The sequence below is a fragment of the Bos javanicus genome, chromosome 28 (genome assembly GCF_032452875.1).
Source record: "Bos javanicus breed banteng chromosome 28, ARS-OSU_banteng_1.0, whole genome shotgun sequence".
Taxonomy (NCBI): Eukaryota; Metazoa; Chordata; class Mammalia; order Artiodactyla; family Bovidae; genus Bos; species Bos javanicus.
Window position 1 is genome coordinate 9,301,830 of NC_083895.1, and position 253,289 is coordinate 9,555,118.

The 253,289-nt window shown below is 40.0% G+C and overlaps 4 protein-coding genes, 1 long non-coding RNA gene and 3 other non-coding genes across 18 annotated transcripts; 3 read left to right on the forward strand and 5 right to left on the reverse strand.

The window, feature by feature from the left end:
• Positions 1 to 34,369: 34,369 nt before the first annotated feature.
• On the reverse strand, positions 34,370 to 34,442 carry TRNAS-GGA (transfer RNA serine (anticodon GGA)). The gene has a single exon. It is a non-coding gene; the product is annotated as a tRNA-Ser (tRNA).
• A 2,772-nt stretch (positions 34,443 to 37,214) lies between these two features.
• On the reverse strand, positions 37,215 to 51,940 carry TOMM20 (translocase of outer mitochondrial membrane 20). Its single transcript, XM_061404860.1, has 5 exons — positions 51,656 to 51,940; positions 45,657 to 45,703; positions 43,464 to 43,545; positions 39,813 to 39,955; positions 37,215 to 38,413 (listed from the first exon to the last, which is right to left on the reverse strand). The coding sequence occupies exons 1-5, from the start codon at positions 51,774 to 51,776 to the stop codon at positions 38,369 to 38,371; spliced, it is 438 nt and encodes a 145-aa protein (XP_061260844.1). The 5' UTR covers positions 51,777 to 51,940; the 3' UTR covers positions 37,215 to 38,368.
• Positions 51,095 to 51,229, reverse strand: LOC133240815 (small nucleolar RNA SNORA14). Its single transcript, XR_009734411.1, has one exon. It is a non-coding gene; the product is annotated as a small nucleolar RNA SNORA14 (small nucleolar RNA).
• A 2,919-nt stretch (positions 51,941 to 54,859) lies between the features above and the next one.
• TRNAG-CCC (transfer RNA glycine (anticodon CCC)) lies at positions 54,860 to 54,932 on the forward strand. The gene has a single exon. It is a non-coding gene; the product is annotated as a tRNA-Gly (tRNA).
• Positions 54,933 to 57,081: 2,149 nt separating this feature from the next.
• On the reverse strand, positions 57,082 to 76,606 carry RBM34 (RNA binding motif protein 34). 2 transcript variants are annotated; one of them, XM_061404881.1, is made up of 11 exons: positions 76,466 to 76,606; positions 76,183 to 76,357; positions 75,838 to 75,974; positions 70,917 to 71,148; positions 69,324 to 69,383; positions 65,631 to 65,674; positions 63,062 to 63,145; positions 62,853 to 62,916; positions 60,600 to 60,639; positions 60,257 to 60,375; positions 57,082 to 57,422 (listed from the first exon to the last, which is right to left on the reverse strand). In XM_061404881.1, the coding sequence occupies exons 1-11, from the start codon at positions 76,516 to 76,518 to the stop codon at positions 57,144 to 57,146; spliced, it is 1,287 nt and encodes a 428-aa protein (XP_061260865.1). In that variant the 5' UTR covers positions 76,519 to 76,606; the 3' UTR covers positions 57,082 to 57,143. The 2 variants fall into 2 exon arrangements, with proteins under 2 accessions (XP_061260865.1, XP_061260866.1); XM_061404882.1 differs by lacking the exon at positions 63,062 to 63,145.
• Positions 76,607 to 76,748: 142 nt separating this feature from the next.
• On the forward strand, positions 76,749 to 86,157 carry LOC133240329 (uncharacterized). Its single transcript, XR_009734196.1, has 3 exons — positions 76,749 to 76,836; positions 78,333 to 78,471; positions 86,036 to 86,157. It is a non-coding gene; the product is annotated as an uncharacterized LOC133240329 (long non-coding RNA).
• On the reverse strand, positions 81,730 to 220,511 carry ARID4B (AT-rich interaction domain 4B). Of its 9 annotated transcripts, none has more exons than XM_061404864.1 (24): positions 220,425 to 220,511; positions 219,392 to 219,446; positions 165,247 to 165,357; positions 162,658 to 162,723; positions 156,288 to 156,378; positions 154,750 to 154,829; positions 149,476 to 149,567; positions 140,178 to 140,316; positions 136,256 to 136,335; positions 134,548 to 134,624; positions 132,768 to 132,922; positions 129,466 to 129,538; positions 127,736 to 127,830; positions 126,647 to 126,744; positions 125,239 to 125,482; positions 124,758 to 124,933; positions 119,833 to 120,084; positions 104,777 to 104,861; positions 102,256 to 102,454; positions 93,306 to 94,520; positions 90,007 to 90,120; positions 87,368 to 87,583; positions 86,153 to 86,299; positions 81,730 to 83,478 (listed from the first exon to the last, which is right to left on the reverse strand). In XM_061404864.1, the coding sequence occupies exons 2-24, from the start codon at positions 219,395 to 219,397 to the stop codon at positions 83,351 to 83,353; spliced, it is 3,939 nt and encodes a 1,312-aa protein (XP_061260848.1). In that variant the 5' UTR covers positions 219,398 to 219,446; positions 220,425 to 220,511; the 3' UTR covers positions 81,730 to 83,350. The 9 variants fall into 9 exon arrangements, with proteins under 9 accessions (XP_061260848.1, XP_061260846.1, XP_061260851.1 ...); XM_061404862.1 differs by having other exon boundaries at positions 119,833 to 120,102; XM_061404867.1 differs by lacking the exon at positions 220,425 to 220,511 and adding an exon at positions 220,259 to 220,345 and having other exon boundaries at positions 119,941 to 120,084.
• A 670-nt stretch (positions 220,512 to 221,181) lies between these two features.
• Positions 221,182 to 233,005, forward strand: GGPS1 (geranylgeranyl diphosphate synthase 1). Of its 2 annotated transcripts, none has more exons than XM_061404883.1 (4): positions 221,182 to 221,272; positions 225,416 to 225,508; positions 231,405 to 231,475; positions 231,935 to 233,005. In XM_061404883.1, the coding sequence occupies exons 2-4, from the start codon at positions 225,439 to 225,441 to the stop codon at positions 232,694 to 232,696; spliced, it is 903 nt and encodes a 300-aa protein (XP_061260867.1). In that variant the 5' UTR covers positions 221,182 to 221,272; positions 225,416 to 225,438; the 3' UTR covers positions 232,697 to 233,005. The 2 variants fall into 2 exon arrangements, with proteins under 2 accessions (XP_061260867.1, XP_061260868.1); XM_061404884.1 differs by lacking the exon at positions 221,182 to 221,272 and adding an exon at positions 221,858 to 221,946.
• Positions 233,006 to 253,289: the final 20,284 nt, after the last annotated feature.

The following is a 253,289-nucleotide window of genomic DNA, read 5'->3' on the forward strand; positions in this document are numbered from 1 at the left end:
GCTCCTTATTGCAAAATCAGACTTAAATTGAAGAAAGTAGGGAAAACCACTAGACCATTCAGGTATGACCTAAATCAAATCCCTTATGATTATACAGTGGAAGTGACAAATAGATTTAAGGGACTAGATCTGATAGATAGAGTGCCTGATGAACTATGGACGGAGGTTTGTGACATTGTACAGGAGACAGGGATCAAGACCATCCCCATGGAAAAGAAATGCAAAAAAGCAAAATGGCTGTCTGGGGAGGCCTTACAAATAGCTGTGAAAAGAAGAGAAGCGAAAAGCAAAGGAGAAAAGGAAAGATATAAGCATCTGAATGTAGAGTTCTAAAGAATAGCAAGAAGAGATAAGAAAGCCTTCCTCAGCAATCAATGCAAAGAAATAGAGGAAAACAACAGAATGGGAAAGACTAGAGATCTCTTCAAGAAAATTAGAGATACCAAGGGAACATTTCATGCAAAGATGGGCTCGATAAAGGACAGAAATGGTATGGACCTAACAGAAGCAGAAGATATTAAGAAGAGGTGGCAAGAATACACAGAAGAACTGTACAAAAAGATCTTCATGACCCAGATAATCACGATGGTATGATCACTCACCTAGAGCCAGACATCCTGGAATGTGAAATCAAGAGGGCCTTAGAAAGCATTACTACGAACAAAGCTAGTGGAGGTGATGGAATTTCAGTTGAGTATTCCAAATCCTGAAAGATGATGCTGTGAAAGTGCTGCATTCAATATGCCAGCAAATTTGGAAAACTCAGCAGTGGCCACAGGACTGGAAAAGGTCAGTTTTCATTCCAATCCCAAAGAAAGGCAATGCCAAAGAATGCTCAAACTACCACACACTTGCACTCATCTCACACGCTAGTAAAGTAATGCTCAAAATTCTCCAAGCCAGGCTTCAGCAATACGTGAACTGTGAACTTCCAGATGTTCAAACTGGTTTTAGAAAAGGCAGAGGAACCAGAGATGAAATTGCCAACATCCGCTGGATCATGGAAAAAGCAAGAGAGTTCCAGAAAAACATCTATTTCTGCTTTATTGACTATGCCAAAGCCTTTGACTGTGTGGATCACAATAAACTGTGGGAAATTCTGAAAGAGATGGGAATACCAGACCACCTGACCTGCCTCTTGAGAAACCTATATGCAGGTCAGGAAGCAACAATTAGAACTGGACATGGAACAACAGACTGGTTCCAAATAGGAAAAGGAATACGTCAAGGCTGTATATTGTCACCCTGCTTATTTAACTTCTATGCAGAGTACATCATGAGAAACGCTGGGCTAGAAGAAGCACAAGCTGGAATCAAGATTGCTGGGAGAAATATCAATAACCTCACATATGCAGATGACACCACCCTTATGGCAGAAAGTGAAGAGGAACTAAAGAGCCTCTTGTTGAAAGTGAAAGAGGAGAGTGAAAAAGTTGGCTTAAAGCTCAACATTCAGAAAACGAAGATCATGGCATCTGGTCCCATCACTTCATGGGAAATAGATGGGGAAACAGTGGAAACAGTGTCAGACTTTATTTTGGGGGGCTCCAAAATGCAGATGGTGACTGCAGCCATGAAATTAAAGATGCTTACTCCTTGGAAGAAAAGTTATGACCAACCTAGATAGCATATTGAAAAGCAGAGACATTACTTTGCCAACAAAGGTCCGTCTAGTCAAAGCTATGGTTTTTCCAGTGGTCATGTATGGATGTGAGAGTTGGACTGTGAATAAAGTTGAGTGCCGAAGAATTGATGCTTTTGAACTGTGGTGTTGGAGAAGACTTTTGAGAGTCCCTTGGACTGCAAGGAGATCCAACCAGTCCATTCTGAAGGATATCAGCCCTGGGTGTTCTTTGGAAGGAATGATGCTAAAGCTCAAACTCCAGTACTTTGGCCACCTCATGCGAAGAGTTGACTCATTGGAAAAGACTCTGATGCTGGGAGGGATTGGGGGCAAGAGGAGAAAGGGACGACAGAGGATGAGATGGCTGGATGGCATCACTGACTCGATGGACATGAGTTTGAGTAAACTCCGGGAGATGGTGATAGACAGGGAGGCCTGGCATGCTGTGATTCATGGGGTCGCAAGGAGTTGGACACGACTGAGTGACTGAACTGACTGATACATAAAATTGGAGAAGGCAATGGCAACCCACTCCAGTACTGTTGCCTGGAAAATCCCATGGACAGAGGAGCCTGGTGGGCTGCAGTCCATCAGGTCGCCAAGAGTTGGACACGACTGAGTGACTTCACTTTCACTTTTCACTTTCATGCATTGGAGGAGGAAATGGCAACCCACTCCAGTGTTCTTGCCTGGAGAATCCCAGGGACGGGGAGCCTGGTGGGCTGCCATCTATGCACAGAGTCAGATACGACTGAAGCAACTTAGCAGCAGCAGCAGCAGCATATATAAAATAGATAGCCAACAAGGACTTAGTGTATAATACAGGGAACTCCACTCAATATTCTGCAATAACCTAAATAGGAAGAGAATCAGAAAAAAGAGTGGATGTATGTGTACGTATAACAGATTGACCTTGCTGTACACCTGAAACTAACACAACTCTGTAAATCAACTATACTCCAATATAAAATAAAAATTAAATCAAAAAAAAAAATAAGAGGGAGTTCCCTGGTGGTCCATGGCTAAGACTCCACACTCCCAATACCGGGTTCTGGGTTCAACCCCTGATCGAGGAACCAGATCCCACATCCCACAGCTAAGACCCAGCACAAGCAAATAAGTACATACATACATACATGAAATAAATAAATTTTAAACTTTTAAAAAATGTGTTGGATTCAAAAAGTAAGAAAAAATCTAAAAACAGAGCTGACAGGGTATATAATATGAAGAAATCATCATTTTAAGTGCTGTGCTGTTGTTCAGTCAGTAACTCATGTCCAACTCTTTGCGACCTCACAGACGGCAGCTGTGAGGCTTCCCTGTCCTTCACCATCTCCCAGAGTTTGCTCAAATTCATCCCATTGAGTTAGTGATGTCATCCAACCGCTTCGTTCTCTGTTGCTGTCTTCTTCTGCCTTCAATCTTCCCCAGCATCAGGGTCTTCCCCAACGTGTCGGCTCTTCGAATCCGGTGGCCAAAGTATTGGAGTTTCAGCTTCAGCATCAGTGAAGCTGATATTATTCTGAATATGATATATATTATATATACATTTAATATATAGATATATATCCAGTGAATATTCAGGGATGATTTCCTTCAGGATTGACTGGTTTGACCTCCTTGCTGTCCAAGGGAGTCTCAAGAGTCTTCTCCAGCACCACAGTTCGAAAGAATCAATTCTTCAGTGCTCAGTCATTTTTTTATGGTCCAACCCTCATATCCGTACATGACTACTGGAAAAACCATAGCTTTGACTATAACTTTAAGTCAGTATTTTGTAAATTAGGTCTTCTTATGCTACAGAAGACCTGTGTCTTCCTCCACAACAGATCAAAAACTCATGTAACGTCAATTTGTAAAAAGGCTTTTAAGGAGCACATGTATTTGTCAAACTCTGGGTCACAACCTAATGTGGACCCTAAAATCCGTTGAGTCGATAGGAATGAGCATTTTATATATTTTTTAATTTAAATGTGTCTCATGAAATAAGGCGAAGTACTGTTATGGAAAACCTGATTTCAGCGCAGCGTGTTGATGCCAAATGCACCTCTCACTGTGGGCTGGGGGTGGAGGATGGGGCTGGTGGCCAGAGGGATTGGCAGGCTTGAAAGCCCTGCTCACTTTTGGTCCAGCTGATGCTTGGCCTGGATGACTGAAGCTGTCCGGTAGCCATGGTTCAGTCCTCTGACATTATTCGTGGAACTTACAGCCAGACGGCAGCCTGTGGGAGATGCTATGGACATGCCATCACAGAGAATCTAGTTGATAAGTGATGTTTTGGTTTACATGGTACAAAAACAACACTTTACCTAATTTTATTCTTCAAAAGTGTGATGGAACCTCAGTTTTGTTTGGGGCTCAATACAGGGCAGACCCTTACCACTCAAGACCTGGCACTGGGAGCTGGGCCTCACCTGCTGCTGCTGCTAAGTCGCTTCAGTCGTGTCCGACTCTGTGCGACCCCATAGACGGCAGCCCACCAGGCTCCCCCGTCCCTGGGATTCTCCAGGCAAGAACACTGGAGTGAGTTGCCATTTCCTTCTCCAATGCATGAAAGTGAAAAGTGAAAGTGAAGTCGCTCAGTCGTGTCCGACCCTCAGCGACCCCATGGACTGCAGCCTACCAGGCTCCTCCGTCCATGGGATTTTCCAGGCAGAAGTACTGGAGTGGGGTGCCATTGCCTTCTCCGGGGCCTCACTTGAGAACTTATTAAAAAGACTTCCAAGCCCCATTCCAACTTAATAAATAAGAATCTGCATTTTAACAAGGGCCTGGAGATTTGTGCATACATCTAATTTTTTTTTTTTTTTTTAACTTTTGGCCTTACCAAGAGGCATGTGGGATCTTAGTTCCCTGACCAGGGATGGAACCCAACCCCTGTGTTGAAAGCACAGTCTTACCCCCCAGACTGCTAAGGAAGCCCCCCGTGCATGCAGTTAAAGTTTGAGGAGTTCTAATTTGGAAATACTGGTCCCCTTTAACTGACACTCAGCTTTGGTAGAATTTTCACTGGTCCACGTAAAAATGTCAGTGTGAAATTTGTCCTTTGTTGGCAAGAACTGGGTTTCACTCCGATTTTATCCCCTTCCTACTACGTTTTAGGCATCACAAGTGCTTTAGGAAATGAAGGCGGTTGTGATGATGGATGTAGTTCTAGTTTGTTTCATGTGTTTAGCAGACAAAAATAAAACTTGGGTAACGAGGCCTGCCTTTTTGTCATCATTTTTCCTACCCCATGAACCCAAGGTGGCGCTAGTGGTAAAGAATCTGCCTGCCAGGGCAGGAGACACAAGACATACTGGTTCGATCCCTGGGTAGGGAAGATCCCCTGGAGAGGAAATGGCACCCCACTCCAGTATTCTTGCCTGGGACACCCCAAGAACAGAGGAGCCTGGCGAGCTACATGGGGTCACAAAGAGTCAGACAAGACTGAGTGACTAAGCACAGTACAAGAACCATGAGGGGCTTCTCAGGTGGCGCTAATGGTAAAGAACCCACCTACCAACGCAGGAGATAACAAGAGATGCAGGTGATATAAGAGGTGAAGTTTTGAGTCCTGGGTCAAGAAGATCCCCTGGAGGAGGCCACGGCAATCCACTCCAGTATTCTTGCCTGGAGAATCCCGCAGACAGGGAGCCTGGCAGGCTTCAGTCCAGGGGGTTGCCAAGAGTCGAACTCCACTTGGCATCTAAAGCACCACCACCAAGAACCATCGGAAGATGACGCCTACATGGCTTGGGACCCAAACGTGTCCAGGCTTGCTTTCTCTGACATCCTCTCCTGAAGTATGGAGGGCCTCTTATGAGCAGGAACCAGGGAGAAGGTGACGAAATCACGCCCCTGGGTAATAGGAGTGACTTTCCTGAAAAAGTGGAACATTAAGATTCTAGGGTCCTTGAGAAAAACAAAAGGAGGGACTGGCCTAGTGAGAAGGAGAGAAGCCTGAAAGGCAGGCAGAGCCTGCAGAAGGCGGGAGCGGCCGCGACCCCAGGGCGGAAGCCCACCTCCCAGAAAAGACTGAGCTCCCTGCATCCGGACAAGGCAGGCAGGCCCGCCCTCCCCCCTGCCCCTCCCCCCGCCCCCTGCGCGCCCCCCCCCCGCCCCGCCCCAGTCCTGGGATTCTCGGCATTCCAGAGCCCACCAAATAACAATGGCAGTGTTTGTGGCATCTCAGATCAAGCTTGGAAACTTAAATGTCAAAATGAATGATGTGAAAGACTTGTGGGAGCAGCCAAGAGGGAAAAGCTGAGCTGAGAAAACCGAGAGCCCAGGGGCGCCAGAGGGGCCACTGGTTAACACGTCTGCAGGGCTCCAGCATCTTTTAATAAAAGGGATACTCAGAAGCAGAGAAACATCTTGAGCTGTCACGAGAGCCAGTGATATGGCAAAAACGAGATTTATGCGGTCCCGGCGGGGATAGCTGGGCGCATGTTACTGATTCACAGAAGATTTACTGTCTGGGCCTGGGGACGGGCAGGAGCTGCTGATCTGCACCAAGGATATGACAGAGCAAGGAACCCCATCGCCCCAGCTGACCCAGGCCTGGGGTCCCGACCTGAGGACACCCCAGCCTCGCTCAGAGCAGGGGGCCCCATGACTGTAGTTCCCCACATGGAAGGCCAGATTTGTCACCCGATTCCACCACCCACATCGGCCCCTCTAGAGAACAAGGGCCACTCTGGCCTCTCAGAGCCCTTCATCCCCTGGGTGGAGGTGCCCTGTGGACCACAGCGGGGAAGCCAGGGCTCCAGCCCCACTCTGCCTGCCTCCCTGGTCAGAGAATTAGATTCCTCATGCCTCAGCTAAGACCAAGAGCAGCCAAATAAATATTAACTATTAAAAAGCAGCAGAAGAAGCAACCACAGCAGAGTAGACCCTCCGGAGCAAAGCCACAGAGACCGGGGACCACCCGCTTCTGGCTCTCAGGAAGTCATGGGACCCCACCTAGGAGAAGCAATGTGGCAAACGAATCGTTCCAATGCACGTGGCCTGGGGATGAGTTTCCAAGGAAAACGGGCTGAACACTCTTTCAGAATATAAGCTGAGCTCGGTTCAGTTGCTTGCCCTGAGTAAGGTCCACGGCCCGTCTCTCCACGGCCCAGACCCACATGCGGCCAAATCCACAGACCTCTGGCTCTCCCAAAGTCAGGTTTCCCAATGAATTCACTGAAAAGTCATCTTAGCATAGAACAACATGAGGAGTGAGATGAGGATACATTTTATTCTACAGGGTCTGGTATTTAGCGCTCATGGGTGACTGGCAGGCTGGCAGCCCTCAGCTGCCTGCGAGAGACGGGTCCATCCCCTGAACAAGCCTGAGTGCAGGGGCACCACCTGGCTCCCCCCAGACCACAGGTCAGCAGATGACAGCATCTTCATGATGGGAGGCTCAGCGTCTAGCACAGTCAGTGTGAGTAGGGAATGGATGGGTAAGGCGGACACAGGCCCCTCGTTAGGCCTGAGACAATGAAAGAGGTGGGCAAGTTATCCCGCCCTGGGGCAGAGAGCAGATCTCCAAAGAGGAGCGCATAGGCTCGGGAGCCCCACCTCCCTCACCCCCCATGACCCCCTGCTGGGGGACCAGCCTATGATGCCTGAATTTATCTGGGGTTCTCCAGCAGCAGGTAGACAAGTGGGACGAGCCCAGGACCAGGTGAGCCTCGGTCTGCCGCTCACACTCACCTAGCCTCAGAGAACAAGCCCCACATTGTGTACCAGCTGCCACATCTGTAAAATGAGGACAACAGCACCCAGCAAGTGCCCAGGACTTCGGAGACAACATCACCATAGGGAAAGCCCGCCGCACAGCTTCCTGCATACAACAGGTGCTCAGTAAGTGTTCATCACTGCACTGCCTGGCGGTCCAGTGGTTAAGAATCTGCCTACTGATGCGGGAGACACAAGTTCCATTTCTGGGGAAGATCCCACCTGCCGTGGAACAACTAAGCCCGTGCGCTGCAACCACTGAACCTGTGCTCTGGACCCGGGAGCTGCAACCACGGAAGCCCCAGTGCCCTGTGCTCCACGACCAGAGACGGCCCCGCAGGGAGCAGCCTGAGAATCGCAACAAAGAGTAGCCCCTGTCACGGCAACTAGAGAAAGCCCTCTAAGCGATGAAGACCCAGGGCACCCAAAAATAAAGTTTAATTAATGAATTACTAGCGGCTCAAGGTGGTTTCTCCAGTGAAGTGATGCCGACATGTCTTGCTTGAAAGCACCCCTGGAGCCTCAGGGACACTCAGTCAGCACCTGTGAGTTCACCGCAGGAGGTGGGGGGGCTGTGTGAGGGAGATGGGGTGACCTCGGGCGGTCTGAGGAGGGGGTGGAGGCAGGGACCCTGCCAGGGAGCAGAGAACACAGGAGGCTTCCTCCGGCCCCCTCGCCATCCGTCCTGCCCAGAGCAGATGAGGAGAGGGGGCACGGGTCGCCCACCTTGGGTCCAGCCCCCACCCACCCCATGTCCTGGTTCCTCAGGGACATGCCCCCCACTTCCCGAGAGCTCCCCGCTTATTGTGGGCACTCAGGAGTGCAGGGCCCCGATCTTTACAGAACCACTGCCACATGCTGGCAGATGCAAGGAAGTCAGCCCAGCGCCTGGAGGACAGCCCCACGTGTCCGCTGTTTACAGGACGTGAAGTCCAAGCAGGGCGGAGGCCAGGCCTGTGGGGAGCAGGAGTCACACGTCAGCAGGAAGGTCACTGTCAGGGGCAAGGCAGAGCGGCCCCCTGCGGGACCAGGGCTCCAAGGCCTGCCCCTGAGGAAGGAGACTTGGAGGCAGGACTGTGTGGCCCAGCGGGAGGTTCTGATGGGCAAAGTGGGGAAGAAGCTGCCAACAGCCATGGAGACTTCCAGAAAGACTTGGGTCCCTGCTGGGAAGCAGAGCGGACCCTCCACAACGCCCAGCTCCCTTGTCTCAGGGTGGACTTCCACAACTGGCCCAAAGGGCCCACCATCAACACCGAGGGGAGCCCCACGCTCCCGCCATGCTGACCGGCACCAGGGCCACCCCTGAGGAATCCCCTCTGCAGCCCCGCCCCCAGCCTCACCGTAGGGAGCCCACATCCGATCAGAGCTGGGCTGCTCAGCATCCCTGCCCACGAACCCGACTTGCTGAGAGATGTGGGCTCTCCCTAGAGGACCAACAGACGGCGTGTGAACTTGAAGCTGTGAGCGGTCCTGCCATCCTCGCCCGAGACTGTGGAACCAGTGACAGGCTGGAACAAAGCTGGTGCAAGCATGAGAGCTGAGGGGTGGATACTGCTCAGCCATAAATAAGAATGAAATAATGCGTTTTGTATCAACATGGATGGCCCTAGAGATTATCATACCAAGTGAAGTAAGACAGAGAAAGACAAATACCATACAATATCACTAATATGTGGATGCTAAAAAAAAATAATACAAACAAACTCATTTACAAAACAGAAATAGATTCACAGCCATAGAAAACAAACTTATGGTTACCACTGGTAGGGGGATAAATTAGGAGTTTGGGATTAACAGATACACACTACTATATACAAAGCAGGTAAACAATAAGGACCTACTGTACAGCATGGGTAACAATAACCAATATCTTATAATAATCTATAATGGAAAAGAATCTGAAAAAGAATATATATATGTGTATATACATGCATAACAGAATCACTTTGTTGTATACCTGAAAGTAATACAATGCTATGCTAAGTCACTTCAGTCGTGTCTGACTCTGTGCGACCCCATAGACGGCAGCCCACCAGGCTCCCCCGTCCCTGGGATTCTCCAGGCAAGAACACTGGAGTGGGTTGCCATTTCCTTCTCCAATGCATGAAAGTGAAAAGTGAAAGGGAAGTCACTCAGTCATCTCCGACTCTTCGCGACCCCATGGACTGCAACCTACCAGGCTCCTCCGTCCATGGGATTTTCCAGGCAAGAGTACTGGAGTGGGGTGCCATTGCCTTCTCCAAAGTAATACAATATTGTAAATCAACTATACTTCAAGTTTTTAAAAAATGAGCCGAGACAGAGAACAAAAATTGATAGAAACACTTCTACTTCCACCCCCATCTCTGTGAGCTTTCTGACGTTTTCCCAAGAAACTCCTTTTTCCACGTACGTTAACCAGGTTTGATTTTTGATGTTCACAGAGAAAAACTCAGACAAGTCAAGCACGTTACCACACTGGAGTCCCATAACAAGCTCCCACAACAAGCCTGCATGGACAATACTATTTTTTGCTTCTCACACATAAGCAAATGAAGGCAAGGTCTCCAGAGCTCAGATCTGCTCCTAGACCTTCTGTCTCCAAAGCCTGCTGTCCTCCTTGTGGGACTAAGGGCCTCTCTGCCGCCACCTTGCCTCAAGCATAAAGTAAAGAGACTGCAGCTGAGATCATAGTCACGCCCGCCATAGGACGCAGCCGTGGTGAAGGAAGCCAGCGGGGGAGGAGAATGGTCCAGAAGGCCCACAGCTGCTGGAGGGAAGTGGCTGTGAGCCAGCACTCCGTCTCACAGTGGTGACCCTCGAATCTTCCTTGTCCGTCCCTTAACTCCTGTGCACGTTTCTCTCTTGGCCCTGAGCTCATGTGACTACGATCATCTGCTTCTATTCCGTTTCTCCAGCTGGGCTCTGAGCTCCGTGGAGGAGAGAGACCACTTGCTGCATGTCTTGGGTACAAGCAAGGCTTCTCTAAATGTTTGTTAAGGGAATAAAACAAGGAGTGATGTACATGAGTATCAGAGCAGAGCAGAGCAGTCGCTTAGTCGTGTCCGACTCTGCGACCCCATGAATCGCAGCACGCCAAGCCTCCCTGTCCATCACCAACTCCTGGAGTTCACTGAGACTCACGTCCATCGAGTCAGTGATGCCATCCAGCCATCTCATCCTCTGTCGTCCCCTTCTCCTCCTGCCCCAATCCCTCCCAGCATCAGAGTCTTTTCCAATGAGTCAACTCTTCGCATGAGGTGGCCAAAGTACTGGAGTTTGAGCTTTAGCATCATTCCTTCCAAAGAAATCCCAGGGCTGATCTCCTTCAGAATGGACTGGTTGGATCTCCTTGCAGTCCAAGGGACTCTCAAGAGTCTTCTCCAACACCACAGTACAAAAGCATCAATTCTTCAGCGCTCAGCCTTCTTCACAGTCCAAATCTCACATCCATACATGACCACAGGAAAAACCATAGCCTTGACTAGAGGGACCTTTGTTGGCAAAGTAATGTCTCTGCTTTTGAATATGCTATCTAGGTTGGTCATAGCTTTCCTTCCAAGGAGTAAGCGTCTTTTAATTTCATGGCTGCAGTCACCATCTGTAGTGATTTTGGAGCCCAGAAAAATAAAGTCTGACACTGTTTCCACTGTTTCCCCATCTATTTCCCATGAAGTGATGGGACCAGATGCCATGATCTTCATTTTCTGAATGTTGAGCTTTAAGCCAACTTTTTCACTCTCTTCTTTCACTTTCATCAAGAGGCTTTTGAGTTCCTCTTCACTTTCTGCCATAAGGGTGGTGTCATCTGCATATGTGAGGTTATTGATATTTCTCCCAGCAATCTTGATTCCAGCTTGTGCTTCTTCCAGTCCAGCGTTTCTCATGATGTACTCTGCATATAAGTTAAATAAGAAGGGTGACAATATACAGCCTTGACGTACTCCTTTTCCTATTTGGAACCAGTCTGTTGTTCCATGTCCAGTTCTAATTGTTGCTTCCTGACCTGCATACAAATTTCTCAAGAGGCAGATCAGGTGGTCTGGTATTCCCATCTCTTTCAGAATTTTCCACAGTTTATTGTGATCCACACAGTCAAAGGCTTTGGCATAGTCAATAAAGCAGAAATAGATGCTTTTCTGGAACTCTCTTGCTTTTTCCATGATCCAGCAGATGTTGGCAATTTGATCTCTGGTTCCTCTGCCTTTTCTAAAACCAGCTTGAACATCAGGAAGTTCACGGTTCACATATTGCTGAAGCCTGGCTTGTAGAATTTTGAGCATTAGAGGTCTATTAATATGTGTATGTGTGCTCAGCCGCGTCCAACTCTGCGAGCCCATGTACTGTAGCCCGCAAGGCTCCTCTGACCATGGGATTTTTCAGGCTAGCATACTGGTGTGGGTTGCCGTTTCCTCCTTCAGGGGATCTTTCCAAACCAGGGATTGAAACTGACTGATCTCCTGAGTCTCCTACATTGGCAGCAGATTCGTTACTTCTGAGCCACCTTTGTACTCAGGGAATTAAATCGGTGATGAAGGTGCAGTACCTAAATTTGGCACTAGATGGAACCCAAGCACACCAAGAAGATGCTTCTGAGACATCTTCAGAAAGTTTGGGTTTTGGGTTTTTTGGTTTTTTTTTTTTTGGTGGAGAGGTTTTTGTTTCTTTCTTTTTTTTTTCTTTTTTGATGTATTCCTTTCTTTTCTTTTTTTTAAGAAATCATTCATTTGTTTATTTACGGCTGCACTGGGTTTTTGCTACTGTGCACTGGCTTTCTCTAGTCGTGGCAAGCGGGGGCTGATCTCTAATTGTGTGGGGGGCTTCTCACTGCAGTCATTCCTCTTGGTGCAGAGCATGGGCTCTAGGTGCCTGGGCTTCAGCAGCTGCGGCTAACAGGCTCTAGAGCACTGGCTCAGTAGTTGTGGCACATAAGCTTAGCTGTCCTGCCAGATGTGGGATCTTTCCAGACCAGGAATCAAACCCATGTCCCCTGCACTGGCAGATGAATTCTTCACCACTAAGCCACCAGGGAACCCTAGTCCACGGATTTTAAAGAAGACTGTGGCAGGTCCCCTTAACTGAATAGCAGTAAGCTTGCACAAATGATCCAGTCTCAGTAGGACATACTGTATTAATTAATCTCCAGAGAAACAGAACCAATAGGCTATGTATAGAAATGGATTTATTATAAGAAATTGGCTCCTGCAACTATGGAGGTTGACAAGTCCAAAGTCTGCAATGTGGGCTGACAAGCTGAAGACCCAGGAGAGCCAAAGGTGCAGATGAATTTCAAAGGCCTTCAGCTGAGGACTTGCCTGGTAGTCCAGAGGCTAAGACTGCATGCTCTCAATGCAGGGGGCCCGGGTTCCAGCCCTGTTCAGGGAACTAGGTCCCACATGCTGCAACTGAGGTTACATGCCACAACTAAAAGAGCCTGCATATCACAAGTAAGACCTGAAGGAGCTACATAAATAAATATATGTACATTTAAAGCCACCAGGTGGACATTCCTTCCAGCTCAGGGAGTCAGGTCTTCTTGTTCTATCCAGGACTTCAGCTGATTGGGTGTGGCCCACCCACATTAGAGAGGGCAATCTGCTTTACTCAAAGTTCACCCATTTAAATGCTAATCTCATCCGAAAACACCTTCCAACTGACACATACCATTAATCACCACATGATACCCTTTGAGCTGTTGGTCCAGAGTGGTGTGACCTTGCATGGAGACCTGCCTCTGTCTTAATGAATGCAAGGGGCTAGAATAAAGACCTGGTTCCTCTCCTCCCCAAATCCAAAGTTTAGATTGATCAATGTGTTTTTCCTGCAGGGACCCTACCCCTCTGGAGAAAGCAATGCACAGAATATGAACAATGACAGTGGTTATAAGCTAACTTTCTGGGGGCACCATCCTAACCTATGGGGCTTGAGTATACTGTTTGAAAAATTTTAGTCAAGGTTTAAGAATTGGTTGATAATCCCTAAAAGCCTGTGAATTGATTGTAAGAAATTTAATTGGAGATGAGTAAGTGGGAAGAAGGAGGAGAAAGTTCACTCTCTCAGCTGTTCAAAGCTAAAACCCCCAGCTAGGAAAGCCCTATGAGCAAATTCACTAAATGGAGTCATGCTTACCTTCCTATTGTCAACTGGAAACATTTGCTTGTTTACAGGATGTCTCTTGTGTTCAGTGTGATTGTTACAACCTCTCTACTAAAGGAAAGTGCAGGGTGGAGACCCAGGCTCAGCAGTTTCATAAATGACCCCGTGTTAGGTGAGACACAGACTTGCTTTAGCTGCAAAATTATTTTTTTTCACCATAAAACTGCAAATGTTTCTGCCATCAGTAAAATCACTCATGATTCTCTGTATTGGTATTTTTAAACAACCCTTCTCAGGAAAAACTGGTGTTTATACATTGTCAGCACAATAAAAGATATTTTATTTAAAGTGAAAATTTCCCATTTGCAATAGACTCATTAAAAATCACTGGGGTAAAAATCCATGTTAAATCAAATGAGATAAACTCTACTTTGCAATCCAGTTTTTAAAATAAGACTTCTCACAGATACCATTAGTGAGCTAGTGGGCTTCTGTCTTGAAAGAAAGCCACTGTGGCCTGTCCCTTGGTCCACCTGGGTGAGAATGAAGGGACAGGACAGCAGAGACAAGGTTCTGGATGGTGGGGATGCCCTTCTATCACAACACACAACCTAGGCGTGGTGTTATTAGGTCTTATCTGATCCCCCAAGAAAAGACTGAAATACACTGTGGAAAACAGGAGGGAGTTTCCTCAGAAAACTAAAAATAGAATTGCCATTTGTTGTTTGTTGTTCAGCCGCTCAGTTCAGTTCAGTTGCTCAGTCATGTCCGACTCTTTGCGACCCCATGAATCGCAGCATGCCAGGCCTCCCTGTCCATCACCAACTCCCAGAGTTCACCCAAACTCATGTCCATCGAGTCGGTGATGCCATCCAGCCATCTCATCCTCTGTCGTCCCCTTCTCCTCCTGCCTCCAATCCCTCCCAGCAGCAGAGTCTTTTCCAATGAGTCAACTTTTCGCATGAGGTGGCTAAAGTACTGGAGTTTCAGCTTCAGCATCAGTCCTTCCAATGAACACCCAGGACTGATCTCCTTTAGGATGGACTGGCTGGATCTCCTTGCAGTCCAAGGGACTCTCAAGAGTCTTCTCCAACACCACAGTTCAAAAGCATCAATTCTTCGGCGCTCAGCTTTCTTCACAGTCCAACTCTCACATCCATAGATGACCACTGGAAAAACCATAGCCTTGATTAGACGGACCTTTGTTGGCAAAGTAATGTCTCTGCTTTTGAATATGGATGTGTCCAACTCTTTGTGACCCCAGGGACTGCAGCATGCCAGGCTTCCCTGTCCTTCACCATTCCCAGAGTTTGCCCAAATTTATGTCCACTGAATTGCCATATAATCCAGCAATCCCACTCCTGGGCATATATCCAGAGAAAAGATACATAATTCGAAGAGATACATGCACCCCAGTGTTCACTATAGCCAAGACATGGAAGTAACCTAAGTGTCTATCAACAGAGGACTGGATAAAGAAGGGGTACATGTAGACATGGAATACTGCTGCTGCTGCTGCTAAGTCGCCTCAGTCGTGTCCGACTCTGTGCGACCCCATAGACGGCAGCCCACCAGGCTCCCCTGTCCCTGGGATTCTCCAGGCAAGAACACTGGAGTGGGTTGCCATTTCCTTCTCCAATGCATGAGAGGGAAAAGTGAAAGTGAAGTCGCTCAGTCATGTCCGACTCTTCGTGACCCCATAGAAGGCAGCCCACCAGGCTCCCCCGTCCCTGGGATTCTCCAGGCGAGAACACTGGAGTGGGTTGCCATTTCCTTCTCCAATGCATGGAATACTACTCAGCCATAAAAATGGATGAGATAATGCCATTTGCAGCAATATGGATGCAACTAGAGATTATCATACTAAGTGAAATCAGTCAGAAAAAGACAAATACTATATGATATCACTTATATGTGGAATCTAAAATAGCACACAAATAAACTTATCTATGAAAGCAGACTCACAGACATAGAGAACAGACTTGCGGTTAGCGGGGATGGGGGAGACAGAAGGATGGACTGGGAGTCTGGGGTCGTAAAAAACAAAACAGACAATAAAGACTGAAATAAGGCTGAGACCAGTTCTGAGCAATGGTTTTCTCCTTGGAGGTGAAGGTAGCTATTGCCCTATCACACCCATTCTCTGAAGTAAGATGAGTAGATCCTTGACAGAGTATACAACTCCAAGCTAAAATACTACAATCCAGACTATAACACAAGGACTTCCCTGATGTCCAGTAGCTAAGACTCCATGCTACCAATGCAGAGGGGCTTGGGTTTGATCCCTGGTCAGGGAACTGGCTCCCGCATGCCACAACTAAAGATCCCACTTGCCGCAACAACAACTCGGCACAGCCAAATAAATAAATGTTTTTTAAAAAAGAGCAACACGCTTGACAGATTATCCAGGAATGGTTCCAAATCATTCCATTTTCATTGTCAAATTGTTCCCCTATCTGGCTTTTCCAGGAAAAAAAAAAAAAAAAACTGGCAATTAAAAAGGTGCAAAGGCTTCCCTGGTGGCTCAGTGGCAAAGAATCCACCTGCCAATGCAGGAGACACGGGTTGAAGCAATTTAGCCCCTGGAAGTGTTAGTTGCTCAGTTGTGTCCAACGCTTTGGCTCCCCATGGACTGTAGCCCACCAGGTTCCTCTGCCCATGGGATTCTTCAGGCAAGCGTCTACTACTGAGCCTAGGTTCTAGCGCCGGTGCTCCGCAACAAGAGAGGCAGCGGCGATGAGAAGCCCGCACCCCACAACTAGACAGCGGCCCCCACTCGCCGCAACAAGAGAAAAGCCTGAGCAGCGACAAAGACCCAGCACAGCCAAAAATAAATAAATCAATAGCTCGAATAAATAATAATAACAAAATAGAAAGGCCACGTCTGGGAGAGAAAAGAGGTCAAGCAGGAGTAAGACCAAAAAGTGGCCCTCCCTGCCGCACATGGTGCTGCTCTGTAAACCTGAAGCCTAGGAAGGGGAAGCAGAGCACCGGGGTCGCGCTTGTCATCCAGGCCGCCGGGCGCCCCGCCCCGCCTCCCCCAGCACATCTGCAGCTGCGGCGGCCCCGGGGGGAACAGGGCACCGGGCGCCAGCACCACGCCCACCCCGAGCAGATGGTCTTCCTCCGGCTGTCAGCACAGGAAAAAGGATGGAGTGTGAAACGCTCGGGATCTGTGAGAAACTATGTGGTCTGGGCAGAAAATCCCTGAAAATCGTTTTGATGGAAAAGACTTTGGGCAACGGGGTCCAGTGAGGAGAATTCTCCTTTCCCACCGTGTCAAGCGCTTTCTGCAAAGTCAGGAGGGAATGTTGGCGTCCGATCCAGTGTGTCCCTTTGTAAAAGTCCAGGGAGGGTAGATGACTCGAAAGAGAAACTGGACTAAACTCCGGGTCTTTTGACCCTTCGCCTCCGGTTGGCCCTCCGAGGGCGGTGGAGTTTTAGCCTTTAGTGTTAAGGTTAACTCCTCTCTCCACCAGCATACAGAAATGTTATCACAGCACTATTCAAGCCCCTGGAGGTCCTGATGGTTTCCAACTCAACCGATATGAAGAAAGGTCAATAGCCCATATGGTGGCTTCAGGCAGGGACAGGGACAAGGAAGGAAATGTCTTAGCAGCGTGAGAAAAAAGGTAAAGATTGCCCAAGAAAGACAAAATGTGAAACAGGGAATTCCCTGGTGGTTCAGAGGTTAGAACTCCGAGCTTCTCACTGCCAAGTGCCCAGGTTCAATCCCTGGTCAGGAAACTAAGATCCCACAAGCTGCACAATGTGGCCAAAAAAAAAAAAAAAGAAAGTGAAACAGTAAGACATATTGGAGGTGGAGAGAGAAAAGAGTGGAAGAAGACAGTTTAAACTGAGCATTGGACCCACAGGAAAGTTTTATCATCAGAGTTATTGATCCTAACTTGCTGTTAAATCCTGATGAGTTAACCCGTCCCTTTTTGCTTTGGCTGCCAGGAAACTCAGAACCAAAATCTGGGTTTAATCAGAGCACCTTTCTTCAACCGAAGCATCCTGCTTCCTGCATCATTGCTAATCCTTTCTGAGAGGAGGAGGCTGTGGCACAGATGATTTTCTGGTTATGATCCATCTATTCCCCTCTTCTGTTAAACAGTCACCAAATTACCTCTCAGAAACCACCTGTCCTCCAACCCATGTGCTTGGTTCCCACCTCCATCTCAGGGAACACGAACTGATCAGCTGCTCTATCCTTCTCACCCCAGCTTTGGTTTTGAGGGGAGCGTGTGAGCCAAGAAGATGCAAAGAACATTTTGCCAGGAATCATGGACCAGAAATTGTTCCCACTAGAGCTGATGTCGGAAAGATGCAAATCTAAAGCCGTCGCAGCTGTGTTGTGACCACAAGGGAGCATCTGCCTGAAAGTGGAGCCAACTCAAGAGGGAGACCTGCAGGATGAGAGAGAGAAAGACTCCCAGGCCTTCGGTACCCAGCACCCACCCCCACTTGGGAAGCCACAAACTCCCCATGCACTGCAGTGTGATCTGGACTTATTAGTCACTACAGAACAGGTCGGGAAGATCCCCTGGAGGAGAGCATGGCAACCCACTCCAGTGTTCTTGCCTAGAGAATTCCATGGACAGACGAGTCTGGCGGGCTACCATTCATGGGGGTCACAAAGAATATAAATTTAAAAAAATCACCCCAAACCCTATAACTTAGAGATGATGAGATAATGGACAATCCCCCAAATTTACTTTGAAGACAGGGAAAAGCCACCACCCCTGAGCATCTTCAAGCTTCCCTGGTGGCTCAGCAGTAAAGAATCTGCCTGCAATGAAGGAGACCCGGGTTCAATCCCTGGGTTGGGAAGATTCCCTGGAGGAGGGCATGGCAACCCACTCCAGTATTCTTGCCTGGAAAATTCCATGGACAGGAGTCTGGCAAGCTACCATCCATGGGGTCACAAAGAGTCAAGCTTCGGGTCACATGATTGAAGCTGCTTAGCTTGTGCAAGACTGAAACTGCTTAGCATGCACGAATGGAGTTATCTCATTTAAACCGCACACAGGGATGGGACTTCCCTGGCGGTGCAGTGGTTAGGATTCTGCACTTCGACAACAGGGGGCACGAATTGTATCCCTGGTGTGGGAGCTAAGACCCCATGCGCCACCTGGCCAAAAAGGAAGAGTCATACAGAAGGAGAGATTTTTGTCCAGCTCTGTTTAGCTTTAGAGGGTTGTTCGAGCAGGCTTTTGACTTGGATTTAAGAAATATTTCCACCTTCCAAATCCAAAAGCCATAAATCTGTGCTCCTAGAAACCAGACACATGGTGTCGGAGATGCTCCCGACTCTGGCTTGGCCTGGCTCCAAAGGCATTTTGCTACAACAGCTGAGCCGATTGAGGGCTGCCTGCCTCCCGGCAGCAGCTGGCCTCCTTTGGAATCGGCGTGGAGGCAGTGCTGAGCTTGCCAGGCTGCTGTGATGCATCTGTGCACGGCCCTGGGAGGTAAGCTGCGGGGCCCTTGCCAGGAGTCCAGGCCCGGGTGACTTTGAATCAGTAACCCCGTCAAAGTCCTGCTGCAACTAGTTATTGCGATAACTAGTGCTCGGCTTTCTCTAGTTGCAGGGCGCAGGCTTAGTTACCCCAGGGATGTGGGAGCTTAGTTTCCCAAGCAGGGATCAAACTTGCATCCCCTGCATTGCAAAGCGAATTCTTAACCATGGGACCACCAGGGAAGTCTGTTATTATTAAGATTTTCAAATGTACAGAGAGAATAGAGAGAACAGTGTAACAGACACTCATGTGTGCCCAGCTTCAATTTCACAATTAACATTGTACCAACTTTGCTTCATGTGTTTCTCTTCTTGCTGAAGTAAATTATAAACATACTATTTCACCTCTAAAAATTAAATTTTATATATATGGATGTATTTATATAAAATGAAATGGTTATCATAATAATCCCAATTATGTATTAAAACAGCTAATAAAAATAATTTTCAACATGATCAAATACTCAGTTCATATTCAAATTTCTCCAAATAGTACAACATTTTCTTTTAAAGCTGTTTTGTTCAAATAATCAAGAACCATACAATGTATTTGGTATTTTATCTCTTTTCTTTTCCTTTTTTTGACCATGCCACGCTCCTTGTGGGATCTGAGATTGAACTCCTCCCCGCTGCAGTGGAAGCACAGAGTCCTAATCACTAGACTACCAGGGAATTCCATCTCTTAAATATATTTCCTTTTTGTAAACATTTTAATTGGAGGCCAATTATTTTACAATGTTGTGGTGGTTTTTGCCATACATTGACATGAATCAGCCATGGGTGTACATGTGTTCCCCATCCTGAACCCCCCTCCCACCTCCCTCCCCACCCCATCCCTCAGGGTCATCCCAGTGCACCAGCCCTGAGCACCCTGCCTCATGCATCAAACCTGGACTGGTGATCTATTTCACATATGATAATTCTTAAATATATTTTCATCCAGGACATTCCCCTCTCCATCCAGTCTCTTTCTTAAAGATATTGACTATTTGAAGAAACTGGTCAAGTAAAATATCCCATCTCTGGATGTGTCCGATGGCTCCTTCAGAGTACATCATTTTATTCTTTTAATTCCTGTTCACATAAGACACCTAAGAAGGCTAATGGAAAATAATAGCTACCATTTATCCATTTAGAGCCCTGGTGGTTCAGTTGGCAAAAAATCCAGCTACAATGCAGGAAACCTGGGTTCCATCCTTGGGTCGGGATGATCCACTGGAGAAAGAAATGGCAACCCATTCCAGAATTCTTGCCTGGGAAATCCTCATGTTGTAGCCATGCGTTCCGGGAAACAAACTCACTCAGAAGGACAATGCAGATAGTGGAGCACAGTTTATTACACTGGCGGGCCCAAGGCAGAGTCTCCTCTTAGCCAAGGACCCCGACCAGCATTTGTGAAAACCTTTTATACCCCATGTGCACGTGTCTGAACCCACCACTCCAAATTCCTTGAGACTTACATAAACCAAGGAAAATACAATCCCAATAACCCCATCATTCATGAGCTATGTCCTCATGTGCTCAGTCAAACAATTAGCCAATAATCAATAAACCCAAGGTTACACTCTGATTGATACAGAAAAATTTATGGCCTGTCTGGAGGAAGGGGTGATTAGTGTATGTTTTCTCTTAGGCAATGAGTAACCTAGATATGATCCTCAAGGTTCCCCGGTCTGGAGGGGGTCTTATCCTTCTGTTGTTGTCTTCATAGGCACTAAACACAGAGTTCAGAGTCCACTGGAAAGGTGGCCGAGCATGATCAGCATAAACAGGCCTAAGATGGAGTCCGGGCCCTATGAATTCCTTCTTCACCATGGACAGAGAAGCCTGGTGGGCTACAGTCCACGGGGTCCTAAGAGTCAGACATGACTCAGTGACTAAATAACTATAACCACCACCATTTATTCATTTATTAAACACTTGTTACTTGCCAATGGCTTCATTCATTCACTTATTTGCAAATATTTATTGAGGACCAATTAAGCTTGAGGGCTTCCCAGATAGTAGTGTAAAGAAGCCACCTGCCAATGCAGAAGACACAGGAGACTCATATTCTATCCCTGGGTCGGGAAGATCCCCTGGAGAGGGCAATGGCAACTCACTCCAGTATTCTTGCCTGGGGAATCCCACGGACAGACGAGCCTGGTGGGCTACAGTCTATGGTTCACACAGAGTCGGACACGACTGACTGAGCACACACACAATTAGGTTTGAAACCTTGGGGATATAGCAATGAATCAAACTAAGGTGCAAGGGGAAGCCAGCCCTCACGGAGTTTACATTTTTGTGGAGGAGATGGGCATTAAATAGATAAATAAGAAACAAAATATATAGTATACATATGGGCTTTGGAGAAAGGACCACAGTGATCGTGGATGGGGTGAGTCGATGGGTTCTGCATACACTAGAGAGAGCCAATAGGATTTCCTGACAGATGGGATGTGAGGTGTTAGACAAAAAGAGGGCTCAGGCATGGTTCCAAAATGTTTGGCCTAAGCAACCAGATGGCTAAAGAAACTACTAACCAGAGTAGAGATGATCCCAAAGAGAACAGACCTGGAAGGGAGGGTCAAAAGTTCAATGCGGGGACTTCCTCACAGTCCAGTAGTTAAGACTCCACCTTCCAACTCAAGGAGCATGGGTTCTACGAATGGTCGGGAAACTAAGCTCAGGGTGTGGCCAAAAATTAAAAAAAAATAAAGGTCAGGGGTGTGGCTAAAAATTAAAAAGATAAAGGTCAGGGGTGAAGTCCAGGTTGGTGATGCTACTCAAAAACATTCAGAATATATAGATAGCATTTTCAGCCTTGAGACTGGATGACAACAGTGAAGTTCGTATAGCTAGAAAAGACATCCAAGAACTGAGCCCTAGAGACTGGGAAACTGCTGGCGCAGGAGAACACTTAAGAGAGTGCAGTGTCTCATGGCCAGAAGGACAAAGGGAGAATGGAATGAGCGTGTCAAATACTGTCGATGGGCAGCAGAGATAAAGACTGAGAACCAACATCAATATTCAGCATGAAGAGTCCACTGCTTTCCTTGGCAACAGCAGTCTTGGTGAATGGGCCAGGAGAAGAAGTCTGATAGTCACCAGGACAGGAGAAGCAGAGGCAGTGGGTAAGGACAGCACTTTAGAGATGTTGTTCTATGATATAAATGTGAGAAGAAAAATGGGGAGCTGGCTGCTGGGCATGAGGAGTCAGATTTGTTGTAAGATGAGAGAAATTATACCATGTCTGTGTGCCAATCAAGTTAAGGAGTGGAGAGGGGAAACTGAGGATGCAGAAGTCCTGCTAGGTAAGGTCCACGAATGAGCCAGAGAAATGGACATCAGAGCAGTGTGGACAGCTTACCTCTAGGAAGAGGGGGAAGGCAATAATATGAGCACAGACACCGTAGTTTTCTCTTTTTAAATTCTCCTTTTGAGATGACACTGTCATCCTCTTTGGATAGGAGGCAACTGAGAGACCTCCCTGGTGGTCCAGTGGCTAAGACTCCACAGTCCCAGTGCAGGGGACCCAGGTTTGATTCCTGATAAGGGAGCTAGGAGTTCGCAGCAACTGAAGATTCTGAGTGCCACAACTAAGACTGGAGCAGCCACATAAATAATTTTTTAAAAAGAAATGAAGCAATTGAGCCTCAAAGAAGGTAAGGTCCCTGGTAAGTGGCAGATCTGCGACTCAAGCCCAGGTCTCTGACTCTAAAATCTGTTTTTGCACATTGATTATACAGAATTGGGAGAAGTTTAAGAAAATCTCTGTCTCATTTTATTCATTTGGCATGTTCCCATATAAAATTGTAACTTATAGGGATCTAAACCAAGACTTGACAAAATGTCATCCTGGTACATTTTCCAGGATGAACTCTTCCCCGTCTAAATGTCCTAGCATTTTCCTTTCGCTCTTGGTTATCGCTATACATTATGGAGGGCTTCCTTGGTAGCTCAGATGGTAAAGAATCCGCCTGCAATGCAAGAGACCCTGATTCCATTCCCGGGTTGGGAAAATCCCCTGGAGGAGGGCATGGCAACCCACTCCAGTACTCTTGCCTGGAGAATTCCATGGACAGAGGAGCCTGGCGGGCTACAGTCCATGGGGTCGCAAAGAGTCGGACACGACTGAGCGACTAAGCATGGCACATACATTATGGAATCACATTTCCGTGAAAGGGGACGCCGAGGGCCCGAGCCCAGAGGCTTCGCGGTGATTTACTCCAGGCCGCCGGCTTGCGGATGGCACAACGGTCCCGGAGGACCACCGGGCCCGGGACAGGGCATGGCCGAGTGCTTTGGCCGCCGGCAGAGACGCGGCCACCAGGTGGCGCCAGAGCTCTCCTTCGCCTCCGCTTCCACCTCCACAGGACTCTCCTGGGGCTGCGCATCACTCAGCCGCACAGGCCGCACGCATCTCCTCCTACCCCGTGTTCAACGCCCCCGCCCCGGCGGGGACCCCGAGCGCGCCGCCAGTGGTCCTCTCCCTCCTGACTCGATCAGGCCGGCGTCTTCCTCTGCGACCCAGATCACTCAGCCAAGAGCAGCGCAGGGCTCGGTGGATGTAGGAAGGCAGGAAGAGGTATTTGTGAAAATACTGCTGGACACATCCTTTGCTGACGATTGCTTCTCACAGAGCCTGCTCCAGTGTCCTCCACAAAGCCAATTCAGCTGCCTTCACCTCTGTGGGGTGGAGATGGAATTTCCCCTGTGGAGCAAGCAGCTGATGGCTTTAAATCGTCTTCAGATGAGCTCACCTGTTACTTCTTTTGTTCCATGGTGACACGCCACCATGGCACGAAACAAAACCAGCTTACAGATACTTGATACAGCAGTCTGTGGTTGACAAGTCCATACTTGAAAAACTTGTCCCTGAGACAAGTTAGATGAAAGAGCTCCCTATCTGATGAATATTATCTACAAATAACCAACCCAGACCCCGCCCCCCCCCAACACACACACTCCCACACCCAGAGGGCTTCCCTCATAGCTCAGATGGTAAAGAATCCACCTGCAATGCAGGAGACCCCGGTTAGATTCCTGGGATGGAAAGATCCCCTGAGACAGGAATAGACTACCCACCCTACTATTCTTGGGCTTCCCTTGTGGCTCAGCTGGTAAAGAATCCACCTGCCATGCGGGAGACCTGGGTTCGACCCCTGGGTTGGGAAGATCCTGTGAAAAAGGGAAAGGCTACCCACTCTAGTATCCTGGCCTGGAGAATTCCAAGGAATGTAGTTTGTGGGGTCGCAGAGTCCAACAAGAGTGAGCGCAACCTTCACTTTTTCAGACCCCTTTGACAATTGGTTAAGGGAGATGCTTTTTCTTGACTTGAGAGCATATCTGCCAAGTGCTTTTCAGCATGGAATAAACTAAAAATTTTTCATCATAAACTGTTTTAAAATCAGAGTATATTATTTATGATAGGAGTCTTCCAGGCATACTGTGGATCTAGAGCTGATGTTTGCAGGGCTGGCTTAGATGTTTCCTGGAATAATTTTTTATCACTTAAGTCACTCTGAGGAAGGAGTTGATCTGAGTATCTGCTTTGGGAAATGATAGCAGAGGTAAAAGGGTAGAGTGTAATTGAGATGTCACCTTTACTATGAAAAGTATTTCATATTGATTAGTACCCCTGGGAATCTATTAATAAGTTCCCTGTTATTATTTACTAATAACAGCCTTTTCTCTCCAACCCCATACATTTTTGTGTGTGGAACCTATGTCTTTTTAATGAACTCATTTAGCTTTTACTGAGGTGTCCATCTTGTGCCAGAAACTATTCTAGGCACTGGGGATACAGCAATGAACAAAAATAGTTAAAAAAAAAAAAAAGTAGTGCTGTGTTCCTCTCCTAGGATAGGAGACCACCAAGTTTTTAACCATTCATCCTGTCAAGATACTTATTAATTTACTGTCCTCAAAGCATCATGACATAGCATGGTTCGTGGTTCACATGGCTCAGGTACAAGCCAGGAAGATAAGCTTGAATTCATTTTAACCACTAATCAGGTGATTCGGAACAACGCCCTTCACAGTTCTATGCCTCAATTAATATCCTCTGGTAATATCCTGCCTTCCTCATAGCGTTGAGACTTCAATGATAAAACATCTAGAGCTGTAAGAACATTACACAAATACAGGTTTCTGTTATGTTATGACACAGTATTTAAAGAGAGCATAAGCTAAAATAAGGGAACACTTGATTACTGGTGATTTTTTAAACTGGTGATTCTTAAAATCAGTCAAAAGACTTGTAAGATTAGGCCAGAACTCCCTCCAAAAGAAGGTATCATTTACTTTCAGCTCTAATCAATCTCTCTTAAAGGGATCAGAGTTGAGGCACGTTGTCAGCCCTGAAAAGAAACCGATGAGCATTTTTTTTTTTTTTTTTTAAACCCATGAGTTTTAGGTGTCCTCCTAGCAGGTAGGTAGACTCCCTTGGAGAGTGGCTTTAGGCAGATCTGCAGAAAAGGACTGGCTTGCCCAAACACGGAGAATGAAAACCAGCCTTGCCAGCCCCAACAGCGCTGATCTGACGAAGCTCAAGTCCACTGTGGATGGCCTCTTGCCTTTGGGGGACTCTCCAACACTGGACAATCCAGAGCCTCTCTCAGGAGCTTCGGTGAATGTGAAATGCACAGAGAAGACAAGACGAGATGGCTGCTGAAGATGTGGTGTCTAAGGCTGTGGAGGCTGCAGTGCGTCCCACAGAAAGAAGAAAGAACCAGAAGAAAGAACTGGTGGAGCTGAGTGACAGCCCCACCCCCGCGCCCACCCGCGACAGGATTTGTGCTCTCAGCTTCCTCCCCTCCCCATGCGTCCTGACAGTTAACCCCACCACCGGCAGACTTCACAGGGACTGAGTTTTCTTTTTTCATAGGAAACAGGTAGAATATTAATTCTATTTTTCTTGAGCACAGAAAAATCTCTCTGCCCTTTTGAAGAAGAGAACTCACACGTGGCAAAAGAAAGAGCCTGTAAATCCTGCATATTTCCAGTTCAAAGTCCTTTATTTAGAAAGCAGGCTGGCTGGCCATTCTATGTTTCTACCGATAAACAGGAGAAATACACGCCACCCACCCACTCCTCACAGGCCCAGATGAAAGGACTGTGGGCCAACAGTTTCTCTGCAAGGAAATTAAACACTAGGACACCTCCTCTTCCACCTCCTCTACTCGATGCAAGTTTGGTGTGAGCCTAAGATAAATACCTGTGTCTACTCTCGAAATAAAGGAAACTTTGGGTCCAAGGGCATAAGGAAGAAATCTCAAGTTTAGCAGAGACCTAAGAGGATTAACAGAAATATCTAAATTTTGCTTGGCATTCTCTTTGGTAAAATAAAGGGGGCAGTGAAAACATTTTGGCTGACTTCTTCATCCCATCCGGAAACTTCTGTCTCTAACTAAAGGAATCGCCGTTAAGGCCTAGCCCAGAAAGGAAGGCCGTCTTTGTCAGGTGTTAGAATATCTTAGTTCAAGCCAAGTTAACAGGTCCATTTGCCCTGATTTCTGTTCAATAAATATTTACTACCTGCCATTGACAAGCCAGAGTAGACACTGAGGATCCAAAGGAAAATAAGATCTGGCTCTGTATCAAGAAAACTCCTGGTCTATCAGGAGAGAAAGCAAATAAGCAAACGATTGTATCATCTTACTTTTTCCTCCATTTTACTCAAGAGAACCCAAGGCTAAGAAAATATTTCTAAGGAATGAAGTACCCAAGATCAGACAGCCAGTACATGACAAACAATGTCTATGACGGAGCCTACAGTCACTAAAAATATTCATAATTAGTATTTAAATTGAGCTTGCTGAATATCTAATGTAGTACCTAGGAAGTTAAAATTTGTAACGTTGTTTGTCATCAAATATTTAGTGAAGACATGGTCATTTTAGCCAGTAACTTTTCCTGAATATAAAGTGAATTTCAAAATGAGTCATCTATTAATGTAGGTTAGATTTCAAGTCTTCCAAGTTCTGTACGAAGTCCAACTCTGGACTCCTGTGTAAAGTTCTTCTTGCTCTAAGGATAGGTTAAAAAAAAAAAAAAAATCCTGTCCTTTCTAAGGCACTGGGCAGAGTTTGGACTGTCCACAGAACAGCAGATTCAAGTGATGACTCCACATAATTCACTCCACATTTGACAAGATTTCAACAAAAGGACAAATAGTTTGGAATGACTCTTAGTTGCCTTTTTTAATCTAAAAAATGCTACTTCAATGTCTGCCAGATTTGCTTTTCAAAATTTTTTGGCTTTTTCTTAAGCCAGGAGGCTGTCAAGAAATATGAAAAAACTAGTATGTTCCCACCTATTCTCAAACTGTGTTATTTCTAGTCCAGTGACTTAGTAAGCAGCTTTTAAAACAGACCTCTTCACTCCTCACAATCATACTTTTTTCCTTCCACTTATCCTGCATGTCTCATGTCAAAGAATCTTTAATTTCATTGTGAAAAATTCCCAGCTGACTTCTGCCCATTTAAATCTCCATTCATCCATTATTTTCTCAGCATTTAAGTATGCTTTATGCTGGGAAATCCAATGGTCAGTAAGACCTATGTTCTGGACGTCACTGGTGATCCAGTTATGTGGAATCTGCCTGCCAGTGTAGGAGACATGGGTTCGATCCCTGGTCCGGGGAGATTCCAGTGTGTGGGGGCTCCCTTGCACCACAGCTGAGCCTGTGCTCAGCAACAAGAGGAGCCACCACACTGGGAAGCCCGCACGTCGCTACTAGAGTGGCCCTGCTCAGCGCAACTAGAGACAGCACAGCGGTGAAGACCCAGTACAGCCAGAAATCGAAATAATAATAGTAATAATAAAAATAAAGAATTTTTTCAGATTAAGTGCTTTAAAAAAATAAGACATGTCCCTAGAAGTGGTCTAGTAGGAAAGAGGGACAAGTTACCAAGAAATTACAGCAACTTTGGTTGGTGCCATGGTTAGAACATTCCTGGATCCTAAAGAATCTCCAACAAAGGGCACCTACTCTGGCACCCAGGAAGGCTTTTTTCAACCCCATGGTAAAATCGGAGGCCAAGGAATGTTTTGCCTGTCCAAAGACCTTTGGTGGTGTCTGGCATAGTTTCTGGCCCATAGAATAGGACATCTGTCACATGCAGAAGCCCCGAGGCAACAGACAGGATCCTAGCTGGAGAGGAAGGCACTTCTGGGGGGATTAGTTTGGTCTAAAACTCAGCAGTGGCCACAGGACTGGAAAAGGTCAGTTTTCATTCTAATCCTAAAGAAAGGCAATGCCAAAGAATTCTCAAACTACTGCACAATTGCACTCATCTTACACACTAGTAAAGTACTGCTCAAAATTCTCCAAGCCAGGCTTCAGCAATACATGAACCGTGAACTTCGTGATGTTCAAGCTGGTTTTAGAAAAGGCAGAGGAACCACAGATCAAATTGCCAACATCCGCTGGATCATGGAAAAAGCAAGAGAGTTCCAGAAAAACATCTATTTCTGCTTTATTGACTATGCCAAAGCCTTTGACTGTGTGGATCACAATAAACTGTGGACAATTCTGAAAGAGATGGGAATACCAGACCACCTGATCTGCCTCTTGAGAAACCTATATGCAGGTCAGGAAGCAACAGTTAGAACTGGACATGGAACAACAGACTGGTTCCAAGTAGGAAAAGGAGTATGTCAAGGATGTATATTGTCACCATGCTTATTTAACTTACATGCAGAGTACATCATGAGAAACGCTGGGCTGGAAGAAGCACAAGCTGGAATCAAGATTGCTGGGAGAAATATCAATAACCTCAGATATGCAGATGACACCACCCTTATGGCAGAAAGTGAAGAGGAACTAAAAAGCCTCTTGATGAAAGTGAAAGAGGAGAGTGAAAAAGTTGGCTTAAAGCTCAACATTCAGAAAAGGAAGATCATGGCATCTGGTCCCATCACTTCATGGGAAATAGAAGGGGGAACAGTGGAAACAGTGTCAGACTATTTTTTTGGGCTCCAAGATCACTGCAGATGGTGATTGCAGCCATGAAATTAAGATGCTTACTCCTTGGAAGGAAAGTTATGACCAACCTAGATAGCATATTGAAAAGCAGAGACATTACTTTGCCAACAAAGGTCCGTCTAGTCAAGGCTATGGTTTTTCTAGTAGTCATGTATGGATGTGAGAGTTGGACTGTGAAGAAAGCTGAGCGCCGAAGAATTGATGCTTTTGAACTGTGGTGTTGGAGAAGACTCTTGAGAGTCCCTTGGACTGCAAGGAGATCCAACCAGTCCATTCTAAAGGAGGATCAGTCCTGGGTGTTCATTGGAAGGACTGATGCTAAAGCTGAAACTCCAGTACTTTGGCCACCTCATGCAAAGAGTTGACTCATTGGAAAAGACTGATGCTGGGAGGGATTGGGGGCAGGAGGAGAAGGGGACGGCAGAGGATGAGATGGCTGGATGGCATCACCGACTCAATGGACATTAGTTTGAGTGAACTCCAGGAGTTGGTGATGGGCAGGGAGGCCTGGCGTGCTGCAACTCGTGGGGTCACAAAGAGTTGGACACGACTGAGCAACTGAACTGAACTGAACTGACCAGAACTTAGGTTTCTGTTTGGGCGGGGAGGAGGACGTCTGAAGAACGATGTCATGGTGGTGGTTTAGTCACTAAATGGTGTTCGACTCTTGTGACCCCACTGACTGTAGCCCGCCAGGCCCCTCTGTCCATGGGATTTCCTAGAGGAAAAATGTTAGTGAGTTAATCAGGTCAGAGTATAAAGGGCTTGGACATTACACTAGGGACAAAATGTTTACAAACAATTCTTTAGGCAGCAGAATGGATCCAAGGGGATGAGGCTGTGCATTTATACAGATAAATGGCCCACAGGAGTGATAGTGAGGCCTGGGAGGAGTGAATGGATTAGGGACATGGTAAGAAGAGGAGAGGCAAGTATGGACACTGATGGAATGTGGTGAGCAGTAACAGCCAGGGAGAGGGCAGTTAAGCAGCAGCAGGTTCAAGGGAATGGATTTAATCATCCACATGTCACCGGAGACGCCTGTGGACATCTGCCTGATGCTGTGCACAGAGCCAGATCCCCCTGAGCTCAGGAGGGGTCATCAGGTGCCAGTGCCACTGAAGCCAGAAAGGATAAAATCACCCGGGAGGGACGGAAAAACTGGGGAGAATTTCCAGAAGGAGACTCGAAGAGAGGAGCAAGTTCCGGCAGAGGTTCACCACCTGCCCTGAGCGCCAGCTCCCATGGCCTCTGGCTCTCACCCAACTTCAGCGTAGTCCTCAGCCTCCTAAATGAGCTGCTCTCCAACCTCTGGTCCCATTTATCTGGTCCAGTCTGTGACAGAAGCTTAGAAGTCACAGCAACGTTCATTCCTGAAGCATTACCTTTATTTCAGTAACTTGGGAGATTTTTCTTAGACACTGCAAAGTTATAAAGCAGAAAGCACACCAAAAAAAGTCTCATTTTACAAAAGGTGTAAGGCACTTCCCTGGTGGTCCCGTGGTTGGGAATCTGCCTGCCAATGCAGGGGACACAGGTTTGATCCCTGATCTGGGAAGATCCCACATGCTGTGACGATTCTAGAGCCCTTGCTCCAAAACAAGGTGCGGCAATGAAGAGAGGAGTCATCAAGATGAGAAGTCACCGCACCGCAATGAAGAGTAGCCCCCGCTCACCATAACTAGAGAAAGCCTGTGTGCAGCAGCATAGCCAAAGATAAAAATAAATAAAAGTTTTTCAAAAGATGTAAGATTTCAATGATGTGTCATATTTTATTTTCTCAGACTCCGTTCTCACTAGAAATGGGCATGCATTCTATGTGCAACTTGAGTTATATAGTGACCATCTTTAAAACCATCAACAAAAATATCCCTAATGCTTTCATCCTATCAAATAGGTAAGGTAGCCAAGTACAGTGCAAATTACCCTTCTTAATTCAAGTCTGAAATCTTACAGTCAACTAACCTTCAACCAAAGTGCAAGAATACACAATGAGAAGAGTCTCTTTAATAAATGGTGTTAGGAAAACCGGATATTCACATGTAAAAGAATGAAATCACACCCTTACCTTACACCAGATGTAAAGACTAACACAAAAGGGATTAAGGACTTACATATACACCTGAAACTATAAAACTCACAGAAGTAAATTAGGGGAGAAGCTCCCTGACATCAGTCTTGGTGATTTTTTGTTTTGAATCCAAATGTACCGCCAACACAATAAAAAATAAGCAAGTGGGACTACATCAAACCAAAAAGCTTGCTTTTTTTCCCTTTGCATAGCAAAGGAAACTTAACAAAATAAAAAGGCAACTAACGGTTAACCCCCTCCAAAATATAAGGAATTCATACAATTTAAGCAAAATAATAATCCAATTTAAAAATGGGCAAACAGCTTAGACAGACACTTTTTCCAAAGACAGTCAAATGACCAACAAGTATGTGAAACACTGCTCAACATCACTAGTCATCTGGGAAAGTCATCAAAGTCCCAGTGAGTATCACACCTCTCATCAAGCTATGCTGGTGAGGGTGTGGAGAAAGGGGACCCATGCACTGCTCATGGTAATGTAAGCTGGCGCAGCCATATAGAAAAGTGTGGAGGTTCCTCAAAAACTAAAAATAGCACTAGACGATCAAGAGTACCACTGGGTACACATCCAAAGGAAATGAAACTGCTATCTCAAAAAGGTATCTGCATCCTCATGGTCACTGCCACATTATTCATAAGACTCAAGACACAGAAATAACCTGTCAGCGGATGAATGTGATACACATCCGCGTACAATGAAACAGTCACCTTTATAAGGAAATTCTGCCATTTCCAGCAGCATAGATGAACTGGGAACATTATGCTAACAGAGGAAAGCCAGACACATAAAGACAAATACTGCATGATCTCACTTAATTTCACAATGGCCACATACATCAGACGTCACACTGTACATATATTTAATTCAAAATACATATACAATTTTCATTTGTAAATCACATCTCAATTGACCAGGGGGGAAAAATCCCTGTCTTCCACTTACTGTGCAACACTGGGCATACCTTGAAAAATGGTGAGGATTCATTCGTTAATTCATTCTAGAGCTCAGAAAGGGCTTCCCAGGTGGCGCTAGTGGTAAAGAATCCACTTGCCAATGCAGGAGACCCAGGTTTGATCCCTGGGTTGGGAAGAACCACTGGAGAAGGAAATGGCAACCCACTCCATTTTTCTTGCCTGGGAAACCCCATGGACAGAGGAGCCTATGGTTGCAAAAGAGTCAGATACGACTGAGTGACTACACCACCACCAGTAATCAGGAAGTGTGACTGTCTTTACACACACGTCTGCAGCTGCCAGAGCCCAGAGCTCCAGCCTCCTCTTTGAAAAAAGGAAACAAGCACAGTGAGAAGCAGAGATGCAAGGAGCTGTCCGGGTGTGGTGATCCAGGTTCTAATCAGAAGTCTCCCTGAAGAGCTAACAAATGCTATTATTTCTTAAGCTAATTCAAGTTGGTTTTCCATACTCGCTATAGGGTCCTAATTCATACAGAGAACTGCAAAGGAAGCCTTTGCAAACTACTGCAGCCCTCCACAGGAATGGAATATGGATCAAACTGGTCTATAAGAAATTTCCCGATGGTCCAGTGAGGACTCCATGCTTTCACTGCCGAGGGCCCAGGTGTGACCCTGGTGGGGGAACTAAGATCCCACAAGCCTCATTACATGTGTCCCCCACACCCCCGAAAAAGAAAGAAAAATGGTCTATAAAAGAATCAGTCTCTGCTGACAACTACAAAGTTATCCTCTTCAAACGCTAAGTAGGGAGAGCAACTGTGTGATGTGAACACCGCGCAGAGGTCAGAGTAGTGCGTTCAGCCTCTATGGGGACCAGGGCTGTGTTAACTCGGGGTAAACTGAGACATATTCTGATTTTAAAACTTCAAAGGTGCCCGCTCGACCAAGGAAAAAACGGAAAGGCCAACACAGTATGTCTACTTTCTGATGCGATTAAAGGCAGGGTCCATGAGGTTTGAGGACTTTTGGGGAATTCCAGCGGGACCTCGCTGTTGTCCCTGAGTGTGCAGACCACCAGGCACCGTGCCGTTTCTCACATCAAGCCCTAGGTTAGCCACAGCCTCTCTGCCCTTTCCCCCACCTCTAGCTTGTCAGTATTACGTCAAAGTACTTGACTCCCTTATCAGTTATTAGTGGAAATTAAACCAGGATTTACTACCTCAAAAATTATATAACTATTTAAACACTATAATGTTCCAGACAACCTGAATCTAAAAAGGGGGGAAATCCATCTGATTCACTCAAAGATAGAAATGTGGAGTAAAAACTTAAAAATGCACAACTAAAATGCTTAGAGGATGTAATTTCTGCTTAGTTGAATTTATTTCCCTCCAGAAATTCCTAAAATACATCTACTGACCTGGCCTATCTTGAACATAGTCTGATAACTGAGGGCCTGTACGGCGGGGCGCCCATCAAGTTCCACTACAGGGGGCCGGTTTAAGCACGTATCTGCTTTTTAGAGTGCTATAGGACATCATCTGTGACCTTAACACAGCGTAAGTTCTTTCTATGACCATTTCCTATTCACATTTTCCACTTCACCACTGAGCATCACTGTCTGTGTCATACGCATGACTCCGACACCAGCAATATCACCAAAACCAGGGAACTTGCTAGAAATGCTGATGGATACGTGTTTCTGCCCAGACTTGCTGCCCGGCAATTTGTTGTTAACAAGGCTTCCACGTGACTCTGATACATCTCAAGTTGGGAAAACATTACTACTACCTAATCCTCACCTGCTGACATGAAAGCAGGGAGGGGCTCTTAACCTGGACCTGTGAATGCTCTGAAGTTGAACCCAAGTATCAACTGGGGAGAAGCTGCACAGCTATCAACTTTCACAAAGGAATGGTGACCAAGAAACTTAATTCTGCTTTGAATGACCAAACTCAGCAGAATTCACTTCTGCAAATATATGCCAAGCCAAGATATTCTCCAAGCCTTAACAGCACTTAAGAGCACTTAAACAGGTGAGGCACAAGCAATAATAAAAACTCTATTTTTTGTTACAAAAAAAATTTTTTTTTCTATGGTAGACCAGTATTCTCAAAAATCTCTTGCAGTAACATTAACAAACACTCTGGCCTACAGGCTGATTCAACAAGGTCAGAAAGGCAGATAAACTCCTGAACTTAACTGAGGAGTAAAAGGATTCAAATGTTTACTGAATGCCTACCACACACATGGAACCAGGTTTCACACACTTTGTGTGAGATGTGAACCTAAGTTCTATTTATCTGATAACAGAACAGCACTGATACTACCAGGTAAAGTGAAGTCACTCAATCGTGTCCGACTCTTTGCGACCCCATGGACTGTAGCCTACCAGGCTCCTCCCTCCATGGGATTCTCCAGGCAAGAGTACTGGAGTGGGTTGCCACTGCCTTCTCCAGGGGATCTTCCTGACCCAGGGATCGAACCTGGGTCTCTCGCATTCCAGGCAAACGCTTTAACCTCTGAGCCACCAGGGAAGCCCCTGTTTTAAATGCTCTTCAAGTACAAACCGTGGAGACAATGGTGGAGGATCCGAGGGTACCTTTTCTCACGAGTACACCAAAATCACAACTGCTGATCTGTCAATTTAAAAGGCTGGAATCTACAAAAAGATACTCTACAAAGACATAATGAGCCCCATACCAGGCTCCCCAGACCCGGGGTCCAGCATTAGGAGGAACCCCCACAGCTTTTGGCTTTGAAGGCCAGTAGGGCTTGTTCGCAGGAACCCCCAGAACTGAGGGCAAAGGAGATTTCACTCCAGGAGGGTGCACACAGGGTCCAGCACGTGACAAAAGCAGCAACCCCATACAAGATGGGTCAGATCTACCTGCTGGTCTTCAAGGGTCCCCTGGGCAGGGGGGAGCAGCTGTGGCTCTCTGGGGTCATTTAAGCTGGTGGCAGATGCAGCTGGGACCTATGTTAACTCCAGTTAGCAGCAGACATTTTTTCCATCTTTGGCTGCGAGACCTGGCCCCACCCACAGCCTGCAGGCTCCTATGCTGGGACTCACAGGCCAAACAACCCACAGGGCGGGAACAGAGCCCCACACCACCTTTAGACACGTCCCTGCCCACTAGAGGGCCAAGACCCAGCTCCACCCATGAGTGGGCGTGGACCAGCGCCTCCCACCAAGAAGCCTGAAACAAACCTCTAGACGAGCCTTGCCCACCAAGGGGCAAACACCAGAAGCAAGGCAAACAGCAATCACAGATCAGAACCTACCCAGGTCCTCAGCTCCTGGGAGACAAGAGGAAACATGCTGCTGGGACACAGAACATATACAGAAGGCTGCTTCTTCAAGACACATTAATGATGCTATTACACAGATAAAAATGCAAACAGAAATTAAAAAAGGAGATGGCCACACAGTAGGTTCCAGATGAAGGAACAAGATAAAATCCCCAAAGAACTTAGTAAAGTGGAGGTGGTCAGTGGCCAGCCTATTAGAAAGCGTTCAGAGTAATGGTTGTAATCCACGAACTCGGGAAATGGATGCACAGTGGGATTTCAAGAAGTTTTCAGCAGAGAAAATATACAGAGCAACCAAATAAAGAGCTGAAGACTCTAAGCACAAACTGTGGAACCAAACAGCAATCTTTGTCCAAGGAAGCATGCCAATGTGCACTAACATTTTCATTTCCAAAGATGTAAGTGCAACTTTAACAACATCCAAGCCATTCCAATTGACTTAAATCTTGGGTTGAGCCCCATTTAGCCAGCATCCCCACCAATGCCTGTTTCCATCACTATGTGTGTTCAGCAACTGTGTGTCTAGAAGGAAAAAAAACTTTTGGTACCAGTAGTTTTTAACACAATATAGCTATAGCTTTCAAACGTGGTATCTAATTTTTCATGGCAAACAGAAGGGGTAAAAGTGGGAAGTGACTCATTTTCTTGGGCTTCAAAATCACCATGGACAGTGACTGCAGCCATTAAATTGACACTTGGTCCATGGAAGGAAAACTATGGCAAACCCAGATGGCGTATTAAAAAGCAGAGATATCACTTTGCCAGCAAAGGCCTGTTTTTTCCAGTAGTCATGTACAGATGTGAGAACTGGACCATAAAGAAGGCTGAGCACCAAAGAACTGATACTTTTGAATTGTGGTGCTGGAGAAGACTCTTCAGAGTCCACTGGACTGCAGGGAGTTCAAACCAATCAATCCTAGAGGAAATAAGCCCTGAACATTCATTGGTAGGACCAATGCTGAATGAAGCTGAAGTTCCACTACTTTGGCCATCTGATGTGAAGAGCCGACTCACTGGAAAAGACCCTGATGCTGGGAAAGACTGAAGGCAAAAGGAGAAGGGGGAGGCAGAGGATGAGATGGTTAGATAGCATCACTGACTCCATGGACACGAGTTGCAGAAACTCCGGGAGATAGTGAAAGACAGGGGAAGTCTGACATGCTGTAGTCCATAGTGTCACAAAGAGTCGGACACAACTTAAGGGACTGAACAATTTTTAAAGCACCGAAACTGTCATTCAAGTAAGATGTACTGGGCAAAATCAGCTCTACTATAAGCACTTCACTGCCTCTTCAGTAAGCATTAAAGCAAAGCTGATTATTTTCCATTAAGCCAGGTGACACCCAGCTTGGACGGCACTGGCGTTCACAAAGGCGTATATTAAGCATCCCCTCCTAAAATAAAACCTAGGCCAACCCCTCCTCCTCTTGGCCAGCTGTCTGCCCCTTGCTCTTTCCTCGTCTGTAATCCCCGACTGTCCCAGTCCATCCCCTTTTGGCAAACGTAGGACAGAAGACTGCTTCCTAGTTGCATGGCCAATCACGAACTGGGCACCACTGCACTATTTTGGATTTGGGATCCTACTAGGAAAATGAACCGATCAACATGATTGTAGTGTTCACCTCATCCCACCTCACCCCCTAAAGAGCCTGCAGGGTTGTCACTGAAAAAAAGCACACTGTTTAAGGGCTCAGGATCACAAACCTGAAAGGTTCCTGAGGAAAAGTCACCAGGAAGTGTGAGTGGCCTAGTCTGATGTTCTTATTGTATAGATGAGAATATTGGAGTCCAGAGATGTAAGATGGACGTGCCCAAGGCTAGGTGATTATCCAGAGGCGGAAACTAAAACCATCCTCCAAACTCTTCCCACTACGTCACAACCACCACAAAACCCTATTAAGAAAAAATGTCGAGTATATAGACAAGGTCTCTCCACAGACTTTCAGACAGAATAAAGGCAATCTGTACAACGAAAAATGCCACTCAACAGACACCACTAAGTACCAAGGATCTTTATTCTTAGGTCTGATATTTAATCTGTGGCTGCAGATAATATGTCACTATTTAGAGGATAAAAGGTCCCATTATCTTCATTCAAGTCTTCAGCCACAGTTACACCTTATTCTCATACAAGATAAGGGTTGGTAGGGGATTAAGGAGGTACACTGAGGATAAAAGCAAAACGGAACAAACACTTTTACAAGCATATCGTCCCAGTCACCGTGAAGGTTACGTTTCAGGTTAATTTACAAAAGTAGTGACAGAACCATGATTTCAGTGAAAATCAACACATTATGCCTTTTAAAAAACCAGAAACACTACGTCAGGCAAGCATGCGAAATTCAGAGTATAAAAAAACAAGGGCTGGCTGCCCAAACAGGTATTTCCCTCAGAAAGAGGGATTTGAAAATGCTGCACAGAACCAAAGGAATTAGAAGCTGAATTAGCACACCCATTTCCTCAGTTTATATATGAGGCAAGTGGGCAGACATTAACTGGTAAAGCTTACTCAGCCAGATTAAGAATGTACAGACATCCAATTCCTGGTGCCATCTGCAACTACATGTATCTAAAATACAAGGAGGTAAATATCCAGAATACATCAAACCCACTGATTTAAAGAAAACATTTCAAGGGAGGGGTGAAGTTGTTGTTATAGCATAGCAGCACATTACACATATTTAAGAGATTAAATGGAAAGAAATAATCTCTTAATGCTCAGTTTTGATCAACACAAGTTTCCAGCCAACTTTCTGATGTAGAGCAAAACAAGTATATTCTTCAGTTTTCTTCTACATTTTTTGGGGGCCTATCTTTCAAAACTGAGCACCGGGTATTTTTAATGTAAGTAATGGGATGTTATATGTACATTCTAATCACACATTTTAAGAATAAACAAAATGCATATTTCAGTAATTCATAGTGTATTTATAAAATGAAAAGCTCTCTATCAAAATACACTTTTCACTGGGAAAAATAAATAAAACAGACAAATGGATCTACACAAAGTAAAAATTAACTTTGGTAGACTTCACTGTGGAGGACAGTCCATAACAAGCTTATCTGCCCTTACTCCCAAGAGCCGATCATCTTCTGAGTTAAGATTTTAAAAATATGTTTTAATTGAGATCATTATGTTGACATTTGTTTCTCATTCCACATCATCTTCAGCCAAGCTCTGAGCACTTACAATTCTCTGAAAGAGAAAACATTTATAAATTTATAAATACTTATAAATTCTTAAAAGTATAAGCATTTAATCAGGATTCTAAGTTCAACATAAAATGCTTTTTTGATCTCTGAATCAAATCTTGAAGTTTATTCATATTGAAATGTCAATATTTAACACTTCATACACCGTTTTTATTTAAGAAAATAATCTTTGTCAGCCCCACCTCAAAATTCAAGTCAATAAAATAAAGGAAGCGTAACATTATATTGTGTTATGTCAGTCAATTTTTTAACTAAAATAAAAAAGAATTTAAGATCTCTATTCACTCCCATATGAACTAAAAATAATGCTTAGTGTTTTAGTGATCATTCTATCCTCCAAACATTTCCCTATTGGCCTGTAAATGGTCCGTCATTATACAAAGAAGGAATACAGTATTCCAAAATATTAGTATTTTGAAAATATTTCCACGTAACATGGGACAAGTGAACTAAGTAAAAGAGGCCATTCTTACTGAGGAATTCAAGCTTCATCCTGAAATCATCCATATTTCAAAAGACATCATACTCAGGTCGATTTTCCAAAAGCACTATGCTATGCTGTCTTTCAAAAGGTGAGTAATGTTAGAGGATTCTGACAACAGACTGGGAACCACATTCATTAGGATCAAAAAATAAAATAAAAAGGATCAAAATCCAGCTTCTTGCTCTTTCAATTCTTTCCTTTAGATCTTTGGGACCTTTTTCTTCTCAGTCTTTTCCCAATCCAGATGAGTAAAAGCTCAGTTTAAAGAATTAACCAGTCATTTTTATTAATTTTCAATTATATCAACCATGAAGACTCATTTAATAGACATAATATTCCCAAAAGTAGATTCATTGGGGCTCCTTGACTATTTAAAATGAATGGGATGCATTTTAATCAACTTCTAAGTTATGCTTAACCTACTGTATCAATGAGGATGTATCGAACAGCTCCAAATTCAAAGCCCAACTCAGCATTAGCAGACACTGAGGCCTTCAGATAAGTGGGGTCTGACAGAGCCACAGGCCTTCAAGGGTCTGATTTCTAGGCTGTGCCACCTTGGCTCCTTTGTCCTCTGCCACTTAACTAAGGGGTCTCACAAAAGAGGCGGCAGAAAGCTAGGTTGAGAAAGCAGCTGGAAGTGATCTCAATTTGGGGATCTGAACACCAAGGCCTGAGATTTAGCACTAGAGAGACTTACTTCCAGTCATGCTCCTGGGCACGATCACTGGATTTTCTGCCCCTTTGTCTGGATGTTTTTCTATTAGTTGAGCACTGACATCTCTAGTACTGTTTTCATTATACGGAGGAGAGGCTCATGTCGTCATGTTCACTAGACTCATTTTTAAATGCCAAACTCTCAGATCCTACTCACTTATGTAACAGTTCAAATCTTTACCTGACTAATTGTTGGGAGCTTAGTCAGAAGCATCTGGAACACTGGTGGTGGAAGAGTTTGTTGCAATACTTGCAGTAACTGCTGTGGCTGTCCACACACAGCAATCGCATTTGTCAGATGGTCCACACCCTTCTCATATTCACCTGCAAGATTTACATAAAAATGCTGTGTAACTGGAAAAGCCTCTGCCTTTAAAGTCTTCACTATATCTCCAAATGATAATGACCAAAAACATCACGCAGGTAAACATCTAGAAAATATAGTACACTCATATAACTAAGAAGCCACCAACAAGAATAAGTCAGATTAGATGAAGGGACTCCAGTAACACTTTCAAAGGGGGAGAAATTAAGGTACAGAAATGTCTAAGTTTATTACTAGTTACATACTGAGTATTTCTCCAAGATTACTTAAGAGGTTGCTAACAATAAAACAACACTTTTTTATGAAAAGAGAGGACTGGAAGACTGGAGGACTGAGGTGGACAGGCCCAATTTCACTTTAAACCCCTTATACTATGGGAATATTACCACACGCAAGTAGACAACTACAGGCCTTTAATCTCTTCTGAACCTAGTCATCACTGGCAGTTATCCTCTCTGCAGATCCAACCGCGAGCAACGCCTTAAGAATCCTGTATATCCAGAAGACACTTATACAATCACACAACCTCAGTAGTGGTCAACCTGTCATCTTGAGCTTCCTTCACATGGAATGTTGCTACAACTTTCATAAAACTTTTGCTGACTGGATGGCCAGATCTCAAGTGGTACCTTGAGAAACAGCATGGAAAGCAGCATATAATCCATTTAGGACATAGCAGAGCAGGATCAAACCACGTGTTACAAGATGAAAGTCACCATCCGCTCCTCTGCTGGGCAAATGCTCTCCCTTTCCTCAATGCCTAGGCCTTCTCTCTCAGGAAATTCAAGGTGCAGCCTGAAGGAGACCTGAAAATGTTTCCCTGGTTTATCTCATGTTCTCCTACACTTGTTATACACAGTTTCACCGATTCTCTTATTCACTAAGTGTTGATCTTTCTAGGCTTGCTAAGCAATTTAATGTAGGGACTGGACCATTTGTAACTCTTTAAGTGAAAATGAACAAATTCTAATTATGTAAAAAAATTATTTCTTAGGATTCTGGATTGGTAAATATATCAAAGACTAGAAGGGTGGCACCTCCAGAGAAGGCATGAAAGTCCTCCACCCCCTCACCCTTTGCATCTCCTATAGCTGGTTACTCCTGAACAGTATTATTTATAATAAACCAGTAAACACAAAAGTTTTCCAACCCTGAGTACGAATGGGACCAAATAAGGGACTGGTAAATGAGGAGGAACTGCCTGCTACATAATATTTTTATTTAAACTACTCAAATTGAAGAAAGCTTTAATTCTACAAAGAAGCATTAAAAATGGAAAATGTAAGGCACAGGTCTTCCACATAGGACTGGACCTCCATCAGGGCCACAAGGGCTCCACTGACTTGGAAATTAAGATGCCACAATGGCCACTGAATCCTCGGGCCACTGAATTTACAGGCAACAGAGGAGCTCACAGTATTGTCTGAGAATATTAATTCTGATTATTAAATGGAAATAAATAGAGCTGCTACCAGAGTGGTATGTGTAGAGCACAGGGGGTCTTTGGCTGAGACACCTCCTAAAACTTCTGAACACATTGGAAACCGTTTATAAACAATCACAGCAATTTAGTGTAGAAATGAAACCATTTCCTCTCCACACTGCAGCCTTGATCCTACTCACTTATCCTGAGATATTGCCCAGTTATTACGGATGAAGACACCTGCATAAGGGAGGCCGTGTCAAGCAGTGAGGCTCACTGCCTGAACTGCTTATGCTTTCTCATGGCCTGCTGCTAAGTCGCTTCAGTTGTGTCCGACTCTGCGACCCCACAGACGGCAGCCCATCAGGCCCCGCCGTCCCTGGGATTCTCCAGGCAAGATACTGGAGTGGGTTGCCATTTCCTCCTCCGACGCATGAAAGTGAAAAGTGAAAGAGAAGTTGCTCAGTCATTTCCGACTCTTAGCAACCCCATGGACTGCAGCCTACCAGGCTCCTCCATCCATGGGATTTTCCAGTCAAGAGTACTGGAGTGGGGTGCCATTGCCTTCTCCGGCTTACCTTTCCCTAATTCTAACCTCAGGCTGGTTCAGTGGATTCCACCAGAATAAAGGCGGCTTGGCAGCTGAGTTACATAACTCTCGGGGTGTGCTAGGCTGAAATGTGGAATATAAGCTTCAAATAAAGAACACAAAACACTTCCCTATCCTTTCCTGACCCCCTCACTCCCCTCATGAGTTAACTGTTCTTGTCAATATAGATCTAACAGCTCAAGTCAAAGAGAAATGGCCACAGTAAGTGATCTCCAAGATAAGCATGTAATTGGGAGAGCACTATAGTATCTTAGATAAATTTTTTTACATTATGTTTATTTTGGAGGCTAGAAGGAAAATTTGATAGTCATAAACTGACATCTTTATGAGTATAAACAAATACTGACAGTATCTTTGCATAAATTGAAACATTATAATATCTATCCTTAGAAACAGATATACATGCTTCACTTTTCTTTCGATATTAAACCAATGAAATTATAGTCTCTCAAATGATCTTTATGAGGACTTAAGTGCTTTACTTTGCCCAATGATTAAAAATCCACAAATGACCTGCATCATATAGTTCAATAATGTCAAAATCTATTATAATACAACAGTGAGAATAAGAAAAACAAGTTAACACGTGATACCATTTCAACAGCAACTATTTCAAAGCTACTTTTGTGATAAAAGCTATTTTGACAATAAAAATATAAATGCATTTAAGACACTCAATTATTGAATGAATTATGGTTCTCAAATTTGAAAAATGATCATTTTAATTTCATAATAGTAATTTTTAAGACAGAATTCTTAATTCTATTGATGGAACACACAAAGCACAAAGCCCAAAGCCTAAATTCTGGGTCAGATTTAGATCTCGGTTTCTGAAAATCATACGCCATTAACTGTGTAACCTGAACAGGTAAACTAGCCTTCTCTGGGATGTATTCTATTAGTCATTCCTTCCTACAGGTACTGGGAAAGAGCTGAAGATCAGGTGAAGGAGCTGAGGAAATTACATTCCCAGATATTTCTCTCAGTTACTGTTTACATATTACAATTGACTATATTCTTCTAAACTACTTTAAAAGCAACCTCATTTGTAAAGATTACTTATTTTCCTTGCATTATTAAATGCCTCATATTATTAAAACCCTAATTCTTGAAATATTTAGAATATCCCTTTAAAATATTTTTTGCATTAGAGTATAGCCGACTAACAATGTTGTGATTGTTCCAAGTGAACAGCAAAGGGACTCAGTCACACAAACATACGTATTCATCCCCCCAAAACTCTCCTCCCATCCAGGCTGCCACATAACATGAGCAGAGTTCCATGTGCTATACAGTAGGTTCTTGTCAGTTATCCATTTTTAACATAGCAGTGTGTACATGTCCAACCCAAACTCCCTAATTATCCTCCATCCCAGAAATTTTAAGAATATCTTTTTAAAAAATAGCCACACTGTACCAAAAAAGCCCCTTATCACCTATCTAGTTTCCTAGTCTTTCAATGACTATTAATTACCTTGAGCTAGTAATTCTTCACCAAGCTGTATTTCTTCTAGAAAGAATTTCTGAACGGCTTCAGCATCTTTAAGGTCAGGTAACTGTTTGAAAATAGAATATTTAGTAATTTTATATATATTTTATTTATATATGTATTTTATATATCCCTGATTTACTCCAGGGATATACACAATACAAAAAATTATGCCATTAAAAAAACAGCTCATTATGAAAGCTGACAAAAAGAAATTTACTCTTCAACAACACTCAAGGATAGGAATTTAATATCTACTTTAAAATAAATGCAAGAAAAAAATCCTTTTTGATAAAACGGTGTTTGAACAGTTCTAAGAAAGCTGTGAATCAAACCTCAAGTAAAAAGACGGTACAGATATATCTTTACCACAAAATACGAACTTTAAAACTTACACTATTTTTTGATGGCCATTATCATAGATTTTTATATAACTATATTGAGGAATATATAACTGTATAATCATGATCTATTTGTTGGGCATTTGAGCTGCTTCTGATTTTTTTTTTTTTTTTGCTATTTCAAACAAGAAGCTTTATTTAATTAACTTTGCCTTTCTGTGTTTTTGTTTTATGGCTTGTTATATATTACCAAATCAAATGATTATAATAAAGTCACCAGCTATATGCATTATCTTTGTAAAAAATGTAAACCAAGTATTTAAAAAGTCCCTTTTTATTTAAAAACCTAGACTACTAATAGAAGTTTCTGGTTCTTGAGTATTATTATATACACTCTTATTACAGGTGTGTACAGTTATCAGACACCATGCAATGCTACGTACACAGTATAGTGTAAACACAACTATTACATGGACCAGGAAACCAAAAAATTCACAGTCTCTTTACAACAGTGGTCTGGAACCAAACCAGAAATATCCTTAGAAAGAAAAGACTACTGAAACATAATGAATATATTAGATATTTCAGAAAAGTAGTTTGGATATAACAGGGAAACAGAGTGACTGCCTCCCAGTTTCATCTTGCTATAATCATATCCGGTCAGTTAGGTGTGTTAATTACTCAAATGTAACATTAATTGATCTAATTTTTTCACTGCTTCAACTTGCTTTAAAAAGAACTACTACTGATCCAGTAGGTCCAAGTACTGTATATCCAGACGATGGAACTAATTTCAATTTAAAAAAAAAAAAAAAAGGCTATATGCTCAGTGATTAACATTTACCTATACATAAAGCAGAGACATTACTTTGCCAACAAAGGTTCGTCTAGTCAAGGCTATGGTTCTTCCCGTGGTCATGTATGGATGTGAGAGTTGGACTGTGAAGAAGGCTGAGCGCCGAAGAATTGAGGCTTTTGAACTGTGGTGTTGGAGAAGACTCTTGAGAGTCCCTTGGACTGCAAGGAGATCCAACCAGTCCATTCTGAAGGAGATGAGCACTGGGATTTGTTTGGAAGGAATGATGCTAAAGCTGAAACTCCAGTACTTTGGCCACCTCATGCGAAGAGCTGACTCATTGGAAAAGACTCTGATGCTGGGAGGGATTGGGGGCAAGAGGAGAAGGGGACGACAGAGGATGAGATGGCTGGATGGCATCACTGACTCGATGGACGTTGAGTCTCAGTGAACTCCGGGAGCTGATGATGGACAGGGAGGCCTGGTGTGCTGCGATTCATGGGGTTGCAAAGAGTCAGACACGACTGAGCGACTGATCTGATCTGAATGTTCTTTATAAAATAAATCTATGTAGTCATTAAAAATAATCACGAACATAGGATCTATGAAAAGGAAAAAAATGAATAAGACTCATGTCTACATTTACATATTACAAGGTAAAAATTCGACAGGCAGTGGGATTGTGGATCAGTGGGTGTGAATAATCTTATGTAACTTTCAAAATGAGTAACGTGGTTCTTCTAAAGGAATCAGTAATAAAGGTTTTGTTATTTTGGAGCAGCTAAGTGAAAAAGTTTAAACTTTTTGTTAAGTGTCTTCAGTGCCTATCATCTTACCACCCTCAAACACTGTTCGCACAGAAGTTGTCTGCTATGAGGCTGACAAAGGGGAAATAAGGAAGGACTGAAAAATCTGCAGGGCAACAGAGCTAATAACTGTTCTTACCAAGAAATCCTATTTTAAAACATAAAATCAGTGTCTGATACCAATTAACTTTCTCAAAATATACATTTGAAGTAGACTATAGAAAAAGATTATTACCTTGGAAAGCCCAGCTCTCTCCTTGGCAAGCTTCTGTTTCTTTCTTCCTGCAAGAAAGGGAATATTTTCATTTTATTATTAAAATGGGAATCAAAAGAAGTCTAATTGCTGTGGTACTCATTCTATTTGCAAAACATGACCAACTCAGGCTTTTTTTCTTTTGATTTGTCAGTGTCATAAAAATAGTTCAGGTCAGCTACCAGCAATGGGACATTCCTGGACAGAAGCTTTGTCCTTCCCTCTGGGGTACCAGGATCGGCAGTTTGCAAAATGGAGATAATTAAGAGACTCAGCTGTTGGAACCATCCTAAGTAGAGGAAGTCTCTCTCCCCAACCTCCAACCTACATAGGACAGGACACATGACCAAGAATCAAGCCTCTGTTGTTATGATAGATTTTTTTACTGAAATATAACTGACTCTGTCTTTACTAAATTTTGAAAACTATCTGGCATTATTAAATAAGAAAAGAATTTAAAAAATCAGCATTTGAACAAGCTTTCTTGAGAAAAAAAGCATTTGGCATTTGGCAAAAATAAGGGCAAAGAAAGGCAGCACTCAAATAATTACCGCCAGTTAAAGGGAAAAAAGCCTCGCCCTACAGTCTATAGGCTGTTTTTGTTTTTGACATGAAATAGTAATACTAAAAACTCAGGAGTAAGGGACATTGTTTAAATCATAATTAGTCAACCTTTTAAAATCAAATCAGTAGGAGGACACTAACAGTATTTTAAGCTGTTGTTTAATTGCATGGGCTTCCCTGGTAGCTCAGCAGGTAAAGAATCTACCTGCAACACAGGAGACTCTGGTTCCATTCCTGGGTCAGGAAGATCCCCTGGAGAAGGGATAGGCTACCCACTCCAGTATTCTTGGGCTTCCCTGGTGGCTCAGCTGGTAAAGAATCCGCCTGCAATGCAGGAGACCTGGGTCCAATCCATGGGTTGGGAAGAACCCCTGGAGAAGGGAAAGGCTACTGACTCCAGTATTCTGGCCTGGAGAATTCCATGGGCTGGAGAAGTCCATGGGGTAGCAAAGAGTCGGACACAACTGAGTGACTTTCACTTTAATTGTACACTCCATGAGAAAGGGTGCTGGCACAAGGAAGCTTGGGTTCCCTTTATACCCCGGATCTTCCACTGACTAGCAGTGTGACCTTGGGCAAGTTACAGTTAACTTGCTATGCCTCTCTTTCTCCTTATGTAAACCTGGCTTAAGAACAATACCTGCTTCAAAGAGTTGATACGAGGATTAAATGAGTTACTGTATTTTCAGTGCCTGGTTGGCACTATTGAGATATAAGCACTCAGGACTGAGCTCAACAGCAACCAACTCCTCAGCTAAAGAGTTGCACTATGCTAAGCAGTTAAGTTAGTTTCACTGACCAGTAAAAAGTACCAAAGACACCGTATGGCCAAGAAAGGTAAAGCTCTAATACTTATTACTGGGTCAGCAAATACATATCAACTCGCAAAAGACCAGACATGCTTTATTACTGTGAGAAACAAAAGTCATAAAACAAGCAAATGTCCTCTTAAAACCTTAAAGCAGTCTATAAATCCAATTTTCAATCCATGAGTAGAGAGGCGGTGACCTAAGTGCACACAAATGGTTAATTTACTCTGGTCAGGGAACCTTTTCTAACTTGCATTTACAAACTAGGCTTACAACCAGTATCTCTAGCCAATTCTAGCCCCCAGATTACGTGAAGTGCTACAACTCTAAGGCCTTAGCACTTTCAAAAATATATACACAGGTTAAAGCTGATCTTACTATTAATTTGAAGACTGCCTATTTTTCCCAACTACCTTTCTTAGGTGTTCATCATTAGGCAACTGCGGAGAAACAGAATATATAGCCTCAATTAAGGTTCAGCTCTCTTTTGGCAGAATGAAACCAGACTGTATTACCTAGTTATTAAAAGACCATGATACAGACGTGCTGGGAAGAGGACTAGGATTGGACATGGACACTTGATGTTAAGGATAAGCACTTGTTTTAGATTCAAGAGAGACATTATTCTACATGTTACTAATTAGCTTATTTATCCTCACAGCAACAGGAGGACAGGTACTGGTATCATCACCATGTTATCACAGAGATAATTTACCAGATCACAACTAATGGGTGGTGGAGTGGCAACCCAAACACTCAGGCAGCAGAATTTCACTCAAACATCACTCTACAGTATAAAAGGCATCTCAGAAATAAACCCGGCAAGTTAGTGGAATAAACTGAGATATACAATTTGCTTCATCAAAATTTGCAGAAAATGATAAATACATGGTTTTTTAATGGAGTGGAGAAGAACGTATGATTGTTGCTGAATGTTTGGTAGTTACCAAATTTTAAGCTTGCTTAGATGCTTTAAGTTTACAGCAATAACATTAAAATTCTCACTTTACTTTTGTAAGACAACTAACTTGTTACATCAACTTATTTATCAAATAGTATCTCTGACAAACAGGCAGATAACAGACTGAAAAATCAAGGAGCTACTACATATTCAATTAGCAGACTGACACAATATTTACTAGAAATCAGTCCAAAGTGTCTCTGCGTAAACCTAACAAGTTAAAACCGACTAAAACAAATACACATAAAATGCAAAAAGTCCCGAATCTAAAGCAATCTTTTAAATTAGATTACCTAATATATTTTAAAATGAATCATTTCATTCAGTGCTGTAAAATGAAAAACATCTGTAGTTGGTACTTTGTAGGTTAATTTTCACTTATTAGTTATTATTTAGATAAAAATTATGCTGTAGGAGTTTCTGGTAATCTCACATTAATGAAGGTAAGAAAAAAATTGGATAAATTAGTCTTGATTTAACTTCAAACCTATTTTAAACAGCCTAATTCTCTTTTCCTAATAACAAAACCAAAAAACCTTTAGAAACACTAATTTGAAAAACTCTGCCCTTTTATTACAGATGTCAGTCAATTCAGTGGCTCAGTCCAACTCTTTGAGACCCCATGAACTGCAGCACACAAGGCTTCCCTGTTCATTACCAACTCCCAGACTTGCTCAAACTCATGTCTATCCAGTTGGTGATGCCATCTATCCATCTCATCCTCTGTCCTCCCCTTCTCCTTTCTTCAATATTTCCCAGCATCAGGGTCTTTTCCCACGAGTCAGTTCTTCGCATCAGGTGGCCAAAGTATTGGAGCTTTAGCTTCAGCATCAGTCCTTCCAATGAAGGTAGGGTGTATAAGCCCCACCACGGAGCCACTGAGCAGAGAACCCACAAACTGGAGAACAATTATACCAAAGAAGCTCTTGCACTGTTGTGAAAGTTCTAGGGTCCACAATAGATTTCCCAATGTGGGGATCCTGCAAAGGAACTGAGAACCCCCAGGGAATTAGACTCTGGAAGCCAGTGGGATTTGATGACAGAACTTCCACACCACTGGGGAAACAGACTCTTGGAAGGCACAAACAAAACCCTGTGCTCACCAGGACCCAGGAGAAAGGAGCAGTAACCCCACAAGAGACTGAGCCAGACTTGCCGGAGTGTCCAGTCTTCCACGGAGGTGTGGCCTGCTGTGGGGTCAGGGTACTGAATACAACAGTCCTGGCATAAGACCTTTTGAAGGAGGTCGTCATTATCCCTATCATAGGTCAAACTACCTGGAGGGAACACAGCCTCACCTATCAACAGAAAATTGGATTAAAAATTTACTGAACAAGACCCAGATTCCCCCCAGTTAGCTCTCATCAGGAAGCGTCCACAAGCCTTTTATCCTTATCTAGAGGACAGACAGAATGGAAACCACAATTACAGAAAACTAACCAAACTGATCTTGCAACAAACTGTGGATCACAGCCTTGTCCAACTCAACGAAACTATAAGCCATAGGGCCATGGTAGTGTTTTGACAAAATGTGGTCCACTGGAGAAGGAAATGGCAAAACCACTTCAGTATTCTTGCCTTGAGAACCCCATGAACAGTATTACAGATATAAATATTCTATTAGAAATTAAGCTAAGAAAATGAAAAATTAACTAAACTGAAATCAATTACACCCCACAAATACAAAACACCCTCAAGTTCTTAAAATCAGTCAACCATACAGACTTTAAAAAGACTTCAAAATTACTCTGAGCAAGTTTTACTTGTTAAAGAAAATACAAAATAACAATTATATTCATAAACAATCTTTCAGTTCAGTTCAGTTCAATTGCTCAGTCCTGTCCGGCTCTTTGCGACCCCATGAATCACAGCACGCCATGCCTCCCTGTCCATCACCAACTCCCGGAGTTCAGAGACTCACGTCCCTCGGGTCAGTGATGCCATCCAGCCATCTCATCCTCTGTCGTCCCCTTCTCCTCCTGCCCCCAATCCCTCCCAGCATCAGAGTCTTTTCCAATGAGTCAACTCTTCGCATGAGGTGGCCAAAGTATTGGAGTTTCAGCTTTAGCATCAGTCCTTCCAATGAACACCCAGGACTTTAGCATTCATCAATTACCATGTGTCAGGTATTGTACTAAATTCTGCATTATAATGTTTTACAAAAAAAAAAAGGAAAACTAAAGCTTGAAATTTGTTGCCCAAGGTTATTCAGCTACTAATTCAAGTCTGACACTTAAGTCATTAGGCTACTACTGAAACTAGAAAGAAACTTATGGAAGACAAAAAAAAAAAAACTGAAAATAACAGATTTCTCAATTTGTTCAAAATGACAGCTTTTATTATTTCTTCAACCAAAAATTAGTTTTCTCAAGGTTTTCAACAATAGGATTGCAGCGATTCCAAAGGAAGGCTTAATCCATTCTTTACAGAGATCTACTTCCACACCACCACTGCCCAACTATTTCTTGGAAGCTACAGGAAAATGATAAAAATTCCAATAATTACATTTACAGCAGGAATTTATAGGATCTTCTCCATGTCAAGAATGGTGGTGAGCACATCGAACACTTTTATCTTCACAAAACCAACAAGAGGCAATACCTGACTTTGCAAGCTAAGAAAATTAAGACTCAGAAAACCCAAGATCATACTGCTAATCTGTGACTAACCTGAGTCAGGAAACTCAGTGTCTGAATTCAAAGCAGCATTATTTCCATTAGTCTACCTAACCATAAATAAAAAAATTACCTCTATATCCCTTTATTCCTGAGACACAGGAGAGCCAGAATCAGATATCATATTGCAGATGGTATAAGAGCGGCAGTTTCCAGTAAGGTAGTCCCAGCCACGTGTGACCCAAGTACACGCGAAACGCTAATCACTTCGTATTTTTCTGGGCTTTAGTAACTTACCTATACATTCTAGTTTCAGGAACTACTCTGACTGAGCAACCTAGGTAGATTACAAAATTATTTCTTAATGCAACAAATTTGCTCTTCCGTTGCTGCGAACGAGCATACCTCCGAAATTCAAAGATTACGAAAGGTTTTGGCGACACGATTTCCTTCTTGCAAATCTCTTTTATAAAATGTCGCAGGTATGAAATAAGGCTGAGCCACAGGAAACGTGCGGCCTTTTGGACGCCCCTGCGATTTCTATAGCATTCACTCATATCTTGGAAGCCTTTACAGTGGAGCTACCAAGAGGGTTTAAGAATGCACGCAACCTTATCGTTTGAGAATGACACTGAGCTGGATTTGCAGGTTCAGTCTAAGCACAAACTCGTAAAATACAAAAAACCCGACTTTCGAGTTCGGAAGAGGTGAAAAAAGATAAAAGGCAAAAAAGAGCCACAACCCCCTAAATTATAATACAAACGAATCTGCACTTCCACGGTACATGTTTAGGGAAAACAAAATGGGAAAAATCGTTCCTCCAAAATGGAGGGACGCGTTCGTTGGCACATGGGCCGGGAGCAACCCTGGGAGCGGCGCCATCACCTTTCTCTGGCGTGTGCGCTCAGGGCCCCAGACCCTGCAGCACCACGCGGCCGCCCAGCACGCGGCGGGTCGGCCGGCGCGAAGCAGGGGACGAGGGCGCCGCGGGGGGAGGGGGAGGGAGGCCCAGGGAACCCGAGACCCACTCACGTTCTCGCAGCCTGTTCTTGAAGTTGGGGTCACTCCGTCTTTTGCGGTCGAAGTAAATGCAGTAACCGATGAAAAGGGCCCCGCACACGCCGGCGGCGATGGCGCTGTTCCGGCCCACCATCTTCTCTCCACCGAGGAGCCGAGTCGGCTGCGGCGGGGCCCGCAAAGAAGCCGTTGACCGCGAAGCCTCGGATCCGAGTGCGCGGCTCAGTCCAGACGCCCGCCGTCCGCCGCGAGGGACGCGGAAAGACGGAACATGCGTCACTTCCGGCCCCCGTCGCCGAGGCCCCCGGGGATGTCCGCTACAGTGCCTGAGCGGAGGCACCCGCGCCGCTTCTGCGCCTGCCCAGGTCCTAACCCCCACTGTTCGCTTCGGAGTCGAGATTTTGCGCGAGGTCGCGCACGTCCTTAGGAGCCTATGAGCTTGACGTAATGAGGGCGGCACGTGGCCGTCGTGCGCACAATCCAAAGTGTGTGTAGCTGACTTTCTTGCTTGTGTCAAAGATGGAAGGTCACTGACCACAAATGCTTCATCTTTTTATGTTACACAGGCACCCTCAAACTCTTGCTTGAATTGTTTCATTTGGTTTTCAAGCTCAGTCACAGTCCGTTTTGCAGCAAGGACCATAATCTAGTGATTCGATTTCAAAAGATTGTTACGGTATAGTCTCAGGAGTGGAAGAAAATTAAATGGAGCGATTCCTGGAAAAGGATAACGGGTAAGAGACACAATGGAAAAAAATAGTAAACGCTGAGTTGTCAAGTTGTACCCACTAAAGATATGTGTGTAGTTTAAATTTGAAAAGACATAGACAGGATCCTCTGAAACCTTGGAGTGATAGGAATGTTTATTATAGACTGTTGTGTCCTGACCGTTTATGCTAAAGAGATGGTTCATGATGGGGCTGCCCAGCAATACCTGAAAGACCAGGGTTGTGATTAGAGGGTTGGGATTTTGATCTGGGTGGTATCAGCCCTATTTCTGGGGGAAAGAAGGGAAGGAGGCTGGAGAATAATTTCATGGAGTTCAACTTCATGACCTACATAATTGAAGTGAAGTTGCTCAGTCGTGTCCGACTCTTTGCGACCCCATGACCTTAGGCTACCAGGTTCCACCGTCCAAGGGATTTTCCAGGCAAGAATACTGGAGTGGGTTGCCATTTTCTTCTCCAGGAGATCTTCCCGACCCAGGGATTGAACCCGGATCTCCCGCATTGTAGGCAGACGCTTTACCGTCTGTGTCGCCATGACCTCCATAGGGAAGCCCAGTGAAGGCTCTGGACACCGAAGCATGTGCACTTCCGAGGTTGGCAGTACTCTGTCTACTTAGGAATCAATGTGCCATGTGCACAGAGGGTGAGGTGTTCTGTCTTCTGTGAGGTGTTCAGGGAGGGAACAACAGAAGCTTTGAATTTGGGACTCTCCCATACCATTCCCTTGTGCGTGCTTCTCTTTCCCTTTGGCTGGTTTTGGTTTGTTCTTTTTTGGCTGCACAGCAAGGCTTGTGAAATCTTAGTTCCCTGACCAAAGGTTGAACCCTGGACTTCAGCAGTGGAAGTGCTGAGTCCTAACCACTGGACTACCAGGGAATTCCCTGGATGCATTTTATTTATATCCTTTTGCTGTAATAAAACTGTAATCATAACATGTTCTTGAGTTCTGTGATTCCTTATGGTGAACCTGAGAGGTAGTAGGAACCTCCAAAATACCAGCTGGCTGGTCAGAAGAGTGGCCTGGAGACACATCTCCCCCCATATTTGTGACTGGTGTATTCTCATACAGCAATCTTGTCATACAGCAATACTGTCCCCATAACACGAAGTCTGGCTTGACTCTAGGGTAGATGGTGTCAAGTTATTGTAGGGTACTTATGGAAACATTTAGCTGACATTCCTAACCTAGTCCAAGAGCTTGGGAAAGCCCTTTTGCTTGAGTGATAATGAATCTGTGCATGTGTGCGTGCTAAGTCACTTCGGTCATGTCTGACTTTGTGACCATATGAACCTTCCAGGCTCCTCTGTCTATGGGATTCTCCAGGCAAAGAGAGAGTACTGGACTGAGCTGCCATGCCCTCCTCCAGGGGATCTTCTGAACCCAGGGATCGAACCTGAGTCTCTTATGCCTCTTGCATTGGCAGGCTGTTTTTTTTACCACTTGCGCCACCTGGGAACCTGAGATCCTATAAGACTGGAAATCTGATCAAAGGTACATGTCTATTGCCCGGACTGGGGTGAGATGTGAAGGTGCATATATATCACAGCAAAGCAGATGACTGGTATCAGGGGATTGCTCACAACAGAAAAAAAGCTTTTCCTTGTATCATGCACACATACAGATTCTTCCTAGCCTTAACAGTGCACCTGTATCAGTTGATAGAGGTATGTCCTGAGCCACAGGTGGAACAGAAGACTTGTAAGGCCACACAGATGACCTGAGGCCTAGAACTTGACCCGGGGCAATCTGAGACTGTGTGTCTGTTACCTTATGGCACTAAGGAAAGAACATGCTGTTCCTTCTGTTGTGCATTGCAGAACGCCATGTAAGTGGGAGGTGATTGCTATAAGATAAACCAAGCAACCTGCTGATACAAAGAACAGTTAGTGCAACTCCTGTGCCTCGGAATCTCTCAACCACGCTACGGTTATTCACTTGTAAACCATCTATAAGCATAGAATCCTCAAACAGAAACAGACTGTAAATCCCTGAGGCATGTTGCTTGTAAGTGGTATTGTTACTGGGCTGTGGACTGACAGTGGATCATCACCAGTGTTGTAAACAGAATGAAAAGTATCAGAGGGCAACATGGGTAGTAAGGACTGGTATGGTCATGTGAGACTTGTGTGTCAGATAAATATACCTATGTCTGTACTGATCACTGAAAAATTAAAGACTATCACAGATCATAGTCAAAAAAGTGGGAAACCACTGATCTAGTCCAAGCCCCTTATTTTCCCAGTCAAGATATTTAGATAAAGAGGTTGAGGTTTGTCCAAGGTCATGCATATACAGCCAGAGAACTGGGTCAAGGATCAGATGTCCCTACACCCTAGTCCAGGGCTCCTTACATGAAAACCTAAACACCAACACTCTGTGTTAAGGACACTAAAATTATATAAATTTATATACACTAAAAAGCATATACAAAAGCATATATATATATATATATATATATATATATATACACTTATGAGAAACAAGCAAACTTCCCTGATGGTCCAGTGGCTAAGACTCTGCACTCCCAATGCAGGGAGCCCAGGTTCAACCCCTGGTCAGGAAACTAGATCCCACAAGCCACAACTAAGACCTGGCACCATCAAATATATAAATATTGAAAAACAAGGTTCAAAGTGCCATAGAAGATCCTAAGCATAAAACATCCAGTCTTTGGATACATGAAAATGGAGCTCTTTCTGCTTTCTACAGAGCTATGTTTTAAAGACCTATTTAGGTTTTACTTGTGCAATGCCTGAAAGACAACATTTTCAAAATGAGTAATAACTCACTGTCCGCCAATTCCCTTACCCACCTGTAAGGAATCAGTTGCATGTATCACAGATGAGCCTGCCTCAGATCAGCCCCCCTGGCTCATGCCCACTCCTCCCTCCAGGTCACAGCTTCAGCTTGCTAAGTCTTGTGAGCAGGGACACCAGCTATTATGTCATAAGGGTAAATCTCAACGGAATGCAATGCTATTCTGTCCCCTGGTTGAACTTTACACTTTGTGACTTCAGTACCATACGTTTTCAGAAAATTGTTTCCATGACTTTTTTAAACTTTTTTGGCCTGCGTGCCACACTGTGTGGCGTGTAGTCTTGGTTCCCTGACCAGAGGTCAAAACCTGCGCCCCCAGCATTGGAAGGTGGTCTTAACCCCTGGACCTCTGGTTTTTGTTGTTTTTTTAGTCACTCTGTAGCATACCAGGCTCCTCTGTCCTCCACTATCTCCCAGAGTTTGCTCAGATTCATGTCCACTGAGTCAGTGATGCTGTCTAACCATCTCATCCTCTGCCACCCTCTTCTCCTCTTGCCTTCTATCTTTCCCAGCATCTGAGTCTTTTCCAGTGAGTCAGCTCTTCACATCAGATGGCTTCCAGTTCAGAAAGTGAAAAGTTAAAGTGTTACTCGCTCAGTCATGTCTGACTCTGCAATCCCAAGGACTGTAGCCCACCAGGCTCCTCTGCCCTGGGATTCTCCAGGCAAGAATACAGGAATGGGTAGCCATTCCCCTCTCCAGGGGATCTTCCCTACCCAGGGATCAAAACCAGATCTCCTTACTGCAGGCAGATTCTTTACCTTGCCACCGAGGAAGTCCAACAGTCCTTAAAAATAGTTTCATTCTATTGGGTGACATTAAGTATCACAAGTTTTCCTGGGAGAATATTCTTCAAATTAAGAACCCACCTGCCAATGCAGGGGACACAGGTTTGATCCCTGCTCCAGGAGGATTGCATGTGTTGTGGGGCAACTAATCCCCTGTGCCACAACTGCTGAGTCCATGCGCCCTTTAGCCTGCGCACCACAACCCACTTGCTGCAACTAGAGAAAAGACCAGGACTCGGTGCAGCCAAAAATATATAAATAAAATTTAAAAAAAAATTGAAAAGTAAAAATCTGCCTTATAGCAGATTTACCAAGGACTGCAATAACCAATCTAATCACCAATTAAGAATAAGAAATCAGACCTACATTTGATATAAAATTCCTGTTTAGTTATTAGGTTGATGAAATAAAATTAAAACCTAGAACTCCACTTATCATAAGTACAAAAGAAAGGAAGAAAAATGACTAGCTATCATATACCGGCCCTCAAAACTTTACTTCTTAGGGATTATCATTTGACCTCAGATCAATCAGTATTCCCACTTTTATTTAGATATTTTGTCTAGGTACAATAAGTATTAAGGTTGTTTCATTTTTCTTTAAATTTACTCACTTTTAAATTTAGTCTCATCCCAAGTAATTCTTTGGACTGAAGAGCCTGGTGGGCTGCAGTCCATGGGGTCACTACAAGTCGGACAAGACTGAGCGACTTCACTTTCACTTTTTGCTTTCATGCATTGGAGAAGGAAATGGCAACCCACTCCAGTCTTCTTGCCTGGAAAATCCCAGGGATGGAGGAGCCTGGTGGGCTGCCATCTATGGGGTCGCACAGAGTCAGACACAACTGAAGCTACTTAGTAACAATAGCAACAAGTAATTCTTAAAAATGACAGGTATATTTGCAACATACGGTAAAATAATACATAACCACTAAAATTCTAAATGTTCACCCTACACTTAAAATCATCTCTCATACAATCAGCAGTATTACATGATGACTGAACTGCCTATATCTTAAAATAGTTGCTTCAAAGGTAGTATTACAACATGAATAACTGAAAAAGTGTCCGTGTTTCACATATATAAAAAATTCTGAAACTCAGTACATGGATTTATCACAATTTTATTACCAGTAGTCAGTGAGGGGGAAAAAAAAAAGCTTCAGGTTGTTACTTCTGCTTTTTCTGTGTCTTAGTTCGTCTACTTTTCTTCTGTCCTTTCTTTTTCTTCTTCATGAGAACAGCTTTTTCTCCAATAAACAAACCTTTAGAATTCTGTGCACTTTTTGAAGCAAAGTTAAGTCCCTGCTTAGGTTTAGTGACATTCTTCAAACTAAGATTTGAATTTTGTTTTAACTTTTCTTTATGGACAGAACGCATGACTCTGAGTTTTCTTCCCATCAGTTCAGAATTATTTAATTTCAGAGCAAGATGAACAGCATCTGTATTCTGTAATAAAAATCAATATATTAAATTTTACAGAAACTCTTCTGCAAAGAATCTAGCAAAATTACAACTTTTATGGATTAGAATAATTTTCAAGCTTGTGATTCAGAAACCCCTGTCGGGAATTCCCTGGCAGTTTAGTGGTTAGAATTCTGTGTTTCCACTGCAGGGGGCACAGGTTCCATCCCCTGTTGGGGAACAAAGATCCCACCGGTCTCAGTGTGGCCAAAGAAAGAAAAAGTAGAAACCCCGCTCACTTCCACAGGTAGGCAAGTCCAAGCCGCAGTGTTTCAGCAGCGGTGCTTGCAGTTTTAATCATGCACCCTCATGCGTTTCTCCCCAGGAAGCACTTAGGCTGTCTTGTCAAATGACCAGGTAAGCCCACAATCAAAGAGGCTTCATTTTTTCTCAATGTAAAATGAACTTTCAACTAAGGAGATGAATCCTAGGTGGGCTTTTAAACCAATGAAGCTCCTCCTCACGAGTCTCTTCCTGCAAAGCCCCGGCTGTACTGGTTGATGTGAGAACAGAGAACTCTATTACAATCCTCGAGATGTCAGACTAGATGCCTTCAGGGTGCCATTTAAACCCAAATACAGTTACTCTTTTATTCTAACTCAGTGTTAACAACTCTAAATATTCATGACGTGTTTGTTATAGGGGTTTACAAACTTATCAGCAGTCAGAAGACAGAGAGCAGAGACAGTGAGATTGTTACACCACAGTCATGGATGGAAGCATAAGAATGTGAGTCCCTTCCTTCAAACCCATCTGGCCCTACATACGAAGAGCCTTAAAAACAGTCACATGTCTTGATCTGGTTAGTGATGACCCACTGGAGAACTTTCCTAAAGAAGTAATCCAAAAATGGAGGCAAACATTTGAAGGAAAAAACAATCACTCCAATTTCATTATTATAGGGAAAAAGAGAAAACAGTACACATGTGTGACACTTGGGAAACACTAGGGAAAAGACAGTATAAATTATGTTACATGCCTCAATGGAGCATACTTACACAACAGAGAACATAAAGGCAGGTTACAGAACCTTATGTTCACAACATTAAGTATGACCACAAAAGGGCAGAGATAAAAACCGAGAGGACATATATGAAGGGGTGATCGTAGAGGGAAGAAAAACTTGAGTGCCTTTGGGTTGTTCGTGTAATTTTAGACACAAGATGCTAGTTAATATTTAGCGAACTAAATATAAATTGTGTAACAAAAACTAAAATTTTCTTCTAGCTGAGTGAAGAGTCCATTTTCTCCTTTTCCAGTAGGTAGAGATTTGGAGATTCAGTACCTTTAATGTTGTTGTTTAGTCACTAAGTTGTGTGTGACTCTTGGAGACCCCATGAACTGTAGCCCACCCGGCTCCTCTGTCCATGGGATTTCCCAGGCAAAATACTAGAGTGGGTTGCCATTTCCTTCTCCAGGGGATTTTCCCCAACCCAGGGATCGAACCTGCATCTCCTGCACAGGCAGGCAGATTCTTTCCTGCTGAGCCACCAGGGAAGCCCAATACTTTTAAAAACCAGCATCTAAAACATTATTTAATGAAACAACTGACAAAGGATTAATTTCCAAAATATACAAGCAGCTCATGCAGTTCAATACCAGAAAAACAACCCAATCAAAAAGTAAGCAGAAGACCTAGCACACACTTCTCCAAAGACATACAGATGGCTAATAAACGCATGAAAAGATGCTCAACATCGCTCACTATTAGAGAAATGCAAATCAAACTACAATGAGCTATCACCTCAACTGGTCAGAATGGTCATCATCAAAAAATCTACAAACAATAAATGTTGGACAGGGTGTGGAGAAACGGCAACCTTTTTGCATTGTTGGTGGGAATGTAAATTGATGCAGCCGCTATGGAGAACGATACGGAGATTCCTTGAAAAACTAGGAGTAAACCTACCATTTGACCCAACAATCCCACCACTGGGCATAAACCCTGAGGAAACCATAACTGAAAAAGACGCGTGTACCCTAATGTTCACTGCAGCACTATTTACAATAGCTAGGACAGGGAAGCAACCTAGATGTCCATCGACAGATGAATGGATAAAGGAGCTGTGGTACATATACACAGTGGAATATTACTCAGCCATAGAAAGAAAGCCATCTGAGTCGGTTTTAATGAGGTGGATTAAAATAGAGTCTATTATACAGGGTAAAGTAAGTCAGAAAGAGAAAAACAGAGTATATTAATGCATATATATGGAATCTAGAAAGACAGTACTGATGAACCTATTTGCAGGGCAGCAGTGGAGATGCAGACACAGAGAACAGAGTTACGGACACAGTGGGGGAAAGACAGGGCCTGAACTGACAGAGTAACATGGAAACATATTAACATATGTAAAATAGCCAGCCAGTGGGAATTCATTATATGACGCAGGGAGCACAAACTTGGTGCTCTGTGAAAACCTAAAGGGGTGGGATGGGGTGGGAGGTGGGAGTGAAGTTCAGGAAGGAGGGGACATATACACCTATGGCTGATTCATGTTGATGAATGGCAGAAACCAACAGAATACTGTAAAGCAATTATCCTCCAATTAAGAATAAATAAGAAAGATACAAAAGTCAAAATGAATGAATAAATAAAACATTATTTCATGACATTAATATGGAGAAACAACCAGGACATCTCATGGTTAGACGCATAATAGAGCACAGTAGGAACAGTGCTCTATTATGGCAGGTTATGAATTTACTCAAGGTGCAATTTGAGGGTGACAGTGAGAGTTATGGCTGAATGATGGGACAGCAGGGACAGCCTCCCCCAACACACTTCAAGGACGGTGACGCCACATTAATCTCCATACCTCAAAGAGCACATAGCCAAAGCCTCTGCCGACTCCAGTAACTTGATCCCGCACAATCCTCACGGCCACAACGTTCCCACAGGCCAAAAAGTGCTTCTCAACTGCAGATTCTTCAACTTCTAAAAACAGGTTCAACCAAAGGGGAAGTGAGGACTTGGAATCGCCTCAGGACGTTAGAGATGTTTAATTATACATCAAGGTAAGCACAGCCTCGCAGTAATTAGTCAAGTTACACTTCACATTTTTCAAAGTTAGTCTTAAAGCAAAACACTGAGTGACCACTCAGGTGATATCCGCATTACTTCAATGACAAACAGATAGCTTTTTATTTAAACGAACTTACTGTACGGGAGATTTCCCACAAATACGGATCTCTTGTCCCTCTGAAACACAAAATAAAAAAATCACGAAAGAGAAAACAGAAGTCACAATGAAGTCCACTCTTTCCCTCACCGCACATGTCTGACGGGGCTCCATCTCCTGATTCCCCTGCCTATCAGGGCCCTGTTGGATTTGGCTTCTGCCATCTTTCCCGCAGGAGTATGAGCCCCAGAGTGAGGAACTTCTGTTCACAGCTGGCACTGACAACATGGCAGTGCTCAAGGAAGGCCTGCTCCTTTGGAGGTGGGCACACTTTTTCTATAAAGGGCCAGAAAGCAAGTATTTTAGGCTTTGTGGGCCATGCAGTCTCTGCTGTACCCCTTGCCTCTGCTGTTAAAGCAAAATAACATGAAATTAATGGGCTTACCAGGTGGATCAGTAGTAAAGAATCCACCTGCCAATGCAAGAGACTTGGGTTTGATTCCTGGGTCAGAAAGATCCCCTGGAGGAGGAAATGGCAACTCACTCATGTTCTTGCCTGAAGAATCCCATGACAGAGGAGCTGGCGGGCTACAGTCCATGGGGTTGCAAAGAGTCGGACATGGCTGAGCACGTAATGGGTATGGTTTTGGAGCAATAAAACTTTATTCACAAAAACGGGGAGCAAACATTGGGCCCTCAGGCCAGTTCACTCTTTTGTGCCACGTCCACCATCAAAGCCAGGACGGTCAGCCAGGTCTTGGTCATTTCTCATCTAGCTACCCTGACGCCGATAGTAACACATTCTGTCTCTGCAGTGAGTTCTTACCAACTCATGCTTCATTCATTTCAAGAGACCCCAAGGAAAAGCTTCTGAACAAAACCCAGATTCCTCGACATGGCAGGCCAGGGTCATCATGACTGCCCTCCACATATTTCTCCAACAGCAACTCTGACTGTGGCCTGTCCTCACACTACCCACTAATAACTGTATCAAGCTCTTGGAACCCCCACAAAGGATTAGGTTTTGGTCCCACCGTTCACAGTGTTCAAAATTTTTTTGCCCATACAACACTGATAGGACACCTGTTCTCCAGGAAACCCTCCTTTGTCCCTTCTTGCTGGCAACCTCCCACACTGAGTGGCCCAATCCTGAGCTGACGTTTATGACAATTTATCATAAAACAGTGCCATGGTCAGCCCATCTGCTCACCTTTACGTTGCGAACTTCTAGACAACTGAGACTGTGTCTCAGCACTAACATCTGACACAGAGCAGGGACTAAACACTATTAATGAGCAATGTAACTCGAGACCTTAGTCTATAAATAGGGTGCTGGCTCCAATGCTCTTTAATATTTCTTTCAGCCACACTCTCTAGGATTATTGGATCTGATGTAGGAGTGGGAACCACTTTCTTTTTTTTTTTAAATTAATTAATTTATTTTAATTGGAGGCTAACTACTTTACAATACTGTAGTGGTTTTGCCATACACTGGCATGGATCAGCCACGGGTGCACATGTGTTCCCCATCCTGAATCCCCCTCCCACTTCCCTCCCCATCCCATCCCATCCGAGTCCTCCCAGTGCACCAGCCCCGAGCACCCTGTCTCATGCATTGAACCTGGACTGGCGATCCATTTCACATATGGTAATATACATGTTTCAATGCTATTCTCTCAATCATCCTGCCCTCGCCTTCTTCCCCCGAGTCCAGAAGTCTGGGGAACCACTTTCTTGAAGCTAATGCTGACTTGGACTTCCCTGGTAGTCCAATGGTTAAGACTATGCTTCCAATGTAGGGAGCGCAGGTTCAATCCCTGGTTTGGGGAACTAAGATCCTACAGGCCGCATGGCACAACCAAAAAGAAAATAAAAGTCAAAAGCTAGAGGCTTCCCAGGTGGTTTAGTGGTAAATAATCCACCTGCCAATGCAGGAGACATGGGTTCAATCCCTGGCTTGAGAAGATCCCCTGGAGGAGAAGTGGCAACCCAGTCCAGGATTCTTGCCTGGGAAATCCCATGGACAGAGGAGCCTGGCGGACTACAGTCCCTGGGGTTACAAAGAGGTAGACATGACTGAAGTGACTGAGCACAAGCAAGGATGAGCAATGCTGACTTAAGCCCTCGCCTGCCCCAGGCGCCCAGGCGGAGACCACAGAGGGCAGAGGCGGCTTCCTCTAATTCCCTCATGCTCCCGGCTAATCCAACTCTTCTCCCAGCACAAGCTCAGAAGAAAATGTTCTTCTCTACACTACTGCAGCGAAATTCTTCAGACAGTGCAAACACTACTTACGGAGGAGGTCTCAGTTGCAAGATCCACTCTAACACGAAATCCTTCTGCAAATTGGGCCCCATTTCTGTTATAAATATGAAGGGAAAATGGCTGTTAAAAACAGGCACTGAACTACTGGGGTAATTAATCTGAAGTGAACCCAAAGAATAAAGACAGCATGGACTCATACGTAGAATAATTTTGTTCAAACATCAAAGAGACGAAATTACCTTTCCAGTGCTTTTGTAGCAGCACTCTCATCCTTAAACACAACATAAGCATTAATATTTTTCTGATCGGGATGAATTTTACGCCTACATAAAAAAAAAAAAAAGACTGTAAAATTTGCTAATCCCAAAGTCACTAAAATAAATACAGCTCGTTTTACACTCTCATTCAACACCTATGACAAGAATTTCTGGGAGGATTTTCATAAATTCTTTTCATAAACATTTAGTAATAACCCCCAAAATAACACACAACATGTACAGATAGTGGTGAAACACGCGACCTCCGCCCTCTTCCCAGTCATCACAGTGGGCAAGCAGAAGACTGCCCCAGGCGACCCCACCACATGACCAACGGTCCCCTTAACTGCACCTCTGTATCTCACACACACATAAACGGGAAAAACAACTTGCTTTTTTCTTTTTACTGTAAAATAAAAACTACACAAACCTGTAAACGTGCACAGCTAAGGAAATTATTAACAGGGTAGTACCCAAATAGCAAAGCACTCCAGTATTCTTGCCTGGAGAATCCCATGGACAGAGGAGGCTGGCAGGCTATAGTCCATGGGGGTTGCAGAGTTGGACACGACTGAAGCAACGTGGCACTTAGCACCCTTGTAGCCTGTCCGTGGCCCCAACAACTGCAGCCCCTCCGCTCCTTCAAAGGCAACCACCACTCCCACCTTTATAGGAACTACTTCCCTGCATGTCTATGTGGTTTTACCACCGAGGTGTCTACCCCGAGACATACTTGGGTCTTGTTCAGTTTTCCACTTGAAAAGTCTTTAGAATCCTGTTTAACCTGATTCCCCATTTATCTATCTTATAGTTTGACCTAAAGAATTTCCCTGGAAAAAACTGGCCAGCCAACAGCAATCATGAGGCACCTCTGATTTGAAGATGCATTCTGGCAGAGGAAGGAGAGATCAAATTGCCAACATCCACTGGATCATCAAAAAGCAGGAGAGTTCCAGAAAAACATCTATTTCTGCTTTACTGAATGTGCCAAAGCCTTTGACTGTGTGGATCACAATAAACTGTGGAAAATTCTGAAAGAGATGGGAATACCAGAACACCTGACCTGCCTCTTGAGAAACCTATATGCAGGTCAGGAAGCAACAGTTAGAACTGGACATGGAACAACAGATTGGTTCCAAATAGGAAAAGGAGTACGTCAAGACTATATATTGTCACCCTGCTTATTTAACTTCTATGCAGAGTATATCATGAGAAATGCTGGGCTGGAAGAAGCACAAGCTGGAATCAAGATTGCCGGGAGAAATATCAATAACCTCAGATATGCAGATGACACCACCTTTATGGCAGAAAGTGAAGAGGAACTAAAGAGCCTTTTGATGAAAGTGAAAGAGGAGAGTGAAAAAGTTGGCTTAAAGCTCAACATTCAGAAAACGAAGATCATGGCATCCGGTCCCATCACTTCATGGGAAATAGATGGGGAAACAGTGGAAACAGAAACAGTGTCAGACTTTATTTTTCTGGGCTCCAAAATCACTACAGATGGTGACTGCAGCCATGAAATTAAAAGATGCTTACTCCTTGGAAGGAAAGTTATGATCAACCTAGATAGCATATTCAAAAGCAGAGACGTTACTTTGCCCACAAAGGTCTATCTGGTCAAGGCTATGGTTTTTCCAGTGGTCATGTGGATGTGAGAGTTGGACTGTGAAGAAAGCTGAGCGCCAAAGAATTGATGCTTTTGAACTGTGGTGATGGAGAAGACTCTTGAGAGTCCCTTGGACTGCAAGGAGATCCAACCAGTCCATTCTGAAGGAGATCAGCCCAGGGATTTCTTTGGAAGGAATGATGCTAAGGCTGAAACTCCAGTACTTTGGCCACCTCATGTGAAGAGCTGACTCATTGGAAAAGACTCTGATGCTGGGAGGGATTGGGGGCAGGAGGAGAAGGGGACGACAGAAGATGAGATGGCTGGATGGCATCACTGACTGGATGGACGTGAGTTTGAGTGAACTCCGGGAGTTGGTGATGGACAGGGAGGCCTGGTGTGCTGTGATTCATGGGGTCGCAAAGAGTCGGACACAACTGAATGAGTGAACTAAAATGAACTGAACTTTGAGCTTAAAAATGTTAAGGTAAAGGAAATGTTAAGGTAATGTTAAGGTAAAAATGTTAAGGTAATGTTAAGGTAAAAATGTTAAGGTAAATGTTAAGGTAAAAATGTTAAGGTAAATGTTAAGGTAAAGGTGTGCCTTAGAACTGATGAAATGTGATACTTGTGATTTATAATAGAATATTTAGATGCAAAACTTTCTTATTCTCTTCACCCAGTAAGTCTGATTAAACGTCTCTGAAATTTCTCATTTCTCGTGGCACATTTTAAGTCATTCTGCAATTCTTTCTGTGACTCTACAGCTTACATTGAGGCTTGAAGACAAACTCCTGACAAATTTATGTTATTACAGACATCAGAAACGATAAACCATGATGGTTCATCCAAATATACACATTTGTGAGGTTAAGAAATTATCTCATTTTTCACCAAAATGGAAGAGAATTTACAAGTACTCCCTTTCTCTAATTATAAACTTACTTTATTGCTGCCAACTTTTTGGACAAAGTTCCCTCTGCTGGAATCTTTAAGAGAAAAAAAAAAAGTATTACAGGAAAGTCATCATTTGACATTATTTCAAAATAACTATATTTTAATTAATCGAATTATAAATACCTAACTCTGATATGGAATAAAAATGAAGGAAATACTGAACCAGAAACAACTGTCCTAGTGCCGTATGAATGGGGCCTTGTGGCTGAGGACAAACATTCCCAGCGACAGCGCCGCATTCAGATTTCACAGGCAGCGACTCTCCAACTAGGCGGGAATAACGGATGACTCGAAGGGGTTGCTGGCATATGAGGAGACGATGTTGCTGAAGACACATGTGAAGAGTGTTAAGGAAAACTGTTTTATAAAATGGGCATGGAAAAAAGGGACACTTCTAAGTTGACATTTTATTGAATATGCTGCTGCTGCTGCTGCTGCTACTAAGTCACTTCAGTGGTGTCTGACTCTGTGCGACCCCATAGACGGCAGCCCACCAGGCTCCCCCATCCATGGGATTCTCCAGGCAAGAACACTGGAGTGGCTTGCCATTTCCTTCTCCAATGCGTGAAAGTGAAAAGTGAAAGTGAAGTTGCTCAGTCGTGTCCGACTCTCCGAGAACTCATGGAGTGCAGCCTACCAGGCTCCTCCACCCATGGGATTTTCCAGGCAAGAGTACTGGAGTGGGGTCCCATTGCCTTCTCCGATTGAATATGCTATCTTCACTCATATCTCTCTGAGTTTATATATGCCAACTGGCAAAAACAAAACCCTTCAGTATCTGTCCTCGGACAAACAATGGAATCTCCCTTTTTTCAGGATCATGCTATTTTCAGTCATATACAGTACCTAAGAGTGATGGGAACGGGTAGGGAAAACTTTATGGAGAAGGTGGAAATTCAAGTCAACAATGGTGACTAACAGCAATGTGCCAAATACCGCCAGGTACTGTGAACAGGAAGGTCAAAAGATGCAAATTGCCAAGTTCACAGTCCAGGGGTATCTGTAAACACCAATCTCATTTAGGGCAGTCACTATACACCTCCTCTGGAAAACCAGTCTTTTAGTCATTTGATAGTTTACATACTAAAAGTAAGAAACTGAACTACTACTTCTTAGTCTGCCTTGCTCAAGCTAACAAATGATAAAGTTCTCAGAATACAGACAGAAACATAGTCCAAGACATGCAAAACGCCCACACGAATAATCAACATGTGAATGCCAGGCATCAAAACTCGTCCCCTAGGTGCTTTCTAGGCGCTCTCAAGGACCTGTGCCCTGCTACTAAAGATGAGAATGAATAGACATAGCATAAGACGATAAATTACAAAAAGGATTCAGAGGAAGAAAAATACCACTTGATGTTACAAAGCATCAAAAAGCCTTGAATAAGTGACATCTTAAGTGCCTTCTGTAAAATACATATTATCTTGATGAGCAAAATGAGAGTTTAAGGATTCCCAGAATATACACAGTGAAATACTACTCAGCCATAAAAAAGAAGGAAATCTTGCCATTTGCGACACCATCGATACATGCTGAGGGTATGCTAAGGGAAATAAAGACCAATACCCTATGATGTCACTTATTCATGCATCTAAAAACCAAAACAGGGAATTCCCTGGTAGTCCAGTGGTTAGCAACTCCGTGCTCTCACTGCCGAGGGCCCAGATTTGATCCCTGGTTGGGAAACTAAAATCCTACAAGCCTCACAATGTGACCAGATAAAAAAACAAAATAAAACTCAAGAGATACAGAGAACAGATTGGTGGTGACCCAGAGAGAAGGGGGTGGAGAGTGGGCAAAACGAGTGAAGGGGCTCAAGTGCACAGTGACGGATGCTGACTAGACCCATGGCGGTGACCATGCTGTAGTGTGAACAAACGCTGGACTGTTACACTGAACGCCTGAAATTAATATAATGTTACATACCAATTTTACCTAAGTTAAAAAAACAAAGAACTGAGCAAAAGGATGTGGGTGGGAAGGCCCACGTGTTGATCTGCTACAAGCGCAGCGCCCAGGCTGCAGGACAGTCACGTGTGGAAGAGCGCAGGGCCCCAGGGCCGCCCTGCACAGACCGTCAGGATGTCGGGAAGAACAAACAGCTAGAAAAATGACAAGATTTTAGGCACCTCCATACGTATTTGATGTGAACCGGTGTAGGTGCTGGTGACCCAGCGGGCAGCTGGGCTCAGTCTGGTGGCACAGAGGAGCAACATCACAATGTCCCAGCCGCCTCCTAAGGACTACAGTGAGGTGCCGGCCGCCAGAGGGCGGACGGCAGGGTCACCTGATGCACCAGTAATCCATGGATACGAAGAATCAGGGCTGGCTCCTCAAGGAGAACACCAAGCCAAGGCAGGGGTGTGTGTAATGTTCATGGGGAGGGAGGTGGAGGAGAGAGATTTCAGGTTAGGAGCTCCAGGAAGAAGTGCTTCAGGAAGATTAAGTAGACAGAGGTGTGTTGGCTACATGTGAGGCAGACAAAGCAGGAACTGTAACAGGCCTTTGCAACTATTTTGGCCAGAAGTGAAAACTTAAGTGGGACAATGCAAAAAGAAAGGAATGACTCATCTTCAGAAGAAACCACAGTTGAAAAGCAGGCAGGGATGACAAGCAACAGGCTGGATGGGCTAAAGAGTCCAAGGCTGGCAGTCTGAGCGGTACTAAAGAACAGGTAATCAGTAGATGGCATAGGATAGGGTTGTGGATCGATACAGGTAAGGTGAGCACAGAGGGGCTGGCAGGACAACCCTGTGGATGTGTCAGGCAAGGATCTGATATGAGGAAGCAGGACTCAAGAAGGGCTGACAGAAGACACATGTGATAAACGGAAGAATCTAAAACCGTGATAGTAATTATGGAGACTGTGCCAAAACCTTAAGGTCTACTTTTAGAGAAGTGGGCAGTTTTGCCTGCTGGGGACGTTTGGCAATTGGTTGTTACGACTTGGGTGGGAAGGATGCTACCGGCACCTAGTGGACAGAGGCCAGGGATGCTGCATTACAAAGGTCAGTGTCCAACAACACACAACTATCCAGCATCAAATGTCAATGGTCTCACGGCTGAGAAACCCCATTTTAGAGAGTCACGTTGAGAAAGAGCAGTTTGAAACAAGGAATAAACATTTCTTACATTCTAATACATATTAATTGTATTTTAAAAAACCTATGAATGATGCTTCTTCATGCTCCAAGGAGCATGGCTGTAACTGGTCTACAGAGCACTCAATTGGTGAAATCAGATACCATTTGCTTCCATACAGTTTTAACATTAAACTGATTAAACATACTTTATCCTTCTATGTCAGAGCATAAGCACTGCTCTCCAGAGTCAAGCAAACCCTCCATATGAACAGCTGTGATTCCAGAAATGCTACTCAATAGGTTGAACATCTCCACCTGTTCAACTGACTCACAAACAAAAGTCACAGATCCACCCTCCAAAATATACTTAGGAAGGATATCATTTTACTATGTGAACTCATTAAATTACCTAACCAAGTCCAGGGGTCAGTAATAGACAGCAGGTGTGACTCTGCTTTGGCGCTACATTTGAGCCTGTTGGTTCTAAAGGTTAAAGTCAAGGGCTCCTTCATCTCACTAAAACCAACACATGAAAACGTCTGATTTACATGCAATACATTATTAGATGATGTACTTTCAAGGAAGGAAAACATACCAGAGAACGAAATCGTACAGATTCTATCTGTCCATACTCTTTAAAAAATGACTTCAGCTTCTAAAAAAGAGAAAAAAAAAGATATATATATTTTAGTCCATTTTAAGAACATCAAGTAAGTACCACAAAACAGAATTAAGTAAAATGGTTGGATAATCTTTTCCTGCCACGTTTCAAGAATATTTCAGGAAAAGTAAGTAACTATTCAGTTAGAAGACAAAAGTTTTTAAGTAACTATTCAGTTAGAAGACAAAAGTTTTTACTGAAACTTATGTAAAAAAAAAACAACAACACACGATTCATGTTACTATCCCTGAAATACACATTTCTGCCTTTCAATCTTTCAAAATCTTTTACTACATGTAAACTAGTACTGTATGCTCCATAGATTCTGTCATCTTTTCACACTGGCTTATTTAAACCAGAAATGGGTTTTAAGGATGCTTATGTCACTATGGGAAATTTCCCAACTGTCTGGAACCGAGACCATCAGATTCAAGAAAAATCTTTGGGTGAATTATATACATTATGCTTATGACTGGCTCAGGATGTGATGAATGTGTATATTTGACAGCTCACACAATAATGTCTATAAGCAACTTTAATTCAAAAATAACTTATTAAACATGTAAAGCTCCACAAACACTCCCCTCCCTTGAGCCCTTATAATCTAACATGAAGATAAGTAACCAAACCAAAACTATCCTACTACGGAAAATGGCTTATCTTCTACAAAATAATCACCCATCAAAAGCTAGGAGACAAAAGGTCAAAGGGGAAAGGGAAAACCCAGAAAGTAAGCTTCTTGTACTGTTTTAAGAAAGTGGAACTGAAATTGTTCCTTAAAAGATAAGCAGGATTTTGACCCAAGGGATTGCCATCAGGGTGACTATCACATGAACACACAGAAAGAAAAGGGCGTGTCTTGGTTGATCGAACTCCAGGTAATGGAGGGAACTTAGGAAGGATGGATTCATTTTCATGACAAATATTTATCAAGCCTCTACTACACATCAGGCACTGTTTCAAGTGCTAGTGACAGAGACGTGAAGAAGAAAAATACACATCCCTGCACACACCGTGCTGCTGTTCTCGTGGCATGTAACAGAAGAGAAAGCTGGAGGAAAAAACCAGAGAAGACCACTGCGACAGTTCAGATAAGATTTGCAAAAGCCCGAATTAGAGCAGAGACTCTGGGAATGGAAAGGAGCAGGTGGATGCTGGAATGAATCTATCAAATGATTTATATAGTCATTTATAATGAAATTATGTATTAATGACTTATTAATTATGTACTTATTCAATAAAGTGATATCAATGGCCTTCCTGGGCGGCTCAGACGGTAAAGAACCTGCCTGCAATGTGGGAGACTTGGGTTCAATCCCTGGATTGAGAAGATTCCCTGGAGGAGGAAATGGCAACCCTCTCCAGTATTCTTGCCTGGAAAATCCCACAGACAGAGGAACCTGGTGGACTGCAGCCCATGGGTTTGCAAAGTCGGACATGACTGAGCAACTAACACACAAACACAAAAACAAAATTATGAATTAGTAATTTCTCTGCATGTTTATAATTCACAGACTATACACTCACCTTCTTATTACAGGTGACAGGCAAATTCCCAACAAACACAGTTCTCTCATTCTTTAATCTCTCTTCTTCTTGGTTGATTTGAATTTTCTTTCTTTGATTTACAACTGTCTCTTCTACATCATCAAGTAATTCTTTATTTGCAACTGTAACACCAGGTTGAGAATTTTTCCTTTTCTGCCCTTGTTTCTGGTGAATTTCTTCTTCTAAATCAGCACTTGCTAAAGCATCTTCCCTTTTTAAGCCAAAAAAAAAAAGAGGGCATGGAAGTCAGGTCTAGCATTTGGCAAAGCACAGATTAGGAATGCTTCCCACCTCCTGGCTTTCCTATAAACTTACCATTCATAATCTACATTTAAATAGCATTATCAAAATGTGACTCATATCTTTAGGAAACTCAAGAATTAGCAAAAGGTCAATTTCTGAAGAGAGTTTAAAACTGCCAACTAATTAAGCAACAAAAGTTCACTCAAACAAAAGCTGGTTCACTTGAAGTTCTTGGGGATTTAGTTTACCTGCTGCTGCTGCTGCGTTGCTTCAGTTGTGTCCGACTCTGTGCGACCCCATAGATGGCAGCCCACCAGGCTCCCCCGTCCCTGGGATTCTCCAGGCAAGAACACTGGAGTGGGTTGCCATTTCCTTCTCCAGTGCATGAAAGTGAAAAGTGAAAGTGAAGTCGCTCAGTTGTGTCCGACTCTTAGCGACCCCATGGACTGTAGCCTACCAGGCTCCTCCATCCATGGGATTTTCCAGGCAAGAGTACTGGAGTGGGGTGCCATTGCCTTCTCCGAGTTTACCTTCTACCAGTGCCTAATTTTATTCTCTGCTCTAGAATTCTAGAGTTACTGCAGCACTCCCAGGGGCTCTATTAAGGTTAACAGACCAGCAAAGTATTTAACTTTGTAAAACCAATCTGACTAACAGAAGAGACCAGATTTCCTACTGCAATATTTAAAGGACTGCTTATCAAAATTATTGGCTTGGCCAAAAAGGTCATTTGGGTCTTTCCATAAGATGTTATAGAAAAACCTGAATGAACTTTTTGGCCAACCCAATAAATTCTGCCAGTATTGTAAAGTATCAGTGCACTTGGATAAGCACACCAGTCCAGAAAGAGAACTGGACCAGGAACTTAGGAGTGAGGGGGGAGAAGGAGTAGTAGGCATCATCAAACTCATTCATTCATTCGCTCAATAAATATTTACTACTCAGTTCTAGCCTCTGAGGATACAAAGATAAGCAGACCATTAAAAGCTTTTAACAGTCTAGTCTCTGAGGAGACAGGCAAGCTTCACCATAAAATAGTAACATGTGTAATACCTGGTGTAGAAACATAAAAGAAACAAGAGACATTCTCAGAGGAGGAAAGGCAGTATACAGCATGTGGTCAGTCCTCAGTGAATGATGACCATTATCATCCCTCCACTAGACCACAATTTCCACTAAGGAGAGGGTATATGCCTAGTTTTCCCATTTACTATGGCATTTAAAGTACCTAGCAGGAGTGAGATGAAATGAGACGCAACAGTAAGGTAGGAACCAGATCAAGAAGGACCATGCCTGTTATGCAAAAGTGCTTAGATTTTATCCCACAGAAGACAAGGAGCTCGTGAAGACCCTGAAGGTGCCTGAAAAAGGTCATTTAGCAGCAGCTGCTGTTCAGTCACTCAGTCATGTCGACTCTTTGGGACCCCATGGACTGCAGCATGCCAGGAGGTCTCCCTGTCCTTTACTGTCTCCTGGAGTTTGCTTAAATTCATGTGCACTGAGTCGATGATGCCATCTGAACATCTCATTCTCTGTCGTGCCCTTCTCCTCCTGCCTTCAATCTTTCCCAGCATCAGGGTCTTTTCCAATGAATCGGTTCTTTTCATCAGGTAACCAAAGTATTGGAGCTTCAGCGTCAGTCCTTCCAATGAACACCCAGGACTGATTTTCCTTTAGGATGGACTGTTTGGATCTCCTTGCAGTCCAAGGGACTCTCAAGAGTCTTTTCCAGCACCACAGTTTGAAAGCATCAATTCTTCAGCACACAGCCTTCTCTATGGTCCAACTCTCACATCTGCACATGACTGCTGGAAACACCATAGCTTTGACTAAAGCAGAGCAAAGTGATGTCTGATTTTTAATACGTTATCTACATTTATCATAACTTTTCTTCCAAGGGGCAGTTGTCTTTTAATTTCATGGCTGCAGTCACGTCTGCAGTGATTTTGAAGCCCAAGAAAAAAAAGTCTGTCACTGGTTCCACTTTCCCCCATCTATTTGCCATGAAGTGACGGGACCAGATGCCACGATCTTGGTTTTTTGAATACTAAGGTTTAAGCGAGCTTTTTCACTCTGCTCTTTCACCCTCATCAAGAGGCTCTTTAGTTCCTCTTCACTTTCTGCCATTTGAGTGGTATCTGCATATCTGAGGTTGCATATTCTGCATATTTCTCCCAACAGTCTTGCTTCCAGCTTGTGATTCATTCAGCCTGGCATTTCACATTATGGGCAGCAGAGCAGAAGATAGTTATGAATGTGGCAAGGCTGGGTAAGGGAGACCAGTAAAGAGACAGTTACAACTGCAGGCATCTCAGAAGACAACAAACTCACCAGAGCAAGAGAGGTGGTGGAAAGGGAAATCACATTATAAGAGATAATTAAAAGACAGCATCATTAGGACTTGAGAAACGTAGGGAAAAGAAAGAGTCTAAGATGACTCCCAAGTCACAGGCTCAGGCAACTGGAAGGCTGATGGCACCACTCATGCAGAGGAACAGGTATGATGAGTATAATGAGATCAGTTTGAAGCATCCTGAATTTGATGTGTATATGAATAAGCCGATGGGCAGCAGAGCATTGCATGATAGGACACTGCCAAAGAATTGATGCTTTGGAACTGTGGTGCTGGAGAAGACTCTTGAGAATCCCTTGGATTGCAAGGATCCAGTCCATCCTAAAGGAAATCAACTCTGAATATTCATTGAAAGGGCTGATGCTGAGGCTGAAGCTCCAACATACTGGCCATCTGATGCAAAGAGCCGACTCACTGGAAAAGACCCTGGTGCTTGGAAAGAGTGAGGGCAGGAGGGGATGACAGAGGACGAGATGATGGATGGCATTAACAACTCAATGAACATGAATTTGAGCAAACTCTGGAAGATGGTGAAAGACAGGGAAGCCGGCGTGCTGTAGTCCGCGAGGCTGCAAAGAGTCTGACACGACTGAGCAACTGAACAACAAGAACAATCAACAGGCTGACAAACAGATATACAGGCTTACAGATCAAGCAACAGAGATCAGGGGATTACCCTGACGGTCCAGTGGGCTTCCCTCATGGTTCAGACAATAAAAAATCTGCTCTCAATGTGGGAGACCTGGGTTCGATCCCTGGGCTGGGAAGATCCCTTGGAGAAGGAAATGGCAACCCACTCCAGTATTCTCGCCTGGAAAATCCCATGGACAGAGGAGCCTGGAGGATTACAGTCCACGAAGTCGCGAGAAGTTGGACACGTCTGAGCAACTAACACTTTCACTTTCACCAGTGGCTAAGATTCTGCGCTCCCAAGGCAGGGGGCCCGTTTTCCATCCCTGGTCAGGGAATTTTATCCCACGTGCTGCAACTAAAAGATCCCTCGTGTCACAACTAAGACCTGGCACAGGCGAATAAATCTATGTTTTAGAAAGAGACAGTGAGATCAGAATGCTAGAGCCACACAGACTGGGAGACTGCCCAGATTGATGGGTATAAAAAAGAATTATGAGATGACCAAGAACAGAATCCTGAGCGAAATGAACATTTAAGGAACAGTCAGAAGGAAAGGTGCCTGAGACAACAGTGAGAAGGAACAGACAGAGAACTGGAAACTCAGAAGAGGTTGACACCAAAGAATGCAATAGCTTCAAGAAGAATGGCAACCACATGACATGTAAAAGAGAGGGCTACAGTTAGAGGCAGTGCTCCCTATTAAATGTGGCACCTAGGTCAGAACGGCTTCCCTGAGCACTGTTTCAGAAGTATGGTCAGATCAAATAAAAAATTAACAACCAGAGTGCCAGTGTGTGGAAGGGAAGATAGATCAAGAAAAGGAAGAGAGAGCAAGTGGAGATTTCTTTTTCTAAAAGCTCAATGATGAAAGAAAGATTTGGGGGTCACATATGCCTGTGGACAGTTGGATTTCTTTAAGATGAGAATCTTTAAGACAATCTTGAGTGGACAGATCAAAGATACAGGAAAAAAGCAGAAATGGATATAGGTATCTGATGGCATAACCTCTGAGAAGACAGAAGAGGTACGTGATATATAAACAGTACAGGTGACTGCAGTAATCTTGGACAGGGAGTAAGACACCCTTCTCTGAAAGCGGAAGAAACTAAAAACGTGATAGCTGCAATCAGGAGGAGGAGGAAAGGAAGCAATTCACAACTGTTAGCAATTCATGACTCTCAGAATAGCTAACAAGACCACCTGCCAACAGAGAACAGAGATATAAAGAGTGTGAAGAGAGTGGTCTAGAGACTGAGGAAAGTTAACTAGAAACGTATAGTGTTTAAAAAATAAACTGTTTAAAAAAAAATTGAGCTAATGGAGGAATCTGATCTCTGAATAAGTTTTAGAAAACCAAACTCATCTTTTATATACACGAAGTAATATTTATAGATGAAATCTAAGTCTTAGGTTTGCTTCCAAACAATGAGGAAGATATGAACAGGATAAAGATGAAACAAGCTTTGCCAAGTATTAATTACTGCTGATGCTGGGTACATGGGGTTCCTTACTCTTCAATTTTTGAATATGTATGGGACTTAACATAATAAAAAAATTTTAAAGAGAACTATCAAGTGAGAAAAAAAACTAAAATGAATATTACCAGTGTAAGAATCTCAATTTCGTTACCATCTGATTTCTTTCCCATCAACTTAAAAGAATTTTACCAACCTGTTTGCCAACTTCTTCTCTGCATCAGAAAGTTTCTTCTTCACTTTCATTTTTTTGGCAGGTTCTTGCAAAAGTGGCCTTTGGATTTGGGGTGAACTTTCTTCCTCCTCATCTCGTTTCCTTTTTTTGATGGCTTCCTTTTAAAAGTTTAAAGTTATGTTTGAGACCTCATCACTTACTGGTCTTTCAAAGTAGCATCTTTTCTCTCTCACTGGTATATCCAGTAATGAAAGGTTACTGAAAATTGATCATATCTGCCCCAGTTTACAAAGCATCCCCTGCAAGGTAGGTTGCTTGTTTTAAGTTGTTTTAATGGGCCACTCGTAGTAGAACGCAATGACTTACTTTAGGCACAGGCACGTACACGGGTTGAAGCTGAGGGTTCACAGAGCCGAAGAGGGAAGCCAGTCGACCGGTACTACCCCTGGAGGGTTGCTTGCCGCGGAATAAACTATTGGCGACTTGTCCCACCTCATAGTCTCCTTCCAGATTCCCACAAGCGCCGTCGTCCGGGTTCTGTCTAGACACGGACGCCAGAGACTCAACGACATGATTCCACGCACCACCCCTCGCGTCCCAAGCTCCCGAACGCATTCCCGCCCAGGCAGACAAGCCACGAGCCACTCACCCCTCCTGCGCACTCTGCTTTTTCTCACTTTTGTTCTTCCCTTCCAGGGCCATTCTTCACCTAAAAGCCTCCCAGCCCGCCGCAACAGCACGTGAACCCGCACTTCCGGGTCTCGGCCGCTCGGCTCTCGGAGCCACGCCCCTTCCGCCCCAGGAGTCTCTGTGGACGCGCTAGGGGTGGAGACAGCAGGCGAAGGGGCGGAGATAGCGGATGAGGGCGGACACAGCGAGCCTGCCGGTCGAAGCCAGACTTTCGAATCGGTTCGCACTTAACTCTCTTTGGCTGAGACCGAGTCTTCTTCCGTGAATAGTTCAGGTCTGAAGTAGGAATAAGAATCAGCCGCTGTGAGTGGGCTACGAATCCAAGCAGAGGTAAAACACGTACGAGAATCTCTGCGTTGTCGAAGACAGAGGAGGTGTGTCGGGAAATGAGGTTACAAAGATGTAGGTCACACTGTATTAACAAATGACGAATCGGTGTGAAGGATACATGGGGCTCCTTAGTGCTGCTCTTGCAACTTTTCTGAAATCTGACATAATTTCAAAGTAAAATTGAGAAGAAATTGTGGTAGACCACAGCTCTAACCTGGGCTTCCCTTGTGGCTCAGACGGTAAAGAATCTGCCTGCAACGCTGGAGACCTCGGTTCGATCCCTGGGTTGAGAAGATCCCCTGGAGGAGGGCGTGGCTACCCACTCCAGTACTCTTGCCATGGACAGAGGGAGCCTGGCGGGCTACAGTCCATGGGGTCTCAAGAGTCGGACAGGACTAAACGACTAAACAGAGCACACGCACAACTCTAACCTGCTCTGCGCTATTACACCAGAAAAAGGAGAACCTTGGCTCTCAAAGCCTGAAGAATCCCCATGGACAGAGAAACCTGGCGGGTTACATTCCTTGGGGTCGCAGTTCAGTTCAGCCGCTTGGTCGTGTCCGACTCTTTGGGGTCGCAGAGTCGGACACAACTGCGCGACCAAGCACACTGCATTGGCTCTCAAAGCTAATGCGATTTTCTCAACCTACTCAGCGTGCGTGATAAGTCGCTTCAGTCGTGTCCGACTCTGCCATCCTATGGACTGTAACCCGCCAGGCTTCTCTGTCCATGGGATTATCCAGGCCAGAATATTGCCAGGAGTTGCCATGCCCTCCTCCAAGGGATCTTCCCTACCCAGGGGTCGAACACACGTCTTTAAGTCAGCTGTATAGGCAAGTGAGTTCTTTTACCACTAGCGCCACCTGGGAGGCCCCCACCTCCAAAGCCTGCTTTTTCCCATCACCTAGTTATTTCATAACCTGTCATTCCTTATTTTTGTTATGCCTTCCTCCACTATTATCCTCCTCTTTACCCCTCATTGTCACCAGCAAAATTGTACCCATCCTTCAAGGCCCAACTCACTTGGTAAAATTCCCTGCCATTTACAATAGAGATGAAATAGTGTCTCTAGATACAAATTGGTCTCTTATTCATCCTGTATTCTGTATCCCCACTCACCATACCTAGTGAGTATGTGGTAAACGGACTTTGAAGTAATAAAAGATAAATATTAGATTATCATTAGTCATTGACTCAGTAGTTTGGGTGATGAAAGCAAGTGACCTTGAATCTTTGGGGACAGACTTGCTATTTTTGGAGAGCTGCTTAACAAGTCACTGGGAATGTATGACCTTTTTTATAGTCCACATCAGATAACATGATGGTAAACCATTATTTGCTTGGCCCTGATTTTGCTTTGAGTCCCTCAGTTTGACTTCCCATAATTGTGACCTTGTGGTATCTCACAAAGAGAAAAACTGTCCATATCTGCAACTCAAGCATCTCCATCTATTGTATACCATCCAAAGAAGATATTTTGTTCACTTTTCTTTCAGAATGTCTTCCAATCAGATTCCTTCCTCACTCTTAAGATTTCAAGAATCACTTCCTATCTGGAGCACCGTAACCTCATTGAATCTGGCCTTCCTGACACTTCCTCTCCACACTAGCCTACTGCATTCCACTTCCAGATGAGTATGTTAAATGCTAAATTAAGATTTGCATCTCCTCTATGTTACCATCACACCAATCATCGCGTTTCTTGTATGCTCATACACTGCCCTCGTTAAAGCTCTTATGCACGTTTTAACCATGTAATTTAGTGCTTAATTTTCAGTTCAGTTCAGTCGCTCAGTCATGTCCGACTCTTTGCGACCCCATGAATTGCAACACACCAGGCCTCCCTGTCCATCACCATCTCCTGGAGTTCACTCAAACTCACGTCCATCGAGTCGGTGATGCCATCCAGCCATCTCATCCTCTGTCGTCCCCTTCTCCTCCTGCCCCCAATCCCTCCCAGCATCAGAGTCTTTTCCAATGAGTCAACTCTTCGCATGAGGTGCCAAAGTACTGGAGTTTCAGCTTTAGCATCATTCCTTCCAAAGAACACCCAGGGCTGATCTCCTTTAGAATGGACTGGTTGGATCTCCTTGCAGTCCAAGGGACTCTCAAGAGTCTTCTCCAACACCACAGTTCAAAAGCATCAATTCTTCGGCACTCAGCTTTCTTCACAGTCCAACTCTCACATCCATACATGACCACTGGAAAAACCATAGCCTTGACTAGACGGACCTTTGTGGGCAAAGTAACGTCTCTGCTTTTCAATGTACAATCTAGGTTGGTCCTAACTTTTCTTCCAAGGAATAAGCATCTTTTAATTTCACGGCTGCAGTCACCATCTGCAGTGATTTTGGAGCCCCCAAAAATAAAGTCTGACACTGTTTCCACTGTTTCCCCATCTATTTCCCATGAAGTGATGGGACCAGATGCCATGATCTTCGTTTTCTGAATGTTGAGCTTTAAGCCGACTTTTTCACTCTCCTTTCACTCTCATCAAGAGGCTTTTTAGTTCCTCTTCACTTTCTGCCATAAGGGTGGTGTCATCTGCTTATCTGAGGTTATTGATATTTCTCCCAGCAATCTTGATTCTAGCTTGTGCTTCTTCCAGCCCAGTGTTTCTCATGATATACTCCACATATAAGTTAAATAAGCAGGGTGACAATATATAGCCTTGACATACTCCTTTTCTTTAATTTTATGATTTTATATATATAGAGAGAGAGAGAGAGAAAGAGAGAGAGAGAGGGAGGGAGAGAGAAAGAGACTTCCCAGGTGGCCAATGGTAAAGAATCCACCTGCCAAGCTGGAGACACACGTTCAATCCCTGCACTGGGAAGATTCCCTGGAGAAAGAAATGGCAAACTGATCCAGTATCCTTGCCTGGGAAATCCCATGGCGGGCTACAGTCCATGGGGTCTCAAAGTCGGACATGACTTAGGGACTAAGCCACAAATATATATTACTTCCACAATTAAATCATGGAACTATTCCTCTGGGAGATTTACCTCTTATACATACAAAACCCATCATATGATGTTAGATAAAATTCCCTAAATAGTAGCTTAAGTTTAGACAAAAGGTGGAGAAATGGCCTTTGGAATTTCAACAAAGAATGAAAGGCAGCCCACACTTTGGAAGGAAAATGGTTACGTATGCAAGAGACATTGGTTGGAGACAGTTAAAAAATGATCCACACTGCTATTAAGAACTGTTTTTTTAACCATTTAGAGATCACCAATGCCTTTGAATAGTTTCTTAAACTTATAAGGGCTCTTTTCATTAAAAAAAATACATTTTGTAAAAAACATTAGGGGTTTCATGAAATCTACTCCACTATCTCCAATCTCCCCAGGTTATTAAAATTTACAAGATCTCACCCTCAGGTTATTTCAGAAGGAAAAAAAGGTTTTGGAGAACACTAAAAAACATATCATCTTAATTTTATCTGAGATTGTAAACTAGTTTGGTAAAATGTAGTTTAGGTGATCAGGGAAAAAAAAGTCGAATTCCAGAAATGCCATGAAATTCTCAAACTCTCTGGAGAAGCTGGGAAGAAACAGGCAAGCAAGAGGGCAGAAAAACCCAACAGTATAAAACCTCAACTCCAAAGCTGATCATCATTGTCCTTTAGAGCACTCTTTCTGTAACACACCAAGTAGATGATATTGGGAGTTTCTTGAAAAACAGGGTTTCATGATCAGGTAAAACTAAAAACAGTAGGTTAAGGAAAAAACTTCCCTAAAGTTTAAAATATGCTAATATTATAGCTCTAAGAGGCTTCCCAGGTGGCACAATAGTAAAGAATCTACCTGCTAATGCAGGAGACCCAAGAGACTTGGGTTCCATCCTTGGGCTGGGAAGATCCCCTGGAAGACGAAATGGCAATACACTTCAGTTTTCTTGCCTGGAGAATCCCATGGACAGAGGAGCCTGGAAGGCTACAGTCCATGGGGTCTAAAAGAGGTGGATATGACTGAGTGATTAAGCACACACACACTGAAGCTCTAAGAAGGGAATGTGCTATATATAAGCCTTTCCAAAATATATTTGATAATAAATTCTCAGAGCATTTCCAAGGAAATACCAGGGACTGGTATTCCAGAATCTCATTTTTGAGAAGCACTGTTCTATAAATTTAAAAACTCATCCCTTAAATGTTAAACTTCTGTGAAAACGGTCATCACAAAAGTGAGTCAAAAAGTAAACATTTGGGCTTTTGGGGCCTTGAAAAAAGTTTTTGTTTTACAGAAAGGATTTTCTCATAGTGGAAAGGTCATTAAATGAGGCGAAAAACCCTAATTACTGATTTTAAAGGTTTGGAGCAATATAGTGGTTCTCAACCTAGATGCATATTAAAGTCACTGTCCACCACCTTAAAAAAGAAAAAAAAAGGAAATCAATATCCAGGTATCATCCCAGACCAATTAAATATGACTTTTTGAGGGTGGACCCTGGGTATTGACTATTGTTTTAACAATGCCCAGATGACTCCAAGGTGTACTAACGGGGTCAAGTACACTAAAAGCTTAACGGAGTCACAAGGTCTAATTACATTAAAAGACAAGAATAAAAAAGCTGCTAGTAATGGTTTCAAGTGTTAAAAGAAAAAGCTTTTTTGATTTTTCTTCTTTAGACAAACCTACAAGTCATAAGTATTCATGTTCAGACTCAAGCTGAACAGTGTATGCAAAGATATAAGAATGCCTAATAACTCCTTACATAAATCTGGTTAATGGACTTTCAATTCCTGTAGGCAGAATATTCCCTTTTTAAAAAAAAAAATAATCCTTTCTGATCATATATGCTGGAAACGAATGTTTTGGTCAGTCATCATACAGAAACTAAACTAAAATGAACTAAAATTACTTAACCTTTTAGAAACAAAATCAAGGATTCACAAACTATGGCATTTTATTTCAGAGCCTTTGCTTACATTTGTACAATATATTACATAATTCTTCATTGTTTGCAGATCCTAATATATACTTTATAGCTTTTATTCTATAAGCTTTTCTTCAAGGTTTTGCTGTCAACAAATCTTTACAGTCCTGTACAAATTTGAATAACTTGAAACCATTTTCAACAAAATTAGTTACTGTAAGCACACACTACAAGACTGAAAATGCTTTTCTTAGAAAAGTTGAATGTAAAGGATTCTGACACGTTAGCATCTACAACAAAACGCTTCGAAATTCTCACATGTCGTATTGCCAGAAAACAAATAAAACATGCCAGCTCCATCCAAAAAAAGTACACAGAACTACAATTAAAACAGTAAAACAGTCTGTACAGTAAAGTACTGTGTATTAACAGTGCCAGGTATTAAATAGCTTGAATGAACACATCCGCAATATACAAATGTCTTACAAAGGTGTAGAATTAAATACAAGTGCCAAACAGAACAGAGATTGGAATCATACAACATAAAGTCAACACAAGTGAAAACAATTTTGCGTTCATTTTGGATTTTATACAAGGCATTTAATTTTTATAGGCCTACCACCCCAATTAGCTATTTATACTTAAAATAACAACCATCCTTTTGAGACAGTTCATAGCAACAGCCTTGAACCATACTAATAAAGTTTACTTGTTCCTGAAGTCCTCTTGTTGTAGCTCATAATAAAATAAGCAATACAAATGAATTATCTGTATTTAAGGAAAAAGAAACATTTACAAGAAAACACAAAAATATAACTGTTATAATTCATTATGAATAAATATACACTTTGAACTGGCTAAGTACAATCTTTATACATTGTTTAAGATTTAATACAGTTTATTAGCCATTTTCTTTTTTCACACAATGTATTATATCAAAATTAAAAAAAAATACTGATTTATAGAAAAATGGCAAAGTACAGTAGTTCCATTCCAATTTGAAGGGGCATGAAAAGCCACTGCAAGACCTTTTAGCCTAATTCAAACCTGTAAACATGTTCAGTCTTTTTTAAAGAGAATCTTTAATATTTGGTTATCAGGATTGATGTCTAACATCCTGTTAACTGCAGGTTTTGAATTTATTACATGTGCTTGACTTATACAATTAAAGCCACCGTAAGGTGACTTGCTTTAAAAAACAATTAGCTTGTACAAATGAAAATAGGTTCATATTTTTTCATAAATAAATGGAAAAATATCAAATGTTCCAGCTTTAACAAAATACAAGGGAATACATATACAGTAAGTTTTCTTAACATGTTCTGGCCACCCAATGACTACGCTTACTGTATTGTCTCTACAGGCAGTGAAAAGCCTCCATTTGCCACAGTGGAAGGCCTTCAAGTTACCAGACACACAATTCCCAGACAAGTTGGAAACAATTATTGCTTGAGGAAAAGCAGTCCATTGTACTTTTTCTTCATAAAAAAAGTGCACTTAAGTGCCAAGTCAGCTTGTCAAGAAACAACTTTAAATATAAAATAGTGCTTGTCTGATTTGTTTGTGCCGCTGTGCAGTATAAAAAGGCGTGGCCTCAGAGCCGGAAGTGCGCAGTGCCTGGCCAGCCCCGCCGTCACCTGCACTCGACCGACACTCCGTTCTGAGGCGCGCCGGGCATGGGCGGTTCAGCCAGCGCCAGCATGACAGCAGCCGTTATGGAGCTGGATGAAGGCGAGGACGACGACGAGGAGGTGGCAGCACCTGAGAGGAAGGGAAGCCGAGAGCTTAATAACTGCAGAAAGAAGCAACACACTAGTCCTCTAAACTAAGATTCTGCTGTAGTCTCCAGAATCATTTAGCTTACCACGAGAGCAGTCAATTTTTAGGATACCATAACGTACACAAAGGAGAATCTAGTGCACCTCACGTAAGGAGACACTGCCAAACTACAGAAGTGACAACAAAGGAGAGACCAGGGAGCGTTCCTGCACTGTTCAAAGGAAAATAAACTGTGGGCTCTGTCCATGGAGATATGGAAATAAAATAAAGGGTAGACTTTCAGTAATAATGAAACCAATGTCAAAAAAAACCTTGGAATTCAATAGGAAAATCTTAATCTATCCCCAAATCTTTTCCCCCTTCCAATTCCTGTATTTTTCTGCTTCTGGAGTTCCTTATGAAATGAAATAGTGATGAGAATCGAGGGCTAACTGCTTTTTAAAGTTGGGAAAAATAACTACTACTACACATCACATTGTAACTACTGCCTTTTGTTCCACTTGGTTTACAAAGCAAATGACACATTATTATTTTCCTCAAAGAAATTCTCTCAGTGTTATAAATCAGCATTTCAAAACTTATGTTTTATGGAATATATGCACAAGGTTAAAAAAAAATCATTCAGAGATGGGAAATAAGGGGTAAAAATGAATCTTCCTCTGATTCAGGACCCTCCTTGTCTTCCAAATTCCCCTCCCCACTGTTACCCCCACTGTTAACAACTGCGCCACCATCTTTAAAACGCCACAAGAAGGACTGGTAAATTACTGCCCCAGGGCCAAATCTGGTCTGCCTATTTTTGTTAAGAAAATCTGACTGGAACACAACTATGCCTATTTGTTTAGATCTAGCTTATGGCAGATTTCATACATACGATGATAGGGTCCAGTAGTTCTAGAGACTACAAGGTTCACAAAGCCCAAAATATTATCTGTCTCTATAGAAAATGTTTGCAACCCCAGTTCTAGAGGAATTTTATCTGTAGAATCTAGACACATGACATGCATATTTAAAATGAGAACACTAGTAACTTCGTTTTTAAAAATGCAAGTGGAAGCATAGTACAGAGTCTAAGTAGGTTTTTACACTTAACAATCTGAGATGTTCCTTATCAGTACATACATAGATTTACCTTTTTCTTTTCAAAGCTGAATAGTTTTCCATTATATTTATGAACTGCAACTACTTTAATTCCTAGCCTTTTGCTGTTACCAACAACAAATGAATACTTCAGAGCATTATAAATAAAAATTTAAGTATTTAAATATATTATTGGAGAATACAATTTAAGGATTTCTATCTTCTACTATAAATACTACCATAACAAACTTATTTGTGGCCACATATTCTTCCTTGGGACCCATTCTTGGAATTGGAGGTAGCCAGTTGTCCAAAGACACGGTCAAACCATTTCCCAAGATAATTGGGCCTGTGGTCCATCTACTTCATTTTATTATGCTTTGCTTTACTGTGTTTCAAAGATACTGTTTTTTACAAACTGAAGGTTTTCGCCAATCTTGCATCCAGCAAGTCTAGTGGCACCACTGCTTCCAACAGTATTGCTCACTTTGTGTATGTGTCGCATTTTGATAATTCTTACCATAATTCTAAGTTTTTCATTGTTATTATATTTGTTATGGTGGTGGGAGCAGTGAGTTTTGATGTTACTATTAAAATTGCTTTGGGATATCATGAACCATGCTCATTATTATAAAAGAGTGAACTTTTTGATTACTAACATAATAACATAGGATTTAGAATAAAACAAAAACTTAAGCTGATGGAACAGCAGCAGGGTTTGAGAAAACTGACTTCAATTCTGAAAGAAGTTCTACTGTGGGTAATATGCCATCAAACAACACTGCAGAGAAATCATTCATGAAAGGAAAAGCCAATTGGTAGAGCAAACTTCAGAGTACTATGATGTAGTCTTATGTTAAAAAACTGCCACAGACACGCCAACCTTCAGCAATTAGCACCCATCAACATCGAGGCAAACCCTCCACCAGCAAAATGATCACAATGAAGGCTCAGATGCTGGCTAGCATTTTTAGCAATTAAGTATTTTCAACTGAGGTACGTTTATTATTCTTTGGAACATGATGCTATCGCACACTTAACAGACTACAGTACAATGTAAATATAACTTTCATATGCACTAGAAAACCAAAGAAATTCCTATGACACGTTATTGTGACATTTGCTCTTTTGTGACAGTATGGAAACGAACCGACAACATCTTGGAAGTAGGCCTGCACTTTGTTTCAGCAGCCCTGTCAGATTAAAACAACCCCCTTCCCTCAGATTTTAACCTCTCTCATTCCCTCTGGTCCTTCAGGTTCAATGCAAATGTTACAGCCACTCTGAATATAACACAACCCACCCAATCACTGCCTTAGCGTTGCTCCACTCTGTTCACAGTGCTTTGTACTATCTGACATATTACTAGTTGTTGGGGGGGAAGCAGATGGTAAGCTCCATGGAATTGAATATTATGGTTTGAGATAATTATTTTAGATAAAGTTTTTCGATTTTATAGATGAAGAAAATAAGCCAGAGCAGTTATTGCCTGAAGAATCACAGACACAGTTCACATGAGCCCAACTGTCGAGTCAAAACTCCTTTGTGTTTAGGTAAATTAAGTAAAAACACTTACTTTCTCTTTCTTTCTTCTTTAAACGCTTTCTCCTCCGATCTATGGAAGCTACTTCAGATTTTAATGATAGATAATGTTTTCTGATTTCTTGCAGTTTTTCTTGAAGAATTGTAATGCGTTCAGCACTTGTCATATTTTCCAGGTCCGCTGTGAATTTAAAACTTTCATTAATATGCATTTGTGAACAAAATTTTAATATATTAGAGAATATATAGTGTGGTTGCAGAATGAGGTCAAGACAGAGAAACTTTAAAAAAAGGCTTATAAATACTGTTTGCCTATTTTCTCCCCAGCCTAAAAAAATACCCAGCACTAATACATGCAAGGTAATTTTTGAATGAATGTATAGAATTAAAGATCTTATGACCTAAATAAACATGGAGGTTAAAATTTCCACATTTGTGCCCCACCTCCCCCCCCAAAATCCACATATGTGTATAGCATCACCACAGTACATCATTAAAAATACTTAGAAATAAGACTGGAAAGACACCAAAATGTTTAAATTGCATATATTTTTGAATGTTAGAACTCTGAACAAAATTTTTTATCTTTTTCTTATCTTCTTTTGATCTTTTTAATAACTATGCATAACTTTAAAATTGTTAGAAAAATTTTCAAATGCTCTGAAGCAATTTTCAATCTCCTAAGAGTATTTCCTTGCATGAGAAACTCTGAAGTAGTCTCTTTTTAAGAAGAAAAAAAAAACTTGTAATGGCTATTTTTCAGGTATACAAAGGTGCAAAGAGTAGTATAACAGAGTCACATATACTCATCCAGCTTCAATAATTAGCAATTCATTGTAAACTCTGTCTCATGTATACCCTGAACAATCCACTTCCCAGGAGCAACACTAGATTTTTTATAGTAAATTTCTGACATTATATCAGAAATATCTAGTCAAGGTTGATATGTGCCTCAAATGCCTTAACATACTGAGTAAAGTCAGTCAGACAGAGAAGGGGAAATATCACATGACATCATTTATACGTGGAATCTAAAAACTGACGACAAATGAACTTACAAAACAGAAAAAGACTGACAGAGAACAATCTTCTGGTTGCTGGGGGGAGAAGGATGGCGGGAAGGGATAGTTAGGGAATTTGGGGGACATGTACACACTGCTGTATTTAAAATGGATAACCAACAAGGGGAAAAAAATTACTGGGAAGAAGTTTCTATTGCTTCACCTCTAACTTAGCATATGTCACTTACACATCTGAAAACTCCATTTGTAAACTTTGGGTAATCGATTACTGGGTTCCTTGAGGTCAGCATCCTTATCGCCATTCTTTCCGCATTTTCCTGGAGACTGCGTCCTAGCAGGAGATTTGGTACCATGAGCCTTCATCCCAGTGGAAACTGATTTGATGGGCTGAGTCTTAGTTACACTTTCACCAGCAGAAAGTTCTTCACTATCACTACTATTTGCTGAAAAAAAAATTTTTTTAAAGCATCAGTAAACAGAAAAGTAATCATAATTTGTTACAGATTTTAGTGGACAATTTAAAAATTAACCATTTCAATTCACTACTACAGTAAACAACTTGCTTTACAGACCCTGACTAAAAACTTGAAAATCAAGTATAAACACAGCAGCACAGCAGTTAAGGAAAACAAAAACTCTTCTTACCTGAACCGCCAATAATGTGTTTTTAAAAAATACTCAAAGTAATCTTTCATTATATCTGGTAGATTACCAAATATGCAGTAATTATTCAAATAGCTTTTAACTCTACTATATTAAAATATATATAGATAGTAGAATACAGCATTTTTTTAAATGAATCATATGAAATCTTCTTAATTTCATATTTTAAATTGTGTACATGCGACACTTTCCTACTTCTCTGGCCAAATCAATGACACATAATCATTACATTCCATAAAGAGTTCTTTGAAAATAAATTCTAAATTTTAATATATACAATAATTTCTTAAGAAACTCCTACATCATAACCTGTTGACTAAAATAAATCATAGGTTTTACCCTGATAAATACATTCAGTAATTTATGAAGAATTCAGAAGTCTATGTAATAATGTTAAATCTGCCTTTGTTGATTAAAACCTCAACAAAGTGTGTGAGTGTGTGTGTGTGTGCGCACGTACTCAGTCGTGTCTGACCCTTTGTGACTTTATGGACTGTAGCCTGCCAGGCTCCTCTGTACATGGAATTTCCCAGGCAACAATACTGGTGTGGGTTGCCATTTCCTACGTCAAGGCATCTTCCTGACCCAGGAATGGAACCTCTGTCTCTGTTTATCTCCTGCATTGGTAGATGGGTTCTTTATCACTGTGGCACCTGGGAAGCCCAAAGCCTCAGAACCAGAATGGAAATCTTTAACATCTTGACATGTGAATAGGTGATGGGATTGCTATTTCCATAAATTACCTCTTTCTGGATACAAAGCATTACTGTAGATTCTATGAGAGTTAATTCATTTGACTAAATTATTCTCAGAGAACTGTTTCCTCATTCTGATTTACCAAGATATAAGTCCAATAATTAAAATGTTAGCATATATAATCAACAGTTATAGCTCAAAATTACATGAATATGTCAACTGACTTGTTGAAAATGAGCCGTCTTGGAAAATATCATTTAAAAGTCTTGAAGATAAAAACATCACAATGTAATTAAAAAATGGCCTTGAATATCCTTTCAGTTACTCCATATGTGGCATCAATCTGGCATCAAATTTATCCATTTTCTTTTATCAATTCTTCATTTAACAATAAGCTACCCTCCAAAAAATATAGTTCAGCTGTAAAAAACTGAAAAGTATTCCAGATAGCAAAGACACAGAACAACTCCTCCCCACTGTGGTGTTCAGGAGTAAAGAAACTACACCACTCTTTTGTACATGTCTTAAAAGAATCCGTTCCCAGTCCCCCCACTGCTGCTCTGGAACCCCTGGCAACTCCTAGCTCAGCCACCCAAGGCTTGGCCCCACTCTGATGCAGTGGTCTGCCTCAGCTTGGCTTTCATGGCCTCGCTGAACACAGCCGCCCGGGGCCCCGAAGGATGCCATATTCACCGCCTGGAAGTCATATGGGCTCAGCAGAACCGCGGGGAGCTGGCCGCAAAACCCTTTTCTGCACTGAAGTGCAGGCAAGCCGGCCGATAGCAAAGGTCAGGCAGTGGAGGTGGCAGGAATCTCCTGGAAGAGCAGCAGGAGGTCAGTGTGGGGCACCTGAAAAAAAATTCTTTACATATTTTCTGCTTCGTACTTTGTCTATGAGAGAGAGAAAAAACGTGCAGCTCTCAGGAGAAATACAATATATATATTCCTGTAGACTGATAAATAGGAATCATTGCTAAAGTCATTAGTTAGAACATATTTAACCCACGTATTCTTAGAGCTGCTCTTGAATACACAGTTCAGGATATTGAAGATAAAGATAGTAGGCTGCAGCTATTGGAATTACAGCTCTAAAGCTATCTTGATTGTTCTCTTCTAGGCTGATTTTGCCTGAACGGATTACAAAGCAATCAGTTTCACTGTAATAAAAAGAATATATAATTCAAGTATTTAATAATATGTAATATATATAATGCAAAAGAATTTACATATAAAACTAACAAAAATGTTGGTGTTTATATTATACTGGCTATTATTTTTTAAAAAGATTACCTGAATCAGCAATCAATACCACTGCTGAATAACAGCAAATTGCTCAATCCTAGAATCTACCTACAGTCAAAAGAGACTTCTGTGTGATTTTTGCAGGGGTAGAGACAACAATCAAAACATTAACTATCCCATATTCTAAATACCCTTTTCTTAAAGGGAGAAAAAAACATATCCACCATTATCTTCATATTTAAAAAATTAGAGATTTCACACTTACTGCCTTTTCCCTTCTTTTTGTTGTTTACCACTGTAGATTTATGGCTTCGTTTCTGCTTTTTTGATGAATTTCCTCCTCCCTGAGCTTCTTTCACTCTTTTCTGACCTGTACAGGCTTTGATGGGGAAAAAAACTATTAAGTAACACAAAATAAAATCAAGCTTGTCCCCAGGTATAAATTAATTCCACATTTTAGAAGAATAGACCAATTCTGAAACTATAGATGTTCTTTGAGATTTACAAGTTATCACAGAAATTATTAGAATTTTAAAAAGTCATTAATGAACTGAATTATAACACATAATAAAACTAGAGTTTTTTAAAAAAGCAAATAAAGCACTACCCTGGTGGCTGAGTGGTAAAGAATCTGCCTGCCAATGCAAAAGACATGGGTTCTATCCCTGGTCTGGGAAGATCCCACATGCTGCAGAGCAACTAAGCCTGTGTGCCACAGCTACTGAGCCCATGCTCTGGACCGCAGGAGTCGCAACAACTGAAGCCCTCGTGCCCTAGAGTCCGGCTGGGCAACAAGAGAAGCCAGTGAAATGAGAAGCCTGCACAGAGCAACAAAGAGTAGGCCCTGCTCACCGCTACTAGAGGAAAGCCTGCACAGCAACAAAGACCTAGCACAACCAAAAATAAATAAACAAATAAAAATGTAAAAATAAAACAAAGCATGCACATCCTTCTTGGCCGATGGTTAACATATATACCGTTTACAAATCCAGTACAGTAGTTCTAAAAAACATTTCATCTTCTTGGTAGGAAGTTTTTCCAAAATATTAAGTCTCGCTTTTCTTCAAGGATTAGCCCGTCTTACCTTCCCTGATGTCCAGGCTAGTTCAAATTACAGTTTCTCTACTTCTAATAGGATCCTCAGCATCTGCTGTGTTTCTAGCGTTCTAATTGTATGTATTGTTTTTCAGAATATATAGTAATCCTTTTTCCTGAGACTTATAAAGTCTTATCTCTATTCCACTGTAGTGTCAGATACTATTACTATAACCACAATACAATCAATACTATGATAAAATTATGCCACGTTTGTTACTGCTGCTGCTGCTAAGTCACTTCACTCGTGTCCGACTCTGTGCGACCCCAGAGACGGCAGCCCACCAGGCTCCCCTGTCCCTGGGATTCTCCAGGCAAGAACACTGGAGTGGGTTGCCATTTCCTTCTCCAATGCATGAAAGTGAAAAGTGAAAGTGAAGTCGCTCAGTCGTATCCAACTCTTAGCTACCCCATGGACTGCAGCCCACCAGGCTCTCCCGTCCCTGGGATTCTCCAGGCAAGAACACTGGAGTGGGTTGCCATTTCCTTCTCCAATGCATGAAAGTGAAAAGTGAAAGTGAAGTCGCTCAGTCGTATCCGACTCTTAGCGACCCCATGGACTGCAGCCCACCAGGCTCCTCCGTCCATGGGATTTTCCAGGCAAGAGTACTGGAGTGGGGTGCCACTGCCTTCTCCAATGTTTGTTACTAAAAGTTTCTTAATCCTGTTACAATGGTAACATATACAAGACATGGTTTTGTTGGTAAAAAAAATTGAACAAGCTATTTTAAATGTTTTCTTTGCAACTTTTTAGTTGTTTTTTTAATGGGTTACATCTAATTGATAACTTTTCCTAAGGCTATTTTAATATAACAAGGTGAACCATAAAGAAAGTGATTTAGATATTACCTATATTAAAGTACAGAATCTTAACAATAATTGCCATATTTCTCTCCAAAAGAGTTTAATTCTGAAACTTTCATCTCCAAGAAATAAAAAGCTTACTGTAGGCTAACCTGGAAGGCAATCTGAAATCTAAATTGTAAAACTTACATTTTTACTTTTAATATAAAGTCAAGTCTTCAATATCTGCAGATAAATTTGCTCCTTTTGCAGACAAAAGGAGCCATATTAAACAGGTGCTTAAGAATTTATTTTTAAAGAGATACAAATTCTAATAAGTTCTGTAATATGCTTTGATTTGATAAGACAGATATATCCTAAATGAAGTTCTCAAACTGCTTACTTTTTAAGCTAGTTAAGATTAAGATTCAAAAGGGTAATACTGACCTAGTCTATCAGAAGACAAGCTATCAAATTTCTTGTTGAAAACACATCTCAATCTTTCATAAGATATGAGGAGCACGGTGAGGATGCAACCTCTTCAGAATTATGATTAAAAGTTCATTATATTATTATTGAAAGCTTTTCTAATCATCTGCAATAAATGCTTCTTTTATCTTGAGGATATTTATGCCTGGATAATTCAATTCCATGAGACAGTACAACACACAAACATAATCACAGTAGCTATGTGTATAAATATTTAAATAAAAAAAGATCATTGAAATCTGCAACTATCTTTTTTACTTAATATTTTTTGAAAAATGTTTTATTTGTGTGATAGTTATGTCAATTATGTCTCAGGGAAACTAGAAAACGAAAAGAAAAAAGGTTTATGAGAGAAAACTTAAAAGTTAACTAATTTGGTCTAGATTGTATCTCTTTAAGTTTACCTAAAAACCTGAAATCAGTATAATAAAATGATATGTTACATAACATATATACCCGAGTGCTTTACACTGGAAAAGTGTGTTTCAAAGCCAAGTGTCAGCTTACAGTATGATTTAAAGACACCTGAATGAAGTGGTTTTTAAGAAGAATGATGTCAGAAGTATAGCTATGGCACCAATAAAAAGCCACCAAGACTTCAGGGAAGTACAACACAGACATTGGTCCTTCAATTTGGAAGCTAGGCAACCAAGCAAGCATCAAATTCCTTTACAAACTCTCACATAGTAGTCAGGCTCAAAAATCAGTTTGACATGGTTATCTGAGGAGAGCATAGCCTGGACAGTTGGTTGCTCCAAACCCCTACATAGAGAACTTTGGTTAAGGGTGGACGAGTCCATCAATAAATCAAAATGTTAGTGACAAACTGCATGGGACAACTGCAAAAACAACATTAAAGAAATACAGTTAAGCTGCTCATGCCATGTAGTCAACCAGTATATAATGAGTTTTCAAACAGGTCTGGATTTGGGCCTGGGTGCATTTTCTAATAAACAGCACATGATCTGGTCCACTGAGAAACGTCACAGGTGGCTGAAGTGAAACAAACACTCAATTCTCAAGCTGTTACATGCATCCCATCCTCCATTACCCAAATTACCTTTCACATGGCCATTTTCACCACGTTCACACAAGTACTCCACGTAAACACCTCATGTTGTAATGAGGGACATGAAACCCCTGCAACCGTAAGGGGGCGGAAATCGTAAACCATGACACTGGGGCCTATGGCCTCACCTTTCTCGGGATGCTCTGCCTCAGGCTGATTGCTGCTGCTCGAGCTCACACTGGCATCAAAGCCCGTGGGCGAGCTGTTCCCTTCTGACTGCAGGTCCTGGAGCTCCCCAGCGACACTGTCCACTTCGATCGTGCTGTCGGTCTCACTCTTGATGCTGCGGACTTCTTCATGGTTTGGGGCCAGCGGCTCTGACACTGTTACAGAAGGTGGCTGCCGACCGGCTTCCGTCACGGTGACTGAGGAAGGGGACTCGGGTGTCGTGGGAGGGGTATTGAGCACTGAATTGCTGCCACTGCTCGGAAATTCCGATTTTTTGTCACTGACCTCCGCTGGCTTCTCCTCAGTGGGTTTGCCCTCTGCACTCGCTGAGGGCGGAGCGGCCAGATCGGTGTTGGGGGAGCAGCTCTCCTCCTCGGCCACAGTCTGCAGGGACCCCTCAGTCGGCCCCTCTTCTGGGGCAGGATGGGGTGGGGAGGCTGCAGCCTCAGTGTCAGAGTCTGAGAAAAGCTCCTTCAGCGTTTTTTTAGGCCACTGACCCTGAATACTTGACCAGACATCTTTTCGATCTTTTGCTCTGCTGTTCTGAAGTCTTTCATCAGAGTTATTTAAAAGTTTTATCCTTTTTTCGGCCACTTCTGAAAATCCTGAATAGAAACCAGTTGTCCGTAGAGACTTTCTTTTCTCCTCCAAACCATTGTATTTCTTAGTCGGTGTCACCTTGGCTTTGGACTTTTCTTCTTCGTCCTCATCTGAGGAGCTATTGCTACTGTTTTCTATGCAAAGGGCTTCTTTGTTCTTGGCTTTATCCTCCTTTTTACTGGGGGAGCCACTTTTTAAACACTCCTCAGTATTGCAGTACCTTCTCTTACCACGTTTCACTGGTGGCTTTGAAGATTTATCAGCGGCGTCCTTTTTAACATCCTTTCTCTTTTTTGTGACTTCATCTTCTTCTTCATAGTCAGTATCTTCAGATAATGCTTCCATATCTTTTCTTAAGCTTTCTGGAGATTTTGACAAGGGTTTGGCTATTACCAAATCTGTGTGGACTTTGTTTTCGTCAAGCAAAGATGAACTGTTCTGTTCCTCTTTGGATGTAAGATCATTTCTGTTGTGAGTCAAATGATCAATCTTAGATTCTTCTTTGCCATGGTTATCTAAGTCTTGAACACCTGTTTCATCCTCTTGCTCACTGTCTTCAGCAGAACTTTCAGAAGCTAGAAAAGAAAGAAAAAACAGTGAGTATGATAAGAATACCAGCAATGTCTTCTCTGGGCCCCCTAATGTAAACAAGTATTAGCTCGTATGTTTATAACCACTCCAGGTTGCTAGGTTTTATCCTCATTTTACAACTGAAGAAACTGAGCTTCAGAGAGAAGATATTCACCCAATGATGGAAATGTTATATATCATGACTATAGTGGGAGTGAAACTACTGTATGCTTTTGCCAAAACTCATCATATTGTAAACATAAAACTGGTGACTTTCATTGTTTGTAAATTTTACCTCAATAAAGTAGATTATAAAAAAGAAAGAATCTTCTCCAAATTTATGAGCAGAACATAGTGGAGTCAGGATGTAGTTCCAGGATGTTCAAATTCCAAAGTGTATATTCTTATAAAAGTGTAGTCTTCACTTTCAATGTAGCAATGACAACTCAAAATTTTGTAAGCAATGTATTTCTGCCATAGAGCTTTAAAGAACAACACAATTAACTTTATACAAACATCAGTTCAGTTCAGTTCAGTCGCTCAGTTGTGTCTGACTTTTTTGCAACCCCGTGGACTGCAGCACACCAGGCCTCCCTGTCCATCACCAACTCCCAGAGTTTACTCAAACTCATGTCCATTGAGTCAATCATGCCATCCAACCATCTCATCCCTTCTCCTGCCTTCAATCTTTTCTAGCATCAGGGTCTTCTCAAGTAAGTCAGTTCTTCGCATCAGGTGGCCAAAGTATTGGAATTTCAGCTTCAGCATCAGTCCTTCCAATGAATATTCAGGACTGATTTCCTTTAGGATGGAAAGGTTAGATCTCCTTGTACTTCAAGGGACTCTCAAGAGTCTTCTCCAACACCACGGTTTAAAAGCATCAATGCTTCGGCGCTCAGCTTTCTTTATAGTCCAACTTTCACATCCATACATGACTACTGGAAAAATCACAGCTTTGACTATATGGACCTTTGTCAGCAAAGGGATGTCTGTTTTTTAATATGCTGTCTAGGTTTGTCATAGCTTTTCTATCAAAGAGCAAGGATCTTTTAACTTCATGGCTAACAGTCACTGTCTGCAATGATTCTGGAGCCCAGGAAAATAAAATCTATCGGTTTCCACTTTTTCCCCATCTATTCATCATGAAGTCATGGGATCAGATCCCATGATCTTTTTTGAATGTTGAGTTTTAAGCCAGCTTTTTCACTCTCCTCTTTCATGCTCAACAAGAAGTCTTTTAGTTTCTCTTCACTTTCTACCATTAAGAATGGTATTATCTGTATATTTGAGGTTGTTGATATTTCTCCCAGCAATCTTGATTCCAGCTTGTGATTCACCCAGCTTAGCATTTTGCATGATGTACTCTGTATAAAGGGCTTCCCAGGTGGCACGAGTGGTAAAGAACCTGCCTGCCAATGCAGGAAATTAAAGAGACATGGGTTTGATCCCTGGGTTGGGAAGATCCCCTGGAGGAGGGCATGGCAACCCAATCCAGTATTCTTGCCTGGAGAATGCCATGGACAGAGGAGCCTGGCAGACTACAGTCCATAGGGTCTCACAGAGTTGGACACGCTTGAAATGACTTAGCATACACTCTGCACAGAAGTTAAATAAACAGGGTGACAATATGCAGCCTTGTCGTACTTCTTTCCCAATTTTGAACCAGTCTGTTGTATCATGTCCGATTCTAACTGTTGCTTCTTGACCTACATACAGGTTTCTCAAGAAACAGGTAAGGTTGTCTTGTATTCTCATCTCTCTAAGAATTTTGCACAGTTTGTTATGATCCATACAGTCAAAGGCTTTAGCATAGTCAAGGAAGCAGAAGTAGATGTTTTTCTGGAATTCCCTCGCTTTCCTTATGAGCCAATAAATGCTGGTTATTTGATCTCTGGTTCCTCTGCCTTTTCTAAACCCAGCTTGTTCATCTGGAAGTTCATGTACTATTAAAGCCTAGCGTGAAGGATTTTGAACATAATCTTTATTAGCATATGAAACAAGTACAGTAGTTGGAACATTCCATGGCATTGCCCGTTTTTGAGACTGGAATAAATACTGACCTTTTCTAATCCTGTGGCCACTGGTGAGTTTTCCAAATTTGCTGACATACTGAATGTAGCACTTTAACAGCATCATCTTTTAGGATTTGATAGTTCAGCTGGAATTCCATCTCCTCCACTAGCTTTTTCCATAATAATGCTTCCTAGGGCCCACTTGACTTCACACTCCAGGATGTATGGCTCTAGGTAAGTGATTACACCATCATGGCTATCTAGGCCATTAAGACTTTTTTTGTACAGTTCTGGATATTCTTGCCACCTTTCTTAATCTCTTTTTTCTTCTATTAGGTCCTTACCATTTCTCTCCTTTATCATGCCCATTCTTGCATGAAGTGTTCCCTTGCTACTTCCAGTTTTCTTGAAGACATCTCTAGTCATTCCCATTCAATTGTATTCCTCTATTTCTTTGCAATGATCACTGGGGAAGGCTTTCTTATCTCTCCTTGTTATTCTTTGAAACTCGGCATTCAGTTGAGTGTATCTTTCCCATTCTCCCTTGCCTTTCACTTGTCTTCTTCTCTCAGCTATTTGTAAAGCCTCCTCAGACAACCACTTTGCTTCTTGCATTTCTTTTCTTGGGGATGGTTCTGGTCACTGCCTCCCGTACAACTGTTACAAATCTCCGTCCATAGTTCATCAGGCATTCCGTCTACAAGATCTAATCCCTTAAATCCATTCATCACCTCCACTGTATAATCATAAGGGATTTGATTTAAGGCATACCTGAATGGCCTAGCGGTTTTCCCTACTTTCTTCAATTTAAGCCTCAATTTTGCAGTAAGAAGCTCATGATCTGAGCCACAGTCAGCTCCGGGTGTCATTTTTGCTGATTGTATACAGCTTCTCCATCTTTGGCTGCAAAGAATATAATCAATTTGATCTCGGTATTGACCATCTGGGGACGTCCATGTAGAGTCATCTCTTATGTTGTTAGAAAAGGGTGTTTCCTATGACCAGAGTGTTTTCTTGACAAAACTCTGTTAGCCTTTGCCCTGCTTCATTTTTTACTCCAAGGCCAAACTTGTCTGTTACTCTGGGTATCTCTTGACTTCCTACTACTTTTGCATTCCAATCCCCTATGATGAAAAGGACATTTGGGGGGGGGGGTGTTAGTTCTAGAAGGTCTTGTAGGTCTTCATAAATCAGTCAACTTCAGCCACTTCAGCATTCATGATTGGGGCATACACTTGATTACTGTGATGTTGAATGGTCTGCCTTGGAAACAAATCGAGATCATTCTGTCATTTTTGAAACTGCACCCAAGTACTGCATTTCAGACTCTTCTGTTGAGTATTAGGGCTACTCCATTTCTTCTAAGGGATTCTTGCCCACAGTAGTAGATATAATAGGTCATCTAAATTAAACTTGCCCATTCTCATCCATTTTAGTTCACTGATTCCTAACATGTCAATGTCCACTCTTACCATCTCCTTCTTCACCAGATCCAATTTACTTTGATTCCTGGACCTAACATTCTGGGTTCCTATTCCATACTGTTCTGCACAGCACTGGACTTTACTTTCACACCAGACACATCCACAACTGAGTGTCATTTCCACTTTGGCATAGGTTCTTCATTCTTTCTCGAGCTACTAATTATTACTGGCTGCTCTTCCCTAGTAGCATATTGGACACTTTCTGATCTGGGTGGCTCATCTTCAGGTGTCATATCTCTTTGCCTTTTCATACTGTTCATGGGAAGAGTACTGGAGTGATTTGCCATTCTCTCTGTCAGTGGACCACATTTTTTCAGAACTCTCCACTATGACCCGTCCATCTTGGATGGCCCTACAACAGCATGGCTCATAGCTTCATTGAGTTACGCAAGCCCCTTCACCACGGTAAGGCTGTGATCAATGAAGGCGCAAGTAATACATATAAACAGTGAAAACTAATTTACTCTCATAACAAAATACCAACAGCTCCTCTTTTCTTCCTTCCCCACCTTTCAAAATCTTGTAACTATTTCCATTCATAGTTACTATCATCATCTCTTAATAATATACTATTTGTTGACATATGTAAGCAATGAGAATTCTCTTGTTAATACCTCCATCCCCTCCTGCCAAACTTTGTAAGTGGTGTTGGAAAAGCTGGACTGCTAAATGTAAATCAATGAAGTCAGAACATACCCACACACCATACACAAAAATACACTCAAAACAGTTTAGACTTAAGTTTAAGACATGACACCCTAAAACTCCTAGAAGAGGTCACAGACAAAATATTCTCTGACATAAATTGTACCAATGTTTTCTTAGGTTCATCTCCCAAAGCAGTAGAAATAAAAGTAAAAATAAACAAATGTGACCTAATCAAATTAGATAAGATTTTGCTACAAAGGAAATAACAACCTATGGACTAAGAGAAAATATTTGCAAACAATGCAACGGACAAGGATTAATTTCCAAAATATACAAATTGCTCATACAACAACAAAAAAAGAACAAACAACCCAACTGAAAAATGGGCAGAAGACCTAGACCTACCTATCTCTAAAGCAGACAGACAGATGGCCAACAGGCCCATGAAAAGATGCTCAACATCACTAAGTATCAGAGAAATGGGAATCAAAACTACAGTTAGGCACCAGTCAGAATGGCCATCATTAAAAAGTTTACTAATAACAAATGCTGGAGAAGGTGTGGAGAAAACGGAACCCTCGTACACTGCCAGTGGGAAAGTAAACTGGTGTAGCCACTAAGAAAAAGAGTATGTAGGCTCCTTAAAGAAGCTAAAAACAGAGTTTTTAGTCTTCCTGCTGTATGATCCAACAATCCCACTCCTGGGACATCTGGAGAAAACTATAATTTGAAAAGATACATGTATCCCAATGTTCACAGCAGCAGTAATATATAATAGCCAAGACATGGAAGCAACCCTAAATGGCCACTGACAGATAAATGGATAAATAAGATGTGGTACATATATACAATGAGATACTACTCAGCCATACAAAAAGAAGGAAACAATGTCATTTGAAGCAACATGGATGGATCTAGAGATTATCACACTAAATGAAGTTAAATCAGAGAAAGACAAATACCATGTATCATCACTTACATATGGAATCTAAACTATGACACAAGTAAATTATTTTGAAAAAGAAATAGACTTGAAGACATAGAAAACAAACTTATGAATAACAAACGGAAAAAAATTTTTTTTAAATTAAAAAAATAAAATCTTTCCTCACTCAAAAAAAAAAAAAAGAATAACCAAAGGGGAAAAGGAGTGGAGCGGGTGAGTTAGGGGTTTGGGCTTAGTAGATACAAACTACTATATGTAAAATAAACAACGAGGTCCTGTCTAGCACAGAGAATTATATTCAAAATCTTGTAATAAACCATAAAGGAAAAGAATATGAAAAAAGACTACATATATAACTGAACCACTTTGCTATATACCAGAAACTAACACAACATTGTTAATCAACTCTACAATAAAAAAGAATGAAATCAGAAACAAGATATTGCACCCAGCTGTTTTATAAGAACAATTATATGAAGCATGCAGAAAACAGAGTTCTTAAAAAGTAAAAACATTACAGCTGTCAATAAGCATTACAGTACTAAACAGTAAAAGGATTAAAAGATAAAACCAAGAAAATTTCTAAGAAACTAGATGACGAGACGACAAACCAATCAATAATGTGTCTCTGAGAAAAGTAACTATATTAGAATATACTGCAGACGGTTCAATATTAATATAATGGTAGGGTTCAAAAGAGAGAAAAGGAGAAGAGAAGGGTAGGCGAAAGAATACGGAAATGTAGAGGAGAAAAATCAACAAAATATTTCAAGAAAACTAGACTTTATTTTTGGGGGCTCCAAAATCACTGCAGATGGTGACTGCAGCCATGAAATTAAAAGACGCTTACTCCTTGGAAGAAAAGTATGACCAACTTAGATAGCATATTGAAAAGCAGAGACATTACTTTGCCAACAAAGGTCCGTCTGGTCAAGGCTATGGTTTTTCCAATGGTCATGTATGGATGCGAGAGTTGGACTGTGAAGAAAGCTGAGTGCCAAAGAACTGATGCTTTTGAACTGTGGTGTTGGAGAAGACTCTTGAGAGTCCCTTGGACTACAAGGAGATCCAACCAGTCCATTCTAAAGGAGATCAGCCCCGGGTGTTTTTTGGAAGGAAGGATGCTAAAGCTGAAACTCCAGTACTTTGGCCACCTCATGCGAAGAGTTGACTCACTGGAAAAGACTCTGATGCCGGGAGGGATTGGGGGCAGGAGGAGAAGGGGACGACAGAGGATGAGATGGCTGGATGGCATCACCGACTCGATGGACGTTGAGTTTAAGTGAACTCCAGGAGTTGGTGATGGACAGGGAGGCCTGGTGTGTTGCAATTCATGGGGTCGCAAAGAGTCGGACATGACTGAGAGACTGAACTGAACTGAACTGATCCAGAACAGAAAGATACAAGTTTGTAGAATGAAGCAGCTTAGCAAGTACACATTACAATAGATGAAAATACATCCACAAAAGGGATAATCTCTGTGCAGTATGAACACATTAAAAACAAAGATTCAAGATTTCAGAGAAAGGGAAGGCAAAAAACAAGCCATAAAACAAGTCATCTACAAAGAATCAGGGACAAGAGCTCTGGATTTCACAGAAAACACTGAAGGAAAAATACAGCTGAACAATGCCAATAAAATAATTAAGGAAAAACTTCCAACCCTGCTAGACCATAAATAATGTTTTCAAATATGGACAGTCTCTAAAAATTTATCTTCCCTCTTACTCACCTGTCCTTAACATCTACTAGAGAATGGAGAACGTGCTCCACCACAGTGAGTATACCAAAGAAGATATTTTTAAAAATCAGATACCCAAAAGAATTTTAGGGACTATTTTGAAGAGAGAGCTCTAAAAAGTTCCCATGAAGAGAACTATGCACCAGATACAGAAGGAAACCAGTCCAGACCCGTGTGGTGTTATTTCCAAAGGAACTCGTATGACTTCTATCATCAACAAAATGCCTCTTGGCATGAATTAGATTCTTTCTATGTATATTAGCTTGTTTCAACCATTTGGTGATAAAATTCCAGCTCTCTGCTCAACCTCTTGTGTGCCATTACCTGGATCAGGCAATGACATCATTTTACCCAGCAGAAACATTTTGTTTTGACCTACACCTGAAAACTAGGAGTATATTTGGGCAGCCTAGAATCAGAACATACACAGCACCTTATCAATAGCACTGAGCATAATTCTTTTGGTCATCCACTGAGTTTATGTCAGATATTCCTGAGAGCCCTGATGTTTCCTAGAAGGCCCTAATAACTTTGCCCCAGTGAATTTCCTTACAGAGGTCTTTGTAGACTCACAAAGAAGCTGAATATGACCTGGAAACTCTATTCAGATTAGCCTTCATTAAAGTGGAAATACTGTCTTTTTTTACAGTTAGGTTTATGCTTGCCACAGTTTTAAAAAAAGTAAGTAATATCCTCTTTAGGAGTATACACAGGTTTAATACAGTTGTAAAAAAAATAAAATCAATGGCTGATTTCAAGTAATAACAGAGTCAACAAAGTTATGGTTCAATTAAAAAAGAGAACTTGATAATGTCACTGAATTACCTTTATAGCATTTGATTTATAAAAATTAAAACAAAGACATTTAAAACAAATACTTGCATGCAACAGGATACTTGTTATGTTTACCTTGAAGTCCATTAAGGATAGAAGTGATTTCTATGGATTTAATATGAGCTGTATCAGAGTTCTTGGCATCAGTAAGATCCAATTTGGATACCATTTCAGGAGATGAATTTGTCTGAAATGGCGGTTTTGACAAGCGCCGGAGTTTACAGTTTTTAGGAGAGTATTTTTCATCTTTGTCTTTGTCTTTGTCTAATTTATTCTAAGTTAAGGAAAAAAAGGTATCCTATATTAGTCATAATTTATCATGAAGCATTCATTAGTAACAATGCTAAAACTCATTTTTAATTCAAAGCTATACACTACATTACTAAAAAACATAAAAAGAATATAAAGTCCCACAAAACAGTCAGAGATGTGTTTTCAAACTTATCTAACAAATATTATAGAATGAGAAAGTTTCTAATATTTATATTTTAATAATGGAAATAAATTAGCAATCAGATAGGCAATTAAGAAAAGCAAACCTCCATACTGCTAATAATCGGTGTTACAAATTCTATAAAAATGAAATCACAATAGGCTTAAATATTCATTTTTTTAAAAAGAAACAATTTCAATCTGGTAGTTTTAAAACCTGGAAGATTCTCAATATAAAATAAGGGTTGGGAATGATAAGATTTCAGTTATCTTCAGTTGACAACTGGAAAGAAACAAAAGACTTGCTATAAAGTCATTTATAGCAAGTGGGACATCCTTCCTGCATCAATAAATTAATGTTTCATGAAAAAATGAGAAAATTTCCCAAATTCTCTATTTATGAATAGATGGGCAGGGGCTAACATATTTTCTGGAAACTTCTATAGATTGCTGAGTGACTATTTTCACAGTTCTCTCATAGATGGTAAAGAGCTAGTATCATTCTGGATACACAGAAGTTAATTCAGTTTAGGATAGTGGTACTTTAAGTATGGACCATGGGCCCAGAGACCTTAGCACTTCCTGGCAATTTAAGTGAAAACTCCTCGAACCAGACTCAGAATCACTGGGGATGGGAACAAGCAATCTGAGTTTCACCAAGTTCTCCAGGTGACTGTGACACATGCTTAAGCGTGAGATTCACTTACTCAGAGCACCCGAGCTGAAGGTTCTGGATGCACTGAGAAGGCTTATGTGTACCAAAGCTTATCAATGATTAGTGCTGCTCTAATTTTCCTATTCTGGCCAGACTTTTCATCACTTTATACCAGAGATCATAATATACCATGCAGTCTGAAGGTAGAAATAGTCCACGCCAAGCAAAGTTCAAATATGGCTTTTAATGGCTGTCTTCTAAGATGAGCTCAAGGGATGGGTATAGGATTATTAAATAATTTCTAGGAAGCTTTTCCAAAATTCACATGCCTCTTCCCTTATGACCAACAATTTTAAATGCCTGGGAGGGGCCTAGAACTAAACTGAGATGTAAATAAATATTGAGAAAAAATTCCCCAAGTAATATTCTAATATTTCTTCTCCTACCCCTACCCTATCCTCTACCGGAGAAATACGACTCCTAAAACTTGCTCTGTGCAAGGAAACAGGCTTTTTAGTGCCATACACACAAAATTCTTCTAGTAGCTTAGGAGCAATAGCATGACTTCCACACTTTCCAATAAAGACCAAGAGTGTCCTGAGTTGTAGCTACTGAGCTGCCAAACCAAAACTTTAAAAATATGAACCCAGTTTCATCGTGAGAAAAGAGTAATCATTTTAGGGGAAAAATTTTGTACATAGGGCCATGAAGGTATCATTTAGCCAGAAAGTAAATAGCGCCTCACTTTTAAAATGAAAATTCAATTTCAGGAGGACTATTAAATACTTCAATTATATATACCATTCAAAGTAGTAAAAAGCCATTAAGAGATAAAAGATATTCTAAAACCTAGTTAATGGTCTGCTTTCTAATAAAACATTAAAAAGATTTAATCTTACAATGAACAAGACTAATTCCATTATATATAAAACTAACATTAATCTCCATACAAGTGCATTATTAATAGACTCCCCATGCTATCTATGCAGTGTGTGCCTCTTGGGGTCTTGTGAACACATTCTAAAGCACTGTCTATAGTGACAGAAAGATGATGAGGAACAAAAGAGCTACAGCTAGGCTCTTCTGTGCCTTCAGGCACCTTCTTTTCTTCCTCTGAACGGTTTACAGCTATTACAGTAACCCCAGAGTTCCCAGCTACACACTACTTCATGACTCCCAGTTGGAGACCAGAAGTGCACGAACAGTTGAAATGGCTAAGTGAAATAAATCTTGGGTGAGTGGACTTATACAATGTTGGAACTAAAAAAGCCTTAAAGATCACTTAGTACTGTTATCAAAATGCCTTTCCATAAGCTGACAATATTAATTGTACCCAAATCTAGTATTTGATAAACTGGCTATTTCAAGAGAGTATTTCCAACTCTACTAACACACACACACACACACACACACACACACACACACTGTCTCTCTCTCAATTCACTCTGGAGGAAAGGTTCCTTAATTAAGAGCTATAATATACAGCAAAATATATTTTGCTTTTATTACCTTTATTTTCTTGCGATGTTTTATCTTGGGCACATTTTTATCAGCAGGTCTTACTATTTTATCTGCTTTAATCCATTCGTCATACCTAAAATCAAAGGAAATTAACATTAATATACAAAACACATACTACAGAAGGAACTATGCCATATTAAAGAGAAACTCATAAATAGAATCATAATACTATAAAACCTTGGGAGCCACTAAGTTCAACTTTCTGGTTTAAGGAACAAAGTTACCGAGGCTCAGAGAAAGATGCAGTGGCCTGTCCCAGGACACACTTTCAGCTACTGGCTGAGCCAAGGCTCAGCTAGGTCTCTGGATTCCTGGACCAGCACTACTTCCTCTGTTACACCAAAGAGAAACCAAAGCTGTACAATAACCATTAAGAGCACTCACATATTTCCTATACGTTTTTTGGTTTACTTTGTTCTTTTCTTAAGCAGCAAGTAGTTCATTTTTCCCTAAACATATCAGGAAGCTAAAGGGAAGCATGACTGCGAAGCTTTCAGGCTTTGGAGTTGCTTCCTATGTATACAAATGGCTGAGAGTCAACAGTTGTGATGGGTTCTCCACTTGGTGCTGCCTGTCTGCGAGAGTTCACAGGGTACAAGTTACTACTGACTGTAATATATCTATTTGTTTAAGGCGGGGGGAGTTTAATTTTGTAACAAACTCAGCTAGAAAGAAGAAACATTAAAAATAAACCTCTTTTTATGTTTCAAAGTCACATACATATATTCTGGAAAATGGAAAACTGACTGACATTTTTAACTCGAGAACATGAAAAACTGAAAATGCGCTTTTAAATTAAAATCTCCTCATTATTAGAGGCATTAAGTGAAGTAAGAAAGACCCTGAGTCAGGAAGTAAATGATTTAGGTCTTACCTTACTAGTAAATTATATTCTTGCCTAAGAGTAGGCTTGTATGCATACATGCTAAGTCCCTTCAATCGTGTCCAACTCTTTTTGACACTATGGACTGTAGCCCACCAGGCTCCTCTGGAGGCAACAATACTAGAGTGGGTTGCCTTGCCCTCCTCCAGGGGATCTTCCCAACCCAGGGATCAAACCCATGTCTCTTACATCTCCTGCACTGGCAGGCAGGTTCTGTACCACTAGTGCCACCTGGGAAGCCCCAGAAAAGGTCTAGGAAGTATCTGTAAGGACTCCCAGGCAGAGCTAGACTGCTGGTGCGAACTATGGCCTGCGGCAGCGCTGACGGCTCAACCCCCACGAGGGCTAGGCTGCTGTCTGCTGGAAGCTGGGGAGGGCCACAGCGATAATTAGGATGAGGAAAGGATGGAATGAGTTCTAGAGAAGTCTTTACATAATCCCTGCTGACTAGCTATGTGGTCAGGACATTCTCAACCTCAGACTTTATTTGGTATAAAGCAAAGATTATTCTTCTACTAAAAACACTCCTCTGGTATGTATACTGGCACATTAGCACCTACCTGTATATTTACATATTTAAAATTTTCCCATTAATGCTAAAAACTGCATTATGCTTGAGAAGAAAGCAATTTAGCTCCTAACAATATTTGAGAGTGAAGGCGAAGAATAAACAGAAAATACCTCCACCCTCTGCAAAGTTAGATGTGAACTTTTAGAAGTTGCTCTTATTAGAATATAGTTATGGAAATTAATGCTATGCACTTTAAAAAAAAAACACAACACAGTTTTCTTGTGAGAAAAAATAGTTCATGATGGTTACACATATCATCAACATAAGCTAAACAAAGATATAATAGTATTTTAACCTTTCTTAATCAAAGATTCTGTTTAGTTAATTTTGTAATATGAGGTATTTTGACTACCAATAAGTGTACTATTAATTCGACTTGTATTTTTGACATGAATTATATGTCAAGTTAGGATAAAATTCAAATTAGGATAAAACAGTAGCTTTCAGTGTAAGAATATCACCAAGACACTATACCCTTGTATATTTTATATGGAGCACCAAACACATCAAACAAGCAAAAAATAGTCACTGTCTTCATAGTTACAATGTGCACTGTGAAAATGATTTCTTTATGACTTAGAGGTAAAGTACATTGCTTAAAATTTCTTAGGAACAAGGTAGGAGGAACCTATACATAAATAGAATAATGGTTACTCCATATGGCACAGGCTGATGCTTGCTGCCCTAAGCACCACTAGAGTACAGATGCTATATGGTCAACATTCTCTCCTCTACAGATGGTATCAGGGGACTGGTTATCAGACCTTGAGTAATGAATCTGGGGGTGGAAGCAATGTTGAGTCAGGAAAAAAGCTAGAGAAAGCTTCTGGAATTAGATGAAACAAACTATACATGCTTCTAAAATATTTGCATAGTAGTCATTAAACACTATGGTCTTAACTAAACTGTAACAATCATTTTTTAAGTTACTGATCATTCTGCATGATTTTAGGAGATTCTTTGAAAAATTCTTCAGATGTGTTTCCTACTAGAGTAATTACATGGGTCTGTTTATTCAAGGCTATTGGAGAAGGAAATGGCAACCCACTACAGTGTTCTTGCCTGGAGAATCCCAGGGACGGCAGAGCCTGGTGGGCTGCCGTCTCTGGGGTCACACAGAGTTGGACACGACTGAAGCGACTTAGCAGCAGTACTCAAGGCTATGGTTTTTCCAGTAGTCATGTATGGATGTGAGAGTTGGACTGTGAAGAAAGCTGAGTGCCAAAGAACTGATGCTTTTGAACTGTGGTGTTGGAGAAGACTCTTGCTTGGACTGCAAGGAGATCCAACCAGTCCATTCTAAAGGAGATCAGCCCTGGGTGTTCTTTGGAAGGACTGATGCTAAAGCTGAAACTCCAGTACTTTGGCCACCTCATGCGAAGAGTTGACTCATTGGAAAAGACTCTCATGCTGGGAGGGATTAGGGGCAGGAGGAGAAGGGGAAGACAGAGGATGAGATGGCTGGATGGCATCACCAACTCGATGGACGTGAGTCTGACTGAACTCTGGGAGTTGGTGATGCCACGGCATGCTGCGATTCATGGGGTCGCAAAGAGCTGGACACGACTGAGCGACTGAACTGAACTGATATGGTTCCATAAGTATTAGCTAATATTATATGACTCCCTTATTATTTGCCCCCTTCTATTCCATTTTCTTCATGCTTTCTGTTTGTTTAGGCATTCCTTTGTTCTAATACTATTCTTTTAGATCTTGTCTTTTCTCAGTTAGATTTTGGAGAAGGAAGTGGCAGCCCACTCCAGTACTCTTTCCTGGAGAATTCCATGGACAGAGGAGCCTGGCGGGCTACAGTCCATGGGATCGCAAAGAGTCACATGACTGTGCAACTTTCATTTTCACTTTTCAGTCAGATTTATGCTCTTTTCATAAAATGTAATAATAACAATATTGTTAGTGTTATCATAATTTATATCCTTCAGAACTAGAACATGCCTTAAAAAATCTATCAATGAATTTATTTCACAGATTAACAAACTCACACCATGGAATTGAACTGACCGTTCATACTACAGGCTTGCCAAAAAGTACTATGTGAAGAGTGTGAGAAGAATGGGAAATGGGCCTGTTAAACAATGCATGAGAAAGCGTGCCGGGTCCTATTCTCATCAAGTATACAGAAGAGTGCAGACCAGCAACTAAAAAGCCTCTTTAAGAATGCAAAGTAGGAATGAACCCGTGAGGAGGGAGACCAGGTAAAAACAGTGTGTGAGAATTTTGGTTAAGGTAGCTGCTTCAAATTACAAATGCCCTTACCCCACATAGAGGTTGAGAAAAGGGAAAAAGTCGCTGAGTCATATCCAACTCTTTGTGACCCCATGGACTGTACAGTCCATGGAATTCTCTAGGCCAGAATACTGGAGCCAATAGCCATTCTCTTCTCCAGGGGATCTTCCCAACCCAGGTCTCCTGCGTTACAGGCACATTCTTTATCATCTGAGCCACCAGGGAGCCCAAGAATACTGGAGTGGGTAGCCTATCCCTTCTCCAGGGGATCTTCCTGACCCAGGAATCAAACCCGGGTCTCCTGCATTGCAGGCAGATTCTTTACCAGCTGAGCTACCAGGGAAGCCCTGAGGTTGAGACCACCAATGTAAACATTAACAGACAAACATTTCAGAATGTAATGAGGTTCTAAATATCACCTTAGTTGCCTGACTAATCTTACAAGGGAAAAAAAATGACCAGAAAATAAACTGATGTCATAACTAATCACTGTATTTTAAATATAAAGAAATGTTCTTGCCTGTTATGTAATTACTCACTAGAGTATTATTCAAGAGTTCTATTTTCTTTACAGAATACTTTCAAAGAACACAAAGGAGAGAAAAAGAAATTGATGCAGGAGAAAAAAGCAAACTGATATACCCCAAAATTACTACTGACATTAAATTATGTAAGACAAAGAGCTAGGCCGGTTTCATTTTTATTTTACTAGCGTTTGTTAATTTAAATAAAGGAGGTAATAATCATGGATTAAGATCTCTGATTCCCTATAAAATACCAAGAATAAAGACTTGAGTAAAATAAAGAGAATTAAGATCAGAACTACAAAAAAAGCTGTCACTGAATCTGTTTATTCTATATGAATTTAAAACTTTTTATGTAGTATATTTAATATTTATTAAAAAGAGACTGCAACATAGTTACGTTAGGCATAAGTAAATAGTCCAATAAGATAGAATATGGGGAAATTAGTTCAAATTTAAATATCTTGCATAAAAAAATAAAATTATGGGGAGGTGGCAAAGAGCAGAAAATTGTAGCTTAAAAAAAAAAAGAGACCATAAAACATGTCTCAATTTTTCCTCAGGGCACCATACCAAGTAGGATATTCATTCATCCTTCAAAATAACCTCTTTATGAGGTGGATGAACCTAGAACCTATTATACAGAGTGAAGTAAGTCAGAAAGAGAAAGATAAATATCATATTCTAATGCATATATATGGAATCTAGAGAAATGGTTCTGAAGAATTTATTTACAGGGCAGCAATGGAGAAACAGACATAGAGAACAGACTTATGGACATGGGGAGAGGGGAGGAGAGGGTGAGACGTATGGACAGACTAACAGGGAAACTTACATTACCATATGTAAAACAGACAACCAATGGGAATTTGCTGTATGGCTCAGGAAACTCAAAACAGGGGCTCTGTATCAACCTAGAGGGGTGGGGTGGGGAGAGAGAGGGGTGGGGTGGGGAGAGAGACGGGAGGGAGGTTCAAAAGGGAGGGGATATATGTATACCTATGGCTGATTCATGTTGAGGTTTGACAGAAGACAATAAAATTCTATAAAGCAAATATACTTCAATCTAAAAATAAATAAATAAATAATAACCTCTTTAAAGAAAACAGGAATTTAAAAAACTATAATTTAAAAAAAATTTTAAAAACTAAGTCAAATATAAATTTTCTGGTTTTAAGATGCTTTCCTCCTCCTCTCAAACATTCCCAAATAAATGAACATGCTTTCATCCCTCAGCCATAGTGGTCATCCTGTCCCAGTGGCTCTCCAGTACTCCTGATTCTGCTTTAAATACCACAAAGGGAATCAAGATATTAGAATGCATGTTCCGATGCAGACTCTCAACTGTGAATGAAGAACACTATTAACAGCTATTCAGGGCAATAGGTATTCCAAGAAACCACTTCATTGCTAAATACCTAGATTATCAAAAAAAAAACAAAACAACAAAAACAAAAACCTAGATTAACCCCCAAGGACAGCAGGCCCATTGCTGTCAGCTGTCATGTTTTGTGATGATGCAGCTTGAAAACTAGTAAAGAAATTGAAGCTAAGCATTTGGCCTATGAACAAAATGACTTGCAACTTTAATTCAAGCATCAGAGTTTTATGAGAATGTTTGAGGAAAACCGGGTACTCTAGACTATTGATAAAAACTGCACTGCCTACATGCATGCATGCTAAGTCACTTCAGTCATGTCCGACTCACTGCAGCCCTATGGACTGCAGCCCGCCAAGTTCCTCTGTCCATGGTATCCTGCAGGCAAGAATACTGGAGTCGGTTGCCACTTCCTTCTCCAGTACTGCCTATAATTGGACTTTAAATTTAGAAATTACAAACTGAAGAGAGCAACTGGCCTGTTTATGACAAAAGGAAATACAGCTTGCAAGAGCACAAGGAAACAAAAATTACTAAATACTTTCATTAAACAACAAATATTAAAAAACCAAGAAAAACAAATACTGAAACAAACATGAACAAACACTGAGTACAAAAATGAAGACTGAACCTGTTGGCGATTAGACCGGACTTTTTCAATTCAGTTATCAATAAACTCTTTGTAATTAATGTGTGGAGCCTAGATAAGTATCTCATCTGATACTTCAAGTACTAAGGAAAATATTTTCAAAGAATATACTGACTTGGGAAAATCTGCTGGTATCATCTAACGTTCAACTAATGGAATAAACATGAAAGAACAGAGCGTGGGCAGCTCATTTAACTTCTGGCAGTTGGCTCCCTGACCTCCACAAAATGAAGCAAAGTAGAACAGATGATCCCCAAATTAAAAACTCGAACGAAACCCCAGACTAGAAGTCTGCACAAGGGCTTGTTCCCTGGACAAATATTTGTTAGGTACCTGTCCTGTGACAGGCTCTGCACTAGGCGCTGGGCAATGAATGCACCACAGCATTTTCTCAAGGAGCTTACAATTTAACAGAGAGGACAACAGTGGTCAGCCATTACATGGCAACAACACAAATCTTCTGAACCCTTCCCAAAAAAGCAGCTACATAATATTTGAAATTTTAATGTGTTGAATTAAAATACTTATACAAAGCTAAAAGGAACCATTCAGAGACCATAGCATACTTGCTCTCACCAGAGAAAAATAAAGAGTTCTAAAAAGAAAACATTTTGATTTTTGTTTGGATGTGTTGGCAAATCATCTAAGAAATCATTTAGCAACAATAAAAATGGAAAAGAGCATTCGTCAACCAGACATAAGATACCAAAACGGTTACTGTGCCCACAATAATTCAGATTTTGGCTCTGTTTAAACCCAACTAAACCACTTTCAAAGACATATTATCAGTCATGTGTTTACATATACCCACACAATAATTACATGCAGAATAATGTGCAAATAACTTCAAAAGCAAAACTGAACTGACAAAATATTTTAAAACTCATTATTTAAAATACACATACAGATTGTAAAAGATAAAAATCTAGTAACCAACCATTAATATAAGTGAAATATTAAAATCATTTGTACTTTTTCTGTAAAGGAGAGACTCATTTAGCAATTGCTGAACAATTATGTATTTTGTATCTTGCCTATCTCTACGCAAAAAAGATAACATACATCATAAAACTAACTTAGCTTTAAAAACCTCACATCTGAGATGAAAATTTAGGCCCTCTTAGCACGGAAAGGAATTTCCCCACTTAAACTGGGTAAGAAAATATGGGGGAAAATATGTAGTTATCAATTACAAACTTTATAAGCAATGTAACCAGGTTACCTACTTTATGAATTTTCTGTAATAATATTGATTTAGACATTTATTTTTAACGTGAGAAAATACCTAAAGCAAAATTTATAAAGAGACCTACTGAGTACTGTTTAATGCCTTTAGTCATGAACTTAAAACAGGGCTTCCTTGATGGTACAGTGACCAAATGATCCACCTTGCAATGCAGGGACACGGGTTTGATCCCTGCTCCGGCAAGACCCCACATGCTACAGAGCAACTAAGCCTGTACACCACGACTGAGTCTGGGCTCCGGAGCCCGAGTGACGCAACTACTGAGCCCGTGAGCCCTGGGGCCTGTGCTCTGCAACAAGAGAAGCCACCACCGTGAGAAGCCTGTGCCCCGCAACTAGAGTAGACCCCGCTGACCACAGCTAGAGAGAGCCCGTGTACAACAATGAAGAGCCTGTGCAGCCGAAAAAATTTAAAAATAAACTTAAAAAGATAAAACAAAAATAAAAGCATAGTATTGAAAAAATAAAATTCTAAGCATGCTCTTAACATTTCATATTTCTACCCCAGGTAACACTGTTCAAGTCACACCAAAAAAAGCAGGAATGGTTTCATCATAATAGAGAAAAGCAGAATGATAGAAACACTAATTATCACCTCATCATATTAAAGACATAAACAGTATAAGAGAACGGCATTACAATACTATAGACCTGTTTTCCTAGAAAATCTAACTGTGTAAAATGAAACAAAGGTCTTCAGGCAGAGGTGGAATATTATGTTAACAACACATCACAGGACATTGAACCAGGACTACAAAGACCACTGTAAATGGTTAACAACTCTGGCACTCACTGCATGTTGTGATGCAGCTGCTGACTTCTAAAGAATCCCCAAAGTTTGTTTTATGAATATTTGATAAGTTTAGGGGGTTAGTATTTTTGTGCACATTTAGACAAACATACTGATGTATCTGCCAATCTATAAAGCTATGAAATGGAACAGGTCCAAGTTTATGCTTTACAGTAAATGTACCTATCAATCTATAATAAATACTGATGGAATAGGTCCAGTTAAATAAGCACTCCGAGACAGAGAAAAGCCATTTGAGTGCAAAAATACCTGAGTTTATTCATCTTTTTCACAAAGGAAATGTTGATTTTCACTTGCGCTGAAAAGCTAACCAACTCAAAAGTCATTTTTATAAAGAGAAATTATATTTATGTTCACTTTACTCACTGCTTATAAGCTTTCATTTAAATTTCTCTACATGAAGGACTGTCTAATATAAAGCATTTTACATGGTGCAAAACAATTTTTCACATGAGCAGTAACATACAGCCCTTGACTTCCATAGTAGTTTCCCATTTTAATGCTTTGGATCATAAACGTAAGTGAACAGGCTAGGACAGAAGGGTTTATGGAGACAAGAGTTTGGAGATGGCAGTGAGGTGTGAAATGAAGAAGGGCACACGAGAAGAGGTGTGCACAAAGAGGTAAGGGGGCTTAGAGACAGATACGGGCCATGTTCCCCTTCTCTCCTTAAAACAGACTGACAGATACTTACTTGGAGACCACTGTCAAATGGCCTTCATTTACAGTTCTTTAACTTAACATGGAGTGGAAGAAGTCACAGGAGTGGAAGAAAAGTCACAGGATTGGGCACGTCCAGTCTATTTAAGTCTCTAACTCTCAACCCCATTTTATCTGCAAATTAAGAGATGGGCTCTGTGTAGACCCAAAGAGGTCATTAAAAAAGTTGAATACCACATCAAAGATGAAAATTAACTCAAGATGGACCAAAATGCTAAATATTAAAGCTAAAACTATAAAACTCTCATAAGAAAATGGGGACATTTTCGTAATACTGAATTTGGCAATGTTTTCTAGGATACAAACCAACAGCATGAGCAACACAGGAAAAAAATAGACAAATTGGACTTTATCAAAATTAAAACCTTCTGTACAGCGAATGACAATACCAAGGGTGAAAAGACAATTCTGTGGGCTCACGAGAGAAAATATATGCAAATTACATGTCTGATAAGGGATTCGTATACAGAATACATAAAGAACTCTGACAACTCTTTAAGATCAACAAAAAAACAACCAATTCAAAAATGGGCAAAAAAAATTTTTTCTTTAAATTCAACATCAAAAAAGTGACTCAAATCAGAATTCGAAAAACAGAAATACAGTGTAAATTAAAGTGTATACTGGAAGAATAAAAGAAGAGAACAATTAAAAGAAAACACATAAAGACAAGAAATAAGATAGAAAAGATATAATAACTGAGAAGTGGTTTTTTAATTTTGAGAAAGGCAGAAAAGAAAAATAAACAAGAAAAGTAACTGCAGCTGCAGCAGTTGGAACTCATGTAAAAAGTATCACAGAAAGTGATCAACTGGGTCAGTCACACAGGCAAGGCAAGTAAGAAGTTAAGAAATGAGGCTGAACAGTTGACGGTTCTGGAGGTGCAGGGTGGCATGAGCCTTACTGGGTTGGGTTTACACAAAAACAATAGAAAAAGTGGGTAACAAGTGTAAATAACTCAAATCATTTTTGCCGGATGGAAATGGAGCAAAGAAACACCACAGTAGAAAACGCAGGGGTAAGTTCAAAGAAGTGTTCTTTGAGATGAAAGAAGTAACTGCAGGTCTATATACAGATGGGAATGGTTTAGAACAGAACAAGAAACTGAAAATATACAGAAAAAAGAGGAGAATTTCTGGGCTCATAACTCGGATTTTGGCAGAAGGTATGGCAGTTAGAAGATGGGTTTTAGATAGTAGTATGCTTGTTCACCTAAAGTGAAAGATGAGAAGGCATAAAATATGGCAGCATATATAGGTAAGAAGGTCATGTAGTGGAATTCTGCAGAAATTTTCTTCTTTCAATTTTCCAATGAGGTCACCAGCTCAAAGTAGGGATGGAGAGAGATGCTGGGGTTTTGAGGAGGGAAGAAATAACATTAAAAAAGAAAGATTTCTGTAACTATGTACAGTGATGGATGTGATCATTACACTTGCTGCAGTGATAACTGAGTAATACATACAAATATCAAATTGTTATTTTTGTACACCTGAATATAATATTATATGTTAATGATACCAATAAAAATTACAGTAATAATTAAAGATTATGCCATTAAAAATAAAACAGTCTGAGAAAGTAGAAAGAGCATGGGGGAGGACATACAGTGCCCACTTGAGGTTCACAGTCATAAATTTAAAACAAGACCAGTCACTGTGGTTGTTGATCAAGTGCACAGGTGCAGCAAGGAGGAGGAGGAGTGTTAGATTTAATCGGATTCTTGCGGTTCTGTCAAGCAGGTGTTGCAAAGCACCATAAGAGCAACAGAAGAATACAGGGGTATAAAAAAAAATTATAAGAAATGATTGAAGAATGTAAGCAACATAAGGAGAGGTTGAGGGCATTAGGGGGTTGTAAATCCTGGTGGGGTACTTCCCTGACCTGGACAAATTCCTCGATACGGAATATTTCTTTGTACCTTTAGTGCAAAGCACAATATTAGCTCATAGATGTTGAACTTATGTTTGCCAAATAAAGAACATGTTTGATAAACAACGGGTGCATGCTCACAAAAATGTGATTAAATCAACTGGTTTGTGAAAGCTTTTTACTCCACCTATTCCCTCCAAGGAAGGGCCAATTTGCTTAGAAAAATATGGTATTTTTAAAATGAAACACATTTTCATTTCAAATAATATATTCAAGAATAATTTATCATATTTTCAGTTTTCTGTGACATAATATGGACTAGAACTAACTTGTTATTTGAGTTACAGTTGAAATTTACAGTGTCTCTTATTTTTAGTTGGGGTATTCTTTAATGTAGTTGGTAATCATCAACATAAAAAATAAATTCTCTAGTCAAACTCCCAAATCCATGGTTATAGAAAGTCAAGGTAGAAATGGAGAAAAATCAATCAGCACCAGTACATGATAGAATATTGATGTATTTTAAATCCCATGCCAAGCAGTCTAGATAGTTCTAACACACAAGGTTGTAAATATTACTGAACAAGGCTATTTGCTACTGAACAAAGATAAATCCAACACACTCAAAGTTATGGCCAATGAATTCCAAACTGTAACTTTATTTTCAAACATCAATCCTATGTTTTATGGCACGACCTAGAAACCTGAGAGTGAAAAGGATCAATTAGCTAATAATACTAAAAATATCTATAAAATATAAACATCACTGAGAAATTAAATATAACAGAGAGCCTACTATTACAATTACTGAAGTATGACTATAAGTTTTTTAACGTATGGAGATATATTGTTTAAAAGACGAAAAGAACACTACAGTACAAAAAAGTGATCTTATCTTTCTTTTATGTATTTTCCTATTGAATGCGATTTTTGGATGTTTTTAAAATTCTGTAAACAAGCATATGGTGAAATAGTAAACACTAGCACTGGACAACAGCCTTACATATGATCATCACAGCTGAAAAATTCTGTAGCTATGTTTTACCATTTTGGGCTTCCCAGGTGGCGCTAGTGGTAAAGAACCTTGCTGCCAACGCAGGAGACTTACGTAAGAGACTCAGGTTGGATCCCTGGGTCAGGAAGATCCCCTGGAAGAGGGAATGACAAGCCACTACAGTATTCCTGCCTGGAGAATCCCACGGACAGAGAACCTGGCGGGCTATAGTCAGTCTGTGGGGTCACAAAGAGTCACACAACTCAAGTAACTTAGCACTGAAGCACAATGTGGTTAAGGATCAGAATTCTGGCTATTTCTCATAAATCTGATGTGAGCACTTTAAAATGTCCTTTTTCTCACTGTAGTAGTTAAAAACAAATTGGCCCAAACACTATCTTATGTTTAAAAAAAACACACGACATTTTCAGTTATGAAATAGGGGTATAAATGAAAATTAACATAAAGGTTTATATAGAACTTCATAAAAAAGAAAAATGTAGAAATCCTAAGAAAACAGTATTTTTCTAACTAAGATAGATATTATTTTTCTTAAGAAAAATCTGCTTTCTGGAAAATGTTTCCTATCAAACAAAACTCAAACAGTTCCATACAAAATTTCCTAAATTGCTACTGTAATGAATGACTGCCAGTGAAAATAAAACTATTTTCATGAAACTTCATGCATAAATCTTCACTTCTAATTGCACAACTCAAGTTTAAATTCAGAAATCAAGCTGGAGCTCTCCCAAGTAACAGGAAGACAGTTGTAGAGCTGATGAGGATTTGTTGAGGTCCTCATCAGATTAGCTTCAGATGTAAAGGAGCAGCAAAACTCACAATTTCTTATTCATCAATAAGACAGACTCTTTGGGTATTTATTATTCCAGAGAGAAATGGAAATACTAGAACAGTGACTATATAAAAATAACTGCTTAATCTACTGAAGTACAATTGTTTTCTCTGTGATGCTAGAAGTCTGTAGAGATCCACTCTACAGGTCTTCATCAAGATGATAAGTTTTCTTCTTTTGAAAGTTCGTACCATACAAATACATCAGTTGTCAGGAGTAGATGACATCCTTCTTATTAATTCAAGTTTGTCTTGTTGAACTAGGCCTCATTTTTCTTTTCTATGTTATTAAAAACTTGAATGCCTCAATTTAAAATCTTCCCTTACTCTACCCAACCCTCCGTCTACTTCAAAGCACAAGCACCAAACATTCTTTCTATCCTCTAAAATACAAGTGCTCCTACGACAGGATTACTCTTTCCTTTATTCAATCTTTTCTTAACAAAACAAAGTTGTAACTTAACTGCAGAATAATTTCATGAATGTTTCAATTTTTATCTATGCCTCTTCTATTTGATGAGATAATTAACAGAAAATAATCAAGTCTGTGTTACAGTTGAACTTGGAGAATGCTTTAATTCTACCCACTGGTCACAGAATTAAAGCATTTTATAAAGACTTCTAGGAAAACTGCCTTATTATATAACCTAACAGAAAAACTAGAAGGAAAGAACTGGAAACAAGCAAAAAAACATAAAAGATGATGTATCTCAGATTATCTATCTTGTTGGCCTTACATAGTAGTTATTAATTTTTACTGATTCAATTTTTCCTTCCTAATTTTAAACTAACATATTTAACATTTACATCCTGGGTCAAAGTAGAACTACCTCTACATCTATATTTAATAAAATCAAAATGATTAAATATTACAGACAGCAAAATATTCTGATAGCAGCTCTGTAATCTCAAGTATCTTCCTTTGAACATGATACTAATAGCCCTTCAGGTGAGGAAAGTCACACACCACAGAGACAGCACAAGAACCAACAGCCAAAAGGATAAATTACACAGGACATTAAAAAGTGGTATCTGGAGAAACTTATGTTTCATCAGAACAATACTGACAGGCATTTTTAAAATCCAAAACTTTGTTAATCTTTCTGGTTAGAAGCAATAAAGGAAAAAAGTCCCAAACAAAACTCCTATACATTTCCTTATGACTTGAGTGCTGTTTTCTTCCAAGCTTCAGAATGGAACAGAACCGCACTATTCTCAAATTAGGAAAGGTAATCAGATTAGACATGCTTCCAAAGCTTCCTACTGCTGCAAAAAGACAACACAAATTGTACTTTTAAGAAACAGAGAATGTTTTTTTTTTTTTTTAAGAAACAGACACTCTGGAGATGATGTTTTCTTAATCACATTCCAAACCACAGAATACAATGTAAACATAAATCATGAGAACTGTTTTCCTCCTTGAAAATACTAGGCACACCATGACACCACCGTTGAAAACTTCGATGGCAACCTTTTCAAAAGCTACAACTCTTATCATAGGCTACTGCAAATATAGTATCAGACATTCCAAAATAAATAAGGTTTTTCTTAAAGATATCTAGATGCTCAGATTCCAAAACTAGCTTGCCCACTTTGGATAAAATTCAGATATTACCAAAGAAAACTTGTATAAGAAGAAAACTCAGTCCTGCTTTTCAGTTCCCTAGGTAAGTAGAGTTGGACCATGCGCCCTATTTCAGTCAAGCAGACTTGCTCATATTTCAATCATTGTTTCAAACATAAAAATTAATTTCTGAGGCTTCTGAACAAGATGAACAAGATGTAATGCAAGAGCTGCTAATGAAGATAAAAGGCCTTCCTGAAATAGCTAAAGCTTCCTGAGAAATCGCAACTTTAAAATCCTGCCTACTAAAGGAAAGAAATGTGATGATTTAAGAAGAAAACAAGGAAGAGGTTACCATGGAAAGGTAGATGAAAATGCAAGAGCCAGAAGCCTCGTAATTGGCTTGTAGACCTCAAGAAGCTCAAATCCCTTTTAACTTTTAAAGAAAGTTTTCTATCATTTTACCAACAATGTTGCCCCTATTAATCTACATGCATAATATTAAAATCAACTACACAGACTTAAGTTTTCTAGACACTAAGGATATCTTTGAAGTATTGAAAACAGTAAGTAGGAAGTCACTGAGAGAGGTATTTACAAGCCAAAACTCCATGTTTTTTATATGGTATACTATGACCTCAATTGGAATACTAATAAATCTATAATTCGTTAAATTTTAAAATAGAAAATTACTGTACAAGATTTTTTAGGTAGTAATCACTAGCTAAAACTCAAGTTACCTCACATTCCATCCGCAGTAATGCACCAAGTAAAGGACCTCTCCACCTTCGACATCAGAATCTTTAATACTAGCTTCATACATTTTTTGATTTTTCCCTCGTCCATACCGCACTTGGACTTTCATGCCTGGTGGATAGCACTCAAACTCCTCTTCCTCATTGTTGTCATCATCCTCTTCATCCTCTTCCTCCTCCTCCTCCTCCTCCTCTACTTCTTCATCATCTTCCTCTTCCTCTTTATTCGTTTCATCTCTTGAAAGGTTTAAAAAACTGCAGTTAATAAAAGACACTTCATAAGCTTTTCAGTTCCAAACCACATAAATTGATAAAAATCGTGGCTGTGATTGTTCCGGGAACAGCAGGTTCCAAGCGTATGATATTCTCTGAGTTTCAATTTAATATTAAAAACTAAAACTGTATGAGATGACCATGGATGATTACAGAAAGATATATTCAGAGAAAATGAAAACTGAAAAGTAAGTGTATTAAAAGAAAATGTCCAACAGGCAGAAGAACAGAAGTTGTGCTGAACAGCAAGAAACTAGCTAGTAAGTCGACGCTAACATTTTCCTCATGTTTTATTGTAGAAGTGTTTTATAATTCAGTTAACAAAAACAAAAATCACCGTAACTCATAGCCATTTTCTGACTAAGAAATATTTTTCATTCAAATATTTCCAACCTCCAGATGTTTAAACAAGTTTTTACTAGCCAATGGCTAGTTTTAATAATTAAAATAATTTCAACCAGATTTTCTGAAGTTGTATTAAATGAAATATTATTTCACCTTTTATAGGAAGATCCTACTAAGTTCACATTAAAATCACATCAACTTTTTTCTTTCTATTCTTCTAAACTTCAACACAATTTCTGCTCTCTTTTCTCCATATTTACCAAAAGTCCTCTTCTACCAATTCTCTCAACTTTAAAGTTCTGAAGAAACAGGCATATGAGAGACCAGTTGCAAATATGAAACTGAAAGTCATTTGCATTCTAGAAGCAGCAATGCAACCATTCCGGTCTTCTCAATATCACATACTTTCTAAAACAATCATATTCATTTTATATTGATCACAAATTTGTATTCAATAAATTGGAGGAAAATCTTAAATTATAAATTTTCCATGTACTATATTTATTTTTTAAAAACTTCAATTATTTACTCTGCAGTATGTCTATCCTTATTACAACAGTTAGCTCTCAGAAAGAATCCATCACTTTATAGCTGACAAATGAATAAATGTCATAAAATAAAACCATAAGACAGCTAAGTAACTAACCCTTAAAAGTTAATGGGTATAGTATGTAGATAAAAAAATATTCCTCCACTAATAATTTTAGTTTTATATTCTTATACGCAAACTTTTTTAGCAATAATATACTTTATCATTCCTAATTACACAATTATGTAGGCAACAAAAAATAAATTAGAAATAGTGTCACAAGTAGAACTATAAGGCTTTTTTATTCTCCTACCCCTTTCCTTCTATACAGTGAGGCAGCAGGGATGAAGGGAATCTTAATATACTTATGAAATTAAGTCTGAGTTCACAAAAGTACCAAATGAGTCAATTTTCTCTGAAATGCATCACAAAGTCTAGAAAGATTCTTAAGAATTACTCCTATTTTAAAGACTTGTTTATAGTCAAATTGGTACTTAAAAATTAAATGAATCCAGCTGTAATCTGAGATAAAAAATATGAACTCTACTACTGAAAATCTATTAACATTTCTATAATGAAAAAATTGTAAGGCTGAAATATCTAAGAAACTATCAGAAGGGCTGAAATATCTAAGAAACTATCAGATATTAACAACTTTAACTGATTTATATATGTAATAAACATATGTAAAATTAAAACAGTAAGGCTTTTTCTGAAAGAATACTACTTGTTTCATCAGAAGATTATATCGCTGCTCATCAGGGAGAAAAGGAAGCATATTCTGGTAGATACAACAAAGATGGATCATACACCAAAGAGATTTATCATGCATCTCAGAATCACTATACAAAACATAAAAGAGATATAAGATGATTAAAAGTTTAAAATGTTTTAAACGAAAACTCTAAACTGTACATTACATTATTAAGCCAAAACTATATAGGACTGAGGGCTTCCCTGGTGGCTCAAGGGTAAAGAATCTACCTGCCAAGGCAGGAGACACAGATTCAATCACTGGGTCGCGAAGATCCCCTGGAGGAGGAAACGGCAACCCATTCCAGTATTCCTGCCTGGAGAATCCCATGGACAGAGGAGCCTGGTGGGCTACAGTCCATGGGGTCGCAAAGAGTCGGACACGACTGAGCGATTGAGCACACACGCACACGCAGCACTGAACACAGCCGGCAAACGTCAATAACAGCTAGTACAATCCTACTTTAAGTGGTAGCCAGGGCAATCTTCTATGTAATCTGGAAGAAAAACCTAATACTCTATATTAATTTTTAAAAGCAATCAAAAATTAAAAATTAGAATCTCATTTAATGTCAACCTCAGACACAAACCAAATGAGTCACTCAATTAACACACTGAACTACAAGAGGCAAACAACACAACTACTGGCTATCAGCCGAAGCAAATATCCTCCCCCTGCTTCTCTTCTCAGCGGCAAAATCAGAGGTAGGTACATCAAACAGAACATAGAATGCCAAGATAGAGAGCCTTTCAAAGTATAAAATGTAGCTAGTATACTAAGCGGATGTATGTATTACACACAAACATAAACACAGAACACACACACATTACATGAGTTATCTTTTACATTTTGGGAAACCAAATGTATTCACGAGGACTTTTTCATCGGAACTCACAAATATCAAATTTCCCAAGTTTGATGTCACATTCCTTACTTACAATGGACCAAAATTAAGAACAAAATAATGACTATAGTTCATTAGTACCTACTACGGTCCAGGCACTGAACCGGACATTTTACATAAATTACTTAATCTTACACACCTGAACTACAAAGGAAGGACACCGAACGTTCTTGTACCAGCTAATTACTCAGAGACAGTTTATATACTAGATAAATATTTATATATTAATTCTTTACAATCACAAAATTTTCTGTTGCACTGATCTAATAAAATCCAGAGATCAGTTTTGGATATTTCTAACCCATAAATCTTCTACAGCAGCCATATCAGGAAAATTTGTTTGTGGTATGATACATTTATAAATATCTGCAATAAATAAAAAGCCATAGGAATTTTCCTGGTGGGCAACGCAGGTTCAATCCCTGGTTGGGGAATTGAGACCCCACATGCCCCGGGGCAACTCTGCCTGTGCGCCACAGCTGCCGAGCCCGAGCTCTGGAGCCCATGCACTGCAGCTAGAGAGAAGCCTGGGCGCCACAACGAAGACCTGACGCAGTCAGGAATAAAACTAACGTTTTTAAAAAGTGTATAAAAATGTTAAAAATTTAATAAATAAATACATAAGCCATATAACTGAAGAATCCAAAAAATCTACAAAATATAGTTTATACCATAAAATAAGCTGAAGTACCAACGTGAAAAATTAAGATAATTATTAATCACAAAGAGAAAATATAGGCTTATTACAGGGCTTTCCACACGGTAAATGCTCCAGAAATAGATGCATATTTATAAATCAGATTTTTAGGCAAAAAGCTGAATCCTTACTAAATTTCTTAATAGCTGACGTAGTCTTCAAGTAGCAGCAAGAGTACTTCAAATATACATTTAACACACACAGAAACATAACTAAGTATCATAAACAAACAAACTATATTCATCTAAAGCCAGTTTTGTTTTATTTTTCCATGTTTATTTGCGTGCTGTGGTCAAAATTTTAGAAGAACACTAAAATGGCTCAGTCAGGAAACAATATGCCTGCAATGCATATTGCAGGAGACAGGAGTTTGATCCCTGGGTCGGGAAGATCCCCTGGAGGAGGAAATGGCAACCCACTCCAGTATTCCTTCCTGCCTGGAGAATCCTATGGACAGAGGAGCCTGGCAGGCTACAGCCATGGGGTCATAAGAGTCAGACACAACTTAGTGACTAAACCACCAACCACCACCAAAATGAGCAAGAGATTTTAAGCAAAAAGATACTAAGTTTCTTAAAAGTAGAAATAATTTCCAGTATCACTAAGGAGTACTTGAAATACACATTTGTACACAGAGAGACATATATATATATTACAAAGTGTAATAAAAACATTTTACTATAGTCATCTAAGCATCGTTTTTTCCTCTTCCTTGCTTGTCTGCATGCTGTGGCCGAATTTTAGAAAATACAAAAATGATCCAAAAAATATACAGTTGTACTTATTTAAAAGAATCACTAACAATGGGGATGTTTAGCTTTTTTTTAAGCCTCAGAAACAAGATGAAATGCCAAAAATCACCTATAAAATGCAGGGTCCACTGTCAGTGTAGGTATTCTTGATACATTACTAAATAATTCTCAAACTGACCAAACCAAGTAAATGCTACTATCACATAAAATGCAATATAACAATTTTGACTTTTTATAAACTAAGTACTAGCACTTTTCCATTCTTATTTTTTGCTTAAAAAATGATTACAACTCTCAAAATCTATACCCAACATACCATCTACAAAACACTGGAGAAAGACATCTTCCCAAATTTGTATTATATAGTTATGAAGCAGAGGCTAATACAGTAAGAACTGTTTTTCTCTAGCTCAAGATTTCATAAATTTCCATGATGAGAGCAAGAATAATGGATCAGAAATATGATCTTTTTCTACAAATTTGCATTAGTAGGGTCTCTGAAGGAGGCAAATGCTATCTGCATAATAAATACAAATTGAAATCACTCAATTATTTATTTTGTCAATCACATTTAGATTCATAAAAACACACAAAGAGCAAATTACAAGAATTCATTCAGCTATAAAACGCATCTTAACCAAAAACAGATTTCTTACCCAGATTTTGCTTTTTCTTCTTCAGCTTCTACCTTTATGCTGAGGGATTCATCTGCTCCAGTTGTATCATCATCTTTATCTTCCAGATTTTCATTTTCTTCTGTTTTTTTCATGTTAACTTCTTTTTCCTGTTCAGATTGTGTAGGCATAGATTCTAATAAATTCTTTTTACTCCCCTAGAAAAAGATCAGAGGAACTCAACCAACAAAAGTAAAAACTGTCAACCTAATTCCATTATCTAATTACTAGCACAGGAGGTACCAACCAGTACTAACACTGAGAAAGTTATTTTAACATTCTTCTGCCATCCCTAAAATAATGGCAAAAATAGCTAACGGCTATTTCAAACACAAAAATAGCACATAATAAAGAAAATGCATGAACAATAAAATTCGTAAGATAAATTAAATAAGGAATCTTTAGAGAGGATGGAGAAAATGTACCAGAGAAAACAAAGGACTATAAACAGTATCCTATTTACCTGAGAGGGCTGAGTATTCTCCTTTCTTTCAACACCTGCTTCAAGAGGCTTTTCTTCTTTTGGTATTATATTCGCTTCCTCTTCAATCTTTATTTCTTTGATTTCTGGTTCATTTTCTTCCTTAACTTTTATTTCTTTTACATTTTCACACTCCTTACAAGGCTTGTTAACAACTTTCTCTGGCAGTGCCATCTGAAATTCAATATTGGCCGACCTACAGTACTCCTCAAAACCATATAAGTATCTGGAAACATGAAAAGAAGTTATATTTGGGAAAACATTTCGAAATGTTATTGCAGAGTTGTAGTTTTTAAAATATGTGTTCACTTCTTCTAAGTTCTCAGATATTGAGCTACCTTAATATTCTAGCTTATTTTAATTGTTCTTTATAATCTTTTTACTCAAATAGAAACATTTTTCAAAGAAAAAAACTTCATTTAAAAAAATGCTAAAAGTGAAAATAAAGTCATAATCTTAAATGTAGTAACTGTAGTAATAGTAGCTAGTAATGGCATCTATTTATATGTCAGGTACTGGACCCCCGAGTATATGTAAAATTTCACTAGCTGATCAGACTAATCATTACTATGAGACAAATAGTATTATCTCATTTTATAAACAAGAAAATCAAGGTCTGAAAGAACAAATAAGTGGCCCAAGGGTATAAACAACAAATAACTGGCAGAACCAGGATTCGAACCTGGGTTTATGTGACTTTAAAACTTTGGCATTTTAACTTCTACACAATACTTTCCAAATTTGCCTGAGCACAAAAACTTTCTTCACAGATTATCTCACAGATCTAATATTCATGGAAATCAGTCCTGAATATTCACTGGAAGGACTGATGCTGAAGCTGAAACTCCAATACTTTGGCCACCTGATGCAAAGAACTGATTCATGTGAAAAGACCCCAATACTATGGCCACCTGATGCAAAGGACTCATTCATGGGAAAAGACCCCAATACTTTTGGCCACCTGATGCATACTGATTCATGTGAAAAGACCCCAATACTTTGGCCACCTGATGCAAAGAACTGATTGATGTGAAAAGACCCCGATGCTGGGAAAGATAGAAGGCGGGAGAAGAAGGGAACGACAGAGGAGGAGATGGTTGGATGGCATCATCAACTCAACGGACATGAGTTTGAGTAAACTCCCGGAGTTGGTGATGGACACGGAGGCCTGGTGTGCTGTAACAGTCCATGGGGTCGCAAAGAGTTGGACACGACTGAGCGACTGAACTGAACTGAATATTCATGGGCTACACTCTAGAAAACGCTATTATAGAGTGATTACTCTAGTAAACCTTCCTCAAAATTACTAGCCTCAGTTATATGGTAAATTCCATCCTGCTTTCTAGGTAAAATACTGTTGAACATAGCTATATCCAGTGCATGGACTTACTTTTTATAAGCACATTTAACATTGTATCCTGCAGCTGAATTTAAGACAGGGATTCCAAGATCTTGGTAGACTTGTTTCCAAACAGCCCCGCTTTCAATCTAAAAGAGTAAAATGAAAATTCAAAAATCAAAAGGTGGGGAATATGAAAAAATTTTGATAAATACCAAATGTTTATGTTTGTGTGTGGATATATTATGTAGTTCTGTATTTGTTGCTTCTAGTCTCAAGGAATGACAAATACCAATTTTGATAAATTCTAAAAAAAATAATCTGGTTTACAGCAATGTTTTTAAGTTAAGCTTTGGTATTCTAACAAATCTCAGAGAATTATAAATGCTGAAATCCTAGGTCATTTGACGTTTTACCTTTTTGGCCATGCCTCAAGGCATGCAGGATTCCAGTTCCCTGACCAGGGATCAACCTTGCTTCCCCTACAGGGGAAGTTCAGAGTCTTAACCATTAGATAGCCAGGGAAGTCCCCGTTCAACGTTTAAATAAACCCTGCTATGGTAAATAAGAAAACATCTACATTCCTGAATCAAAATCTAAATGAAATGACAGATAAAAAAATTTCAATGAAGTATGATTTCTATAAGCTAACAATAAAGTTGTTTCATTGAATCCTAGTAACACAACGTACCTTTCCTCCCTGCAGAATAGTCTTAACTAGATGAGTACCATACATCATGGCAACTTTAAGATAATTTCCTCAGTTCAACAAAGACTTTCTACATATATGCACACATATATATGCAAATAATGTTTTCTATATATGTAAGGCACAATGGTAGAGATCAAGGATATAAAGAATACAAAGACAGATCCCTGCTCTTACCGATCTTACCGTCTAATGGAAGAGAGACACAGAAAGAATTTCCACTAACATGGTTGTGTTATGACTCAGATAGCTTATGAAAGTTTGACAAACTTAACAGTAAACTGGAAAGCTCATTTTTAAAAATCTTCAAATTTAAATTTGGTCTGAGGAAGCTAGCTAGCTATTTCTAACTTGTACTCTCCATTTTCTCTTCCTTTTATTCTTAAGTTTTTGTATGAAGAACATGTTTCACTTCTGATCGTAATACTTACATTATCAAATCCTCCAAGTTTGTGTACAAGCCTGAATAACTTAAAGAGATTCAAATTTCGATATCCAAGCACAGGTCGTTTGTTAATAGGTGTGCCTATTAAAAAGAAAACACAGATATATCAGAACCATGCTTCGTATTTATTTAAATTTTGAAAAGATTCAAACATTACCATCAAATATACACAGTGCAATCTGTGTCTATATGAGAGAAACATCCCTGGTTAATCAAAAATATATCTACTTAAATCCGTTTTATTAAAACCTTTTTTCCTATAGCAGATTTTTGAAACTTTCTTTATATTTTATTCCACTTTCATTTCCTTGATGAGCAAAAGAATAAACAGTAAATGAAGCAAAATAAAATACCAACAAAAAATTTTAAAACATCAGGGTAACAATGTTTGGTAGAACTGAAAACAGTGTTGAGATAATTGATGGGCAACTGCTTCACAATGGGAATTACCTTTTATTGTCTTTGTATTTTACTAACTTCCTACTATTCTACAAAGTAAGTAATTCTAGAGTAAAGTTATAGTGGTGTTTATTCTAGGATGTAAAAAAGTAGAAGGATACTAAAACTATCAGACTGCTAGAATGTGATTAAGAGAAAATAACAGGATAGAGATACACAACCTATTGCCCTTTCCAAAAAATATATGACGGGGATAATCATACTCTTCATTTTTTTCTAATATTAGATTTTATTCATTTTCTTCACTTTTTAACTTAGCTTATATAAAAAAAGCTTAAGAAATAGCCTGCCTTCTTAGGCCAAGCCTCCATGCACACAAATAAACACATAAATCAAGGACATTTTATACTGAAGAATAAAAAGATAACTACATTGTAGTAGCCACTATAATTTATGAGAGCAAAAACAAGACCAAGCCCGCAGCTACTCATCAACAATACAAAACCGGATTAAAAACACATGAATTCACAGAGCATGGTAGCCCTTCTAAGTATCATTCATTCATTTTGTCTTTTTCTTCAAGTCAGAAAGCTTTCAGCCTCTGCCCTCTACCTTGCTAGCATCTTTACAGGAAAGGAGAAACTACACTCATAACAGCAGATAAGAAATAAACAGGGCCACAGTTACTAGATGACCAGGTCATCACTGCAAGTTAAAAGTTAGTGTTAATTACCCATGCTTTTATTTCTTGAACCACAAAGGCAGATTCAAAAAGCTAAGACAAGGCTCACCTTGAGACTTGGTCACCTTTCTCTACAGATGGTTTAATTTTGTTCTTAGTTTTATGTAGCTAAGTCATAAGAAGACTTATGGCCCATCTTAGAATGAATGCCGTGTCTGTCTGTGTGTGTCTCTTACTCACATACACAAACACATACATCTTGGGGCTGGCAGTGATTTTAGAGAAGAGGCTTTTCTACAGGCATACATGGAGGCTCAAATAAAAAGACACTATGATTCCCATTCTGTTACTGTTTTCTAATGTAAAGGTTCTTTGGGGTCCCCCAAAGCAGCGGTGGGAAAGACAGGACGAAATACAGTTATTTATGGGTCCATGGCCACAACATCCATCAAAATATTGTCAAATCCCACATTCTACTTACTACGTGACAGACATTACACGAGGGTGCTGGTGATACTGGTAATCAAAATGATAGCCATGACTACCAGTGACATGCAGCTTAATCAACAGAATTCTTATTTTTAAGATATTATCTGATATCTACATTAATAACGAATCAAAGGAAAAACACTCACCTCTATCTTCCATAAATTTGTATAACTGCTGAAGAAAGTTCTCCCTTTCCTCTGGAAATGGTTCTATTTCTTCCTAATTTTAGTCACAGAAGAATAAAATATTATTTTCCTCAGTTAAGCATTTTAATAACACAAGCAGATTTCTTACCAACAGCAAAGACTAATACTCACTATAATATTTCAAAGGCTTTTTACAAAAAAAAAAAAAATGACTTAACACTAAGCTATTCAAAACCAGAAAGTCTTGACATGTTATGCTTTACAGAGAACTATGTCCTAAAAGGTTATCTCAATAGTGACAATCCCAAATGTAAATGCTCATATAAGAAATGAGACCAACAAGATGGTTCATAAACTTTTTACCACATCAGAGATCTAGTCTTTAAATCACTGTCACAGGCTCAAGAAGACCTACTCTCACTTATATTAATTTGGGTCAGGGCTTAACATCGAAACAGACTCAACTCTTGCTCCTCCAGGAACTAAACAAGTGAGGGCCCCATCAGCTGCAACTAAAATTATCCTTCATTATATTCGGCCCCACAGTATAGTACTTCAAGCTTATAAAATCAGTAAAGTGGGGAACAAACTTGATCTACAATACCTGAAGATTCAGACTTAGGGAAATCTTCAAGTAATAAAATAGTTCCCCGATTTATCAATTACAAGGGAGGGACTAGCTTCTTGCTGCTGTGGCCAGGGGCTGTGGCAGTGGGGAGCTGGTCCTGAAGCACCTGCAAGGAGCAGGGTAGTAGGTGAGATGGAGGAACTCATCAATTCAGTGACCATCAACAAACATTTAATGAGCACCAGTGAGTGTAGGCACTGTGCAAGGTGCTGAGTCAAAAGAGAAACAAGCGATGGTGCCTGCCATTACAGAGCATGAGCAGGGGTAACTGCAGAGGAAGTGATTCAAAATACACACTGAGGCTTTACAGTTACTCAAGTATTCCGAGTGGTAAAAGTCAGGAGAATACTTTTCAACTGATAGCCTAAATATATCATTCTAATTTTAAAAATCATGTGTCTAAACCACTGCTGGCGTGAGACTGGCCTCTATCTTAAAAGCGAGCAGAAAAAAGGAAGTTAAAGACAACAAAAACTTGTATCGATCAATCTATTACTATGCTTGCTAATAATTGGGCAAAGAAGAATAAATGACAATTATTAGTTTGCTTATGATAAAATTTGTTTTTCTCAACCTAAACACGATCCACATGCACTGCATTTTGGTAAGGTGGTCAGATGTAAGTCTAAGGAATACTGTTTTCTAGGTATTTTCTTAAATGCCCCCATGGTACAATATGTGACTTTCATAAACCACCAAATTTATTCCTACTGCAAAAAATTTTAAGTGAACTCTGTATTTAACTTTTAAAAAAACTGTTTAAACTGGAAACCACACTTGCTTAACATAAATCTAAGTAACACAAGTTTTGGTAACTAATATTTACTGATCATCTGTTCCATGTTACACACTATGACAGACACTGTGAGTACAAGTAAGATGGACTCCTGACCCTTGAGGAGCCTGTTGATTAGTAGGGCAAAAAACAAACACAAAATAAATACATGCACATATGTAATGCATGTATATATGTAGGCAAAAATTTCTACAAGGAGTGGTATCTGTTTAGACTATCAAATGGAGTGACTAACTTTTCTTGCAGAAGGTGATGGTTCTCTCCTTTACAGGGAAAACAGGTTAGTAAGGTTTAAAAAACTCAACAGGAGTGTGTCATGCTGACAAAGGGCAGGGTGGGGAAGGGCACCGTGGACAAAGGTGTTGGTTTGTACAGAAGTGAGTAGAAACAAAGGTTTGTAATTTGATGTTGCTACAACCTAGTTCAAAGGAGGAGGGTAGGGAATTCCCTGGAGGGCCAATGTTAGAAATTTACACTTTTATTGCCAAGGGCCGGGGTTCAACGCCTGGTTGGGGAACTAAGATCTGGAAAGCCATGTGGTACCACCAAAAACAAATAAACAAAAAAATACAAGTAGGAGAATATACCAGAAGAAGTGATGGAAAAAAAGAGAGCACAGGTTGGGCTATAAAGCGAGGTTCTGAAAGTAAAGCCTGACTTCCAGAGTAATAAGTCATTCGGACTGTAGCCCACCAGTCCAAGGAATTTTCAGGCAAGAATACTAGAGTGGGTTGCCATTTCCTAATCCAAGGGGATCTTCCTGACCCAGGGATTGAACCTGCATCTCTTGTGTCTCCTGCACTGCAGGCAGATTCTTTACCACTGCGCCACCTGAGAAGCCTTAAGCAAGGGACTGATGGCTTATTTTTAACATTTTAAATAGAAAGCAATGGGGAAGACCGACGCCAGGGAAACTTTCACACTATACACTATCATTACAGACCACTATATTATAAAACCTAAACGTTAACATGTTCCTACTTCAGCAATAGTTGTTTATTACAGTTACATAGCAAAATTTCCTAACTTACCTAAAATAGTACATATTGACATTAACTTATCTTTGTTTCCTAAAAACATTAAATACAATGATCATGTATTGTAGCTACCATTATCTGCATCACTGTTCCCCCAAGAATTTTCATAAAGACATTCAGCAAACCATTAAAGAGCACAGTGGTGCACTGTCACTAGTAATACTGTGGGCAATTTTTTCAGTACTTGTCATTGATGGAACTAAAGTACCAGCTACAATAAAATCTAAATTTAGCTCCTTGAGCCATATAAATTCACAGATGTCTTATTTTGTATTAGATAAAATCTAATATAAAAATCTTTGCATTGATTCTTTGAATCAAAGATATTAATCTTTACTTTTACGTTGATTATTCCTTTAACATTAGATAAAAAACACATTTTATTCTTCATGAGATACTGTAATAAAATATGCAGATGTAAACACAGTATGAGGTCACAGCTGTCCACGTGATGTTAAACAGCATATGAAAGTAGAGTTGTGCTGTATTAAGAAACATTTTTTCCCTTTTTTTAACTGAACTATAGATGACACACAATACTGTATAATTTCAGGTGTATGACATATTGATTTGACATTTAAATACACTATGGACTGAAGATTAAGAAATATTTTTGAGGTTACAGGGATTACCATACTTAATATTTTTAATTTCACAAAACCATATTTCTATTTTAAGGTTAAGTAAGCAAACTACTTGATTATGATGAATACACAAGAACAACTGTATTATAAAACACTTCTAATACTAAAAATACTTAAGTGATTAATGACTTCATGCCAAATCCCAAGGGGAACTCAACTGTTTTTCATTGTAAAAGGCATTAAGTCTTTTTACTCACCTCTTCTTCGCTGCTGTTATCCTCCTTTTCTTTTTCATCATCTTCCTCCTCCTCTTCTTCCTCTGCTTCGCTGCTAGAACTATCTTCTTTCAATTCAGTCTTCCAGTTAGCAGGAATAGTTCTACTTTTGTGAAATTCAAGTGCCTGATCAAAGGCTGGAAAGAGGTAACAAACTATCAACTGGAGAAATTAAGACAACTGATTTGTCTAAAAATATTAACAGGATAAAGAAATAAAAACTACTGTGCTGCTACCACTGACATTTATGAAGTGGTTGCTATGGGCTAGGCACTGTGCTAGCTAACTGCTTTTCGGTGTAGCAGCCCATTAATCTTAACAGTCTTAGGCATTAGGTATCTATTTTATAGATGGCAAAACTTAGGTGACATAGGTTCAAACAAAGACAAGAAAAAGGGGCAGATATATTCTTTTAAAACAAAAATTAAGAGTGTCTAGTCAGACACGACTGAGCGACTTCACTTCCACTTTTCACTTTCATGCATTGGAGAAGGAAATGGCAACCCACTCCAGTGTTCTTGCCTGGAGAATCCCAGGAATGGGGGAGCCTGGTGGGCTGCCGTCTCTGGGGTCGCACAGAGTCGGACACGACTGAAGCAACTTAGCACAGCAGCAGCAGTAAACATTAAACAGTCAAGTAAATCTAGTAAACATTAAAGTAAATCTTTATAACCATTTTATCAAAAAATTATTAAAAGTATTATATAACAGGCACAGAGCCACTGTAATAACTTACAAGTATCTGAAAATATGCTATAAATATGTACTCTACATTTTTAGTTAACTCTGAATTAAAATTATATTAATGATTAATTTGGGAGAAGGCAATGGCACCCCACTCCAGTACTGTTGCCCGGAAAATCCCATGGATGGAGAAGCCTGGTAGGCTGCAGTCCATGGGTCGCTAAGAGTCAGACACGACTGAGCGACTTCACTTTCATGCACTGGAGAAGGCAATGGCAACCCACTCCAGTGTTCTTGCCTGGAGAATCCCATGGATGGAGAAGCCTGGTAGGCTGCAGTCCATGGGGTCGCACAGAGTCGGACATGACTGAAGCAACTTAGCAGCAGCAGCAGCAATGATTAATTTAACTAGATAAATAACTAGAAATAGTTATTCTCACTTTACAATACAGAGAAATAAATTCTCTACCATAAATCTTGATGATTTTTAACCAGTCTATATAGTGTATTATCTGATTTGGTGAACATGGGCAAAGAAAAAAATAAAGTTATTTGCAGTGCCAAAAATCAAGTAAGAGATGTAATTGCAGATATTCCCCAATAAAATGTAACTACTATTACAAGAAATGACAAAAATCAAGACTACTTTGACTCCTGTGTTTACCATCCTCAGGAACTGATATTTTATTTACTAGGCCAGACTACAGTGATAGCTGATGATCTTGTTCTTGATCTTTTTTAGATTACTATACCAATTATAAGCTAAGAAAAATAGAGAATACTATGATAACAAAAGACACATTGGTTCACAAAAGCAGAAGTCACACAGGACCAAACGTAACTTCAAAGACTTCACTAAAAAAAAAAATTGTTGAGACCAAAAGAATATTTAATCTTCAGAAACACTTCCTTAGTTTCCTTTCCTCTCTGTCTGGCCACACCGTGCAACCTATGAGGTCTTAGTTCCCTGACCAGAAGCTGGGCCCCAGCAACGAGAGCGCAGAGCCCACCAGTGGGCCACCAGGGCACGCCCCATCAGTTTTAAATTAAATGTAAGTTGTTCCAAAATTATCCTTACCTTGTTTTAATACAGCATCGGGCTTTGGTACAGTGTCACTAGTAATTTCATGGACATCCTTCCTTGGTACTGAAGTACTGTATTTTTTTTTTTTTATTTTAAAGGAAAAAATCCACAAAAACACAATAAAGATTAATTAAGAGTCCAATTACCTACCACAGAAAGATACTGAGAACATGGGAACACTGATGGAAATGACTGCACACAGGGTTGCAAGTCTCAAACAAAATACTAGGCAGGACATTAAAAATGTAACCATCCACACAAGGACCCCACCTTAACAGATGTTTTATAAACAAGGAATTCTCAGAGTACCTGGTTAAATGCAATACTAAAAATACTGAAACCCTGAAAATAATCAATTAAAGTGTTTACATAGTGGAATGCATCAATCCAATAAAAAAAAAAAAGTTAAACAGCAAGAATTTGCCACCATCTTAAGATAATCTCAAGAAATAAATTTAAGATTGGAAGAAAATGTACTATTTTATAATGTAAAATGTTCAATAATCTTTTTAAACTGAATTCTAGGTTCAAAGCAAACTTCTAATATACAATTGAAGTTCTTTCATGTAGAAACTATAAGAAGGGTTTGGATGCAAGCAACTGGGAGAGGTCATTTTATCCTTTATGTCACATTTCTTACTTTACATGAATAAATCATCATTCAGCTTTTCTGCACTTGGTTTGTTTCAACCAATCCACAGAAGTCTAAAAACTATTCCAAATACACTTTTCAGCCTGCCTCTTTTTAAACTTTAAATTTAAGAATTTCAAATATATACAGAAGCATAACAGTAAAATGAACTCCCACGAATCCATCATCCAACTACAACAATCATTAACTCAGAGTCAGTGTCTCATTTATACCCCTACCTACCTCCTCCCACCCCAACTGGATTGTTTTGAAGCAAATCTCAGACATTATATAATTTATAATATTTTATTCTTTTAAAAATAAAAAAGTTCATAGTAATTTCTTAGTATCAACAAACTAGTATTCAATTTCAATGCTCAAATTTTTGTGAAAGTGGGTTTCATATAGATTATTTTTAAGTCATGTTTCAGAACTTGAAAATCCAAAAACCAATCTTAAAGTATCATGATCTTTTTTAAAGCAGTCACCCAATAAGGCAAAATAGCAACATAAAATACATGGATTTTCTAGTCACACAATTCTTAAAGGGAAAAAACACCCACAGAAAATGATAACTCAGTTTTAGAAAAGTTCTACATGAAAATTCATTGTCTTAATACCCAACATACATTTATAGTAACTTGTTTTAAACCTTAAGACTACTGCAAAATTCAAACGTTACACAACAGGTATTACCACACTCATTTAGAAGTAATTTAAAATGTTAGAAAATCCTAATTAGACATTCAAAACAATAAATATATATCAATTAATATATCCATGAAATATTAGATGTGGTAGATATATTGAATTTCAATAAACCATCAGTTATTATATAGGCAAATATTGATAAATTAGACAGCATTGAGAGTATAGCTTAGAAAAGACCAAATGAACAAGACATATTTTAAGACTATTACACTTAATGATAATATGAAAGATGATCATGCTTTGAAACACTCTGAATGATAAAAAGGAAAAGCAGAACATCACTGGAAATAACTAATTTATAATTTATCATTCTAATCTGGAAAAGCAGCTTATTTTTCATACCAAGTGAATTCTACTTACAATTTGCCATCTTTGAAAGATCGCACAAGAATATTATCCTTTTTCACAGCAATTTCATCACTACAGTCAGGACATACCACCTTTAAAAAAAAAAGTATGAAACTATTATAACTAAAAGCACTGTGTTTATAGATAGTTACATAAATATCAATTATTTAAATCTTAAAAAATAGTTTCAGCTTACAATGTAAAAACTAGTTTTAGTTTGAGGGTAAAAACACATACACATGCATAACAATATACACAAGTAATTTAAAGTTTATATCCTAAAACACACACATACATATGTGGGAATGCACACAAGTAATTTTATTTTCTATATCCTTCCAGCTCTCTGGATTATCCACATTAATTTTTGACACAGGCATGATGTTGAGAGCACAATCGTGGCTATGACTAGACTGATGCTATGGACCAAGTCTAGGCAGGAACAGAAAACTGGATGAGAGTGGCGCAGGCGTGGAAAGAGGGAGAGCAAGGAGAGCTAGTCCAACAGAAGGTCTGCAGCGGGGCTGGTGGGACCAAAGTGGGGTATCAGAATCTTAACCAGAGCAGCCTCTATCTTGAAAAAGACAGAGATGATGAGCTGGCTATTATTTACATCTAAACATGAATGTTAATAATACTAAAATTTCTCTATAATACTACCCATTCTAAAAATAAATGATTTTAAAGTGAGTACCTTCCTGGAATCTACATAACATTTACTACTACCAAAAAAGAAGATTTTATTTGAAGTCACTCCAGCTATTACTGAAAGCAAGGATAAAGCATGCCTTCTCAAAGATAATATTAATTCAAGACACCTATAAATTTTTATTATTTAAATTCCAAGAGAGTTCACTATCTATATCAAGAACAACCTCATAGTTTGGTTTTTTAATGGAAAAAAATGGGCTAAATAAGTATGACAGATTTAAGGACTGTCTCATTAGCTCTGAAAAATGCCACAATAGTACTTAAATGCATGTATTCTCACTACAGGTTTGAGAGGAGCCAGAAATACGTAAGTTCTAATTCAGTCTTTAATTCACTTTTTTTCTAATCTATTTTTTAATATTTTGGCTGCATGATGTGTTACGCAGGATCTGTTTCTCAACCAATGACTGAAAATTCCTCCCGAAGTGGGAACACTGGTCCTAACCACTGGATAGCACAGGGAATTCCCCTAATTCAGTCTCTAGAAGGTTAACAATTTCCATAATTGTAATTGCACTGCTTAAGCATTGCTTAAATGCTGATGGCATTATGAAATAATTCACTAAGAAAAGGCTTTTACATGTATTAGCATCTAGGAAAACTTTCCTATCATTTCAAAAGAGTCCTGAAGTAAATACTTAATTTGTCCATTCATTCATCCACTCTACAAACTATTTCATCAAGGTACTGTGTACTAGAGCACAGAGGCCAGGACAGTCCCTGTTTCTCCCCACAGTGAGTGTGTATTCTAACTGGGAAGACAAGCACTAAACAAGTTAAGTGCACATGTATTTAACTGCTATTATCTAGGTGATCAGAAATCACTTTCTTGAGGACACAACATTTACACTAAGCTTTGAAAACTGAGGAGGAACTGACTTGACAAAGGATGGATGTGTACACACATGTCTGTAGGCCAGGCTGCAAGAACAGGAAATGGGTTATGGGAAGGGCCTGACACAGCAAGCAGGGCAACCCATTCTAGGAAGTAAAAGGTCAACATGGCTAACTTTCTGCCTGGGCTGAATAAGAAAGATAAGCAGAGCTTAGATTTGTCCATTTTGTAAGCCATGGTAATTCTGAGGACAAAAATCTGAAGTCTCTCAGAGAAGGATCTGAAGCAAGACAATGTCATAATAGAATTGCCATTGCCTTTCTTAAAATTACTTTTGGCTGTCACAAAGAAAATGGACCAGAGAAGGGCATGAGCTGAAAGAGATTAAGCTACTGCAAATCATCCAGGTGAGAGATGGTGACCTGGATATAAAGTGATGGCAAATTAAAGGAATGAGAAATATTAGAGATAATTAGGGAAGTGAAGAGGTGATAGAGAAAAGGATGCTTAAAGGAAACAATGGAGAGGGGTCAAGTTTGGGGATACAGGGAGGAGAGAGTAAGTTTAGGTTTCTTAAGCTTGTTAAGTTTTCAGGTGACTAAAGGACAACCAAGTAGAGATACTGAATAGACAGATACTCAGGTCCAGAGCTCAGAGTAGAGGTCTGAACGCTAAGATATAAACTTGGGAATAAACAGCCTAAATAGAGGTCTAAACCTATGAGCCAAATCACCCATATTTTTTTCTTTCTCATGAGATTGGATTTTGAAAAACAAACATAATAGACTTTGCTGACATTGTGTGTAAGTAAGCGGGTCCACTCTCCATTCTGTTACAGGAACTAAAATCCATATTTTATCCCATTTACCCATGCATCTGATTTTCTCGGTCCTTAAGACATTTCAGTTTATTATCCCTCCAACCAATGTTATTAAAGGGGATGAGATCACCCTGAAAAAATAGAGTGATATATTCTGAACCCTAAACAACAACATTTAAAGCTCAGAGGAAAAATGATGACTGAAACTGAAAAACAGGACTGTGTGAATCAGGGAAGCTAAGATTTCCACCCCTTAACACAGGGGTAAATAGCACTTATGTTTCAGTCTCAATTAGGATGAAATGAGACTGTGCACTTACTTAACAAGTTAGCACAGTGCCTGGCCAGGGGAAGTGCTCAAAACATGGTAGCTATTTATTGTTCCTAAGAGTATGCAACTGTTTTCTAACATGATATTTTATTACCAGGCACTTGTTAACATTACTCAATTTATAAACTACTTTCAAAAATAGAAATGCAAATATTTTATGTGATTATGTCAAGGTTGTTTGATTCAGAACACAATTTCACACTCTCGTTGATAAAAATTATCCATTACTGTTCAAGAGATCTCAAATTTGCGTGGAGGATAACATGTATCAATAATGCTAAGATGTTAAAAATAATAATGAAATGGTTGACTAAGCAGATTACTAACCTTTTGGTACTGTAAATCTTTTCCTCATCATCAGGAAACTATTTAGAAATGATGATGAGAATGTTAAATTAATATTGAAAATACTAAAGTGAAAATTTTAATGTTCCTGTTGTTTTAGAAAAAGACACACAAAGCTCTTTCAAAACATGTTTTCAAAAGAAATGCTCACAAAGAATCTTAAGTGCTTTAGGAAAAAAGAAATGACCACATACACTGACTTAAGTTTTCTGCTTACCATTAACCCAAAGCTTGACAGGTTATTTAACCCTTCTAACACTGAGTTTCCTTATCTTTAAATGAGGATAAATAATATATACGTCATAATCCTCATGAAGATCTTAGCACAATCCTTACACATAGCAGGCATCCAATAAGTGAGGAATGGATAGATGGATATACGAAGAGGTACAAAGGTATTATACAGTATTTACATTTATGAAAATAATTGCCCTCATTAGTTTAAATTAAAAGAGCTGACATTTATTGGGCACTTATTTTGTACAAAACACTTTTAATACTCAAGATACAGAATACAAAACGTTCAACAAAAATGATGACAAATAGATACCATTTGCAGACAATAGTAGAAAACAAGATTCCGTTCTTCTTTAGCAGTCTTCTGCATGGTACATTTAGAAGTTTTAAAAGTTTGCACAAGGAATTTTTTATCCAAAATTCAGCAGTGTAATATACCAAGCCTCTAAAATTACCATGATTTTGCTTTTCATGGATGAATTCAAAAGTTCTTTGTACTCAGAAACAGTTTTCAAAGTAATTCTGTGTGAACTGAATGATGCTAAAACCATTTCCCATTCTGTACCTATGAAAAACACTGATTTTTAAGAAAATCAACTGCTTTCTTCATGACTTATATAGTTGAAAATTAAACTCTTATACTGAAGTTACTCACCAATGCAGGAAACCACAGTGCTTTCTTTTTATCCAAACTAATGTAATCTACACACACAACTTTTCCCAGAAGCTCATCAATCTGTTTCCTATCATCCTCATCTTCATCACTGGAGGATGAAGAAGACTCTTCCTCTGGTCTAGGGAGAGAAAAAATGAGATATTCCATCATCACAAAGAATAAGCATGCCAAGTTGATGAATACAGGCTTTCTAGAAATCCTATCCTGTTTCCTACAACCTACAAAATGGCTAAATTAAATTTTTTAATAGCTTTCTAAATTGCTAAAGAATAATTTTTTTAAAAAAGGTTATCGCTAGAGGAAAAGCAGAGCATTTTCCTAAAAATGTCCTGAATTTATTTAGTGCTATTTTAAAAGATTACACGGAAGATCAAAACACAACAGCGCTGGTTCCCAAATTCTCAAAACCTGAAGGCCCCATTTTAAGTATCCGAAGACTGCACTAAAATATACTACATTCTCCTCTCAGATTAAAGGAATTCTAGAAATGGTAATGCACTCCCCGTACAATGCAAATTTTAAAAGGGGGAAGGGAGATCTTTACTAACAGAGGGTCAGGGTAGAGAGAGGAGACAATCTGATAAGACATCACCACTACCATGCTTAATATCAGATACATAAAAACTAAGTATTCATAAGATGTACAATATGGTTCTTTTGTATTACGTGAAAAACTCCTTTTGGTTACACTGTATCCTGAATAAATTAAAAAGAAGAAAAAGGAACTCAAACCACCCATTTGATGTTAGAGGGAAGTTTAGTAAAAAATAAAACTTAAAAAGAGAGGGGAAAGAAAAAAACCACAAACTCACAAAACAAAGTTCTCAATCTGGTTTTAAAAAAGCCCACAGTCAGTAGTGAAGAAAATGGATTCTAAAGGGGGGATGTGTGGGAGGCTTGGAGGGAGGGGGACGTATGTATATGGCTGATTCACTTTGTTGTACAGCAGAAGTTAACACAATATTGTAAAGCAATTATACTCCAATTTAAAAGAAATTATTCTAATTACTATGTTCAAAATGCCCAGAATAAAGATATTAAGAAATGTGGAATAAATAGACTGCAACAAAATGAGAAATAAAAACATGGTATTTTTATAAAATAAAAAGCATGACAATACAAATGTCATCCTCTCATATTTATATGTGCTGCATGCTTAGCCGCATCTGACTCTTGGCAATCGCATGCTCTCTAGCCCTCCATGCTCCTCAGTCCATGAGATTTTCCCCGCAAGAATACTGGAGTGGGTTGCCATTTCCTTCTTCATTATATCTATATATTCCAACATAAATATAAAGGAAGAAAAACCTATTATAACACTGTTAAACATTTTATAGTGATAAGGGGAATATCATAATTTGATTTCAGTGATTATTCAATTAACCTAAAAAGTGTTCACTGATAAAAAACAAACCACATCTTCAAAGTTTGCTACTGAGAACACTGTACTTCAAAATGGCACTTAAAGCAGTTCAACCCCTACTTAGAAAGCAGGTAATAGGCAGCAGGAAAAACCAACATATTTTCATATTAGTGGAGCGTAAAACCTTACAAATAGGCACACAGCTTGGAATAGTAATGACAGACCTTCACAAGTCTGATTTCTACTTGATTAGAAGAACTTCTCAAAGACAAGGACTTTTATTTCTCCACTTTCTAATGATTATAGAACACAACCAAATTTAAAGTCATAATTATTGCTTTTTTCAAAACAGCACAGAGGATGTATTCAGCTATGGATGCCCTCTATGCCATTATCATTAGCAAGACAAAATCACAATGTCACAAATAACATTAATCAAATCTGTAAACTGGGCTTTACTCGGCTAACACAATCATCTTCGATAGTATAAAAGTTCTAATTTCTTTCCCAAGACTTAACAAACGTGAAGACTTCAGACACGACAAAGTTTTCTATCTACTATAAACTGACCGTCTACATAGAACATCCATCCACTTTACTACCTAGGTTCCACTCCAAAACCTTCCCCACTCATGGACTACACACCCTTCTCCATTCTCACATCTTCAAGCTTTTGTTCCAGCAATGTTCCTACCTCTCCCCTCTATCAGTTTTTCTACCTCTACTAGTTTGAGTCCTCCTAGCACTGTGTTCGGAGAAGGCAATGGCACCCCACTCCAGTACTCTTGCCTGGAAAATCCCATGGGCAGAGGAGCCTGGTAGGCTGCAGTCCATGGGGTCTCGAAGAGTCGGACACGACTGAGCGACTTCCCTTTCACTTTTCACTTTCATGCATTGGAGAAGGAAATGGCAACCCACTCCAGTGTTCTTGCCTGGAGAATCCCAGGGACGGGGGAGCCTGGTGGGCTGCCGTCTATGGGGTCACACAGAGTCGGACACGACTGAAGTGACTTAGCAGCAGCAGCAGCAGCAGCAGCAGCAGCAGCAGCACTGTGTTATTTCTAAGAAAATGCTGTTACTTCCTCCACTTAAAAAAAACAACAACAAAAGATCCCTTGACCTCACTTTCTCCACCAGCTACTACTCTTCTTTGCAGAGAGACAGCCTGGAATGCTTTATCCCCAGACACTTGGAAACTTTTTCACCTCCTCTAAGTCTCTGTTCAAATGTCATTTCAATTACGATCACCTTATTCAAATTTGCTTCCCTGGTGGCTCAGAGGTTAAAGCATATGCCTGCAATGCAGGGGACCTGGGTTCGATCCCTGGGTTGGGAAGATCCCCTGGAGAAGGAAATGGCAACCTACTCCAGTATTCTTGCCTGGAGAATCCCATGGACGGAGAAGCCTGGTGGGCTACAGTCCACGGGATTGCAAAAAGTAGGACACAACTGAGCAACTTCACTCACTTATTCAAATTTACAACCTGCCCATCCCAATCCCCCACTCTTATTATTTCTACAACACTGACAAATCTATCATACTACATAATTTACTTAATTCTTCTTTTTTCTGTATTGCCCATCTCTCTCCATATGAGAGAATATAAGCTCTAAAGGTAGAGGAAGTGTTTTGGCTGCCTTGCATGGCATGAGGGATTTTAATTCTCTGACCAGGGATGTAATCCATGTCCAACGCATTTGAAGTGTGGAGCCTTAACCACTGGACCACATGGGAAGTCTCCCAGAGACTTTATGAATGCCTGTTTTGTTCACTGATACATCCCATGTACTTGAACAGTGCTTGGCACAACACAGATGCTCAATAAATATTTACTGACTAAATAAGTGAACTAAATAGGTTTATTTCTTTCTACTGTGATACTTCTGATTTCTATTTCTCCTGAAATTACATAATGTATACAATCAACATAATGTATACAACCAATTTAAACCATACCTTTATACCTAAGACTTCCTGTAATTTTTCCTTGTAGTGGAATGTACCCAGGAAACTGTTTATATAAGATGAGCACTCAATAAACTGATACACCAAAATAAATGAGCATTGGAAATATTTTAAGGGAGCAAAGATGGAATGAGCAGAGAATCTGCTTGATGTTTACTCCCCTCTGACACTGTTGCGTCTCTGGTACCAGGTACATGTTTATAGAGCCACAACAAAGTAACTAGTGTCGTGGAAATGACATGTGATGATGCCACTGGAAACAATGCTAATTACACAGGAATGTTTACCAAACAAACGAACAGCTAGTCACTTAAAGTTGATCACACGATATTAATTATAAATCAAGTAAGAATTTGGCAACTTAAGACATGTGCCAAAGAATACCATATGATGAGGTACAGATAGAAAACTGAGCCAGAAACTTTAGAGGCTCGATCTTTAAAATGCAATTTGGACTTCAGTGATCCCTACTCTTTCAAACAACTAACTCAGCTTCAAATTTTGTATTGCAAATTCAAAATCTGTATTAGTTATCAGGAAAAATGTGTAGCCTCTTAAGAGATTAAAATATACAGATCATACAAAATGTATGAAGCTAACCAGTAAAACATTTTTTCCCAGTTTTTATCAAGAAGGAAACTAGAATCAAGCTCTCATATCAAAATAAAGCAGTGCACAATAAAAAGAACTTCTGGACTCAGGTAGTGGTGCTGGTTGTAAAATTTTCTGAATGCACTGAAAAAAAAAAAGAAAACTAAATACTTTAAAAGGGTGAATTTTATATGTGAATTATATCTCAATAAAAATATTATTCAAGATCGATCTGAAGACCTGTAAATATCCGGTACAAATCACTAGTTTATTGGGTAAATCTTAGCAATGTTACTGGGTAGAAACTACCCACAAATAATACCTAACAAGTATCATTACAAGCCTTATTCTGCTTTATCCTTTTTCTGAATGATAACAGCCTAGAGTGCTTTCCTACAAAGAGTGCTGTACATACACTTTGGCCACGTTACTGGAAAAAACTTTTGGACGAGCACAAAGATTTCTATAATTTTAGCATTCTATTCTTTAGGTAGAATCAAAGAAAACTTCTGCATACAATATAAATTATAAGGGAAAAATTCACTCAAGTTATACATTATCGAAAGGATCAATAACTTGCTTTTAAAAAATTAAGCTACAGGATGATAATCTTTCAAACATATCTGAATACATTAGGATTAAAAGCAGACTATAAATAAATGAAAGGAAGGTGTCAAAAATAATCAATTTTGGAATAACTAGAGGCCAATTAACTGGTATGTGGATTAACAGTTCTTAAAAGAAAACAAAGGTAGTGATATATCACTGCAACAATGGAGTCCCAGGAATCCTGGGAAGGATAACCTTATTTATCTTTGTACAAATTTTAAATGGCAATCAGAGAACCATAATGAAGACCTTTTCAAGTTGAGTAATGGAAGAGGAAATGAAGGTCAGACAAATGACCTTAACACGCAGGTCCCAGATTTTGTTGCAGAAAATCACTCTGAAGAAAGGGAAGAAAGAACTTCGAGGAAGTGTAATTTAAGGAGATGGGCATTTTAAGCTGTGGTGCTTGCCAGTGGCGCTTACATGCCAATGCTTAGAGCACCAAGGAGGCACTAAGAATGACCACAGTAGTGAGATGGAAGAAGCAGCAAGTGAAGCAAGACTGTAGACAGGCGGCACTTCGTTTGCAACAGTAGTAATTCTCGACCTTTGTTCTGCCTTCACACTTCACATATTTACAGCAAATCTTTCATTGTACACACAGATTCTCAACAGGAAAATCGCTAACTCGGTGTTTGTTAAGAGTCTTTAAAAAACGAAAATCAATTTGCTCAGTGACAACTGCATGCTTTCTTCTCATATACAAGAAAGGGAGACCTCAGCCAAGAAACATAACAGATATTTTAATATACTATAATTTTGGTCTGCTGGGTGTGTGTGGTGTGTGCTGGGAGGGGGGGGGGGTGGGGGGTGTGTGTGTGTGTGTGTGTGTGTGTGTGTGTGTGCTGCGCAGCTTGTGGAATCTGAAGTTTCCCAACTGGATCTGGGCCCTCAGGAATTTCTTTTTGGTCATTTTTGTGGATCAATCTATGTGACCGTCCATAAATTACCTTATTTTAAAATATTTTTACACTTCCGGATGACATCTGTAGAAAGGTAAAATACTGTCTAAATATTAGATGAAATTTGTTTCAAAATTAAAAGGATTCCCTAGAGTATGTACGGAGAAGGCAATGGCACCCCACTGCAGTACTCTTGCCTGGAAAATCTCATGGATGGTGGAGTCTGGTAGGCTGCAGTCCATGGGGTCTCTAAGAGTCGGACACGACTGAGTGACTTCACTTTCACTTTTCCCTTTCACGCATTGGAGAAGGAAATGGCGGCCCACTCCAGTGTTCTTGCCTAGAGAATCCCAGGGACGGGGAGCCTGGTGGGCTTCCGTCTATGGGATTACACAGAGTCGGACACGACTGAAGCAACTTAGCAGTAGAGTATGTACATAATATAAAACAAAGGAATGTTGTTTTTAAATTCACAAAATAGAGCCCCAAACAGTCCTTTCTGTTAGACATAAACACTAGTAAGCAGAATTTTTATATGTAAATGAAACCGTGTTACATACTGATATTTCATTAAAGTTTTTTCATTCAATACATGATGATGATATCTAGTATATATATGTGTGTGTGTGTGTTAGTCACTTAGTCGTGTCCGACTCTTTACCACTCCATGGACTGTAGCTGGCCAGGCTCCTCTCATGGGCTTCTCCAGGCAAGAATAGTGGAGTGGGTTGTCATTTCCTTCTCCAGGGGATCTTCCCGACCCAGGGATCAAAGCTGGGTCTCCTGTGTTGCAGGCAGATTCTTTACCATCTGAGCTACAGGGAAGTCTTAGTGATTACTAAGTGATTATTATTAGTAATAGTAATTACTATATAAACCTTTTAAGGATATGAATTCATTTCACCTTTGAAACAACTCTGCAGGCTTCCCTGGTGGCTCAGACAGTAAAGAGTCTACCTGCAGTGCAGAAGACCTGGGTTAGATCCCTGGGTTGGGAAGATCCCCTGGGAAAGGAAATGGCACCCCACTCCAGTACTCTTGCCTGGAAAATCCCATGGATGGAGGAGCCTGGCAGGCTACAGTCCATGGAGTCGCAAAGAGTCGGACATGACTGAGTGACTTCACTTTCTTTCTTTCAAACTAAACTCTTAAGAGTCAGAGAATACTATTACCTCAATTTTACAGATGAGAAAATTAAGGTATGAAAAGACTGAGCATGCTGCCCAAAGTCACACAGCAAGGAAGTGGCAAAAGCAGGATTCAAACCCATGCTATTGTGCTTCACTGTTCACACTTAAGATCTCTGTTTTTTTTGGGCCACATCTCAAGACATGCTGGATCTCAGTTCCCTGACCAGGCATTGAACCCTTGCCCCCTTCAATGGAAGTACGGAGTCCTAACCACTGGACCACCAGGAAAGTTTCCACTGTTCACACTCTCAGCTCAGCCACACCTCTACTCTTAAGAGCTAGAAAAGTGGAAAATATTTGCTAATAAAGTAATCTTACATTAAATACACCCACACCTCACTATTTCAACATCATCAACCACAGTTAATGAAGAGTTGCCTATAAAGTTATGGGAAGACTATAATGATCAATGATAGGTAAAATTTTAATTCACAATTGAAATTATTAATTTTCAAATGGATATCAAAATATTTAACTTGTAAATGCTTCAGTGAATATGTTATGGCAAATAATAGCCCTCTGAAAACCTGAAAACAGTATCAGATCACAATAACATTTATTAATCACAACAGGACTCTTCTAAACTGATAATGTCATTGTACATTTTTTACTTATTTTTCTTTCTGGCTAGAATACTCAAATTTTAAATGTTACACAAAGAAGAGTAAATAATAATCACAACCTCGGTATCCTAAAAATAATCAAGTCACCAGCAAGCTACATCACAAGTGAGAGAAATTGTCACCTATTAATTGAGAAAACATTTTCTAAAAGATTCAAAGAATTAAGGAAGAAAAAGAAACGCATGGTCCAAATCATTAGCAGCAAAATAATCAATATTAAATATTTTTTCAATGCAAGGATTTGTCTTTTCATTTCCCCCTTCAAATGAGTCCTTATTCATTTCCTGTTAAAATTTATTTGGAAAATTAACTGTGATACTCTAAACAAGAAAGAGTCTGAATGGGAAAAGGACTATGCCACATGGGAGAGTTCAAGTCCTGGTCCTTTCCTTCCTGTGTTTCTTGGATTAGTTACTGTCTTGGAGGCCAATTTCCCCAATTTTTAATAGGGATAAACATAATACCTACCCTTATGAGTTTGCTGTCAGGCTGAAACTAAGCTATATGAGAGAGCATGTTTACCTAATTTTTATTGCCAAAGCTTAGCCACTATTAGATTTAATACCTGACTCTATATTTTGAATGAAAGCATTCACTTCCATTTAAAAGTTTCAATAATTCAACTCAATATTTTTCATACCTACTCTGGTAATACTTAGCTCAGGCACATTAATATTTTAAAAATTTTATCCAAGTAAAATATTCAGAACTTTTTAAACAATTTAACCTCCAATAGAATAAATTAAAAACTACTTTTTCCTGCTGCATCCTTTCCCATTTTCTTCTGCAGAGACAACTGCTTTTAATTTTAACTCTTTCAGCTCTGACAGTTAAAACCTCATCGCTAAGTAATATTCTTATACCACTATATTTATATATTTAAGATGCTATTCTATCAATTTTCCATTGTTATAAGGACTTGACTTTTATATTTAAGTAACTTCTCTACCCTCCATCCTACCAATGCAGTGTTTCTTTCTAATATAATTTTTGAGAGGAGTAACTAAATGCCTTTGCTATTTTTTCCCATCTGTTACCATTGTTATCTTTAATTTCCCCCTAATGTTCCATCATACGTGATAACAAGTCCTCCCTTTAATAGCAATTTTCCTTTCTCCACTCTCCAGTCTACTGACCACTAGCACCTAGTGTTATTACTGAGAAGTCTGATGCCTGCCATTCTGCTTCTCAGTCCTTAGCAATAAACTATTTTTTCTTTCTAGAACTGTTAGAAGATTGTTTATCTCTGATGACCTGAAGTTTCATGACTCCTTGATCCTGTGATCCCTTTTAATTTAAAGCCTTTAAGAGCCTAAGCATATTTCATCGAAAGTAATTTGTTAAATATATATAGTATGTGTCACAACAGTAAGAAGACATAAAAACAAGTAAGATAGTTCGGTTGTCAGGAGGATTTAAATTATTAGGAAGCAAAAGCAAACATGACAATGATAATAACAGGTGAAATATTGTCTATGACATTAGATAAATGCAAAGAATTTAGAGGATTCAGTGGAGAAGAAAACATGTCTGTCAACCCACGGATCGAACCCAGGCCTCCCGCATTGTAGGCCGATTCTTACCAGCTGAGCCACCAGCGAAGCCCAAGGAAAGAGAGGGGAGGCACAAAATGGTTCACAGAAAGGTTGGGCATTTATGGCTGAGAAATGAAGAATGAGTGAGCCAGTGGCATGGAAGGGTGGGATTTAAGACAGGAAAAAACAGCATGAATAAAAAACACAGTACCAGGAAAACAGAGGGTGTATTACTCAGGATACTCAGGAAATATTGACTAAATCCATTTTGACACTGGCATAAGATACACGTAAGGAGAACTGGGAGGCAGATAAATAATATAGCTGTTAAGGCTGGCTGAGCATGGAGATCCTCAAGCACCCATGCCAAGGAGAGTCTGAAGTTACTTGTAGATTCAGTTAGCACTTAAATTTACAATTTAAAATTAACAACTATAAAACAACACTAGAAGGAGAAATGAATTCAGGTTCAACTAACAGTTATGAAAATGGACTTACATATGATTAGATCTTCTTCCTCTATTTGTTTTCTTTCCTATGACGGGAGTGCCAAAATGTTCAGGGTTGGTGAGTGGGAGCTGGTCTAATGTCTGTGGGTAGGAACATAAACCCATCAAAAGTTATTAAGTTGCAAGTTCTCTTTTTCCTGTTTAAATCAAATCAATTTAAGAATATCCTTAGATTTTTAGATTTAAAACTTCCCAAGGGAGACAAAAATACAACTTTCCTCAAGATTAAAAACTTTCACTTCAAAGAATTATTAGAAGATGAATGAGCTCATAACTGGAAAAAAGTGAAAAGAAATTTAGTGTTCTTTCTAGATAATTTCATTATCTACTTGAGGGTTGACAGACTTCTAAGAGTGATTAAAATATAAAACAAAACAAATACAGCTCAGTGGAAACACCGATTTGAGAGATGAGAAATCTATGTGTAAGTACCTAATCCCTAGATTGAGGCCAACTGTATCTCAAAATTTTCTTTGCATATAGGGAATCATAATCTAAAAAACAGAATTCTTAGTAAGTAATGGAAACTAAATTATCAGAATAACCATCAACTGCCTGAAAAAGGGGCTTCAGATAGGCAACATTATGACTCTGCAAACATTTTCTGTAATAACCCCCCCAACCTACACCCCAATCCCCCTGCACTTAGCAAGATCCTATTTCCCCAATCAGGGATCAAACCCAGGCCCTGGCAGTGAAAGCACCAAGTCCTAATCACTGGCCCGCCAGGGAATTCCCTGCAATAAATCCTACTTTTAAGGAATATGTAAAAATTAGTTTTCCTAAAGTTAGTACTTTTATTTTCGCAACATCCAATACGTGCTATGAAGACAATAATCAGTAAGTGAACACTTCCTTCTTGTTATCAACTGGCAATTCATGTCTCTTACCCTGCTCAAAAAAAAAAAACAACTGATTTCCAGGGAAGGAACTGGTTGTTGGTTAAAAGCATAGTGAAAAAAGGGGATTTTGAAATTCCTTCGTTTCCCCGTATCAGAGACTTCTTGGATTGTTTTGTGGCATTAATTCCTTAAAAGGTTTATATATCTAAAAAGTTAAAGTATCAATCTGAAGGTGCTATCCCAACTGACTTAATTCTCTGAATATCATTTTGATAATAATCAAACTTTTTCAGCATTTTAAAGATTTTCCACTTACTGTTCCTTTTATACCTCCAATAGAATCTTTGCTATTTCAGATACTTTTATGAACACAAGGGGAACAAAAAATCCCAGGAAAACTGTCACAGTGGAAATGAGGGCAAGGAACTAGTTATGATAAAAACGTCTCAAAGTTACAAACAAGAATGTTATATGAAAGGGTGTCCATTATCTTAAAGATCAGATATTTAAACTAATGCCAATATTTATAAGAAAAATTTTAACTTTTATTCTTAAAACTGAGATAATTTTGTTGAAACAGTGAACTAAAACATGAAAGGAGGAGGCATATTAATTTATTTTACATAATTTATTAGAATATGTAAATATGTTTAAGGTACACACACACACACACAAACACATGTGATAGTTGCTCTGTTGTATCCGACTCTTTGTGACCCTGTGGACTATAGCCCGCCAGGCTCCTCTGTCCATGGAATTCTCCAAGCAATAATACTGGAGTGGGTTGCCATTTCCTTCTCCAGGGACACACACACACACACACACACACACACACACACACACACGTCCAACAATGAAGAATCCAGTATAGAAAAAAGGCACTAGCCACAAAGCATTAAATAAAAACTGATTCCTTGAAATGATAGACAAAAATCATAACTTTTATATGGCTAAAAATATAAATCTTTCAAATGTAGCTTGGAATTCAGGCATTTAAAAAAATATCTGAAGGCAAAAGCTTGCCCAAATACAATAATATGCCAGACAAAATCTTTTCAGAAGTAACCTGTCATTAACTCCTAATTATGCTTCCCAAGTGTGAAAATTTCAAAGCACTCTATTTGGTAAATAGGGAAAATAAATTATTTTGGCTCAATTTCTCCTAAGCTAACAAAAAAATTAAATGCCCCTCCCCTAAGATTAAGGCCACTCTCTTAAAAGTAGAGAAAGATCCCCTGGAGCAGGGAAAGGCTACCCACTCCAGTCTTCTGGCCCGAAGAATTTTACAAACTGTATAGTCCATGGGGTTGCAAAGAGTTGGAAACCACTGAGCAACTTTAACTATCAGCTTTCTATTTTATTTCTATTATCAGTATCGGCTAGTTATTTCACTTGGTTTAAGAAAGAAAATATCCAGAATTTCAGAAAAGTTATCTAGGAATCACATACAGGAATTCCCAAATAAACCACAATCTCTCCCTAGTATTTAAAAAAGAATTAGAACAATGAGAAGCAATTGTCTTATTGCTAAAAGCAGCCCTGTGTCCCTGGCCTCAATCCTGGAAAGCAGAAGCACTTTTATTTCACTTCACAGAAAAGAGTGAAGGATGGTCAGAATTAAGAGGGCTTGCCTGGTAGCTCAGTAGTAAAGAATCTGCCTGCCTGTGTAGGAGACGTGGGTTCGATTCCGTAGAACTGTGTAGGAACTGGGGAGAAGGAAATGGCTACCCACTCCAGTATTCTTGCCTAGAAAATTCCATAGACAGAGGAGCCTGGCAGGCTACAGTCCATGGGGTAGCAAAAGAGTTAGACATGACTTCAGTTCAGACATTCAGTCGTGTCTGACTCTTTGCAACCCCATGGACTTCAGCACACCAGGCTTCCCTGTTCATCACCAACTCCCCGAGCTTGCCCAAGCTCATGTCCATTGAGCTGGTGATGCCATCCAACCATCTCATCCTCTGTAGTCCCCTTCTTCTCCTGCCTTCAGACATGTCTTAGCAACTCAACAACTACAACAAATACTTGTAAAGCACAACCAGAGACTCCTGGCTATATTAAAGGCTGAAGAAAATTCCACAGGCCTAGGGGAAACATGCTGACAGCCCTGTTATCTAAAATGGGCTGCAAGAAATGTGGAGCTAGGATTTCATCTAAACTTTCTTCAGCATTTTCTTTTTTTTTTTAATTTTATTTTATTTTTAAACTTTACATAATTGTATTAGTTTTGCCAAATATCAAAATGAATCCGCCGCAGGTATACATGTGCATTTTCAATTGCATGTAGTAACTGCACAAAGAGAATGCCAGCTGATAAAACTACTTTGGAATATTATTCAAATTACCACTCTAACAGATGCCAAGGATAAATTCCATGTCTATCTAGCTTATCCATGTACCTAGCATAGCACCTGCATATGGCAATAGGTAAGGAATAATACACCAATATTCTAATATCCTCTAGCAAAACATCAAATTTAACACGTAGAGATACACAGAGTAAAATTGATCTCTCCTGAAATTAAGGTGGATACACTGAGCTACTAGATATCACTGCTTTGGCCTTCATACCACAACTGTCTTATAAACTATCCCAATTTAAAATTCTCCTGGCAAAGACAAAATTAGTTCCTTAAGATACTTCACTGGAATAAGTAAATAAGACATATACATATCTTCACTTAGATGAAAAATCAAGTTTTGAAGTTCTCACACTCATTAACCCACCATAATTATCACATATTCTAAGGAAAATGAAATTATTTCTAAGAACTCCATAAACTCAGAATTCTGTTAATGTCATCAGTGAAAGAAGCCAAATTTACTGTACTTGTCCCAAAGTTATATGTATTTGCTATCTTTAAACCTTAACAATTAATTCACCAAATGGTTACTGAAGGCTTTTGTGTAGAAAACACTACTAGGAAAAGGAGAGTTCATCAAGATGACAAAAATTTGGCTATTCCACCAAAACAGCTTACCATTTTAAAGAGAAAATGATAAAAGTAACAAAGAAAGACCATAAAAAAAAATAAGAGAAGTGGAAAAGGATCAAAGGATACTGAGATCAAATTTGGTTAGAGAGCTCATGAAAGACATCATGAAGGAGGAAGCATTTCTCATGGTCTTGAGAGGAATGGGGCTCAGAAGAAACAAAGAAAAGGAAGTATGAACCATAATCTGAAAGTCTTACAAATGAGAAGTACAGGGAAATAATAAAGCATGAGACTGAAAAGATAGGCCAGAATTATTACAGAGAATCTGTCCCAAATTTGGAATTGAAATGGGAAGTCAATCATTTAAGGGAAAGGAAAAATAACAACAACAAAAAATAAAGTCTAATAATTTAACAGAAATATTAAAATTCCCCACAATAACATCATTCTAAATAGTTATTAGAAAAAAGAAATCTTGGTTTGGTCACACTGTATATTAACTAATATTTATAGTGTTATAGAATATAACACTATTTGTAACAATGTGCCCATTAAAAAATTTTTGAATTGCAAGTTATTGATTTTCAAAACTGTGTGTGTGAAGCCTGCACACTTATTAAAACATATTTTGATTTTAGAGCATGATTTTGGTACTAGGAAGTGCTGGTTTGAGAAAGGGTTCTGACCATCAATTTTATCAACTATAAGCTAAAAATAAGAACTGCATCTCTCTCATAATGCTGTAAATGTGAGGATGTATGTAAAGCACTAAGCAAAGTCCCTGGCAGATATGAGCACTTCAGTTATTCATCCAACTAACGTTTATTCAGCTTCTGCTCTGTGCCAGGCACTGTTGCAGGAACTGGGAACACAGTGGTGAAGAAGACACACGAAATCCCTGCCACTGAGACACACGGCGGTGAGGAAGGCAGACAATACAGAAGCGCGTAAACACAGTGCTGAGAAAGACTGTGCTATAAAGAAAGTAAAGTAACCCAGAAAGCTTATGAGGAATGGAGGCGTCCACTTTAGAAAGGCAGGCAGGCAAGCCTTCTCCAAAGAGAGGCTGTAATAAATGCAGCTGCTGGCAGCAGCAGTAGTTAGGAGGTGTTTGCAGCACTTAGAGTAGTTAGGAGGTCCCTTTAATAGTGATGATGGGGTTCAAGTAGGTTACAAACGAGGAGTCTCTATTCTATAATTATTTATAAATTAAAGGACTCTATACGAAAGTTGCCTAAAGATAATGAACAATTTCACTGTATTTTCTTCATGGACAAATGCTAATTGCTAAAATACATTTAAAAAAAAAGAGCATATAGAACCTGATAACTCAAACACAAGGCCTTAAAGTTTTCTCAGACTACATGCTAATACTTTTATATATTAATGAATTTTCCTGAATAACAAGTTGCTTGAGTAAGAAAGCAAAATTTTGCCACCCCCAATACAAAATACGACATGTTTGTTGATTAAGTGATTACTTACTTCACTCTCAGCAAAATGCCTCTCTCCTTTCAGGCACAGTGAGGACCGTCTCAACGTTTTCTCATCACCATCATCAAAAACTGCGAGAGAGGTAGAAAAGGAAACTACTGAAGGGATGTTCAAAGATTAACAAAATGACGTAAGTTATATTTAATTTTATCAGTGTAAAGAGAGCTACTGCTTTAAAAGATTAGATGTGACATTAAGTATCCATTTTAAGTATCCATTTTAAGTTTTCTAACAAACAACTTCAAATGCAGAGTATCTTATCCAATTTCTAGGGAAAAAAATAATATAATGAAAACATCTTCCCTGGTACAGAAAACACCAAATGAAAAGTTAGCATTTCAGAAAGAAAACTGTTAAATGCTGATTAACCCTTCTCAACAGTGTAGAGAAAAAGCAAGCTTTTCTACTGGTAAATGCTAACAAATTTAAGAAACAAAAAACAAGAGTATAAATTTATATATTCAGACTGCCCCTATAAATTACTCTAATTTCAATCTCAGCACTACTAACATTTTGGGCCAGATGAAGCAGGAAAGCCTTCTTAAACAAGATTCAAACTAAAATTACAAAGGAAAAGGCAACCACAGGAAAACTGACTATCATATGTAAACTGACAGCAGAGATAAGAGTAAAGCAATAGAAGAATACTTGCAACTGAAGAGGAAAAGGTTTAACAATCCCTTTGTATATTTAAATATATAAACTCATTTCCTAAAAATAAGATGATAACCTTTCCAAGAGGAAAAGATGGGACTGGGAAGACACTATACACTGGCAATTCAAAAGAGAGAAAATACAACAGAAATAATGTTCCTTTCAATAAATATATGAAAATATGTCCAATCTCACTACTAATCATGGGAGAAGCAAATTAAAACAAAATTGAGATACTATTGTGCGTCCAGATGGGCACAAACTTAAAAATACTAGTAACGTCAAATTTGACAAGGGTTGCGAAAACAAGTACATTCATACACTACTGTTTATGGGAGTGTAAATTAATAGTCTTTTAGGAAAGTGGTTTTCATAAACTACTAAAGTTTTAAAAGGACATTTCCCTTCAATCTATGCCTAGTTCTCAATGCACACACTAGGGAAATACTACAATAATGTCCATGTACAAAAGACATTCAATCCATAATATAGTAATTTACTATATAACACCAAGAAAACTGGCAACATCATCAGCATGAATATTAGTTTAAAAAATTTATCTGTTGCATGACAACATGAATTTACTGAATGCTACTGAAATGCACACTCAAAAATGGTTAAGATGAAAAAAAAATACTCTAAAATACACTTTGAAGTGAAAAGCTAGAAATCCACTGTATAATATATACACTAAGTTCAAATTATACATTATGTACATATTGATGAAATAAAGTTTTTAAAGATCTGGAAAGATAAAAACTATTAATAATAGTAATAACTATGGCAACTAAGAGAGGAAGTAAATCAAGAAAAAACTCTGCCTTATTTGTATTATCATTGAAAATACATTTTAAGAAGAATATGTATTCCCTTACCTACAGTGTACCAACTAGCATCTGTTAACTTATTGATTACAGCTTCCTGATATGCACCATCAAGATTCTTCACTTCCACAATAGCCCCAACCTAAAGTATTAAAAAAAAAAAAAAAAAAGTTAGAAAAACTTAAGAGAAATGAATAAACTAAAAACTGGCTTTTTTTTTGACAAATTGATTTTGTGATGGTGAAGAATAAAGTAACTACTGATTTGTCTTAAAGTGCCAGCAATTTTACTCACGATTGTTTCTGTATCATCAGTGAAAATATCAACATAATGAAAAAAGCAAGTAATATCTAAGTATTATTATGAAAATATATAGTTTTGTCCTTACAACCTCTCTGAGGGAACTCTCATGGGTCTGGGGATCCCTATCTGTGAAACTGCGTATCTTCACCTCATATTACAACTCTTCTTTAAAGGATGCTGGGGAGAAATTAACAAATAATTCTGAGGTTCTCCTTAAGTTACAGTGTACCAATAATGAAAATCATTCGAAATATTTTCACGTGATCAAGAAAATGCTGATAATTTATATGGTTTATAAATGTATATGGGTCTTTATAAGTATATGTGTGTGTGTGTGTACACACATCATACCAAAACACTTCTACACAGCAAAAGAAATTGTCAACAATTTGAAAAGGCAACCTACAAAAAGGGAGAAAATACATTTGCAAATCACATATCTGATAAAGGGTTAAAAACCAAAATATATAAAGAATTCATACAATGCAACAGAAAAAGAGAAGAAGAATCAAACAATCCAACTGAAAAATCAGCAAAGGTTCTCATTCCATACACAAAAATAAACTCAAAATGGATTAAAGACTTGCATGTAAAACTGGAAACCATAAAACTGCTAGAAGAAAACATAAGCAGAGCACTCTTGGACATAAATCGTAGCAGTATGTTTTTTTGGATCTATCTTCTAAGGCAAAGGAAGCAAAAGCAAACATTAATAAATGGGACCTAATTAAACTTAAAAGCTTTTGCACAGTAAAGGAAATCATTGACAAAACAAAAATAGAATCTACTGAATGGGAGAAAATATTTGCAAATGATGCAAATGACAAGGAGCTAAAATCTAAAATACATCAACAGCTCACAAAATTAATATCCAGAAAAGCAAAAAGCTCCATTTAAAAAATGAGAAGGCCTGAATAGACACTTTTCCAAAGACGACATACAGACAGCAAACAGGTACATGGAAATATGCTCAGTATCACTAATCAACAGAGAAATGAAAATTAAACCCACAATTAGGTATCTCCTGACACCTACTGAGAATGGCTTATCATCAAAAGACAAGAACCCAAAGTGCTGCCCAGGATGTGGAGAAGGAAACCTTTGTGCACTACTGGCAGGAACGTAAACTGGTGCAGCACTATGGAAAGCAGAAGAAAGGGTCTTCAAAAAAATTACACAGACAACTGTCACATGATCCAGTAATTTCACTTGTGGATATTTATCTGAAGGAAATGAAAACACTAATTTGAAAGGATATACGCACCCCCCAAGTTCACTGAAGCATTATTTACAATAGCAAAGATATGAAAAGAAGCTAAGTATCCACCAATGGATGATAAAGATATGTGTGTGCACACACACATGCTCACATAAATCAGCCATTAAAAAGAATGAAATCTTGTCATCTGCAACAACATGGGCAGACATTGAGGGCATTATGCCACGTGAAATTAGTCATATAGAAAAAGACAATTACCATATGATATCACTTATACATGAAGTCTAAAAAACAAAACAAACAAAAAGCCAACTTTATAAGATAAAGAGAATAAGATCGAAAATAGAGGCTAAGTCTTAAAAGTCCTCACACCAAGAAAAAAATTTTTTTACAACCGTGTGTGCTAAGTTGCTTCATACAGTACCATCCAACTCTTTGTGACCCTATGGACTGTAGCCCTCCAGGCTTCTCTGTCTATGGAATTCTCCAGGCAACAATACTGGAGTGGGTTGCTATGCCCTCCTCCAGGGGATCTTCTCCACCCAGGGATCAAACCCGAGACTCCTACGTCTCCGGCACTGGCAGATGGATTCTTTACCACTAGCACCACCTGGGAAGCCCCTTTACAACCACGTATGGTGACAAATGTTAACACAGCGATCCACAAATATTGAACCATTATGCTGTATACTGAAACTAGTAATAATATTAGTTTCATCTCAGTTAAAAGAAAATGTATATGATCTTTACAGTGATAACAAAACTAAACTTGTTTAGAGAAGAGAGTGTCAGCCCCACACAATGCCCAAAAAAGGGAAGGAAACTCTTCTCTCTCTCTCTTCTAGTTCCCAAACCAGAGATGAAGCACAGGCTCGTGCAATACAAGTGCACAGTCCCAACCACTGGACCACCAGAGACTACTGTCAATAAATACATGGTGCATTTTTTAAAATATAATCCTCAAATGTTCCAGTATTATTTTCATGTCAATTCACTGAAAATATACTGAAATCAAATAACCACAAATAAATAGGAAGTTTATTTTCTCTAGGACAAACATTTATCCAAATACTAATACTCTATCAGCTGATAGAAAGCTACAAAGTATATTAGGAAACAACTGAAAATCTACATACAAAAAAAATCCATAAGCAAGAGAAATATTTCAACAATTTTGAGACTGTAATTTAATACACTTGTCTATGTCAAAATCAAAATGATCCCAAGCCTAATCAAAAACAAAGAAAATTTTAGTAAGACAAAACAAACAAGCAAAATAAACCAACTATGCCATAATCAAACAGGCTTAACCAAAAACAGAGATGTCTTGAGGATTCAAATTGTCTTTCCAATCCCTGCAACGCTGAGCATTTTTTGTAACTGGTACCAGCTAGCATGTGCCAGGTAAATAAGGTAGTCAGGTAGTGAAGAGCTAGCTGGTGTGCTCATAAGGCAAACACACAAATAAGGCATAGAGATGCGTGTGTTCTGATCATCCAGGGGGCACAATGCTTCAAAACTACAGGCTATGAGTCCATGAGAATTTTTATTTTTGCCATCTCATTACTGGCTATAAGACCTTGGGCCAGATTACTTTACCTCCCATCTCCCTCCAACTTCCTCATCTCTAAAGAGTTGTTATGAGGATTATATAAAATAATATGTGCAGAGGAATTAGCACAGTACCAACACATACTAAATGCTAAATAAATGGCAGTTAACATCAAATTGCATGTGTGTGTGTTAGTCACTCAGTTATGTCTGAATCTTTGTGACCCGATGGACTACAGCCCACCAGGCTCCTCTGTCCATGGAATTCTCCAGTCAAGAATACTGGCGTGGGTTGCAATTTCCTTCTGCAGGGGATGTTGCTAACCCAGGGATCAAACTGAGTCTTCGGACTGCATAGAGATTCTTTACCATCTAAGCCACCAGGGAAGCCCAACATCAAATTATACATGTGCATGTTTCTGTCTTTTATCCCTACAAGTGATACACATGTGCATATTAACATTAAAGAGGACACCTATAAAAAAGAAAAAGTGGAAAATGATTTTCACAAGGCAATATTAAAAACTTACAAGTTTTACTCTTCTATGTGCAGATGTGCTCAGTCATGTCTGACTTTGTGACCCCATGGACTGCAATTCACCAGGCTCCTCTGTCCATGGAATTTTCCAGGCAAGAATACTGGAGTGGGTTGCCATCCCTACTCCAGGGGATCTATCTTCCCAACGTATGGATCAAACCCACATCTCTTGCATTGGCAGGCGGATTCTTTACCACTAGTGCTATTAGTCTTCCACAGTGCCTACTATATATGCAAGGTACTAATGCCCTGGGGATTCAATTAAAAGTTTTCAAAACCACCACCAACAAAAATTGGCAGATAGAGACATCTATCAAGTTCTCTGAAAAGTACTGTTTGATTAGGAAAGGAATTTTCTTGCATCTAAAAATGTTTCTTCAATTATGTTAGTGTTTCTTAAAATCTGCCCAGCTAGGCCAATGTCCGTTTCAGACATTCACAAGGGCCGAACAGGACATAGTGGCTACCCACATATTTCCTTTAAGCCTGCTCACTAGTGCAAAGTAAAGTAGCACTTAATTCATAACTGGCCAATGAAGAAAAAATAATGCAAAGAAATTAAACTCTCTATGTGTATGCATGAACAGTTTATCACTTTTAACCGCCTGCTGCTGCTGCTGCTGCTGCTAAGTCGCTTCAGTCGTGTCCGACTCTGTGCGACCCCATAGACGGCAGCCCACCAGGCTCCCCCGTCCCTGGGATTCTCCAGGCAAGAACACTGGAGTGGGTTGCCATTTCCTTCTGCAGTGCATGAAAGTGAAAAGTGAAAGTGAAGTCACTCAGTCGTGTCCGACTCTTCTCGACCCCATGGACTGCAGCCCACCAGGCTCCTCCGTCCATGGGATTTTCCAGGCAAGAGTACTGGAGTGGGGTGCCATTGCCTTCTCCGTATAACTGTCTAATGACCCTTAAAAAATTTCATAGGCCAGCAGTTGCTTCAAAGAATTGAAAGCTCTGAAGATTTATTATGTTTTGTTTTCTCACTTTTCACATCATCATGGAACTCGTATCACTCGATCCCTAGTTTACCACTTAATATTTCTGGAAATTCCACCCTTTTAGTAAGTGAAACATGGTGAGACTAAAACAGATGAGTGAATAAAAAGCAATCAATCTTTCCTTGATGTTCATTTCACTTGTGAACACAAGTTTTACTGTCATATAGGTTTTATGGCACATTAATTCTATTTTTTCCTATTTAGAGAGAATTACACATTTAGAAAGCATCACTATGAACAAAGCTAGTGGAGGTGACGGAATTCCAGTTGAGCTATTTCAAATCCTAAAAGATGATGCTGTGAAAGTGCTGCACTCAATATGCCAGCAAATTTGGAAAACTCAGCAGTGGCCACAGGACTGGAAAAGGTCAGTTTTCATTCCAGTCCCAAAGAAAGGCAATGCCAAAGAATGCTCAAACTACCACACAATTGCACTCATCTCACACGCTAGTAAAGTAATGCTCAAAATTCTCCAAGCCAGGCTTCAGCAGTACGTGAATCGTGAACTTCCAGATGTTCAAGCCGGTTTTAGAAAAGGCAGAGGAACCAGAGGTCAAATTGCCAACATTTGCTGGATCACGGAAAAAGCAAGAGAGTTCCAGAAAAATATCTATTTCTGCTTTATTGACTATGCCAAAGCCTTTGACTGTGTGGATCACAATAAACTGTGGACAATTCTGAAAGAGATGGGAATACCAGACCACCTGACCTGCCTCTTGAGAAATTTCTATGCAGGTCAGGAAGCAACAGTTAGAACTGGACATGGAACAACAGACTGGTTCCAAATAGGAAAAGGAGTATGTCAAGGCTGTATATTGTCACCCTGCTTATTTAACTTATATGCAGAGTACATCATGAGAAATGCTGGGCTGGAAGAAGCACAAGCTGGAATCAAGATTGCCGGGAGAAATATCAATAACCTCAGATATGCAGATGACACCACCTAAGTTATGGCAGAAAGTGAAGAGGAACTAAAAAGCCTCTTGATGAAAGTGAAAGAGAAGAGTGAAAAAGTTGGCTTAAAGCTCAACATTCAGAAAACGAAAATTATGGCATCTGGTCCCATCACTTCATGGCAAATAGATGGGGAAACAGTGTCAGACTTTATTTTTTGGGGCTCCAAGATTACTGCAGATGGTGATTGCAGCCATCAAATTAGAAGACGCTTACTCCTTGGAAGGAAAGTTAGGACCAATCTAGACAGCATATTGATAAGCAGAGATATTACTTTGCCAACAAAGGTCCATCTAGTCAAGGCTATGGTTTCTCCTGTGGTCGTGTATGGATGTGAGAGTTGGACTGTGAAGAAAGCTGAGCGCTGAAGAATTGATGCTTTTGAACTGTGGTGTTGGAGAAGACTCTTGAGAGTTCTTGAACTGCAAGGAGATCCAACCAGTCCATCCTAAAGGAGATCAGACCTGGGTGTTCATTGGAAGGACTGATGCTGAAGCTGAAACTCCAATACTTTGGCCACCTCATGAGAAGAGTTGACTCATTGGAAAAGACTCTGATGCTGGGAGGGATTGGGGGCAGGAGGAGAAGGGGACGACAGAGGATGAGATGGCTGGATGGTATCACCAACTCGATGGACACGAGTCTGAGTGAATTCCGGGAGTTGGTGATAGACAGGGAGGCCTGGCGTGCTGCGATTCATGGGGTCACAAAAAGTCGGACACGACTGAGCAACTGAACTGAACTGAACATATTTATCAACTGAAATGCAAAGTAACCAATGAATTTTTTAAAAGATCAAGATCATTACTTCTAGTGCTTCAGTAGGAAACAGTTATTATGAATAAATAAATGAGTTACCTTTAGTGGGCCCTTTATATGGTCATCTTGAACTTCCACTGTTGAAGAATCATGTCTAAATGTTACCTAGAGATTATAAATTTAATTAGCCACCAAAAAAGAAAAAAAAGCAGCATAAGCTCATTAATGCATGGTTTCTTTTTTTTTAATAAGTAATCTAAACAAATGGCTGCCTAGTTTGTACAAAATCTCAATCCCTAAGCAGAAACTGAAAAACTTACTATTTAATAGACAACACCCAGACTAATTTACTTGATGATTCACTTATTATAGTTTATTCAGTACTATTAATTATGAGTTTAATCATATAATTTGTTTTCCTAAAAAATGAGGAAAAAGGAGGTGGTGATCTTAGTTTATTATGTATTCTACCATTTTGTGAAGCCTTCAGTTAATAATAAGCAGTAGCAACACACATTTGCTGAGTGTCCAGCATCAAGCTCAAGCATTGAACCTATCATCTTCACAAAAACTTTATTAGGTAGGGTGGTTATTCCCATTTTGTTGCTAAGAAAACAGAGGAACACAAACTGTAAGCAACTGGTCCAAGATCACAGAACTAGTACATGGTAGAGCTGAGATTCAAACTCAGGCCATCCGGATCCAGAACTTTACTGTACTGTCAGTACAGACATCAGAGAATGGGACACTAGATGTTAAAATAAAAGGATCAAGTTTAAATATTTAATTAGTTGGTAAAAACAAAATAGCTTCCAATACTCAGTATAGAAAAGGTGGTTTCCCCTATATAAAACAAGAGCTTCCAAGGACTGAACCATTAACGTGGTCTTATCTGATGTGTGTGGTAATCAATTATGAAATAGGCTTACACACCAGCTACGAAAGGAGCTGTCCTGTACTCACAGCATCCCATACATCTCTCACACATGGCACTACTACACTTGATTTAAATTATGTGTTTACACATCTGTGTCATTCACTTAGACAGTAAACCACTTAAGAATTGAGGAAAGGTCTTTAGAATACTAGAGTTTCAATACCTGATACAATGCTTAGCATGTAATAAATGCTCAATAAATAAAAACTGATAGGGAAGAAGTGTATCAACAAATTGTTGAAAATGTATTAACTCTGAATCATAAACAAACTGATACAGAAATATACTACCATATCTGTTGAGAAAATCATTAGCTTTGAATTATAAACGGATTTTTAGAGCAGTCTAAAGAACTAAGAACAAATTTTAGACAGCCACTACTTATGAGACACGAGGCACTGGCTGGCACTCTGTGCTACCAGCACAAGTCACACAGACTGCTTTCTCCCTTTCACTGGTAGCAAGCAATGGCACAGCTGCTGTGTGTCGTTTTGCAGGATCATGCATTACACAGAGACACCCAGGTGAGATTACAAATCACGGCTCAATTCCAGTGAAGCATGCTTCCTGGAGTAACACATGGCTCTTGCCCAAAGGAACACCTTTTCTAACCAGCACAGGTTAGAAGGTGCTTATCTGGAGGCCAAGTTCTGCTGAGGAGACGTCCCACCTCTCTCCAAAGGGAGAGATTTCTGTCTAATTCACACCATGTGCTCTCAGGAGCTCTGTCTGAAAGAGTGAAAAAACTGATGAAAAAAAAAACAAACAACTTTCTCTTCATCTACAACATAGTAATGGCAAAAATGAGTGCTCAGAGAACACCAGCGTGTGAAGTCAGAACAGGAAAAGGCACTACAGGAGCTTAGGTACACCAAGCATGTGAAACCTGAAGGCAGGGAGGGAGACCAGATCAGCATCCTACAGGTTTACAGTTAGTTTAAAGGCCCTGTCACAAAGGTTCTTAACCAGCAGTGTGAATTAGCATCGCCCCGAAGCTTTTTTCAACATATCCCTGCATAAGGAAAGAACCAAGGCATACCAGCATGGAAGAAGCTCTGATAGCTCAAGTACAACACCTCTATGGCTGTTTTACTGGTGATGTTCAAAACAGTATTTTATGGGGTATCTGCTAACCTAGATTATAAATCTCTTGAAAAGAGACAAGGTTATTCTCATATCCCCATCCTCCTTCCCACCTGCACAGCTTGTACTCAATAAATAATTGGCAACATTTTTTCAAGAAAAGTAGAAGATAAGGAATCAACAACTAGATCCACCATCATCAGTTATAAACCACAGCTCAATTTCATGGTTAAAATGGTGAAGGGTCTTAAAATTGATGTACTATTCTAATTCCCATTCTGTCACTAATTTTCCAGGATGGCCCTGGACCATCCTGGAAATAAAAGGCCCTGGCCCTTTTATTGAGCCTCATTTTCCTTAGGATAAAATTAAGAAATTAAACTACATGACTTCTAAGGTCCTTTCCAGTTCTAAAAGGCTAACAATACAAACAATACCATGTCTGTAGTGAAATGGCATTCAAAATACCAATTATGATCACCTAATTTCATTCCAATTAGAACACTTAAGAATCACAAATAATGCTTTGTTTTCAGTTATTTTTACAATCTTTACTCTTAGAAACTAAACTCAACTTGCAGAAGAAAAAATTCTTAATACATTCACCAAATAAAAGTTCAGATATCAAATACTAAATATATAATTTATAAAATCTACATATACTGTACCTTGACTTTGACAAGTCTTTTTGCTGTCTTGATCTTGGCTTCACAAAAGGCTCCTCTGTATTTAGCACTCACATCAGTGCCCACTGTCAAATAGGGAGGTTCATCAAGCGCCTAAAAATGCAAAAACTTATTATTAGATTTAAACTTTTGAGTTCTTTCCCCCAATCAGACTTCAGATTGGCAGATCTAATCCTGTTACAGCTATAAAAGTTATAATACATGAATGTATTGTTAACAAGAACAATCTATAAAATACTCTAACTTAAAAATAAGTAAAATACATAAGGTCTATTTACATGTACCAAAATGTACGTCAAAGAAGATACAAAGGCATCTTTTTTCCTCTACATAAAACACACATGGTCCATGATATGAATTAGCTCAATCACAAGTATGTATCATTCTATCCACTCTTTTATTCAAATTTTCTTTACTAAATAACCACTGAAAGAAAAGGAACATCCTTAAAGCTCAAAGAAAATTTCTTTTCATATTTAGGCTATTATCTTGGCAGCCACCCAGATTCAGAACAGCTCCCTATCAAGATGACTCTAAGGTAGAACAGTATCAAAGGGGGTAGGGAAAAACTACATAGATTCAAACTATTGTTAAAAACCGTACAAAGAAATCCAATTTGAAAAATCTCAAGTAAAAATCAGCCAAAATGTCTCAACTGCTTTGACATGAATTCACTGTTTACTTCCCGTCTACAATAAATATTCTAAGCTTTTTCACTGTGATTTAATTTTTAATAGTCCTAATCTAGCTGTTTTTTTATAATCAGGTTCTTTTTCTGTTCAGGAGCTATAGTTGTAAGGGGTTCTACTTACATTAATCAATTCCACAGACAAAGAAAGATTATACAAGTAACTTCTCCCAAAATGTTTTATAAGAAAAACTAATATACCAAGATGCACCACCAGAAAAAAAAAAAAGAGTTGGGAGTCTGGGAAAATCAGTTTATTGAATCAATTCCCATTCTGTCTCACCATTTTCCAGTCTATGTGTCCAAAGAATCCTTTTTTAAAATTAACATCTATTAACATCCTGCAGAAATTCCACAGAATACAAAGTGGAAAAATACTAATATATAGCAATAACTAATGAGAACATCAATTTCATTTGGATCTTAAAATAAATTTACCTCTAATAGTTCTGGCTAATACACATAGATGAGATCTATCTCTAAAAAAATATTCTAATGGTATAACAAAAATTATCATAAAGACAAAAAATAATTTTAATAACTTTTTGAAAGATGGGGAGGTATCAGAAACCAAAAAAAGGGGTTACAACTAAACATATCAGGTCACCCTCCTTAATGGCCATTTGCCTCACGTATTTTTTTAAAAAAACACTTAAAACATATCAAGTATATGATTTCTTAAATCTACTTAAGAAAATGCTTATATTTCAATTTATGCTATAGCAGAAGTGTACTCTCATAGCAAGATAATCATTTCTGCATTGTTATTTTTAAAATATGCTGATACCATGAACTACAATTTGATAACTCTATACTAGTCTTTGCACCTAAATTTAATAAATACATTTCTACCTTAGGGCTGAGCCCTCTTAAAGTATCACTTTTCTTGGTCAAAATTTTGATTTAATTCCAGACAGGCTAATGGCTTTATTTTAGCAAGAATATGAACAGGAATTTGCAGCACTTCACTCAGAAATTGTCAAAAAGACATCAATTCAATTGATAAATTTTGTGTTATTGCTAAAGAAGCCCAGATAAAGGGGCTGCTTCATGCCCATAAGGCCCATTAACCTCCACAACTCACAACCTCTCCCATTAATACTTCCTATCTCATTAGCCAGCAAAATTTTATTTTCATAGATAAATAGTTTGGTTAAATAAAAATTAATGAGGAACCAAAAATCGTGAAATAGAGAAAAGAATCAGAGGTGATCTAAAAGTACTTGTTCGTGCCCAATCAGGAACAAATAAATATTTAAGAAATGATACACTTTTTAGATACTTTTATTATAGAGAATTCTAAACCAAAAAGGCAGGGGGGGGGGGGCGGAATAGAACAGTAATATTATATAGACTACTAGTATACATAAACTCATTTAAGTATTCTTTTCACTAATATTCATATCAAACACTGGTCACATTCCAACATTAGCAAACAATAACTATGCTTACTGAGCAGATTTATTCAACTTGAATTTGAGAAAGGTGATTTTTCCTCCAAATCAAAGCCCATCCCACATTGTAACCCATATGGAAATCCATGTAGATAGAAAAGAGTAATAATTAACTCAGATTTCATGAGGGCAAATTATTACTTTCAGGGAGTAATATTTTCCTTCTGTCACACTGCTGCTGCTGCTAAGTCACGTCAGTCGTGTCCGACTCTGCGACCCCATAGATGGCAGGCCACCAGGCTCCCTTGTCCCTGGGATTCTCTAGGCAAGAACACTGGAGTGGGTTGCCATTTCCTTCTCCAATGCAGGAAAGTGAAAAGGGAAAGTGAAGTCGCTCAGTCCTGTCTGACTCCTAGCGACCCCAAGGACTGTAGCCTACCAGGCTCCTCCATCCATGGGACTTTCCAGGCAAGAGTACCGGAGTGGGGTGCCATTGCCTTCTCCACTAGAACACAAGAAAAGGAATTAGCAAAGTACGTGAAGAAAATGTCTATTAGAAAAATACTTGCAAAGGAAAGTCGAAGTTTAAAAAAACTTGCAAGATACATTGTTAGAACAGTGCTATTTTCTCAACAGAGCATAAGAAAAGCAAAGATCTATGCCCTGATTTTAATTTGTCTCTCTCTCTTTTTTTTTGGTATCATTATAGGTAAGTTACTTTTTGTCTCTTAATTATTCAGATGAATAATCTGAATTCTGTATACATTTGTTTAACAAGCCTGCATTTTAACACAGGTTGGAGCTACACAGATAGAATGGGATACTGACACACATTAATTGTCTAGAAGTGAAACTATGCTAACCAGAACATGAATTTCTACAGAAAAACAAATAAAACTCACAACGTACATGGTCAGATTTGTGTATATAATTTTGTTGTTGTTTAGTCACTAAGTTGTGCCTGACTCTTTGTGAACCCACGGACTGTAGCCCACCAGGCTTTTCTCTCTTCATGGGATTTCCCAGGCAAGTATATGGAATGGGTTGCCATTTCCTTCTCCAGGGGATCTTTCCAACCCAAGAACTAAACTTGCAACTTCTCTGTTGGCAGGCAGGTTCTTTATCACTGAGCTACCAGGGAAGCCCGTATATAATTTTCAGTTCAGTTCAGTCACTCAGTTGTGTTCGACTTTTTGCGACCCCATGAATCACAGCACGCCAGGCCTCCCTATCCATCACCAGCTCCCGGAGTTCACTCAGACTCACGTCCATCAAGTCAGTGATGCCATCCAGCCATCTCATCCTCTGTCGTCCCCTTCTCCTCCTGCCCCCAATCCCTCCCAGCATCAGAGTCTTTTCCAATGAGTCAACTCTTCGCATGAGGTGGCCAAAGTATTGGAGTTTCAGCTTTAGCATCATTCCTTCCAAAGAAATCCCAGGGCTCATCTCCTTCAGAATGGACTGGTTGGATCTCCTTGCAGTCCAAGGGACTCTCAAGAGTCTTCTCCAACACCACAGTTCAAAAGCATCAATTCTTCAGCGCTCAGCTTTCTTCACAGTCCAACTCTCACATCCATACATGACCACTGGAAAAACCATAGCCTTGACTAGACAGACCTTTGTTGGCAAAGTAATGTCTCTGCTTTTGAATATGCTATCTAAGTTGGTCATAACTTTCCTTCCAAGGAGTAAGCGTCTTTTAATTTCATGGCTGCAGTCACCATCTGCAGTGATTTTGGAGCCCAGAAAAATAAAGTCTGACACTGTTTCCACTGTTTCCCCATCTACTTCCCATGAAGTGATGGGACCAGATGCCATGATCTTCGTTTTCTGAATGTTGAGCTTTAAGCCAACCTTTTCACTCTCCTCTTTCACATTCATCAAGAGGCTCTTTCCCCCTCCTTGTTTTTCTTTTTAAAATGGGAGAGGCAAAACCTCATTTTACATGACTGCTCATCATAAATTAGGGCAAAGAGAAAGTTAAACCACTTTTCTCACTTTTTCAACCAGTGTCATTACTCCTCAGAATATAGTATTTCTTTAGCATTAAATCTAATGAGAACACAGTACAGAGTAACTGGTAATATGTACATATCTTTAAACTGTTATACTTTTTATGCTTCTAGAAATGCAGGAATAATCAAAGATATATTTGATACAGTATGCTGCTGCTGCTAAGTCACTTCAGTCGTGTCCGACTCCGTGCGACCCCATAGACAGCAGCCCACCAGGCTCCTCTGTCTCTGGGATTCTCCAGGCAAGAATACTGGAGTGGGTTGCCATTGCCTTCTCTATGATACAGTATACACACAGAAAAACATACACATTAAAGGTAAAGACAACTACTAAAGAGGGATTAACCTATGAGCAAGGGACTGGAAAGGAGGGGTATGGAAATGAAAATACTTTATTCAAAGTATGTTTTCCTGTTTTGCTCTAAAAAAAAGTTTCTTTTTTGTTTTTTACATTTGGCATGTAGCTCTTTACTTTTTAAAATATAAACTAAGGAACATTTCACACATATTAAAAAAAGAAGACATAACTGTGTGATAACTCTCCCTTATACTCATAATCTGGGTCCCACAATTATCAATTATAATACTCAATTTAATACTCAAAATATTATAATCTGTGAGTCACTGAGAAGAGGGGTTATTTTGAACATTCTTAGTAATACTTGTCTATATTCTCCAGTGTGTTTGGAGTGACTCTATTAATGAGAACCAGTATAATATAGTAATTAAGAGCACAGGCTCTTGAATTAGAGGCTTACATTCAAATCTACCACTGAGCAGCCAGGTAACCTTGCCTCTAGACACAATAAATAGTGACTGTCTCACAGGGATGAAGCTTGAAACGCTACATTTAAAGTGCTTATTAGAACAGGACCCAGCATACAATACCAAATAAAGGCTGTTATTACTCAATATTCTGGAGGTACAATTGTGAGTTTAAAAAAATATTTAAGTCCTATACAAAAGAGATCCCACATAAATAAAACAGATTCCACTATAATTGTGTATATGGAGAAGGAATCTTTAAAATAGTATCCCCCTGTTCAATTCAGAAATAAAGCAATCATGTTGAAATCTAGTAGCAGGAGAGGTTAAGTGTTTGTGGGGATGCTAGAAAAAGTCTATCAGAGTCCTTTAGTGTAGCAGGAAGATTACCAAGATTATACACCTCTCTTTTGAGGCTACTGCACTTTGATCCAAAGCAGAGCTATTCAAAGAAGCATGTCAGATTTACCAAGATACTTCTGACCAATACCAACCCTGTTAGGTGTACAATATACACCACCAGAAAAAAAAACAAAAAACCTCTTACCTTCTTTTTTTGTTCTGTTGCTTTTGGTAAAAAATACAGACCATCTCAGAGGCTAAAATAAAATGTTTTTCTAAACTACCTCCATGCCAAAAAGGAAATTAAATGACTAAATTACCATCCCTTTGTTTAGCAAACAGAACAGTTTTCCAGTTGTCAAGGCAACAGCTACCTCACAGTTATCTCAGCACTGCTTAAACAATTATTTTTCTAGTCAATCTACCAAGTGTCCTAACTGGCACCTAAAAACCATTAAATTCCATGGAAACACTAAAAAGCATAAGCAAATTTTAAATTAGGTATTGGTGGATAATAATCCTTCAAGAAGCCAAAATGCCATGGAAATATATAAGTACTCAAATGAATCAACAGTAATCTCTTATGTGCCTTGAGCTACAGTACACGATATATGCAAGTTTCAGAGAGATAACAGTTTAATCAATGCTCCAAATGACTAACGTTGGCACTGCCTAAGAAATATTCAGTTACTCAAGATATATTTTTCAAAAAGGAAAACATGCTAGATAACGTTTTATTGAGGTAGACTTTTTAAAAACAGTAAGCATTCAAATTGATTACTAAGGCAGTGCCAGTATAGCAAAGAGAATCAAGATATTAAATTTGATACTAAAATTCTCAGTAAATAAATGTATTTAAACACACACTGTGATAATAAATCTATGAAAACCATCTTTTTATATGCAACAATCTCAAATTAAAACAATAATGGAGATAATTCGAACAGATGAACCCATACTACATCAAAAGGTACCAAGGATCCTTGGAGAAACAGCTAATTTCAAAATTGGGCAGAGAAAGTACAAGAAGAATCTAAAACATCTTATGGCAGAAGGTAAAGAAATGCTCAGTGAATAATGGGACCATTTCAAAGGGACATAGGAGCCACCTTGAAGGGGCTCCTACTGGCCAAATGAGGGAAATCTTCAGCATCAAAATAAGCATTGGCTGTCCCATAATCTTGTTAGGGATATATGTATGTCAAAAATGAATGACTTAAGATGTGTGTGTGTAAGTAAATTATATTCAGGTAAAAAGTCAAAACCCACTCAGTAAAACTTGCATCTATGATTCCATATTGACAAGGAAATGAATGAATGATGAATAAATAAAAAAATGTAGAAAGAGGAAAGCGCCTCCTTACAGTAACATGTTAATAAATGTAGCAGGAATGATGGAAACAGAGAATTATCTTTTAGCAACCATCATGAAGGTGACTGATTTCATACAGTTGTCAATAGATCCTGAACTGATGAGTGAAGGTGTGATAAAGAACGGGATACTGACACACTCCTGGCATAGGTTTCAATTATCAGCGGTGGAATGATGCCATGCACTGAGAGCAAAAGCACATCCTTCTGTGATATACATGCCAAGAATGATTCTGACGATGAGAAAAATTAGATGCATAGAATGTAAGGTCTGTATTCCTTAACACGCTGAAGGACATGAGATACAGTGAAAACTCAGAAAGACTGAAATTGGAGCACTCTGAAGAGACGTGATAATCAAATGTAACGTGTATTCCTGCACCGAACATGGGCCAGAAAAGGAAAAAGATTTATGAGGAAAGTTGGTGAACTCTGAAACGGTCTCGAGACTAGGATAGTAGTATTATACCAATGCTGATTTTCTGATTTAGACAGTTGAATGCACGATAAGGAGGAGTGTCCTTTTTGTTGGGGATTATGCTCTGCCGTATTTAGGGATGAAAGGACATCATGTCTGCAGCTTGCTCTCAAAGTCTGAAGATAGCAATAAGATGTTTTGGAAAAATCCAAAAGAACTTTTCTGCCAACCCAATATATGTATACATATATAGAGATTATATGAATTCTGCATACTATAAAGTTGAATACATGAAAAAAACTATTTTTAAACAGTATTTATTGGGTATTTGTGTATTTTTTCTATGAACTGCTCATATGTGTTCTTTTTTTTAGGTTTTATTTTTTTGTTTGTTTTATTTTTCAGTTTTATTTATTTTACTTTACAATATTGTATTGGTTTTGTCATACACTGACATGAATCTGCCAAGGGTCTACATGTGTTCCCCATCCTGAACCCCCCTCCGCATCCCATCCCTCTGGATCATCCCAGTGCACCAGCCCCAGGCACCCTGTCTCATGCATCGAACCTGGACTGGTGATTCATTTCACATGTGATAATTTACATGTTTCAATGCCATTCTCCTATATCATCCCACTCTTGCCCTTTTCCACAGAGTCCAAAAGACTGTTCTATACATCTGTGTCTCTTTTGCTGTCTCGCATACATGGTTATCGTTAACATCTTTCTAAATTCCATATACATGCGTTAGTATACTGTATTGGTGTTTTTCTTCCTGGCTTATGTCACTCTGTATAATAGGCTGCACTTTCATCCACATTATGTGTTCTTTATCAGTTACTCCTTTTTTTAAAAACTGAACTGTAGAAGTTCTTCCATATTAAAAAAAAAAAAATCAACCCTTTCCTCTAAGCACAAGAATCCTCTCTGGATGGTACGTATTTAATAATTTTCTTCCTAAAATTTAAGTTACGTTGTGAGATGGAACCATAAATTATTTATAAGTAAATTTTAGACCCACGTCTATTAACCAGAGACCTACATATTCACAGAGGGGTGTCTGGATATTCCTGGAAACTTAAATAACTCAAAAAAGACATTCTAACTAGAATGCTCATCATCTGCAAAGAGGTAAGAGAGAAATATACTGGGAAGGACATTTATTAAGTGCCACCTGTATTTAAGACATTATTCTATGTGCCAAAAAGCAAAGGCACTTTCTCCATGTAACACAAAGGTAGACAATTTATTTTGCCCTCAGAGAAGTTAAACTTATCTGTTATCTTGCTAGTGAAATCAAAACCTTATTCAAATGAATCTACTTTAGCATAAAGTAGATCACTCAGAACATACTATGCTTATTTATAATGTTTAAACTTTAATAATCTCGAAGGTTCAGTTCAGTTCAGTTCAGTCACTCAGTCGTGTCTGACTCTTTGCAACCCCATCAACTGCAGCACGCCAGGCCTCCCTGTCCATCACCAACTCCCAGAGTTTACTTAAACCCATGTCCACTGAGTCGGTGATGTCATCCAACCATCTCACCCTCTGTCATCCCCTTCTCCTCCTGCCCTCAATCTTTCCCAACATCAGGGTCTTTTCAAATGAGTCAGCTCTTCGCATCAGGTGGCCAAAGTATTGGAGTTTCAACTTCAACATCAGTCCTTCCAATGAACACCCAGGACTGATCTCCTTTAGGATGGACTAGCTGGATCTCCTGGCTCTCCAAGGGACTCTCAAGAGTCTTCTCCAACACCACAGTTCAAAAGTGAAGGTTACAGCCAGTTCAAAACTCAGAAGCACAAAGAAAAACCATAACTGGCACTGTAATGATTTATGTCTAGCCATGTGGACTTGGGGTTTGGGTCTTGGTTCACTAGCTCTCTGGATACAAGCCATCACTTATTTGTTACCTGATTTCAGAAAGGCTGCTGTCTACTTGAACTGCTCAACGTACAGATTAAGACCCTGGCAAATTTGAACACACTCTGGTTTTGGAACAAGAGACTGCAATTCATTTACTGAATAACTCTGGGTATGTCTTTGGGTGTATGTCACCCCACCACTTTGATTTTTGGTTTCCTCTTTGTAGACTGATCGTGTAGGGTGCTTGAGAGTTTTAAATTAGGTAGCATGTTCAGAAACTTTTAGAGACTGACAGGTCCTGAGTAAAACACTTAGCAAATATTAGATGAAACCATATGAAACTGCAATTTTTCTTAAATCAAAAAAGGTCAAATATTGGCAATTTTATGTTAGGTTCAATCTCATACTGATTTTCTCCACTTCCTTTAAGCAGCTGGGAAACCACAGACCAACACCCAAGAAACAAAACAGTCCTGTTCCACAATCTGCTCAGACGCAGTTTCTGCTCTATTGCCCATGCGCAAGACAGAGCTTTGCAGGACGACTCACCCTGGAGCTTGCAGGACTCCACCTCTGTCAGAGCACGGGGCCTCACACAGAGATCTGGGTCCTGGGCCAACCAACGATGGACTCATTACACCACTAATGAAACTACAGCTATTTTCCCACCTGATGGCTGTCTGGTTCACCAACCACGTTTCTGTCCGGTTTTATTTTCTCAAGAATACGACCTTGTAAATTCCCTGGAAGTCCAATGGTTAGGACTTAATGCTTTCACAAGCCACAGAGCATAGCCAAAAAAGAATATACAGACGAGACAGATACACAGATAGATATGACCTTGAAAGAAGCCATCAAAAGCAAACCATAATCTCTGATTGCTTGAAAATCTATCCATTCTTTGTCTAGTGAGCAAAAGAAACTGAACCACGTAATACGTAATAAACAAATTCTAGGCCATAGAATGCACTCTAATTTCAGAGCCCAAGGTAACCCTTTTGGTAACAATGCTACAGTACTCACTGCCATACTACATACTAGCTTTCTTGGTCCAAATGGTACAAACTTTCTGTGAAGATGAACACTTCACATTGTATTTTAGTAATTTGTATCAGTCTTCTCTCCTAGATTGAGCAACTTAAAGCAGAAACAGCATCTTATTTATTTATCTTTAGATATCCCAGTCCTAGAATTGTACCTATATACAAGAGGAATTCAGGAATTATTTACTGAACCACAGAAGTAAGACATTAGTTAAGCCCTGCTAAATGGGATTTTCCTTAAGGTAAAAATTATTCGCACTTCAAAAACAAAGGTCACATAAATTGGGAGGAATCTTATATACTGAGAGGTCAAAAGCATGAGCTCTGGAATCAAGAGTACCTGGGTTCAAACTCCACATCTATGTGAGCTTTGTTGTTGCTGTTTAGCTGCTAAGTCACATCCAACTCTTTTGCAGCCCCATGGACAGTAGCCTGCCAGGCTCCTCTGTCTGTGGGATTTCCCAGGCAAGAATACTGGAGTGGGTTGCCATGTCCTTCTCCAAAGGATCTTTCTGGACCAGGGATCGAACCTAGGTCTCCTGCATTAGCAGGTGGATTCCTTACCACTGAGCCACCAGAGAAGCCCGCATGTGACTTCTGGGACATGTTATTTAACTTCTCTGAGCCTAATTTCACATTTGTAAAGTGGAATTGATAACAGTAATAAAGTAAACATATGATGTGTATTTATGTATTTTATAAGTAAATTATATAATATAAAAACATAATAAAGTTACCTATTGCACATAAAATTGTCATATGCTGATAAATCTAAAATGCAGTTTATAACTTATGAGATGATCAAATTTTTACAGTTAAAAAGAGTCCATATAGTTTTATAAAGAATAAGCTGCTAATGCGACAAGCATCATCAGATTATTTCTCTTAACAAAGAGGTATGTTCTGGGAATACATTTTGCCGTCAAGAATTTGATTATACTGATTGTCAGCAATCTGATCCAAAGTGTGCCAAACAGGTTCTCCCTGTTAAGAATTCAAAACTGAAAGACCTGTCAATTTTCTGGTAGAGCAAGGCAATAAAAACCTGTGTTAGCCATTTTCTGGCATGTGTAGGGAGGAGAGAAAACCAGTCTGCAAAGAAAGAGAAACAGTAATAAAGAAAAAAGGACAGACATGTAGAGAAAAAAAGGGACACATACGAGCGTGTGTGTCCGTTAAGTGACTGAGAGAACCACAAGACATAGTTTCTGCCAGCTTTCCAAAAGTTAAATCTCTCCTCAAACCTGACTGGGCTCTCTACTTGCAGGTACTCAGTAGCCATAAAATAAATTCACTTTTTGGCTTTCAATAATTGAGATGGTTTCTATTACTGTAACCAAAATAGCCTTAATCAAACACATCAGAAAGAAGACATAAAATGTTGTATCAAGTCTACATTTACTGAGCATCCATAACGTCCTGGGCTAATTAGGACTTAGATCCTATTTATACAAATAGGAAATTTAAAGTTTCAAATTTTAAGTGAAATCGTCACGATATATAAAATTTCAGAAGACCAATAAGGAATAATGAAATATGGACATACGAAGTAAAACACCAGATTTTTTTATGGTCATTTTAACTTTATTATTTAATGTGAAAGTATTTGTCATGAATGTTTAAGATGTGAAAGAAATATCGTAATAAAACATCTCTTGAGATTACCACCAACTGTAAAACTCCCAACACCACTGACCCTGCCTCCTCTACAAGGAAACCACTATGATGTGCATTTTGGTTATCTTTCCTATGGAAAAAACATTTTAAAAAGTTATTGAAAGTCATCAGTCATTATTACAGCAGGATTAGAAAACAACACTAAAATACAACCTCTGGTCTTCAATTTTAAAAAATCAACTTGCAGGCCTTTATAGGTCTGGCTCTACACTCTTTTATCAACTTATTAAAAATATATTTATACCAAAAAAACTATAGTTTCTATTTTCAACAGACTTCTCTACTTTTTCCAGTCATATTTTTCAAAACTTAGAATATCTTACCAAATCAGAAGAAAGAAACAGAGCGCTAGTCAAGAATAAGTAAGGGACAGAGAATCCCTGGAGGCCCCACAGTCAGGACTCGGCACTTTCACTGCTGGGGCCTAGGTTTGATACTTGGCTTGAGAACTAAGATCCCACAAGCCGTGCAAAAAAAATAAAGTAGGACTAATAACTACTCAATAAAACACTAGTTAAGTGAATGAATGAACCAAACCAGATCAAAACTGAACTAGCAGTAGGCAGTTCCTGGTGAGGCGCCTAGAATATACAAAAAACAAAATGTATTTTTCCTGTCTTCAAAAATTCATTATCCCATTGGACATAATGAGCAAAAGAACAAACCAATGTTTAAAGACAAAAGAATTTCCCCACTACAAGTTCAAATTAATCTATATATTCACTTACTTTTTAAAAATATTCTAACCCTTAAGTGATAATATCTAATATGTGTTAGGTTTATCTGACTTCGTACAATGCTCTCCAAATTCAGCAATGTTGTCAAAAAGAATTTTTTTTCAAAGTAACTCTTCAAGGACTGTGACAGTGAGAAGACTAATTGCACACATTTAATGTCATACACTCCAGATAGCAAGATTTGGATGGAGGCTGGGGAGTTGCCAAAACTTTCAAATTAAAATCTCAAAAACCTCAAACTAATTTGATTCACAATTCTGAAAGACTGCAGTAAAAATAAGACCCCAGGTGGATCAGTACATTCTCAGAATTTAAGTATCAAACCCGCCTTGCTGTCTTTTATGATGACCATGCCCATCTTGTCACCAGCTAAACTCTGCCACTTTATGATCCTCGGACACGACTGAAGTCATGAAAAACATTCCAATGGTACTCCCTTCCATAAAGCATTCCCAGCTGGAGAGGAAAGCCAACAGAGCTCTTAAATTCTAGCATTTCCCTTACTAATCAACTGTCCCCAAGAAAATATTGAAGAAAGAATCCACTGGACTGTAATTACCCAGGTGACATGATAAATTCCAAATGATGTGGGGAAGATTCCCTGAGCACATAAAAAAATAAGGGCTTTATTATTTATCTTCAAAACAGATAAGAAAGTATGCTTTCCTAGTAACCATTTCTTACGTTGATCTACATGAGCACGTGTCCCACGAACGTCTCAAAAGAAAAACAGCAGGCGCACCACACACACGAGCTGGCAGCAGCGCCATCAACTGTCCGCTCACTTTCAGCACGTTGCGTTAGGTGCGCGCATACATACACATTCTACAGATTACAGTACGCTTGTTACAGGAGTTTACACCTTATCATAAACTAGAAAAGAGGCTTGTACAGTGTGTCACCAGGACCAACATCACTGACATCACGCAGGAACTTGTCAGAAACGCAAAGTCTCAGGCCCCACTCTAGGCATCCTGAATCAGAAACTCTGGGGGACGGATCAGCAATCTGTGTTTTAATAAATTTTCCAGAGAACTCAGACGTCCCACAGTTTAAAAACCAATGATATAGAGGCTATTTCTCTAGAACTTGTACTAGATATATTCAGCAACTAACAGACTCTCTACTTGGTTTCCTGACTAATACGGTATGAGGTAATATGGGAGGAACACCCAAGGTGAAAGCAATTTGGGAAATTACAGCTACCATTTAAACACCTGGTGCTTCCCAGGCAGCTCAGGGGTAAAGACTCCACCTGCAATGCAGAAGACCAGGTTCGATCCCTGGATCAGGAAGAATCCTTGGAGAAGGAAATGGCTACCCACTCCACTATTCTTGCCTGCAGAATTCCATGGACAGAGGAGCCTGGCAGGCTACAGTCCATGGGGTCACAAAAAGTCAGACACAATTGAGCAACTAACACTTTAAAGACTTGAGGGATGCCATGATGGTGATAATGAAAAAAAAAAAAAAAAAAAAAAACAGGTAACACAAACACAGAATGAAATAACGCAATGAAAATATGCATTTAAAATAATGTAATATCAGGACTTCGCTGGTGGTCCAGTGGTTAAGTCTCTCCCCTTGCACTGCAGGGGGCATGGGTTCAATCCCTGGTTGGTAACTAAGATCCCACATGCTGCGTGGCATGGCATGACCAAAAAATAAATAATATAATATAGAATATAGAAAAATGGCTTAAAAAGATTCTAGTGAAAAAATGAGAAACTGAGATACAGTTATCAATGTAAAGAGAAAAAGCTAAGAGAAGTGAAAGCTAAGATATCTCTATGAAAAGAGTTAACACAGCAGGCCTGACTGCTATTTTTGGCCTACTTTCAAGGTTGGCCCTTGGATGGCATCTGGGAGGTTGTGGGAACCTGAATTTCGGGAGGGTTCTCACAATTAATTGATAAGAGTGGCTCACTGTGCCTAAACTGTATGTACAAATAATAGTTTATGCTAAAATATCTGCTTTGATTCCACTATGTGCCCTGTATGGGCTTTCTAAGTGACTGCTGCTGCTGCTGCTGCTGCTACTAAGTCGCTTCAGTCGTGTCTAACTCTGTGCGACCCCATAGACAGCAGCCCACCAGGCTCCCCCATTCCTGGGATTCTCCAGGCAAGAACACTGGAGTGGGTTGCCATTTCCTTCTCCAATGCATGAAAGTGAAAAGTGAAAGTGAAGTCATTTAGTCGTGTCTGACTCTCATGACCCCATGGACTGCGGCCTACCAGGCTCCTGCTGCTGCAGCTGCTGCTAAGTCGCTTCAGTTGTGTCCAACTCTGTGCGACCCCATGGACTGCAGCCCACCAGGCTCCTCTGTCCATGGGATTTTCCAGGCCAGAGTACTGGAGTGGGTTGGCATTTCCTTCTCCAATGCGTGAAAGTGAAAAGTGAAAGTGAAGTCGCTCAGTCGTGTCCCACTCTTCGAGACCCCATGGACTGCAGCCCACCAGGCTCCCCCATCCATGGGATTTTCCAGGCCAGAGTACTGGAGTGGGGTGCCATTGCCTTCTCCACTCCTAGTCCCCAGTGAAAACCCTAGGTGCTGTGTCTCTAACAAGCTTTCCTGTTGCCAACACTTGCGGTATGTTGTCACAATTCACTGCTACAAGAATTACCTGTGTCCTGTGACTACTGAAAGAAGACTGGAAGCTTGCACCTGGCTTCCCCAACACTTCACCCCAAGCATCCTTTCCTTTTGCTAATTACGCTTTGTATCCTTAAGCCTAAGTACAACTATACACCAAGTCCTGTGAGTTCTCTCAACCAATTACTAAACCTGAGGGTGGCCTGAGGAGTTCCAATACACTCTTACTTCAATTCAGAGTTCTCTGACAGTCACGTAACAGGGTTAAAAACACTGACCAGACCAACAAATCTGCCATGTTCTTACTTGATCCATTAATAATATAAAAGATTTTAATATTATTTCATTTTCATTTTCTTATCCTTTGTAATACAGCCAGTAAGTGTAACTTGAATTACACACTCAGTCCTTGACCCACGAAGGGCAGGGCACCTACACCGACAGTCAGTCCATTAAGGGAAAGTGTTGTGCTGTTACCAAACGAAGGATGACCGCTAAAATCAGGCTCTTTGGCACACACAAAATCTACTTCAAGGACACTGGGAAAGCACTTCAAGGAGGACAGTCATGACCTCTCACAGTTCAAACTAAGTTACAGAAAGCCCTAAGTAACTTCTAATTGTTAGTTTATATGTTAAGATATAAAAACAGAAAAAAACAATATGGTTTCAAATGTGAGCCCAGAATAAAAAGTCACAGACTCTACAGACTGAAGGGATAACTTGCCACCAGATTATTTCTCACCAAGACAACTCTATACAGCATGCCACAAGGTGAGCAGTTTTTTATATTTAATTCAGTGGTCGGCAACTCTAGGAAAGCTGGGTGATATCTAACAAATCTTTTCTTTATATCATTTAAAGACCAAGGAGAAGTGTTTTAAATAGTAGAGCTAGACATAAATGAAGAGAAAGTAATATATTACTAACCCTTCTATGTATCAATATTGTCAATAAGGGAATAATTCTCAGACACAAAAATGATCCTTAAAACTTTCCTATTTGGTAGAAGTGGTGGTGGCATGGCACAGGGGGACTTGAGTTTGTAAAAATGAAATTTTAAGCAGTAGTAATGGCAGCTGGAGAGGGACTGGGATCACAGAACTGACCTCCAGTATTCCCAAACCTGTTTCCAGGTGGCAAAAAACCTTGACCTTGGGACCCACTGAACCTGCTTGAGCATGCTGGATTTGAAGTCGTCACTGGCATTACAACCAGGGAAGTCCAAAGGGTTTTATGTGCAGACTTCAAGATGAAAATAAAGCTAGCTATTGTGTGTATTCCTGGTAAAGCTGACATGGGAACTGCAGATTCTCTGTGCCACATATATCAGAAACTTACAGTGAAAAACCATTCATTGAGTTTTACTATTTACTGAAGATAAATTATCTTGTATTTTCCCAATGCACTGCAGTCTACAATGCCTTTTAAAATATATATTCTTGCATCACACACACACAAAAAAACTTTCCTATTTGGGTAAAATAATAGCCTTGGGATATACACAATGATTCAGGAAAGAGGGGATCTAGTATGAAATAAAGACAAACACTGAAATACTAGAATTTGGTGGCACATTAGGAATTAAGGTCATCAAAAACACAATCACTATGTAAAGCATAATGGTGCTTAACAAGGGTCTGCCCTTAACACTGTGACATCACTTGAAACTGTTCACAGCCCTGACTTTACTTATAGATATACCTATATATTATATATATATTTTTAGATATATATATACATAACCACAGTAAAGCTTGTGCTTCCAAGGGATCTAAAAAATACGAATTTCTATTGTGGCATGGTTTTCCGTAAAGATTACCTAATTAAAATGGGAGAAAGGGAGAAAACAAGAAAACCTCCAAGTTAAATCAGATTTAACCAGATATGGAAATATTTACTACCTAGATATTATTCAATATTATAACAAAATAATACATTTGACAACACATCTTTTAAAAGCACTTTCATTTCCATATACATAACCACAGTAAAGCTTGTGCTTCCAAGGGATCTAAAAAATACGAATTTCTATTGTGGCATGGTTTTTCGTAAAGATTACCTAATTAAAATGGGAGAAAGGGAGAAAACAAGAAAACCTCCAAGTTAAATCAGATTTAACCAGATATGGAAATATTTACTACCTAGATATTATTCAATATTATAACAAAATAATACATTTGACAACACATCTTTTAAAAGCACTTTCATTTCCATCAAAAAACAAAAACAAAACCTCTGTAGGCAAATGTCAGCTTCCCTGATGCCTCAGACAGTAAAGAATCTGGCTGCAATGCAGGAGACCTGGGTTCGATCCCTGGGTTGAAAAGATCCCTTAGAGAAGGAAATGGCTACCCACTCCAGTATTCTGGCCTGGAAAATTCCATGCATAGAGGAACCTGGCGGGTTACAGTCCATGGGGTAACAGAGAGTCAGACATGACTGGGTGACTAATGCTTTCACTTTCTTTATGTAGGCAAATAGGAAAATTACTATCACCCACTGGTTTAATAAAGCAAACAGAGGCAGAACTTTAAGTGGTTTTAAGGTCACAGCTAATCAGAGGCAAGAAAAGAGCTTAAACTCAGATTTTTACTCAATGTCATTCTGTGCTATCAGGTAGTAACAATCTATCGACATTTAAAAATTTATCTATAACTAATATACAAATTAAAACATCTACTCATTTAGGAGTCACTGTTAAAAATGGTTAAAAGAAAAATTATTAACAACCATTCTAAATACACACAGACATACACACGGGTAAAGACTTAGAAGGATGTAATAAAATGTTAATAGCAGTTATCTCTACAATGTCTGAATTATGAGTAATCTTTTTTCTGTCTGCTGCTGCTGCTAAGTCACTTCAGTCGTATCCAACTCTGTGTGACCCCATAGACGGCAGCCCACCAGGTTCCCCCATCCCAGGGATTCTCCAGGCAAGAACACTGGAGTGGGTTGCCATTTCCTTCTCCAATACAGGAAAGTGAAAAGTGAAAGGGAATTCGTTCAGTCGTGTCCGACTCTTAGAGACCCCATGGACTGCAGCCCACCAGGCTCCTCTGTCCATGGGATTTTCCAGGCAAGAGTACTGGAGCGGGGTGCCATCGCCTTCTCCTTTTTTCTGTCTACTTTTCTAAATTTTCCATATTTTCTATAATGAGTTTTTTAATAATAACCAGAAACCAAGTGAAATGTTTATTATAAAGTTATAAATATTAAACTTTAGTATTTAATGTTTACTTTAAGGTTATCATTTATGCCTTTTCTTGTCAACACTGTATTTCCTTAAAAAAAAAATTAGTTAGACTCTAAGGAAATGAAATTCTTCCTGTATTTTAAATGAATCCCCCATTAATTCTATAAGGCCTTTGGGAGAACGGCATTGAAACATGTATATTATCACATGTGAAACGAATCACCAGTCCAGGTTCGATGCATGATACAGGGTGCTCGAAGCTGGTGCACTGGGATGACCCCGAGGAATGGGATGGGATGGGGAGGGAGGTGGGAGGGGGGTTCAGGATGGGGAACACATGTAACACCCATGGTGGATTCATGTCAATGTATGGCAAAACCAATACAATATTGTAAAGTGAATAAATAAATAATTTAAAAAATTCTATAAGGCCTAACACTCTTATCTCCAAGTACAACGTAAAATCATCTTAAGGTGCAATGTGATAAACTGATCCGATAGTGAAAGTCAATTAGTTATTTCACTGGCTTTCACCTTTTCATACTTATATGTCAAGAATATCTTTAAAAATATGTGACTATTGCTCATTATTTTAACTAAATATTAAGTGATTTAATTGTAAATGACTTACATTTTCACCTCAACTTGGTTTTTAACTTTGCCAAAATTCCCCTACTTACTGCCTAACCTACTGTCATTAGCCCCACTGTCAACAGGCCGTATTGTCATTACCCTGATTATCAAAAGAAAGCAATTACACTTCTTCCACAAAGATTAAAATGCTATATTTTGTTAGCCAGAGAACAGGCAATGTATAAATACTTCTGTATTTACTCTTACATCTCAGATTTAAGTGGGCATGAAGGTTTATCAATAATACAGTCACTATCACCAAGAATACGGTAAATTAAGTTTACAACCATCTTTTAGACAATACTGAAATACCACGACATTATTTAAGAGTTCCAGTCAAAAATTTTAAGGCCTGACGTTAGAAAAAGGTACAAAATGTACTGAGTATCTAGAAGTGACTCACTTTCCCCAAAAGTTCCCCAAAACCTAAGTTTTACAGTATCCTCAAGTAATACAGCCATTCAGTACAATACAGTTCAGTCTCCAGTCGTGTCCAACTCTTTGCGACCCCATGGACTGCAGCACACCAGGCTTCCCTGTCCATCACCAACTCCCAGAGCTTGCTCAAACTCATGTCCATCGAGTTGGTGATGTCATCCAACCATCTCATCCTCTGTCAGCTATTCAAATTATTACCAGAAAATGCAAACCTTCTATTAACTATCATCAGCATAAAATCCTACAGTAACATTTATGACGCTAACCTAAATGCTTCTATAGTCTCAATGAGATAATGTAAGAGAAGGTACAAGTAAATAGAGGAATAAATAGATAAAGGAATGCAACTCTTAATGACAGCCTGATCTTTTGTCTAACTCATAAACTTAATATTATCAGCTCCAATCCCATGAATAAAATGCCCTAAACTGTTAATTTCTTCAAAAGGCACTCGGCATAAATTTTGATGCACCATTTCTGTGGTTTCTGGAATCTTGACTTATTGATTTTTTTTTTAATGTATAAGATATTTTCTTTTAAAGAACTTATTAGTCTCCTTTCAGCCAAAATGGAGTAACAAGCAACCAGATTCACTCTCCAGCCTAAAACAAAAAACAAAATTCTTTAAACACACTGCTTTCAAAGGACAGAGATTCTTCAAAAGACAGAAAACAAATAAGGTGAGTAAAAGTTTCCCTGATGGCTCCAATGGTAAAGAATCTGCCTGCAATGCAGGAGACCTGGGTTCAATCCCTGGGCTGGGAAGATACCCTGGAGAAGGGAATGGCTACCCACCACTCCAGTATTCTGGCCTGGATCACAAGGAGTCAGACATGACTGAGCAACTTTCACTTTTTTACTTTACTGCCCTGAGAGCTAGCAGGCCACGGAACAATGAGAGGGAACTGAGGCAAAAGTCTAAGACTTCTTTGAAGAAGCAGAGATAAGAGTCTAGGGAGGCCAAAGTAGCCAGAATTCATACAACAGACCACCAGGAAGGAGAATGCTGCACAGAAAGAGAATCATGGAGATGGGCAAAGAGTCACCCTCAACAATTCAGCAGAGGACTTACCAGCACATGCATGGGAGGAAACCAACCAAGGCCACGCAAAGAACCACCAGAAAGGATTAGATGGAACAGTGCCTGGTGTTTACATGGAGCCAAAAACAGTGTTTGTTCCTGCCAGCCAGACTAAAAAGACTCATAATTTATGGGACACTGGGTAGTGTACCGAGGAAGGTCTTATCTTAGTAGCAGAAAATAATTAAATAGCCCTTGTCTGAGCTCCTGACCTGCCTAACAAATTTTAAAAGATCCCAAAAGATCAAACTGTATCCAAGTAACTTAACTACATCCTAAGAAAAAGTCCAGGCAGATTTACAGAACTGTAGAAATATCCAGTACCCAAAATGGCAAAATTCACAATATCTGGCATCCGATCAAAGATTAAAAGTCAATAAGAGGTAGGAAAACATGATCCACAGTGAGAATAACTGATCACTCAAAACTGATCCAGAACTGTCACAAACATTAGAATTAGCACCTAAGAACATCAATTACTTGTAAGTGCATTCCATATGTTCAAAAAGTCAAACAGAGACAATAGAAACTATTTTTAAAGGACTCAAATTTCTAAATATGAAAACTACAAAGTCTGAGATGAAAAAACACTAGATGAGGAAAAGATCAGTGAACTTGAAGACAAAGTAATAGAAATTATTCAAAATATAAAGAAAAAAGAACCCCCACCTCTCTGCAAAAAATGAGAGGAGCATGAGGAAGGTGCCGCACAACTTTCAAAAGTCTAACAAACATGTTGCTGGAGTCCCTAAAGAAAGAGAAAAAAATAAAGAATTTTTCAAGAAATGATAGCCAAATTGTTTCCGAACTAGACGAAAACTATAAATGTAGGTAGGGATCCAAGAACGGCACCCCACTCCAGTGCTCTTGCCTGGAAAATCCCATGGACAGAGGAGCCTGGTGGGCTGCAGTCCATGGGGTCTCGAAGAGTGGGACACGACTGAGCGACTTCACTTTCACTTTTCCCTTTCATGCACTGGAGAAGGAAATGGCCACCCACTCCAGTGTTCTTGCCTGGAGAATCCCAGGGATGGGGGAGCCTGGTGGGCTGCCGTCTATGGGGTCACACAGAGTCGGACACTACTGAAGCGACTTAGCAGCAGCAGGGACCCAAGAAGTTCAACAAATCCCAAGCAAAAGTAAACAATGCTATCAACAAACTCAACCTGAACCCAACACAAAGAAAATATACATTCTCTTCAAACGCACACAAAACATTTACCAAGAATATATTCTGAGTCACAATTAAGTATCAGATAAGTTTGAAAGCATTTAAGTTACACAAAGTATGACCAAAATGGAATTAATTTAGAAACCAATAACAGAAAGAGCTCTGAAAAGTCTACAAACATTTGGAAATTTAGTAACACATGTCAAAATAACCCATGAGTAAAAGAATAAAAAGGAAAATTAAGAAGTATTCTGAACAGAATGAAAACAAAACCACAACACATTGCAAAGTGTGGGACATTGCTAAAGCAGCACTTAGGCGTATATTTATAGCACTAAACATGTACATAAAAAAAGGAACTTTTCAAATCAATGACCTTCAACTCGTACCTTAAGAAACTAGGAAGAAAACAACAAATTAAACCGGAAGTTAAGTAGAAGATATAAAAAGTAACATGAATATTAATGAAATAGAAAAATAGAGAAAATCAAGAAACAAAATCTGACTTCTTGAGATAACAAAATTGCTAATCTAAACAAATGGGTCTGGAGAAGGAAATGGCAACCCACTCCAGTGTTCTTGCCTCGAGAATCCCAGGGACAGGACAGCCTGGTGGGCTGCCGTCTATGGGGTCACACAGAGTCGGACATGACTGAGGTGACTTAGCAGCAGCAGCAGACAAATGGATCGTGAAAAAAGAGGAAAGATGCAAGTTATCATTATCAGGAATAAAGGAAGTGATATCACTACAGAGTGTACAAATATTAAAAGGATAATAAAGGAATATTATGATCAATTTCATGCCAATAAATTCAACAATTTAGAGAAAATGGACAAATCCCTTGAAAGACAGAAACTACAATAGCAGCACACTCAGTAAGAAATGAAAACTGAAACAGAAGATCTGTTTTAAAAATTGAATCTGCAGCGTAAAACTTTCTCACAGAGAAAACTATACCCAAAGAGCTTCACTGGTGAAGTCTATGAAACATTTAAAAGACATGATAATCTACAGAAAAAACCCAGGGAACTAATACTAAGTGGTTTTAGCAAGATCACGGGGTTCATAATCAACATAGCTAAATCAATTGTATTCCTATACACAAAACAATCAGAAACTAAAATTTTAAAATGATACCATTTATAATTGAATAAAAAATTGGGGGATAATTCTGGCAGTACTCTCATTCTGAGAGTACTACCTGATGTATCACGATTCCCTTACACAAGCAGTTTTCAAACTGTGAGTCAAACCCTCTTAACGGACTGTGAATGGAATCTGGCGGGTCCTCACTAGCAGTTTTTGAAAATGAAGTAGAACAGATCAGAAAATACCAGAGTGAAATAAACATGGCATAATTATTACTTTGTGAAATGTGTGTTTCCATTGTTTGTGTGTGTATATATGGGCTGTTACACAAAATTTGTGTTCAATAATACCCCTGGAATCTTTTTCTTTTTTCCTTATGAAAACCCCACCAAGATGCATGGCTGAGGGTTAGGCCAAAGTAAAAGATGAGCACTCCAACTGCAAGTACTGGCCCTGAAGCAAGGAACTAGAGAGGTGTGGGTACTGGGAAGTGTAATTCTAATCAAATATTCAGAAGCAAGAATCGGGCAGGAACAGTCTCTGTGCTCCAGCCATGCCAGGCTTTCACCACTTCCAATTCTCCCAGCACAGAGGGCCTCTGGCCGCAGAGCATCCCGCCTTCTAGTTTTCCATCTGGAAACTCCTATTCATTTGACAAAGTTTTGCTCAAATATAAAGGCTTTTCTGAGTTTCTAGACAACGTTCTGTATTGGTCTTACCTTTGTTGGTCAGAGCACACAGATTCTCCCATCAGTGTTTTTACTCTACTTGCTTCATGATATATCTTTCCACCATCCCTTCACCTATCTGCAAACCACTCATATTTAAAGAAAATGGCTAAAGACTTGTAGTTTCCCATCTAGCCTATAAGGAGATCAGTAGTCATCACTCCCATTCTCACAAGAAAAAAAACAAACTGAATAGCAACAGTCTTCCTAGATCCATTAGAGAACTGAGGTTACAGAACCAACCACTGACCCCAAATTGGAGACAAACAGGCAAACACAGAAAACCACAATTTATCAGAGAAGCAGGAATGCAGGAAAAGAAACCCCTGCTGGAGCTAGTCAGGTGTCGGTGATGAAGTGCTGGAGGCTCACTGTGGACATCGTGAGAGTTAAAAACTCCAAGGGGACTCAGTATTCAGGGAGCCCCCACACTTTCAGGCACTCGAAATGACGACTCACAGAGGAATGAGGTTCTCGCAGAGAAGATGAGAGAAAAATCTCCCTGATGCTCTGGCAGGGAGACAGAGAACTTTTTTTTACCCATTTTGAAACATGGCCAAAGTATTCTATTCTTCTTAACAAAACTTGCCCTCAAGAGAAACAATCAGAGCCTAATCTGTTGGGGTTTTACTAGAGCCTAACTGACCTGGCTAAGTAAAATACCCAACTCCAGCCCCCTCAAGCCTCCCAGTCTCACCTAAGGAGAAGCACCTGAGAAGGTCACAGCTAAGGGACACCAGTGCACCAAAGAATGAGACCTGATCACAGGGCTATGGAATGCGTCCCCTCCCCCCACATCTTGGCTGATACGTAGAACTCCTGCACAGTGGATTACAACTGAAAGAACTGCATGTATCAGACTCACTTAAGAAATCTCTAGGAAAACCCGAAGACAAAAGCAAGGACACCAAAGGAAATTTTAGCCTGACATCTACAGCTAGACCAACAGTAAACAAAGCTTAGCTTTTATACAATAAACATGCTGCTAAGTCGCTTCAGTCGTGTCCGACTCTGTGCAACCCCAGAGACGGCAGCCCACCAGGCTCTCCCGTCCCTGGGATTCTCCAGGCAAGAACACTGGAGTGGGTTGCCATTTCCTTCTCCAATACAATAAACATAAACCCACCTATTAAAGGCCTCAGTTCCTTTTACCCAGTATATCATGTCCGGCCTTTAATAAAAATTACAAAGCACGGTTAACCGGGTTTGAAGAAAGAGACCATGTATCAGAACCAGAGTCAGCTGTGGCAGATGCTGGAATTATAGGACAGGGACTTTAGAGTAACTGGCAGGCATCAGCGCAATTTCTCTTAATACTTCAGCATACAAATATTGCCTTTTTAGTTTTCAAACTAAAAACCATATCACTTGCCCAGAAATCTGAAACTGAAAAAGCAACTGTCCATCCTTTGTAATGACGACAATAAATTATTTTATCCTTAAAGTGTGGGGGGGGGAAAAAGGATTAGGCATAGAATACTAGAACCCAGCAGCACACTTTCCTTCTCTTTTCCCAAGTTTCCTTTTTCCCTACCCGTTTCCCTATTTCTTCTACTTCCTCTATCGCTAGGTGGAGAAAGAACAAGCGAAGGGAAAGAAGAAAATGGCTGAGAGGGGCATGCATGGTAAGATTAACCATCCACCAATTCACATATTTGACCTAAAGCTGATAATATACAGGAACTGAATAGGAACGGGGTTCATAATCTGAGACGAAGTCTAGTGCAGGCATCAGTTAAACAAGTGAGCAATTATAGCACACAGATAACTACTGTGACCATGTTCTGTATAAAGGGAGATAAATCAGTCTTAGGGTATCAGGGAAGGTGGTCAATGAAAAGGAATCAAGATGTTCAGACAGTCTGAAATGAGAAATACACTCTGGAGAACTGGAGTGCAAGGGGAAATGTGGCAATATAATTATTAATGATCATATTGAGAAGCATTTTGACCACCAATGGACAAGCAGGACCTGACAGCAATAGAACTATTACAAAATTCTGTGCATAGGATTAACATAATCTGATGTAGGTCTTAGATCACTGTGGCCGCCATGTGCAAAATGGAAGAACTAGAAGAACACAACAGAATCGAGAGACCATTCAGTTCAGTTCAGCTGTTCAGTCGTGTCTCTTTGTGACCCCGTGGACTGCAGCACGCCAGGGCTCCCTGTCCATCGCCAACTGCCAGAGTTTATTCAAACTCATGTCCATTGAGTCAGTGATGCCATCCAACCATCTCATCCTCCGTCATCTCCTTCTCCTCCTGCCCTCAATCTTTCCCAGCATCAGGGTCTTTTCAAATGAGTGAGTTCTTTGCATCAGGTGGCCAAAGTATTGGAGTTTCGGCTTAAACATCAGTCCTTCCAATGAATATTCAGGACTGATCTCCTTTAGGATGGACTGGTTAGATCTCCGTGCAGTCCAAGGGACTCTCAAGAGTCTTTTTCAACACCACAGTTCAAAAGCATCAATTCTTCAGCACTCAGCTTTCTTTATAGTCCAACTCTTGCATTCATACATGTCTACTGGAAATACCATAGCCTTGACTAGATGGACCTTTGTTGGCAAAGTAATGTCTCTGCTTTTTAATATGCTGTCTTAGGTTGGTCATAACTTTTCTTCCAAGAAGCAAGCATTTTTTAATTTCATGGCTGTAGCCACCATCTGCACTGATTTTGGAGCCCCAAAAATAAAGTCACTCACTGTTTCCCCAACTATTTGCTATGAAGTGATGGGACCAGATGCCATGATCTTTGTTTTCTGAATATTGAGCTTTAAAGCTAACCTTTTCACTCTCTTCTTTCACTTTCATCAAGAGGCTCTTTAGTTCTTCGCTTTCTACCATAAGTGTGGTGTCACCTGCATATCTGAGGTTATTGATATTTCTCCCAGCAATCTTGATTCCAGCTGGTGCTTCATCCAGCCTGGCATTTCTCACGATGTACTCTGCATATAAGTTAAATAAGTAGGGTGACTATAAACAGCCTTGACGTACTTCTTTCCCGATTTGGAACCAGTCTGTTGTTCCATGTCTAGCTCTAACTGTTGCTTCCTGACCTGCAAAAAGATTTCTCAGAAGGCAGATCAGGTGGTCTGGTAATCCCATCTCTTGAAGAATTTTCCACAGTTTGTTGTGATCCACACAGTTAAAGGCTTTGGAGTAGTCAATAAAGCAGAAGTAGATGTTTTTCTGGAATGCTCTTGCTTTTTCAATGCTCCAATGGATGTTGGCAATTTGATCTCTGGTTCCTCTGCTTTTCTAAATCCAGCTTGGACATCTGGAACTTCATAATTCACGTACTGTTGAAGCCTGGCTTGGAGAATTTTGAGCATTACTTTACTAGTGTGTGAGATGAGTGCAATTGTGTGGTAGTTTGAGCATTCTTTGGCACTGCCTTTCTTTAGGACTGGAATGAAAACTGACCTTTTCTAGTACTGTGGCCACTGCTGAGTTTTCCAAATTTGGTGGCATATTGAGTGCAGCACTTTCACAGCATCATCTTTTAGGATTTGAAAGAGCTCAACATCCCATCACCTCCACTAGCTTTGTTTGTAGTGACGCTTCCTAAGGCCCACTTGACTTCACATTCCAGGATGTCTGGCTTTAGATGAGATATCATACCATCGTGATTATCTGGGTCATGAAGATCTTTTTTGTATAGTTGTTCTGTATTCTTGCCACCTCTTCTTAATATCTTCTGCTTCTGTTAGGTCCATACCATTTCTGTCCTTTGTTGAGCACATCTTTGCATGAAATGTTCCTTTGGTACCTCTAATTTTCTTGAAGAGATCTCTAGTCTTTCCCATTCTGTTGTTTTCCTCTATTTCTTTGTATTGATCACTGAGGAAGGATTTCTTATCTCTCCTTGCTATTCTTTGGAACTCTGCATTAGAATGGGTATATCTTTCCTTTTCTCCTTTGCCTTTCACTTCTCTTCTTTTCACAGCTATTTGTAAGGCCTCCTCAGATAACCATTTTGCCTTTTCGCATCTCTTTTTCTTGGGGATGGTATTGATCCCTGTCTCCTGTACAATGTCACAAAACTCTGTCCATAGATCTTCAGGCACTCTATCACGTCTAATCCCTTGAATCTATTTCTCACTTCCACTGTATAATCATAAGGGATTTGATTTAGGTCATACCTGAATGGTCCAGTGGTTTTCCCTACTTTTTTCAATGTAAGTCTGAATTTGGCAATAAAGAGTTCATGATCTGAGCTACAGTCAGCTCCCAGTCTTGTTTCTGCTCACTGTATAGAGCTTCTCCATCTTTTGCTGCAAAGAATATAATCAATCTGATTTCAGTATTGACCATCTGGTGATGTCCATGTGTAGAGTCTACTCTTGTGTTGCTGGAAAAGGGTGTTTGCTATGACCAGTGCGTTCTCTTGGGAAAACTCTATTAGCCTTTGCCCTGCTTCGTTCTGTACTCCAAGGCCAAATTTGCCTGTTACTCCAGGTATTTCTCTGGAGACGGCAATGGCAACCCACTCCAGTACTCTTGCCTGGAAAATCCCATGGATGAAAGAGCCTGGTAGGCTTCAGTCCATGGGGTCGTGAAGAGTCAGACACGACTGAGCGACTTCACTTTCACTTTTCACTTTCATGCACTGAAGAAGGAAATGGCAACCCACTCCAGTGCTCTTGCCTGGAGAATCCCAGGGATGGCAGAGCCTGGTGGGCTGCCATCTATGGGGTCGCACAGAGTCGGACACGACTGAAGTGACTTAGCAGCAGCCAGGTATTTCTCGCCATAATCTGGAACAAAATACAAGGTAGACAGAGAAAGCAGGACTGACTGGAAACATCACTGCTAACTCCCATTTCATGAGAACAGATCTGATCCTGGGCCAGTAAACTAAGAAAACTGAACTAGAGAGATGTCCAGACTGCAGGAGAAATTGCAGAAGAAAAGAGGAGAAGAGAAAATTTCAGATGAGGATACAAGTGAAGAGAACAACTCTGTATTTACCATCCTGCATGATATTAGAAACAACTAGTATTCATGATGGTATATGGGAAAAGGTTTACTTACTTTTATTCTTGTATTTGCCCTAAAGTGATGAAAACACATCAAGTAAACAAATCAGCAAACTAGTAAAATATATCTTTATTCTCTACCTAGTGATTCAACTAGCAGCTAGTATTTTCATTAAGAACTATTAAATGAGCCTGACAAAATGAAATCATATTCTCATATGAATTCTTGGTCTCAAAGAATTTACTCCTTTTTCCATCACAGACATTAATACATGAATTCATCATTCGCTGTATGAAAATACAGAAATACAGAAGTACACAAAAGTACACGCAGTTGTTCTTCTTTTCTCTTCTCACATCCCTCATCAACAAGACTACTGTCTTCTATTCATAATATCCTTCCAGTCCCCTTACTCTGCATTTACAAAGATACATGTACAATACAACATACTTTTGTTGCTAAAGTATGTGTAAAATTAGCTTTTAGCTGCACAATCTATGAATATCTTATCCCTGTATAAATAATAAAACCTTAAAAGAGAGTTCTAAATTACCATACACAATCCCAAACCACTTGCCACTGGTAATCACTTTTATCATTCGGGGATATGTTTTTCCAGATTTTTCCATTTATACACATGTCTATGTGTCCATATATAGGATTTCTGTGAATATATTTTTCATAATTGGTACTATATTTAACACACTGCCTTTCAAATTTGTTTCTTTCACAGAAAACATGTATTGGAGATCTTTCCAATCAGTAAATACTACCAAATTACTTTAGTGATATAATCATTGTAGGAATTTACGATGGTTCAACTTTTCTACTAATGATATAAGTGGTGTCCAGTTTTTCACTATCACAAACAGGCTGCAATAAACATAATTAGAACATGCTTCCTCGTGTACCTGTACAAGTGGTGCTCTAGGGCAAATGTCAAGAAGGACGATGTAGAACTGGCACTTTAAGAGATAATGGAAATTCTTCAAGAATTTCTAAAATTTAATTCTGTTGCCTTGAAGATCAATACATAATGGAAAAAAATTATTATTTACAGCCAAGTATTCTGTTCTGCGGGGTTTCCCAGGTGCCACCAGTGGTAAAGAACCTGCCTGCCAATGCAGGTGATATAAGAGACGGGTTTGATCCCTAGTCCAACACGATCCCCTGGAAGAGGGCATGGCAATCCACTCCAGTATTCCGGCCTGGAGAATCCAATGCACAGAGGGGCCTGGTGGGCTACAGTCCGTCCATAAGGTGGCAAAGAGTCGGACACGACTGAGCAACTAACACTTTCACACTGTCACATTCTATTTCTGACCAAAGCTTTTCTAGTAGTACTGCAGGAGTTTCACAATCTGGCACCTTGAACACAAGTCACCATTAATTTCCTCACCAGTTATTAGCAATTATGTATCTTAATGGTCTTGGAAAAAACATGTATTCAGTATGATGGTAACTGTCAAAATTTTATAAACATGCATATCAACAGCCCCAAGAATATACACCAAAATTTATCCAACAGATGTATACATGTCAGATAACATGTTCAAAGGTATTTGTCACAGATGCAAGTCAGTAGATCTGGCTAAATCTCTAACTTAATTCAAACTGGTGACGAGTTAATGACCTTGGAAGGATGTTCAATATAGGCCTTACTTTAAATAATTAATAAACTCAAAGTTCAGAAGCTATAAGAGGAAATATTGATAAATTTAGCAATAAAAAACTACATGACAAACAAAAACTACACAAAGCAAGCAAATCGAAACACAAATGACAAACTCTAAAAGGATTATAATTCGTATCTCTACAAAGAGTTAATCTCTGGTTTTAAAGAACACCTAGAAATGAGTCATTTTTAAAAGGACTAACTACTGAACAGAAAAATGAACATAAGAAGAGATAGTTGACATAAAAATAAATACAAGTAAATGGCCCTTAAATGTATAAAAAGAAGACCAAAGTCATTTATAACAGAAATGCAAATAAAATGACTCCAAGATAGCATTTTCCACTAGCAGACTGGCAGAAGTTGAGAAATCAGGTAACATACTTGGCTGGTAATGTTTGGGAAAACAAACGATTACACTGCAGGGGAGAATGTAAGTCTGTATAACCTATATGGGGAAAACCTGCAATAATTATAAAAAAAAAGTATATACACCCTTTAAATCAGTAACCCTCCTCCTGGAAACTTATCCTATACATATTCTTGCATAGGTATGAAATAATGTATATACAAAGTTACCTCAACTCAGAATTGTTTGTAAAAGCAAAAGGTCAACAGCAACCCAAACATCCAAATATAGGGGAGTGGTTTTAAAAAACTACATCACATCCACAAAACGGACTAGCACAGGGCTGGCAAAACAAGTGTGGAACTCCAGGGTCACCTGAGGTTCAAGATGGGAGTAAGCATAGACTGCACATGGGCAGGAAGTAACTTTTTAGGGGTGATATAAATGTTCTAAAACTGGATTGTGGTGATAAAGGCATAACTCTATGCATTTATTTTAAAATCATTGGTTTTTACATTTATAATGGCTTAATTTTTTGGTGTAAAAATTATACCTCAAAAAAGTGATAAGAGAACACACGAATGAGGGCACTCTCTATGTACTGGTATAGAAACATTTCCCAGATGTGTTAAGTGACACATCTGAAAAGTGCAGAATAGTAAGTATGATTTAAAAACTGAAGGTAAAAAAAAAAAGAGAGAGGAATAAGAAGGCAAATCTGTGTTTTTCTCTGAATAGGAAATACTGGAATGATGATGATGCATGATAAACAACAGCAGAAAGAAGGAAATCAAAAAAATGGAGGGAAAAGATGGGATCCAAGTTTTTTTTGCTATATTACTTTATGTATTTTTAAAAACTTATTGGCCATGTGTTTTAACCATTAGGAAAATTAAATGAAAAAAATAGATATTTGGACTTCAACAATATGAATATATCCCCAAATAAGTTATATGCTTCTGTATTTCATTACATATTATATGTGATATAGTTTTGCAGTCATCCTGATTGTCCCCAAGAGTCTGCCTTCCTGAAGTGTTTGTAGACATATGCCTACAAAAACCTTATATCCGTAATATTCTGGGAATAGTTCCATTTATTTCCAAAGCTGTTGATTTATCTATCGACAAAGGCTCTTGAAAATTCCAAACTTACCAGGTTACATCTACAGTGACATCTGGAAGAAATAAACCAAAAAATCCTTTTTTAAAATCACATGACCCAGTTTGATATTGAGGAGGTCAATTCATCAAGGATACCTATTAAACCTGAATTCTGACTTCTTACATTTTACTGAGCAAGATAAATGAATATACCAATTTGTAGGTAACAGTAACGCAACAGGTATAAAGTGGACCCAAAGTCTCTGTTGGGCAGAAAAACTGGAAATGAGTCCTCTGGGAATATACATACAGGGAAGAAAAGTTGAAGTGGCAAGAGAAGGTTGTGAGCTCAAATGAAGACAAGCTCTTGTAAGATTCCACAATACACTCCTCATATGTACACAGCTATACCACTCCTAAGACCTACAGAGCATCTACGAATACTCCCCTGCTCACTCATCGTGTGCCAGGCATTATGCTTCAGTGATATTACCCCATTTAACCCCAGGACAACACTGACGTAAGCAGTGTTAGCCTTGGTATCTAGGTACAGTAACTGAGGACCAACACTACACAATACAACGTCAGAGTCAAGGCCAAATAAATAAATAAGTGCGATAACAGAGGGCTTTTACTTTTCCTCAGATTTTTATATATTTGAATTACTGATCACTAACAAATTTTTTGGAAGTGGAAAATTTTTACAGTTAATGAAGCAGTACACATTTGATTAAAAAAAAACCAAACATTTTAACAATACAAAGTAGACAGTAAACATTTTCTATACTCCCACTACCATTAACAACTTGATATAGGTCCTTCCAGACCTTTTCCAAGAAGCATTAACACCTAATGTGCCCACTTCAATAAAACTGCTTAAAAGGGGGAAAAAAAAACAATAACCAACACCATCAATATACCAGTCTATATCCCTTAACTATAGTAAATCAGTAAGAATTTACTTAAAAAACAACAACAAAAAAAGCCAATTCAATAACCTACGAGATAAAACACCTTACTTATCTAAATAGTACCAATGTAAGCAAAAGCAAACCACTGATGGAACTTACATAAGCCAGCACACAGAATATTCTAAAAGCAGAGATACTGAAAAAAACAAACAAAACAAAGAGGAAGGATGAGAGGAAGATAGGGCCAAATAAAGTCTAGCAACCCAGTACAGCAGTACAGCCAGTTTTATCACCACCTACCTACTCAAGAGCTTATTTTAACATCTATTTCCATGGTAGCCAGGCATTCAGCAAAATTATACATACAAAAAACTTTTGGGATAAGATTCCTTCTTTCTCCTCCAATAGAAAAGTGCCCCGTCTGGCAAATTTAAGCCACATAATATAAAAGTTTGACTCTGTGTTGTGATTTCAATACATCAGCCTGTAAGACATCTTTAAATAGTTGTTAATTGACTAGGGAGGAGGGTGTAACTATTTACTGATTATCTGCAAACATCACAATCACAACTTTTAAGCAAGTATATATCCATTTGCCTTCTAATGGAAAAATCCAGTAAAACATTGGAAATTCTAAGAAGCAGTATATAAACAAGAACTATTTACTGCCATCTAGCAGCCATCCACTGGACTTTTAAATTTGAACCTTAAAAACTCATAAAGCAGATATTAAATTTTAAAACATATGGTAAAATGATACACTGTTTTAGTTAATGATAGAATATGGGGAGAATTATGATGTACAACTGTACAAAAAAGATCTTCACAACCCAGATAATCATGATGGTGTGATCACTGACCTAGAGGCAGACATCCTGGAATGTGAAGTCAAGTGGGCCTTAGAAAGCATCACTACGAACAAAGCTAGTGGAGGTGATAGAATTCCAGTTGAGCTGTTCCAAATCCTGAAAGATGATGCTGTGAAACTGCTGCACTCAACATACCAGCAAATTTGGAAAACTCAGCAGTGACCACAGGACTGGAAAAGGTCTGTTTTCATTCCAATCCCAAAGAAAGGCAATGCCAAAGAATGCTCAAACTACCACACAATTGCACTCATCTCACACGCTAGTAAAGTAATGCTCAAAATTCTCCAAGCCAGGCTTCAGCAATATGTGAACCATGAACTTCCTGATGTTCAAGCTGGTTTTAGACAAGGCAGAGGAACCAGAGATCAAATTGCCAACATCCGCTGGATCATGGGAAAAGCAAGAGATTTCCAGAAAAACATCTATTTCTGCTTTATTGACTATGCCAAAGCCTTTGACTGTGTGGATCACAGTAAACTGTGGACAATTCTGAAAGAGATGGGAATACCAGACCACCTGATCTGCCTCTTGAGAAATTTGTATGCAGGTCAGGAAGCAACAGTTAGAAGTGGACATGGAACAACAGACTGGTTCCAAATAGGAAAAGGAGTACATCAAGGCTGTACATTGTCACTCTGTTTGTTTAACTTCTATGCAGAGTACATCACGAGAAACGCTGGGCTGGAAGAAGCACAAGCTGGAATCAAGATTGTCGGGAGAAATATCAATAACCTCAGATATGCAGATGACACCACCCTTATGGCAGAAAGTGAAGAGGAAGTCAAAAGCCTCTTGATGAAAGTGAAAGTGGAGAGTGAAAAAGTTGGCTTAAAGCTCAATGTTCAGAAAACTAAGATCATGGCATCTGGTCCCATCATTTCATGGGAAATAGATGGGGAAACAGTGGAAACAGTGTCAGACTTTATTTTTCTGGGCTCCAAAATCACTGCAGATGGTGACTGCAGCCATGAAATTAAAAGACGCTTACTCCTTGGAAGGAAAGTTATGACCAACCTAGATAGCATATTGAAAAGCAGAGACATAACTTTGCCAACAAAGGTCTGTCTAGTCAAGGCTATGGTTTTTCCTGTGGTCATGTATGGATGTGAGAGTTGGACTGTGAAGAAGGCTGAGCACGGAAGAATTGATGCTTTTGAAGTGTGGTGTTGGAGAAGACTCTTGAGAGTCCCTTGGACTGCAAGGAGATCCAACCAGTCCATTCTGAAGGAGATGAGCCCTGGGATTTCTTTGGAAGGAATGATGCTGAAGCTGAAACTCCAGTACTTTGGCCACCTCATGCGAAGAGTTGACTCACTGGAAAACTCTGATTCTGGGAGGGATTGGGGGCAAGAGGAGAAGGGGACGACAGAGGATGAGATGGCTGGATGGCATCACTGACTCGATGGACGTGAGTCTGGGTGAACTCCAGGAGTTGGTGATGGACAGGGAGGCCTGGCGTGCTGTGATTCATGGGGTCGCAAAGAGTCGGACACGACTGAGCGACTGATCTGATCTGATCTGATGATGTGTCAAACAGCAGCATCTTTAAAAAAAATACCCCTAGCATTTTGAAACAATGTAAATATTTTATACCAAAAAATTAATAAGGAAAAATTAGAGTATTCCTGAAAAATCAAAAGCAAAGTGAAGTAAATGACCTGTTTTTCAAGTTGGCAGGATAAGGACATAGGAACAATTATTTCAAGCCAATTTAAAATAAGTATTCTGTTCTTATATCCCTAGTGGAATATAGCCTAAGGACAAAAATAACATAAAGGAATCTTAAGTTGCATTAATTAGTCTTCTTATGACTAGTAAGATGTATTATTTCAAAATGTATATATGTTATATGCAATATATGCTTAAGTTGTTAGGATTATTTTTAGCATAAAGGATTTTTAGCATAAAATAAAAATGATACAAATTACAATAAGTCAAAATCAAAACTCTGGGGCTTCCCTGGCGGCTCAGTGGTAAAGACCCCACCTGCCAATGCAGAGATGTGGGTTCACTTCCTGGCCCAGGAAAACGCCACACGCTCTGGAGCAACAAAGCCCATGCACCACAACTACTGAGTCTGTGCTGCAGCGCCAGGAGTCGCAACTACTGAGCCCACACAGCCCAGAGCCCACGCTCCACAGCAAAAGAATACTCTGCAATGGGAAGCCCACACACCCCACTTGGCCCCAACAGAGTAGCCCCTGTTGGCCACAACGAGAGAAAAAAGCCTGTACAGCAACAAAGACCCAACATATCCAAAAGTAAATAAATAAAATATATATTTTTTAAAAATCTCTGTAATTTTTATGGAAATTGAAATATCAGTAAAAGTCATCTATTTATTTCTCTTCTTTAAAAACAAACAAAAAACAATCATTTCCTGAGTCTAAGCATTAAAAATATCTAGAAGCAATAACGAAACCAGTAGCAAGTAATTCCCCTAATATCCTGACCGTGATTTCTAAAAACCATTTCTCGCTTGAAGAAACCAGGGCTTCCTGAAGAAATATCTGATTCCCAGTCTGGGACAAGAAATGTATAAGATGAACCTGAGATTCCTTGTGACAACAAGTAATGAAGTTATCAAAAGAACATAGGAGTCCATTTGAAGAGACTCCAAACGCCCAAAGATGAGAAAATTAAAGTATCACTAACAGCAACCACAACAGATGAGGACACAAATAATACACTAAAATCCGTGACACTAAAACAACTAAAACAAAAACAAACAAAAAACTTCACTGGTCACTTTAAGAGCTTCCTGTAGCACCAACCCATTATTCTAAACCAGCAAAGTCAGGGGGGAAATAAGCATTTATTCTGCATTTCTGTATTGCAGAGTCACTAAATATAAAGAATTTCAACTAATAAATGTAGTAGGAGTGATACAATTAAAAAACTATTTTGTAATCCTTATACAATGGAGCAGGCAGCAATCACTAGCAGGGGCTGAAACCACTGAGTGAAAGCTGACAGGATGTTTATAATAGCCAGGTAAGACCGACAACATGAAAATCACTGACCAATCACAGCATTACTAACAGTGAGGTAACCTAGCATTACCTGCCTCCTGATGATATGCAGTAGAAAGAATGCCGCACCTACTATGAAGAATGCTCACTAAAAAAGCCTCTGGAACTAATGACCAGCTTACAGGAGAGTTAGGGGTTAAACAAAATCAAAAAGATGCAATGAGTCAAACAAAGAATGAGGGAAAGATTAAATGACATGGATCCTTCATCAAATATAAGGCATGAAAAGGGAGGAGACTTAACAGAATAAATGACTCGGCTTAAGAGACATAACTTTCAATTGCAACATGAGGACTTTATTTATTTAATGCAAACAATCCAACTGTGAAAAACATTTTGGAGACAGAGAAATCTGAACATTTCTAACTATAGGATATCATTGCTGCTGCTGCTGCTAAGTCGCTTCAGTCATGTCCGACTCTGTGCGACCCCACAGAGGGCAGTCTACCAGGCTCCCCAGTCCCTCGGATTCTCCAGGCAAAAACACTGGAGTGGGTTCCCATTTCCTTCTCCAATGCATGAAAGTGAAAAGTGAAAGTGAAGTCACTCAGTCGTGTCCGACTCTTAGCGACCCCATGGACTGCAGCCCACCAGGCTCCTCCATCCATGGGATTTTCCAGGCAAGAGTACTGGAGTGGGGTACCACTGTCTTCTCTGATAGGATATCATTAGAAAATTGTTAATATTATTAGTTGTGACAATGGCATTGTACCTATGTTTTGGATAAAGATATCTGTGAAATAATACTTGGAATTTGCTTTAAAATCCCACATGGTGATGGGGAGGGGAGAGAAGGAGCAGCAGAGTAAAAAGGATAAAACAAGAAAGGCAAAATGTTGACAACGGCTGAAGCTAAGGATGGGAAAATCAACTGAACTTCATTTAGCATGTTTTAAGTTTCCATAATAAAGTTTCAAAGCTGTGTATCACCAGTGTGCTTGCTACCCTCAAGTGTATTCATCTCTAACAATGTTTTTATTAGAGTCCCCAGATTTGAATATCATTCAATTTTCCAAAACTTAAAAATACTGTATTTCAAATAACATATTTATATGAATCCAAATGCCAATTACTACATCATATTAAACATTCATGTAAATTACTATCTGCATTATAGTCACTGTGCCTACCCACTGGACTGGTTAAATATTTGTTTTGCAGATTTGTGCTTAGGTAATATACTGCTTCACTAATGTAAGATCTTCATTGTGCTTAATTAGGACCCTATATTTGTTTCAACACTTAATTCAGCTAATATGCAATCAAGGCAATTTAAGTTGTAACTGGATGGGCATGGAGATGGGGAACTAAAATACATTCTTCATACTTACCATGAAAGCTGGCTTTGATCCACTCACAGAGGCATTTCATTCATTAAAAACTGCAGCCTTGTAAGTCTCTCATTGTACATCTTAAAGTTTGAACTTAATCCAAGTTCATATACATAAGAAGTTTTTAGTGTTTTTCTAGGGGATAAACTGTGTTTTTAAAATTTCCATAAGTTTAATATCCTAATAACGATAACAAATCCTGAGAGTTCAGACTCATCAAAAATTAACATCAGACACTAATACATCAAGGAGTTATTTTCTCATTAAAACAAAACAAAACAAAAAACACTTCTTGCCTATCACTATTTAACCTTTCATTTGAGGAGATCCGAATCCTGGCACTGGTTTACAAGTAGAGCAGTTCTCTACAATATAATGCAAAGGAACACTGAATTATGAGTCAAGAGATCCAAGTGAGGAGGCAGGTCTACACCAGTTTGAATTCATAATTCTTATCCATGGGTGGTAGCTGCCCACAGCCTTAGCTTGCAAAGGAGTCTAAGGCATCTTTTAGGACCAGCAGAAGTCTTTAGAGTCCCTCACAGTTCTTAAATGTATGATGTGTCTGGAACAAATATTACTCTCCCCATTTTACATAACTGCCAAAGGCCTTGCAACTAGTTAAGGGGCAGCGCGGAATTTAAACCTAACGACTCCATTCCACTGCAGCCCATCACAAGGGTGGCGAGGGGTGCATCAGCACAGCCTGAAACACACGCGTGTTTGCTTCCAATACACCTGTAATGACATCTGAGAATGAAGGGTGGTGCTTGAATTTATCACCTTCATTAAAATGAGGTGCTGATATTTAATTTTTTAAAAGTTAGATAATTTGAATACAGTACCATATGTGCTACCAAACTCAAATCATTCATTTATCTACATTCTAAAAAACACTATTTGATATATATAAAACAGAAATAGTTGATATATGTAAAACAGAAACCTTAAGAGAATAAATTTAAACTCAGGGCAGACAGAACTTTGTGCAACTTATTTTGTACTGATGCATGTATGAAAATAATTGTCCAGGATTTACTGCCTGTCATTAGAGTGTGATAAGGGCACTGCTAGAACTATGGAGAGGATAACTAGAGGAAAATGACAGAAGGGTCAGAATCAGAGGATCCGCTAATGCTAGAAGAGCCAAATGACTGGTTACAACTCAATCTTCAGACACATTCTAACTTAAATCATACTCAGTCAGCAGCTGTGTGTGCAAAGAAATACGTGATAATGCAATGCAGAGAAAAACCAACTTATTCCTATCACAGAACTGAGAAAATTTCTATTTCTTACTTGAAACATATTTGCAGTAAGACAATCAGTGGATTTCTCTTTCCATCTATATCTACAAGATAACCTAGAGAATGATCACATAGGACTGTTTTGTTATGTTTATTCTAGAGCTGTGCTATGTGCTTACTTGCTCAGTCGTGTCCAACTCTTTGCAAACCCATGGACTGTAGCCCACTAGGCACCTCTGTAGCCCACTAGGCACCTCTGTCCATGGGGATTCTCCAGGCAGGAATACCGGAGTGGATTGCCATGCTCTCCTCCAGGGGATCTTCCAAACCCAGGGATCGAACCCAGGTCATCCACATTGCAGGCGGATTCTTTACCAGCTGAGCCACCAGGGAGGCCCAAGAATACTGGAGTGGGTAGCCTATCCCTTCTTCAAGGGATGTTCCCAACCTAGGAATCGCACCAGGGTCTCCTGCATTGCAGGAAGATTCTTTACCAGCAGAGCTACCAGGGGAGCCCCTAGAAAAATGTAACTCAAATTTTAACCTGGAGACAGAAATAACAGAGATGACATATCTACCCTTAAAATTCCCTTTGACTTTAAAAAATGCTTTTCTAACAGCCATTTCCACTATCCACTACTCTACTCTGTGAATCCTGCCTCACAGCACCACAGTTTTGAGAGCTGAAAGACTAAAAGAAAATTTAGGAAATGACAACACTAAACACAGCAATTCTCCAAGTTTAACTTCAAAAAAGAATATGAAGTTGGCACGTACAAAACAATCAATCATCAGGAGTTGAGATTTAAAACTACAATTACTCAAGGCCTCTCCATTAATTATTGTCGTAACTTTCTTTGAAAAATCCTAGCAAGTAGAAAAGCATACTGCTTAAAAAACTGTGTTGTATCTTTCAGACTAAAACAGATTCAAACCATAAAACAAATTACAGTTAAGCATTCATCTATTTTTTTCAACTCTATGCTATAAATTAACACTATCCTCAACCAGCAAAGGTCTGGAAAAGCTGAATTCTAAGACAAAAGCCTGCCTTTACAGGAGTCAAATGAAAAGTAAACAACAGCAGAGAAGGCTCATTCTCTGGAAAGCCTATGAGTCACTGACATCCTGTTCTGCTTCCAGAGGCCAAGTGTAACTCCAGGTATTGAGACTGGAGTTTACCAAACCCACTCACTGCTTACCGTGGAGACGACCTATCCACAAGTTAAGCATCTACCTATTACGTAAGACCAACCAGAAAGCATCAGTTAATATTTCTGAGTGTATTCTATGCATGGTCTGTCTTCAATGGTATATAATTTCCATTTCCATAAAATTCCCTTGTAGCAAACAGTAAATATTAATCTCATTTTATGGAACAGCCTAAAAGGTTAAACAGATCCTGCTGAACTAAGGAGTCCGTAGTAGGCAGAATAATGGCCTCCCCAAAAATGTCTGTATCCTAATTCCCTGAATCTGTCAAACTGCTGTTAAATAGCAAGAGGGAATTAAGGCTGCAGACAGAATTAAGGTTACTAACCAACTGACATTGAAATGGGAAGATTATCCTGGATTATCTGAATGGGCCCAACGAGCTCACAAGGGCCCTAATATAAGTGAAAGAGGGAGGCAGAAGTAGTGTCAAAGCCAGAGAGATTTGAAGATACTAAGGTGCTGGCTTTGAAGACAGGAGTGAACACAACCAACAGTATGTATACAGCCTCCAGAGGCTGCAAAAAGCAAGGAACATTCTCCCCGAGAGACCAAGGAAGGAATTCTGTTCACTGAGACCCAGTTCAGATTTCTGACATACAGAACTATAAAATAATAACTCTGTGTTGTTTTAAGCCACTAAATATTTGGCAACTTGTTATAGCAGCAATATGAAACAAATACAGCCTAAATCTGTCACCATTCTGCAAGAATTTGCTAAAGTTTGTGAACAACACAGGTAGTAGCAGTAAAATTTAGCAGTGATACGTTTCCTCTATCCTGTTCAATGCTTCAAAATTCAACTTGTAAACTCTTACATAATAGTTTCTTGACATCTTAAAAAAAAAAAAAAAAAGTACATAGGAGTTAATCCTGAATTTTCAAATATTTTTTAAAAATACACCAGCAATTTATAGAACAATAGAATCAAGTCCTAACAAGTAAACAGAGGATATTTCAGACAAGTAAACTTATAACTTAAGGAATGCTACCAAAATTCTAGATACTTTTTTGGGGTGGGCATGAGTAAGGAAGGTGTAGGACACTTTTTTAGCCTAGATAACCTTCCATGCTGTTACATGGCAGGGGAGTTGGGCTCTAAATCCAATGGTCCAAACGATCTTTAAAAATCTCTTCTGACTCTATGAGCCATAGTGTTTCAACTCAAATTACTCATGAAAATATACCCTGACAATTCATTTTTCTCCTACTTTAAAATATCTTCAAGCCTTGTACTATTTTCCTCTTACTTACAATTTCAAACTAGAATAGGTTCTCCTAGAAAACTAAGTCCACTGTAGTTCATTTTAATATATTTTCATAAAATTTCTTCTGCATTTAAGAGAATAGGATAAATTTCCCTAAAATATTTACTATCACAATGCAAACCTTTCAATGAAAGTAGGTAAATGGTTTCTAAGCTATACTTGCTATTCCATAAACCCATCAAAAGGTCACGAAACGCTAACACCTTTATAACTCACGCATAACTAGCAGAAAGCAGCACGGTTCAGTTTACTAACAGAAGAGCAGATTCTGCCGTAAGTTTAGTGTGCCCGTGGGCAAATCACTCAACATCTTTGCATCTGCTTCTTCAACCATAAAAAAGGAAAAATGCTGCTGACCTGCCTCAAAGGGATGTTATAAGAAATAACTAATGATTATGAAATTTTACAAACGTAATGTGCCATTTAAAAACCTAACTACAGTGCTTAAAAAAAAATACTTTACAAACCACATGTTCTGACTAAGCATCTGCTGGGGTCATTACCTAGAGTGGTCTGTCCCAAAGTAACCTTTCTAATAAACGTTCCTAGAGATCCCAAGTACAACATTAGCTTCTTCAGAAACAGCCATATAGCACGGGATGTTCCCTCACTACCTCCCACGGCTTACCTTTTAAAAGCAATCTCATGCAATAAGATTTCACTAACAGTAGCTGTAATAATAATCTATGGAGTTATGAGAGACTATCATAAATGTTACAGAGGACTGGGTCTATTCACCACCTAGTAGTACTAGACATTCAAATAAATTAATAATACCTACTGAATACCCGGGCTTCCCAGGTGGCTCAACGTTAAAGAATCCATCAATGCAAGAGATGCAGATTCAATCCCTGAATCAGGAAGACCCTCTGGAGGAGGAAATGGCGAACCACTCCAGTATTCCTGCCTTTCTGGAAAGTCCCTTGGGCAGAGGAGACTGGCAGGCTGCAGTCCCTGGGGTTGCAAAGAGTTGGACACAATTGAGCAACTGAGCACGCATGCACTGAATGTCTACTGAGTGCTGAACACCACTAAGCAAGGCCTATACTTATCTGCCATTAACGTAAAGCTAAAGAAACATGGCATTGCCCTAAGTAACTCATTTGGTAGTAGAGAAAATAGCATACTGAATGCAAATAAAATCTTTCTGAGGGCATCAAAAAAGAATGATATATATCTTTTATAAATTGATATAGAAAGACGTAAAAACAGCCACAGAACAATATGCAAAGTAAAAGCCCATTTTTGTAAAACCAAACATATCAAAAAATATATGTTTATATGTGTAAGGAAAAAGTTATGGAAGACTTTTAAATCAAGTTACCAACAGGAAGAAGGTAATGACTTTTACTATTCACTGTATACATTATCTTTCTGTAATTTTTTAACATTTACAGCAAACTGCAATTGCTTTTATACTTAAAAAAAAATTTCTTTAATTTTGCTAGGAACAGGACAGATTAGTTTAGAAAAGTATTTCTCAAAAAAAAAAAAAAAGAAAGAAAAGTATTTCTCCAAATTGAGGCAAAGCAAGATTAGGTGACTTACTAAGTGTGAAGCCCTCTGACACTGAACAACTTTTTTTTAAAATCACTGAACATAGGGCTGCCCTGGCAGTCCAGTGGTTAGGACTCTGAGTTTTCACTGCAGGAGCCCTGGGTTCAATCCCAGGACCGGGAACTAAGATGCCACAAGCCAAGGGGCCCAGACAAGAAAAAAAGAAATCACTGAACAACTTTCAAAAAGGATATGCAGATTAAAAAAAATGAAATGGGACCTTGGATGAGATACACTTACTGAGATAAAACTAAAAATATAAAAAGCTAAATTTCTTAAAGCTCCCAAATAGGTATAAGCCAACTTGCCTCATTTAAAATCTGAGAGCAATAGTAGCTCTTTGTCATTGAGCCTGTTCAGTTTTCCTTTTACTCTCTCGGGTAGAGACAGACTCAGGCTTGGCAGGGCCCCAGGCCTCGTACACCCCACCTCCACAGCGCGCCATGCCAGAGCAGCTTCAGGTGACTAACTGCCACATCCAACAGTGATCAGATCAGATCGTGAGAAGAAAAAAGACTTTTCCCTATATAAGCAAGGCTGGATGTGGATGCCTGCTTAGAAAATGAACGTCTCCAGTGGCTCACCTAATCCAACAAAAAACCTCTAGGCTTGGAAGTAAACTTTACTTTTCCCTTGAAAGAATCCCATCTAGGCAAGCCAGCAGCAAACTGGAAGAAAGGGCAAGTATTTTCTAAGAGATGATTCTGCATCAGGAAGAGCTAGAATAAATAAAGGTCTGAAATGGAGGCAGAGTTCTTGGAATAAAGAAATCTCGTTTTCACCCTTCCTTGAACAGTCTTTTTAAGGATTTCACAAAGACAGTAATAACAGGCTTCAATCTTAATTACACAACTGTAACTTCTTCCCCCAACTTCCAAATCAACCTTTAAGTTAAAAGAGACTAGAGTCACTATATCACCCCCAAAGCATTTCAACTCATAAGGATTGAAACATTCTTTCCATGAACTAACAATAATAGCTTCAATTTAGTGAGAACTTCCTATGGAGTAGATGCTGTCATTACACTTAGTCACCCCTAACAGCCCCATGAGGTAAGCGCTACCACCATTCCTCATAAGACAAGGACACCAGCCTTCCTAGAAAGTTAAAGAAAACTGCCCACAACTTGGCAAGCGTGAGAGTCCCAATTTAATCCCAAGCAGTCTCGATGAAAGAATCCTCACTCTACCCATTTATAAAAGAAGTGACAGCTTTTACCAGAATAATGCAGCTACCACGTACTGACTACTCAGAACACGTACAGTTTAAGTTAAATGTTATTTCATTTAGTACTTATACAACCTTGTAAGGTAACTATCCCACTTTGTAAGAAAATGAATCTGATGTTTACTTTCACTTCAAAAATAAACAACTTTCCCCAAACTTCAACAGCCGAACACAGAAAGACAGCCCTGGGAACAAGACCTCTCTCTTTTCAAGCCATATGCTCTTAATCACTGCTAAATCATTTCAGTCGTGTCCGACTCTGTGCGACCCCATAGACGGCAGCCCACCAGGCTCCCCCGTCCCTGGGATTCTCCAGGCAAGAACACTGGAGTGGGTTGCCATTTCCTTCTCCAATGCATGCGAGTGAAAAGTGAAAGTGAAGTCACTCAGTGGTGTCCAACTCTTAGCGACCCCATGGACTGCAGCCCACCAGGCTCCTCGGTCCATGGGTTTTCCAGGCAAGAGTACTGGAGTGGGGTGCCATCGCCTTGTCCTCTTAATCACTAAGCTACACTATTTACTGGGCACTTTAACTAAAAAAAAAAGGTGTTTATAGTCACTTTCAAATACAACTTTTACCATCAGTATAAGGTAAGTCTTTTCTTTAAATACCATGTGGTCTAAGATTTGATGATTTATAATCTTCATTTCTGCTATTAAAGAAAATGATAAGAAATCAGTGTAACTTTAAGTGAAACTTACTAAAAAGTTACCAATGACACTCTTCTAAGTGTATGCCCTGCAAGATTATCAAATTAGGAGACAGCAGTCCACTGTTCGTCAAAACCCTGACATAGGACTTTAGATCTCCTATAGTTAGGACTTTAGATCTCCTATAGTTAAGTCACACTGCCAAAAATCCATCTATAAATTAGGGGAAAAAAATGGCTTAAATAAGAAAAGTCTACATAAAGTATCTATCTCACTGTCCCATACAGACTGTTTTCTGACACATTTCAATAGTAAAAGACTATGTACAAATTATTATTCTCTCAAGTTATAGCTAAATTTATAACTTAAAAGTGATCCATTAATTTCTGTAAAGATTTCCTTCCTTCAAATGATAATAATCACCCCAAAGAATCAACCTCTCTACCACCAGACCACCAGCACCAATGTTAAGCTGGAAAGATACACCAGGCAGACTAAAGTAGAACTGTATCTTCATCTTCAACTGTCCTAATGCTCAGTACATCTAGTTATTCACAGTTAGATATTATCCTCAGAGTAAGCCAAGTGTTGTTTTAAAACTTTCTTTTCTGCCTCTTTTATTTTGTCCCCGAGTCCTATTAACCAACCTAAAACACGACTGTTAGTATGTGAGGTGAAAAGGAAGTTGGTTTCTCTGTCTCTGTGAACTGACCCTACTAGATTTGTCTTTTATCTTCTGCTAAACTGTTTACATACTTTTTTAAACTCACTTTTCCTCCTCAAACTTGAATGCTGTCTCCAATTTTAGTATGAAAATTATCAGATTTCTAGAAACACATTATCTTCCATGGGAAATGTGAACATCAAGATTTCCTGTACTCCTGAATTTTTATAACAAAAGCTCTCTCTTAAAATTAAACATACTCACTAGCAGTTTAAGAGGTAACAAATATACTGACTTATTTTCATGTAAAGTAATTAAATGAAAATATTTCAGTCATCTTGCGAACAAAAGCTTGTTATTTACAGCTCATGTTTCATTTAATGTCCACCAGGAGGACTTCCCTGGTGGCTCAGATGGTAAAGTGTCTGTCTACAATGTAGAAGACCCAGGTTCAATCCCTGGTTTGGGAAGATCCCCTGGAGGAGGAAATGGCAATCCACTCCAGTACTATTGCCTGGAAAATCCCATGGACAGAGGAGCCTGGTAGGATACAGTCCATGGGGTCACAAAGAGTCGGACACGACTGAGCAACTTCATATTCAGGTATAAAAAAGTCCCCAAAGTTTCTTCTTTCTTTTTCTGAAAGAAGCAGACTTTTTAGTATTTTCTTTTGTCTTCTGTATTCAAAATAAGTTACAAGCTAAAAAGCTCTTTACTTAAGTATCAATAAAAATTTTTAAGTAATTCTACTTGTAATATATGCTTATCAAAATCTGTACCTTCTAGAATATGCAATATTTAAATATCAAAAAGATTTTGGCCCCTTTTGACCCACAGATGACTGTGGGTGTCACCTTACACAGAATACTAGAGCATGCTTTGCAAGAATGCAGCAACATCCTTGTCCTGTGATACCCAAATGAAGGTACCACCAGTCCTGTTTTTAAACAGCTCATCAAAAATGAAAGTCTGCAATGTTTTTAAATATTTGTAACTAAAAACCTAATAGAGTTGACTCTTAAGCAACACTGGCGGGGGGACTGGAGGGACAGCTGTAAATCCTGACTTTACAGTCTGCCTTCTGTATCTGCAGATCCACATTCTTGGATTCAGCTACCCATGCATTGTGTAGTATGACTGTATTATTTGTTGAAAACACTTCTTGTATAAGTGGACCCAAGCAGTTCAAACCCATGTTATTCAAGGGTCCACTATATAGCATATCCATATTTTGAGTTTAGTCATATTTCACCAAGCAGCAATTTTCACAAATGTAAAATATATTTTATAAATGAATTCAATATAAATGTTTATTTCCAAAAATTATGCAAACCTAATTTCCTCATAAAATCCCAGCTTTCCAGTTATTCATCTACAACATCTTGGTACCCTTCTTGACCTTCCTCTGCATTAAACCTGACAAGAACTCCTTTCGGCTCTATCTTCAAACCACACCTAGAAGCTGACCATTCCACACCTCCCTCATTAACTGGTCGGTTTCCATCTTGTAGACTTGCCCACAGCCTGTTTTTAACACAGCAGTTGCTGCTGCTGCTGCTAAGTCACTTCAGTCGTGTCCAACTCTGTGTGACCCCATAGACGGCAGCCCACCAGGCTCTGCTGTCCCTGGGATTCTCCAGGCAAGAACACTGGAGTGGGTTGCCATTTCCTTCTCCAATACAGGAAAGTGAAAAGTAAAAGTGAAGTCGCTCAGTCGCGTCCAACTCATAGCGACCCCACGGACTGCAGCCTACCAGGCTCCTCCATCCGATCCTTTAAAAATATAAGGAAAATCAGCCACTCTGTAATGAGACTGCATCATTCTTCTGTTCAAAACCCACAACTGCTCCCTATTTCTATCAGAGTGAAAGCTAAAATCCTTACAAAGGCCTTCAAGGGCCCAGGTGATCAGCTCTGACGTGCGCCACCCACATCGTGCAGCCCCTTTAGCTGCCTGACCCCCTCCACTTCTGATCTCCCTCCTTCCTTCATCCACTCCAGCTACCCTAGCCTCCGTGCAGGTCGCTGAACACGTCCAACTGCCTTTGAGGCCACATGACTAACTCCCTTACACCCTTCTCTCAAGTATTTGCACAAACACCTTCTCGATAAACCCTACTTGGCCACCTTACTTCATGCTACAACCTAACCACCTCATATGCCCTGTCCTCCTTACCAAGCTCCCCTCTATTTCTCTACTACTGACCACCTAACAAATTAGATAATTGATTTATTATGTTTATTCTTACTTGTCTGCCCCTCACCTCATCTTAAAAGGTAAGATCCACAGGGCCAGGACTTTCTATCTGCTTTGTTCACTGGATATATCCTAAATGGCTAGATTGGAGACTAGCATGCAAGGATTCAATAAATGTTGAGTGAATTTTTTAAATGGCCAACTCTTCAGTGGCCACTTTCTACAACACAAAACACTCAGCTCTCAATAGGGTTACCAGAGGCAGCATCACTACTCTGAAAACTGAAAGGTCCACTCCTAAGAACCCCCAAAACGGAAAATGTATGTTCACACAAAAGCCTGAAACAAATGTTAACAGCAACATCATTCATAATAGGCAAAAGTAGAAATAAACGAACCAACAAAATGTGGTATACCCAGGGAAATGAAATATTATTCAGCAATTAAAAGGAATGAAATATTGACATATGCCTCAAAATGAATGAATCCTGAGGATATTATGATAGGTGAAAGAAGTCAGACACAAAAGGTCACGTATTGTATGATTCCATTGCTAGAAAATGTCAAGAATAGGCAAACTCTTAGACACAGCAAGTAAATTAGTGATTGCCAGAGGAAGGATCGAGGGAAGGGAGAACAAAGAGTAACTGCTAATGGATAACAGGTCTCTCCGGGGAAAATGAAAATGTTCTGGAGTTGGACAGCAGTGACAGAAACAATCTGTGAAAAAGTACTGAACTGTGTACTTTAAAAGGATGAATTTCGGGACTTCCCTGGTAGTCCAGGGGTTAAGACTCTGCATTACCAGAGCAGGGGGCCTGGGTTTAAACCCTGGTCAGGGACTAGATACCGCTTGCCACAACTGAAGACCCTGCAATGCTGCAACTGAGACCTGGCATAACAAAATTTATAAATACTTTTTTAAAGGGTGAATTTTACCTCATTCCCTAAAATTCAAAAGCAAAACAAAATAACAGAAAGGACCGCTCAGTTCAATGTTCACTGTCCACTAACAATGGAAGGCCAAGAGTTGGGAGCTTCAATACTTTGGCCACCTGATGCAGAGAGCCAAATCACTGGAAAAGACCTGATGCTGAGAAAGATTGAGGGCAGGAAGAGAACAGGTGACAGAGGATGAGACAGTTGGATGGCATCACCGATTCGATGGACATGAGTTCGAGCAAACTCTGGGAGACAGTGAAGGACAGGGAAGCCTGGTGCTCCAGTCATGGGGTTGCAAAGAACGGGACACAATTGAGCGACTAAACAGCAACAAAGAGCTGGGAATGGCTTCTTGGCTGTACTCAGTTCCAAGAATCTATCCACCAACAAATCACAGCAAAAAGATTTTTTTAAAGGGACTGGGGATGGGAGGGTTAGTCATCTATAAACAGCAGTAAGCAGAAACCTCATACCCAATTCATTACACTCCTATATCCCCACCTTCAATACAACCATTTCCCACACCTGGTCTATTTCCGTCTCTCATCAAACTGACTTGCAGCTCGCCTCCCTACCTCCACTCCCATTCCTCTGCAGCTGACCCCCTACTCAATCACTTCACTCTCTGGCTTGAGACTCTTCAGTGACTTCCTAGCACACTCAGACTTTAAGTCCTTACCATGGCCTACATGGCCCTACATTGTTCTGGCCCTTGTGAGCTCTCAAGCCTCGTCTCCTCCCACTTCAGCCCTAAAGGACACCTTCCTGCTCCTTAAACATTTCAAGATCAAACAATCTAACCTAAAGTCACACTCTCGGTCACTCTACCCTTTTAACCTGATTCTGCTTCATCTCCCTTCATAGAACTTACCACTTTTTTCTTTTGGTTTGGTGTCTATCCACCCAATACAGTCGATCTTTGAACAACACAAAGATTAGGGGCCCCCACTCTCCCCATGCAATGGAAAATCCATGTATAACTTCAGACTCCCCCCACATTTAACCACTAATAGTTCGATGTTAACCAAAAGCCTTACCAATAACATACAAAGTCGATAAACACGTATTTTGTATATGTATTTTACACTGTATTCTTACAATAAAGTAAGCCAGAGAAAAGAAAATATTATTAAGATCATAAGAAAAAGGACATACATTTACACTACATATACCTGTATTTACTTCCCTGGTGGCTCAGACGGTAAAGCGTCTGCCTACAATGCTGGAGACCTGGGTTCGAACCCTAGGATGGGAAGATCTCCTGGAGAAGGAAATGGCAACCCACTCCAGTATTCTTGCCTGGAGAATCCCATGGACGGAGGAGCCTGGTGGGCTACACGGGGTCGCAAAGAGTCGGACATGTACAGGTATCACTATGCCTGTATTTATCAAAAACCCACGTGTAAGTGCAGGTCCAGCGTCAACTGTAAAGTCCACAACGGTTAAGAATTCTTATTTTGTTTACTGCTGTATCCTCAATACCTACAGTCACATCCAGTACAAACAAGGCACATGGTATCTCTTCAGTGACTGAACTTACAAGGTAAGCTAGCAAAAACACATTCTTCTGTGAAATATCTACCACATTTTTAAAAATTACAATAAGCAAAGGATTAGAAATTTGGACAGAAAACAAGTCAGTGTTTTACAAAATTATCTATTCATCAAAAAGATCACAAGTTTATAGCACAAAATACGTTTGTCGTATTATGGGTCCAAGTACCCTGAAATACCATAAATATTAACTATGAGGTTAACATTCACACTGGATTAACCAAGCCTCCAATTTCTCTTCATTCTACCTGCTCCCTTACTCTTATATCTTAATTAGTTAAGTCCACTTGGATGTGGACCTCCTACAGGTCCCTTGAATACTCAAAACCTTATTCCTGTTTACTCCAGTCACAGCATAGTTCAAAATAAAATAACATCTATCTCATACTCCAAGACAGAAACCGCCATCTTCCTTCTACCCCAGGGTGAGTTGCTAGTCCTCAATTTTACTTCCTGGATATTTCAGATCTATTCCCTCTGGTTCTACTCCCATGGAATTAGCTCCTTGTTCACTTCTTACTTTGATTTATCACCTGGAACTAAGTCTCCCATGAATTAGTTGGAACTAAGTCTCCCATGAGTCAGCTCCTTATTCATTCTCACTTTGACTTATCTATCACCTGGAATTTCCAGATTTTCCATTCAGATTTCCCTTTAGATATTTCACTACAATACTACCAAAGTGATCTCTCTCTAGTATAAGCCCAGTACCCTGACATTCAGTGGTTCCACGTAGCTTTTCAGAACTTTTTCGGCTCCCTGACTTACTTTCATCTCCCGTCACTGCCCTTCTATTCCCACCCCCGATGCATCACACTTTATGTCAACCTCAGTCACACTGAACTACTTACAGTTCCCAGATACATCATCTGGTTTTTTTCCTTTATTTTCCAGTATGTTGTTCCCTCTCTGAAACACTCTTTTCTACTCTTCTTACCTAGTGAAAGCTTTAACTTTCAGGTTAGATGCCAAGTCCACCAAAGAACTTTCCGTGGCTCTCTGCTTTAGATGTCCTCTTCTGTCCTCCCATTGCACTAATCACAAATACTGTACAGCAAAAAATACTTGTATAATTCAATATGTACCATTTGCTTTATTTTTCTGTGTCTTCAACTAAATTATGAGCTCCTTGAGAATAGGACTGACGTTATTTACCTTCATGTCACACTCCCTGACACATGGAAGGGGTTGTTGTTCAGTCAAAGATTTATAAAACGGGGAGAGAGAAAAGAAGGATAGATGAGGAGAGGAAGGAAGGGAAAAAAAACAGAGAGGAAGGAAAGGTAGAGGGGAAAGAGGGAGGGAGAGAGAGGAAAGGAGAAGGGTGGGGTGGGCAGAGAGGGACTGAGAACACTCACTCACACAAAGGATACTTCAATAGGCACGTGCAATCAATCCATTATTTTTATGTGGTCTCAGACAGTGATTACTGAGGAGAGAATAGTACATCTGAAAAAGCCCATCTCCCCAGATCCTAAGCACAACCATCTGAATCACTTATCCCCTAAAGACTCTGAAATGTCTACTCTATTCCATATCCACTTGAAAATTTACTGCAGTGTAATGAGAAATGTTAATAACATGTACGAAATAAAAGCAAAAAAAAAAAAAAGAAATTTAGAAAAAAGCAAAATGTAACTGACGTAAGTCTTAGAATGATTTACGGACTTCAATAATCTATCATTTCCTCACAGTGTGCTATCAACGACATTGAAAGGCTTATCACAAGTATGAAAAGTAGACCCAACACAACGCCAACGTCATGCTCCATGTTAAAGCACAAAACCGCTTTTACGTTATAGCCATTTCTCAAAACACAGCGGGCAGAACCACAGATATAGTAAAGGGGCTTTATTTATTTAAATAAATTTTTAAAGGCAGTACTACAGGAAAACTGCTTCTAAAACATACAACATTTAAAATGATATGTGTATTTTTCCTTGCCTTGGGGCTCTGAAGCAACAACCCAAAAAGTGTATTCCTACACACTTTTTCAGTTACCTCAATACGCTGTCACTTAATAAAATTTACTGTGGCTAGGAGGACAAATAATACGAACTTAAAAGCTTGCTACAAAGTACAAATTTCTTTGGTAGATCTGATAATTGACCTAGGTCCTACCATGGCTTAGTTGTCATTACAATATAGAGACTGGGAACACACAAAAGAGAAAATCTAAAGTCTAATATAATCAGTACTACATACTTTTTGAATTACAATTTTGTTAAAGCAAATACCAACCATGGGCAGCCTCTCAACTTTTTAAGTTAAAGGAAATAAGCTTTTAGAACTTACGATTACTAGTAGATTCCCAAAGAGAGGACTTACTGTACTGATAAAAACAGACATTCTTCTTGTATAAAATTGGAAGATTATTTTAGCAATTCTTTCTTTTTAACATTATTAGTAACTTTTTGTTTAAAGGCAGTAATAACAGAAATGCTGAATCTTTAAAATGAGTTGTTCTAAAATAACACCAAAAAATTGCATTTGCCTAATACTATGAAACTTTCAAGCTGAAGTTTCCAATGTACTTTCATTTTTTAAACAGGTTTAAAAAAAAAATGAAAGGAAGAGAGAAAAAGAAAATCTAAAAGACCTTCAACTTACTACATTTCCTTTAACCAAAAATTAACATAGTACCCTAGATGTGCCAGGCACTCCACTGGAAACTTTGACAGATTACAACATTATTCCAAACTAACTCCTGTATTATTCACCCTATAAACTTAAATCATTCAACCCAACACTTTTCTATAGAAATTGCTGTCCAATGCCAAAGAAGATATAATTTTTTCTAAAAAATTTACTTGTCACTGTTTCACACAGGTCAGACAGAAGGTGACGGAGCTAGCATCTGTGATTAACAAAAGGGATTCATTTCTGAAACATCACTGTTTTTTTTATTTACATGAAGGTGAAATAGTAATTCATCAGATTTAAACTGTTTCATGTAGGAGTTTATAGCACCTCAAACTCAAAAAGAAAACAACCTAAAAAAAAAAAAAAAAGGACTGAATTTAACTACTTTGTATAGCTGATAAATATTTAAGTAGTCACAGCTTTCACTTTCTACCATGAACAAGTACTACAAATTTTAATTTGGATGCAGTACTATAAAAGTGTCCTGATTCTGAAGAGAATTAAAAATTTTTTAAAAATAATTCAAAGGACTGTCAAAAGTGGTTGGAATTTACATTTTAACATACTAACTGTTGCATACTCTTTTCAAGCTCTTCTGAATTTGTAATGGATGAAAAATACCTGCTAATCTCTAAGTTCCACTAGCTGAATCTAAACATTTCAGATATCTAAGGCTTTTCATCCTGAAGTGCCTTAAAAAATATGGCAGCATTCAATCACATATTCTCTAAAGTGAAAAAACAACCTGTACTAAGTTTATGACTATAATGTCTTCAACCATTTACGCAAACCCTACTCTTTTAGACAATATCCTCCCCTCAGTTAATATGTTTACATTTAAAAGGAACCTGGCCATCGGTTTTATCACAATGCAATACAGCATCTGGTAATTAATAGACCTAATGGATCAGCAGAGGAAAATACACCATATAATCCTAAATCCCCGGAAATACAAGGAACAACTAACTGCTATCTCTGAATTATGGAAAGATCACCAACATTCTCTTCAAAAAATCTTTCAATTAAGATTATAATTCCCTTAAGCAAGGAGGTCTTCTGTTAAAAATTCACAATACAGTTCACACAATAAATGAGATGTTCTTTCATCAGTGTAACCGATAGAACCACAATACAGTTCAGTTTCTAGAATCAGATTACTTGACCTGCTTTTAAAACACTTAAATTCACGCAGCTATTTCTCTCATTCCCCGCAAAAAGAGAGGTTCTATGAGGAAAAATCATCCTCAGCGAGATATCCGATAATCAACTCCAACTCCACAGCAAAGCCCACCGATATCCACACCAGCTGACCCTCGTCGTCTCCGGGGACGAGCTCGGGCGCCAAGCCACCACACACACCTTCCTCGGCAAAACTCGGAGGGGCCCCCTACCCGAACTCAATCAAAGCCCCCACTTCCTAGATTCTCTAGCCCCCGAGGCTCGACTTCTGGAGGTGATCTTACCTTCATGATGATCCTGGGGTCGCGATCTCCCCGAAAATACCAGATTCACCTGCACCTGGAGAAGAAACAAAAGACACCCCGTCAACATCACGGGCACCCCTCTGCACTGGCGGAGGCGGAGAGACTCCAACGAAGCCTGCACGCCGAAAAGGAGCTCAAGGAGGCGTCAGCCCCCAAACCACCACACGCCGATCCAGGGTCCCCTCTGGCCCCGCCATCCCCGCAAACCCGGCCACCTACACAGCTCGACAGCTTCCCGTCCCCATTGTCGGGACCCGACGGAGTTTCCCGTCTCCGACAATGACGCCATTTCTGTCAGAGAAGAAACTCACAACAAGCCTGGGAGCCGGCGCGGGGCCGGGCGCCCTCCTGCCCGAGGGCCTCCGCGCCGTTCCGGCAGCTCCCCCTCGAAAGGGCCGCGCACCCCAAGTCCAAGCGGGCGCAAGCCGGGCCTGGGGGAGCACAGCAGGGGCGACGGACGGGCCGGGCGGGCCGCGAGCTGCACCGACCCGCCGCAGAGCCTCAGCCCACGTCCCGCTCCGAGATGGACACCCGACAAGTGGGAGCGGGATCCGAGGGGACGGCGAGAGCACCGAGGGGCCAGGAGGCGGCAGAGCTCCCCCACCGACCCGGGCCCCCCACCGCGGCCGAGGGACGCTAAAGCGCTGAGTGTGCGGCCGCTAGGCTGGGGGGCGACTCGGACTCGGCAACTGCGGGGAACGGGGGGAGCTCCATGGAGGCCGAGGCCCCGAATATCCGTGCCCGGGGAGACCACCAGAGCGACCTTCCCCGGGTCCTCGGCCGGGCCCAGTGACTCCCTTAAAGACCCCCTTACGAGACCGCGAAAGCCTCAGAAAATGTCCCTACCTTCCTCGGAGGCGAGCTCCGACCCTGGCACGTCCAGAGTCCCCTCCCCTGCTCCCCCCCCAAACCAGCAGGGCCGGGGGAGAGATGGGGGAAGAAGGGCGGCGGGTCCAGCGGTTGCTGAGGCTGAAGCTCCGGCTCCTCCTCCTCCCGCGGCGGCGACTGGTACCTTTGTTTGGCGGCCGCTCGGGCTCCCTCGCTGGGGGGAGGGGGGACGACGAAAAATCTCTCCCGGACTGGAGGTCTGGGCCCCCAATCGCGCTGCCCTCCAGAGGACGGCGGCGACAGACCCTCTGCGACTCCCTCCGAGCAAAAGTACAGGCGCTGGCCGTGGCAGCGGCAAGCTTAACCTGAAAAGTCTCCCTCCGCTCCAGCGCCCGAGCTCCTCACTCCGGACTCGACTGACGGGCAAACATCGCTTCCCCCCCACCCCAAGTCCCCCCCTTCCCTCCTTTCTCCCCTCCCCTAGACTTTTTTCCCCTCCCCTACCTCTTTCCCGGATGGCTTCTTAGACGACCTCGGATTGGTTAGGCTCCTTTAGAACCCGCCTATACCCTGTTCCTATTGGTCCCCGCGATACAAACAACGACGCCATTTTCCCACCAGTTCTATGGAAACAGAAAGTTACGCCTCAAAGCTCCCCGGGAAATGCAGTCCAGCCTTTCGGGCCAATGCGCGAAGCCTCCCTCCGGAGAACTGCAAGACCCGCAATGCCCCGCTCCTCCGTGAGACAGGCGGGGGGGGGGGGGGGGGGTAGAAAGGGGGCGGAGCAACAAAGCAGAGGGGAGGTGGCAACGACGCCTGCGCAGTGTGACCGGGATGGCGCATTTTATTGCACCGAGTAATGCGGGGTCGTCGGCGGCCGAGGAGGGCGGCGAGTTCTGTGGTGAAATAGGGGGAGGTATTCATGTAGGCATCGGAGGGACTCTTACTCTGAACTATAAGCTGGGAAGCTGATACTGGGTACAGCTTACTCCCGGACCCGCGGCGTGAAAGTTGTGATATCATCCTCGAACCGTGAGTGGCTGTGGTGGCGGCTGGGGGGAACCCGGATGGGGAGGTGGGTGGGGGAGGCTGGGAGGCGGAGCTGAGAGGAAAGAAAGAAAGGAGGGTGAGGACCCGGATGCTGAACCGGATTGTGTATGAATTTTCCATCCTCTGGCTGGAGAAGGGGAGGAGCTGTAAGGGACCCAGCGGGGCGGAAGGGGCCCTCTGGGCTGAGAGGAAGCGGGCACCTCACCGACCCTGTGCTAGGGGAGTCGACGTCTGAAGCTCTTCTGCCAAGCCTGTGTTAAAAATCTGACTCGAAGTTATTTAAATTCCCTCCCTGTGTCTCTCCGGCAATTTTCTTCAGACCCATCCATCATCTCCCGGATTTTGGACGGATGCGCTCTGCGCTCCGCAGCCGTCCTTATATTTGTATGTCGATTTGGCAATACTGAAACCAGATCCTTCCCTTTAAAGAAAAAAAAAAAACAACAACACTTTGCGTGATATTTTCACTTTTCCATGCCGGAGTGTGCCTTGAGTTTATTCTCTAACGCGTTGGAAGGCACTTGCCGTTGGTTCCGGCGTTCATTTCACATATTTGAGCGCCTACCATGTGAAAAAGCTGGTATGACCCCTGCCTTCCTGAATCTGAGCGTAAGACGGACAGGATGGACTCACACCTCAGTGTGAAATTGCAACAGGTGTGATTGCTACTGGAGAGAATGTAATGGTGATAAGAGAATTGGAAATAGGGAATTTGCCTTAGGGAGATGAGGGAAGGCTTTCCCGAGCAAGTAAAGATCGAGCTGAGAGCAGAAAGTTTAGCAGGAGTTTAACTTAAGGAAAGAACATTCCAGACAGAAACGGTATCATGTTGGAAAGCCTTATGCCAGCGGGGAGCTTTTTAAAATACGAAGAACTGAGGCTGGAGGGCTGGGGGTTTGACTGTGCGAACCTGACACGCTTTGTTAGGGAGTTTTGTTCTGTTTAAGAGCCATGGGATAATGTGTAAGGGTTCCCGATCAGAGGGGAGATAGGACCAGATTTGAATTTAGGAAAGGTCACAGGGTGAAGAGTAGAGGACTAGAAGAGAGGGGCAGGTACCAGGGAGTCCAGCCTGGGGGTTATTGCCTCCATGGAGAAGAGAATTTGATTTTGTGTTAATTACTATTCATAATATATTGTTTGAACAAATTCAAGGCAGTTTGCCAGTTTTGAAAATGAGTAGTTTCAGACTGAACAGAGGCAATCTATGGTGGTTGTTCACTCTAGGCACGACATTGTAATGAACTATACATCAATAAAATATTGTAAAAATTAGTAGAGTTCATGTAACACAGTAATGCCTCTTTATATTCAGGTCTCCTATGTGACAGCTAAAATTTCTAGGTGTGGTAAATTGCAGTCTTTTGGGTAAAGAAAAAGGTCAGAGTAACTTATTTATAATTTATTAATTAATATATTTATAACTTAATTATTACAGCAACTGTAATAATTATTGTCACAGAGTTGTAATGTAGCAACAGTTAAACTACACAAGACAAGAAACAGACTGGTTTTCAGTACCTAGAAAAATTGAGGCTTCTATGTTTCCCCACTGTTGAGAATACTTTCATATAAACGTTTTTTGGGAAAGGAACATTAATGACCTATTTGTTAGGTGAGTATTCTTAAACTTTCTTGAATGATCAAAGGAAAGGATGATTTTTTTAAAAATTCATAACTGATTTTTCAGTTGGAAAAAACATCAAACAAAACCCACAGAATTGAAACAGATTAGCTCTGATATCTATCCAGCAGTGTATAGTTGCTACTAGTCTGCTGCTGCTGCTGCTGCTGCTGCTAAGCCACTTCAGTCGTGTTCAACTCTGTGCGATCCCATAGACGGCAGCCCACCAGGCTCCCCCGTCCCTGGGATTCTCCAGGCAAGAACACTGGAGTGGGTTGCCATTTCCTTCTCCAATGCATGAAAGTGAAAAGTGAAAGTGAAGTTGCTCAGTGGTGTCCGACTCTTAGGGACCCCATGGACTGCAGCCTACCAGGCTCCTTTATCCATGGGATTTTCCAGGCAGAGTACTGGAGTGGGGTGCCATTGCCTTCTCCGTGCTACTAGTCTAGACAGAGACAAAACAGAATTATTCAGAGTTGTTCTTACAAGTTTTTATTTTTCTTTTGGCCACACCGCATGACATGTGGGATTTTAGTTCCCCAACCAGAAATCCAGACTCTACCCCCTGCGTTGGAAGTATGGTTTCTTAACCACTGGACCACTAGGGAAGTGCATATTGATTTTCAAATTCTGTGTTCTGGAGGCTGTGAAAAAGATAAACAGAATATTTGTTCTCAACCTAGTTGAGAAGAGATGGCTACTAATTGGTTTAAATAAAATAGTATATATATGGTACATTTTTAAAATTCTTTTAATTCTGTTAAGTAATCTTTTCCCTAAGTGATTATTCTTCCTGCATATCATCTTTTTTAATCTCTTAAGAATAAGGTAATTTTTGTTAGACTTTAAACAGTATAGGTGTTACTAGGTTACTTCCAGGTGACACAGGGGTAAAGAATCAGCCTGCCAATGCAGGAGACAGGGTCAGTCCCTGGGTAGGCAAGATCCCCTGGAGAAAGAAATGGCAAACCACTCCAGTATTCCTGCCTGGAAAATTCTGTGGACAAAGGAGCCTGGTGGGCTACCGTCTGTGGGGGTCACAAAGAATCAGACATGACTGAGCACACATCAGGTTACCAAACTGGTATTTAGATTATTTCAAAGTATTTTCTGAACTTTTTTTACTTTGGGACATACTTAATTGTTGTTCAAGGCATATGTAGCAGTTTTCTGTATGGAAATTTTCTCTTTGGATTCATATCGCTAAAAGGATTTCCTTTGGGAAGTGCAGATTTTTATGATCCTTTCACCTAGATATTCAAGAGTAGACTATAGAAAACACACCTTTCAATCCTTTAGCATGATCCTTGGGACCAAATCATTGTCTCAAAAAACGAAAGTAGACAGAGGTGAGAAACCTTCTAAAATGTCCAGATTAGGAATGAAGACTTCCCCGCAACCACCCCCCCAAACAAAAGAAACAGAAAAAAACAAAAACAGAAATGAAAATTCCTTAATAAGAGGACAAAAGTAGCAATAGATGTTTACAAAGAGATAGTGGAAATTCAACAGTAAAGGAGGATTCTAGTAAACTTGTGAGTGCAATTTTAGGAAATATTGAAGTAAATGTAAAATTCAAAATAATAAGTCACCTCAGGGGAATATTTTCAATAATATAATTGCACTGAAGGGACTTCCCTGGTGGTACGTGGATAAGAATCTGCCCACCAGTGCAGGGGACACTGGTTCGACCCCTGGTCCAAGAAGATCACACATGCCAAAGGGCAACTAAAACCATGTGCCACAACTAAACCCACGTGCCCTGGAGCCTGTGCTCCACAAGAGAAGCCACCACAGTGCGAAGCCCATGTACCACAAGGAAGAGTATGCCCCACTTGCCACAGCTAGAGAAAGTCCACGCGCAACAATGAAGACCCAACGCAGCCAAAAATTAGTAAATTAACTAATTTTTAAAAAACTTCTTTTATAATTGCACTCGTTAGTGCGTGTCTTAATCAGAATGTCTGAAATGGATTGTGAAGAAAATGCATCAAAGAATTTTCTCCTTGTATTCTCCTTACGTTTTAAATATACATTTGACCCTTGAAGAATGTGAGTTTGAACTGCTCAGGTTCCACCTATATTCATATTTTTTTTTATAATATATACTACAGTATTACATGATTTGTGGTTAGACTTAAATCTGTGCCTGCAGAACCAGGGATACTGAGGTTCAACTGTGAACTATTGATAGTACTCAAGATTTTCAACTGCAGAGGGGAGGGTGTTGGTGCCCCGAACCCCAGTGTTGTTTAACGGTCACATGTATAAAACATACTCATTTTAATGCTCTTAGGAAAAAAAGTATGTTTTCTAATTTATATGATCAATCAAATACAGAAGTATCTAATTCTGTGGATTTGTTTTTAAGATTTCATAGGTGTAGAATTTGCACTTAAAACCAAACTGAAAGTTTACTTTTACTAAAACATCTTGAAATACAAACTCCTTTCCACTTTGATACTCAATTGCATCATCTTTATGTTTCTCCTTTTTTACAGATCAGCTTTGAAATTTAAAAACAATGGAGAAGACTCAAGAAACCGTCCAAAGAATTCTTCTAGAACCTTACAAGTACTTACTTCAGTTACCAGGTAATAGTTTAGTCATAATACATATAGGGTCATTTATATAGAGAAGTAGTCATTTAAAGATTAGCATACAGAATAGGTTAGAATTGCCAGCTCTTGAGACTTTCTATAAGGAGATACATATAGTGAAAGTGAAGTCACTCAGTCGTGCCTGACTCTTTGCGACCCCATGGATAGTAGCCTGCACCAAGCTCCTCCGTCCATGGGATTTTCAAGGCAAGAGTACTGGAGTGGGTTGCTATTTCCTTCTCTAGGGAATCTTCAGATACATATAAGGAAAATAATTATAAACTTTTACAATCTTTTTTTCTTAAAAGGGACGTTTTTAAGGCACCTCTTTAAAAATACCCAATTTTATAACATAAATAAAAATACTTAAAACATTTGAGTATCTCATTAGAAATTTTATCCTTTATGGATGCGACACATTTTTATTCCCTACTGTTTGGATATTAGGGGGTTTTATGCCAATTTGTATGACAACAAAAAGCTGCTGCTGCTAAGTCGCTTCAGTCATGTTTGACTCTGTGCAACCCCGTAGACGGCAGCCCATCAGGCTCCCCCATCCCTGGGATTCTCCAGGCAAGAACACTGGAGTGGGTTGTCATTTCCTTCTCCAGTGCATGAAAGTGAAAAGTGAAAGTGACGTCCCTCAGTCATGTCCGACTCTTAGTAACCCCATGGACTGCAGCCTACCAGGCTCCTCCATCCATGGGATTTTCCAGGCAAGAACACTGGAGTGGGGTGCCATTGCCTTCTCCACAACAAAAAGCTACACTTAACTTTTTATTTGTTTGGCTGTGGTGGGTCCTCGTTGCAGCACGTCGGCTTTCTCTAGTTGCATCGAGCAGGGGCTACTCTTCAGCGAGGTGCAGGCCTCTCACTGCAGTGGCTGCTCGTTGCGGAGCATGGACTCTAGATGCACAAACTCAGTAGTTGTGGCCCACGAGTTTAGTTGCTCCACTGCATGTGGAATCTTTCCCGACCAAGGATCGAACCAGTATTCCCTGCATTGCAAGAAGGATCCTTGGCCACAGACCACCAGGGAAACCCCAGACAGCATTTTTTAACACTACTACTTCCTGTAAGAGACGAATAGCAATACATTCAAAGCACATTACTTGGAAGCATAATCTAAATTATTCCTCTACAAAGATGAGTCACTTGGACATGGCTTTATCATATGTATGTGCTTGTTTTATTTTGCTAATTTTTTTTCCTTAGCTTTTCTGAGATGTGATAGTAGCAAGTAAAAAGTCATGCATTTGATAAATGTGGCTTCTCATAATAAAAATTCAAACCAGTTACTCAGGTGAAAAGTTGGGAATCCCCTGGCAGTCCAGTCATTAGGACTCTGCACTTTGACTGCCAAGGACCTGGATTTAATCCCTGACATCCCACAAGCTGTGCAGTGTGGCCCCAAAAGAAAATAAAGTGATAAGTTGACAACCATAGGAAGACCTATTTAGCTTATAGTGTGTCTCAGCTATAGTGTAGTGATGATCTCAACTCAGTCACAATTAAAACTTTTTATTTCGGTTCCAAAGTGCACATGTGGGCTTCCCTGGTGGCTCTGTGGTAGAGAATCCACTCACCAGTGCAGGAGATGTGGGTTCGATCCCTGATATGGGAAGAAAACTGAGTGCCGCAGAGCAACTAAGCCCACATACCGAAACTATTGAGCCTGTGCTCCAGAGCACAGTAACTGCAGCTCCGGAAGCCCTCATGCCCTAGAGCCCATGCTCAGCAACAGGAGGGGTCAACACAATGAGAGGCCTGCACACCACAACTGGAGAGTAGCCCCCGCACACCACAACTGGAGAGTAGCCCCCACTCACCACAACTGGAGGAAAGCTCACGCAGCAACAAAGACCCAGCACAGCCAAAAGCAAATAAACACTTTAAAATGAACAAAGTGCACACTTCTCTTGATGAGCATATCTCAGTGGAAATTAGGGCATTTCTATTCTTTATGAGCCGGGGGAGGGTAAGTGTGGTTGTCCAAAGCCAGAAGAGTGGTAGCTCTACCTCCACCTTGGAAACCATCATGCTTTCTACTCTAGCAGACCATAATCTGAGAAGGCAATGGCACCCCACTCCAGTCCTCTTGCCTGGAAAATCCCATGGCGGAGGAGCCTGGTGGGCTGCAGTCCATGGGGTCCCTAAGAGTCGGACACGACTGAGCGACTTCACTTTCCCTTTTCACTTTCATGCATTGGAGAAGGCAATGGCAACCCACTCCAGTGTTCTTGCCTGGAGAATCCCAGGGACGGGGAAGCCTGGTGGCTGCCGTCTATGGGATCACACAGAGCCGGACACAACTGAAGTGACTTAGCAGCAGTAGCAGCTAAGTCAACATAGCAGACTATAATGGAGACACACTTACTAATGTCAGTGCTTCAAAAGCATGGAGGAGAAACAAGTGGAGAATACAAGGGAACATTGCCAACTGTTACAGAAAAAGCCAAGGGACGGCTTTTGGGTGACATTTATTCAGCTGCCAGTAGCTTCACTTATTTTAGGATCTCGAATTGAGACAGGTCACACTGTTTCTCCTGAACTCTCCCCGCCTGTTGCTGGGCTTACTTTGTTACGAGCTGGCAAACACTGGTTGGAACTGGGCTACTGTAAAATGTGCCAGTTATCAGTTATAAGAGTCTTAACTAGCCTCTCCCAGTGTCTCCCATTCCACTACTATACAAAGCAAGAACTGCCTGTATTTACATTTTACTAATAATGCTTACGTACCTAGTGAACTACTCCAGTAGCTTTGTTGTAATTCTCATTATTCGGAAGTAATGCTTTAGGCCTTTGGATAACATATTTAAGACTCGTTAGGTATCCCGTCTTTTTTTTTTAATCAACTATACTCTTGCATTCATGGTAGACTATAATCTCAAAAGATTTTCCTAAAGAAGCAGGAAACTGTTATGCATTTTTTTCACAGAGAGCTTCAGAGTTACTAAAGTGTCTTAAAGGTGGGTGAGACCACTTATTGTAAAGTTACTCTTACAATAAAAGGTTATAATAATAATTTTTGACATTAGGGTGTTCTGAAATTCAGTTCAGTTCAGTCACTCAGTCGTCTCCGACTCTTTGCGACCCCATGAATCACAGCATGCCAGGCCTCCCTGTCCATCACCAACTCCCGGAGTTCACTCAGACTCGTGTCCATCGAGTCAGTGATGCCATCCAGCCATCTCATCCTCTGTCGTCCCCTTCTCCTCCTGCCCCCAATCCCTCCCAGCATCAGAGTCTTTTCCAATGAGTCAACTCTTCGCATGAGGTGGCCAAAGTACTGGAGTTTCAGCTTTAGCATCATTCCTTCCAAAGAAATCCCAGGGCTGATCTCCTTCCGAATGGACTGGTTGGATCTCCTTGCAGTCCAAGGGACTCTCAAGAGTCTTCTCCAACACCACAGTTCAAAAGCATCAATTCTTCGGCGCTCAGCCTTCTTCACAGTCCAACTCTCACATCCATACATGACCACAGGAGAAACCATAGCCTTGACTAGATGGACCTTTGTTGGCAAAGTAATGTCTCTGCTTTTGAATATGCTATCTAGGTTGGTCATAACTTTTCCTCCAAGGGTTAAGCGTCTTTTAATTTCATGGCTGCAGTCACAATCTGCAGTGGTTTTGGAGCCCAGAAAAATAAAGTCTGACACTGTTTCCACTGTTTCCCCATCTATTTGCCATGAAGTGATGGGACCAGATGCCATGATCTTCGTTTTCTGAATGTTGAGCTTTAAGCCAACTTTTTCACTCTCCTCTTTCACCTTCATCAAGAGGCTTTTTAGTTCCTCTTCACTTTCTGCCATAAGAATGGTGTCGTCTGCATATCTGAGGTTATTATATCTCCCAGCAATCTTGATTCCAGCTTGTGCTTCTTCCAGCCCAGCATTTCTCATGATGTACTCTGCATATAAATTAAATAAGCAGGATGACAATATACAGCCTTGACGTACTCCTTTTCCTATTTGGAACTAGTGAAGTATTAATAGAATGACTTGTATTTATGTTTGTTTATTTACCTATGCAGAAGGGTAGGTCCCCAGGCCTTTGTGGTTGAAAGCCGAGGAAGAAGTAAGCGTGCAGAAAGGGAGTCAGTAATCTTAAGATCTTAAAGAGGAAACAGTTATTATTGTAATATTAAAACCTGAAAACAAAACCTGAGTATGTGTAAATTAAGCCATTCATTTGACTATTTTCCAAATACATTCTGAAATGAAAGCGGAAATGTGACTGTACATTGCTTCTGTGTTCTTCATCTTCTAATGAAAATGAAGCTTGGTTTTTTAAAGTGATGAAGTCACTTTGCACAATTGTGCATTCTCATTGTAGCCCAGATTGACCTTTGTCAAACTGGAAAATACATCAGATGTTAAGGGTATAATTGCTACTCAGACCTTGTTCACCTTAAGGGTTAATAGAGGACACTACTTCCAGAACCCTAAGAGAGCCTTCCCTTTTAGACTTTTCACAGAAAGTGAAACTTTTTCCATTTGGGTATGTGATGAGGGTGTATGTATTCACTTGTTTGGATGATTGGTGCAGAGAAAAACAGATAGGACTCAGAAAATACTGTTTTTGTTTACTGAAACTTTTTATGTAACTATTTATCTGAAGCCTAATCTGCAATTAGTATGTTGCTATGCATTCACTTTAGCAGGAATCTCATAGAACATTTTTATTAAATGAACTGATTGTGGTTTTTAGCTACCATTTCTTTATATCTGGGCTAAAACAGCTTCTAGAGGTGACTATTAACCAAATATCTCTCTTGAGCTTTCTGTATAAGAAAAAGATAATATTGAAAAACTAATAGCCCCAGTCAAAATAAATTAATTTTTGACTAAATTCAGGATGTTAAAAAGGAATACTTCATGGGATGGTAATCTTACTTTTTGCTTGAAAAGAAACAAAGCTGTCCAGTCTCTAAAATCTTAAAGGTAAATAATTTTAAGAGGTCATTTTATAAGGTAATTCAGTAGCAAAGTACCTTTACTTAGAAATACCTATAGTTATGTATGGGATGGATAAACAACAAGGTCCTGCTATATAGCTCAGGGAACTATATTCAGTATCCTATGATAAATCATAATGTAAAAGAATATTAAAAAAGAGAATGTATATATATGTATAACTGAATCACTTTACACTATAGTAGAAAGGTAACACATTATAAATCCACTATATTTCAATTAAATAAAATAAATACCTGTAGTCTCTGAAATAGGCTGTCACTAACTAGACTGTCTCCCTTTTCATAAAAGGAATGATCATAATTCCTTAAAAGCCATTCCATTCCAAAATTGTTGATATAAGTTAAGATGAAAGGAGTGGGTGCACTGATGGGCCACTGCTGCTGCTGCTAAGTCGCTTCAGTCATGTCTGACTCTGTGTGACCCCATAGACGGCAGCCCACCAGGCTCCCCCATCCCTGGGATTCTCCAGGCAAGAACACGGGAGTGGGTTGCCATTTCCTTCTCCAGTGCATGAAAGTGAAAAGTAAAAGTGAAGTTGCTCAGTCATGTCCGACTCTTAGCAACCCCATGGACTGCAGCCCACCAGGCTCCTCCGTCCATGGGATTTTCCAGGCAAGAGTACTGGAATGGGTTGCCATTGCCTTCTCCAGATGGGCCACTGGAGTACTATAAATCTGTTTCACCTGCCTAAATTTTAAAAGGTTATGTGTCTTTAGGATACGAGTTTTGGCAGTAGGGACCCAGCAGTAGGAGATAAGCTCTATAGTAGGTAATGAATTGGTGGGGCTGGATTTATCAGGTCTTATTAATTTTAGAAGAAGTTTCTTTTTTTTTTTTATTTTATTTTATTCTGAATGTGTTCCTTATAATTAAAATATTAATTTATTGCCAAATTGTATTCTTTAAATGCAGGTAAACAAGTGAGAACCAAACTTTCACAGGCGTTTAATCATTGGCTAAAAGTTCCAGAAGACAAGCTACAGGTATTTAGGCAATTATACCTTCATTATTTTTTTTTTAGTATGTATGTATTTGTTTATGGCTGCGTCAGGCCTTAGTTGTGGCACACAGCATCTTTGTTGCAGTATGTGGTCTCTCTGTTGTGGCACGGTCTTAGTTGCCCCGCATCCTGTGGGATCCTAGTTCCTGACTAGGGACTGAACACACATATCCTGAATTGAAATATTCTTAACCACTGGACCACCAGGGAAGTTCTCTAACTTCATTCTTAAGCCCAAGAAATTAATAGATACTGTGTAAAAATATTCCTAGCTCTTAACTCAGTTTAGTGATCATATGCTATTTCTATTGAGGTCTCTAGATAATAATTAATTATAAAAACTAAGACACCTGACACTGATAATCTGTTATATAATAAGTATTGGTAAGCTCTTTTGAATAATTCAAATAAAATGAAATTTTTCAATTGTATTTTTTACTAGATTATCATTGAAGTGACAGAAATGTTGCATAATGCCAGTTTACTCATCGATGATATTGAAGACAACTCAAAACTCCGACGTGGCTTTCCAGTGGCACACAGTATCTATGGAATTCCATCTGTCATCAATTCTGCTAATTATGTATATTTTCTTGGCCTAGAGAAAGTCTTAACCCTCAATCACCCGGATGCAGTAAAGCTCTTTACCCGCCAGCTTTTAGAACTCCATCAGGGACAAGGCCTAGATATCTACTGGAGGGATAATTACACTTGTCCCACCGAAGAAGAATATAAAGCAATGGTGCTGCAAAAGACAGGTGGACTATTTGGATTAGCAGTAGGTCTCATGCAGTTGTTCTCTGATTACAAAGAAGATTTAAAACCACTACTTGATACACTTGGGCTCTTTTTCCAAATTAGGGATGATTATGCTAATCTACACTCCAAAGAATACAGTGAAAACAAAAGCTTTTGTGAAGATCTAACAGAGGGAAAGTTCTCATTCCCTACTATTCATGCTATCTGGTCAAGGCCAGAAAGCACCCAGGTGCAGAATATCTTACGCCAGAGAACCGAAAACATAGATATTAAAAAATACTGTGTACATTACCTTGAGAATGTAGGTTCCTTCGAATATACTCGGAATACTCTTAAAGAGCTTGAATCTAAAGCCTATAAACAAATTGATGCTCGTGGTGGAAACCCTGAGCTAGTAGCTCTAATAAAACACTTAAGTAAAATGTTCAAAGAAGAGAATGAATAATGTTAAGCCATTCTCGACTAGGCCTGATACTTGGTTGACTTTTTTTTGTCTTTTGGCCTATTACCTTAAAAATTGGACCAAGCTGTTAGTCTCCAAAAATTGAGTGATAATGATGATGTGAGTTGTTTCCATTTAGAATCCCTGTGTACAGATAATCATCATAGTACAAAGTTGTAGGAATCAAAAGGAGCCACATTTAAATAAGTCTAATTTGAATGTCAGAATTATGCTATGTTGGGACCTTGTGGCCAACTCTGCCTCACATGTTCTGTGGATTCTGTCAATAAAGAAGACTTCAGCTTCCAGGAACTTTTATCCACATACTTCCTAACTGTACTACATGGGCAGTTCACAATTCATCTACCCCATTTCTGAGCCATCAACTTGGGACCAGTTTCTATAGCTCACTGGCCCAAAGATCACAGGAACTCTTCTTTCTTCCTAAATGTTGTTGCTTAGAATAATTCATTCTCCTCCCTGGAAATTCCCTTACTTCCATGAAGAAGCTGACCATGAAAGTAAGCATTCTGGCACTTTGTTTCAACTCGTTTTTTCCTTCCTCCCCATCCAGCAAATTCCGCTGTTTTAACCAAGGAGTCTTCACTGAATGAAGTTTACACACTAGCCCAGATAACTTTTTCCTCCTGTGTAACTTGCTACCCACACACATGCTCAGTGCTCTGTTGTGTCTTAACTCTTTGCAACTCTGTGGGTTGTAGCCTGCCAGACTTCTCTGCCCATGGAATTTTCCAGGCAAGAATACTGGAGTGGCTTGCCATTTGCTGATCAAGGGATCTCCCTGACCCAGGGATCAAACGTGAGTCTCCTGCATTTCCTGTTTTGCAAGCAGATTCCCACTGAGCCAGCAGGGAAGCCCTAATGTAACTTCCACCTCAAAATTAGTGTCTGGTTATAGCGGTATCTTTCCATTTAGGAAAAAAGAAAAGGTATATGCAAAATATTTTAGGAAGGAGTCTTTAAACCTTTCTTAGTAGTAAAAACCATAAAAGAGTTACTGGCTCACCTCAAGTCAAAAGCTGGGGCAACTGACCTTTTCCTTCCCATGCACATCACTAGCCGCCGGCCCCCCACCCAAAGGCAATCAGTTGCTTGAATGGAAAAAGGAAGTAGGCATCTTTAATCTCTGATTAAAGAAAAGAAAAGAGTTAACCTGAGAGCCAAAGTGTCTAGACTCGGGCACAGTTAGCTTTATAGTGCCTTAACCGTGACTATCCCTTTGTTTCATTTTAAACCCTAAGCTCCTGGAGCAATCTTGTGGCCCAAGAGCTATGAAGAAAAAGAGACTCTATTTTCTGTAGTAAGAGGTGTCACTGACATCCCAAAGTTTGTATTTCTCAGTAACATTACATTTTGCTTGATTTGTTATGCAATATGTTATCAGATTACCATATACTTGTGTAAGGATTCCCACCAAAGCACTTAACCTAAGTCTTTTTTGAAAAAGTTGGGTATTGCCTTATCTAACTGAAAATTTGAATCTTCCATTTTAATTGATCCAGGGAAGCCTCTTCTGAAAATCAGATATTTGTGCTACCCTACAGATGTTTGAACTTTATTTTTTGAACCTATAACTTAAACTGGATTACTCAGAAAGATCTAATGCTAACTATATTGACAAATTACCTTTAAGTATAAAGATTGCTTATGTAGTTATTCCTTATCTAATCAAATTAATTTCGGCCTGGTACAACTCATGATTCTTTTGTCATTTTTATCTTGCTTTTCAGTGACAGAAATGCTTGGCAAAGAATTGTGTATTAAATAATCAAACATCTTTTTCACTTGAACTGTAGTCATGGTGGTTAACACAGAAGAAAACGAAACTGATTTTATTTGTTGGCAAAATCAAAAGAATGAAGGCTAGTTATGTTGATAGAAATGACTTTCTGACCTCAGCAAGGTTTTAAATGCATCAGTTCTCACTATCAGCTTCCTGAGTTGACTTCTCTTCCTAACCTATACTTTGTAGTCATTCTCTTCAGGGACTTTCTTCAATCACCTTCTCCCTTTCTTTAGGTCCCGCCTGTCCTGCCAGTTCCCAGGAGGAATCCGAGGTTCCATGATTTGCCCTTCCCATGTTGCCTAGTGCTACTAGGGGGATGTTTTCAAAACTGTTGCCGCCATTGCAAGTTAAGGTACTAAAGCCTCAAGAGCCCTTTTATTTTCCATCTAATCCTGATGAAGATTTAAAATCCCAATCTAGCACCCCAGCTTCTGCATTCTTCTCCCATTTAAATGTAAACTCTTCTTGCCTTTCTTCCGCTGTACTACTTTAGGTCTGTCTTCAAATAGTCTGCCTTCATCTCAAGAAAAGTTTGTCCTCCTGCCCTCAGCCAAACAAACTCTCCTGTTCTTCATCCCCTCCTTTTCTGTGTCTTGAGGGCCTTTTTCATTCCCTGCCTTATATCCTCAAGATTTATCCATTGGCTCTTTTTTGAACATTATACCAAGAGGAAAGAAAGAGGGAAGAAAATGTCCATTTGTGAAGTTTCTACTGGGTACCCCCTGTTTTATGTTTTTCTCTTTGAGCATCTACTGAACAGAGCCAGGGCCCTGAATACAGATCAAAGCACTTTGCTCTTCTGTTGGCTTCCCATTCTGTATGCACACGTAAATATGTTTAAGTTTAGAAAGCACTGATCCATTGTATTAAAGTACTCAACAGTTCCCTTCCTGTAACCTCTACCCACTCCAGTCTATCCAGTACACTCCAAAGCTGTCTTTCCAAAACACAAATCTGATTGTATCATTCCCATGTATTAAATTCTCAGAATCCCCAATACTGCCATCTATAAATTCCTTGGCATGTAAGGCTTTCCAAAATCTGATCTCTCCAACCAACTTTACCCATATTTTCTAATATTTTACTCTCCCCATACACCTTATTCTCTGCCAGAAAATAATGCTCATCATTGTTGAGATACTCCTGGTTTTCATGCAGTTCATTTAGAATATTTCTTGAGTGCCTACAACTTAGATCTTTTGTTGGGCTTTGGAGATAGAAGAGTGACAAAACCATCACTTAGCCTCATGTGATTTTCCTGTAATGGAGACTGGAAAGTAAATAGCCAGTTACTAACCAGTATTGTTAATGCTGGGATCAGAGCCCCTAATTACTTTACATGTCTGCTTCTCCCATTGGATTAGAAACTCATTAAGGGCAAGGACTGTGACTTACTCACCCTCCTATTCTCAGTAGAACTTAATAAATATTTATAAATGAATAAATCGACTTGAAACTAATCTCCCACCTCTCAAGGGTTCCATTAAATATAATGTATGTGAAAAGATACCATAAACTTCAAATATTACCTTTTATGTTAATGTGGTTCTTCTACCTCTAATTCTTCCTCTAATGATTCTTACTGAATGTTTTTCCTTCTGAAACCATTTCTAGACTGTTTACTTTCAGTTTTGTCCATAATTACCATTGTGTCAGAACCCTGACCTTATGTTCAAGTCCTATATTTTTAAACTACCTGTTCATCTGAGTTTTCCATTAGCTTGAAATCAGCATATTTAAAATCTGCTTAGACCTCCCCTCTTATCCCTTTGCCAACCAAAATGATTGAATGAAACTGCTTCTATCTCTTGTCTCTTCTGTCACCATTGGCATTTGTTTTTTAATACCCTCCCCCCCACCACCCTGCCCCTGCTTTTTTGGCCTTAGCTCCCCCACCAAGAATTGAACTTAGGCCACCTGCAGTGTAAGTGCAGGGTCTTAACCACTGATCGCCAGGCAAGTCCAGCACTGGCATTCGTAAAGTGGTCCAGTAGTATCTCTTTGACTTACTACTTAGCCTTGCCTCCTGTCCAGTCCTCCCAAGACTTGGCCCTTGAGATGTCTCTTTTCCATCTCTTTACATTTTCACTTCCTTTTCATTTTCACTATGGCACTTAGAACAACCTTTATTGCCATGCTGATATCTGTTGGTTGGAATACAGAAAAGAACTCATGATGATGAACCCCATAATAATATGAACTCAGACATAATTGGCATTTGGCTCCCTAACCTCCCACCACCTCCAGCTGGCTAACTGCAGACTTACTCTTATTATTTGATTAAGTCTTAGAATAACACAACCTCAGGTTTTATGTGATTGAATATACTGCACCTTACAGTTGTATGGCAGAATTTTACAATACTCTCGGTAAATATTATAATAGTGTAATAAGCAAAGGTTTAGTCCATTAGAATTTTCAATAGAAATAGAAATTTCAGTATTAGCCCATTAGTTAATTGTGTAGAATGTTTAATGGGCATCTTGTCATAGAGATATCTGGGAAGCATTTGTAGCACTACCTGCCATGGAATGCACATATAAAGCACTCTGTGCTTTAGGAGAATAACCAGTTTACTACCTTTGATCTATATTTGTTACTGTACACAAAGAAAAATATATCTGAAGATTGGAAAATTGGTATAATGAATAATGGAAGACATTTAGATCTCAATGGGCAAAGCAGTACTAACGGTAAGCTGCCAAAGTGATTTATAAATCTCAACAAAACTTGTGAAGTCACATAGTATGAAGTGTAAAATTGGAATAGTTAAATATTTGAAAAGTAAAAAATGTAAAGAGATTTAGCTTTAGTAAATTCTAACAGCTGTCCATATTTTACAAGAAATAAATGATTTATTGAAGTTGACAGATTAAGTCAATTAACCACAAAGAATTAGACAAAACCAAAAGAACCTGAAAATGAAGCAGAAGATTATTGAAACAAGGCAAACTAGCTGTTCCAAGAGACAAACTAATAGATTTTCTAATATATTTTATGAACATGCATTTGTGATTTGATAACAGACATGGAAGTGTAATTTTTTTCTCTTCTATTTTGGCTGCACTATGCAACATGCGAGATCTTAGTTCCTCTACCAGGTATAGAACCCGTGCTCCCCCAAAGTGGGAGCGTGGAGTCTCAACCACTGAACCAACAAGGAAGTCCTGAAAGTATAGTTTTTTAAAGTTTGTTCAATTTATTGCATCTTGAAACTTGGCCATTTACGTTTACAAAGCTCTGAATTAGAGATGAACAAAAAAAAATAGCATTCACTATATGACTTAGCACTAAAGATATAAAAATGCACAATTTTAGACATTCTTATAAGGCTTAGAAAAAATCTGAGTATAATTGCTGATAGTTCAGAAGGAACTAAGGATTCAGCACTATAAAGATTGTTATTTAGGAGAAATTCTCAATTTATTGAGGCCACAAGTCACCTATGATTGTCAATTTAATGAGGACGTTGTTGGGAGAATTTAGCAGTTTACTGTGTTACATGACTGAGACAGGAGTATCATTTAGCTAGTGAATGCTCCAACAAACAAAAGATCAAACCAATAATTTCCTCTTGCCTTGGAGTATCATAGCATATACGGATAATTAATGTTACCAGCTTGTTTTACTGGAATGCCCTCCTTTTAGTCCATGTTGCACACAACTGCCAAAGTAATCTTAATTTGCTTTCATTTTGTGCCTCCATTCATAAATCATTTCCTTATAGGATAAACACTTTACTTTGACAGTCAAAGCTCCCAATAATCTGTTTCTCATCTTATCTCCCACCATCCCTTCACTTCAGTTAAGCCTGACTGTTCATTCTTGCCTATTAAACACATTCCCACCTTCATGCTTATATACTTGTTTCTGAAATGTCCCCCTGCCACCCATTAAACCTGCTCTATCTCTAAAGCCTAACTGGAGATTTTTGTTCCAAATCAAAATGTCTTTATAGTAATTAACAATGCAAATAGATGAAACAAGCCAGTCCCACCATTCAGGTAAAAAATGAGTCAGAGGATGGCCTTAGTGAAGTACTTGGTAGAGATCCTCCAAAGCAAAGCTTAAACATGGTCACTAATTAAGTTAATAAATAGCCACTAAACCGTGAATGACTGACCCAATAAAGTCTTTTTGTTACTCTCAGCAGACCCATTGCTCTCCTATAGTAAGTGAGGTGCTGACTCCTCTGTGGGGCAGCAGGAAAACATTTCTTTAAAAGGGATATGTAACAGTGTTTCTCCAACTTGAATACTGTACCATCTCCTTTAAAGGAAAATTATCCTGGGCCTCTGCTTTCGACCTAGGTTATTTTGTTAACACTATTTTGTGCTCAAACATGTCTGACTATGACCCCACGGACTCTAGCCTGACAGGCTTCTCTGTCCTTGGGATTGCCCTGGCCAGAATACTGGAGTGGGTTGCCATTTTCTCCTCCAGGTGATCTTCGCAACCCAGGGACTGGACCCATATCCTGTATTGTGGGCAGGATTAGACTTAGGACCACTGAGTCACCAGGGAAGCGTGTTACACTGTTATGTATGTAAAATCATAAGCTCCTACCAGAGATACTTTTGTTGTTAATTAGCCATTCTCCTATCCTAATTCTACCTGATCATACTCCTGTTTCCTTTTGGTGAATTATGTCTTGCCAGCTGTTTACAGCCAAGGTACCCTGCCTTCGAATATGGAAGCCAAAGGATCCTAGGAGGTTGCTGTCTCCTTCCACTCACTGCCTGGCTATAGTTGAAAGGTGATACATGACCATTTGATTGAGATCAAACCAGTCAATCGTAAAGGAAATCTGTCCTTAGTATTCATTGGACGGACTGATGCTAAAGTCAAAACTCCAATACTTTGGCCACCTAAGTCGAAGAACTTACTCATTGGAAAAGACCCTGATGCTAGGAAAGATTGCAGGCAGGAGAAGGGGACAACAGAGGATGAGATGGTTGGATGGCATCACCGACTTGATGGACATGAGTTTGAGCAAGCTCCAGGAGTTGGTGATGGACAGGGAAGCCTGGTATGCTACAGTCCATAGGGTCGCAAAGAGTCAGGCATGACTGAGTGAACTGAATTGAACATGACCTAATCTTAACCAGCTGGATTCTGTGTCCGTTCTTGAGTGGAGAAAACTGCTGGAGTTCATTCACCTGCTAGGAATCTGACCAAGCAAGTAAATAGTACCTGCTGTTTTGGTTCTTTTCCAGTTCTTGTTCTTTCTTGTTCCAGTTCTATCTTGGTTCTTTGTCCTAAACCTGAACCTGTGCTCCAACCCTCCTGTTACACTGTGAGCTATCCAGTATCTTCCTAATATATCCCCTTTGTTAAATTAGATCTCCAGCTTATGGGGGTTTCCCGGTGGCTCCAATGGTAAAGAATCTGCCTGCAACGCAGCAGACCTAGGTTCCATCCCTGGGTCGGGAAGATGCCCTGGAGAAGGAAATGGCAACCCACTCCAGTATTCTTGCCTGAGGGCTACAGTCCATGGGGTCGCAAAGAATTGGACATGACTGAACAACCTAACTTTCCAAGGTATAGGAAGAGAAGAGAAAACACAAGGTTGTTTAAGAGACTATAGTAAGTTACCAATTGTGTGAAAAAGAATGGAATAAAAGAAAAGTATTTGCATAGATTATCTCTAGGGTAGGAACTGAGGGACAGAGACTGAAAGAGTAGCGAGAGTGACTTTTCACTGTACATCTATTGACTGCTTTTGACTTTTGAAGCTTGGGACTGTATTATATATTCAAATATTGAACATTTTTAAAGTCATAAAAGCAATAAGCAAGAAATATCGGAAAGTCCTAAGCAGATAATTTTTCAAGGGTGGCTACTTAACATTAAGTGTTCAAGGATGACCTCTCTGAGGAAGCACATGTAGTTAAGCTCTGAGTGATTAAAAAAAAAAAAAACTATACCACAATCCTGGTGAAGAGCAATCGAAACAAAAGGAATCCAAAGATCTTAAGGTAGGAAAGCGCTTGAGTAAGGATTTGGGGCTTTAAGTACAATTGGGAAGCCAGTGGAAGGTTTCAAGAAAGGGAGTAACTGGATTTAATTTACCTTTATAAAAGATTGTTCTGGCATCTGAGTAGAGGATGGGTTTATAGAGGGGAAAGAGAAGAGGTGAAGAGACCTATGAGGAGGATGTTAGAATATCCCACGAGAGCTGATTGTAGCTGAAATAAGGATGATAGCACAGGACACGGTATGAAGAAGTTCAGCTGGGGACTATTTTGAAAGTGGAGCTGATAGGAATCACTGGTGGATACAAAACAGAGTTAATAAAAGGAGGAATCAAGGATGACTGCTAAATTTTTTTAAGATATTAAATAGTGATATCATAAATTAGATTTAAAAAGGCAGGGGAGAAACAACTTTTAGAGGGGAGTTAGAGATGGCTATGAGATATCCTAGAGAGATGTCAAGAAGGTATCTGCAGGCACATACTTAGATAGGGTTCAGAGGGGAGATCAAGAAAGGCTGGAAGCTGGCTTTGTGAGCCATTGACATGAAGTCATAGGATCGAGTGAGCTCAGCACCGAGGGATAGTGTGCGAGTAAGGAAAAGAAGGGGGTCAGCACTGGTCCCTGGGCACTGCTATGCCTGTTTTTTGGAAACAGCTGTATTGATTCACACATCACAAATTTTTTAAAGTATGCAATTCAGTGGGTTTTAGTATATTCATTAGGTTAAGCAACCATCACTACAATCTAATTTTATAACATTTTTGCTTCCCCTAAAAGAAACCTCCATCACAATTAGCATTCACTCCCCATTTCCCTGTCTCCATCCCTCACGCCCATTCTGTGCTGTGCTTAGTCGTTGTGTAGTGTCCATCATGTAGCCCGCCAGGCTCCTCTGTCCATAGGGATTCTCCAGGCAAGAGTACTGGAGTGGGTTGCATGCCCTCCTCCAGGAGATCTTCCCAACCTAGGAACTGAACCCAGGTCTCCCACATTGTGGGCAGATTCTTTATGTGTCTATAGAGTTGCCTGTTCTGAATGTTTCATATAAATGGCATCATACACTATATCGCCTTTTGTGACTGGCTTCTTTCACTTAGCATAATATTTTCAAGATTCATACATACTATATCACAGCCTCAATCATTTTTAAGTCTGAATTAGCTTATTGTATGAAAATACCATATTTTGTTTTATCTCTTCATCAGTTGGTGGACCTTTGAGTTATTTTTACTTTTTGGTTTTTATAAATAATGCTGCTATGAACATTTGTGTACAAGTTTTTCTGTGGATATATATTTTCATTTCTCTTGGGTAATATTATGGACTGAAAGTTTGTGTCCCCCCCAGATTTATATGTTTAAGCCTCAACCTTCAGTATTTCTGTATTTGGAGATAGGATCTTCATGTAAGTAATTAAGGCTAAATGAGGTCATAAGGGTGGGGACCTGATCCAACAGAATTAATTTTCTTACAAGAAGACACTCAAGAGAGCCCTGTTCTATCTTTATACCATGTGAGGACACAGAAAGAAGACAGCCACCACAAACCAGAAAGAGAGCCCTCACCAGGAACCAGATCACCTGGTATTCCCATCTCTCTAAGAGTTATCCACAGTTATGATCCACACAATAAAAGACTTTAGCATAGTCAATGAAACAGAAATAGATGTTTTTCTGGAATTTCAGATTCCAGAGGGGGAAAAAAAATGCTGTGAGAAAAAAAAATATCTGTTGTAGAATCCACTCAATCTGTGTATTTTATTACAGCAACCCAAGCCAACTAAGAAAGTTAAATACTCAGCTGAGTCATATGGTACATTTGTTCCACAGGACTAGAAGAGGTCAATCCTCATTCCAGTTCCCAAGAAGGGCAGTACGAAAGAACGTTCAAACCTCTGGACAGTTGCACTCATCTCCCATGCTAGTAAAGTTATGCTCAAAATCCTCCAAGTTATGCTTCAGCACTATATGAACTGACAACTTTCAGATGTTCAAGCTGAGTTTAGAAAAGGCAGAGGAACCAGAGATCAAATGGCCAACATTTTCTGGATCATAGAGAAAGCAAGGGAATGCCAGAAAAACATCTACTTCTGTTTCATTGACTACACTAAAGCCTTTGACTTTGTGGATCATAACAAACTGTGGATAACTCTTACAGAGATGGGAATACCAGACCATCTGAACTGTCTCCCAAGAAACCTGTATGCGGGTCAAGAAGCAAGAGTTAGAACCCTGTATGAAACAACTGACTGGTTCAGGATTGAGAAAGGAGTACAACAAGGCTGTTCGTTGTTTCCCTGTTTATTTACACACACAGCACATCATGTGAAAGGCCGGGCTGGATGAGTTACAAGCTCGAATCAAGGTTGCTGGGAGAAATATCAACAACCTCAGATATGCTGATGATATCACTCTAATGGCAGAAAGCGAAGAGGAACTAAAGAGCCTCTTGATGAGGGTGAAGGAGGAGAGTGAAAAAACCAGTTTGAAACTCAATCTTAAAAAAACTAGCATCATATCATCTGGTCCCATCACTTCATGGCAAATAGAAGGAGAAAAGCTGGAAGCAGTAACAGATTTCCTCTTTTTGGGCTCCAAAATCACTGTCAATGGTGACTGCAGCCATGAGATTAGAAGATGATTGCTTTTTGGCAGGAAAGCTATAACAAACCTAGACAGTGTGCTAAAAAGCAAAGACATCCCTTTGCCAACAAAAGTCCATATAGTCAGGGCTATGGTCTTTCCAGTAGTCATATGCAGATGTGTGAGATGGACAAGAAAGAAGCCAGAATGCTGAACTGTGGTTCTGGAGAAGACTTTTGAGAGTCTCTTGGAAAGCAGGGAGACCAAACCAGTCAGTCTTGAAGGAAATCAACCCTGCATCCTCTTTAGAAGGGCTGATGATAAAGCTGAAGCTCCAGTGCTTTGGCTTTTACAACTGATGTGAACAGTTGATTTATTGGAAAAGACCCTGATGCTGTGAAAGATTGAAGGCAGAAAGAGAAGAGGGCAACAGAGGATGAGATGGTTGGATGGCATCATCAATTGAATGGACATGAACTTGGCCAAACTCAAGGAGATGGGTGAGGGACAGGGAAGCCTAGCGTGCTGCAGCCCATGGGATGGTGAAGAGTCAGACATGACTTAGCGACCAAATAACAATAGTGAATTGATTAAATCACAGTTCAGTGATTTAATGTGGCAAAACCAACTGTATACTGTTAAGTATATAGTAGCAAACTAATTTTCAAGATTTTTTTTCTTCCCTCTATTTTTTTTTTTTTTTTGGCCTTGTTGTGTGGAATGTGGGATCTTAGTTCCCTGACCAGGGATCAAATCTGTGCCCCCTGCAATGGAAGAATCATGGAGCCTTAACCACTGGACCACCATTTCCCTCTATTTTTTCATCTTTAGTTGTAGAAAGGTACTCAAGCCATTTTGTGGTTTCTTGCCTCAGGAAAATATTATGGTGATAAAGCTAAAAGAAGTCTCTTATAAGACACTTCCCTTTCTGAATTAATTTTTCTACAACCTGAGCCTGTTAAAGAGATCAGGCTAGGTGTACTGGAGGGAGACACAAAGAAAAGGAGCAGAGACTTTTAAGGGCAAACAGAACAGAGGAGAGAGGAGAGATTCCTGGGAAGGGAACAAAAAGCCAGAAGTTCCCATGGTTGTTGATGGTACTCAAGTAGTTAAGTAATACTTCACAGAAGATGAACTAGATAATAACATTCCCCCTCTCTTCCTGTGACAGGGCAGCAGAAGGTGCCAGGCTTTGAGGGATCATTATGGGCTTCAACAATAAACCTGCCAGTGGTGTCTATGATGCCCTCAGGCACCTCTTAAATCTCCTAGAAGTTGCTCTAACTATTGAGAGGTAAGGAGGTGCCAACACTGACTGAGACTAAATTTTCTTCCAGCAAGAAGAAAGTGCCAAAAGAACAATCATCCTTTTCAAGATGCTGGACTGAGTATGTGGTTATCTTTTCTCCCTCTTGGGAGAATACTGAAAGGAAAGGAAGATAATATAAAGACTAAAATATCAAAATAACATTGAGAATGGAAGGACTTTGTTAATGGATGAGAAATTTCAAAAAAAAAAATCTGGAATATAGAAAGCAGAAATACTGCTATATGAAAGCCATGGGGATATGGTCCGAGCTAAGGCTTTTTTGAGAAGGGGTTGTGGACCCAGCAGGCTCAGGAGAACCAGAAGTGCTTGGCAGAATAAGGGGCCCTCCCGCCAGTGATGTTCACATCCTCACCCCCAGAACTGATGAATATATTAGGTTATATGGCAAAGGAGAAATAAGTTTGGAGAGAAATTATTGTTGCTAAGTGATGATCTCAAAATAGGAAGATTATCATGAATTATTCAGGTGGACCCATCAGTAACTACAAGTTTCTTCAAAGTGGAAGAAGGAGGAAGAAGAGGAGAGTCATAGAATGAGGTAATAGGTTGGAACCAAAGACAGAGTGGTGTGATAAGAAGGACTGAACCCATCATTTCTGACTTTGAATATGGAAGAAGGGGACCACAAGCCACAGAATGCAGGCAACTCCTAGAAACGAATGGCAAGGAAACAGATTCTCCACTGGAGTCTCCAGAAGGGAACATAGCCCTGCTGAGACCTTGAGAAGTGATGGGCTTTTACAGAACTCTATATAATAAATAGATGTTGTTTTAAGCTACTAAGATTGTGGTAGTAGGAAACTAACTAGAACAACTCTATACTTGCTGGAGTGATAAATGTGGGCGAAAACAAATTAATTGATAGTCTATAAATTGAAGGGTATATCCCCCTATACTACCTCTTTGTTATACTCCAGTGGGCAAACTACATCATCACTACCAGATGTTTATCTTTTTAGAGAACTACAAGTTAAGTTTATAAGAATAATTTGAGTAAATAAGGAAGGTATTGGTGCCAAAGAGCTACATTCTTCTGTCCTGGCATTTGGTAGCCTTCCTGGAGCATGATGGATGGCTGCTCCCTTCCCACCTTCGTGACATTGAAACTTAACTAGTCAGCCAGCCAGCCCTGCCTGCGTAAGCTGAGCTCCCATTAGTTCATGTTTAGCATTTCTCCTGCCTCATTCTGTCTAAAACATAAATGGACAACCAGAAAGGCCTACATATTTATAGAACACCTGCAGTATGACAGAGAAAGACCAAGGTAAAAAAAAAGAAAGGGACTTTTCTGGTGGTCCAGTAGTTAAGAATCTGCCTTGCAATGCAGGGTATGCAGGTTCAATACCTAGGTGGGGAATTAAGATCCCATATACTGCAGTCTGCAGCAAAAAAAAAAAAAACCAAGCAAAAACAAGATAGATACAGAAAACTTAATTTAGAGGAAACAGGAACAATTAAGGGAACAGAAAACACCTTAAAACAAAATAAGACAAACCATAATCTGTAAGTAATATCATTGGAGAGATCTGAGAAGATAATGAATCTATGGAAGATGTTGTTTATCTATTGAAGTCATTACTCAATTCTTCCTTATGAAAAGAGCCCTGATATTTTCCCCATGTTGCATGGCCATGTGTTTCAGGGGAAACAATTCTCTCTTCTTTGAGGGCGCTTCCCAGGTAGCACTAGTGGTAAAGAACCCACCTGCCAAGGCAGAAGACATAGGAGACATGGGTTCGATCCCTGGGTCGGGAAGATCCCCTGGAGGAGGACATGGAAGCCCACACCAGTATTCTTGCCTGGAGAATACCATAGTAGAGGAGCCTGGTGGGCTACCTCTATACTGTTGCAAAGAGTCAGAAATGACTGAGGCAGCTTAGCGTGCACACATGAGGGAGCTTAGTCTTCATCACATAAGTTCTTCAACTGATTGGGTGAGGCTCACCACGTTATGGAGGGCAATCTTGACTCAGAGTGTACTGATTTAACAGTTGATCTCATCTAAAACATACCTTCACAGCAACATGGAGACTGGTGTTAGAAGAAATATCTGAGTACAATGGCCTAGCCAAGAGGACATATAAAATTAACCTTCACAACTACTTGCTAGGATGAGAAGCTGCATATTAGAAGGTACCAAAGGAAGGAAGGAAGGAAGAAGGCTGGACGGAACTTTGCATGGTAAACATCTGCCACTGTGAAGTTCCCAGTGGAAATCTGACTCCTTGTGATAGAGCTGTGAGGAAGACAGATGTGGAAGAAGATTGTAAAATGTTACAGCAAAAGTACTAGCCTTTTATTTCATTTTTCTTATAAAAATATTTTCCAGGATGTCCTTATGAGCAATTACTTACAGCCTCAATTCTTATGGTGTTCAGTTAGATACTGTGAAGTCAAATAAATCTATGGCTATTGAGTGGGTTGAACTGATCTTGATTTTCTCTTAAGTTACCCCACAACTCCAAGGGGCTTCTGTACTAAAGTAGGTGTCATTGCGTATAGATAGCCAGCAGGTACATGAAACATCGCTGATTATTAGGGAAACGCAAATCAACACTACAGTGAGGTACCTCACTCTGGGCAGAATGGCCATCATTAAAATCTCCAAATAATAGATGCTAGAGAAGCTTTGGTGGAGAAGGCAATGGTACCCCACTCCAGTACTTCTGCCTGGAAAATCCCGTGAACGGAGGAGCCTGGTAGGCTGCAGTCCATGAGGTCGCTCAGAGTTGGACAGAACTGAGTGACTTCACTTTCACTTTTCACTTTCATGCATTGGAGAAGGAAATGGCAACCCACTCCAGTGTTCTTGCCTGGAGAATCCCAGGGACGGCGGAGCCTGGTGGGCTGCCGTCTATGGGGTCGCACAGAGTCCGACACAACTGAAGCGACTTAGCAGCAGCAGCAGCAGAGAAGCCATGGAGAAAGGGGAACTCATCTGCTCTTCAGATCAGATCAGTTGCTCAGTCGTGTCCGACTCCTGGCGACCCCATGAATCACAGCATGCCAGGCCTCCCTGTCCATCACCAACTCCTGGAGTTCACTCAGACTCACGTCCATTGAGTCAGTGATGCTATCCAGCCATCTCATCCTCTGTCGTCCCCTTCTCCTCTTGCCCCCAATCCCTCCCAGCATCAGAGTCTTTTCCAATGAGTCAACTCTTCGCATGAGGTGGCCAAAGTACTGGAGTTTCAGCTTTAGCATCATTCCTTCCAAAGAAATCCCAGGGCTGATCTCCTTCAGAATGGACTGGTTGGATCTCCCTGCAGTCCAAGGGACTCTCAAGAGTCTTCTCCAACACCACACTTCAAAAGCATCAATTCTTCGGCACTCAGCCTTCTTCACAGTCCAACTCTCACATCCATACATAACCATAGGAAAAACCATAGCCTTGACTAGACAGACCTTTGTTGGCAAAGTAATGTCTCTGCTTTTGAATATGCTATCTAGGTTGGTCATAACTTTCCTTCCAAGGAGTAAGCGTCTTTTAATTTCATGGCTGCAGTCACCATCTGCAGTGATTTTGGAGCCCAACAAAATAAGGTCTGACACTGTTTGCACTGTTTCCCCATCTATTTCCCATGAAGTGATGGGACCGGATGCCATGATCTTAGTTTTCTGGATGTTGAGCTTTAAGCCAACTTTTTCACTGTCCGCTTTCACTTTCATCAAGAGGCTTTTGAGTTCCTCTTCACTTTCTGCCATAAGAGTGGTGTCATCTGCATATCTGAGGTTATTGATATTTCTCCCAGCAATCTTGATTCCAGCTTGTGTTTCTTCCAGTCCAGCGTTTCTCATGATGTACTCTGTGTGTAAGTTAAATAAGCAGGGTGACAATATACAGCCTTGACTTACTCCTTTTCCTATTTGGAACCAGGCTGTTTTTCCATGTCCAGTTCTAACTGTTGCTTCCTGACCTGCATACAAATTTCTCAAGAGGCAGATCAGGTGGTCTGGTATTCCCATCTCTTTCAGAATTTTCCACAGCTTATTATGATCCACACAGTCAAAGGCTTTGGCATAGTCAATAAAGCAGAAATAGATGTTTTTCTGGAACTCTCTTGCTTTTCCCATGATCCAGTGGATGTTGGCAATTTGATCTGTGGTTCCTCTGCCTTTTCTAAAACCAGCTTGAACATCAGTAAGTTCACAGTTCACATATTGCTGAAGCCTGGCTTGGAGAATTTTGAGCATTACTTTACTAGCGTGTGAGATGAGTGCAATTGTGTGGTAGTTTGAGCATTCTTTGGCATTGCTTTTCTTTGGGATTGGAATGAAAACTGACCTTTTCCAGTCCTGTGGCCACTGCTGAGTTTTCCAAATGTGCTGGCATATTGTGTGCAGCACTTTCACAGCATCATCTTCCAGGATTTGAAATAGCTCAACTGGAATTCCATCACCTCCACTAGCTTTGTTCATAGTGATTCTTTCTAAGGCCCACTTGACTTCACATTCCAGGATGTGTGGCTCTAGATGAGTGATCACCCCATCGTGAATATCTGGGTCGTGAAGATCTTTTTTGTACAGTTCTGTGTATTCTTGCCACCTCTTCTTAATATCTTCTGCTTCTCTTAGGTCCATAACACTTCTGTCCTTTATTGAGCCCATCTTTGCATGAAATGTTCCCTTGGTATCTCCAATTTTCTTGAAGAGATCTCTAGTCTTTCCCATTCTGTTGTTTTCCTCTATTTCTTTGCATTGATCGCTGAAGAAGGCTTTCTTATCTCTTCTTGCTATTCTTTGGAACTCTGCAGTCAGATGTTTATATCTTTCCTTTTCTCCTTTGCTTTTCGCTTCTCTTCTTTTCACAGCTATTTGTAAGGCCTCCTCAGACAGCCATTTTGCTTTTTTGCAGTTCTTTTCCATGGGGATGGTCTTGCTCCCTGTCTCCTGTACAATGTCACGAACCTCATTCCATAGTTCATCAGGCACTCTATCTATTAGATCTAGGCCCTTAAATCTATTTCTCACTTCCACTGTATAATCATAAGGGATTTGACTTAGTGGGATTGTAAACTGGTGTAGCCAATATGCAAAACAGTACAGAGGTTCCTCAAAAACTAAATGTTGGGAATTTCCTGGCATGCAGTGATTAGGACTTGGCACTTTCACTGTGGTAGCAGGGTTCAACCCCTGGTCAGGTAACTAATATCCCACAAGGCTTGTGGCATGGCCAAGAATGAAAGAAAAAAAGATACATTCACCCAGTGTTCATAGTAGCACTGTTTTCAATAGCCAAGATACGGAAGCAACCTAAGTGTGAATCAACAGATGAATGGGTATAGAAAATGTGGTGTATATATACAATGGAACACTACTCAGTCATAAAAAAGAATGGACCATGTATTTACAGCAACATGGATGGGTCTATACATTATCATACTAAGTGAAGTAAGTCAGAAAGAGAAAGATAAATTCTGTATGATATCACATATGTGGAATCTAAAATGACACAGATGAACTTGTCCACAGCATAGAAACAGATTCACAGACTGAACAGACTTGTGGTTGCCAAGGAGAAGGGAAGCTGGTAGAGGCTGGATCGGGAGTTTGGGATTAGCAGATACAAACTATTATATGTAGAATTGATAAACAACAAAGTCCTACTGTATAGCACAGGGAACTATGGTTAATATCCTGTGATGAACCGTAATGGAAAAGAATATGGAAAAGAATGTATATATATATATTGTTGTACACAGAAATTAACATTGTAAATCAACTTGAGTTCAGTAATTTTTTTTAAAGTAAAATAGGTATCATGGTCCCAATTAAAAAAAAATCAAGAAAGTAGATGTAGTCACTGAGAGAGTATGTACCATAAGGGCAGTTATCAAGGAGGGAGCAGTTAATGGAATGAGGCAACCATGAAGGAAGAAGAGAACAGCTAGTTGACATTCTTAATCTGCACTCGATGGTTCTCTGGGGCCCATTAACAATCTTCAAAGGATTAATTAACTCAGTGAAATTATATACAAAGTTTGCACATATGTGGATAGCTGTCATCAGATTTCCAAAGTGACTTCACTCCCTGTCAACAACGGCAACAACATCAACAAAAGAAAAAGGAAAAAATAACCACTGGAAAGAAACTATGTGGTTTCAAGAAGTGAACCATTAAAGTATTGATATAATGCAGTAGAGATACCCAATAGGACATTAACTGAAAAATGTTCGATCAGTAGGCAATTAGAAGGTCTCTTCTTTGAACTGTGCTCCCTCAACCTCCTTTCCACTAAAGTCTGGCTTCTGACGCCACTACTCTACCAAAATTGCTCTTGATAATGACACTGACATTTATTTTGTGAAATCTAGTGAATAGTTCTGTCTTCTCATATTATATGGTAGCTGTGACTCGACAGTCTTCCAGTCTGCTTCAACTTTTCTGGCTTAAGCCACCATTTCCTTTTGTGCCCTAGATGAAATGACTACAACAGCTCATAACTGACTCCCTTTTTTTTTTTTTTTGGCCCTGCAGCTTGCAAGATCTTAGTTCTCCATCACGAGATGTAACCCAGGCCCCGGCAGTGAAAGCACCGAGTCCTAACCATTGACCACAGGGAAATTCCCCATGAATGACCCTCTTAACCCTCCCTCAACCCTGCCTCCCCCTTCTGTTATCCTGTAGAACTAGAAGGATCTTCTTCCAGTTTATTTTTTCTTTTTTTTACCTTGTTCGATCCTTCTTATCTTGCAGTTGTCAGTTCAAATGTCACCTTGAAAGTTATCCTCCCCTTACTTTCCTACTTTCAGTTGCTAACATTATCACTGAACCATCTATTTTTTTTTAATTGCACCTCACACAATCTGAAATTATCTTATTTTTTTTTTATTTATGTGCCATCTGCCTCATACCATTAAGACATACATTTTTTTCCAGGACTGGAACATTGCATCTCTTTTTCTCTGCTAGACCTCTAGTGTCTAAAAATAGTGTTTGGTGCAGAACTGGCACTTACTGACTTGATGCATGAATGATGATACTCAAAATGAATTGCATTTATAAGTTTGTGTTCTTTTGATACAGTGCTTTAAATATGATTTTTACAGCAAAGGTGGGTAAGTAACCCTATCAACCTGTTCTATTGAGAAATCAAGGGATATGAGGACTAAAAAATCACCTTGATGACCTGAAGTTAGTGTTGATATTTGAAAGATAACTGTGGAAGAACTGGAGGGAAAAGAGAAGCCAGAAGTGCAGGCTAAAAAGGATTAAAGTGAGAGGAGGGTGAGGAATGAGAGACAGAATGTAGAGATCTCTTTCAGGGGAAAATTTAGCAGAGAAAACATTTCAAAAAGACAACATGGTTGAGGGAGAAGTGTACAGGATCACTGTCTAGAGAAAGGGACTGAAGGCAGAGAAGTGTCATTCTTTCATTCTAGGCAAAACCAGGGAACTGTTGTCACAACTCAGTGGAGACAGGAAATATTTTACAAAGAAAGGGAATATGCATGCTTCTGTATCCATGGGGCTGGTTTGAATTTGGTGGATGCCAATAATTTTCAAAAACTGTGGTCATTCTCTACCAAAAGATAACTTAAAAAAAGGGCACAGCTCTTCTCAGGACACAGATGAATGCCAGTAAATAACTTATCTTTATTCTGCTTCAGTTTTTGTCTAAATTGGGATCAGTGGTATCCTCCATGGAGAAGGCGATGGCACCCTACTCCAGTACTCTTGCCTGGAAAATCCCATGGACGGAGGAGCCCTGTAGGCTGCAGTCCATGGGGTCGATCAGAGTCGGACAGGACTGAGCGACTTCAGTTTCACTTTTCACCTTCATGCATTGGAGAAGGAAATGGCAACCCACTCCAGTATTCTTGCCTGGAGAATCCCAGGGACGGGGGAGCCTGGTGGGCTGCCGTCTATGGGGTCGCACAGAGTCGGACACGACTGAAGCGACTTAGCAGCAGCAGCAGCAGGTATCCTCCAACCTTCATGAGTGCAGGAGGCTTAATCAAAATAAACAGTGATAAAGCCTATCTGATAAAGCCATCTGTGTCAAACCTGTAGTCTAACAAAATTTATTAAGTTGCTGAAATAAGGAAAACCACACACCAGAGGAATTGGAGGAGTTTAACTCAAAAAAAAGGGGGGGGACAGGAAAAAGCGGACATAGCATAGAATTTGGTGGAGTGTAGATAAGAATTAAGCTCAGGCTTGAGCTATGAAGTTGACTCCAGGGTCATGTGTTCTCAAAAACTATTAATATAAAGTTAAATGTGGAATGTTACATTTGAAAATACCTTATTTGAAGCAGTATGCCTGGGTTGGCAAAGTGTCAGAATGATCCCCAGGACTCAGCTCTGCCAGGCAGATATACGATATTCCATGATTACTGATATGATTTCACACAACAAAGCTTCTGGAAGTTTGTTTTTGGAACATGGTTTCTTAGCCTATGTCCTTTCATTAATCAACAAAAGCAGTTTTTACAGCTTCATAAGGGGCATCTCTATGTGTTGAAATTCTGTTTAATTTTGACATTCAGCTTGAAGGCTAGCCCCCTGAAGTGTTATTCAGTTTCTCTTTGGTTGGAATAAAGGCCTTTTAAAAGCAATAACTATACTATGGACATGATACGCTTTAATCATGTACCAGACTCCGCGACGGGGAAACTTTTATTTATCCGTCATCTCATTTGATCTTCCGGAGCAGGCAATGGCACCACACTCCAGTACTCTTGCCTGGAAAATCCCATGGCTGGAGGAGCCTGGTGGGCTGCGGTCCATGGGGTCGCACAGAGTCGGACACGACTGAAGAGACTTAGCAGCAGCAGCAGCATTTGATCTTCACAACTCTTGAGATATGAGAAAACTGTTAGAAATTAACATGTCTATGGAATTTCCTTTTTCTATTACTGCGTTTACTTTCATTCTGCCTTACGATTCAGCCCGT

Excerpts from the sequence above, each read along its gene's own strand:
- RBM34 (XM_061404881.1), bottom strand. The coding sequence starts at position 76,518 with ATGGCCCTGGAAGGGAAGAACAAAAGTGAGAAAAAGCAGAGTGCGCAG. Across the intron at positions 69,384-70,916 it reads CTGTCACCTGTAATAAGAAG|AAGCTGAAGTCATTTTTTAA; the intron begins GTGAGTGTATAG and ends TCTCTTTTTTAG. Across the intron at positions 60,376-60,599 it reads TGTGGGAAATCTCCCGTACA|AAGTTGAAGAATCTGCAGTT; the intron begins GTAAGTTCGTTT and ends ACCTGTTTTTAG.
- ARID4B (XM_061404862.1), bottom strand. Across the intron at positions 129,539-132,767 it reads ATAACAGCAGCGAAGAAGAG|GAAGAAATAGAACCATTTCC; the intron begins GTGAGTAAAAAG and ends GACTAAAATTAG. Across the intron at positions 126,745-127,735 it reads AACTTGGAGGATTTGATAAT|ATTGAAAGCGGGGCTGTTTG; the intron begins GTAAGTATTACG and ends TTACTCTTTTAG.
- TOMM20 (XM_061404860.1), bottom strand. The coding sequence starts at position 51,776 with ATGGTGGGCCGGAACAGCGCCATCGCCGCCGGCGTGTGCGGGGCCCTT. Across the intron at positions 43,546-45,656 it reads AGAGAGCTGGGCTTTCCAAG|TTACCTGACCTTAAAGATGC; the intron begins GTAATAATCTTT and ends ATTTTCAAACAG. Across the intron at positions 39,956-43,463 it reads TGAAGAATTACTAGCTCAAG|GTGAATATGAGAAGGGTGTG; the intron begins GTAATTAATAGT and ends TAAATCTTGCAG.
- GGPS1 (XM_061404883.1), top strand. The coding sequence starts at position 225,439 with ATGGAGAAGACTCAAGAAACCGTCCAAAGAATTCTTCTAGAACCTTAC. Across the intron at positions 225,509-231,404 it reads GTACTTACTTCAGTTACCAG|GTAAACAAGTGAGAACCAAA; the intron begins GTAATAGTTTAG and ends CTTTAAATGCAG. Across the intron at positions 231,476-231,934 it reads TTCCAGAAGACAAGCTACAG|ATTATCATTGAAGTGACAGA; the intron begins GTATTTAGGCAA and ends ATTTTTTACTAG.